This window comes from Ranitomeya variabilis, chromosome 1 (assembly GCF_051348905.1).
Source record: "Ranitomeya variabilis isolate aRanVar5 chromosome 1, aRanVar5.hap1, whole genome shotgun sequence".
Taxonomy (NCBI): Eukaryota; Metazoa; Chordata; class Amphibia; order Anura; family Dendrobatidae; genus Ranitomeya; species Ranitomeya variabilis.
In genome coordinates, this window is record NC_135232.1 from 757,596,794 (window position 1) to 757,885,151 (window position 288,358).

The window sequence follows — 288,358 nt, forward strand, 5'->3', positions numbered from 1 at the left end:
TCCTTGGAAAAGGGACATATTCGTCCTTCGTCATCTCCCTTAGGAGCCGGTTTTTTCTTTGTGTCTAAGAAAGATGGCTCTTTGAGGCCGTGTATTGATTATCGGCTTTTGAATAAAATCACGGTTAAATATCAATATCCGTTGCCACTGCTGACTGATTTGTTTGCTCGCATAAAGGGGGCCAAGTGGTTCTCTAAGATAGATCTCCGTGGGGCGTATAATTTGGTGCGAATTAAGCAGGGGGATGAGTGGAAAACCGCATTTAATACGCCCGAGGGCCACTTTGAGTATTTGGTGATGCCTTTTGGCCTTTCAAATGCCCCTTCAGTCTTTCAGTCCTTTATGCATGACATTTTCCGTGATTATTTGGATAAATTTATGATCGTGTATCTGGATGATATTCTGATTTTTTCGGATGACTGGGACTCTCATGTCCAGCAGGTCAGGAGGGTTTTTCAGGTTTTGCGGTCTAATTCCTTGTGTGTGAAGGGTTCTAAGTGCGTTTTTGGGGTTCAAAAGATTTCCTTCTTGGGATACATTTTTTCTCCCTCTTCCATCGAGATGGATCCTGTCAAGGTTCGGGCTATTTGTGATTGGACGCAACCCTCTTCTCTTAAGAGTCTTCAGAAATTTTTGGGCTTTGCTAACTTTTATCGTCGATTTATTGCTGGTTTTTCTGATGTTGTTAGACCATTGACTGATTTGACTAAGAAGGGTGCTGATGTTGCTGATTGGTCCCCTGCTGCTGTGGAGGCCTTTCGGGAGCTTAAGCGCCGCTTTTCTTCCGCCCCTGTGTTGCGTCAGCCTGATGTTGCTCTTCCTTTTCAGGTTGAGGTCGACGCTTCTGAAATCGGAGCTGGGGCGGTTTTGTCGCAAAGAAGTTCCGACTGCTCCGTGATGAAACCTTGTGCTTTTTTTTCTCATAAATTTTCGCCCGCCGAGCGGAATTATGATATTGGGAATCGAGAGCTTTTGGCCATGAAGTGGGCTTTTGAGGAGTGGCGTCATTGGCTTGAGGGGGCTAGACATCAGGTGGTGGTATTGACCGACCACAAAAATTTAATTTATCTTGAGTCCGCCAGACGCCTGAATCCTAGACAGGCGCGCTGGTCGTTGTTTTTCTCTCGGTTTAATTTTGTGGTGTCATACCTACCGGGTTCTAAGAATGTTAAGGCGGATGCCCTTTCTAGGAGTTTTGAGCCTGACTCCCCTGGTAATTCTGAACCTACAGGTATCCTTAGGGATGGAGTGATATTGTCTGCCGTTTCTCCAGACCTGCGGCGGGCCTTGCAGGATTTTCAGGCGGATAGACCTGATCGTTGCCCACCTGGTAGACTGTTTGTTCCTGATGATTGGACCAGTAAAGTCATTTCTGAGGTTCATTCTTCTGCGTTGGCAGGTCATCCTGGAATCTTTGGTACCAGGGATTTGGTGGCAAGGTCCTTCTGGTGGCCTTCCCTGTCACGAGATGTACGAGGCTTTGTGCAGTCTTGTGACGTTTGTGCTCGGGCCAAGCCTTGTTGTTCTCGGGCTAGTGGATTGTTGTTGCCCTTGCCTATCCCGAAGAGGCCTTGGACGCACATCTCGATGGATTTTATTTCGGATCTTCCTGTTTCTCAGAAGATGTCTGTCATCTGGGTGGTGTGTGACCGTTTCTCTAAGATGGTCCATTTGGTTCCCCTGCCTAAGTTGCCTTCTTCTTCCGAGTTGGTTCCTCTGTTTTTTCAAAATGTGGTTCGTTTGCATGGTATTCCGGAGAATATCGTTTCTGACAGAGGAACCCAATTCGTGTCTAGATTTTGGCGGGCATTCTGTGCTAGGATGGGCATAGATTTGTCTTTCTCGTCTGCTTTCCATCCTCAGACTAATGGCCAGACCGAGCGGACGAATCAAACTTTGGAGACATATTTGAGGTGTTTTGTGTCTGCAGATCAGGATGATTGGGTTGCTTTTTTGCCTTTAGCGGAGTTTGCCCTCAATAATCGGGCCAGCTCTGCCACCTTGGTGTCTCCTTTTTTCTGTAATTCGGGGTTTCATCCTCGATTTTCCTCCGGTCAGGTGGAATCTTCGGATTGTCCTGGAGTGGATGCTGTGGTGGAGAGGTTGCATCAGATTTGGGGGCAGGTGGTGGACAATTTGAAGTTGTCCCAGGAGAAGACTCAGCTTTTTGCCAACCGCCGGCGTCGGGTTGGTCCTCGGCTTTGTGTCGGGGACTTGGTGTGGTTGTCTTCTCGTTTTGTCCCTATGAGGGTTTCTTCTCCTAAGTTTAAGCCTCGGTTCATCGGCCCGTACAAGATATTGGAGATTCTTAACCCTGTGTCCTTCCGTTTGGACCTCCCTGCATCTTTTTCTATTCATAATGTTTTTCATCGGTCATTGTTGCGCAGGTATGAGGTACCGGTTGTGCCTTCCGTTGAGCCTCCTGCTCCGGTGTTGGTTGAGGGCGAGTTGGAGTACGTTGTGGAAAAAATCTTGGACTCCCGTGTTTCCAGACGGAAACTCCAGTATCTGGTCAAATGGAAGGGATACTGTTGTGAATTCTGTTTGTGGGCTCCCCCGGTGGTGTTTTATGGTAGTGCCACTTATTTGCCTTCTTCTATCCTTGATCACCTGTTGACACCCATTAGGGGAGTTTCCTATTTAAGGCTGCTTGGCTGCTGGTCCGATGCCGGCCAACAATGTATCAGTAGCATTCTGTTGCATTCTCCTGCCTCAAGATCCTGTTCAGCTAAGTTGAATTTTGTTTCTAGTTAATGCTATTTTTGTCCAGCTATTTGCAATGTGACTCTCTGTAGCTGGAAGCTCTCGTGGACTGATATTGCCACTCCAGTGGCATGAGTTGTCACTGGAGTTTTAAAGTAATTTCAGGATGGTGTTTTTGAGTAGTGTTTTGAAGTTGACCGTGAAGTGACTCTTTCCTGTACTTCTGCTATCTAGTAAGCGGACCTCACTGTGCTAAATCTGCTGTTCATCCTACGTATGTCTTTTCCTCTTGACTCACCGTCAATATCTGTGGGGGGCTGCTATCTCCTTTTGGGGTTCATCTCTGGAGGTAAGGCAGGCCTGTATATTCCTCTGATAGGGGTAGTTAGATCTCCGGCTGGCGCGTGGTGTCTAGGGCATCGTAGGAAACACTCCCCGGCTACTTCCAGTGTTGTGTCAGGTTCAGGTCACGGTCACTTTAGTTCCCATCACCCGAGAGCTAGTCCGTTGTTATTTTGATTTCCCTGCCATTGGGAAAATCATAACAGTTTGGCCGGCCCACATGTGTTAAAACTATGCACTAAAGCAGGAAAGGATATGAAAAGGTTTTTTTTTTCTGTGTTTGGAAAGTGCACCTTAGTGCTTATTTGTACTCCTTGCTTAAACTGCAGTCTTCAGCCTTTTTTTTTTTTTCCTCTCCTCTTAATCTCTGAATGGCTTTGGTTACACCTGTTTGAATCATGGATCCACAGAGTTTGGTTGCAGGTCTGAATAACCTGGCTTCAAAGGTCCAGAACTTACAAGATTTTGTTATACGTGCTCCAATGTCTGAACCTAAGATCCCTATGCCTGAATTTTTTACCGGAGACAGATCCCGTTTTTTGAATTTCAGAGAGAATTGTAAATTGTTTTTGTCTCTGAAATCTCACTCTGCTGGTGATCCTGCGCAACAGGTTAAAATTGTTATTTCTCTATTGCGGGGTGACCCACAAAGTTGGGCATTTGCATTGTCGCCAGGGGATCCTGCGTTATTAAATGTAGATGCGTTTTTTCTGGCTTTGGGGTTGCTTTATGAAGAACCTAATTTAGAGATTTTGGCTGAGAAAGCCTTGATAGCTCTTTCCCAAGGGCAAGATGAAGCTGAGATATACTGCCAAAAATTTCGTAAATGGTCGGTACTTACTAAATGGAATGAGTGCGCTCTAGCAGCTAATTTCAGAGAAGGTCTCTCTGATGCCGTGAAGGATGTCATGGTGGGGTTCCCTGTGCCTACAGGTCTGAATGATGCCATGAAATTGGCTATCCAGATTGATCGGCGTTTACGGGAGCGCAAGTCTGTGCACCATATGGCGGTATCTTCTGAGCAAAAATCTGTGCACCATATGGCGGTATCTTTTGAGCAAAAACCTGTGCACCATATGGCGGTATCTTCTGAGCAAAAACCTGTGCACCATATGGCGGTATCTTCTGAGCAAAAACCTGTGCATCATTTGGCGGTGACCTCTGAAAAGGCACCAGAGCATATGCAATGCGATAGTGTATTGTCTAGAGGTGAACGACAGAATTACAGGCGCAAAAATGGGTTGTGCTTCTATTGTGGAGATCCAGCTCATGTTATATCAGCATGCTCTAAACGCATAAAGAAGGTTGATAAAAAGGTTGATAAATCTTTTTCTATGGGTACCTTGCAGTCTAAATTTCTTTTGTCCGTGACATTGATTTGTACTTTATCATCTGTTACTGTGGATGCTTATGTGGATTCTGGCGCCGCTCTGAGTCTCATGGATTGGTCCTTTGCCAAGCGTTGTGGGTTTGATTTAGAGCCTCTGGAGGTTTCTATTCCCTTAAAGGGTATTGATTCTACACCTTTGGCTAGCAATAAACCACAATATTGGACACAAGTGACTATGCATCTTTCCCCAGACCATCAGGAGATTATTCGTTTCCTTGTGTTATATAATCTACATGACGTATTAGTACTTGGATTACCATGGTTACAAATTCATAATCCAGTCTTGGACTGGAGATCAATGTCTGTGCTGAGCTGGGGATGTCGGGGGATTCATGGGGATGCACCTTTGGTTCCCATTTCTTCATCTACTCCCTCTGAGATCCCAGCATTTCTGTCAGATTTTTATGATGTCTTTCAGGAGCCTAAAACTGATTCTCTCCCCCCTCACAGAGAGTGTGACTGCGCTATTGAGTTGATTCCCGGTAGTAAATTTCCTAAGGGTCGCTTGTTTAATTTGTCTGTACCTGAACATACTGCTATGCGGGAGTATATCAGAGAATCTTTGGAAAAGGGTCATATTCGCCCCTCTTTGTCTCCACTGGGGGCAGGGTTTTTCTTTGTGGGTAAAAAGGATGGTTAATTGAGACCTTGTATCGACTATCGACTTCTGAATAAGATTACAGTTAAATACCAGTACCCGTTACCTTTACTGACTGATCTTTTTGCTCGCATAAAGGGGGCAAAGTGGTTCACTAAGATCGATCTACGTGGTGCGTATAATTTGGTGCGGATTAAGCAGGGGGATGAGTGGAAGACCGCATTTAATACGCCTGAAGGCCATTTTGAGTATTTGGTAATGCCTTTCGGTCTCGCGAATGCCCCTTCCGTTTTTCAGTCCTTTATGCACGATATTTTCCGTGAATATCTGGATAAATTTATGATTGTGTATTTGGATGATATTTTGATTTTTTCGGAGGACTGGGAATCTCATGTTCAACAGGTCAGGAGAGTTTTTCAGGTTTTACGAGCTAATTCTCTATTTGTGAAGGGCTCAAAGTGTATTTTTGGGGTTCAGAGAATTTCCTTTTTGGGATATATTTTTTCCCCTTCATCTATGGAGATGGACCCTGTTAAGGTTCAGGCTATTTGTGATTGGATACAACCTACTTCTCTAAAGAGTCTTCAGAAATTCTTGGGATTTGCTAATTTCTATCGCCGATTCATAGCGGGTTTTTCTGCCATTGCTAAACCTTTGACTGATTTGACCAAGAAGGGTGCTGATGTTGCTAATTGGTCCTCTGCGGCTGTGGAGGCCTTTCGGGAGCTTAAGCGCCGCTTTTCTTCTGCTCCTGTGTTGCGCCAGCCTGATGTTTCGCTCCCGTTCCAGGTTGAAGTAGATGCTTCCGAGATCGGAGCAGGTGCAGTTTTGTCGCAGAAAGGTCCTGACTGCTCAGTGATGAGACCATGTGCGTTTTTCTCTCGAAAGTTTTCGCCCGCTGAGCGAAATTATGAGGTTGGAAATCGGGAGCTCTTGGCCATGAAGTGGGCATTTGAGGAGTGGCGTCATTGGCTTGAGGGTGCTAGACACCAGGTGGTGGTCTTGACTGACCACAAAAATCTAATTTATCTTGAGTCAGCCAGGCGTCTGAATCCTAGACAGGCGCGCTGGTCGTTGTTTTTCTCTCGATTTAACTTTGTGGTTTCATATCTGCCTGGGTCTAAGAATGTGAGGGCGGATGCCGTCTCTAGGAGTTTTGAGCCTGACTCGCCTGGTGATTCCGAACCTACTGGCATCCTGAAGGATGGGGTGATATTGTCAGCTGTCTCCCCAGACCTGCGGCGCTCTTTGCAGGAGTTTCAGGTGGATAGGCCTGATCGCTGTCCGCCTGGTAGACTGTTTGTCCCTGATGACTGGACCAGTAGAGTTATTTCGGAGGTTCACTCTTCCGCGTTGGCAGGTCATCCTGGAATTTTTGGCACCAGGGATCTGGTGTCTAGGTCCTTCTGGTGGCCTTCCTTGTCTCGAGATGTACGTATTTTTGTGCAGTCTTGTGATGTTTGTGCTCGGGCTAAGCCCTGCTGTTCCCGGGCCAGCGGGTTGTTGTTGCCCTTGCCTATTCCTAAGAGGCCTTGGACGCACATCTCTATGGACTTTATTTCTGACCTTCCTGTTTCTCGTAGGATGTCCGTCATCTGGGTGGTGTGTGACCGTTTTTCCAAGATGGTTCACTTGGTACCTTTGCCCAAATTGCCCTCCTCCTCTGAGCTGGTCCCTCTATTTTTTCAGAATGTTGTGCGTTTGCATGGTATTCCTGAGAATATAGTGTCTGACAGGGGTACTCAGTTTGTGTCTAGATTTTGGTGGGCGTTCTGTGCCAGGATGGGCATCGACTTGTCTTTTTCGTCTGCATTCCATCCTCAGACTAATGGCCAGACTGAGCGTACTAATCAGACCTTGGAGACTTACTTGAGGTGTTTTGTGTCCGCTGATCAGGACGATTGGCTTGATTTTTTGCCATTGGCAGAGTTTGCCCTTAACAATCGGGCCAGTTCTGCCACTTTGGTTTCTCCATTTTTTTGTAATTCAGGGTTTCACCCTCGCTTTTCGTCCGGTCAATTGGAGTCTTCGGATTGTCCTGGAGTAGATGCTGTGGTTGATAGAATGCATCAGATTTGGGGACAGGTTGTGGACAATCTGAAGTTGTCCCAGGAGAAGACTCAACAGTTCACTAATCGTCATCGGCGTGTCGGTCCTCGTCTTTGTGTTGGGGACCTGGTTTGGTTGTCTTCTCGATTTGTTCCTATGAAGGTCTCGTCTCCTAAGTTTAAGCCTCGGTTTATCGGCCCTTATAGGATTCTGGAGGTTCTCAATCCTGTGTCCTTTCGTTTGGACCTCCCAGCATCTTTTACTATTCATAATGTTTTTCATCGGTCATTGTTGCGGAGGTATGAGGTGCCAGTTGTTCCGTCTGCTGATCCTCCTGCTCCTGTGCTGGTTGAGGGTGAGTTGGAGTATGTGGTGGAAAAGATCTTGGACTCCCGTGTTTCCAGACGGAAACTTCAGTATCTGGTTAAGTGGAAAGGCTATGGTCAGGAGGATAATTCTTGGGTGACAGCATCTGATGTTCATGCTCCTGATTTGGTTCGTGCATTTCATAGTGCTCATCCAGATCGCCCTGGTGGTTCTGGTGAGGGTTCGGTGCCCCCTCCTTAAGGGGGGGGTACTGTTGTGAATTCTGTTTGTGGGCTCCCCCGGTGGTGTTTTATGGTAGTGCCACTTATTTGCCTTCTTCTATCCTTGATCACCTGTTGACACCCATTAGGGGAGTTTCCTATTTAAGGCTGCTTGGCTGCTGGTCCGATGCCGGCCAACAATGTATCAGTAGCATTCTGTTGCATTCTCCTGCCTCAAGATCCTGTTCAGCTAAGTTGAATTTTGTTTCTAGTTAATGCTATTTTTGTCCAGCTATTTGCAATGTGACTCTCTGTAGCTGGAAGCTCTCGTGGACTGATATTGCCACTCCAGTGGCATGAGTTGTCACTGGAGTTTTAAAGTAATTTCAGGATGGTGTTTTTGAGTAGTGTTTTGAAGTTGACCGTGAAGTGACTCTTTCCTGTACTTCTGCTATCTAGTAAGCGGACCTCACTGTGCTAAATCTGCTGTTCATCCTACGTATGTCTTTTCCTCTTGACTCACCGTCAATATCTGTGGGGGGCTGCTATCTCCTTTTGGGGTTCATCTCTGGAGGTAAGGCAGGCCTGTATATTCCTCTGATAGGGGTAGTTAGATCTCCGGCTGGCGCGTGGTGTCTAGGGCATCGTAGGAAACACTCCCCGGCTACTTCCAGTGTTGTGTCAGGTTCAGGTCACGGTCACTTTAGTTCCCATCACCCGAGAGCTAGTCCGTTGTTATTTTGATTTCCCTGCCATTGGGAAAATCATAACAGGATACGGTCAGGAGGATAATTCTTGGGTGACTGCCTCTGATGTTCATGCCTCCGATCTGGTCCGTGCCTTTCATAGGGCTCATCCTGATCGCCCTGGTGGTTCTGGTGAGGGTTCGGTGCCCCCTCCTTGAGGGGGGGGTACTGTTGTGAAATTGGATTTTGGGCTCCCCCGGTGGCCACTGGTGGAATTGAACTTGTGTGCATCATCCCCTCTGTTCACCTGTTCCCATCAGGATGTGGGAGTCGCTATTTAACCTTGCTCCTCTGTCACTTCCATGCCGGTCAACATTGTAATCAGAAGCCTTTCTGTGCATGTTCCTGCTACCAGACAACTTCCAGCTAAGTCGGACTTTTGTCCTTGTTTGTTTTTTGCATTTTGTTCCAGTTCACAGCTGCAGTTTCGTTTCTGTGTCTGGAAAGCTCTTGTGATCTGAAATTGCCACTCTGATGTTATGAGTTAATACTGGAGTCTTAAAGAAATTTCAGGATGGTGTATTGATAGGGTTTTCAGCTGACCATGAAAGTACCCTTTCTGTCTTCCTGCTATCTAGTAAGCGGACCTCGATTTTGCTAAACCTATTTTCATACTACGTTTGTCATTTTCATCTTAAATCACCGCCAATATATGTGGGGGCCTCTGTCTGCCTTTCGGGGAAATTTCTCTAGAGGTGAGCCAGGACTATATTTTCCTCTGCCAGGATTAGTTAGTCCTCCGGCCGGCGCTGGGCGTCTAGGGATAAAACGCAGGCTACGCTACCCGGCTACTGTTAGTTGTGCAGCAGGTTTAGTTCATGGTCAGTTTAAGTTTCCATCCTTCCAAGAGCTAGTTCCTATGTATGCTGGGCTATGTTCTCTTGCCATTGAGAACCATAACAGACCTCCCTGCATCTTTTTCTATTCATAATGTTTTTCATCGGTCATTGTTGCGCAGGTATGAGGTACCGGTTGTGCCTTCCGTTGAGCCTCCTGCTCCGGTGTTGGTTGAGGGCGAGTTGGAGTACGTTGTGGAAAAAATCTTGGACTCCCGTGTTTCCAGACGGAAACTCCAGTATCTGGTCAAATGGAAGGGATACGGTCAGGAGGATAATTCTTGGGTGACTGCCTCTGATGTTCATGCCTCCGATCTGGTCTGTGCCTTTCATAGGGCTCATCCTGATCGCCCTGGTGGTTCTGGTGAGGGTTCGGTGCCCCCTCCTTGAGGGGGGGTACTGTTGTGAAATTGGATTTTGGGCTCCCCCGGTGGCCACTGGTGGAATTGAACTGGTGTGCATCATCCCCTCTGTTCACCTGTTTCCATCAGGATGTGGGAGTCGCTATTTAACCTTGCTCCTCTGTCACTTCCATGCCGGTCAACATTGTAATCAGAAGCCTTTCTGTGCATGTTCCTGCTGCTAGACAACTCCCAGCTAAGTTGGACTTTAGTCCTCGTTTGTTTTTGCATTTTGTTCCAGTTCACAGCTGTAGTTTCGTTTCTGTGTCTGGAAAGCTCTTGTGATCTGAAATTGCCACTCTGATGTTATGAGTTAATACTAGAGTCTTAAAGTAATTTCAGGATGGTATTTTGATAGGGTTTTCAGCTGACCATGAAAGTGTCCTTTCTGTCTTCCTGCTATCTAGTAAGCAGACCTCAATTTTGCTAAACCTATTTTCATACTACGTTTGTCATTTCATCTAAAATCACCGCCAATATATGTGGGGGCCTCTGTCTGCCTATCGGGGAAATTTCTCTAGAGGTGAGCCAGGACTATATTTTCCTCTGCCAGGATTAGTTAGTCCTCCGGCCGGCGCTGGGCGTCTAGGGATAAAAAACGTAGGCAACGCTACCCGGCTACTGTTAGTTGTGCGGCAGGTTTAGTTCATGGTCAGTTTAGTTTCCATCCTTCCAAGAGCTAGTACTTATGTTTGCTGGTCTATGTTCTCTTGCCATTGAGAACCATAACAGTCCTCGTTCTTCACTGCGCCTCACACCATCTACCATCTACACTCTGGGAAGCCCTGGGGATATACTTCACCTCTGAGAAGGTATACCATTTAGCTGCCATCACATCACCCCAGCGGACCCCTAAGCAGCGTTGGTCACCCTGACCGAATACCACAGGTGGTGTCACGAACATTATCCCTTTAAAGACCTTTCCCCCATTTACATTAGACGTCACTAGGGCCACGGAATGGGTTAGCCACTGTGACATCCCCCTTAGAGAACCAAAGGGCCCGGTGCCGAGTACCCCATAGCCCTACTGGGGGCGCTCCAACAGCGCTACCTGAGTGGGTTGGGGGGACTGTTGTGGATTCTGTTTGTGGGCTCCCTCTGGTGGTTACTGCTGGTACTGGGTGACTTTGGTGGGTTGCGGCCTTTGGTTTCCACCTGTCCATCAGTGGCTGGGTGTTTCCTATTTTACCTGGCCTTTCTGTCATTTCCCTTGCCGGCTATCAGTGTATTCAGATGTGCTCTGTTTGGTTCCTGCCTACCTGCTCCCAGATCTTTCAGGATAAGCTAAGTGCTGATTTTCAGTTGTTTGGTTTTTTTGTCCAGCTTGCTTATTATGTCTCTATGCTAGCTGGTAGCTCCAGTGGACTGAGGTTCTCCCCATGTGCCATGAGTTGGCACATGGGTTCTTGTAATCTCAGGATGGTTTTTTTGATTAGGGTTTTTTGCTGACCGCTCAGTCCCCTTTTGTATCGTTCTGCTTTCTAGTTTACAGCGGGCCTCAATTTGCTAAAACTATATATATCATCTCTATGTTATGACCCCAATGGCGAGGGTCTCAGAGGAACGTGGAAGTCTGCAGAATACAAAAATCCAGCTCATAGGGCAGTGGTAACTGGGTTGACCATATATCTACTCCTAACGCCAACACTAGAAGTAGCCGGGGATCATTCCTACGTTGATTCTAGATGACACGCGCCAGCCGGAGAATCTAGCTACCCCTAGTAGAGGAAAACAAAGACCTTTCTTGCCTCCAGAGAAGGGGACCCCAAAGCTGGATAGAAGCCCCCCACAAATAATGACGGTGAGGTAAGAGGAAATGACAAACACAGAAATGAACCAGGTTTAGCACAGAGAGGCCCGCTTACTGATAGCAGAATAAAGAAAGGTAACTCATATGGTCAACAAAAACCCTATCAAAATCCACACTGGAAATTCAAGAACCCCCGAACCGTCTAACGGTCCGGGGGGAGAACACCAGCCCCCTAGAGCTTCCAACAAAGGTCAGGATATAGATTTGGAACAAGCTGGACAAAAATACAAAACCAAAACAAATAGCAAAAAGCAAAAGGCAGACTTAGCTGATATAACTGGAACCAGGATCAGTAGACAAGAGCACAGCAGACTAGCTCTGATAACTACGTTGCCAGGCATTGAACTGAAGGTCCAGGGAGCTTATATAGCAACACCCCTAACTAACGACCCAGGTGCGGATAAAAGGAATGACAGAAAAACCAGAGTCAAAAAACTAGTAACCACTAGAGGGAGCAAAAAGCAAATTCACAACAGTACCCCCCCCTTAGTGAGGGGTCACCGAACCCTCACCACGACCACCAGGGCGATCAGGACGAGCGGCATGAAAGGCACGAACTAAATCGGCCGCATGAACATCAGAGGCGACCACCCAGGAATTATCCTCCTGACCATAGCCCTTCCACTTGACCAGGTACTGAAGCCTCCGCCTGGAGAGGCGAGAATCCAAGATCTTCTCCACCACGTACTCCAACTCGCCCTCAACCAACACCGGAGCAGGAGGCTCAGCAGAAGGAACTACAGGCACAATGTACCGCCGCAACAAGGACCTATGAAATACATTGTGAATAGCAAACGACACAGGAAGATCCAGACGAAAAGATACAGGATTAAGGATTTCCAATATCTTGTAAGGCCCAATAAAACGAGGTTTAAATTTGGGAGAGGAGACCTTCATAGGAACAAAGCGGGAAGAAAGCCACACCAAATCCCCAACGCGTAGTCGGGGACCCACACCGCGGCGGCGGTTGGCAAAGCGCCGAGCCTTCTCCTGTGACAACTTCAAGTTGTCCACCACATGATTCCAGATCTGCTGCAACCTATCCACCACAGAATCCACCCCAGGACAGTCAGAAGGCTCCACATGACCCGAAGAAAAGCGAGGATGGAAACCAGAGTTGCAGAAAAAAGGCGAAACCAAGGTGGCGGAACTAGCCCGATTATTAAGGGCAAACTCAGCCAACGGCAAGAATGTCACCCAATCGTCCTGATCAGCAGAGACAAAACACCTCAAATAAGCCTCCAAAGTCTGATTGGTTCGCTCCGTCTGTCCATTAGTCTGAGGATGGAAAGCAGACGAAAACGACAAATCAATGCCCATCCTACTACAAAAGGATCGCCAGAACCTGGAAACGAACTGGGATCCTCTGTCTGACACAATATTCTCAGGGATGCCGTGCAAACGAACCACGTTCTGGAAAAACACAGGAACCAGATCGGAAGAGGAAGGCAGCTTAGGCAAAGGAACCAAATGGACCATCTTGGAGAAGCGATCACATATCACCCAGATAACGGACATGCCCTGAGATAGCGGAAGATCAGAAATGAAATCCATGGAGATATGTGTCCAAGGTCTCTTCGGGACAGGCAAGGGCAAGAGCAAACCGCTGGCACGAGAACAGCAAGGCTTAGCTCGAGCACAAGTCCCACAGGACTGCACAAATGACCGCACATCCCTTGACAAGGAAGGCCACCAAAAGGACCTGGCCACCAGATCTCTGGTGCCAAAGATTCCCGGGTGACCTGCCAACACCGAGGAATGAACCTCGGAAATGACTCTGCTGGTCCACTTATCCGGGACAAACAGTCTGTCAGGTGGACAAGACTCAGGCCTATCAGCCTGAAATCTCTGCAACACACGTCGCAGATCCGGAGAAATAGCTGACAAGATAACTCCATCTTTAAGAATACCAACAGGATCCGCGACTCCAGGAGCATCAGGCACAAAGCTCCTAGAAAGAGCATCGGCCTTCACATTCTTTGAACCTGGTAAATACGAGACAACAAAATCAAAGCGGGAGAAAAACAATGACCAGCGGGCCTGTCTCGGATTAAGGCGTTTAGCAGACTCGAGATACATCAGATTTTTGTGATCAGTCAAGACCACCACACGATGCTTAGCACCCTCGAGCCAATGACGCCACTCCTCAAATGCCCATTTCATGGCCAACAACTCCCGATTGCCCACATCATAATTTCGCTCGGCAGGCGAAAACTTCCTAGAGAAAAAGGCACAAGGTTTCATAACAGAGCAACCAGGGCCTCTCTGCGACAAAACGGCCCCTGCCCCAATCTCCGAAGCATCCACCTCAACCTGAAAGGGAAGTGAGACGTCAGGCTGGCACAAAACAGGCGCCGAAGTAAACCGGCGTTTCAACTCCTGGAAAGCCTCCACGGCAGCAGGAGCCCAGTTAGCTACATCGGAGCCCTTCTTGGTCATATCCGTCAAAGGTTTCACAATGCTAGAAAAATTAGCGATAAAACGACGGTAGAAGTTAGCGAAGCCCAAGAACTTCTGAAGACTCTTAACTGACGAGGGCTGAGTCCAATCAAGAATAGCTCGGACCTTGACTGGGTCCATCTCCACAGCAGAAGGGGAAAAAATGAACCCCAAAAAGGGAACCTTCTGTACACCAAAGAGACACTTTGAGCCCTTGACAAACAAAGAATTTTCACGCAAAATTTTAAAGACCAACCTGACCTGCTCCACATGCGAATCCCAATTATCAGAAAAAACCAAAATATCATCCAGATAAACAATCAAAAATTTATCCAGATACTTCCGGAAAATGTCATGCATAAAGGACTGAAAAACTGAAGGCGCATTGGAGAGCCCAAAAGGCATCACCAAGTACTCAAAATGACCTTCGGGCGTATTGAATGCGGTTTTCCATTCATCACCTTGCTTAATGCGCACAAGGTTGTACGCACCACGAAGGTCTATCTTGGTGAACCACTTGGCACCCTTAATCCGGGCAAACAAGTCAGACAACAGCGGTAAAGGATACTGAAATTTGACAGTGATCTTATTTAAAAGCCGATAATCAATACAAGGTCTCAAAGATCCGTCCTTTTTTGCCACAAAAAAGAATCCCGCACCAAGAGGGGAAGAAGACGGACGAATATGTCCTTTCTCCAGAGACTCCTTGATATATGAACGCATAGCGGTATGTTCAGGTACCGACAGATTAAACAGTCTTCCCTTAGGAAATTTACTGCCTGGGATCAAATCTATAGCACAGTCACAGTCCCTATGAGGAGGCAGTGCACTGGACTCAGACTCACTGAAGACATCCTGATAATCAGACAAATACTCCGGAACTTCCGAAGGCGTAGAAGAAGCAATAGACACAGGCAGGGAATCCCCATGAATACCACGACAGCCCCAACTTGAGACTGACATAGCCTTCCAGTCCAGGACTGGATTATGGGTCTGTAACCATGGCAGCCCTAAAACAACCAAATCATGCATTTTATGTAAAACCAGGAAACGTATCACCTCGCGGTGTTCAGGAGTCATGCACATGGTAACCTGTGTCCAATACTGCGGTTTATTTGCTGCCAATGGTGTAGCATCAATACCCCTAAGAGGAATAGGATTTTCTAATGGTTCAAGAGTAAAACCACAGCGCTTAGCAAATGAGAGATCCATGAGACTCAGGGCAGCACCTGAATCTACAAACGCCATGACAGGATAAGATGACAGTGAGCAAATCAAAGTTACAGACAGAATAAATTTAGGTTGCAAATTACCAACGGTGACAGGACTAACAACCTTAGCTATACGTTTAGAGCATGCTGAGATAACATGTGTAGAATCACCACAGTAGTAGCACAAGCCATTCCGGCGTCTATGAATTTTCCGCTCATTTCTAGTCAGGATTCTATCACATTGCATTAAATCAGGTGTCTGTTCAGACAACACCATGAGGGAATTTGCGGTTTTTCTATCACATTGCACCGAATTAGGTGTCTGTTCAGACAACACCATGAGGGAATTTGCGGTTTTGCGCTCCCGCAACCGCCGGTCAATTTGAATAGCCAGTGCCATAGTATCATTCAGACCTGTGGGAATGGGAAAACCCACCATAACATTCTTAATGGCTTCAGAAAGGCCATTTCTAAAATTAGCGGCCAGTGCACACTCGTTCCAATGTGTCAGCACGGACCATTTCCGAAATTTTTGGCAATACACTTCAGCCTCGTCCTGCCCCTGAGACATAGCCAGCAAGGCCTTTTCTGCCTGAATCTCAAGATTGGGTTCCTCATAAAGTAAACCGAGCGCCAGAAAAAACGCATCAAGATCAGCCAATGCCGGATCTCCTGGCGCCAGCGAAAAAGCCCAATCCTGAGGGTCGCCCCGTAAGAACGAAATAACAATTTTTACTTGCTGAGCAGAATCTCCAGATGAACAGGGTCTCAGGGACAAAAACAATTTACAATTATTCACGAAATTCCTAAACTTAAACCTGTCTCCGGAAAACAGTTCAGGAATCGGTATTTTAGGTTCTGACCTAGGATTTCTGATAACATAGTCTTGTATGCCCTGCACACGAGTAGCCAGCTGGTCCACACTTGTAATCAAGGTCTGGACATTCATGTCTGCAGCAAGCATAGCCACTCTGAGGTAAAGGGGAAAAAGAAAAAAAAAAACTCAGAATCTTCTTTCTTATAATCCCTCTTCTGCAATGCATTAAACATTTAATACTGGCCTGGCAAACTGTTATGACCCCAATGGCGAGGGTCTCAGAGGAACGTGGAAGTCTGCAGAATACAAAAATCCAGCTCATAGGGCAGTGGTAACTGGGTTGACCATATATCTACTCCTAACGCCAACACTAGAAGTAGCCGGGGATCATTCCTACGTTGATTCTAGATGACACGCGCCAGCCGGAGAATCTAGCTACCCCTAGTAGAGGAAAACAAAGACCTTTCTTGCCTCCAGAGAAGGGGACCCCAAAGCTGGATAGAAGCCCCCCACAAATAATGACGGTGAGGTAAGAGGAAATGACAAACACAGAAATGAACCAGGTTTAGCACAGAGAGGCCCGCTTACTGATAGCAGAATAAAGAAAGGTAACTCATATGGTCAACAAAAACCCTATCAAAATCCACACTGGAAATTCAAGAACCCCCGAACCGTCTAACGGTCCGGGGGGAGAACACCAGCCCCCTAGAGCTTCCAACAAAGGTCAGGATATAGATTTGGAACAAGCTGGACAAAAATACAAAACCAAAACAAATAGCAAAAAGCAAAAGGCAGACTTAGCTGATATAACTGGAACCAGGATCAGTAGACAAGAGCACAGCAGACTAGCTCTGATAACTACGTTGCCAGGCATTGAACTGAAGGTCCAGGGAGCTTATATAGCAACACCCCTAACTAACGACCCAGGTGCGGATAAAAGGAATGACAGAAAAACCAGAGTCAAAAAACTAGTAACCACTAGAGGGAGCAAAAAGCAAATTCACAACACTCTATGTGTGTGCCTTCCTCTCATTTCACCGTCAATATATGTGGGGGGCAACTATATCTTTTGGGGTTCATTCCGCTGGAGGCAAGTGAGGTCTTTATTTTCTCTGCAGTGCTAGTTAGCTCTTAGGCTGGTGCGTGGCGTCTAGAACCAACGTAGGCACGCTCCCTGGCTATCTCTAGTTGCGTTTGTCAGGCGTAGGGCAGCGGTCAGCCCAGGTTCCATCACCCTAGAGCTCGTCCGTAATATATTTGTGCTTTGCTTGTCCTGTGCTATCCCTAGCCATTGGGATTCATGACAGTATAGCCGGCCCACAAAGTGTTAATTGTTTGGGCTGAAGCAGGAGAAAGAGAAGTGTTTAAGGGAAATTTTTTTTTTTTTTTTTTTCCCCTTCAGAGTTTTGCTGCCTAGCCCTTAATTGCTGTCTAGCTGCTTCTTACCTCCTCTTAACCCTTGAATGGCTCTGATCTTAGCTGTTTAACATGGATGTCCAGAGTTTGGCTTCCAGCCTGAGTAATCTCGCGGCAAAAGTTCAAAACATACAGGATTTTGTTGTTCACACTCCCATGTCTGAACCTAGAATTCCTATTCCAGAGATAGATCTACCTTCCTGAATTTCAGGAACAATTGTAAATTGTTTCTTTCTTTAAAATCTCGCTCCTCTGGAGACCCTGCTCAACAGGCCAAGATTGTAATATCTTTCCTGCGGGGCGACCCTCAGAATTGGGCATTTGCATTGGCACCAGGGGATCCTGCATTGCTCAGTGTGGATGCGTTTTTTCTGGCATTGGGATTGCTCTATGAGGAACCTAACCTGGAGATTCAGGCTGAAAAGGCTTTATTAGCCCTCTCTCAGGGGCATGATGAAGCGGAGATATATTGTCAGAAGTTTCGGAAATGGTCGGTGCTTACTCAGTGGAATGAGTGCGCCCTGGCTGCAAACTTCAGAAATGGTCTTTCTGAGGCCATTAAGGATATTATGGTGGGGTTCCCTACGCCTACAGGTCTGAATGAGTCTATGGCTATGGCCATTCAGATTGATCGGCGTTTACGGGAGCGCAAACCCGTGCACCAGTTGGCGGTGTCTTCTGAACAGGCACCTGAGACTATGCAATGTGATAGAATTCAGTCCAGAAGTGAACGGCAAAATTATAGGCGGAAAAATGGATTGTGTTTCTATTGTGGTGATTCAGCTCATGTTATATCAGCATGCTCTAAACGCACAAAAAGGGTTGATAAATCTTTTGCCATTGGTACTCTGCAGCCTAAGTTCATTTTGTCTGTGACTCTGATTTTTTCACTGTCTTCCATTTCCGTCGATGCCTATGTGGATTCGGGCGCTGCCCTGAGTCTTATGGATTGGTCATTTGCTAAACGCTGCGGTTTTAGTCTGGAACCTCTGGAAGTTCCTATTCCTCTGAAGGGAATTGACTCTACACCATTGGCTATGAATAAACCGCAGTATTGGACACAAGTGACCATGCGCATGACTCCCGTTCATCAGGAGGTGATTCGCTTCCTTGTACTTTATAATTTACATGATGTACTAGTGCTTGGTCTGCCATGGTTACAAACTCATAATCCTGTCCTGGACTGGAAAACAATGTCTGTGTTAAGCTGGGGATGTCAGGGGGTTCATGATGATGCACCTCCGATTTCAATCGCTTCATCTACTCCTTCTGAGATCCCTGCGTTTTTGTCTGACTATAGGGATGTTTTTGAGGAGCCTAAGCTCAATTCGCTCCCTCCGCATAGAGATTGTGACTGTGCTATAGAATTGATTCCTGGCAGTAAGTTCCCTAAGGGTCGTTTATTTAATCTGTCACTGCCAGAGCATACTGCTATGCGGAATTATATTAAGGAGTCCTTGGAAAAGGGACATATTCGTCCATCTTCGTCCCCTCTGGGAGCAGGTTTTTTTTTTGTGGCAAAAAAAGATGGTTCCCTGAGGCCTTGTATAGATTATCGCCTTCTGAATAAGATTACAGTCAAGTATCAGTATCCATTGCCATTATTGACTGATTTGTTTGCTCGCATTAAGGGGGCTAGGTGGTTCACTAAGATAGATCTTCACGGTGCGTATAATCTGGTGCGGATAAAACAGGGTGATGAGTGGAAAACCGCATTTAATACGCCTGAGGGCCATTTTGAGTATTTGGTAATGCCTTTTGGACTCTCCAATGCTCCGTCAGTCTTTCAGTCCTTTATGCACAATATTTTCCGTGAATATCTGGATAAGTTTATGATTGTGTATTTGGATGATATTTTGGTGTTTTCTGATGACTGGGAGTCTCATGTTCTACAGGTCAGGAAGGTGTTTCAGGTTCTGCGGGCCAATTCTCTGTTTGTGAAGGGCTCAAAGTGTCTCTTCGGAGTCCAGAAGATTTCTTTTTTGGGGTACATTTTTTCTCCTTCTACTATTGAGATGGATCCCGTCAAGGTTCAGGCGATTTGTGACTGGACACAACCTACATCTGTTAAGAGCCTTCAGAAGTTCTTGGGGTTTGCTAATTTTTATCGTCGGTTCATTGCTAATTTTTCCAGTATTGTTAAACCTTTGACTGATTTGACTAAAAAGGGTGCTGATGTTGCTGATTGGTCTCCTGCGGCCGTGGAGGCCTTTCAGGAACTTAAGCGCCGGTTTTCTTCTGCTCCTGTGTTGTGTCAACCAGATGTTTCACTTCCTTTTCAGGTTGAGGTTGATGCTTCCGAGATTGGAGCGGGGGCGGTTTTGTCACAGAGAAGTTCTAATGGCTCGGTGATGAAGCCATGTGCATTCTTCTCTAGAAAATTCTCGCCCGCCGAGCGCAATTATGATGTGGGTAATCGGGAGCTTTTGGCCATGAAGTGGGCATTTGAGGAGTGGCGTCATTGGCTTGAGGGTGCTAAACATCGTGTGGTGGTCTTGACTGATCACAAGAATCTCATTTACCTTGAGTCTGCCAGGCGTTTGAATCCTAGACAGGCTCGTTGGTCGTTGTTTTTTTCTCGTTTCAATTTCGTGGTTTCATACCTGCCAGGTTCAAAGAATGTGAAGGCAGATGCTCTTTCCAGGAGTTTTGTGCCTGACTCTCCTGGAGACTCTGGGCCTACTGGTATCCTTAGGGATGGGGTAATATTGTCCGCCGTATCCCCAGACTTGCGACGTGCATTGCAGGAGTTTCAGGTGGATAAACCGGATCGTTGTCCACCAGAAAGACTGTTTGTTCCGGATGATTGGACCAGTAGAGTCATCTCCGAGGTCCATTCTTCTGTGTTGGCTGGTCATCCTGGAATATTTGGTACTAGAGACTTGGTGGCCAGGTCTTTTTGGTGGCCTTCCTTGTCTAGGGATGTGCGTACCTTTGTGCAGTCTTGTGAAGTGTGTGCTCGAGCTAAGCCTTGCTGTTCTCGGGCCAGTGGGTTGTTGTTATCCTTGCCCATCCCGAAGAGGCCTTGGACGCACATTTCCATGGATTTTATTTCTGATCTCCCGGTTTCACAGAAAATGTCCGTTATCTGGGTTGTGTGTGACCGCTTTTCTAAGATGGTTCATTTGGTGCCCTTGCCTAAGTTGCCTTCCTCCTCTGAGTTGGTCCCTTTATTTTTTCAGAACGTGGTTCGTTTGCATGGGATTCCGGAGAATATCGTTTCTGACAGGGGATCCCAGTTTGTGTCTAGATTTTGGCGGACGTTTTGTGCCAAGATGGGCATTGATTTGTCTTTCTCGTCTGCATTCCATCCTCAGACGAATGGCCAGACGGAGCGAACTAATCAGACCTTGGAAACTTATTTGAGGTGTTTTGTTTCTGCTGATCAAGATGACTGGGTTGCTTTTTTGCCACTGGCCGAATTTGCTCTTAATAATCGGGCTAGTTCGGCCACGTTGGTCTCTCCTTTTTTTTATAATTTGGGGTTTCATCCTCGTTTTTCCTCTGGTCAGGTGGAGCCTTCGGATTGTCCTGGAGTGGACGTGGTGGTGGACAGGCTACATCAGATTTGGAATCAGGTGGTGGACAATTTGAAGTTATCTCAGGAGAAGACTCAGCAGTTTGCTAATCGCCGTCGCCGCGTGGGTCCCCGACTTCTTGTTGGGGATTTGGTGTGGTTGTCTTCTCGTTTTGTCCCTATGAAGGTCTCTTCTCCTAAGTTCAAGCCTCGGTTCATCGGTCCTTATAGGATCTCGGAGATTCTTAACCCTGTATCTTTTCGTTTGGATCTCCCAGCATCGTTTGCTATTCATAATGTGTTCCATCGGTCGTTGTTGCGGAGGTATGAGGTGCCCGTTGTTCCTTCGGTTGAGCCTCCTGCTCCGGTGCTGGTGGAGGGAGAATTGGAGTATGTTGTTGAGAAGATCTTGGATTCTCGTGTTTCCAGACGCAAACTCCAGTATTTGGTTAAGTGGAAGGGTTATGGTCAGGAGGATAATTCCTGGGTGGTCGCCTCCGATGTTCATGCGACTGATTTGGTCCGCGCCTTCCATAGAGCTCACCCTGATCGCCCTGGGGGTTCTCGTGAGGGTTCGGTGACCCCTCCTCAAGGGGGGGGTACTGTTGTGGATTCTGTTTGTGGGCTCCCTCTGGTGGTTACTGCTGGTACTGGGTGACATTGGTGGGTTGCGGCCTTTGGTTTCCACCTGTCCATCAGTGGCTGGGTGTTTCCTATTTTACCTGGCCTTTCTGTCATTTCCCTTGCCGGCTATCAATGTATTCAGATGTGCTCTGTTTGGTTCCTGCCTACCTGCTCCCAGATCTTTCAGGATAAGCTAAGTGCTGATTTTCAGTTGTTTGTTTTTTTTGTCCAGCTTGCTTATTATGTCTCTATGCTAGCTGGTAGCTCTAGTGGACTGAGGTTCTCCCCATGTGCCATGAGTTGGCACATGGGTTCTTGTAATCTCAGGATGGTTTTTTTGATTAGGGTTTTTTGCTGACCGCTCAGTCCCCTTTTGTATCGTTCTGCTTTCTAGTTTACAGCGGGCCTCAATTTGCTAAAACTATATATATCATCTCTATGTGTGTGCCTTCCTCTCATTTCACCGTCAATACATGTGGGGGGCAACTATATCTTTTGGGGTTCATTCCGCTGGAGGCAAGTGAGGTCTTTATTTTCTCTGCAGTGCTAGTTAGCTCTTAGGCTGGTGCGTGGCGTCTAGAACCAACGTAGGCACGCTCCCTGGCTATCTCTAGTTGCGTTTGTCAGGCGTAGGGCAGCGGTCAGCCCAGGTTCCATCACCCTAGAGCTCGTCCGTAATATATTTGTACTTTGCTTGTCCTGTGCTATCCCTAGCCATTGGGATTCATGACAGGGGACACTCGCTTGGCACAGGATTAAAGCACTCAGGCACGGTTTCTACACATAAACAGTCTATTCTGGTTTATTAAATGTCATAAACCGCATCACAAACAGTTCATTACAGTTCATTATATACATCAACGGAACACATTAACCACTGACAGTCTGTTCCAATGGCAGATACTTCTCTGCCCGTAATCCCCTGTTATCTGGAGTTACCTTACAGGAGCTCCGGTTCCACACTCTGACTCCTGTCAGTGCTGGTTCCCAGGGGAAAGCTGCCTCACTGGGGTCACCGTCCTTGTGACCATGGCACCTGATAGTCCAGACCCGCCGTAGGAACTGTAGCTTCCCCAACACAGTAGCCGTCACAGGCTCTGTAGATGCGGTCTCTCCTTACGCTTTTCAGGAAGTCCAGTCCCAGGCACTTCCAACACACAGGCTATCAGTCCATAGTCTCACCAGGTGCTTCTAGGACTCCAGTCCACTCCAGGACAATCTAACACACTGACCATTCAGTCCATAGCCTCAGCAGTTGCTTTCAGGAATCCAGACCATCCCAGGACATTCCAACACACAGGCTATTCCAGGACTCACAGTCTGAACCAGGTCCATACACTCTCAACCATGTGACGTACACCCTGGTCACATTATGTAGCTGTAACCACTCCCATAGGTGGGAAGAGAGTGTGTGTGTGTGTGTGTGTGTGTGTGTGTGTGTGTGTGTGTGTGTGTGTGTGTGTGTGGCTAGTTTGACCCGCCCAGCTCTTCAAATTAGCCCTATAAGCCTACAGGTCCCAGAACAACAATACTACAGGCTTACAGCGCAGAGCACCTCTGCGACACATATCGGACATTTACAATAATGCCAGTCCCTAATTCACTGCATCACAATTGCCACATACAGACTGTATCTTTTTGTGCACTGGTGTACCAAACGGCCAATCCCTGATTGTAGGCTGGCTGTCTCATCGGTATTACTGCACCTGTGTAGCCGCCATCTTTAATTGGGTCCTGTCATGAATCCCAATGGCTAGGGATAGCACAGGACAAGCAAAGTACAAATATATTACGGACGAGCTCTAGGGTGATGGAACCTGGGCTGACCGCTGCCCTACGCCTGACAAACGCAAAAACGCAACTAGAGATAGCCAGGGAGCGTGCCTACGTTGGTTCTAGACGCCACGCACCAGCCTAAGAGCTAACTAGCACTGCAGAGAAAATAAAGACCTCACTTGCCTCCAGCGGAATGAACCCCAAAAGATATAGTTGCCCCCCACATGTATTGACGGTGAAATGAGAGGAAGGCACACACATAGAGATGATATATATAGTTTTAGCAAATTGAGGCCCGCTGTAAACTAGAAAGCAGAACGATACAAAAGGGGACTGAGCGGTCAGCAAAAAACCCTAATCAAAAAAACCATCCTGAGATTACAAGAACCCATGTGCCAACTCATGGCACATGGGGAGAACCTCAGTCCACTAGAGCTACCAGCTAGCATAGAGACATAATAAGCAAGCTGGACAAAAAACCAAACAACTGAAAATCAGCACTTAGCTTATCCTGAAAGATCTGGGAGCAGGTAGGCAGGAACCAAACAGAGCACATCTGAATACATTGATAGCCGGCAAGGGAAATGACAGAAAGGCCAGGTAAAATAGGAAACACCCAGCCACTGATGGACAGGTGGAAACCAAAGGCCGCAACCCACCAAAGTCACCCAGTACCAGCAGTAACCACCAGAGGGAGCCCACAAACAGAATCCACAACAGGGTCCACTGCGCCCTGTTAGTGCATTTGTTTTGAGGCTTGGGCAGGTAAGCGTATCTGCCTTTTTCTTTGTGCTCCTTCCCTGTCCATAACGCTAGGGGAGCCCTATCACTCCCTGATCCCCCAATTACTTCTGATGGTGGAGATGCCAGGGCCAAATACCTTGCCTTAGCTCCTTAATTTGCCCTTAATGCCAAAGGGGTATAATTTCCAAAATGGGGTCACATGAGGGGGGGATTCTGCTCTTCTAGCACCTAGGGGCTCTGTATAAGGAGTCTGCAAACAATTCTAGGAAAATCTGCGCTCCAGGAGGAAAAAAGTACTGTAGTACTGTACAGCCACATATGGGGTATTTCTACATTCAGCCTAAATTGTGAGACAAATTTTGGTAAAATTTTTACCCATTTCCCAGTGTGAAAATGTAAAATCTGGGGCTAAAACAAAATTTTTGTGCAAAAAATGTAATTATTTTTCTTCACTGCCCAATGGTATAAAATTCTGTGACCCACCTGTGGTGCCAATATGATCACTGCACCCCTAGATGAATTGAGAGGTTTTGATGAATTGAGAGGTTTCGTTTGTCAAATGAGGTCATGTCATAATTCTGTTGTCGGATGTCCCGAGACTAGAGTCTCCTTCCCTGTCACTGTCCCGCCTTAGCTTGCCCTGTTCCCTAGATTACTTCTGATAGTGAAGATGCCGAGACCACTTGTCTTAGCTCCAGAATCTGCCCTCAGTCTATACCCTTCCCTCACCCAGAGAAGAGGGGAGTAGTAAAGTACTGTAATACAACAACCAGACTAACAAAGTAATACGAGCAGGGGTAAAGAAAAATACCAAACATACACACATACAACATAGGAATGCACAGGGGAGTGAAGGACGGGGTTGAATTAAAGTAGAAGAAAGGGAATTATCACACACTCAAAAAGTAGCAACAGTCACAGATAAACCCACCAAAAGCCTTCTCCTATAATAACCAACAACTTCCGGCCATGCAGCATAAGCTCGTTCTGATAATGAGTGCTAGCTAGGGCCTAGTTTATATAGGATATTGGAGTGGCTAACAGTGCACAGCTTAGCTCCAGGAGCTCTCAACAGAGCAGATTAACCCCTGCACTGCCCAAAGAAATTTACATAGTTTAATAAGGTGAAGTGCTTCCAATTCGTGCAGGAGTAGTATCAGATGCTGCGGTCTTCTGGCTCCTCTCTGTCCCAGTAAACCCGTGACAGATCACTTATGGAGTGTTCTGTTGTTCTGGCACCTCAGGGGCTCTGCCAATGTGACATGGCACTCTCATACCAGTCTAGCAAAATTTGAACTTCAATGTGGTGCTCTTTGCCTTTTGACCGTTGTACTGTGCCTTAAAAGTAGTTTTCGACCACATATGGGTATCGGTGTAATCAGGAGAAAATGCACAACAAATTTTGGGGTCCATTTTCTTCTGCTATCCATGTGAAAATGAAAAAAATGGGGCTAAAACAACACTTTTGTGGGAAAAATATTTTTTCTAATTTTCACAGCTCAACGTTGCAAAATTATTTGAAGCGTCTGTGGGTTCAAAGTGCTCACTACATATCTAGATACATTTCTGGAGGGGTCTAGTTTACAACATGGGGTCACTTGTAGGTGGTTTCCACTGTTTAGGCACATCAGGAGCTCTCCAGATGCAACATGACACCCGCAGACCAGTCCATGAAAGTCTGCATTCCTGCTTCCTTTCTGAGCCCTGCCGTGAGCCCAAACAGTAGCTTTCCCTCACATATGGGGGATAAGCATACTCAGGAAAAATTGCACAACAGATTTTGGAATCCAGTTTCTCTTGTTACCCTTGTGAAAATAATAAATTTGTGGCTAAAAACATTGTTGTGGTAAAAATGTGATTTTGGTTATTTTCATGGCTCTATATTATAAACTTCTAAACTTCTAGTACATTGCCTGAGGGGTCCAGTTTCCAAAATATGGTCACTTGTGAGGGGTTTCCACTGTTTTGGCACATCAGGGGATTTACAAACATGACATGGTGTCCACTAATGATCCAAGCCAGTTTTGACCTCCAAAATTCAAATGGTGTTCTTTCCCTTCTGAGCCCTGCCGTGTGCCCAAGCAGTAATTTTCCCCCCACATATGGGGTATCAGCGTACTTAGAAGAAATTGCAGAACAGGTTTTGGGGTCTATTTTCTCGTGTAACTCTTGTGAAAATAAAAAAATGAGGTTAAAAGAACATTTTTGTGGGAAAATTTGATTTTTGTTATTTTTTTTATTTTCATAGCTCAATTTTATAAACTTCTGTGTAGCACCTGGGGGATCAAGGTGGTCACCACCAGGACTGCCACTAGCAATTTCAAGGCCCCATACTGGCAAAATATTCAGGGCCCCCCTGAGACTCTGCCCAGGCTCAGCCCCAGCCCCGCCTCCATCCCTCGAACTGTCCACAGCCCCACCTCTCTCTCTTGGAAAAAATCCGCTTCTCACCAATCACACATTAACAGTTCCCATAACCAGATCACACAGATAGCGAGCAGCTTTTGTTTTGGCCAAAAGATTTTTTTAAGCTGCCACCATGACAATGTAGACTATTTTGGCCGAGCACTACTCTACTCTATCCTATTTGTTAAAATATCCAATACAATTTTGGTATATTTATTTTTCAATTTTTAAAATGACCAATAATATTACATACAAGGGACAAATACCACTGCACCATGACAAGACACCATATTACCACATAGTAACATATAATACCACATACAAGGAACAAATACCGCCACACCATGTCCAGACCACATATACATATTACCACCACAGTGACCGAATAATCTCACATACAAGCTGCAAATAACACCACACCATGTCCAGACCACATATTACCACCACATTGTGATCACATAGCACATACAAGGAACAAATACCACCACACCATGACCAGACCACATATTACCACCACATAGTGACCAAATAACATCACATACAAGGAACAAATACCGCCACACCATGGCCGGACAACATATTACCACCACATAGTGACTGAATACTACAATACTGATCATTAATAAAAAAAACAGTACTAATATCACCATAAGTGCCATTATACTCAGGAGATTTGTACTTAGTATGCAATGTCTGTGTACAGGTAATACAGTGATCACTGGTGACATTGTACACAGGACCGCTGTATATAGTATAGTGTATAGTGTCAGTGTACAGGTAACACACTGACTCACCAGTGAAGTCTCTAGGTGAAGTCCTTCATCTTTGCTGTTCATCTTCATCCAGCACAGACCGCCAACACTTCTTCCAGCCAGGGCTCGTCTCTGCAGGAAATAACACAGTTGTCTAGAGCACAGCTTGCAGAACACATTACTTAATTTTTTCCCAACTCCTACACTACACCAGATGAAGAACAAAAAGGCGACATAGTGTCGCTCTGCACAGTAACAGGACCGCGCCCCCCCCATTTAAAACAGTATCCTCAAAATATAAAATAAATACATGACTGCAGTAATAATATCCCTTAATTAGCCCCTATGGTAATAATATCCCCCATTTTGGCCCCCGTGTGGCCCATTCCTGGCTCCAGCCATATGTTCTCCCAATCTGGCCCCATACAGTTACGTCCATATATATTTGGACAGAGACAACATTTTTCTTATTTTGGTTATAGACATTACCACAATGAATTTTAAACAAAACAATTCAGATGCAGTTGAAGTTCAGACTCTCAGCTTTCATTTGAGGGTATCCACATTAAAATTGGATGAAGGGTTTAGGAGTTTCAGCTCCTCAACATGTGCCACCCTGTTTTTAAAGGGACCAAAAGTAATTGGACAGATTAAATAATCTAATATATAAAGCTGAATGTGTGTGTGTGTGTGTGTCCGGGATTGGCATCTGCACCGTCGCAGCTACAGCCACAAAATTTTGCACAATCACACGTCTGGACCCCGAGAGCGTCATAGGCTATGTTGTGAGGCGAAATTTTAACCCCGCGCGATCCAATTCACCAAACAATTTTGCCCCTATCTACATAATGGGGAAAAAGTGAAAGGAAAAGTGTTGGAGGCAAATTGACAGCTGCCAGATGTGAACAAGAGGTACTTAAAGAGTGAGAGCGATGGCGCCAAAGAGTATATACCGTACAGTTGCTAAGGTGGGGCCCCGACATGGGATACTCACCACACACGGGGATATGAACACACACACAAAATGCGCCACACACTACCACGTGCTTGAACACATATATCACCCTCAGCACACATTTCACCACACATGCACCAACCTCGCCACATAAAAGTCGAAACACAAAAGTCGCCGCTCAAAACTCGCCACGTGCAAAACTCGCCACATGCAAAACTAGGCTCACGCAAAACTCGCCAAACGTGCAAAACTCACCTCATGGAAAACTCGCCACACGCAGAACTTGCACACGTGGAAAAATTGCCACATGCACAAAAGTTGCAACACATGCAAAAGTTGCCTCACACAAAACTTGCACATACTCAAAACGCACCACACATAAAACTCGCCACGCACAAAACTCGCCATGCGCAAAACTTGCTGCACACAACTTGCTACACTAACCTGTCACATGCAACTCGACACACAAAAAGTTGCTACACGCATGTCGCCACACAAAACTCATCTCACAAAAGTCGCTACATGCATGTTGCCACACGCAACTCTACACACACAACTTGACACATGAAACTCGCCCTAAAACACACACAAGTCTGGTATTATACTTCAAAAATAAAAATCTAATTAATAAGCAGACAAACTACAAGTGCAACAACTGTACCATATAGGAAATACAGCAGCTGTCAGTCACATGACCTGTCTATTATGTATATGCAGCGCCCCAGAGTCCTGGTCATTGCAGTAATGTCGCTCTTCCACCAGGGGAAGTGATGTTACGTCTGATGGTACTAAAGGAGTTCACCTGACCAGGTATCACAGTCACACACTACACTTCACACTCCAACCACCAGGGGGAGCGAAGGGTTCTATCTATTAGCAAAAGGAAAAAAAAGAGCATGAACCGCACATCCCAAAATCATACGTTGATCTAAAGCCGCTAGGCAAAAATTTAAATACTGAACATGAGGTTTTCAGTTTAACATTCTGATCAGACTATATGAAGCCCACTGCCCCTTCACGGCAAACCTCGTAGTGGGTCCTAACGCCCTAACGGAGCGGAGCCGTGCGGCGACCACCGCCGCAGCGGCCATGCACCAGCAGGGCGGACGGCCTGTTGCCCCACAGCACCCATGCTGCGAGACTGAGCCCCCAAGACTCCAGACCGTGCCGCCCCACCAGCACAAAGCCACAGCAACAATGGCCGCCACACAGCACCAGCACCAAAATGAAAAGGAGTATTTAAACTCACCTTCCTCCAGCTCTTCAGTGAGAGCCAAAATGGGCTAGACCCCTTACTTTGCAGTCTCCTGTTAATTAAAATCACCTGAGCCAAATGGGAGGAGTGCTGGTCCAAAAAAAGAGACAAGTACATGCTATGTGCAAAAGGAAAAAAAAGAGCATGAACCGCACATCCCAAAATCATACGTTGATCTAAAGCCGCTAGGCAAAAATTTAAATACTGAACATGAGGTTTTCAGTTTAACATTCTGATCAGACTGTATGAAGCCCACTGCCCCTTCACGGCAAACCTCGTAGTGGGTCCTAACGCCCTAATGGAGCGGAGCCGTGCGGCGACCACCGCCGCAGCGGCCATGCACCAGCAGGGCGGACGGCCTGTTGCCCCACAGCACCCATGCTGCGAGACTGAGCCCCCAAGACTCCAGACCGCGCCGCCCCACCAGCACAAAGCCACAGCAACAATGGCCGCCACACAGCACCAGCACCAAAATGAAAAGGAGTATTTAAACTCACCTTCCTCCAGCTCTTCAGCGTTAGGACCCACTACGAGGTTTGCCGTGAAGGGGCAGTGGGCTTCATACACTCTGATCAGAATGTTAAACTGAAAACCTCATGTTCAGTATTTAAATTTTTGCCTAGCGGCTTTAGATCAACGTATGATTTTGGGATGTGCGGTTCATGCTCTTTTTTTTCTTTTTGCACATAGCATGTACTTGTCTCTTTTTTTGGACCAGCACTCCTCCCATTTGTCTCAGGTGATTTTAATTAGCAGGAGACTGCAAAGTAAGGGGTCTAGCCCATTTTGGCTCTCACTGAAGAGCTGGAGGAAGGTGAGTTTAAATGCTCCCTTCATTTTGGTGCTGGTGCTGTGTGGCGGCCATTGTTGCTGTGGCTTTGTGCTGGTGGGGCGGCGCGGTCTGGAGTCTTGGGGACTCAGTCTCGCAGCATGGGTGCTGTGGGGCAACAGGCCGTCCGCCCTGCTGGTGCATGGCCGCTGCGGCGGTGGTCGCCGCACGGCTCCGCTCCGTTAGGGCGTTAGGACCCACTACGAGGTTTGCCGTGAAGGGGCAGTGGGCTTCATACAGTCTGATCAGAATGTTAAACTGAAAACCTCATGTTCAGTATTTAAATTTTTGCCTAGCGGCTTTAGATCAACGTATGATTTTGGGATGTGCGGTTCATGCTCTTTTTTTTCTTTTTGCACATAGCAGGTTCTATCTATTAGGCCACTCCTCACACTCGGGTAAAACTGGGGGTTGGATAGGAAGTTAGTCAGAAAGCTGCCTGGGTGAGACCCAGAGAAGACCTGTCAGGCAGACAGGGAGAGAAGGAGGAATATCTGAGCTGCAGACAGAGGTCCCTGTCAGGCGTGGGATCCTGACAGAGACTTAGCAAGAGATAGAACGTTACTGCGCCTGCACCTCATTGCGGCAGCATCCTAAGAAAGGACAAGAAGCGAAGCATATTGTGGAGAAGTGAGAAACGAGATCACAGCACAAGGAGATAATACCGGGAGGAGTCCTGCCTTAAGATCGGCAACATCCTTCTGAGGCGCGTAGCCGGCGGCCGGAACGCCGAGGGAGTACTGGCTCTACGCATTACTTCAAACAATGGCAGGACAGTTAATTCCACGTTGGCTGCCCAACCTTTAACCTAATGAAGACAACGGAGGCAAATTGTGGGAGAGGGGCGACACTAGGGTCCCTATAAAATAGCTCCAGGCCTACCCCGTCATACGGGTCGTCCTATCCATACCAACTGGGGGACAGAGAGAGAATATCAGAAACATACACGACAGTTGTGAGGACTATCCCGTGGTGCTCAGCAGGGAAGTACTACAACACACAGGCGCTAGTAGGAAGGCTACTGATTTCCACCTGCAAAGAGAACTCTGGATGTGCCTTCGGACCGGCCGGATTCAGCCAGCCCTGTTAGCAGTGCTCTGGATGGTGGACGTTGAAGTCTACAGTAAAAGGTAAAGAGACTGCAACCCTGTGTCCTCGTTATTTACTGCGACCTACACCATCATCATCTACCTTACTGGGAAGACCTGGGGACATACTTCACCTGTGGGAAGGTATAACATCTAGCTGCCATTCCATCACCCCAGCGGAACCCTAGCAGCATCGGTCACCCTGACCGAATACCACAGGTGGCGTCATGAACACTTGACAAACTACACCTTTAATTGGGCGCCCCTTAGCAGGGTCACGGACCGGGTCGGGCCACAGTGACATCCCCAGAACCGAGACCGAGGGACCCGGTACCGAGTACCCCACTGCCCTGCGCCTGGGGGCGATCCATATATGTGTGAGCTAATATATACTGCCAGGGGGGAGGGCTTCCTGTTGGCTGGGGATTTATCAGGCTGCCAATTTAGCTTACAAATACTGAGGTAAAAATACTGACCAAATAACGTGTGAACGAGGTCTAATACAGGAGGAGATGACATACAGATATATACTATATACAGGAGGAGATGACACAGGTATATACTATATACAGAGGAGATGACACACACATATATACTATATACAGGGGAGATGACACACAGGTATATACTATATACAGGAGGAGATGACATACAGGTACATACTATATACAGGAGGAGATGACATACAGGTACATACTATATACAGGGGAGATGACACACAGGTATATACTATATACAGGAGCAGATGACACACAGGTATATACTATGGGAGGAGATGACTTACAGGTATATACTATATACAGGAGGAGATGACACACGTATATACTATATACAGGAGAAGATGACATACAGGTACATACTATATAGAAGAGATGACACATAGGTATATAGAGGAGAAGATGACATACAGCAGGTATATACTATATACAGGGGAGATGACATACAGGTATATACTATATACAGGAGATGACATACAGATATATATTATATATAGGAGGAGATGGCATACTTGTATATAGTATATACAGAAGAGATAACATACAGGTATATACTATATACAGGAGATGACACATAGGTATATACAATATACAGGAGGAGATGACATACAGCAGGTATATACTATTTACAGGGGAGATGACATACAGGTATATACTATATACAGTATACAGGAGATGACATACAGGTGTATACTATATATAAGGGAGATGACAAACATGTATATACTGAGGGGAAAATGAGAGGTGTAAGGTGAAAATGAGGGGTGGGAGGTGAAAATGAAAAGGTGTAAGTGCAAAATGAGAGGAGTGAGGGAAAATAGTGGAGTGATCGGAAAATGACAGATGTGAAGTCGAAATGACAAGTGTTAGGGGGATATGAGAGGAGTGAGGGGGGAATGAGAGGAGTGAGGGGGAAAATGAGAGGAGTGAGGGGGAAAATGAGAGATGTGAGGGGGAAAATGAGAGGCGTGATGGGAAAATAAGAGAAGTGAGGTGCTCTAACTAACCACAGATATTTACTATGCCCAGGAAACGCCAGGCTCTTCAGCTAGTTTTAAATAAAATGTTCAGGTGACTGACTTGGCCATTCAAGAATATTCCACTTCTTTGCTTTAATAAACTCCTGGGTTGCTTTGGCTTTATGTTTTGGGTCATTGTCCATCTGTAGTATGAAACGACGACCAATCAGTTTGGCTGCATTTGGCTGGATCTGAACACACAGTATGGCTCTGAATACCTCAGAATTCATTCGGCTGCTTCTGTCCTGTGTCACATCATCAATAAACACTAGTGACCCAGTGCCACGGGCAGCCATGCATGCCCAAGCCATCACACTGCCTCCGCCGGGTTTTACAGATGATGTGGTGTGCTTTGGATCATGAGCTGTACCACGCCTTTGCCATACTTTTCTCTTTCCATCATTCTGGTAGAGGTTGACCTTGGTTTCATCTGTCCAAAGAATGTTATTCCAGAACTGTGCTGGCTTTTTTAGATGTTTTTTTAGCAAAGTCCAGGCTAGCCTTTTTATTCTTGATGCTTATGAGTGGCTTGCACCGTGCAGTGAACCCTCTGTATTTACTTTCATGCAGTCTTCTCTTTATGGTAGATTTGGATATTGATACGCCTACCTCCTGGAGGGTGCTGTTCACTTGGTTGGCTGTTGTGAATGGATTTCTCCTCACCATGGAGATTATTCTGCGATCATCCACCACTGTTGTCTTCCGTGGGCGCCCAGGTCTTTTTGCATTGATGAGTTCACCAGTGCTTTCTTTCTTTCTCGGGATGTACCAAACTGTAGATTTTGCCACTCCTAATATTGTAGCAATTTCTCAGATGGGTTTTTTCTGTTTTTTGCAGCTTAAGGATGGCTTGTTTCACCTGCATGGAGAGCTCCTTTGACCGCATGTTTACTTCACAGCAAAACCTTCCAGATGCAAGCACCACACCTCAAATCAACTCCAGACCTTTTATCTGCTTAATTGAGAATGACATAACGAAGGGATTGCCCTCACCTGTCCATGAAATAGCCTTGGAGTCAATTGTCCAATTACTTTTGGTCCCTTTAAAAACAGGGTGGCACATGTTAAGGAGCTGAAACTCCTAAACCCTTCATCCAATTTTAATGTGGATACTCTCAAATGAAAGCTGAAAGTCTGAACTTCAACTGCATCTGAATTGTTTTGTTTAAAATTCATTGTGGTAATGTCTATAACCAAAATTAGAAAAATGTTCTCTGTCCAAATATATATGGACCTAACTGTATGTTCTCCCATCCTGGCCTCATCAGTATCCATTCTGCTCCCATGTGATGTCCCGTGATCCTGCCCCATCTGTCTCCATTGTATCCATCCTGCACCATGTGGCTCCATCCTGCCCCATGATCCTGCTCCATGTGTCTCCATCCCGCCCCATGATCCTGCCTGCCCTATCTGTCTCCATCCTGCCCCATGTGTTTCCATTCTTCCCCCGTCTCCATTCTTGCCCCCTGTGTTTCCATTCTTCCCCGTCTCCATTCTTTCCCAGTGTCTCCATTCTTCCCCGTCTCCCATTCTTACTCCTGTGTCCTCCATTCTCTCCGTGTCTCCATTCTTCTTCGTGTCTTCATTTTTCCCCATCTCTCCCATTCTTGTCCCGTGTCTCCATTGTTCTCTGTCTCCCATTTTTCCCCGTGTCTCCATTTTTGCCCCGTCTTCATTCTTCCCCGTGTCTCCTATTCTTGCCCCTCATGTCTCCATTCTTGCCCCTTGTGTCTCCATTCTTCCCCGTGTTTCAATTCCTGCCCCATGTCTCCATTCTTGTGGTTTTCCCCTACATATGGGGTATCAGCGTACTCAGGAGAAACTGCACAACAAATTGTATTTCTCCATTTTCTCCTGTTACCCTCATGAAAATAGAAATGAAATGTTCATGTTTCCCTTCCACATTGCATTAATTCCTGTGAAGCACCTGCAGGGTTAGTAAACTTCTTTAATGTGGTTTTGTCATTTTTGGGTATCTTTTTCATATAGACCCCTCAAAGTGACTTCAAATGTGATGTGCTGCCTAAAAAATATGGTTTTGTAAATTTTGTTGGAAAAATGAGAAATCACTGGGCAACATTAACCCTTCTACTTCCTAACAAAAAAAATGTTTCCAAAATGATACAGATGTAGACATGTGGGAAATGCTATTTAGTAACTATTTTGTGTGACATATTTCTGTGATTTAAGGGTGTAAGAATTAAATGTTTGAAAATTACAAATTTTTTGCCAATTTTCCATTTTTTTTTCACAACCACACAAGTCATATCGAAGAAATGTTACCATTCTCATGAAGTACAATATGTCATGGGAAAACAATCAGGGGGATCCGTTGAAGCGTTCCAGAGTTATTATCTCATAGAGACAGTGGTCACAATTCTAAAATTTAGCCTGCTCATGAAGGTGAAAACAGGCTCGGGGGTGAAGGGGTTAATGAAACCCAGTTACAAAAACATGATTTTCTGACAGGCACTTATTGAAGAAGTGTCCCCACACTCCGTGTGATTGCCAGTGCCCCCGAGGGCCCAGGCTGCAGCCAGGCCGCCCCCACAAGGGGCACAGCACCGTGACAGATCCGGCGCACTGCTTCAGTGAATTGCGCAAGGGACGTGGCGCAATCGCACTGACAATTACGCTCTACTTGACGCACGATAACGTCAGTAGTGAGGAACTTCTCGTTGCCATGGTGATTAGCGTCACGCCCAATGATGTCAAAGACCGGAAGTTCGTGTAAAGTAAAGATGGCTGCAGGAAGCAGGAAGTGAAGAGCGGAAACCTCTGCTATACGGGCTCCTGTAACCGGAAGCATTAACGGGGGGAGAAAAAAGTTGTAAACAAAGCGCCGGGAGCGAGGATTCCGTGTGGGGACAAGTCTGTCAGGCAGCAGCCAGCTGGTGGCTTCGGTGTTCGGGATCAGTGTGGAGTGAGGACCCACGGGAGACTTCCCGGAAGTAGAGTGGTGAGCGCTGGGGCTAGGAGCGTCGTGTCCACTTACCGCAGCTTGGTCGGTTCTTTATGTGGTGGGGAACTAACAGTCCCAGCAAGTAGGGATAGGCAGGCGTGCTGTATGTACTGTATCGTGATGTAGGTGGGCACCTGGAGGCTTCCCATTGTTTCCCCACCGCACACCACTGCCAGTCGTGTGCCCGCCGTCCGGCTGCCAGTCGTGTGCCCGCCGTCCGGCTGCCAGTCGTGTGCCCGCCGTCCGGCTGCCAGTCGTGTGCCCGCCGTCCGGCTGCCAGTCGTGTGCCCGCCGTCCGGCTGCCAGTCGTGTGCCCGCCGTCCGGCTGCCAGTCGTGTGCCCGCCGTCCGGCTGCCAGTCGTGTGCCCGCCGTCCGGCTGCCAGTCGTGTGCCCGCCGTCCGGCTGCCAGTCGTGTGCCCGCTGCCAGTCGTGTGCCCGCCGTCCCACTGCCAGCGTGTGCCCACCGCCCGTCGCGTGCCCGCCGTCCGTCGCGTGCCCTCAATGCTGCTGCCAGTCGCGTGCCCGCTGTCTCGCTGCCTGTTGCGTGCTCTCCGTCCCACAGCAGCACAGGGATTTTAGTGGGTGTTACTTATTTTGTCTTCCATCACAACCCATGCACTATTGTCTACTGTTTTCATGGATAAGATTTGTCATCAAAACTCGATACATGAGTTAAAGGGAACCTGTCGCCCCCAAAATCGAAGGTGAGCTAAGCCCACCGTCATCAGGGGCTTATCTACAGCATTCTGTAATGCTGTAGAAAAGCCCCTGATGTATCCTGAAAGATGATAAAAAGAGGTTATATTATACCTACCCAGGGGCGGTCCTGTCCGATGGGTGTCGCGGTCCGCTCCGGGGCCTCCCATCTTCTTACTATGACGTCCTCTTGTCTTCACGCTGCGGCTCTGGCGCAGGCGTACTTTGCCGGCCCTGTTGAGGGCAGAGCGAAGTACTGCAGTGCGCAGGGAAAGGTCAGAGAGGCCCAGTGTCTGCGCACTGCAGTACTTTGCTCTGCCCTCAACAGGGCCGGTAAAGTACGCCTGCGCCAGAGTCGCGACAGAAGCAAAGAAGAGGACGTCATTGCATGAAGATAGGAGGCGCCGGACCGCGACGCCCATTGTACCGGGACCGCCCCTGGGTGAGTATAATTTAACCTCTTTTTCTCATCTTTCAGGATACATCGGGGGCTTATCTACAGCATTCCAGAATGCTGTAGATAAGCACCTGATGCTGGTGGGCTTAGCTCAACTTTTATTTTCGGGGTGACAGGTTCCCTTTAGGCTACGTTCACATTTGCGTTGCGTCGGGCGCAGGTTCGGCGACGCATAACGACGCATGCGTCATGCGCCCCTATATTTAACATGGGGGCGCATGGACATGCGTTGTCTTGCGTTTTGTGACGCATGCGTCATTTTTCACGCAAGCGTCAGGGCGCAGAGTACGCTGCATGAGGCAGTTTTTTTGCGCCAAAAATCATGCCAAAAATGGACGCATGCGTCACAAAACAATGCGTTGCGCATGCGTTGTGCGTTGCGTCGCCGACGCAACGCCCAACAACGCAAATGTGAACGTAGCCTTAAAGAGACAAATAAAACCAGATGCCATACAGACTACATGTGTTTACACAGGGGATTTCCAGTTTCAGAAAACTTCTCGTCCACCTCTGCAATTTGTTTAAATACTTCTGTTTAACTGTCACAGCACAGGCATGGGTCCTAGATCTCACAGGGATCCCTGTCAACGCAGTAAGGATGGAGGAGCTGAAGCAGCTTTCAGTCCTGGCTCCTGTACACTCTCTGCTTCTGCCTGCGGCATCTGTTTTGATCCCCTTTGCGCAGCCATTAGAAAATAGAGCTGAAAAGCACCTGGAATGGAGGCAGACACAGTAAAACGAAGCAGTCGCAATGGTGATACCTGTGCCAGGACACTACAGCGGCTTCTGTTTTTCTCCTTGAATGGATAGCGATAGCGCTTGCGGGGTCTGAGCCTTGTACCTGTGATTTTTTTTATATGATGTCCGTCTGGTACATAAAAGCAGATAAAGTGGTGTCCCCTCTTCTGCTTTGGTTGTGGTGTCTCCTCTAAAAGAAGGGAACGTAGAGAGGAACCTGGGGCCAGATGTGGCAAGCAGAAGAAGGTGCCGATGGAGTACAGCAGCCAGGGTGTTGTGGGGCTGCTTCTGTCTGAGCCAGCTATCTCCTTATTTGTCATGGAAGTTTATGAAAATAAATAAAACGGCAGCTTTTTTTCAGGGTTGGTCATTCTTTCCTCTGTAACTCCCCTGGGGATGTATGTAAAAATCGACCACAGAGCGTTTCCATTCTTGGTTATTGACAATGGGCTCTGAAAGGACCAGTGTCAGACTGTGTAGTGACACATTCTGTTGACAAGGGGAAAGGTCATGCTCCATTATCAATTTATTCATATATTTCCAGGAAGAATTACAGAGGAAAGGTACAATGAAAAGTCCTAAGAAAATATTTTTCCAGGGTTGCTAAATTATAATGGAATGCAAGTTGTCAGGGATATAAATTTGTCAGGACTTTTTTGAATCCCACAAATTCTTGATATCACAGGCCAGGAAGGTCACGAGTACCACCCGCTGTGATCTCTGGAGCGAACCGCTCTCTGCTGCCCCCTTTCGTCCGGACAATTACACGATTAACTGACGATCAACAGAGAAGGCCGCAGCCTGTTCGCACCACTAGGCCGGCTATCGGAAAACTAACAGTGAGCGTATGGCATATACACCTCCGGATTCCAACACATGGAATATGGGTATACACCCTGGTACAATCAGTGCTAACTCTCCAGTGACCCCAGACTACTCGCTGCCACCACTAATCTGTCTCGGTCGATAAGGCCTCTTTTACACTAGCTTCGTGCACTGCACGTCGCTATGCGTCGTTTTGCAGAAAAAACGCATCCTGCAAAATTGCTTGCAGGATGCGTTTTTTCTCCATAGACTTTTATTAGTGACGCAGTGCGATGCATTGCCACACGTCGCAACCGTCGTGCGACGGTTGCGTCGGACCGTCGCCACCAAAAAAGTTGCATGTAACGTTTTTTGGTGCGTCGTCTGCAGCATTTCCGACCACGCATGCGCGTCCGGAACTCCGCCCCCGCCTCCCCGCACCTCTCAATGGGGCAGCGGATGCGTTGAAAAACAGCATCCGCTGCCCCCGTTGTGCGGCGCTTGCACAATATGCATCGGTACGCTGCACCGTCGCATTGCGACGTGTAGTGCACAACGCTAATGTGAAAGTAGCCTTAGACGCCGTACGGTAACTTATGCCTTCGAAGCGTAGTTTGCAGAACAGAAGGAACACAACTATTAAATTTTATGTTTAACCCAAAGGGAGCCAGTGTTTATGAAAAATATTAAAAAGATTTTACAAGGGGTTCAAAACAATACAGCATAAACAGGTACAGAAAATAAAAGGGATTAATAGGAGAACTTACTACACTGATCGCAGAAACGATTCAGTTTAGCCAAAGGAGAGCGTCTCTCTCTTTTTCTCTCTCTCTTTTACTAAAGCAGACATGCCAGAAGAGCTGACCCCCTCCTCTTTAAAGGCAATCTTTACCAGGGACAGGCGTCTTTACCTTGGGGCATGTAACATGCTGTAAGCCAGACCAGCCCTGCTGTAGAGCATCATATATGCAATGTAAGCACTTCCCAGAACATTCAGTCGGTATGTGCTGGATCTTGTTAGACTCCACATCTGTCACATGGCTGCTGGGACCAATAGGACAGTGGCGCTGCCTCTCGCTCTGTACGAGCCGCATGCACTGAGCACTCTGCTCCACAATGACACCCTATGGCAGCCAGACGTGATGAAACATGTGCGTTTCTGCTGGTGAATTACACATTGGCTGCTATGCTATAGGTCCTTATCTTTAGTTGATAGTGGAACTTTTACCATAAAAATATCAGTCATGTTGAAGTCCTACAGGCCTAATCTTTTACCTCATGATGGGAGAGTCAGTTGATATCCAGACACATTAGTTAGGCAGGTATATAGAAGGATAAATGGAGGCCTGCACGTGATGCACCAATCCTAGCTAGGTGGGGCACTGTTTATTGCAGCCGTCTTACTTTCTGTTTCTGTTCTTTATATGTGACCAAACATGTTGGTGGCAGATAACTTGCTTCCGCACCTCATAGATATGTTTGTATTCTTAGGCTATGTGCATACGTTGCAGATTTGCCTGTGGAATTTTCTGTGCAGATTCTGCATTTCTTGGCAGAAAACGCAGGTCAGAATCTGCACCTTTTTTTTTTGGTATGTGTACACCTTGCAGATTTTTGTGCGGATTTCTTCCTTTTTTTACCCCTGCAGATTTCTATTATGGAATGGGTGCAAAAACGCAGCAGATTTGCAAGAAGAATTAACATGGTCCTTTTTTGAATCTGCTGCGTTTTCCGTTAGGATTTTTCCACACCATCAGCACAGCATTTTTTTTTGCCATTGATTTACATTGTACTGTAAATCACTTGCGGATCTGCAGCGTTTGTGCGAAAAAAAAAAAGCTGCAGATCTGAAGGAAATCTGCAACATGTGCACATACCCTTATATGCTACTATTGTTGTATGGCCATGGACACGTCAATTTTAGGGTTTCAACACACACATTGCATATTCAGTCTCTAAAATGGGAAATCTTCCGGTGTATATGGTGAGCATGTGAAGGATACTGTGTTCCCTACTCCTACAGTGCCTCTATAAAAGGGATGTGTGGATGGCATATCAGCACTGTTTAAAAGATAGCACTGTATTTGGGTTCTTCTACATTGTACTGAGTGTGTGGAGCCAAGGCTTTAATTGATTGCAACTGGCTGCGTCTATTCTGACAGAGAAGGTCACAGACCATATTTGCTAGCCAGAAAGGACTTATAATCTGTCAAATTTTGATAATCAGTTTCCTGCCTTGTGGTTAATCCTTTCGCGCCAGAGCCTGCTTTCCCCTTCGTGACCAAGCCAATTTTTTTTTCAATTCTGACCACTGAATTCTGAACACTGAACTGAACACACGAATCGCGATTCACCCACCGCTATTAACTGGATAAATGAGAGCGGCATTGAACTAGCGCTTTCGGCCATAGGGCCGGAAATGTGCGTTTCGCTGACCCCCATCACGTGATCGGGGGTCAGCGATGCATGGGCATGACAGCCAGAGGTCTATTGAAGACCTCTATGGTTGTTGATGTCGGTTTGCTGTGAGTGCCACCCTGTGGTTGGCACACATAGCAATGCAGCAATTCTACTACATAGGAGCGATCTGAGCTTCGTTCCTATGTAGCAGAGCCGATCAGGCTATGCCAGCTTCTAGCCTCCCATGGAGGCTATTGAAGCATGGAAAAGTTAAAAAAAAAAAAAAAAATGCTTTAAAAAAATATGAAAAAAATAAAATAAAAGTTTAAATAACCCCTCTTTTGCCCCATTCAAAATAAAACAATAAAAAAATCAAACATACACATATTTGGTATCACTGTGTTCAGAATCACCCGATCTATCAATAAAAAAAGGATTAACCTGATCGCTAAACGGCGAGAAAAAAATTAGAAACGCCAGAATTAGTTTTTTTTTTTTCGGTCGACGCAACGTTGCATTAAAATGCAACAACGGGCAATTAAAAGAACGTATCTGCACCAAAATGGTATCATTAAAAACGTCAGCTCGGAATGCAAAAAATAAGCCCTCACCCAACCCGAGATCACAAAAAATGGAGACGGTATGGGAAAATTGTGCAATTTTTTATTTTTTTTTTTAGCAAAGTTTGGAATTTTTTTTACCACTTGGATAAAAAAGAACCTAGACATGTTTGGTGTCTATGAACTCATAATGACCTGGAGAATCATAAAATCATAATCGCAGGTCAGTTTTAGAATTTGGTGAACCTAGCAAAAAAGCCAAACAAAAAAACAGTGTGGGATTGCACTTTTTTGCAATTTCACCGCACTTGGATTTTTTTGTCCTGTTTTCTAGTACATGATATAATAAAACCAATGGTATCGTTCAAAAGAACAACTTGTCCCGCAAAAAATAAGCCCTCACATGGCCATATTGACAGAAAAATAAAAAAGTTATGGCTCTAGGAAGGAGGGTCAAAATACTCCGGGTCATGAAGGGGTTAAGGTATCTTACCTGAGGGCCGGCGGTGGTAGAGCGGGTCACAGGAGGCATGGTCCTTTTTTCAGGAAGCCGGCGGCAGAAGTGGGGCAATGCTGCAGTCAACGGGTATCTCAGCGGTGCAATGCTGCGTGTCCAGGATCAGCGGTGAGGCAGAGCAGAGTGTGTTCCATGGAGCAGGGTCCCTTCCTCAGGATGCTGGCGGCAGAAATGTGGCGATGCTGCGGCCTGGTGTCCACGGTGAACAGAGCTGAGTGCATTATTGATCTCAATCTTCGCACGCGCTGCCTCCGGCGACCATTTTCCTGAAGCCAAGGGCGGCCGAGATATCAGTCTGCGCCAGCGCGTTCTCCAGAGGCCATTTTCCTGATGCCCACAGCCTCAGGAAAATGGAGCGCGAGAGGTCCAGCAGAGATCTCAATCCGCGTACGGGCCGCCTCCGGCGGTCCATGGCTTCAGGAAGATGGCCACAGGGAAACCAATGATGCACTCCTCCGTGCTCGCCTCCGACGCTGAGCTTCAGCATCGCCACACTTCTGCCGCCGCCGGTTCCCTGAGGAAGGGACGTTGCTACATCACTGCCGCAACCCCCGGTAAGCCTGAGTTTGGACTATAGGACGCACCCCCTATTTTCCTCCCAAATTTTTTTGGGAAAAGGTGCGTCTTATAGTCCGAAAAATACAGTAGTGAGTATTTTTAACCCTCAGATGATTCACAAATTTGTATAACATTGGGCTCAGTAAATGAAATATTACTATTTTTTTTCCACTAAAAATGTTGCTTTGAACCCCCAAGTTTGCAATTTTCAAAAGGGGTAATAAGAGATAATGATAATGAACAGTACAAATTGTTGTGCAATTTCTCCTGAGTACATCACCATGAGTGGTCGAAAACTGCTTTTGAGGCGGAGTGCTATATTACAGTACAGATTTTGCTGCTCTGGTTTGAGTGCCATATACCCATTTTACAAACAACACCTTTTAATGAATTCATCTAGGGGTGCAGTGATCATATTAACACCACAAGGGTGTCACAGAATTTTATACCATTGGGCAGTGAAGATAAAATAATTACATTTTACCACAAAGAAAGTTTTAGCCCAAGAGTTTACATTTTTACAAGGGGAAATGGGTAAAAATGGTGCCAAAGTTTGTCACACAAATTCTGCTGAGTGTAGCAATAGTATATATGTGGCTGTAGTAGAAGAGCAGCATCTCCCCTCAAGTGACCCCATTTTGAAAATTACACCCCTCTGTATCCACAGGTGTAATTATGATTTTGACTCCATGGTTATTTTCCAGAAACAAACAGCAGTGGATGTTGCCGAGTGAAAAATGCAAACTGCTGTTGTAGTGACTGGTACGTTGTAGTGACCAGTACATTATGCACTCTGAGTGACGTGATTCAGGTGAAACCCCCGAGGGATCCAGTCACTATAATGAGGCAGCAGAGCATTGCTACTCTGGCCTCTGTTCGATACCCCTGATGAAGCCACGCTAGTGGCGACACGCGTCGGGTGTTTGTTCATTCCTTGTGTGCCTATTCTTTATTAGGTTATTATGTCCCTTGGCTTCTGAGCCTGTGGGGAGATCATGAGTGTGCATATTCTTTGCATCTAAATGACTGGTTTACTTGGAGTGCAGCATCTTATATGTGCATTGGTTGGTTTGTTGTATTGAATATTGAACTATTGGGTTCTTGTGACATGTTTGAGTGGTTTTCAGGGATATACATTCATTGCCTGCCACACGTTGTGGACTGATACCAGACCCTGTCTTTGTAACTTATATATTGCATGCACTTTTTGTCTATGCCATACAATTACTATCTTCTTAATAAGTTACCTCTATAGGCTCCATGTGACTTTTCTATACGGTATGTACATTGTTTAATATGTTGAATATGCTGCCCATATAGGACTCTTAGTATTTTTGCCGTCTTTGCACACCCATGTGTTTTCATTCTCTCCCCTTTGTATTTTTAGGCACATGCCCTATTATAGGCATTGTTGGTTTCTAAAATGTTTTTAGATGTTTTTAGATGTGTTCTTTTTGTCCAGTGTTACACTGTAATAAAGTTGTATCTATTGCACTAATCCATGCCGTCTGGTGATCCCCACTTTATTTGGCCTTGCTTTTTCTTCCTTTTCTTCATACTCTGGCCTCTGTTCAGCGTTGTCCATTTCAGAGGTGCACAAAACTGTGGCGGATTGCTCTTTTATGTACGCCTAAAAAGACACTGCTGGATCACAAGTCCTACGGCATCCACAGTGCCTCCATCTGCCTCATGGAAACCCTGGTATAAGCTCTCAGCGTAGAGCACAGGATAAATGTGAGCCGAGGCAGAATGAACAAATCAACAGCAGGTGAAGAATTGGTTTTATTTATTTTTTACACAGTTCCTCATGTGGTATAAGTGATTACACGACTTTATTCTTTGGGTTGGTGTGATTACAGCAATACCAGATATATATATATATATATATATATATATATATATATATATATATATATATATATATATATATAATTTTTTATTATTATTTTCTGTTTGGCTGCTGTCACACACTAAAAGACGCTTGTTTTTGTAAAAAAAAAACAACAACTTTACATCGTCCTATTTAGATGAGCTATAATTTTTCCATATCTCGGCTGACAGTCATGTGATGGCTTGTTTTTTGCGGGACAAGTTGATATTTTTATTGGTACCATTTTCGGGCAAATGTTTTTTGATTGCTTTCCATTCCGATTTTTGGGAGGCAGGAATAAACAAAAAATAGCAATTCAGGAATTTTTTTTTTGTTTTTTTTATTGTTGCCGTTTACATATGGTAAAATTGATAAGGCAATTTTATTCTTCAGGTCAGTATGATTACAGCGATACCACATTTACCGTATAAGCCGACCCGAGTATAAGCCGACCCCCCTAATTTTGCCACAAAAAACTGGGAAAACTTATTGACTCGATTCATTATTGCCCCATAGCTGTACCATAGAAAGCTGTGCCATATAGTGCTCTGCACCGTTCATTATTGCCCCATGCCATAGCTGTGCCATATAGTGCTCTGCACCATTCATTATTGCCCCATAGCTGTACCATAGAAAGCTGTGCCATATAGTGCTCTGCACCCTTCATTATTGCCCCATGCCATAGCTGTGCCATATAGTGCTCTGCACCATTCATTATTGCCCCATAGCTGTACCATAGAAAGCTGTGCCATATAGTGCTCTGCACCCTTCATTATTGCCCCATGCCATAGCTGTGCCATATAGTGCTCTGCACCGTTCATTATTGCCCCATAGCTGTGCCATACAGTGACCTGCACCGTTCATTATTGCCCCATGCCATAGCTGTGCCATATAGTGCTCTGCACCGTTCATAATTGCCCCATAGCTCTGCCATATAGTGCTCTGCACCGTTCATTATTGCCCCATAGCTGTGCCATATAGTGCTCTGCACCATTCATTATGGCCCCATAGCTGTGCCATATAGTGCTCTGCACCGTTCATAATTGCCCCATAGCTGTGCCATATAGTGCTCTGCACCGTTCATTATTGCCCCATGCCATAGCTGTGCCATATAGTGCTCTGCACCGTTCATTGTTGCCCCATAGCTGTGCCATATAGTGCTCTGCACCGTTCATAATTGCCCCATAGCTGTGCCATATAGTTCTTTGCACCGTTCATAATTGCCCCATAGCTGTGCCATATAGTGCTCTGCACCGTTCATTATTGCCCCATAGCTGTGCCATATAGTGCTCTGCACCATTCATCATGGCCCCATAGCTGTGCCATATAGTGCTCTGTACCGTTCATAATTGCCCCATAGCTGTGCCATACAGTGCTCTGCACCGTTCATTATTGCCCCATGCCATAGCTGTGCCATATAGTGCTCTGCACCGTTCATAATTGCCCCATAGCTGTGCCATATAGTGCTCTGCACCGTTCATAATTGCCCCATAGCTGTGCCATATAGTTCTCTGCACCGTTCATAATTGCCCCATAGCTGTGCCATAGTGCTCTGCACCGTTCATAATTGCCCCATAGCTGTGCCATATAGTGCTCTGCACCGTTCATTATTGCCCCATAGATGTGCCATAGAAAGCTGTGCCATAGAAAGCTGTGCTACTGCTGCAATAAAAATAATAAATGACATACTCACCTCTCTTGCTTGCAGCTCCTCAGCGTCCCGGCGTCTCTCCGCACTGACTGATCAGGCAGAGGGCGGCGCGCACACTATATGCGTCATCGCGCCCTCTGACCTGCACAGTCAGTGCGGAGAGAGAGACGCCGGGAAGACAGAGCGGCGCCCGGCGTGTGGAACGCGGACAGGTGAATATGACATACTTACCTGCTCCCGGTGTCCCGCTCCTTCCCCCGGACAGCTGGTCTTCGGTGCCGCAGCCTCTTCCTCTGTCAGCGGTCACCGTTACCGCTGATTAGAGAAATGAATAGGCGGCTCCGCCCCTATGGGAGTGGAGTCCATATTCATATATCTAATGAGCGGTCCCACGTGACCGCTGAACAGGGGAAGAGCTGCGGCACCCGGAGACCGTGGGACGGGCAGGGGGAGCACCAGGAGCGCCGGAAGCATGTAAGTATACCTCAGCGCCCTCTCCCCCTCACCCGCCGACCGTGACTCGAGTATAAGCCGAGAGGGGCACATTCAGCCCAAAAATTTGGGTTGAAAATCTCGGCTTATACTCGAGTATATACGGTATATCTTTTTTTTTTTTTTTTTCCTTCATGTTTTGCCACTTTTACATAGTAAAAACTATTTTATAGAAAAATTAATTGTTTTTGCATCGTTTTATTCTGAAAGTTATATCTTTTATACTTTTCCACTGATGGAGCTGTATTGTGGCTTGGTTTTTGTGGGACAAGATGACGTTTTCTTCAGTACTATTTTTATTTCCATTTCACTCTTTGATCACGTTTTATTCTGCAGTATGATGAAAAAGCAAAATTTTTTGCTTTTTTTTTTTTTTTTTTTTTTTTTTTTTTAAATGATATCTGTTTTTTTTTTTTTTTCAGACAGCTCACTGACCTATAGAAACACATCCTGTTTAAAAATGTATCCATGTCTCTGGCCTGTGAGACTTGGATCATGTGATATTCTCATCTGTTTTGTGGTATCAACTTGGTCTTCAAATTCTATGGCAGGGGTGCACAAGATTTTATAGTCCAAGGGGCCACATTGTCGTCACACAAATGCGGTGCCCGAACCACCGTTGTCGCACAAATGTAGCACCAAGCTTGGTGATCAATTGTAATGTCACCTCAGCCCCATATACTTTTGTATCACTTAAACTTTTAACTCCCAATATGTCCTTAACAATGGTAAAGGTACCTTCACACTGAGCAACTTTCCAACGAGAATGACAGCGATCCGTGACGTTGAAGGGTCCTGGATAGCGATCTCGTTGTGTTTGACATGCAGCAGCGATCAGGATCCCGCTGTGATATCGCTGGTCGGAGCTAGAAGTCCAGAACTTTATTTCGTCGCTGATCACCCGCTGTCATCGCTGGATCGGCGTGTGTGACGCCGATCCAGCGATGTGTTCACTTGTAACCAGGGTAAACATTGGGTTACTAAGCGCAGGGCCGCGCTTAGTAACCCGATATTTACCCTGGTTACCATTGTAAAATTTAAAAAAAAAAAAACACTACATACTCACATTCTGACGTCCCCCGGCGTCCACAGGGTTAAAACTGCTTTCGGCAGGAGCGCTTGCTAATGCTGCGCTGCTGCCGAGAGCTTTCTGCACTGACTGTGTCAGCGCCGGCCGTAAAGCAGAGCACAGCGGTGACGTCACGGCTGTTACTGTCGACGCGCCGCTGACACATTCAGTGCAGGGAAGCTCTCGGCAGCAGCGCAGCATTAGCAAGCGCTCCTACCGAAAGCAGTTTTAACCCTGTGGACGCCGGCGGGGGACGTGACAGACATCAGAATGTGAGTATGTAGTGTTTTTTTTTTTTTTTTACTTTTACAATGGTAACCAGGGTAAATATCGGGTTACTAAGCGCGGCCCTGCACTTAGTAACCCGATGTTTACCCTGGTTACCCGGGTGCTGCAGGGGGACTTCGGCATCGTTGAAGACAGTTTCAACGATGCCGAAGTCGTTCCCCTGATCGTTGGTCGCTGGAGAGAGCTGTCTGTCTGACAGCTCCCCAGCGACCTCACAACGACTTACCAACGATCACGGCCAGGTCGTATCGCTGGTCATGATCATTGGTAAGTCGTTTAGTGTAACGGTACCTTTAGGAGATGCACGGAGTTGCTGTTACCAGCCATCATCACATTACGGACAATACAGTATCTACAGCATTGTTGAGATGTAGCCAGTATCACAAATAAACATTACAAATAAACATTGGGGTGACAGATTCCCTTTAATGAGTGTTCCTCTGTCCCAGCACTTGTGTATTCAAATTTATTGGCGAATGCATTTTCCTATAAGAAGATGGGAACCGGATGTTGTGCAGGCTTCGGCTATGGGAACCTGATGTTGTGCAGGCCTCTGCTATGGGGATCCGTTTTTCACTGAAAAATTGAGTCAGTAGATAAATCAAAGTTCAGACAGTTTACTTGCTTTGAGAACAGAATAGATGGGAAAAGGGGAAAAAGAAAGATAAAGGTTTTCTCTTTGGAAGCTCCTCTCACGATGGGAATCCCTCTCCCTCCAAGTGACGGTCCTTCCCAGGTGGGGGCAGACTATCTCGTTTCCTTCTGGTCTTGGAAAAGATTTCCAACAGTCCCTGGATACTAAACCTAATCAGGTCCAGCCTGAGGATAGATTTTCGTTCATTCCCTCCCCAGAACTTTGTAATAACTCCCCTACGATCCTCCCCGGAGGAACAAAGGGCCTTGGAATGTGAGGTGTTGGACCTAGTGGGCAAAGCTGTTCTCCACGAGGTCCCTACTTGGGAAAAGATAGAAGGATTTTACTCCCGATTGTTTCTGGTAAACAAACCAGACTGATCCTTCCTGGCAGTTATAAACTTGAAAAGATTGAACAAGTATGCAACAACTCAAAATTTGAAGATGAAATCAATAAATTCAGCCATCAACATATTGTTTCTCAACTGCTTTATAATGGTCCTGGATCTGAGTGATGCATTTTATGATGTTCCCATACACAAAGACTCTCAAAAGTCCCTTAGGGTAGCGGTCTCCATAAAAGGAGAAATACATTTTTTTTCAATACAAGGCCCCTTCCCTTTGGCTTGTTGGTAGCCCCTCGGGTGTTTACCAAACTAGTGGCGGAAGCAATGGCACACCTTAGGGAACAGGACATTTTGATCGTCCCTTATTTGGACGACTTATTGGTGATAGGCAACTCGGTCCAACATTGCAAAACACAACTAGAGAGAGTACTGACCTCTTTAGTAAACCTAGGCTGGCTATTGAATATAAAAAAAATCAAAGATCGAGCCAAAGACTGTTCAGGAGTTCCTATGTCCCTGTTAGGTTCCCTAACCTCATGTTTGCCAGCAGTTCAGTGGGCCCAAATACACCCCAGGGGACTCCAGTGGGACATTTAAAAAAAAACAGGTCTCCCTAAATGGTTAATTAGAAGGTCGTATGACTCTATCAACAACTATTCATTCCCTGAATTGGTGGAAAGAGATGGGCAATCTAACCAAGGGGGTCCCTTGGGTGAACAAAGTGTCTTGAGTAGTCACCACAGATGCACGCCCCAGGGGTGGAGTGCTCATCTGGACAACAGGGTTACTCAGGAGGTCTGGACGGGTCAGCAGACCAAAAGAAGCTATTTGCAGTCAGTTATGCCCTGATAGAGTTCTTAGATACCCTTCGGGGTCATCGCGTGTGAGTATTTTTGGACAATCGTGTGGTGGTGGAACCATCGGGGAATCGGGTCACGGGCCTTGATGGACACACCAACTCAGATTTTCTGGTTGGCGGAAAGCAATCTCCTCTCCCTGACAGCACTCCACATTTGGGGAGTAGAAAACCACAAGGCAGACTTTCTGAGCCGCACTCAGTTGAAACAGGGTGAGTGGGTGCTAAAAGAGTTCATTTTCAGCCAGATTATGGAAATGTGGGGTCTCCCTGTCATAGATCTCATCGCCAGAATCGACAACACAAAGGTAGACTCCTTTTGCTCCGTAGACCCAGAGGGAACCCTCAGGCTCTAGTTGCCTTTATGATTCCGTGGAATCAGAGCCTGGCCTATGCCTTCCCCCCTGTCATTCTCATCCCAGCAGTTCTAAGGAAGTTCAGGGAGGACAGGACATGAGTGATACAGATTGCCCCTTTTTGGCCAAGAAGAACTTGGTTCTCCTGGCTGAGGATGATGTCCATCACCGACCCTTGGGTACTACCGGAAATTCTGGACCTTCTCGCTCAGGGACCGGTGTATCACCCTCAGGCAGGGAACTTACAGTTAACAGCATGGAATTTGAAAGGGCGCTTTTGAGGGACAGAGGTTTCTCCCCAAATTTGGTTTCCACCCTACTTGAGAGTAGAAAAATCGTCACTACCAAAGCCTACGGTAAAACCTGGAAAAAATTCCTATCTACCTCGGGGTTAGAGTCCAGGAAGGAGTCCCAATTATGGCAATCCTGGAGTTCCTACAAAAGGGGTTGGAACAAGGCCTGGCTGCTAACACTTTATAGGATCAGGTGGCCGCTCTGGGGGCCCTATACAATCATGATGTAGCATGCAGTCCTTGGGTAGCAAAATTTATTAGAGCCTCCGCAAGATCTAGGTCCCATTACCAGCCAAAAAATTGCCGCCATGGGATCTAAATTTGGTCTTATCAGCCCTAACAGGTCCCCTTTGAACCCTTAGATTCTGCCTCGCTCATGGTTCTATCCCTAAAAATGGTCCTTCTAGTGGCTTTAACATTAGCCCGTAGAGTGAGCGACATCCAGGCTTCATCCAGAATCCAGTATCCAGTACAAAACTACTACCCTCATCCACAAAGCACTCCATGGCTCAGCACCACCCTACATCTCCTCTCTGGTCTCAGTCTACCACCCTACCCGTGCCCTCCGCTCCGCTAATGACCTCAGGTTAGCATCCTCAATAATCAGAACCTCCCACTCCCGTCTCCAAGACTTTACACGTGCTGCGCCGATTCTTTGGAATGCACTACCTAGGTTAATACGATTAATCCCCAATCCCCACAGTTTTAAGCGTGCCCTAAAAACGCATTTGTTCAGACTGGCCTACCGCCTCAACGCATTAACCTAACTATCCCTGTGTGGCCTATTAAAAATAGAAAAAAACAAAACAAAACACATAATCAGGTTCCTTGCATCGTGTTCTCATACACTTTATGCAGTTAATAGCCCTCTGTGTCTGTACTGCTACATACTTAGGCAGTTAACTGGTTCATGCAGCTTTACATGAACACCCGAGGCTTACACTATGGCTGGTCCAAATAACTAAAGCAATTGTTACCATCCACCTCTCGTGTCTCCCCTTTTCCTCATAGTTTGTAAGCTTGCTAGCAGGGCCCTCATTCCTCCTGGTATCTATTTTGAACTGTGATTTCTGTTATGCTGTAATGTCTATTGTCTGTACAAGTCCCCTCTATAAGTTGTAAAGCGCTGCGGAATATGTTGGCGCTATATAAATAAAAATTATTATTATTATTATCTGCAGGCCCTCCCTTTACTAGGATCTTAGAAGACAAGTTATTTTAAAACTTGACCCTGCTTATTTGCGTAAGGTAGCATCTCGGTTACACAGGTCCCAAGAGGTAGTCCTTCTTTCCTTTTGCTCCAAGTTTAAAAATACAAGAGAAGAGAAATTCCACTCATTAGACGTACAAAGTTGTTTGGTTCAGTACGTAGCATCCACCCAGGGGGTGGAGGAAGGAAGGATCTCTGTATGCTTTCAGGGGCCTAGGAAGGGACTCAAGGCCTCCAAAAGTACCTTGGCAAGATTGATAAGAGATGCAATCTCGCTGGCCTACTCATCTAGTGGGAGTGTTGCCCAGAGGATTTAAGAGCTCATTCCACGAGAGCAGTGGCAACCTCCTGGGCAGAAAGGTTTGAGGTATCAATAGAGCAAATCTGTAAGGCTGCCACTTGGTTATCACCTTCTACTTTTTTTAAAGACTATCGGCTGGACCTAGCCTCCTCTTCTGATATAACCTTTGGAAGAAGGGTTCTACAGGCTGTGGTCCCGCCCTCAGATACAATTCTCTATAATTCTCTCTGGTGCTGTTATGGGGGAAGGAGAAAAACGTAGTCACGGTACTTACCGTTAACGGGATTTCTCAGAGCCCATGACAGCACTCTTATCTTTCCTCCCATTACATGTGGGTGAGCATGCTATCACTGTTTGTGGTGTGATTTATGTATAGACACAGAGTGTTACTTATAAGTACAGTCATGGCCAAAAGTTTTGAGAATGACACCAAAATTATATTTTCACATGATCTGCTGCCCTCTGGTTTTTATTAATGTTTGTCTGATGTTTATATCACATACAGAAATATAATTGCAATCATATTATGAGTACCAATAGGTTATATTGACAGTTAGAATGAGTTAATGCATCAAGTCAATATTTGCAATGTTGACCCTTCTTCTTCAAGACCTCTGCAATTCTCCCTGGCATGCTCTCAATCAACTTCTGGACCAAATCCTGACTGATAGCAGTCCATTCTTGCATAATCAATGCTTGCATTTTGCCAGAATTTGTTGGTTTTTGTTTGTCCACCCGTCTCTTGATGATTGACCACAAGTTCTCAATGGGATTAAGATCTGGGGAGTTTCCAGGCCATGGACCCAAAATCTCTATGTTTTGTTCCATGAGCCATTTAGTTATCACCTTTGCTTTATGGCAAGGTGCTCCATCATGCTGGAAAAGGCATTGTTGGGCGCCAAACTGCTCTTGGACGGTTGGGAGAAGTTGCTCTTGGGGGACATTCTGGTACCATTCTTTATTCATGGCTGTGTTTTTAGGCAAGACTGTGAGTGAGCCGATTCCATTGGCTGAGAAGCCACCCCACACATGAATGGTTTCAGGATGCTTTACAGTTGGCATGAGACAAGACTGGTGGTAGCGCTCACCTCTTCTTCTCCTAATAAGCTGTTTTCCAGATGTCCCAAACAATCGAAAAGGGGATTCATCAGAGAAAATGACTTTGCCCCAGTCCTCAGCAGTCCACTCCCTGTACCTTTTGCAGAATATCAGTCGGTCCCTGATGTTTTTTCTGGAGAGAAGTGGCTTCTTTGCTGCCCTCCTTGAAACCAGGGCTTGCTCAAAGTATCTCCGCCTCACAGTGCGTGCAGAAGCACTCACACCAGCCTGCTGCCATTCCTGAGCAAGTGCGGCACTGCTGGTAGTCCGATCCCGCAGCTGAAACAGTTTTAAGATACGGTCCTGGCGCTTGCTGGTCTTTCTTGGGCGCCCTGGAGCCTTTTTGACAACAATGGAAGCTCTCTCCTTGAAGTTCTTGATGATTCGATAGATTGTTGACTGAGGTGCAATCTTTGTAGCTGCGATACTCTTCCCTGTTAGGCCATTTTTGTGCAGTGCAATGATGGCTGCACATATTTCTTTAGAGATAACCATGGTTAACTGAAGAGAAACAATGATACCAAGCACCAGCCTCCTTTTAAAGTGTCCAGTGATGTCATTCTTACTTAATCATGACTGATTGATCGCCAGCCCTGTCCTCATCAACACCCACACCTGTGTTAATGGATCAATCACTAAAACGATGTTAGCTGCTCCTTTTAAGGCAGGACTGCAATGATGTTGAAATGTGTTTTGGGGGTTAAAGTTCATTTTCTGGGCAAATATTGACTTTGCAAGTACAGTAATTGCTGTTAAGCTGATCACTCTGACATTCAGGAGTATATGCAAATTGCCATTAGAAAAAATGAAGCAGTAGACTTTGGAAAAATTAATATTTGTCTCATTCTCAAAATTTTTGTCCATGACTGTAGGGTTGAGCGAAACGGATCGGTCATTTTCATAAGTCGCCGACTTTTGGCAAAGTCGGGTTTCATAAAACCCAACCCGATCCCAGCGTGGGATCGGCCATGCGGTACACGATCTTCGCGCCAAAGTCCCGTTTCATATGACGCTTAAAGCGCCATTACTCAGCCAATGAAGGTGCACGCAGAGTGTGGGCAGCGTGATGACATAGGTCCTGGTCCCCACCATCTTAGAGAAGGTCTTGGCAGTGATTGGATTGCTTTCTGCGGCGTCACAGGGGCTATAAAGGGGCATTCCCGCTGACCGCCATCTTACTGCTGCTGATCTGAGCATAGGGAGAGGTTGCTGCCGCTTCGTCAGAAGCAGGGATAGCGTTAGGCAGGGTAAATTAACCCCCAAACTGCTTGTGCTGTTTCGATTTCCACTGTCCAACACCACCTTTTCTTTGCAGGGATAGTGAAGGCAAGATTTCTGTGCAACAGCTCTGTAGCTTATAAGGCTCCCTGATCGCTGCGTTGCTGTGTGTACGCCGCTGTGCAACTGCTTTTTTAAAAGCAAAAATCCTGTTGCTCCTTCCTTTCTGCACAGCTATCTTGTGTTTGTCCTCATTTTTTGTGTGCAGCAGTCCTTTTTATTGCTGCCTGCCATACTTTTCAGAGATTATTGTAGGGAGATAGTAATTGTAGTACAGTCCCTTTTTTTTTTTTTAATATCTTCCAGCCACTTTCAGCCCCTGAAACTGTGTAGTGTAAAACAGTGGGCCTGTATTTTTCTGCACTGTCCCACACCTAAGAAGGGAGATTTATATTGCCAATCAGTGCATCTGTGCCAGTGCTGTCTGTGGTATCTCTGTCAGTCATTTTGTGCCACAGAAAATATACTGTAATATAGTGGGCCTGATTAAATCACTTGTCTCCCATAAAAAAAAATAAAAATAAATAAAGGGAGAATAATATTGCCAAATCTGTGCTTCTGTGCCAGTGCTGTCTGTGGTATCTGTCATTCATTTTGTGCCACAGAAACTATACTGTGATATAGTGGGCCTGATTAAATCACTTGTCACCCATATAAAAAAAATAAAATAAAATAAAGGGAGAATAATATTGCCAAATCTGTGCATCTGTGCCAGTGCTGTCTGTGGTATTTGTCATTCATTTTGTGCCACGGAAACTATACTGTGATATAGTGGGCCTGATTTTTTTCCTGCATTCTCCCACACATAAAGAGGGAGATTTCTATTGCCAGTGTGTGCATCTGCGTCACTCCTGTTAGTGGCATATCTGCCAGCCTCTTTCTGCCAATCAAACTGTGTAGTGTAATACAGTGGGCCTGATTTTTTCCTGCATTCTCCCACACATAAAAAAGGGAGATTTAAATTCACAACAAGTTTACGTACACCTTCTACCTGGTTGTACAGGACCACATAACGGTTGTTAGTTTGGTTTCATTTTTCCAAGAATGAGGAAGTCTGGTGGAAGAGGTCGTGGCCGTGAGCGGTCATTGCCAGCTGGTAATGATGGTAGTGGTAGTGGTCGTGGAGCATCAGGTGGTCGTGGGAAAAGCAGTATAGACCCTAAGTCTCGAGTTGTTGAGCCAGCGTCATCGTCTGGCTACACAAGGCCTCGAACGCTCCCTTTTCTGGGAGTAGGAAAACCGCTTTTAAAGCCGGAGCAGCAGGAACAAGTTTTGTCTTTCCTTGCTGACTCTGCCTCTAGCTCTTTCGCCTCCTCCTCGGAAAGTGCAAAATGTAAAAGCAGCGCGTCGTCAGTGGATGTTCCCGGTCAGGGACAAGTCGCTTCCTTGTGTTCTTCACCCAGAACAACAGAGAAGGATGCGTCAGGCGACACAACAGGTTACTCCATGGAGCTCTTTACACATCGAACCGTTCCTGGGTTAGAAAGGGAAATTGTTAACAGGCCATGCCCATTACAAGATGAATCGGACATGGAGTGCACAGATGCACAGCCACAGCCAGATTATAAGGCTGTTCCTTTGACTCAGATCAGAACATTGCCCTCGCAGTGTACTGATCCAGAATCTGACCCTGATGAGACTATTAAGCCCCGTCACGAACGCTATTGCACCGGCTTACACGGTGACCCAGAGGAAGGTGTCCAGGACATAAAAGAGGAGGTCATAGATGACCCAGTTGTTGACCCCGATTGGCAGCCATTGGGGCAACAGGGTGCAGGCGGCAGTAGCTCTGAAGCGGAGGAGGAGGAGCCGCAGCAGGCATCAACATCGCAACAGGTTCCATCTGGCAGGCCCGTATCTGGTCAAAAACGTGTGGCAAAAACAAAACCAGTTGTAGGACAGCGTGGCCATCCGGTTAAAGTAGCTCAGTGTGCAATGCCTGAAAAGGTATCCGATATAAGGAAGAGTGCAGTCTGTCATTTTTTTTAACCAAGATCCAAATGATCAGTGCAAAGTCATCTGTAAGAAATGCTCAAGGACCTTCAGCAGAGGTCAGAATGTTAAAAATCTAAATACAAGTTGCATGCGTAGACATTTAACCACCATGCACTTGCAAGCCTGGACTAACTACCAAACGTCCCTTAACATTGTAGCACCCTCTCACAATGAAGCTAGTCAGCAACGCTACATCCCTTCCCTCACTGTAAGCCCACCGTTTACCACACCACCTGCAGTAAATGTGGCGTTTTCGTCGCAAGGCCAAAACAGGGAATCACCAGGTTCATGGTAGGAAGCACTGTATGTAGGGCAACAGCAAGAATACCATCACCAACCCTCTCTGTCTGCCATGTCCACCGGCACCCCCGCTAGTTCCACCCTATGCAGCTCTCCAGTCCAGCTCACCCTACATGAGACTCTTGTTAGGAAAAGGAAGTACTCATCTTCGCATCCGCGTACACAGGGTTTGAACGCCCACATTGCTAGACTAATCTCGTTAGAGATGATGCCCTACCGGTTAGTTGAAACTGAAGCTTTCAAAGCCCTGATGGACTACGCTGTACCACGCTACGAGCTACCCAGTCGACACTTCTTTTCGAGAAAAGCCATCCCAGCCCTCTACCAGCATGTAAAAGACCGCATTGTCCATGCACTCAGGCAATCTGTGAGTAGAAAGGTGCACCTGACAACAGATGCATGGACCAGTAGGCATGGCCAGGGGCGCTACGTCTCCATCACGGCACACTGGGTTAATGTGGTGGATGCAGGGTCCACAGGGGACAGCAATATTGGGACAGTTCTTCCTAGCCCACGGTCTAGGAAACAGTTGACTGTAGGCGTTCATCACCCCTCCTCCTCCTCGTCCTCCAGCAGAAGCGAGAGCTCGTCCACAGACCGCAGTCACACGACCACTCCATCCACAGCTGGCACTGTTGCACACGAGGTGTCCCATTATGGAACAGCTAGTGGCAAGCGTCAGCAGGATGTATTGGCAATGAAGTGTTTGGGCGACAACAGACACACCGCGGAAGTTCTGTCCGAGTTCTTGCAGCAAGAAACTCAGTCATGGCTGGGCACTGTACATCTTGAGGCAGGCAAGGTAGTGAGTGATAACTGAAGGAATTTTATGGCTGCCATAGCCCTTTCACAACTGAAACACATTCCTTGCCTGGCTCACACCTTAAACCTGGTGGTGCAGTGCTTTCTGAAAAGTTATCCGGGGTTACACGACCTGCTCCTGAAAGTGCGCAGACTTTGCTCGCACATCCGCCGTTCGCCCGTACACTCCAGCCGTATGCAGAACCATCAGCGGTCTTTGAAACTTCCCCAGCATCGCCTAATCATTGACGTTGCAACAAGGTGGAACTCCACACTGCACATGCTTCAGAGACAGAGGCGTGCTGTTATGTATTTGTAGGAGGATACACATACACGGGTAGGCAGTTGGATGGCAGACATGGAGTTGTCAGGTGTGCAGTGGTCGAAGCTACAAGACCTGTGTCAAGTCCTTCAGTGTTTTGAGGAATGCACACGGCTGGTTAGTGCAGACAACGCCATAATAAGCATGAGCATCCCCCTAATGCGCCTGCTGATGCAAAGTTTGACGCACATAAAGGAGCAGGCGTCTGCAGCCGAGGACGAGGGAAGCCTAGATGACAGTCAGCAATTGTCTGCTCAGGGAAGTCTACAGGACGAGGTGGGGGGCGAAGAGGAGGAGGATGATGGGGATGAGTATTTTTTGGATGAGGAAGCTTCTCATGGGGCAATAGAAACTGCTGGCGTTGCAAGGCCGGGTTCAGGTTTTTTGAGGGAGACAAGTGACGTTGATTTGCCCGAAAGTGCTCCTCAACCCAGCACCTGCACTGATTTGACAACTGGAACATTGGCCCACATGGGGATTATGCCTTGCGTATCCTCAAAAGGGACCCACGCATTATAAAAATGATGACCGATTATGATTACTGGTTGGCCTGCCTCCTTGATCCTCGCTATAAAGGCAAATTGCAAAATATCATGCCACATGAGAACCTCGAACAAATATTGGCAACCAAACAAGCTACTCTTGTAGACTGTTTGATTCAGGCATTCCCAGCACACAGCGCCGGTGATGGTTCTCACACGAGCTGCAGGGGACTACAGGGCAGAGGTGTTAGAGGTGCACAAATCAGAAGTGGCGTTGGACAGAGGGGTTTTCTGACCAGGTTGTGGAGTGATTTCACAATGACCGCAGACACGACAGGTACTGCAGCATCAATTCAAAGTGACAGGAGACAACATTTGTCCAGTATGGTTACAAACTATTTTTCCTCCATTATCGATGTTCTCCCTCAACCGTCATTCCCCTTTGATTACTGGGCATCCAAAATAGACAACTAGCCTGAATTGGCCGAATATGCATTGCAGGAGCTTGCTTGCCCAGCAGCTAGTGTGCTATCAGAAAGAGTATTCAGTGCTGCTGGTTCAATACTGACCGAAAAAATGACTCGTCTGGCGACCCAAAATGTTGATGATCTAACCTTCATTAAAATGAACCACTCATGGATTTCTAATTATTTTGACCCACCTTTCCCAGTTGACACCTAGCTTTTCTAAAAAAAGGTCTTGCTTTGGGACTGGTGTTACTGACTGTTCCAATCTCTTAATTTGCAGCTGCTGTTTGTACAGCATACGACATGTTTACACCTCCCTAAATGGCCTAACTCCCCCCACGGGGCCGTGGTCTCGCCACTTGGCGCAAGCACCCGTCAGAGTGCCGTTTGTCTAAAGAGGTGGGTGTGCCCACGGCACTGCCACTGGGTCCCTCATAGTACAATGAAGTGTCTCTGGCGGTGGTGGCGCGCACCCAACGTCAGACACACCGTTGTAACATGAGGGGCCCTGGGCCTGTACCGCCAGCCACGAGAGAGTGTCCCCCCCCCCCCCAGCTCAAACAGTGCTCTACCACTTGCAAAATTATCTCTCGCTGCTCCACCACTGTTTAGTCTATGCGCTGAAATCCTTCAATGCCTGCCACTGACAATAACAATTTGTTGACATGTATGATTCTATTTAAAATAGGCAGGGGCCCTGTCCTACATTTACACCAGTAAATACTTTGCGCCAAATTACAATGTCTGAAAGTCAGCATAGGAGCCCACCCCTGTACCTAAGTATGGCACCTTTTTTTTTTTTTTTGTGCAAGACATTAACATCTATTTAGTTTTTTGGAGTACTTACTGTCTGAGGTCCCTCCTTCCAATTGTCCTCCACTGAGCACACCAATGCTGCCTGTGTACCCCTGCCACATAATGGAAGCTGCATAGTGCCTATTTTATTTTAGGCCTACTAAGTCTGTCTGCGGTCCCTCCTTCCAATTGTCCTCCACTGAGCACACCAATGCTGCCTGTGTACCCCTGCCACATAATGGAAGCTGCATAGTGCCTATTTTGTTATTTTAGGCCTACTAAGTCCGTCTGCGGTCCCTCTTCCAATTGTCCTCCGCTGAGCACACCAATGCTGCCTGTGTACCCCTGTATCCTAATTTAAACCGCATCGAGCCTGCTTTATTATTTTATGCCTAGGAAGTCTGTCTGCGGTCCCTCCTTGAAATCGTGCTCCGCTGACCACAACAATGCTGCCTGTGTACCCCTGTAGCCTACTTTAAACTGCATAGAGCCTACTTTCTATTGTAGGCCTACTACCTGTGTCTGTCTCGGCCAGTCCACTCCTTGCAGTTGTCCTCCACTGAACAAAGCTATGCCGCCTGTGTACTCCTGTGACCAATTGTGAACTGCATTTATCCTACTTACTTATTTGTGCCTAGTAACTGTGTAAGCCTGTCATAAGTTGTCCTCCACCACAGAACCCAGCTATGCCACTTGTGTACTCCTTTTACCAATTTTGAACTTAATATAGCCTTCATTTTTATTTTAGGCCTACTTCCTGTGTCAGAGCCACTAATTACACATGCCCTCCTCCGCTGAACCACGCTATGCTGCAAGTGTACTCCACTTACCAATTTTGAACTGCATTTTGCCTAATTACTTATTTAGGCCTACTTATTGTGTCTGTCCCCCATTACAGTTGTCCTCCACTGTACAAAGCTGAGCTTCAATCTTCAGGATCTCATTAAGTAGTTGTTGTTAATATGTGTGGTTGGGGCCTACTAACGGTGTCTGCCGCTCCCTTGTGTTGTCCTTCACTGTACAAAGCTGAGCTTCAATCTTCAGGCTCTCATTAAGTTGTTGTTGTTAATATGTGTGGGTGGGGCCTACTAACGGTGTCTGCCGCTCCCTGTTGTTGTCCTCCACTGTACAGAGCTGAGCTTCAATCTTCAGGCTCTCATTAAGTAGTTGTTGTTAAGATAACAGTGCAGTTGGCCTACTATTTTGTTTGGGGCCTACTAACGGTGTCTGCCGCTCCCTTGTGTTGTCCTTCACTGTACAAAGCTGAGCTTCAATCTTCAGGCTCTCATTAAGTAGTTGTTAATATGTGTGGTTGGGGCCTACTAATGGTGTCTGCCGCTCCTTTGTGTTGTCCTTCACTGTACAAAGCTGAGCTTCAATCTTCAGGCTCTCATTAAGTAGTTGTTGTTAATATGTGTGGTTGGGGCCTACTAACGGTGTCTGCCGCTCCCTGGTGTTGTTCTCCATTGTACAAAGCTGAGCTTCAATCTTCAGGCTCTTATTAAGGCCGGCCTCACACTAGCGAGTTTTACGGACGTATGAGCGCATAAACTACGTCCGTAAAATACGCATAACACACGGCCCAATGATTCTCTATGTCCCAGCTCCTATCAGCCGTATTTTACTGATCCGTGTTATACGGTCTTGTACGGCCGTAGAAAATCGCAGCATGCTGCGTTTGTCACCGTATTGCGCAAAAAAATCACCAATGAAAGTCTATGGGGGCGAGAAAAATACGGATTACACACGGAACAGCAGTGTGACCTGCTAGAAATACGCACCCGTATTAGAGAGAAAAGCCGGTAATTCAATTGCCGGCTTTTCACTTCTCCTTCCCAAACCCGACAGGATATGAGACATGGTTTACATACAGTAAGCCATCTCATATCCCTAATTTTTTTGCATATTCCACACTACTAATGTTAGTAGTGTGTATGTGCAAAATTTTGGTGCTGTAGCTGCTAAAATAAAGGGTTAAATGGCGGAAAAAATTGGCATGGGCTCCCGCGCAATTTTCTCTGCCAGAGTGGTAAAGCCAGTGACTGAGGGCAGATATTAAAAGCCTAGAGAGGGTGCATGGTTATTGGCCCCCCCTGGCTACAAACATCTGCCCCCAGCCACCCCAGAAAAGGCACATCTGGAAGATGCGCCTATTCTGGCACTTGGCCACTCTCTTCCCACTCCAGTGTAGCGGTGGGATATGGGGTAATGAAGGGTTAATGTCACCTTGCAATTGTAAGGTGACATTAAGCCAGATTAATAATGGAGAGGCGTCAATTATGACACCTATCCATTATTAATCCAATAGTACGAAATGGTTAATAAAACACACACACATTATTACAAAGTCCTTTAATGAAATAAAGACACAGGTTGTTGTTATATTTTACTAGATTGTGGCCCGATTCTAACGCATCGGGTATTCTAGAATATGCATGTCCCCGTAGTATATGGACAATGATGATTCCAGAATTCGCGGCAGACTGTGCCCGTCGCTGATTGGTCGAGGCAACTTTTTGACATCATCGTCGCCATGGCAACCATTATGACATCTACGTCTATACTGTGCCCGTCGCTGATTGGTCGAGGCCTGGCGGCCTCGACCAATCAGAGACGTGGGATTTCCAGGATAGACAGACAGACAGAAAAACCCTTAGACAATTATATATATATATATATATATATATATATATATATATATATATATAGATAGATTATTCTCTTAATCCAGCTGAAGACCCTCGTTCTGTAACAAAGTAAAAATAACAAATCAACAATATCTCATACCTTCCGATGAGCAGTCACGTCCCACGAAGTAAATCCATCTGAAGGGGTTAAATCATTTTACAGCCAGGAGCTGTGCTAAAGCACTCGCTCCTGCCTGTAAAACCCCGGGTACTGAATGGAAAGCAGGGTGATCTGTAGTTACCTTGAGTTGCGGTGATGCGCCCTCTGCTGGATGTCCTCATGAACTGGAGCCTTGGAAAAGTTCCCACGCTCGAGTTCATATGAGGACATCCAGCAGAGGGCGCATCACCGCGACTCAAGGTAACTACAGATCAAACTGCTTTCCATTCAGTACCCAGGGTTTAACAGGCAGGAGCTAGTGCTTTAGCACAGCTCCTGGCTGTAAAATGATTTAACCCCTTCAGATGGATTTACTTCGTGGGACATAACGACGGAAGGTATGAAATATTGTTGTTTGTTTTTTTAACTTTGTTTCAGGACGATGGTCTTCAGGTGGATTAAGAGTCTAATAAAATATTACAACACCCTGTGTCTTTATTTCATTAAAGGACTTTGTAATAATGTGTGTGTGTTTTATTAACCATTTCGTACTATTGGATTAATAATAGATAGGTGTCATAATTGACGCCTCTCCATTATTAATCTGGCTTAACCCCTTCCCGACCCATGACGCCACGTAGGCGTCATGAAAACCCGTGCCAATCCGACCCATGACGCCTATGTGGCGTCATGGAATGATCGCGTCGCTGCAGATCGGGTGAAAGGGTTAACTCCTATTTTACCCGATCTGCAGAGACAGGGGGAGTGGTACTTCAGCCCAGGGGGGGTGGCTTCACCCCCCCGTGGCTACGATCGCTCTGATTGGCTGTTGAAAGTGAAACTGCCAATCAGAGCGATTTGTAATATTTCACCTAAAAAACTGGTGAAATATTACAATCCAGCCATGGCCGATGCTGCAATATCATCGGCCATGGCTGAAAAACCTGAAGTGACCCCACACCCCACCGATCGCCCCCCCCAGTCCTCCGTTATGGGGTCCGGTCCCCTCCGTCCTGTGCTCCGCTCCCCCGTCCTCCTGCCCGCTCCCCCCCTGCTCCTATGTCACCCCCCGGTGCTCCGACGCCCCCCCCGTGCCCCAATCTCCCCCCCCTTATACTTACCGAGGCTCCCGGTGTCGGTCCGTCTCCTCGCTGGGCGCCGCCATCTTCCAAAATGGCGGGCGCATGCTCAGTGCGCCCGCCGAATCTGCCAGCCGGCAGATTCATTACAAGTGCATTTTGATCGCTGTGGTAGGTTCTATCACAGCGATCAAAATAAAAAAATTAATAACCCCCCCCCCTTTATCACCCCCATAGGTAGGGACAATAATAAAATAAAGAAAATATATATTTTTTTCTTTTTCCACTAGGGTTAGAACTAGGGTTAGGGTTACGGGTAGGGTTAGGGTTAGGGGTAGGGTTAGGGTTAGGGTTACAGGTAGGGTTAGGGTTATAACATGTGCGGATTTGGCTGCGGATCCGCAGCGGATTGGCCGCTGCGAATTCGTAGCAGTTTTCCATCAGGTTTACAGTACCGTGTACACCTATGGAAAACCAAATCCGCTGTGCCCATGGTGCGGAAAATTCTGTGCAGAAACGCTGCGTTATATTTTCCGCAGTATGTCAATTCTTTGTGCGGATTCCGCAGCGTTTTACACCTGTTCCTCAATAGGAATCCGCAGGTGAAATCCGCACAAAAAAACACTGGAAATCTGCTGTAAATCCGCAGGTAAAACGCAGTGCCTTTTACCTGCAGATTTTTCAAAAATGGTGCGGAAAAATCTCACACGAATCCGCAACGTGGGCACATACCCTTAGGGTTAGGGTTGGAATTAGAGTTAGGGTTGGAAATAGGGTTAAGATTAGGCTTGTGGTTAGGGTTACGGATAGGGTTAGGGGTGTTGTTGGGGTTACAGTTGTGGTTAGGGTTGGGATTAGGGTTAGGGTTGGGATTAGGGTTAGGGTTGGAATTAGGGTTACGGGTGTGTTGGGGTTAGGGTTGTGGTTAGGGGTGTGTTGGGGTTAGGGTTGGGATTAGGGTTATGGCTACAGTTGGGATTAGGATTAGGGGTGTGTTGGGGTTAGTGTTGAAGTTAGAATTGAGGGGTTTCCACTGTTTAGGCACATCAGGGGTCTCCAAACGCAACATGGCGCCACCATTGATTCCAGCCAATCTTGCATTCAAAAAGTCAAATGGTGCTCCCTCCCATCCAAGCCCTGACGTGCGCCCAAACAGTGGTTTACCCCCACATTTGGGGTACCAGCGTACTCAGGACAAACTGGGCAACAACTGTTGGGGTCCAATTTCTCCTGTTACCCTTGCAAAAATAAAAAATTACTTGCTAAGACATAATTTTTGAGGAAAGAACAATTATTTTTTATTTTCACGGCTCTGCGTTATAAACTTCTGTGAAGCACTTGGGGGTTGAAAGTGCTCACCACACATCTAGATAAGTTCCTTCGGGGGTCTAGTTTCCAAAATGGGGTCACTTGTGGGGTGTTTCTACTGTTTAGGCACATCAGGGGCTCTGCAAATGCAACGTGACGCCCTCAGACCATTCCATCAAAGTCTGCATTTCAAATGTCACTACTTCCCTTCCGAGCCCTGACGTGCACCCAAACAGTGGTTTACCCCCACATATGGGGTATCACTGTACTCACAACAAACTGGGCAACAAATATTGGGGTCCAAATTCTCCTGTTACCCTTGTGAAAATAAAAAATTGCTTGCTAAAACATCTTTTTTGAGGAAAGAAAAATGATTTTTTATTTTCACGGCTCTGCGTTGTAAACTTCTGTGAAGCACTTGGGGGTTGAACGTGCTCATCACACATCTAGATTAGTTCCTTGGGAGGTCTAGTTTCCAAAATGGGGTCACTTGTGCGGGAGCTCCAATGTTTAGGCACACGGGCTCTCCAAACGTGACATGGTGTCCGCTAATGATTGGAGCTAATTTTCCATTCAAAAAGCCAAATGGCGTGCCTTCCCTTCCGAGCCCTGCCGTGCGCCCAAACAGTGGTTTACCCCCACATATGGGGTATCATCGTACTCAGGACAAACTGGACAACAACATTTGGGGTCCAATTTCTCCTATTACCCTTGGGAAAATAAAAAATTCTGGGCTAAAAATCATTTTTGAGGAAAGAAAAATTATTTTTTATTTTCACGGCTCTGCGTTATAAACTTCTGTGAAGCACCTGGGGGTTATAAGTGCTCACTATGCATCTAGATAAGTTCCTTGGGGGGTCTAGTTTCCAAAATGGGGTCACTTGTAGGGGAGCTCCAATATTTAGGCACACAGGGGCTCTCCAAACTCGACATGGTGTCCGCTAACGATTGGAGCTAATTTTCCATTCAAAAAGTCAAATGGCACGCCTCCCCTTCCGAGCCCTGCCGTGCACCCAAACAGTGGTTTACCCCCACATATGAGGTATCAACGTACTCAGCAGAAATTGCCCAACAAATTTTAGGATCCATTTTATCCTGTTGCCCATGTGAAAATGAAAAAATTGAGGCTAAAAGAAATTTTGTGTGAAAAAAAAGTACTTTTTCATTTTTACGGATCAATTTGTGAAGCACCTGAGAGTTTAAAGTGCTCACTATGCTTCTAGATAAGTTCCTTGGGGGGTCTAGTTTCCAAAATGGGGTCACTTGTGGGAGCGCTCCAATGTTTAGGCACACAGGGGCACTCCAAACGTGACATGGTGTCTGCTAGCGATGGAGATAATTTTTCATTCAAAAAGTCAAATGGCGCTCCTTCCCTTCCGAGCCTTACCATGTGCCCAAACAGTGGTTTACCCCCACATGTGAGGTATCGGTGTACTCAGGAGAAATTGTCCAACAAATTTTAGGATCCATTTTATCCTGTTGCCCATGTGAAAATGAAAAAATTGAGGCTAAAATAATTTTTTTGTGAAAAAAAAGTACTGTTTCATTTTTACGGATCAATTTGTGAAGCACCTGGGGGTTTAAAGTGCTCACTATGCTTCTAGATAAGTTCCTTGGGGGGTCTAGTTTCCAAAATGGGGTCACTTGTGGGGGAGCTCCAATGTTTAGGCACACGGGGGCTCTCCAAACGCGACATGGTGTCCGCTAAAGATTGGAGCCAATTTTTCATTGAAAAAGTCAAATGGCGCTCCTTCCCTTCCGAGCCCTGCCGTGCGCCCAAACAGTGGTTTACCCCCACATATGAGGTATCAGCGTACTCAGGATAAATTGGACAACAAAGTTCGTGGTCCAGTTTCTCCTTTTACCCTTGGGAAAATAAAAAAAATTTCGCTAAAAGATCATTTTTGTGACTAAAAAGTTAAATGTTCATTTTTTACTTCCATGTTGCTTCTGCTGCTGTGAAACACCCGAAGGGTTAATAAACTTCTTGAATGTGGTTTTGAGCACCTTGAGGGGTGCAGTTTTTAGAATGGTGTCACTTTTGGGTATTTTCAGCCATATAGAACCCTCAAACTGACTTCAAATGTGAGGTGGTCCCTAAAAAAAATGGTTTTGTAAATTTTGTTGTAAAAATGAGAAATCACTGGTCAAATTTTAACCCTTATAACTTCCTAGCAAAAAAAAAAATTGTTTCCAAAATTGTGCTGATGTAAAGTAGACATGTGGGAAATGTTATTTATTAACTATTTTGTGTCACATAACTCTCTGGTTTAACAGAATAAAAATTCAAAATGTGAAAATTGCAAAATTTTCAAAATTTTTGCCAAATTTCCGTTTTTTTTCACAAATAAACTCAGAAATTATCGACCTAAATTTACCACTAACATGAAGCCCAATATGTCACGAAAAAACAATCTCAGAATCGCTAGGATCCGTTGAAGCGTTCCTGAGTTATTACCTCATAAAGGGACACTGGTCAGAATTGCAAAAAACGGCAAGGTCATTAAGGCCAAAATAGGCTGGGTCATGAAGGGGTTAAAGGGAACCTGTCACCCCGTTTTTTCCGTATGAGATAAAAATACTGTTAAATAGGGCCTGAGCTGTGCATTACAATAGTGTATTTTGTGGACCCCGATTCCCCACCTATGCTGCCGAAATACGTTACCAAAGTAGCCGTTTTCGCCTGTCAATCAGGCTGGTCTGGTCAGATGGGCGTGGTGACATCGCTGTTTCTTCCCCCAGATCTTGCTTATTTTTCCGTTGGTGGCGTAGTGGTTTGCGCATGCCCAAGTCCCAAATCCACTGCACAGGGGAGGGAAAAGAGCGCGATCTGCGCTATTCCCCTGGTGATCGGTGGGGGCGGCCATCTTCCTGTGGCCGCGCTTGCGCAGATGGAGCGCTCTGCTGCCCGGGACTTCAGGAAAATGGCCGCGGGATGCCGCGCGTGCGCAGATGGAGATCGCGGCGGCCATTTTCCTGAAGCAGAGATGCGAAGATTGACCTGTTGAAGCGCCAAGCCGGCGCGAAACAGCTGTAGTCTAGCATTGCCGCACTCCTTGCTGTAACACTCCCGGCCGTGAAGATGTGTCTTTTAGCTGAATAAAGTTACCTGCATCGGACTTCCTGCTGAGTGCGTGCTTTTCTTCTTCCATTTTTGGCATTCATTCACGCTACTCTTCCATGGAGCAACGCACCCAGGACTGGAGACTCTGGCTTACTGTGTGCAGGTGAGCGGTTCCCATCACGTCTATACAGGCTGTTGGTGCGGTCCGACTTTTTTCTTATTTAGCGGATATATAGATATATATATATATATATATATATATATATATATATATATATATATATATATATATATATATATATATATATATATATATATATATATATATATATATACATACACACTCACCAGCCACTTTATTAGGTACACCTGTCCAACTTCTTGTTAACACTTAATTTCTAATCAGCCAATCACATGGCGGCAACTCAGTGCATTTAGGCATGTAGACATGGTCAAGACAATCTCCTGCAGTTCAAACCGAGCATTAGTATGGGGAAGAAAGGTGATTTGAGTGCCTTTGAACGTGGCATGGTTGTTGGTGCCAGAAGGGCTGGTCTGAGTATTTCAGAAACTGCTGATCTACTGGGATTTTCACGCACAACCATCTCTAGGGTTTACAGAGAATGGTCCGAAAAAGAAAAAAAATCCAGTGAGCGGCAGTTCTGTGGGCGGAAATGCCTTGTTGATGCCAGAGGTCAGAGGAGAATGGGCAGACTGGTTCGAGCTGATAGAAAGGCAACAGTGACTCAAATCGCCACCCGTTACAACCAAGGTAGGCCTAAGAGCATCTCTGAACGCACAGTGCGTCGAACTTTGAGGCAGATGGGCTACAGCAGCAGAAGACCACAGCGGGTACCACTCCTTTCAGCTAAGAACAGGAAACTGAGGCTACAATTTGTACAAGCTCATCGAAATTGGACAGTAGAAGATTGGAAAAACGTTGCTTGGTCTGATGAGTCTCGATTTCTGCTGCGACATTCGGATGGTAGGGTCAGAATTTGGCGTAAACAACATGAAAGCATGGATCCATCCTGCCTTGTATGGAGCATCTTTGGGATGTGCAGCCGACAAATCTGCGGCAACTGTGTGATGCCATCATGTCAATATGGACCAAAATCTCTGAGGAATGCTTCCAGCACCTTGTTGAATCTATGCCACGAAGAATTGAGGCAGTTCTGAAGGCAAAAGGGGGTCCAACCCGTTACTAGCATGGTGTACCTAATAAAGTGGCCGGTGAGTGTGTATGTATATATATATACATATATATATAGATATATATAGATAGATATATAGATAGATATATAGATAGATATATAGATAGATATATAGATAGATATATAGATAGATATATAGATAGATATATAGATATATATATATATAGATATATATATATATATAGATATATATATATATAGAGATATATATATATATAGAGAGAGATATATATATATATATATATATATGTCATATATATATATATAGATAGATATATATAGATATATATATATATATATATATATAGTTATATATAGTTATATATAGTTATATATAGTTATATATATATATATATATATATATAGTTATATATAGTATATACTGTATTATGTTTTCACGAACATTTGAGCACATAAATCCATTAGATGTTGGTTTTGCAAGCCCGCGAGAAAATATCGCAGTACGGATGCCATACGGATTACATACGGAGGATGCTATGCGCAAAATACGCTGACACACCCTGCCTACGGATGACATACGGATCACTATTTTGGGGACTTTTCTGCGTATTACGGCCGTAATAAACGGACCGTATTTTTATACGCTGAGTGTGAGGCCGGCCTAAGTAGTTGTTGTTAAGATAACAGTGCAGTTGGCCTACTATTTTGTTTGGGGCCTACTATCGGTGTCTGCTGCTCCCTTGTGTTGTCCTTCACTGTACAAAGCTGAGCTTCAATCTTCAGGCTCTCATTAAGTAGTTGTTGTTAAGATAACAGTGCAGTTGGCCTACTATTTCGGATGGGGCCTACTAACGGTGTCTGCCTCTCCCTGTTGTTGTCCTCCACTGTACAGAGCTGAGCTTCAATCTTCAGGCTCTCATTAAGTAGTTGTTGTTAATATGTGTGGTTGGGGCCTACTAACGGTGTCTGCCGCTCCCTTGTGTTGTCCTTCACTGTACAAAGCTGAGCTTCAATCTTCAGGCTCTCATTAAGTAGTTGTTGTTAATATGTGTGGTTGGGGCCTACTAACGGTGTCTGCCGCTCCCTTGTGTTGTCCTTCACTGTACAAAGCTGAGCTTCAATCTTCAGGCTCTCATTAAGTAGTTGTTGTTAAGATAACAGTGCAGTTGGCCTACTATTTTGTTTGGGGCCTACTAACGGTGTCTGCCGCTCCCTTGTGTTGTCCTTCGCTGTACAAAGCTGATCTTCAATCTTCAGGCTCTCATTAAGTAGTTGTTGTTAAGATAACAGTGCAGTTGGCCTACTATTTTGTTTGGGGCCTACTATCGGTGTCTGCTGCTCCCTTGTGTTGTCCTTCACTGTACAAAGCTGAGCTTCAATCTTCAGGCTCTCATTAAGTAGTTGTTGTTAAGATAACAGTGCAGTTGGCCTACTATTTCGGTTGGGGCCTACTAACGGTGTCTGCCGCTCCCTGTTGTTGTCCTCCACTGTACAGAGCTGAGCTTCAATCTTCAGGCTCTCATTTAGGGTACTGTCACACAGTGCAATTTTGATCGCTACGACGGTACAATTCGTGACGTTCTAGCGATATCGTTACGATATCGCAGTGTCTGACACGCAGCAGCGATCAGGGACCCTGCTGAGAATCGTACGTCGTAGCAGATCGTTTGGAACTTTCTTTCGTCGCTTGATCACCTGCTGACATCGCTGGATCGTTGTGTGTGACACTGATCCAGCGATGTGTTCGCTTGTAACCAGGGTAAACATCGGGTAACTAAGCGCAGGGCCGCGCTTAGTAACCCGATGTTTACCCTGGTTACCAGCGTAAACGTAAAAAAAACAAACAGTACATACTCACATTCCGGTGTCTGTCCTCCGGCGTCTCAGCTTCTCTGCACTGTGAGCGCCGGCCAGCCGGAAAGCGAGCACAGCGGTGACGTCACCGCTCTGCTTTCCGGCTATGGTGCTTACACAGTGGAGAGAAGCAGAACGCCGGGGGACAGACACCGGAATGTAAGTATGTACTGTTTGTTTTATTACGTTTACGCTGGTAACCAGGGTAAACATCGGGTTACTAAGCGCGGCCCTGCGCTTAGTAACCCGCTGTTTACCCTGGTTACCCGGGGACTTCGGCATCGCTCCAGCGCCGTGATTGCAACGTGTGACCGCAGTCTACGACGCTGGAGCGATAATCATACGACGCTGCGACGTCACGGATCGTGCCGTCGTAGCGATCAAAATTGCACTGTGTGACAGTACCCTAAGTAGTTGATGTTAATATGCGTGGTTGGGGCCTACTAACGGTGTCTGCCGCTCCCTTGTGTTGTCCTTCACTGTACAAAGATGAGCTTCAATCTTCAGGCTCTCATTAAGTAGTTGTTAATATGTGTGGTTGGGGCCTACTAACGTTGTCTGCCGCTCCCTGTTGTTGTCCTCCACTTTACTGAGCTAAGCTTCAATCTTCAGGCTCTCATTAAGTAGTTGTTGTTAAGATAACAGTGCAGTTGGCCTACTATTTCGGATGGGGCCTACTAACGGTGTCTGCCTCTCCCTGTTGTTGTCCTCCACTGTACAGAGCTGAGCTTCAATCTTCAGGCTCTCATTAAGTAGTTGTTGTTAATATGTGTGGTTGGGGCCTACTAACGGTGTCTGCCGCTCCCTTGTGTTGTCCTTCACTGTACAAAGCTGAGCTTCAATCTTCAGGCTCTCATTAAGTAGTTGTTGTTAAGATAACAGTGCAGTTGGCCTACTATTTTGTTTGGGGCCTACTAACGGTGTCTGCCGCTCCCTTGTGTTGTCCTTCGCTGTACAAAGCTGATCTTCAATCTTCAGGCTCTCATTAAGTAGTTGTTGTTAAGATAACAGTGCAGTTGGCCTACTATTTTGTTTGGGGCCTACTAACGGTGTCTGCCGCTCCAAGGTGTTCTCCAGGTTTACTTGCCTGAGCTTCAATCTTCAGGCTCTCATTAAGTAGTTATTGTTAATATAACACTGCAGTTGGCCTACTAGTGTGGTTGGGGCCTGCTAACGGTGTCTGCCGCTGCTTTCTGTTCTCCACTGAACAGAGCTGAGGTTCAATCTTCAGGCTCTCATTAAGTTGTTGTTTATATAACACTGCAGTTGGCCTACTATTTTGGTTGGGCCTAGTAACGGTGTCTGCCGCACCTTGGTGTTGTCCTTTGTTGTTTTCCAGAGCTTCAATCTTCAGGCTTTCAGGCTAGATTTGGAATATTAAACTGCATTGGGCCTACTAGTGTGGTTGGGCCCTTAAAACGGTGTCTGCCGCTCCTGGGTTTTCTCCTGTTTTGTTTTCCCAAGCTTCAATCTTCAGGCTTTCGGCCTTTATTTGTAATATTAAACTGCATTGGGCCTACTACTGTGGTTGGGCCCTTAAAACTGTGTCTGCCGCTCCTGGGTTTTCTACTCCACTGAACAAACCAATGCCGCCTGGTTAGTCCTGTTACCAATTTTGAACTGCATTTAGCCCACTTTATTATTTGGGCCTATATCTGTGTTTCCTCCTCATCCTGCCCATTGCCCAGCCAGTGCTAGATGAGTCTTGTGGTACATTGACAAAGACCACTACATTCCCCTTGCACGCTACACAGCCACAATCTGACCCTGCTAAAAGTCAGGTTCCCCTTCCCGCATACTATACCACCTTACACAGGGACAAAGAGAAAGGTGCAGGTGAAAGTGCAGGTTCCTTCATCAGATAGGGGGGCATACTCGTTGGCGACGTCACAGGCACAGGGCCCCTCAGAGAACGCAGAAGTGTCGCTGCCGGTGGGAGGCGCCCCCGCCGTGCAAACACACCGCCGTACTTTGAGGGGCCCTGTGCCAGTGCCAATGCGAACGAGTGGGCCCCCCCTGCTTGCTCAGGATCACAGCACTTGCAAAGTTGAAATACTTACCTCTCACTGCTCCACCGACGTGATGTAGTCCACGTTTCCTGGGCCCACTAAAAACTTGAACCAGCCCTACCCCCCACAACTTTAGTCAAATGACCCCTAATTTCCAATGCCCAACTATTATTATAAAGTTAATTAAGATTGACAAGCTTCAGAAACAAGAATGGATGTTTTTGCCATTAAAATGGGCACTGTAGGTGTTTTCCTGGCCCCCACTCACTGCCGACTATGCTTCCCCATTGACTTGCATTGGGTTTCGTGTTTCCGTCGATCCCCGACTCTTCGCGATAATCGGCCGATTGCGCTCGACTCGACTTTTGAGACAGTCGGGTTTCGCAAAACCCGACTCGACCCCAAAAAAGTAAAAGTCGCTCAACCCTACTTATAAGTATTATGATAAAAATGTTTAACCCCTTCATGACCGGAGGTACTTTCGGTTTTGCATTTTAATTTTTTGCTACTCTTCTTCCCAGAGCCATAGCTTTTCTATTTTTCCATCAATATTGCCATGTGAGGGCTTGTTTTTGGTGGGACGAGTTGTAGTTTTGAGTGACCCTATTGGTTTTAACATATCGTGTATTGGAAAACAGGGAAAAAAAATCCAAGTGCGGTGAAATTGCAAAAAAATGCAATCCCACAGTTGTTTTTTGTTTTGCTTTTTTACTAGGTTCACTGAATACTAAAACTGTCCTACCATTATGATTCTCCAGGTCATTACAAGTTCATAGAAACCAAACATGTCTAGGTTCTTTTTTATCTACGGTAAGTGGTGAAAAAATATCCAAACTTTGTTAAAGAAAAAAAAATTGCGCCATTTTCGATACTCGTAGTGTCACCATTTTTTTGTGATCTCGGGTTGGGTGAGGGCTTTTTTTTGCCTGCCGAGCTGACATTTTTAATACCATTTTGTGCAGATACAATCTTTTGATTGCCCGTTATTGCATTTTAATGCAATGTCACGGCGACCAAAAAATGTAATTCTGGCTGTTTTACTTTTTTTCTCGCCACGCCGTTTAGCAATCAGGTTAATCCTTTTAGTTTATTGACGCAGCGATACCAAATATGTGTATGTTTGATTTTTTTTTTAATTGTTTTATTTTGAATGGGGCAAAAAGGGCGGGTGATTTGAACTTTTATATTTTTTTTATTTATATTTTTAAAAATGTTTTATCCACTTTTGGCATGCTTCAATATTCTCCATGGGAAACTAGAAGCTGCGATAACCCGATCGGCTCTGCACATACAGGCGATGATCAGATCGCCTGTATGTAGCAAAATACCTCACTTGCTTTGAGCGCTGACCACTGAGCGGCGCTCATAGCAATCCGGCAGTGACCACTATAGAGGTTTCCAGGAGACCTCTTGTTGCCATGCCAACCCATCGGTGACCCGCAATCATGTGATGGGGATCACAGATGGGTGGATTTCCGGCATGATTGACTGAAGTTCTTGTTAAATGCCGCTCTCAGCGGGTTAATCTTTGGCAATAACCTGGAGGTCATCCTTTGTTCTGTAAACCATCTGATGCGAAGGAGAGGTACCGCCCTTTTTATCTGTAGGTTTCCTGTCCCTGAATGGCGGATCCCCTTTTTTTTGGTGCTGTCATGGGCTCTGAGAAATCCCGTTACCGGTAAGTAACTACGTCTTTATCGATCTCTGCACTATGTTTGCCAAAATGGTGTTAATGAAAATGAAGCTCAGTGTGCAAAGAAACAAGCCCTCGCACAGCTACATTGATGGAAAAGTAATAAAAAGAAAAAAAAAAAGCTTATTGGTCCTAATAAACAGCTACTGAAACCAATTACCGTATATACTCGTGTATAAGTCGACCTGAGTATAAGCCGAGGCACCTAATTTTGTCTCGAAAAATTGGGAAAACTTATTGACTCGAGTATAAGCTGGGTATGCATTGTCCCCTAATCCCTGTTCTGGTATGCATAGTTCCTCTTCCTCATCCTTGTAAGCATGGCTCCTTATCCCCATCCTTGTCTGCATGGCTCCTTATCCCCATCCTTGTCTGCATGGCTCCTTATCCCCATCCTTGTCTGCATGGCTCCTTATCCCCATCCTTGTCGGCATGGCTCCTTATCCCAATCCTTGTATGCATAGCTTCTTATTCCCATCCTTGTTTGCATGGCTCCTTATCCCAATCCTTGTATGCATAGCTTCTTATTCCCATTCTTGTCTGCATGGTTCCTCATCCCCATCCTTGTATGTATGGCACCCATGAGAAAAGCATAAATATAACAAAAAACATCCTACTTACCTTCCCTGCGCGCCCTCGCAGCATCTCGTTCTGGTGCCAGCATCTCCTGCAGCCGCGCGATCACGTGTGCCCGCTCATTAAGGTAATGCATATTCACCTCTCTCCACGCCTATGGGAGTGGAGAGAGATGAATATTCATTACCTTAATGAGCGGGCACCCGTGAGAGCCTGGCAGCTGCTAGAAGCCGGGGGCTTCGGCTGTAACTGTGCGCGCGCAGGGAAATGAATATTAATTGCCAGTGCAGTGAATATTCATTTATCTTTAGCAGTGGGCACAGGCTGTAGCCACAGCTGCCAGCTCCTGCCTCTTATGACCCGCCGCTCCCCTTCCCCCACCGGGACAATGTCTCCTGTATAAGCCGAGGGTTGCATTTTCAGCACAAAAAAAGGTGCTGAAAAACCCGGAACATGCACAAGTGTATACTGTATTTATGTATTTTTAGTTTAGAATTTTTTGACCACTAAGAAAGAACCCTCATAAGTTTGGAATTGTTTTACTCGTACTGACTTGAAGAATCATAGGGATGTACAGTGTCGGACTGGGGTGACAAGGGCCCACTAATAACATTGACTTTGGGGGGGCCCACTGTTCACCTGCATGCAAATATTATACTACTCTTGTTCACAAATTTACCTATATCTCTATGTAATAATAAACTGGGTAGCGTGGTTAATGAATGATGAGATGCTGCTTTTTTCTGTACAGAGTGAACCAAGTGAATTACGCCAAGTACTGCCCATACACTGGGATTGGGGGCCCAGATCTACACAGGGGCCTCCTGGGGGATTCCCCTGTTACCCTGTGGGCTAGTTCGAGCCTGGGGATGTATAACCGCATGATGAATTCCAGAAAAGCCTTGACGGAATTGCATTTTTTTCCAATATTTTACCACTTAAAACTTGTATTATCCCATTTTCAGTACATTACATGAGAAAGTGAACGGTGTCATAAAACTTCATCTTGTGCAGCAAAAAACAAACCCTGATACGGCTTTATTGATGGCCAAAAAAAATGCTGATGCCTCTTGGAAGGATAGGAAAAACGAAAATGGAAAATGGAACATTTCCCTGTCTTGAAGGTGTTAATGGTTGTCTAGTTTTCCAACCATTATTTTCTTTTGATCAAGACTATATGCAAAGATGCTTTATTTTATACCCTTTAGGGTAAGTTCACACGGTACGTTTTTGCTGCTTTTTTTTTTTTCTGCAGCAAAACCTGATCATCTTGGCAGGAAAGAAGCTGCATCAAAAACGCAGGTTTAGGTGCATTTTGGTGCTTTTTTTTATGTGTTTTTTTTCTCTTTGTCCATGCTAATGTCCTTCGACTTTCAGTAGCAAAAACACAGCAAATAATGATACCTGCATTTTTGCTGCGTTTTTTTTTAACACCCATTCAAGGCAATGGGTGGAAAAACGCAGCAAAAACGCTGAAAGGGTACGTTCACACGGGTTTTTTTGCTGCGGTTTTTATGCTAATTTTCAGCTGCTTTTTACAGTACAAGCAAAGCCTATGAGATTTCAGAAATCTCATGCACACACATTGGTTTTTTGTCCAAAAAACGCAGCAAAGCACAAAATACTTATCAAACAAAAAACCAATGTGTGTGCATGAGATTTCTGAAATCTCATAGGCTTTGCTTGTACTGTAAAAAGCAGCTGAAAATTACCGCAGCATAAAAATGCAGCAAAAAAATGCAGCAAAAACGCCCTGTGTGAACTTACCCTTAAAGTGGTTCGACATCAACAACCCTATGCACCAGGTAGGTGATAAATGCCAGATTGTCAAAGGTCCGTCCTCTGAGACCTAAACCTTCCGCAGGTCTGTGTTTCAAAGTCCCCAGTGTGACTGCAGTGGTGATGAACATGCAACTCCTTTGTACCCCCCATTCTCCAACCTTGTGATCATTGTTTATTAGATGCATCTTCTCCAACCTTGTGATCATTGTTTATTATGCATCTTATTTTTCATTAATATGCTTTTTAATGACACTATTTTGGGGACATATAATTTTGTGCATAGCTCTTATTCATAATTTGTGAGGACAAACGGCAAAACGTTTTTTTTTTTATGTGCTACATTCCAAGACCATTTTATTTGACATTTTTACATTCGTAGTCATATCTTGGGTGACTTGCAATTTTTTTTTTTTTTTTTTTATTCAATTTTTTGGTTGCTTTTCGATTAGTTTTGATTCCAACTCCTTTGGAGGCAAGAAGAATCAATTTGTTTATTGTAAATTAATAAGAAAAAAAATCTTTTTTTAGTGAGTTTTTTTTCCACATAGAGTAGATAATCTTGCTATATTTTAAAACATTACATATTAAATAGATATTTTTTTCTATTTTACAGTTCTGCTCTTTAAATAGCTTCTTTTTTTTTAATTCAAACAATGTATAATGGGGTTATACTTTTTTAACCCTGTGCTCAATTTAATATTATTTTACATTACTCACATGATCAGAAGCTTGTTTTATCTTCGGTATGCCAATGAAAACTCTCTATTATGTTACCATAGGGAGACTGCATATTGCGTTGCAGGGATTATTTACATCGTCACATTAAACATAATTGCAGTGTTGTATTGCAGATGGTTCTTATTTTGAGTGACAGTAACTAAGGACAATGAAGCATAAAATGTGTTTTGTGGAGACATTCAATAATGTTACATTGATTAGGCTTCTCTCTGACACCATTGATCTCTAATGGAAATCTGCTTATCTATCTATATAATTGTCTAAGGGTACCGTTACACAAAACGATTTACCAACGATCACGACCAGCGATACGACCTGGCCGTGATCGTTGGTAAGTCGTTGTGTGGTCGCTGGGGAGCTGTCACACAGACAGCTCTCCAGCGACCAACGATGCCGAGGTCCCCGGGTAACCAGGGTAAACATCGGGTTACTAAGCGCAGGGCCGCGCTTAGTAACCTGATGTTTACCCTGGTTACCATCGTAAATGTAAAAAAAAACAAACAGTACATACTCACATTCCGGTGTCCGTCAGGTCCCTTGCCGTCTCCTTCCCGCACTGACTGACTGCCGGCCGTAAAGTGAAAGCAGAGCACAGCGGTGACGTAACCGCTGTGCTCTGCTTTCACTTTACGGCCGGCAGTCAGTCAGTGCGGGAAGCAGACGGCAAGGGACCTGACGGACACCGGAATGTGAGTATGTACTGTTTGTTTTTTTTTACATTTACGATGGTAACCAGGGTAAACATCGGGTTACTAAGCGCGGCCCTGCGCTTAGTAACCCGATGTTTACCCTGGTTACAAGCTAACGCATCGTTGGATCGGTGTCACACACACCGATCCAACGATGACAGCGGGAGATCCAGCGACGAAAGAAAGTTCCAAACGATCTGCTACGACGTACGATTCTCAGCGGGGTCCCTGATCGCTGCTGCGTGTCAGACACCGCGATATCGTATGGATATCGCTGGAACGTCACGGATCGTGCCGTCGTAGCGATCAAAGTGCCACTGTGAGACGGTACCCTAAGGTCCACTTCCATCTGTTTGTCTGTCTATCACGGAAATCCCGCGTCGCTGATTGGTCGCGGCCGGCTGGGCGTGACCAATCTGCGACCGGCACAGTCCGGCCGCGAATTGGACCCGTCCCTACTCCCCTCCAGTTAGTGCCCACATAGCGTTTCAGAAGTCCGTTAGACGGACTGCGTTACACCGCGGCATAACGCAATGTAACGCAGTCCGTTAACGCTGCCATTAACCGTGTGACCAACGTTTTACTATTGATGCTGCCTATGAAGCATCATTAGTAAAAACATATAATGTTAAAAATAATAATAATAAAAAAAATCATTATTCTCACCTTCCATCGTCCGCTCCAGCCTTTCCCGCTTTTCGCGACGCTCCGGTCCCAAGAATGCATTGCAGCAATGACCGGAAATGACGTAGTGGTCTCGCGAGACTGCCACATAATCACGTGTTATTGCGGCAAGGCAAGCGCTGCGGAATATGTTGTCGCTATATAAATAAAGATTATTATTATTATTATTACTGGGAACGGTGCATCGCTAAAGGCCTTGGCTGGATCCGGGGGCCGCCGGAAGGTGAGTATATACTGTACCCATTTTTTATTTTAATTCTTTTTTTACAGGGATATGGAGCCCACATTGCTGTATACTGCGTGGGCTGTGTTATATACTGTGTGGGCTGTGCTATATACTGCGTGGGCTGTGCTATATACTGCGTGGGCTGTGCTATATACTGTGTGGGCTGTGCTATATACTACATGGCTGTGCTATATGCTGCGTGGGCTGTGTTATATGCTGCGTGGGCTGTGTTATATGCTGCGTGGGCTGTGTTATATGCTGCGTGGGCTGTGTTATATGCTGCGTGGGCTGTGTTATATGCTGCGTGGGCTGTGTTATATGCTGCGTGGGCTGTGTTATATGCTGCGTGGGCTGTGTTATATGCTGCGTGGGCTGTGTTATATGCTGCGTGGGCTGGGTTATATGCTGCGTGGGCTGGGTTATATGCTGCGTGGGCTGGGTTATATGCTGCGTGGGCTGGGTTATATGCTGCGTGGGCTGGGTTATATGCTGCGTGGGCTGCGTTATATGCTGCGTGGGCTGCGTTATATGCTGCGTGGGCTGCGTTATATGCTGCGTGGGCTGCGTTATATGCTGCGTGGGCTGCGTTATATGCTGCGTGGGCTGCGTTATATACTGCGTAGCCGGCTGCGAACAATCAGCGACAGGCGCAGTCCAGCCGCGAGTTGGCGCGGGATTTGAACCACGCTTTGCTAATTGGTCACACCCGGCCGGCTGAATCCTGTGTATTCATTGCATTAATCTGAAATCTTCATAAATAAACTACATACATACTCTAGAATACTCGATGTGTTAGAATCGGGCCACCATCTAGTCAGAGTATATTCTTTTAGTGTGGTCACATAAACTATTTCCAGCTCTCATATGTGTATATATATATATATATATATATATATATATATATATATATATATATATATATATATATATATATATATATATATATATATATATATATATATATATATATATATATTACCGTATATATGAGTTAGGATGCGTCTTCCCTCAAATTAAAGCAGAGAGTCAGCACTCTATTGATTATAACTGTATCTTGGATATGTTTTTGTAAAGAGCTACACTTGTGTACCTGGCCAGCTATTTCTGGACCTAGCATTGTATTTTGTGAGTATCAGAACAGTGAGTACGCAGCTTCTCTCCCCAACCATTGATATGTTCAGCTAAAGCCTAAGGCTATGGTTGGTTCCGTATTCCCCGCTCTGTGTAATAATATGCCATATTGTTTGGTAACTCTGTTCTCGGTCTTGTCTTTTAGTGTCTCATAGCTAAGGTATGGCGTCACAGCAGTCTGCCAAAGGGTGTAAGACAAAATAACTGTGATAATATGCTCAGAGTTCAATACATAAAAGCATGTGCAGACAAGAGCTGGTATAATGGATAGCTGAGTGCAATTGTCTTGAAGTAAGGGTCTTAGTTACTCCAACCTCGGCTAGTCCTAAATAACGGCCGAGTCCCCATTGGCTTTCAAGTGTAGGCGCAAGATCAATTAAGTGTGCAGTCTTAATCACTTATCTGGCATGTTATAGTGTTGGCTTTTTTGCTGCATGGAACCCACTCTTCAATGAACCGGACTGAATTTTTAGTTACATATGTTTAACCCTTTAAAATGATGGGCAGTTAAATCAATAAGACAAAATAAAGTGTTCTCAGCGAATCATAAAAGATGGTACATATATGAGGAATCAAGTGCTGTTTTATAAGGGTATGTGCCCACGATCCGGAGTTGCTGCGGGTTTGAGGCTGTGTACTTGCACCCAGATGTTATAGCATAGTGGATGGGATTTCTCGAAACCTCATGTCCACTATGCGTCTAGAGATGCCCATGGCTCACTCTGCAAGAGAAATATGTCACCCATACAATGTGTTGGACACTGTGATTCCGCACGGTTCGGTGAGCACATGCGGATTCACCTGCTTTCAGTAGACGGCAGCGCTTTGGACACAGCAGACGTGTGCTGCGTCCAAAGCGCTGCCAGTTCCTGATCTTCTGCACATACCCTAATGGGTGGGAGCAATACTGAAGGATGGACAACATAACTATCATTCTGTGCATCACATAATGTTTTATTCCTATTGTACACTCTTATTTGTAAACTTTATTGATAACACTACCCGTCTTCTTTCTTTCCCCCTTTCTCCAAAGTATTCATTAATCCAGATTGACTGACGCCATGCTACGTCAAGGATCCTAATGCCCTGCACGGTGTCTGTGATGGACGGGGGGGGGAGATACCCACAACCTGAGTCACAACACGGAGCCAACGGAATGTGCTCAACTGCTACGATGCAATACCAGCCCACCCTGGCTGATGTTGAGGTGAGGTCCCCCACTGGGTGTCTACATGATGATAGCATTTATAGCCAAAGTGCTTGCTTCTAGTCATCTGGGCGATGCCGAGGCAGTACGTGGTCAGCGCTCTCGACACAGTGAGCACCATCACGCCCACCGATCCCTGAGTGCCATGATGTGGAGCGTTGGAAGTGATTCATGGTGAGTGTTCACTGCCCGCGGCATTGCCCAGAGGACTGGAAGTGTGCTGCTGCAAGGAGACTATAAGGTAATGTGCTTACCTGCAGATTAGCATTATGGCTGCAGGTAATTAGTGTTCTATTATTTTGTTTCTTTAAGGACTGGTCTCTTAATGTTCAACAAAAAGTTTCTTGATACCGGGAAGTGATTTTTTTTTTTTGTGTTGTCTAAAGCCAAAATGATAATTGTGTATATATAAGGTGACCCTTCCCACCACTTCAGGATGCCGTAGGGTCTGCATCTATGCCAGCAATTCTCTGTGGTGTCCACTAATGTTTTTTGTTCTCAAATTTCTATCTATACTTGCTGCCATAGGCTATACATACCAATATGCTCACACAAGACAGATGTGTTACAGAAAATTCTTGTAATAAAATTCACTCGATACAAATGAATGATTTTTTTTTTTTTTGTGTGCAGCTTGTGCATGGATTATTGCAGATGGCATTAAAATGTATGCAACAATTGCAGACCATATCTCCCGGTGTCACCATTCCCCTAACCCTTTGGTATAGAATGTCTGATACTATTTTGCATGCATGCACTGAGCCGGGTAAGGCAACTGCAGCAAAAGGGTTGCTGTTTTTGGACCTCCGCATGTTTTTTGACCTCCTTTTCTGTTTTTAAGAAATGCAATTTCAATGTGACCCATATTGTCTGCTTATAGGAAGTAGGTGCTAACGGGATAGGTAGGAATGACTTCTGATGCACCTTTGCTGTGATTTCAGACCCCGGTGCTGCCTGGTACCCAATGGACACATTTCTCATATTCACCTGCTCATTGCTTGCCCCATGCTCCTATCACCAGCTCAGATCCGTAAGTTCCACCTATCCCTCTTCCCCTTGCTGCTTTCCAAAATGTGTTGCAGATAATTTAATATTTAATTTGCGCTTTTCTACCAAAAGCAGCCTGAACTCGTTTTAGTTTTCTGAAAACAAATGTCACTTTGTGTTCTGACCATTTTATTTCATCCAAATCATGTCGTATTGGGTGGCTTTCCTCTGCATTTTACTATTGTTTCCTTGTTTGTGTGGTGTTTGTTTTTACATTTCTCTTTTATTTCCCTGTTACTTTTAATATATATATTTTAGATACAGTCTGGACTTGCTGAAGTTTTGCTTTATTGTGCTTTATAGCATAATGCTCAAAAATGAGATGTGAGTGTAGTTAGGTACAGGGTGGGGCTACTCGCATAAATCCAAGATATTGAGTTCTCGGAGGTGGTTCTGCAAGATGCTCCCACCTGAAAGATTCATGAGTGTTTCCTGCCTAAAACCGAAAAGATACACATAATATAGTGATAACAAAATAGCCTTCACCATTTCATCCGAACAGGAAACATGCTGAAATGTTAGAAATGACCTTTGTTCTAAGTAGTGGAGTTTCCTTACTGATTGCTTTATTCGTGAATTATGAGCTCTTTTCCTTGTCGCAAGTGACTGCTCTCAGAACTTTGTATCCCACACCGTCTTCTCTATGGACCAGTCACATCGAGGATCTCATAAGAATGCATGAAAAAAATGACGTCTAAACCACACACGAGAGCCTGAAAGTAGGAGTACACATCACGTAGGTCACTAGAATCGAGCGAATACTTCACATACTTCACTAATAAAGCAATTGCTTAGGGGTGTCCACTACTTCTACTATTGGAAGAATAGAACTTTCTCTGTATGTGCTACTTTAAGCAATACATAAAAATATTTATTTTTTCTTTGACAGGGTGAACCATATAACCTGTTCCTATCTTGTGTGACAGACTTGTAAAATCTTGTGTGTATTGGTAGATCCTTTGTGATGCTGGTGAACAGTGCCTGGTCTTAGAGAGAGTTTTTACAGTAAGGCTAGGTTCTTGCATATACAGTGCACCACATCGATATTTCTGTTGCCCGATCACATTTTCTGCTTGTCTGAAGACGAATACTACTAGGATGGAGGCCATACAATGACCCCCTTTCCTTCATTTAAATGAATTGCTCCTTCGGGGCTATTCCCATCGGAATCCAGTTTTCCTGGGTTCTGACAGAAGCCCCGACGTAATGCTTGACAGTGAGGAATGTAAAAGTGTGAACTTCTGTTATGACTGCTGTCTCGTGCCCAGAATGCAAGATTTATCACTTGTCTTTCCAGCATCTTCAGTGTTTTTCACTCTGAGCTGCATCTTGAGATTTACTTTAGGGTGTTCTGTTTTTTCCTTGTTCCATTTTGGTTTTTTTTCTCTTCTCAGATTACATTATAATGGTCAGACAGAATATTACAGTAGGAACTATTCCACCCCATTCTCTAATTACTTTCATGAGAGCCAATCCTACACTCAGGTAAGACAATGGTTGTCTGTAGGCCATTTGCATAAATCTGTTGCTTCCTCCTTGCGATACAAAACAGAAAACTGCACAAGTTGGCCGATGAAGAAGGAAACACACCTGCGGAGACGTTTCGTGGACCTCCCCCTTTCTCAAACACATGGAAATGTCGCCGCCGGTGTGTTTCCCTCATCGTTGGTTAGGGTCTCCACTCTCCTGCTCAATCTGTGGACCACCCACACGCATGATCTGTCTCTGTCAGTCTTTCAGTATTTGGCTTCCTTGTTGCTGACAGCTTTCGCTTCCTTATTACTCGTGTACCCTGATACATTTTCTTTTGCTGGGTCCTGTGAGGACTTGTTTTTGTTCTGTTTTGGCACCTGTTTCTGTCCGTTTCCCTAAAACTTCTTCTTGTCTTTGTTCCTTTAACCACCCAAGCGTTATTCTTTTACTCCAGTGTTTTCCTTCCCTCTACACTTGCTTCACCTTCTTGCTTTTGCATCATGTCCCTGCTGCCTCCTCTCCTCTGACCCTCCCCTGTGTCTGGCTGCAGTTTTGTGGTGACCTGTACTGAATATTGCGTAATGTTGTGCAGTGCTATTTCCAGTAATGTATATGTGATCAGACTGAGCAGTAAGATGGGAGCGGCATTCTCTTCCGTAACCTGTAAATATGCTCCCATTATCTTTATGCTGCATTTTGAGCACTCGGGCAAAGCAAAAAATCTTCCCAAATTTCCAGATTTCTTTTTGTGGGAAGTCCCAGGAAGGATTAACACACTCAAGTGCAGGAGGAACTGTGCTAGGTTTTCAAGCTGCTCATAACCATTGATTTGCCAGGACTGGGTTATGTGCTGGAGGTGTAAGTTTGTGTTTAATGATTACATCTGTGATCAGGGCTTGGTTGTCTTTGATTGCATCTTTTATTGGGGCAATAAAATCATCATTTTACAGCAGGCTGTAGCCCAATGTGAACAGTGAAGTGCTGCCGACCACAGTGAAGCTGTGCGGAGCAAACGCTTCCACTAACAATTGTTCAGTCAATTTCTCTACTTTATCTTAGCTGGTCTTTGAATGCACTCACACGCAGCAGATTAGTTGCTGGAATTTTTAAATGATTATTGCAGAAATGTGCACACCTGCTGCATATTGCATCCACCCAACTCCAAGCATACATTCTGGGCTCTGTTTATCATATTTGTTGTTTTTCAGTATTTTAAAAAAAGCGAATAAGGCCTTGCCAAACTGTTTATTTCCCCTGTGAGTTAATGGTTGAGCATGTTGAAATCCCTATATACTCCTTTCCTGTCCCTACAATGGCGTTTTCTTTCACATATCTTTTTAAATGCGGCTTACACCCTTTGATTATGCTAGTAATTTGTGGTTGGCAGACAAAGATTTTATTCTTGTTTGCGCATCACTTAGAGCAGTTCCTAAAGTGGGGAGCATAAGTATTTGATACATTTGCTGATTTTGCACGTTTTCCGACCTATAAAGGATGGCAGAGGTGTGTCATTTTTATCGTAGGTACGCTTCAATTGTGAGACAGAATCTAAAAATGAAAACCAGAAAATCACATTGTATGATTTTTACATAATTAGTTTGCATTTTATGGCATGAAATAAGCACCATATTTTTCCGACTATAAGACACACCAGACCATAAGACACACCTAGGTTTTAGAGGAGGAAATTATTAGTGATGAGCGAATATACTCGTTACTCAAGATTTCCCGAGCATGCTCAGGGGTCCTCCGAGTATTTTTTAGTGCTCGGAGATTTAGTTTTTCTTGCCGCAGCTGAATGATTTACATCTCTTAGCCAGCTTGATTACATGTGGGGATTCCCTAGCAACCAGGCAACCACCCTTATGCTGGCTAACAGCTGTAAATCATTCAGCTGCGGCAAGAAAAACTAAATCTCCGAGCACTTAAAAATACTCGGAGGACCCCCGAGCATGCTCGAGTGACGAGTATATTAGCTCATCAATAGAAATTCTTTAAAAAATAAATAAATTGAAGCAAAAAATGTGGTCTATTCTGTACTAATATCCCCTAGTCTGGTAGATATGGTCGCCTTATCCCTATCCTGGTATGCATGGCCCCCCTCATCCCTATCCTGGCAATCAGGGCCCCCATGAGAAAAACATAAAAATAAAAGACAAAACATTATACTTCCTGTGCTCCCTCGCAGCATCTTGTTCCGATGCCAGCAGCTGATTAATGCTCGTAAGCAGCGCATGGCAGGGATGTCATGTTCTGCTTACAAGCCGAGGACATCTGCCATAATACTCACTGCTCTCCATGCCGGGACGATGTGCATGGAGAGCAGTGAAAATTCATTGCTCTTTAATAGCAGGCACAGTGTTAGTCGCAGCGGCCAGCTGCCTGCAGCTGCCGGGCGTTCACGCATGACCGCTACTAAAGGGAATGAATATTCACTGCATTCCACGCCTATGGGAATGGAGAGCAGTGAATATTCATAGCCTTAAGTAGCAGGCTAACGCAAACTCCTGGCAGCTGCAGGAAGCCAGCTGCTGTGGCTAACGGCGTGTCCGCTATTAAAGAAAAATGAATATTCACTGCCTTCCACACCCATGGGCGTGGAAGACAGTGAATATTCATTTCTCTTTAGCATCGGGCACAGGAGTTATCCCCAGCAGCTGGCCCCTTCCTCCTGGGACCAGCTGCCGCTCACCCCCCCTCCCCACCAGAGCATGTACATCTGGACTGTAAGATGCACCCCCCATTTTCCTTCACATTTTTGGAGGAAAAAAATGCATCTTATAGTCCGAATGATCTGGTATTTCATACAGTAGAAAAAGAAAACTTAATATTTGATACAGAAACCTTAGTTTGCAATTAGAGGTCAAATGTTTTCTGTAGTTCTTAACCAAGTTTGCACACACTGCAGCAGTGACTTTGGCCCACTTCATACAGATTTTCTCCAGAGCTTCCAGGTTTCGGGGCTGTCACTGGGCAACATTAAAGGGAACCTGTCACCCCCAAAATCGAAGGTGAGCTAAGCCCACCAGCATCAGGGGCTTATCTACAGCATTCTGCAATTCTGTAGATAATCCCCCGATGTATCCTGAAAGATGAGAAAAAGAGGTTTGATTATACTCATCCAGGGGCGGTCCCGATGCGATGGGTGTCGCGGTCCGGTCCGGGGCCTCCCATCTTCTTACGATTACGTCCTCTTCTTGTATTCACGCTTCGGCGCAGGTGTACTTTGTCTGCCCTGTTGAGGGCTGAGCAAAGTACTGCAGTGCGCAGGTCCCGGGAAAGGTCAGAGAGGCCCCCTAGCAACCAGGCAACCCCCACATGTTCTTATGCTGGCTAACAGATGTAAATCATTCAGCTGCGGCAAGAAAAACTAAATCTCTGAGCACTAAAAAATACTCGGGGACCCCCAAGCATGCTCGAGAAATCTCGAGTAACGAGTATATTCGCTCATCACTAAAGATGATCAATGTCCTTTTGTATTTTAGTCAACAAAATATATACATTGTCATCTGTTACATTTTAAAAATTAAAAAAAGAAAAGAAAATGGGCCTACGCAAAAGTTTTGGCACCCTGCATGGTTAGGGGTGCTAGTAGCACCCCTTTTTGAAAGTATCGCTTCTTGTAAATGCTTTTTGTAGCCAGGCAAAAGTCTTACATTTGTAGTTTGAGGGATTTTCATCCATTCTTCCTTGGAAATTCTTCCAGTTCTGAGATTCCTGGGTCGTCTTGCATGTACTTCTATTTTAAGGTGGAGCCCCAGATTTTCAATGATGTTCAGATCAGGGGACTGTGAGGGCCATTGTAAAATCTTCCCTTGAAATGTTCCCTGTGCCATTGGCTGCAACACAGCCCCAAAGAATGGTTGATTCACCCCCATGCTTAATGGTTGGCGAGATGTTCTTTTCCTGAAATTCTGTTCCCTTTTTTCTTCACGCATACCTTTTGATCATTGTGACCAAAGTGTTATATTTTAACCTAATCAGTCCACAGGACTTTTTTCCCAAAATGCTTCAGACTTGGTTAGATGCTCTTTTGCATACTTTTGCCTCTGAATTTTATGGTGAGGATGCAGGTGAGGTTTTCTTCTGATGACTCTACCATGACGGTCATATTTGTGCAGCTGGCTCTGAACAGTAGAACAATGTACCACAACTTCAGAGTCTGCTAAACCTTTCTGAAGGTCTTTTTCAGTTATGCGGGGGTTCTGATTTGCCTCTAGCAATCCTACGAGCAGCTCTCACTGAAATTTTGCTTGGTCTTCCATACCTTTTCTTGACCTCCACTGTTTCTGTTAGCTGCCATTTCTTAATTACATTTCGAACTGAGGAAAGGGATACTTGAAAACGCTTTGCTATCTTCTTATAGCCTTCTCCTGATTTATGAGCCTCCACCATTTTAATTTTCTGAATGCTAGGCAGTTGAGAACCCATGTATGCTTTTTTTGGCACAACATTAGAGTAGGCTGGGTTTTTATAAAGCTGGGAAATTTGCATCACCTGAGCTTTTCTAACAATTATGGTGAACAAGCCATAACCCTAACAGGCTAATTAAAGTCTGAAACCTTAGTGAAAGAGGGCACAAATCTCTAAGGGTGCCCAAACTTTATCATTGGCCCATTTTCTTTTTTGGTAATTTTTAAAATGTTAAAAATGACAATATATTTGTTTATTTTTTTAGTCTAAAATACAAAGGAAATGTGTCATCTTTAGGCCTTTTAGAGATAATTTCATCTTCAACTTTCTTAACTGTTTACAGCAGGGGTGGGGAATCTTTTTTTTTTTTCTGCGAAGGGCCAATTGCATATACGATCCCTTGGGGGCCGTACAAACTCCGCCCACAAAGTACATCATGACTGTGGCACTGCTGTCAGGATATAATCTTTCAGTACATGCCCTTCAGTGTTCAGTAGTGTATGTGCTAACAGAGCAAGAAGAAATTAATGAGCTGGTTGCAATCAAAATACAGCTCCTTGCCCAAGAATGCGGTCCTGAGAATCAGCTCGGGGGCCTGATAAAAGGTCATCGAGGGCTGTAAATGGCCCGGGGGACTGAGGTTCCCCACCCCTGGTTTACAGTAACAGTAATTGGTGCCCAATCTTTTACATGCCACGGGAGATCTATTGATTTTGGTCTGATGCAGACTTGGGCAAAGTGTGACACTTGGGCTGTTCATGTCCAGTCCCTGGACGAGGACAGCCACAGGGCTGGAAACAGTGGTGTTTTGCCCTGCATGCCTCCTCCCTGCCCAGTGTCTCAATTTCATTGGTCTCAGCATTTTTGGGATGCCGATACCAGTGAACAAGATTGAACAGGGAGCGATTTACATTACATTGTGCCCGCTGTGCAAGCTCAGTACGCTGCACAGATTGCTGCAGCAGGAAAACGGGGTTAGGCGAGTAGTTTTATTTTATTTTTTTGGTCTTAATTTTGAGATCTTATGGAAAATTTAAGAGCATAATACTACATGGTATGCTGTGTGGGGACGACATACTGTGTTGGGGGGACTGTGGGGGCACCATTGTGTTGGGGGCACTGGAAGGTACAAGTGCTGAAAAACAGGAGCAGTATGATTTCTCTTTATAAACTATAGGAACCAGTTAATTCTGTGAATTTGACTAGCTGCTACTGATCTGAATACAGGTTATAGGAAGCCCTACTGTAACATGTATTAGCAGTAGTAGCTAGTCAACAGACGTAATTTTGCTCAGTATTTCTTGCTAACAATGAATATAAAAGAATAATTCTGAGCAGAATTTGGCCTATTGGTTTGGCCCTCCACTACAGTCACTGTCTTGCATGTGGCCCTCAGAAAAATGAATAGCCCACCCCTGGCCTGATGGGATAGTATCAGGCCACAAATTTGTGTAAAGGACCCACATGTGCACATTTACATGGGTCCGTTCTGCTGCCTATCTGCAGCATGTACAGAAGCCTTTTTTGCACTCCACAATCCTGTGCTTTTCCCTTTTCACATGGCTCACTACGGAATTTCCATTTTGCTGCATGCTTTATTGTACTGCTGAAAAATGTGTAATATAAGGGTTAAATTCTCCGAAAATGGGCCAAATCGGCTCAGGTAAATGGGTCCTGTCTAATTCTACCCTGTGTGTGCATTATTTGTGATAAAGGAACACATAGCATTGTTTTGAAGGGGCCGTTTTACGAGAAGGGTGTGTCTGCTGGCGGTGGGGGCATGGGACCATGTAGTTCCTGCCAAAGTTAATGCGCGTTCATGGTCTGCTGTAAATATTAAAGTTCCTGGAATCTTCTCCATTCCCCTCAATTCAATAGCTCTCTGGGGGAGGGAGGCATGAGCAGGGAAAGAATCAATGTCTGAGCGTAAGGCAGTTAGGTGGGCGGGGAAGGGGTTAATGAAATGATGGGCCAGGCTCTCCCAGCAGTTGAGGAGTTAAGTTCCCATGCTGTGATTGGCCGGCAGGGCAGGTACAGGTACTTGGAGGGGTGGCGCTTGCTGCCAGGCCCAGTAAGTGTTGTGACTGCCAGGAATCCTCCTAGAATCATTTCCTGAAAGTCAGAAGAGCAGTGAGAGGAAGTGGGATCAGGGCTGGCCGTGCATACCCTGGGGGAGGGAGGAGGAGGATGAGGAGGGCTGCCAGCTGTTGTCATCTCTGCTGCTGTCATGTGGAAAGCGCTACCTCTGCAGCCCTCACCCGCTTCCCATCTCCTCGCCTCTGTGGGCATGTCACAGCTGCACTTCTGGCTGAAGCTCTCCCCAGTGAACAAGGTACGGACACTTCTTCTGCGGAGAACTTCTCCATGCACCCTCTTTCTCCTGAGGAGCGCTGGCATGACACCAGAGCACACATACACCTTCAGTTTCATTTAGATCGTTAGCAGTGCGAGGATCTGTGTTCTTCCTCCATGTCACACTTGGGAAGGTCCCTAACTTTACAAGGATATGAGCCAAACCGCTGCTAAGGTAAAAGGGGGATTTCTGAGAAATACATTGAGTCATGTCATAAGAAGTCATGAGGAAGACTGTAAAAGTTTCACCATCTCATGCAAATCTGTGTGTGTGTAATCCATGTGAGATATGTATAATAAGGTGTGTGTGTGATTTGTGTGTGCATCGTATAGAATCTACACACACTATATATACCGTATATTATTGTTAGTAGGGTACAGTGATCGAGTACCCTGGATGTGTAGGCTTTCTGAGCACCACGGGGCTCGGGTATAGTTCTTTACTATCCTAGTACAGTAGCATGGCTTATAGCGGTGCTGTCTTAGTCTTGTACTGTGGTGTTGGATTTGATGTTGGACAAGTACTGTCAGGGTTTGCTAAATGAACCCTACTTGGACATTTAAAGTTAGGGCTGGAATATAGGAAGTAAATGTTTGCTAATAGTCAGTATTGAGGAAATGCTAGCACTAAATTGTCCTATTGTATGATGTATGTTGTAGACTTTAGAAGGTACTTTTTGTTTTTTTGGTTCTTTTTTACCAAGCAGTATTATGTGTTTCATTTTATATCTATCAACTCACCTCCCCCCCCCCCCCACCAAAAAAAAATCATACTTGGCATGTGAATTTCTAATAATATGACTGATTGTCGTAATTTTGGAGTGGAGACCATTTCTCGGCATTATCAATGAGGGCGGGAAATCTCATTTTTCCAGTAATATGAAGACCTAGGGATCTATCTCCTAATATAATAAGGGAGGGCTCTAGAAGCCATAATGATTGGGGGGGCTCTCTTACTGTAATTGCCACACTAGGGAGGTGTTTCCCATTAAAACTGGGATCCTCCTAACAATCTGCGCTTTTTTTTTTTGTAAGATTAATATGTAAGCAAGTGTATTCCTCATCATAACATTTGGTCAGATGGCCGGATAGTTAAGCCTTAGGTGTCCTCTGAATAGTATCATTGGAATACATGCATTTTTATCAACGTTAATTGTAGTAGATGAAAAGCTCTAACTTTCTCCCAACCATGTGTCCATAGTCTAGGCAGGTAATGTAACTCCGGGCTTGCACTTCAGGATATTACTAGCCCATTTCTCCCCATAGGAAGCCAAATTCTGAATTTGGTCTACAGTAAACCCGTTGCGTTGATGCTGGCATTTATATGATGCAAGTTAATGAATGGACAGTTATGTCTTATCCCTTTAGGGCTAACTATTCACGGGAACCGTATTTGCAAGTATTACCCCCTGAAGTACAATATATATTATTCACATTCAATGAATCCATCCTTAATTAGATTGTAAGCTTGCGAGCAGGGCCCTCATTCCTCCTGGTATCTGTTTTGAACTGTGATTTCTGTTATGCTGTAATGTCTATTGTCTGTACAAGTCCCCTCTATAAGTTGTAAAGCGCTGCGGAATATGTTGGCGCTATATAAATAAAATTATTATTATTATTATTATTATTAACAATCACAGAAAATTAATATTAAAAATGCTTCCATCCTAAGGTGACAAGATTCCAGGAGATTAATGCCACACATTGCGTCTCTTGCTGTTTTTACATATGACCCGGAGTCCAGTACTGCAGCTCCAGTGCCCACCTTTACTATAATGCCCTTGCTACCTAGAGGATATCCCTGTTCTTCAGCGATACCCTTTTACACTGGCTTCTCTCTAGCTATGCCTTGTTTTCATTTTGCACTGTTTTACTCTACACACACTCCATAGCAGTCATGTCTCATTCATACGTTGCCACATACACCTATTTTCATAGGAACCTGACAGTATGTTTTACTTAAATGTTGGTGAAACTGGAGACAATGGAATGATTGAAGAATCGCTGATTATTTTCTACTGTGTTTAGTAAGGAGCACATTAAAAGTGGCAATGCTTCATAGGGCGCAACCAAGGAAAGAGTGGAAAGATCCCATTCAGACAAGTAGAGGAGTGTCCAGCACATTATAAGCCTCTGGTCACACTGGCACCATGACTCCCATTCTAAGGGACTGCTGTGCCAGAAATACTCCATTTTGCAGACAGCACAGTATGTATTGTCAAAAATGAAAAGCTGTGTCCGTGGCTAGCTGAATAGTGGTAAGCGCTATGCTACACCTTGGCATTTTTTGGTTAGCCTGGTTCCTAGTTTCCTGAGATAAATTAAATCATTGTGCAGAGATCGAGGCTGGTTACATTTTAACCCATAACACTGCAATAACACCATTGTATCTATAATTACAGGGTGATTAAAGGGAGTTTCCAACATCTCATCAATACAGCTATTTGTCACTGCATTGTTTACTGGATAGTTTCTGTAATCTTCCAGCTGGCTTTTTTTCTTACAAAAAGCTAGCCGAGTTCTGTGCACACATTTCATTAATGTTCGCTAGTGCTATAGCAGTCCATGGTCCAAAAGACCACGTAGATCTTCAGATCAGTCACCTCTATTAGGATTCAGTAGCACCTTACCAAACAATCTCTCTCCAAGACTATGGTTACTGAAAAAGAGGAAGTCAGTCCCTAAAGTGACTCTATCACTGCCGTATTGCTGTTTATGCCGCGATTGTCCACCTTTATCTAACACTGAGTGCTGAAATGACAAGCGTGCACTCGAGTGCGCTCCTTCAGTATGATCCAAGTGCAGCCGCCTGACCATGGGTCTTCAAATTAACTGGGAATATAAATATACATATTATGTATACTGAATTTTACACAGTGTGTGTATATCTATCTATAATATATATATATATATATATATATATATATATATATCTATATATACACCTATATCTATCTATATCTATCTATCTACACATATATCTATATATCTATCTATCGATCTATCTATCTATATACACCTATATCTATCTATCTATCGATCTATCTATCACACACAGGTGTGTGTGATATATAAAAAATATATTTATATTGTAGGTTTGTGTGTGTATATAAGTATGAAATGTCTATCATTTTCTCCATACTTGGTAGTCGCCTTTTTTTTTTTCATTCCTTCACAGACTACCGTATTTTGAGTCTTCATATTAAATATGGCAATGGCTGTCTTTTATATTGAAGTAGGACTCTCCTCATTGTTTGATGGGAATGGATTTGTTCTCTGCCAGAGATGTTGTAAGTGTTGGGCTTACAGGATATTTGCTTTTGAGAACTTTTTGCCGTCTCCGAAGCCTCCATCTGACATGCTGAGAAATTGTACGATCACTACAGTAGTGGGGACAATACTTTAATGCTAGCGGTGCTTGTCATTGTTGGCCCGAATTCAGAGCTTTTTCATGTTTTTCTTTCTGTTTGTAAAATAGATGAGGAAAGGCGATCCATTGAATAACACCGCTTTGCTTCTGTAGAAATATCGCCAACAAGGTGTACTAGCCCTCTAGTCATGACAGTCAGACTTTCCTTCCTAACACTGGATAGCAGCATGGATAACAAATGGTCGTCTCTTGAATTGATCTTATTAAATGCGTGATCTGACAACATGTCCCACAATTGTCATATGCGGTCAGATTATAATTGAATTTTCTCCAGTTCGTGTGGTTCTCTGCATTTCTTAAGACAATGATTGGATTTTTCTTATTGATTAAGAACAGGTTCTTAAGGTGGCAAATGTGGGATGGCAGTAAATGGTAAAGGACTTGTGTAGGATGATGAGCTCCGACTGCTCTAGGTAGTGCCTGTTAGGTCTCGGAATTTTCATTGTGGTGCTTGTGCTTTTTGTCTGGATTACCACCGCTATCTGGAGGAGTCCTCGTAAACTGATGGCATTTTCTGACTAATTTAGGAGAATACTGTATAATGATTTGTAAAACTTCAGATGTCCTGAATGCATACATACGGAAATTAGTGCAGACAAATGTCTGCTTACTTGGTATCAGTTCTGAAATGGAAGTAATTTATGAATTGGAGGTGTTGTCAGAGTTTTATTTATTCTTTGCACCTTTTAACTGTCCTATCTTTTTTCTTTGTTTTTCTGAAAGGACCCTCCTACATATTTTAATGAGTTATCCAACCACTCCATCCTTTCTTCCCCGGACTCTTTATCTGATATCAAGGACACCCATGATTTCCTGCCTAACGACAGTCTCGACAATGTCCCGACAATATGGGATATTATGCCCCAGGACACCAGCACTACATCGGTGAGTAGTGAGTCCGAGCTACAGTAGACGGACTCTTATCTGTGTGATGTTATATATTCCAGCCAAAGGAGGTCTGACCTTATGAAGATCTTGTTTCTAATTGTGCATTTTGTACTGCTTCATTCCTATATATATCATGGACTTTGTATGATGATGTGTATACTTTTACAGCCCAATTCATCAATTTTTCTTTAATTGCTGTTTTTGTTTTTGTCTTTTTGCACATTGAATATTACTCAAAGTACAGAAAGATTGTTTTGGTGTTTTGTTTTTTTTGCAATGTTTTAGAACAAAAAAAAGAAACTTCTGAGGGCACTACCTAATAAATTGGGATCAGCCAAAAAGCATACTAAAAAAAAAAAAAATACCAACAATACAAGAGAAAAAAAATATGAAAGAAGTGATGGGATCACCAGATTAAGAAATAACCTTTTATTATAACATGGGGACAAAGCAAAACGAAATTATTAAAAACATTTAAAAGGCCATTTGACCACATAGAAACAGATTATCTGTGTCCATGATGAGACTAGCACCTATCCTCACAATAAACTGGATACCCTATAGATAAATCCGTAGTGAACATACAATGATGAGAACATCAGATATACATGTCATACCATGCGACCAGTATGTCTGGGCTGTAAGGTATGTAGTAGGGTGTGCAAGGCAATATAATAATCAGTGCACACAAAGCAGTAAAAACATGTTGCCATAATGCTGATCATCGAAGTAAGAGATTTAGGGCACAGTCAGACGGCTGTATTACTCCAGGATCACATCGCAATCTTCGGACTGGACAGTGTGACAACATGTACTTCTACTCAGCTGTCTCACTCGGGTCAGGAGAGCCGACGGTCAGTCCGAGAATTGTGATGCGATCCTCTCTAAGTAACAAGGTTGTCTGACTGCGCCCTTTAAAGAAGCAGGGTAAGTATCAAAGGGAAACCTGTGAATTCTACGATGAGGAAAGGACCCTTCACTTTCTGCATACTTCTTTCTCTTTTATGTTTTTGTTTTAGAACAAAAAGGGGCACATTGTGCAAAGTGGCTCAAATTCTGCTAAAATATCTGACATACAGAAAATGATTGTAGGGGGGTTTGCAAATGATGAATCGGGCGACAACATTTGCAAACCCTAACCTCTGGCCACAGTTGCGGACTTAACAAAAAACAGGTGAACACACATTAAAATAAAAAACAAAACTGTAAAATAGTCGCAATTGGGATTAATAGAGCAATTCTTGCCTCCCCTAAGCTGAGCCCTAACACTACCACACTTCCTATGAGGGGCCTGTGCTGTAATCTTGCCCCTCTGCACGCACGCTAGGGTCTCGCATCACCAGTGCAGTTTAATTTGCTTTCATTCTCTGGGACCGTATGGATATATGACGATATACCTGGCCGATTTGGGTTTATATACTTAAATGTGCGCTAGTAGTTATTAGGAAATTACTTTAGTGTACTCTCCCGTTATATTGTGTTGAACTGTGTATGTACATTTTTCCTTTTTGTACCTGAATAAATGTCAGAAAATTAGGGCTTAGTCTTATCACACTTCACTGAATATTGCGCTCATCCTTTTTAGCATTTGATAAACGGTGAAGCTGTTCTTCACCATCTAGAAATGTGATTCATTTTAGTGCTATGAACCCTGCTTGCTGCTGTGGCCACCTCGTGAATAGCATGGGGATTGTTTTCCAATCTGTACCTCTAACTATAGGCTTTATGATAAAGGGAATCTGTCAGCAGGTTTTTGCTCCCTCATCTCTAGAGCAGCCTGATGGAGGCAAAGAGAAGCTCAATCCAACCATGCATCACTTAGATTATAAAAACTTAATTCCTGGTCACCCAGTTGTTATATGCTCATCCACCTGGGGCTCAGACACCGGCCTCGCCTTGGCCTCACATCAAGGAAAATTTAAAAAAATTGGAGTCTGGCTCAACAGGACTGGATTTTCCTTTTCTTTTTCTTTTTCAAAAGAAAATATGGTGCATACAAAAGAAAAATTTACATGGTCGTCATGACCCAGTCGATGCGTTTCGACTGCACTAGGCAGTCTTACTCATGCGTCGACTGGGTCATGTCGACCATTTAAATTTTTCTTTTGTATGCACCATATTTTCTTTTGAAAATTTTATATCACTTAGATTACTTGGTGCAGCCGTTTCTCAATCAGAGATTTTAGAATAAAGCAGAGCTGAGAAAGCTGACCCCCACTCACACCAAGCTCTGTTCATAGACAGTGAGGTGCTTATCACAAGAGGGGGCGGAGTCAGGCAATTTAAAGGGATTGTCCACTACTAGGACAACTCCTTCTTGATCAAAATGTTTGGCCTCAATAAATAAATAAAGCCTATACTCACCTCTCATGCCGATGCCATTCCCGCCGTGTTGGCACGCACTCTCCCCGGGGATCTTGTGCGGTGTTGTGACGCGGGCGCCAAATCAGTTCTGGCATCACTGTCTCCACCTTTGTACAAATCGAACATGATGAGGAAGTTCGGGCTGCAGCTGATCCCAGACTTCCTCTTTATGTTCAGTTTGTCTGAAGGTGGGGGACCGGGCCCCGGAACTGATTGGGCGTCACATGTCACAACACCACACGAGAGCCCTGGGGAGAGTGAGTGCTGACACCATGGGAACGGCGCCGGCACAGTAAGTGAGTATAGGTTTTTTTTGTTTTTTGTTTTTTTTATTGGGACCAAGTGAGGGACTTCTTTAATCTTTGTGATAAATCCTTCACACTTAGTAAACAAAAGCACACATTTTGACAAGTGACACACCCCAGAAATCTATGTTTCAGCCTCTATCTCCTGCTGTCCTCAGATTACATAGCAAAAACCTGCTGACAGATTCCCTTTAAGCAACCATTAACGTTATATTTCATGTTAAGTCTATGTGCACACGTTGCGGATTTTACTGCGGACCCGCGGCGGATCTGCAGCTGCGGGTCCGCAGCAGCTTTCCATGCGTTTACAGTACAATGTAAACCTATGGAAACCGCAATCCGCAGTGCCCATGCTGCGGAAAAAAACGCGCAGAAACGCTGCGGGTTGCATTCCTCAGCATGTCAATTCTTTGTGCGGATTCCGCTGCGGTATATGCCTGCTCCATAATAGGAATCTGCAGATGTAAAACCGCAGGTGGAATCTGCATAAAAACCGCAGTAAATCCGCAGGTAAAACGCAGCGCCTTTTACCTGCGGACTTCTCAAATCCGCTGCAGAAAAATCCGCAGAGCAACTTTCTACGTGTGCACATACCCTTACAGTTGTGCCATTGGGTTGCCATTTTGGAAACCTGTTGATATGTTGTGTTAATTACTAGTGATGAGCGAGTGTGCTCATTAGGCTGCTTTCACACTAGCGTCGGCCCGACGTACCGACGCATACTGTGAAAATAATGCCCGACGTGGGCAGCAGAAGCAGTTTTAGGACGCTTCCGCTGCCCCATTGCAAGGTCCGGGGAGGAGGGGGCGGAGTTTCGGCCGCGCATGTGCGGTCGAAAATGGTGGTCTCGACGCACAAAAAAACGTTACATGTAACTTTTTTTGTGGCGGCGGTGCGCCAAAACACGACGCAACTATCGCACGATGGTTGCGACGTGTGGCACTGCGTCGCAATGCGTCGCTAATAAAAGTCTATGGAGAAAAAACGCATCCTGCGGGCAACTTTGCAGGACGCGTTTTTTCTCCACAATGACGCATTGCGACGTGCAGTGCCCGACGCTAGTGTGAAAGTAGCCTTACTCGAGATTTCCGAGCATGCTCGGTTGTTCTCCGAGTATCATGGACGTGCTCGTAGATTATGTTTGAGTCACCGTAGCTACATGATTTGTGGCTGCTAGACACCCTGAACACGTGGGTGTTCCTGTTTGTTAGGAAATTCCCACATGTATTCAGGCTGTCTAGCAGCTGCAAATCATGCAGCTGCGGGGATTCAAACATAATTTCCGAGCAGGCCCAAGATACTCGGAGGCCACCCGAGCATGCTCGGAAAACTCACTTAACGAGCACACTCGGTGATCTACTAGTAATTACATTATAGGCTCTGTTCCTTGTATATTAGAGGAACTTTTGAGGCGATTCATGCTGCCCAAGCCTCGGGCTGCATGAATTGCAACCTGGCTACGCGATTGCAGCAGGTATATTATTCTTTGTAACGCTCAGAGAAAATATACTTTGAAGATTGGCTCTTCCCAGCTCTGCTAGAGGTGATTCCCTATTGACACATGAGGGAGAGACCTGTCAATCACCTGGGGCGGCACTGAGAGGAGCTCATCCGTGGCAGAACTGGTCTGGTCTCCAGTTTATGGTCCCTGGCCAGATCGGCAGATCATTTCCGAAAATCTCATACCTGGCTGCAGTGTGCACGCATTGCTTGACAAGTTCCTTTTAATTTGATTTCTCTTGTTAAATAGTTGCAGTAATAATAATTACACAAAGTTAGTGTTTACTATTTACTTACTGCTTCTCTCTCTTCTTTGATTAGCTTCTTTCTTCCAGTCGCCCATTTCTAAACTTTGACAGACTTGAGGACCTGCAAGCGATCATTAATACTCCACCAGTGCAGCAACGGGTGAGATGTAAACGCTAGCATTACACCCATTGTTGCTCCATATAGTTGGTATCCTGAAGATGAATTCCTTTTTATGCTCTTTATTTTAAACAGCAATCAAATCCCGTAGTAGAAGAAGAGGATGATGACGATGAAGATGCTGAGGAGCTGGGGCACACGGAGACCTATGCAGATTATATGCCCTCTAAATGTAAATTCTTGGACAAAAGCCAAATTAGCCTGTGTGAATGTTTACTACGAAGTATATTATTTGTTACTGATATTCCGTCTTCTTGTCTTGTGTGTAGCCAAACTAGGTATCCAACACCCTGACCGAGTAGTGGAGACCAGCACCCTCTCCAGCGTCCCCCCACCAGACGTCACCTATGCCCTTTCCCTTCCTAGGTCTATTGTTGAAAAAGGGCTTTTGTCTGCTTTACAGCTTGAAGCCATAGTGTACGCTTGTCAGGTGTGTGTCAGAACACTATTGCCAGAGCATAAAACTTTCTTCTGAAGATGTTAGTTATACATTTATCTGTTCCGTTCTCTTAAAGCAACACGAAGTGATCCTTCCCAGTGGCCAACGAGCTGGATTTCTGATTGGAGATGGAGCTGGTGTAGGAAAGGGACGGACTGTTTCTGGAATCATATTAGAAAACTTCATAAAGGGCAGGAAAAAAGCTCTTTGGTAAATCTGTCTTTGAAACTATAACTACTAGCTGTGTTTTTCCTGGACCTATAGACTTTTATGGAACATTTTGATCTGCGACACAGATCCATGTGTCATAATTCTTGATAATTCGTGGGTACAACTTGTGCATGAAAAATGGACCTCTGAATAAAGCTTTACTATTTTAGCTCCTATAAAGTGTACTACAGATATCTGGTTAGGGGACATCATTGTAGATTGTTAGTCTTTGCTGCTGGTTTCCTCAATTATTTCAACAGAGAAAACCTCGGCATTTCAAACCACAATTGCCATGAAGATTCCCCAAAATAGTATTTAGAATTTGGCAGAATTGTGTCAGAATTACCGTAAGTGTCCTGACATTTACAATTTGATGAAGGTGACCAAACCTTCTTCATGGTATTTAAATACATGCAGCAATTTGTGGTTATGGCGGAGATGCTCAACGCTACCCTGCCTGAGGAACTATTGAAACAGTCTACAAGGTGGATACAAGGTATCAATGGAAGTCTGTACAAGCAATTCTTTGAGCTGATGTAATCGTGCAGCTTGTGGTATGGGGTGCTGTAAGGCAGGTTGGTACACTTGGTCTCCACATCCTTCCGTAGGGTTGACTCGGCCAGTTGGCTATTGTCCAAAGACCCGAATAGTTTGACTACCCTGCGTAGCAGCAGAGAGCAGCTGCCACTAGTGGATCTGGCACAGCCCTTTACACTGTAGCAACATTACCTAATTGCTGGAGGAATATACTTTTCTTCAGCAGCAGATATTCTTCCTATTGAGGGGAGGTAATCGGCGTAGTAAATTAAAATGGCCTTTTGCCCAAGCGGGGAAAAAGAAATACGGTAACTTTGGGAGGTGGTGGAGAGGGACCGCTGATTCTGAACTCACAGGTCCCATATCCTACCAGGAAAGATGTACAGTATTATGCCACAGAACCAGGACGGTGCGCTTCCAATCACGTTATAGATTGCCCTTTTTGTCAAAACCATCTGTTTCTAAATAGAGATAGTTATTCATTTATTATGCTAAAGTAGTATTTAGTAATTTACTATGAACGTCTTTAAGTTAAGGCAGCTTTTTCTATATCCCGAGTTCCACTCCCTTTACATATAGTCACAACGACCTCATCTGTCCATATATTGCAAGGGTGTTCAATTGTTAAAGAACCAGTAGTGAAATGCTCTTTTCCCACCACAGGTTTAGTGTATCCAATGACCTGCGCTGTGATGCAGAGCGAGACTTGAGAGACATCGAGGCCAGCTGTGTCCCCGTGCATGCTCTTAGTAAGGTAGGCCTGTTTGACATTCCCACCGCTTTCACCAAACCTTGGGTTCTGTACATTAGGCAAATAGCCCAGCTTCTAAATACTCAGCTGTATGGCACGGGAAGAATCAAACGCTGCCCACAATCGGCTCTTTAAGATCTTGGTTAAGATATTATATTGGAAGTGGAACAGAGGCTACTTGCTGCCGGGCCCCCAATAGGAAGGGTTTGTGAAGAGATGACTTTCTGAAAAACGAAAATGCTTCTGAATACACAAGATGCTGGCAACAACTAGTTTTTGCTGTTTGGCCTTCCATTTGTTAACGTGGTTTTCAGATGAACGACACGTGTGGAAAAGCCATAAAGGTCTGATCAGTAAGTGTCTGACCACTGGGACCCCGTTTCCAGTAAACTAGTAATGCATGTGGGTCCCTCGTCATTAACCCCAAAATGGGCAGAAAGGGACTTTTTTATTTTATCACTGATATGACTGCATGAGACTTTTCTTTTTGCGGGACAAATTGTATTACTTTTTAATGCTGTTATGGGGTGCTGTGTTATATATGCCAGTGTAAGTATGTATACGTATACCTGAAACAAAAAGATCTTTTCTTAAATTAAAAAAAATATATATATATTTTTTTCAAATGTTATTTACTTGTAACGTTTCACACGACATAACCTGAATTTTTCAGTTTATTATGGTCTTGTGGATACGTAATCTGTTCTTTTTATATATACAAATAGATATATACCGTATATATATTGATAGATAGATATAGGTTGTTGGGTTTTATTTTGTTGGTTTTTTTAACTGATTACCAAGTTTTCTATAAGTCTTATTAGTTCCTATGCTTCTGTACCCTGCATGGTACTGATTGTTCACCGTGTAGCTGGTGAAATAGAAGACAGAAGCGGTAATGTACGACTGGCCAGGAGACCGGACATGCTCTATTAGATTGCAGGAGCTTTAACCCCACACAATAAATTTACTATAGTGCACGATTAAAGCCCAGGAGCAACCACCCTACATTTACAATGCTTGGTTGTTATGGAGTTAATCACTTAGCGTTTCAGATTCCCATTTACTGGTCCCCTGTTTTTGGTCTGACTTTACAACCTTTTTTATACTTAGATGGTCGTGGCACTTATTCAGCACCCTTGTTATCTGTATTACAATGTCTCTGGGTATTTTCACAGATAAAATATGGAGACACCTCTGCATCTGAGGGGGTACTTTTTGCCACCTATTCAGCACTTATTGGAGAGAGTCAAGCTGGAGGTCAACATCGAACTCGTATTAAACAGATCATACAGTGGTGTGGAGAGAACTTTAATGGAGTCGTATCCTTATTTCAAAATAATTGTTTATTTCTATAGCCATGTATGTATGTATGTATCTAATGAATATATTTACATATGTATATTTCTGTGTGCTCTCAATTTCAATACATTTTAGCAGGTTCTACACAGGACCGTGGAGTCATTAAGCCAAACCTCCGACTTGGATTCCTCAATTTTCATGACACCGACTCCAGCAAAATGGGCTCCGACTCCACGACTCCGACTCCACAGCCCTGGTTCTACACTAACCTTGTCCACAGCATTGCTTGTGATGAAACTCCCAGGTTTTAATTGTGCCACCCTGCAGGATCCGATAATAATTAGAAAATATTGCACTGGTTTTAATGGTTTGTACATCCTGTGTATGAATACGATGAAATGGGTTGGAGGATGTTATGCACTTTACAATGTTGCCCTACTCTTCTACCGCTTGTTTCCTTGACCGTCCATTTACAGATTGTGTTTGATGAATGTCACAAAGCCAAAAATGCCTCCTGTACTAAAATGGGCCGTGCAGTTTTAGAGCTGCAGAACAATTTGCCTTTGGCACGCGTTGTGTATGCCAGTGCCACCGGTGAGTTGAAATTCTCAGTGCCTAGTCCACACTTGGCATTACTCTTCATTCTTCTGGTGTAGTGTCCACGGTTTTCTAAAATAAACTTTTCACAGTCTAGCTTCAGTTTTCTTGTCACTGTGTCACAGGTGCGTCTGAGCCTAAGAACATGATCTATATGAGTCGGCTGGGTATCTGGGGAGAGGGCACGTCTTTCAGCACTTTTGATGAGTTCTTGCACGCAATTGAAAAGAGGTACACGGTGGTCAAATCTTTAAGGGCCTAAATGAAAGGGCATTTGTCTCACTATATTTGGTTAATGAACATTAAAGGGAACGTATCATCAGAAATTGAATAATATTTCCATTTTTTTAATTAACTTGATTTTTTTCTTTTATGTAGCTATATAAAGGAAAAAAAACTTGAAATGTCCATTTTATTTTGTGGTTGATTTTTCTGCGGCTCATTTGTCGGCTTTGCTTTATAGGTCGGGACAGATTCTGCAAAAGGCAGGAAACTATTTCTCCCTCATAGTGTGTACTGAACTTTTATATTATGCAGGATTACAGCCCAATAGATCTAAATAAAGTTCTGCATGTGACATCTAAAGAATTACGGCTGCATGGCATAAATTTCTGATAACCTTATAGCTGATTTGACATTTTTCTGACCATTAACTTGCAGCTGTCATCAGTTCATAATGCACACATCACCTGAGGATTTTTTTTATTTTTCAATTTCTTTTAATACATAGACATGCAGGAAGTATTTGTCTCAAAAATAGACACCCAAAGGAATTTCTTAAAAATAGCAAGTAGCTATATCTTTTAAAGGGAATCTGTTTGCTCTTACTTGAGGTAGCAAAACCTGCAATGTGATGTAGGCAAAGAGACCCTGAATCCAATGATATATCACTTTGTTTATTTTGTACAGCCGTTTTGACATAATCGGTGCTTTTAGATTGAGCATGCAGCAGAGCTGAGGATGCTAACCACGCCCCCACCAGGCTCTGAGCTTATTATCACAGGAGGGGGCGGAGTTGGACTACCAGGCACTGGTCTAGGCTCTTGATGCTAAAACAGTCATTGCAAGAGCTTGATGAGAGAGGAGCTTGAAAGGCATATCCGAAATCTGTGTTTTAACCCCTACAGCATGCAGTCTTCATATTACATAGCAATAACCTGCTTATAGATTCCCTTTAAAACAAAAATGGAATTAATACACTATTTTGCTTTGTGTTTAATTTAGTGAAATTTAAATACATGAGACATTCCCTTTAATACTGTCCTCTGAAGTTGTTTTCTCTGTGCTTCTCGTCATATATCCCTAAACTTGTCTCTTATAATTTCTTATACAGGGGTGTAGGGGCCATGGAGATAGTTGCCATGGATATGAAGTTGAGCGGTATGTACATCGCAAGGCAGCTCAGTTTCACTGGAGTCAATTTTCGGATTGAGGAAATTCCCCTGGATGACTCTTTCAAAGAGATGTACAACCGAGCGGCACAGCTGGTAGGAAAGAGGAGAAATTAGATTTTTTTGGAATTAAAGTTTTAAGTTATCTGGTATTTGTGAACGGTGCCTCACTAAAGCCATTGAAAGCAGTTCCTTCATTATCATGTGTCAGCTCTTTAGCTAACCAGCCAATGTGCTCACTCCTGGAGCTCAGAAAGTCTAATGCCATTTTATAGGAAGTCTCTCGCCCTCTAAAGGCAAACTAAACTTCTTATACAGCTATGTAGGGGACTTGACTCCTAGGAAAGTCATACATGCAGCGTAAATTCTTGTGTGCAGCTGCCATTTGCTATACAGATACATACGGGTATGTCACAAGCGTGGCCGTAGGCATGAGCTAGGGATGAGGGCGCATACTTGCATATATGGGTATGTCACAAGCGTGGCCGCAGGCATGAGCTAGGGATGAGGGCGCATACTTGCATATATGGGTATGTCAAAAGCATGGCCGCAGGCATGAGCTAGGGATGAGGGCGCATACTTGCATATATGGGTATGTCACAAGCGTGGTCGCAGGCATGAGCTAGGGATGAGGGCGCATACTTGCATATATGGGTATGTCACAAGCATGGCTGTAGGCTTGAGCTAGGGATGAGGGCGCATACTTGCATATATGGGTATGTCACAAGCGTGGCCGTAGGCATGAGCTAGGGGTGAGGGCGCATACTTGCATATATGGGTATGTCACAAGCGTGGCCGCAGGCATGAGCTAGGGATGAGGCGCATACTTGCATATATGGGTATGTCACAAGCGTGGCCGCAGGCATGAGCTAGGGATGAGGGCGCATGCTTTCATATATGGGTATGTCACAAGCGTGGCTGTAGGCATGAGCTAGGGATGAGGGTGCATACTTGCATATAAAAGAAAACACTTTTTTTCTCAGCCGCTAAAAAACTGCAATTGAAATTGCTTTTTTCTCCTTCGCCACATTGGGGGACACAGGACCATGGGTGTTATGCTGCTGTCGCTAGGAGGCTGACACTAAGTTGAGACAAAAAAGGTTAGTTCCTCCCCTGCAGTATACACCCTCATGCTGGCTTCCAGAGACCCAGTTCAAGCTTGGTGTCCGTAGGAGGCACACTGGATTTAAACTTCTTTTCTGGATGAAGGGGCGACGGATTCTTTCATGTTCCGATCTCCCCGAACCAACAACAGGCGAGCACGGGAGTTTTACCTCTCCGTATCCTCTCCTGCGACATGGGATGCCACTGCCTGAGCTGATTTTTGGGGCGACGGGCCCCTTTCAAGGGCACAGTTCTCCCCCTGCTTTACAGGCGAGCACTGGAGTGTCACCTCCAGTATCCTCTTCTGCAGCCAGGCCTATTGCCGGACATCAGCCCTGCCCACCAGGTCTTACCCTCGGCTGTTCAGAGGCACCCTCCCCACTGTGGCGTCCGTGCAGCCCCTACTGCATCACCACTTAAAGAGCGGATGATGGAAGGAGGCAGACGGTTCCTCTCCACCCCTCTTTAAGGGGATGGTGGATAGAGGCTCCCCTAACCCTGCACTGTCTATATTTTCTACCTGGAGGAGGATACATCAGGCTGGTCGGAGATCCGACGTTTTCAGGCTTCCCCCCTCAAACAGGGGTAAGTGCCGATAAGGGGTCGCGTTTTTCCGGCGCTTTGGGAGGGCTCCATGGCGGTAAGGGCTCCGCGACTTTTTTCGGGCGGTCCGCGGGTGCGCGCCGGCCGAAGCCGAAAATTCAGTCCCCGGCTTCGGCCGCATTCCGATAAGCCCCGCCCACGCTCGCGTCATCCTTGCGGCTCCGCCCCCCGGTCCTGGCGCTTCTCGCTCCCTGCGAGACTACTCACAAACTCTCGGCAGCCATCTTTCGCCTCTGCACAGCAGCGCTGGCCGGCTTCTTCCACACGACTGCAGCTCTGGAGGCTTTTTTCCACACCACCTATCTGACTTGCGGGGCACAGGACCTAGGTAAGGAGACGAAGCTTAGCGCTTCCCTGCAGCAGTTACCCCTCAGCTTCCACTAGCAGCTTCCTTTATCACTTTGGGGTACAACATGTCGCAGTCAAGGGGTAAAAAGTACACTAAGGTGCATACCACCTTTTTTACTGCGTGTACCACCTGCCAAGCTCCTCGGCCTCAGAGTTCCCCTCTCTGCCCTGCCTGTGATACCCAATGTGCCCAGGAGCCCTCCGCCGCTACCGACCCCAGTGTATCTAGCCCCCCTGAGTGGGCCGCGTCGCTGTCTCAATCCATGTCTTCATTGGCCAAAGCGATTGAATCCCTCCATGACCCCTCTGGGGAGCGGGGCACTCCTTTTCATGGGTTAAGAGATCCCTCTATATCAGGAGAAGCGTCGGCCAGCAGGGGCCTCTCTCACCGCAAGGAGGCACGGTCATCCAAAAAACGGATCCACACTACCTCTCCTGAGCATTCTCCACACCATTCAGCCTCTGGTAGCTCCACTTCTCGCTCACCCTCTCCAGGGGCTCGTAGCGATCACGACTCTTGAGTATGAGTCTGACGCATCCCTAGATCCGGATGCTCCGGAATTTAGATCTACTGTTGACACCCTCATCGAGGCAGTCAATCATGCGCTAAAAGTGGACGATGACCCTAATTCTGCGCCGGACCATTCAGTCTCCTTTACGAGAACCAAGCGTCCCCATAAGGTGTTCGCCTCTCACCCAGATTTCCTGGATATAGTCCGGCGACACAGGGACCGTCCGGATAAGCGTTTTACAGGCAAAAAGGCCCTGGAATCGAAGTATCCTTTTTTCGCAGATGTTGTTAAAGATTGGACGGAATCTCCACTAGTAGATCCTCCGGTGTCGCGCTTGGCCACCAAGACGCTCTTATCCGTACCTGACGGTGCTTCAATTAAAAATCCCACAGAACGCCAGCTTGATTCCCTAGCTCGCTCAGTGTACGAGGCCTCAGGTTCCTCTCTATCTCCTTCCTTCGCCGCGTCTTGGGTCGCCAAAGCAATGGTTTTCTGGGCAGATGCCCTGGTGAAATCCATTCAGGAACAGGATCTCCCGTCTGAGGCGGCGGATCTTGCCAAACAAATTGCCATGGCTGGAGATTATGTCATGTACGCGTCTCTAGATGCAGCGGACTGTGCGGCAACTGCGGCTTCAAATGCCATCACCATAAGGAGAGCTATTTGGCTCAGAGAGTGGCGCGCAGATTCTTCCTCAAAGAAGTCTCTGATTTCCCTTCCTTTTCAGAGCGGATGCCTCTTTGGAGAAAAATTAGACCAGCTTATTTCCGACGCTACAGGTGGGAAGAGCAAGTTCCTCCCACAACACAGGCCAAAAACTGGTTTTCAGCGCCAACAATATTTTTGCTTTCGGCCCTTTCGCAGCAGCCCATTCTGGTCCAACTCCGCAGCCTCGTCCAGATCAGAACGATCCACACGCACAGACCGAGACTCCCGGCCTTCATACCGGCCAAATCAGTCCTGGCGAGGAAAACCTAGCCAACCCAGAACCAGAGGGTCCAGACCTGCCAGATTCCCTTCACAATGACTCGAGGACTCTTCCAGTCGACACCTCCAAAGTAGGCGGACGTCTGCTTCTCTTTCCACAAGTCTGGCTTTCCGTCGTCCACGACGAATGGGTCAGAGATTTGGTGTCTTCTGGTTACAAAATAGAATTTTCCTCCTCTCCTCCAGCAAGGTTTTTCCCCTCTCGTCTCCCAAGTTCGGGGTCTCAATCTCGCGCACTTCTTTGCGCCATCAAATCCCTCCGCCAAAACGGGGTCATTGTTCCGGTCCCAGAACACCAGAGATTCAGAGGTTTTTACTCAAACCTCTTCGTCGTTCCCAAAAAGGATGGAACGGTGCGCCCTATTTTGGATCTAAAGCTCCTAAACAAGTACGGAAGGGTTCGGCACTTCCGGATGGAATCACTCCGGTCAGTCATCTCTTCATTGGAGACAGGCGAATTCCTATCATCAGTAGACATCAAAGATGCTTATCTCCATATCCCAATTTTCCCGCCACATCAAAAGTTCCTCCGCTTTGCCATCCAAGAGGACCACTTTCAATTCACGGCCTTGCCACGGCGCCCAGGGTATTCACAGAGGTCATGGCGGCGGTCATGGCCATTCTTCACTCCCGAGGAGTGGTCGTTTTGCCATACTTGGACGATCTCCTGATAAAGGCTCCGTCTTATCAGGCCTGCGAAGCAAGCGTCCATATTACCTTGGATTCTCTTTCGCGTCTGGGCTGGTTAATCAACTTGGACAAGTCCTTCCCTATTCCTGCCCAAAGGACCTCCTTCCTAGGCATGATCCTGGACACGTCAAAGGGACTGGTCTTGCTACCTCGGTCCAAGGCCCAAGAGCTTCAGCAGGGAGTTCGGACGCTTTGTCATCCACACCCGCGGTCCATTCGGTTTGCCATGAGGATCCTGGGGAAAATGGTGGCCGCAATAGAAGCGGTTCCTTTCGCTCAGCTCCATCTCCGCCCTTTACAGGAGGCTCTGCTGGACAATTGGGACAGGAGTCCCTTATCCCTCGATCGGTCATGTCCTCTGTCCCCATGGATCAGGTAAGCCCTCACATGGTGGATTCTAAGATCATCTCTCCTCCAGGGGAGGTCTTTTCTCCCGATCCGCTGGCTGGAGGTAACTACCGACGCCAGTCTCCTCGGTTGGGGAGCGGTGTTTTCGCCACCACACTGCCCAGGGGATTTGGTCAATTCGGGAGTCGAGACTTCCCATGAACATTTTGGAGATTCGAGCAATCAGACTTGTTCTGAGACACTTTCACTTCCTGCTCGTGGGTCACCCAGTTCGAATCCAATCGGACAACGTCACAGCGGTGGCGTACATAAACCATCAGGGGGGTACCCGCAGCAGGGCGGCGTTGCAGGAGGTCTCCCACATTCTCCGTTGGGCCGAGGCCAACCACTCCACCATTTCCGCAGTGCACATTCCAGGCGTCGAGAACTGGGCGGCGGATTTTCTCAGCCGTCAGGGCCTCGCCTCGGGGGAGCGGGAACTCCATCAGGAGGTTTTCCTGCAGATTTGCCTACGCTGGGGGACTCCGGATGTGGATCTGATGGCGTCCAGATTGAACGCCAAAGTTCCCAACTTAATAGCACGTTCTTGGGATCCCCAGGCCATCGGAGTGGACGCACTGGTGTCCCCGTGGCATCGGTTCCAACTCCCGTACGTGTTTCCTCCGCTTCCCTTTCTGCCGAAGGTGATCCGAAAAATCAAGACGGAGGGGATTCTGGTGATCCTTGTCGTCCCGGATTGGCCACGTCGCGCATGGTACGCGGAGCTCGTTCATCTCGTATCCAACGTCCCTTGGCGGTTACCAGACCGTCCAGATCTGCTTCGCCAAGGGCCGATCTACCACCAGAGCTCAGGGGCCCTACTTTTAACGGCGTGGCTGTTGAAACCTGGATTCTAACTCAAGCTGGTTTCTCCCAGCAGGTCATTCCCACCATAAGCGCTCGCAAAGCGTCTTCCGCTTGCATCTATCACCGCACCTGGAAAACCTTCTTCTCATGGTGCAGACTCCAAGGTCGCCCTCCGCTTGTTTTCTCAATCCCTACCATTTTGGATTTTCTGCAGTCCGGCCTGGATTCCGGCCTGGCGCTCAATTCCCTCAAAGGTCAGATCTCAGCGTTATCTGTGTTGTTTCAACGTAAGATCGCTGCCAACTTGCAAGTCAGGACCTTCATTCAAGGGGTCTCCCACGTGGTACCCCCCTACAGAATGCCGTTAGAGACCTGGGATCTTAATTTGGTCTGAGCGTTCTTCAGGAATCTCCGTTTGAACCTCTGCAGGACGTCCCGCTAACTGTCCTTTCCTGGATAGTTGCCTTCCTTGTGGCAGTTACATCTATCAGACGGGTCTCAGAGCTGGCCGCTCTATCTTGCCGGGCCCCTTTCCTCGCCTTCCACCAGGACAAGGTAGTCCTGCGCCCATCTCCGGATTTTCTCCCTAAGGTGGTTTCATCTTTTCACCTTAACGAAGATATTCTTCCCTCCTTCTGCCCACAGCCAAAACACAGAGTCGAAAAGGCCCTTCACACCCTGGATGTGGTACGGGCCCTTAGGAGGTACATTTCCAGAACTGCTCATTTCCGCAAATCGGACTCCCTCTTTGTGCTCCCGGAGGGTCACAGAAAGGGTTAAGCCGCGTCTAAGGCCACGATAGCCAGATGGATCCGTTCTGCGATTCAAGAATCCTATCGAGTCAGGGGCAGTCCTATCCCGGCGCGGGATTAGAGCACACTCCACTCGGTCGATGGGTGCTTCCTGGGCCATCCGGCACCAGGCAACGGCGGAGCAGGTTTGCAAGGCCGCAACGTGGTAGAGCCTGCATACTTTCACAAGACACTACAATGTCCACATTCAATCTTCTGCTGATGCGGCCCTTGGCAGACGTATTCTGCAAGCGGCCGTCGCGCATCTATAGTCAGTTGGTACACGGAGTTTACTTGGTTGTATTGTTTCCCACCCAGGGACTGCGTTGGGACGTCCCATGGTCCTGTGTCCCCCAATGTGGCGAAGGAGAAATAGGGATTTTTGTGTTCTCACCGTAAAATCCTTTTCTCCGAGCCACTCATTGGGGGACACAGCACCCTCCCCTGTTAGCCTTACGGCTCCTTACCTTTTTGGTTCTTGACTTTCTCTGACATGTTATACTCTAATGTTATGTAATGTACTGTTATTAATCTTCTACTGCTTTTGCACTGAACTGGGTTTCTGGAAGCCAGCATGAGGGTGTATACTGCAGGGGAGGAGCTAACTTTTTGCCTCAACTTAGTGTCAGCCTCCTAGTGACAGCAGCATAACACCCATGGTCCTGTGTCCCCCAATGAGTGGCTCGGAAAAAAGGATTTTACGGTGAGTACACAAAAATCCATATTTCTTTTTCATAGGCTTTAATTCCTTTATATAATTGTAGCTTAATGTTTTAGGGATGACAGACTCTGTGGATGACAAAGTTGGTAATTTCTACCATGCACTCTAATTCTCTCTTTGCGTTTTCTTCTTCTAGTGGGCCGAAGCACTGACAATTTTCCAGACTGCAGCTGATTGGATTGGGTTGGACTCTCGAAAATCTCTGTGGGGTCAATTTTGGTCAGCACATCAGCGATTTTTTAAGTACCTATGTATTGCTGCTAAAGTACAGCGGCTAGTAGCCTTGGCTAACCAAGAGTTGTCCAGAGGAAAGGTGAGTGTAAGTGTGCACAAAGAGTAAATTAAAGGGTCATAAGTATAATTTGCAGAGAAGCTTGTTTCTTCTGTTAAGCTCATTATTTTTCTTTTTTAAATACTGGCAAAATGTCTCCTACAGTTACTTCATCCTTACTGTAAATCTAAGTTCTTGTTGTTGCTGTCTTTAGGTAACCCTGTCACGCTAAAATGTTATGTAAACTATCGTCAAAGAGGTCCTTTCACCAAATTTTTCATGTTGACTGGACACCTGATGTAATAGTAATACAGATAAACAGGTTTTTTTTATATTATTTATTTAAATTTTGCTTCTCTGTTGTGGAGATTTTAGCGATCAAAGTATTTGGCACCTAATCAGTTAATTCTTAAGTCTAAATGAACATTACCAGAGAGATTTAACTGGGGGCATATACTTCTTGCTCTTTTTTACTGCTGACCAATCATAAGCAGGCAACAACCCACTGGGGAAAAAAGGGCACATCCCCATAATATCATTGACAAACCATCTGCTCTCGCTCGTCACTGCAGTGTGATGACAGGTGCTAGAGCACAGCAGAGCTGAGTGTGATTATCAGCTTTCTTAGTGTGGTGCAGAGTGGAGGCTCATTACAAACACCTCTAGTAGCTCTCGTCTCAAATTCAAATGAGCTTTATTGGCAGAACCAAATCTACATTACCATTGCCAAAGCAAGTGTAGTGCTGCCAACTCTGCTGTACTGTCCCTCCCCCACATTGAATGTTGTATCATCTCACGCAGCCTGTTCTAAACTATTTTGTTGGTGTTTTCTTTTTCCCTTTTTTATGTGGATGTCTGCTTATTATTGGCAGAATGCAGCACTCTGAGAGGAGAGCTACAAGAAGTGTTTTGTAATGAGACTTGCAGAGAGCTGAAAGCTGCTGGTTAATCACACTCGGCTCTGCTGTTCTCCAGCACATATTATACTGCAGTGAGGGGAGCAAACTGTTTGTCAATGCTCCTGTGGGTGGGTGTTCTTATCCCCCCAGTGTGTGCTGCCTACTTATGATTGGTCAAATCTGTCTGGTAATGTCCATTTAAACTGAAAGAAAACTGTTTTAAGTGCCAAATGCTTTTGTCACTACTGTCTCAACGGAGAGGCACAATTTAAAAAAAATAATAAAAAAAAAATGTTTTATTCTGCTCTGCAGCGCCTATTAACTCCTCTCTGCCATCCGATGTACTATTCCGTCCATGTGACCTGGGGCTTAATTCCCATGGACGGAATAGTACATCACACACGATCAGCCACGCTCACGGGGGGAGCGCTTCCGGGTGTCAGCTGATTCTCACATCTGACACCCGGCACTAAGTGCACTTTAACCCCCGGAACACTACTGCTATCAAACAAGATTGCAGTGTTCCGGTGGCATAGAGAAGCATCACACAGGGAGGGGGCTCCCTGCGTGCTTCCCTGAGACCCTCAGAACAACGCAATATGATCGCCTTGTTCTGAGGTTCTCCCTGCCTGCCGACCCCCGGATCCAAGATGGCCGTGGGGTCCTGAAGGGAGGTGGCTTGTCAGTGCCTGCTGAGAGCAGGACCTGAGAAGCCTCCTTCACTGCCTGTCAGATCGCTGATCTGACACTGTGCTGTTCAAAGTGTCAGATCGGCGATCTGACTTTATACAGTGATGTCCCACCCTGTAAAAAAGTAGAAAAAAACTATAAAAATACACATATTTAGTATCGCCGCGTCTGTAACGACCCGACCTATAAAAATGTCCCACTAGTTAACCCCTTCAGTGAACACTGTAAAAAATAAATAAAAAAACAAGGCAAAAAACAATGCTTTATCATCATACCGCCGAACAAAAAGCGGAATAACACCCAATCAAAAACACGGATATAAATAAACATGGTACCGCTGAAAACGTCATCTTGTTCCGCCAAAAACGAGCCAGCATACAGCGTCATCAGCGAAAAAATAAGTTATAGCCCTCAGAATAAAGCAATGCAAAAATAATTATTTTTTATCTAAAATAGTTTTTATTGTATAAAAGCGCCAAAACATAAAAAAAGATATAAATGAGGTATCGCTGTCAACGTACTAACCCGAAGAATAAAACTGCTTTATTAATTTTACCACACGCGGAACGGTATAAACGCCCCCCCCCCCCAAAGAAATTCATGAATTGCTGGTTTTTGTTAATTCTGCCTCCCATAAATCGTAATAACAAGCGATCAAAAAATGTAATGTGCCCGAAAATATTACCAATAAAATTGTCAACTCGTCCCGCAAAAAACAAGATCTCGCATGACTCTGTGGGCCGAAATATGGAAAAATTATAGCTCTCAAAATGTGGTGATGCAAAAACTATTTTATGCAATAAAAAGCGTCTTTTAGCGTGTGACGGCTGCCAAACATAAAAACCTGTTAAAAAAAACGCTATAACTAGTAAATCAAACCACCCTTCATCACCCCCTTAGTTAGGGAACAATAATAAAATAAAAAAGATGTATTTATTTCCATTTTACGGTTAGGTTTAGGGTTGCGGTTAAAGTTAGGGTTGGGGCTAAAGTTCGGGTTACAGTTGGGGCTAAAGTTCAGGTTAGGGTTGGGGCTAAAGATAGGGTTTGGGTTAGGGTTGTGTTGGGGTTAGGGTTGGAGTTAAAATTGGGGGGCTTTCACTGTTTAGGCACATCAGGGGCTCTCCAAACGCGACATGGCGTCCGATCTCAATTCCAGCCAATTCTGCGTTGAAAAAGTCAAATGGCGCTCCTTCCCTTCCGAGCTCTGAAGTGCTCCCAAACAGTGATTTACCACAACATATGGGGAATCGGCGTACTTGGGACAAATTGGACAATAACTTTTGTGGTCCAATTTCTCCTGTTACCCTTGGTAAAATAAAAAAATTGGATCTGAAGTACATTTTTTGTGAAAAAAAAAAAAAGTAAAATGTTCATTATTTTTTTAAACATTCCAAAAATTCCTGTGAAACACCTGAAGGGTTAATACACTTCTTGAATGTGGTTTTGAACACCTTGAGGGGTGCAGTTTTTAGAATGGTGTCACTTTTGGGTATTTTCTACCATATAGACCCCTCAAAGTGACTTCGAATGTGATGTGGTCCCTAAAAAAAAGAAAAATGGTGTTGTAAAAATGAGAAATTGCTGGTCAACTTTTAACCCTTATAATTTCCTAATAAAAAAAAAATTTGTTCCAAAATTGTGCTGATGTAGACATGTGGGAAATGTTATTTATTAAGTATTTTGTGTGATATATCTCTGTCATTTAAGGGCATGAAAATAGCAACATTTTCATCAAATTTCCGTTCTTTTCACAAATAAACGCAAGTCATATCAAAGAATTTTTACCACTAACATGAAGTAAAATATGTCACGAGAAAACATTGTCAGAATCACCGGGATTCATGGAAGCGTTCCAGAGTTATAACCTCATAAAGGGACAGTGGTCAGAAATGTAAAAATTGGCCCTGTCATTAACGTGCAAACCACCCTTGGGGGTAAAGGGGTTAGATCATGGTCCTCTATATAGGTGTGTTCATTCACATATGGCAGATGTTCATGTGACTGACATACGCTCTGTTAATCTGAATGGAGTTGTTTCTGCAGTAGACACACAGATTTCTGTAAGCCCTATTCAGATGGACAGGACCATCACAAAAGGTTCTGCAGCTTCCCTGAACTTGGGCTCTTATGTTAACAACTGGCAAATGAAATATTGTCATATTTCTATTGTTTAATCCAACCACTCACGATCATGTGGTGCTACTACTTTCAGAATTTTTCACTTTCTGGAAGTAAAAGAGCCACATAAACTTTAAAAGTAGACATCTGACCCAGCTAAAAGAATGCTACACAGCACTTTCAAAGCACATAATGGCAATCTTGCATTAAATTATAACTTTTTAGAAATGAAAATGCAGAAAACTTTTGTGGCTGAAAGTCTGCAAAAAGCAGAGCCTTAGGCCCACAACACTTCCTAAAAATCAAAGTACAAAATCTGCAAGAATGTAAAACTCTATACCTGCCCCTTACATTTACATGATATGGGGTGACCGTGTGAATAACAGTGTATATGTCACTCCCCGTAACGGATCAATCCTTTTTCTTGCCTGCAGCTTTTCCGTCATGTTTTGTAACTTGGGGTTAGTGGAATATGAAATAACACTACACCATTTTCAGTTTACATCATTTATACATTTAACCCCTTAGTGACAGCCAATTTGGTACTTAATGACCAGGACAATTTTTACAATTCAGACCACTGTCACTTTATGAGGTTATAACTCTGGAACGCTTTAACAGATCCCGCTGATTCTGAGATTGTTTTTTCGTGACATATTGTACTTCATATTAGTGGTAACATTTCTTCGATATTACTTGCGATTATTTATGAAAAAAATGGAAATATGGCGAAAATGTTTAAAATTTTGCAATTTTCAAACTTTGTATTTTTACGCCCTTAAATCAGAGAGATATCTCACATAAAATAGTTAATAAATAACATTTCCCACATGTCTACTTTACATCAGCACAATTTTGGAAACAAAATTTTTTTTTGTTAGGGAGTTATAAGGGTTAAAAGTTGACCAGCAATTTCTCATTTTTACAACACCATTTTTTTTTAGGGACCACATCACATTTGAAGTCATTTTGAGGGGTCTATATGATAGAAAATAACCAAGTGTGACACCATTCTAAAAACTGCACCCCACAAGGTGCTCAAAACCACATTCAAGAAGTTTATTAACCCTTTACGTGCTTCATAGGAACTGAAACAATGTGGAAGGAAAAAATGATCATTTAACTTTTTTTGCAAACATTTTAATTCAGAACCATATTTTTTTATTTTCACAAGTGTAAAAACAGAAATTTAACCCTACATTTTGTTGTGCAATTTCTCCTGAATATGCCGATACCCCATATGTGGGGATAAACCACTGTTTGGGCGCACCACAGAGCTTGGAAGAGAAGGAGCGCCGTTTGACTTTTTCAATGCAGAATTGGCTGGAATTGAGATCGGATGCCATGTCACATTTAGAGAGCCCCTAATGTGCCTAAACAGTGGAAACCCCCCACAAGTGACCCCATTTTGGAAACTAGACCCCTTAAGGAACTTAACTAGATGTGTGGTGAGCACTTTAAACCCCCAGGTGCTTCACGGAAGTTTATAACGTAGAGCCGTGAAAATAAAAAATCAAATTTTTTCTACAAAAATGATCTTTTTGCCCCTAAATTATTCTTTTGACAAGGGTAACAGGAGAAATTAGACCATAAAAGTTGTTGTGCAGTTTCTCCTGAGTACGTCGATACCCCATATGTGGGGGGTAAACCACTGTTTGGGCGCACCGCAGAGCTTGGAAGAGAAGGAGTGCCGTTTTACTTTTTCAATGTAGAATTGGCTGGAATTGAGATCGGACACCATGTCACGTTTGGAGAGCCCCTGATGTGCCTAAACAGTAGAAACTCCCCACAAGTGACCCCATTTTGGAAACTAGACCCCTTAAGGAACTTATCTAGATGTGTGGTGAGCACTTTAAACCCCTAAGTGCTTCACAGAAATTTATAACGTAGAGCCGTGAAAATAAAAAATCCTTTTTTTTACCCTCAAAAATGATTTTTTAGCCTGCAATTTTTTATTTTCTCAAGGGTAACAGGAGACATTGGACCCCAAAATCTGTTGTCCAGTTTGTCCTGAGTATGCTGATACCCCATATGTGGGGGTACCCATCAGGGCTCGGAAGGGAAGGAGCACCGCTTGGAATGCAGACTTTGATGGGATGGTCTGCGGGTGTCATGTTGCATTTGCAGAGCTCCTGATGTACCTAAACAGTAGAAACCCCCCAAAAGTGACCCCATTTTGGAAACTAGACCCCCCAAAGAGCTTATCTACATGTGTGGTGAGCACTATGAACCCCCAACTGCTTCACAAAAGTTTATAATGTAGAGCCATGAAAATAAAAAGAATCATATTTTTTCCACAAAAATTATCTTTTCACCACCAAATTTTTACTTTCACAAGGGTAACGGGGGAAATTGGACCCCAAAAATTGTTGTCCAATTTGTCCTGAGTACACTGATACCCCATATGTGGGGGGGACCACTGTTTGGGCGCATGGCTGAGCTCGGAATGGAAGGAGCGCCGTTTTGGAATGCAGACTTTGATAGAATGGTCTGCGGGCATTATATTGCATTTGCAGAGCCCCGATGTGCCTAAACAGTGGAAACCCCCCACAAGTGACCCCATTTTGGAAACTAGACCCCCCAAGGAACTTATCTAGATGTGTTGTGAGAACTTTGAATGCCCAAGTGCTTCACAGAAGGTTATAATGCAGAGTCGTGAAAATAAAAAAAAGATTTTTTCCACACAAAAGATTTTTTTAGCCCCCAAGTTTTTATTTTCACAAGGGTAACAGGAGAAATTGGACCCCAAAAGTTGTTGTCCAATTTATCCTGAGTACGCTGATGCCCCATATGTGGGGGTAAACCACTGTTTGGGCGCAAGGCAGAGCTCAGAAGGGAGGGAGCACCATTTGACTTTTTGAGCGCAAAATTGGCTGTGGCGTTTAGAGACCCCCTGATGTACCTTAACAGTGGAAACCCCCCAATTCTAACTCCAGCCCTAACCCCAACACATCCCTAACCCTAATCCCAACCCGATCCATAATTCTAATCACAACCCTAACCCCCAAAACACCCCTAACCCTAATCCCAAAGCTAACCATAACCCTAATCAAAACCCTAAACCCAACACACCCCTAATCCTAATCTCAACCCTAACCTCAAAACCTAACCCTGATCCCAATACACCCCTATCCCTAATCCCAACCCTAGCCTTAACCCTAATCCCAAACCTAACCCTAATCCCAAATGTAACCCTAATGCCAACCCTAATCCAAACCCTAATCCCAACTCTAACCCTAACTTTAGCCCCAACCCTAGCCCTAACCCTAACTTTAGCCCAAACCCTAACTTTAGCCCTAAACCTAGCCCCAACTCTAACCCTAACTTTAGCCCCAACCCTAACCCTAGCTCTAACCCTAATCCTAGCTCTAACCCAAGCCCTAACCCTAAGGCTATGTGCACACATTGCGGATTCGCAGCGTTTTCGCAGCTGCGGGTCCGCAGCAGTTTCCCATGAGTTTACAGTACAATGTAAACCTATGGGAAACCTAAAACGCTGTGCCCGTGCTGCGGAAAAAACAACGCGGAAACGCAGCGGTTTACATTCCGCAGCATGTCAATTCTTTCTGCGGATTCCGCAGCGGTTTTACACCTGCTCCATAATAGAAAACTGCAGGTGTAAAACCGCAGGGGAATCCGTACAAAAACCGCGGTACATCCGCGATAAATCCGCAGGAAAAACGCAGCGTTTTGGCCCCGGAAAAAGATGGCGGCGCCCATCAGGAGCCACGAGGAGCACCGGGGGAGACAGGTGAGTATCGGGGGCGATCGGGGACCCCATTTCTCTGTCCTCCGATGTGCGATCACATCGGAGGACAGAGTAATTAAATGGCAAATCGCGTTTTTTTTTTTTTTGTTGTTGCGACCACCGGTAAACGGTTAATTACCGGCGATCGCAACTTCGGGGTTGGTAAACCCCCCTCTTCCCCCCCCCCCCCCGAATCATGAAAATCCGACTCTGGGGGGCGCTATTCACTTTTTCCACAGCGCTGTTAATTAACGGCGCTGTGGTTTAAGTACCCTTAGCGGCCGCCGTTAAAAGGCGTATCGGCGGTCGTTAAGGGGTTAAGCTTTACAATAGTCTACTTATTTAGAGGAGGCGATAGTGACTGACAAACCAAAAAACCCCTGCTCTCAGAAATGACAAAGCTGTATTGTTTCTGCTTTGTTGTCTTCTGAAAACGATAAGCCTAGGCATTTAACTTGGGGTATGTTTCCACGTTCAGGATATGGCAGCACTTTGGATGCAACACATGTCCGCTCTGTCCAAAACGCTGCCGGCTTTTGTACGCGCAGTGATTCCGCGTGTGTTCATTGAACCATGTGGAATCCCCGCATCCTATACATTGTACGAGTGATATTTATCTTGCGGAGGCTGAGCGTCTCTGCAAGATAAATAGACATGCTGCGGTCTAGAAAGACGTGCCGCATGTCTGTCTCCGCAGGGAAGCCGTGGGCGCCGGTGCATGCATAGTGGAGATGGGAGTTCATGAAATCCCCTCCACTATGCTCCTAATATCTGGCCGCTGCGGGTCGGACGCTGTAGATGTACGCAGCATGCAATCCGCAGCTTTTACTGACTGTGGAAACATACCCTGATTGCTATTCTGCTGGTTGTTGAACTGTGATCACCTATATAAAAAACACCACACTTGCTTTAAGCCCATGTTGTCCTTGCCTTATATTTATTAGCTGTGCTTTCAAAAGTAAGACGATTGTGATCTAACTCCCTTTATGACGTAGATATTAGTAATGCAGTTAGTTCAAGTGCTGCTTATAGTAGTTATAAAGCATAATACCCACAATGGCAAAGCATAGTATTCGCATGACTATTAAGATGCCATACATGCCTACCAACAAAATGTTTATTTCTTGTACATTTGTGTCTTTTTGTCATCTCCATCTTCCCCTCTGTGCAGCATCACTGAGTTGAATGGGTGGTCCTATTCTTTGTGCTAAAACTACCTTTCCCAGCCGCGCATTGCTTTTTCTCAGTGCTTCAGATCTTCTCTTCATGGGCAATTCTTCTTAATGAGGTTACCAATGACCGTATAGAATGTAGTAACTGTGATGCACCATATTACTGTTTGTAACCTCCACATTTCATTGGTGGTCCATGGAGATCTTCATGGTCTCCGCTGCATGCATAGCAGACTTGGCATCGAATAGCTGAGCTGCGTTACACCATGACTGTGAGGGCAATGAGGGTGCCATTAGTGAGCTTGGGGGAAGTTTTATTAGGCAGGGTCATGGGTGCATTTGTTTTTCAAGAATTGGACTCATTAAGTGCATATGCCCTTGGTATCAGTGGGATTTTCAGCATAGCTGAGCTGTCAGATGTTTTCTTACACCAGGTCAATAGTTACATTGTCATGTTTGCCCAACAGCATTAGGGCAAAGAGTGCCCTGGAGGTCATCATTAAGGGGTGATATATGCAAATCGGTGCAGAGCTGAAATAGGTTGTAGTGGCGCACATGATTATTTCTGTATGTACAGAAAACTGAGACCACTTTATGATTTGGGGAAAAATCCTTTAAAGGGAACCTGTCACCACCTGCCTGTAGCCTAACACTGCGAGGAGAAACATGACCTTATTCTCCCCAGCAGCGTTCGGGTTTCAGTCACCACACTTAGTATACAGAAGGGGGGGTGTAACCGCAGCCCGGCCCTGACTGACAGTTGGCCCCAATGCAGAGCCTGCGTCCATCAGGGCCGGGGGAGTGGTTTCAGTCATGGGGCGGCATCGGCGCTGGTTCAGTCACCGGTCTCGGTATACAAGGCGGCAACTGTAACCACGCCGGCTGTCAGTCAGGGGTCAGTGTATACCCTCAGCAGTGACTGAAACAAGAACACTGCCGGGGGTGGTGAGTATAAAGTTCATTTTCTACCCACAATGTCCTGCTACGTGCAGGCCTCGGGCAGGTTAGTAACGCCATTAACCTGCAGATTAACCCCATATCTGCAGGTTTATAGCGTTTTTCCTTGTGACCGGTTCCCTTTGATAAGCGTTATTTGTGAGACTGTTACATTGCTGCAGAAATTTTTTTTTTTTTTTTCTTCTGCAGTGCGTTGTTATTGGCTTGCAATCTACTGGGGAAGCTCGGACACGAGAAGTTATGGATGAAAATGATGGTCATCTGGACCGCTTTGTGTCCGCTGCTGAGTGAGTACAGAAACACTGCGCCCTGTATGTATGTCTATTGCACATTCTAGCTGCATGTGTGGTAATATGGCTTGATTTTTAATTCTTCAGAGGGGTGTTCAAGTCTCTGATCCTGAAACATTTCCCTTCAAGCAAAAGGAAGCGCGAGAAGAACTTGCTGAAAAGGAAAAGTGCGTAACGAATCACCCATATGACTATAGATTGTAACCTTATGTAATGGTTAACTGTGAGCCTCTGCGCAAACTTTACTTCTTATGGGTTGGTTCATCATGGCTGACGTTGCACAGGACAGTCTTAATGAAGCAGATTACTAGAGTACAGTGCGCCTGATCCATTAGTGGCACATGCTGCTCAGCGAATTAGGTGCCTCTGTGAACCATTGAGTCTGGTATTGGAGTACATTTCTGGAGTCATTTACACCGCTAAAGTGGAACAATATTTCCCGAAATTGACAGGCGGGTGTTCCCACGGTCTGTCCCACCCATGCTACACCATATGGAGGTAGCTGGTCAAGACTGGGGTAAACCCCAAATATCGCCCTGTTTTTGTGCAACTTCTGAGTTGTGCAATATATGTCCACTTAGTAAAGAAATTCTGACCTCATCACTATAATGAATTTCACCTTTAATGCCAAGTTGTATTTTTTTTCATTATTGACCTATGAAACCTCTCTTCTATACTGCGCCATTTGTAATGCTTCACAGAACGTGCAAAGCCACGCAGTGGAAAGATAACCCGTGGAGATATTGTGGCATTACCCCGGAACAGTGAAGAGAGCAGCTCGGATTCTGACGGCGCACTGGACAGTGACTTCAACTCTTCTCCTGAGTCCTTACAGGACAATGACGATGTCATATTTGTCGAACACACATTTAATGGACACATAGTGCCTGACCGTGGTAAGCAGTTATTTAGGGTCAGGGGATGTCAGAAATTAGATCTCTGGTTGTAAACTAGTCTGCAAAACCCAATGATTAATTTTGTCATGGTCCTAGGCCCTGAACACGTGGAACAAATGAAGATGGATTTGTTAGCCAAGGTTGAAGACTTAGGGAAAGTGTTACCTCTGAATACATTGGATGAACTTATAGATCAGCTAGGGGGTCCAGACAAAGTGGCAGAAGTATGTAACCTACATTTTGCTATTGACATATATTTTATTGTGGCCAGTTTTTGTAACAGTTTCTTGTCTATAGATGACGGGTAGAAAAGGGCGAGTAGTTCGACGCCTTGAGGGCGTGGGGTTTGAGTCCCGAGCCGAGCAGAACCTATCAATAGATAATGTGAACTTGCGGGAGAAGGAACGTTTTATGAATGGCACCAAGGTGAGCTTATAGGACTTTCTTACAATGTGTTACACAATTTCTCCCAACTATTTGTTATTATCACATTTTTCTTTACTGAGTGATGTTAGAATGACTTCTTTTTTCCCTGATCACCCACCTATGTGCACATATTGAGATCCCTTTATCATATCAGAATGTGCATTTTTGTTCCATGGTATCCTCGCTGCTAATGGGTTGCTTGTTATTTGAGCAAATTTTCAACTGTTTGACATTTGAGCCAGGGGGAATTTCTTTCATGCCATCGTAGTTGCATGATATTTCAAACCTCATCCTATTTTGTGACAGGGATATAATTTTAGCCCTATGAAGGTATCTGTACAATCATTTATCACGTCCACTTGTAGTGGATTTTTTCACCACAAATCCAATGCAATGCAGCATTTTCAATTCGTGGCAGCAAGAGTATATTAACTCTACTGATTAGCAATATCATGGCTTAAAGGGAATCTGTCACCACATTTGACCTCTCTAAACTATTAATATGGGCATACAGGTGTATAGACTGCTGTGGAGAGTGATACCTGTATGCCTCATATCAGATGCCTTGTTGTGGAGAACTCATCTTTTATTACTATGCGAACGACCTTTTCCAGGCTCTGGGGAGGATGGTGCCTGGAAGGTAATTCTGCCTCCAGAGCTTATTTTACATGACGGGGGATTACCAATGTGATGTGTAATGGCCGCTCTTTGCTCTGCTGGCAGAGCTATGTGTGGTTATAACTTACACATCAGGTTCCTTTCAGCTTCCATCTCGCAGGCAGATAGGGCTGCAATACTGAAAACAAATACTCTGGCAAAAATCATTATCCAGAGTAAAGAACAGAACCACCAGATTAAGAACCAATAAATCTTTATTAAAAAGTAGATTAAAATATAACAGATTTCCCAGTAAGGGGGACACCACAGTATCCAAACGGATACTCTGCTATATAAACAGGAATAGACAGGAAAATACTTAGTTTGTAATAAAGAAAAAAATGGCTTATATTAATAGTATATCCTGCTAATCACATAAGATGAAATGCTGAGTAGCCCGAATGATGAACCTCTACAGAGATATATAGTATATCAACATCAAAAGTTGAAGAAAACTCCCAATATGGCAGTGTAGACTGACACCAAAAGACTGCTCCTGGATGAATTTCCAGACAGGGTAAATATGGTAGAGTAGAATTTGTCCTATTAGATGGCCAAACTACATCTTAGTACAACGATAGTCCTAACATGAGTAATCAAACGCTAAGAAAAAATAAGTGTAGTAATAGCCACCATCCCCAAAAAATTAATAGTCCATACTGGCAATGCGTAAGTGCTGATGAAAAATAGACCAAAAATATACTTCACGATCCCAGAAGAAGCAAGTGGCGAAACGCACATTGGGGTAGGGGGGAGACCCCACTTTTATTCAGCCTCACATAATTCTCTCTCTTGGTGTCGTATTTACAGGTATTTACTCCTTATTTATGGTATATTATTCACAAGCACTTGCCAATATGGACTGTTCACTTCCTTGGGATGGTGGCTATGATTATACTTATTTTTTTCTCAGAGTCACCGCTCTGAACTAATCCGCAGCTAGAATGAGGAAATACGGGGCAGTCACTGTGTGCCATGCTGGGCCTTATGGTGCCACAGAAGCCTGTAAGACATCACAATTCTTTCTGCTTCCTGCCTGTGCTCTTGCTCCTACAGCTACTGCTGAAGAAAGAAGAGTTCCTTATCCGTTCTTAATCCTTGCACTATCTTTCCTAACCCGCCAGACAAATATCCCCCTACCATTTTTGGCAGGTCTATTTTTGTTTGTGCGTTCTGCAGCCGCCGAGCATTGATCAGTGACACAAATCACTGATTTTCCAGGACTTTTTTTTGTCCCTGTACATTTTCCTCTCTCTCGTTTACACCACCTCTGTGCGTGCATCCTGCAGCCGCCAAGCATTGATCAGCAACTCAAATCACTGATCCGCACTCGTGCTCGCTGTTTCCCACTTTTTTTTTCGCAATTTTTTTTTCCCTTTGCATCCTACAGCTGTCGAACCGCTGTTCAGACGTACACTACTTATTAGCACCCGTGCTCATTTTTGGCAAGGACTTTTCTTTTTTTCTCCCCTTTTTGCACCACATCCATGTGTGCGTCCTACAGCCGTCGAGCACTGGTTGGTGACGAACATCACTGAGTAAAAGAATTTAGATTAGTTAATAGGATTAGATTAGGAACAGTAAAATATACTGTAGTAATCGTCATCTACTACAGTATTTTTTACTGAATTGAGTTTGTATCAGTGCGAAAAAAAAGAATCATCCATGTGTTTGTCAAGCGCTTATCACTGACACATCAGTGATCAACCTCCAGTTGTTGGGGTTTTTTTGTGAAAAGAGAATGAAAAAATGTTAGATTAGGGACAGTACAATATTCTGTAATAATTGTCACCTACTACAAAAAATGTTATACTGAATTGACTTAGTGTCAGCTCGGGAAAAAGAGTCACATCTGTGCGTGCTTCCTACGTCTGTTCCAAATTTAAAAAAATAAATAAAAAAAAGTTTAAACCAATCATTCACACACACACAACTGAATAAAATTTGATACACACACAAACACCGCATACTTGAAAAAATGTAGTCCCGCTCATTCCAAAAACGGTTTTCACGCTTTCCTTGCCTCCGACACTGACTGTGAAGGAGAGGATACCGCCTTCCTTTATTTTTCATCCTCCTCCTCTTCAAGTGAAGGTGAACTGCCACGCAGACACCCCAGGGCAGAAACTGAAGCAGTGCCCACCATTACTGACCCTGTATGGACCGCACCCCCGAAGATTATGAGCCACTGATTTCTGGATTCCTGTAGACGTGAGCTTCGGCAATATTGGATTGTTGATGTTTTGTATAACTCTCCAGTGTTCCGCATGACCATGACCCGTAAACGATTTGAGGTCATCCACAAATATTTCAAGCTCGGCCGACCATTGATCACTTCAACAACAAGTTTGCTGAGGTGTATGTGCCCCAAAGGGACATCTTTGTGAATGAGTTCCTAATCCATTTCAAGGGGAGGCTCAAATTCCGGCAATACCTGCCCAATAAGAGGGCCAGGTACGCAATTAAGCTCTACAAACTGTGTGAGAGTACCTCCGGGTACACCCTTAAGTTTATACTTTATGAAGGGAAGGACAGCTGGATTGAACCCCGTATCCTGGGAGTGAGTTGGAAAATTGTGTGAGATTCGGTGCACCCACTGCTTCATCAAGGTTATCACTTCTACGTAGATAACTTTTACATCAACATTCCACTCTTCAAGTCCCTCTTTGCGCGAGCTACCCCTACGCTAATTGGGCAGCTGCTCAGAAAGGGTGAGAGCAGAACACAATGTAGTGACAACATGCTGGTGGACAAGGACCAGAGGGATGTCCTTTTTTTTACCACTATACATGGTGATGGCAGCACCCCCCTGCTGTACGAGGTAGGTCTTCACAGGTCACCAAACTAGACTGTGTACTGGGGTTCAACAAGAATATGGGGGAAGTTGATCTCTCTGATCAATCTCTCCAGCCCTACAGTTCCATAAGAAAAAAAAATGATGTGGTGCAAGAAGCTGGCCTTGCACATCGTACAGATGGCATGGCAATGTACAACGCTTTTGTGTTATCACAATGTGCCAGCCAGACCGATACATAACTTCAATTCTAAGAGGTAGTGATCAAAGGCCTTAAGTTTGGAGATCAGGAAAAGGAGTGGGCCCCATTACTACCGGAACTGAAGATGCTCATATTGTACAAGGCCAACATTTCCTGGGGGAGGTCCCTCAAACCACGAAAAAAGGAAGGTTGCAAAAGAGGTGCCGAGTGTGTAACAGGAGGGGGATATGCAATTACACTACTTAGCAATGAGTCACCTGCCCCAATAAACCTGGCCTGTGTATAAAAGAATGCTTCAGACTGTACCACAAATCCATGGACTACTAAATACATTTCTGACTTGCACAACTCACGTATGTTAACTTGGCGTACACTATACAACTAACATATGACAACCTGAAGTACTTCACACAATTTACTGTACGTATGCCACTACATTATAACATTCATGTACCAGGAAAACACTAGATCAATTCCAATATGGGGTCACTTGTGGGGGGTTTCTACTGTTTAGGCACATCAGGGGCTCTGCAAATGCGACATGACCCCCGCAGACCATTTGATCAAAGTCTGCATTCCAAAATGTCACTCCTTCCATACTGAGCCCTGACTTGTGCGCAAATAGTATTTTTCTCCCACATATGAGATATTGGCGTACTCATGAGAAATTGCACAACAAATTTTGGGTTTCATTTTCTTCTGACCCTTGCAAAAATAACTGGTGCTAAAAGATCATTGTTGTGGAAAAAAATGTGAATTTTGTAATTTTTTTTATTTTCACGACTCAATGTTATAACTTTCTGTGAGGCAATTGGGGGTTCACGACACTCACCACATATCTAAATAAATTCTTTGGGGGGGGATCTAGTTTCCAAAATGGGGTCACATGGGGGGGGGGGGTTTTCACTATTTAGGCACATCAGGGGCTCTCCAAACGCGACATGGGATCTGCTTTCGATTCACGGAAATTTTACGTTCAAAAAGTCGAAAGGCGTTTCTTCCCCTCCGAGCCCTGCTGTATGCCCAACCAGTGGTTTTCCTCCACATATGGGGTATCTGCGTACTCAGGAGAAATTGTACAACAATTTTTGGGGTTTATTTTCTCTGGTTACCCTTGTGAAAATAAAAAAAAAAAAGTTTGTGTCTAAAGTAACATTTTTGAACAAAAATGTAAATGTTCATTTCAATCCACATTCCACTAATTCCTGTGAAGGGTTAATAAGCTCCTTGAATGTGCTTTTGAGGGGTGTCACTTTTGAGTATTTTCTGTCATATAGACCGCTCAAAGTCACTTCAAATGTGAGGTGGTCCGTAAAAAGAATGGTTTTGGATATTTTGTTGGATAATTGAGAAATTGCTGGTCAACTTTTAACCCTTCTAACTTCCTAACAAAATTGTTTGCAAAATGCTGCTGATGTAAAGTAGGCACGTGGGAAATATTATTTATGAACTATTTTGTGACATAATTTTTATGCCCTTTAATCAGTTAAGTTTGAAAATTACCAGATTTGCGTTTTTTTTTTCACAAATAAACACAAGTCATATTGAAGAAATCGCTATCAGGAAGTACAATATGTCATGGAAAAACGTCTCAGAGTCGGTGAGATCCATAGAAGCGTTGCAGAATTATTACCGAATAAAGTGGCAGTGGTCAGAATTATAAAATCAGGCCTGGTCATGAAGCTGCAAACGGGCTCGGGGGCTGAAGGGGTTAATTTGTAGACAAAATTAATAACGTTTGCCTCATTCCCACCATTTTGCTTTTCATATTTGGCCACCATTTGTAACCATCTACTTCACATTCAACATACAGCTTGTGGCGATTATATCAGAGGCATCAAGTTCCGGTATTTCCCTACAAGCTGACCGCCGGGTGAAAAACCAACGACGACGAGTACACATGACACTTGAACTACCATGGAGTGCTGATCGAGCCATCCAGCAGTTTGGTGAGGACATCCACAATCTCCAAAGTTTGTTTTTCTTTTGCCAAATGCTTTACCTGTCTTTACTTTGTCAGCTTTTGCCTAAGAAATATCTTGTAAGTGCATTTCTTGTTCAGGTCGCACACACAGGTCTAACCAAGTCTCTGCCCCAGAGTATGTGTTCCTCATATCCGAACTTGCGGGAGAAAGGAGATTTGCATCTATTGTGGCTAAAAGACTGGAAAGCCTGGTAAGTGTACAGTTCCTAATCCAGCTTAAAATGTATTCTCTCCCATGTGAGGGACCTCACAAGACCATGTTTGCTTTCATAAACAGGGCGCGCTTACTCATGGGGACCGAAGAGCTACAGAATCAAGAGATCTCAGCAAGTACAATTTTGAGAACAAGGTTAGATTGACATTGATCTTACCCAGGTGCCGTTATTATCTAGAGATAGTTGTGTTAGCTGATGGCTATGCACTTATTGCTTTCATTACTTTCCTTTTATCTTTGTCTAGTATGGGTCAAGGTCACTGGAACAGATCCTGTCTTCTATCCTGAACCAGACACAAAGAGATGTGCCTCCCCCACAAGAATACCCTGGGGGTCCCGCCACTTTCTTTCAAGGTGCCTTATTTTGCATTTGCTTATCATGGAAAGTCTTGTTAGAACAGGTTTAATATGTTCACATCCTGACTGGCTTTAACCCCCTTCACAAGGTTTTTGTTTTTCCCTCACCCTCTGTCCACATAGACATTTGAGGGCTTGTGTTTTGCAGGACAAGTTTTACTTTTGAATGACACCATTCTTTTTTACCACATAGTGTGCTGGAAAACAGGAAAAGAATTCCAAGTGTGGTGAAATTGTAAAAACAAAAAAAGCCAAAGAAACGAAACACAATTCTGACATTTTTACCACACAATGTACTCCGCAAAAACAATTCCCAAAACAACAATCTCGCAATACAACTCCTCATCAGTACCATTATAGTGATACCAAACATGCCCAGTTTTGTTTTTTGTTTGACTATTTTAGTGGTGAACAAAAATCAGTAGTTTGTGGTAAAAAAATAAAAAAATAAATAAAAAAAGACAGAGACCCATAACATTTTCATTTTTCAGTTGATTGACCTATTTTTTGCAGAGTGAGAAAACAGTGTTTTTTTATACCATTTTGGGATAGATATGACGTTTTGATCACTTGTTATATCTCTTTTTTTTTTTCTTTACATAACACTATCTGTATAATGACAGGTTCAGATGAGCGTATAAAGAAAATGATCCAATTTTCATCTAGAGAACTCTGACGATTTCCACCTGTATGGTGGTCAGTATGCATCAGTTTTTCTCTGTCGCTTCATGAGTGGACACAGGAACCAAACTGCCACCGGGAGGTTGACACTAAAAATCGTTGCGAGTCTCCTTGCCGAGAGTCGCACGACTGTCATGGAAGTACAATCCGATTTTTCACACCTAGCATCTGATTTGCATCCGAATGCAGTGCGATTTCTATCCGATTTCAATGCGATTTTACATACAGCAATTCTCTGTCATTTACACATCGTTTTCAAGGAAATATTCTTTAAAACACATATATGGATAGATAAAAAGCCAGCAATTCAGCAGCCGCGTAGTGTAAAATCACAGCAGGAGCCGACAGGATAGAAGAGATAGATTACATACATTATATACACATAGAATAGGTAGATATATAGATGTCAGTGACAAATACAATTAGTACAGTGTGTGCAGCTTACTGTACATGTATTTAACCCCTTTCCGACATTGGGCGTAATAGTATGCCGATGTCGGACTCCCCCCTGTTTGGGGGCAAAAGGTGCGGGGTCAGCAATGGAGCCCACACCTTTCCGGGTACATGTCAGCTGATATAAACAGCTGACATGTGCCCGCAACAGTTGCGGGTGGAATCGAGATCAACCTGTGGCTGTTAACTAGTTAAATGCCGCTGTCAATTTCGGACAGCGGCATTTAACTCGCGCTTCCGGCAAATGCATTGGAAATCCCTCCCATTGGTGACCCCGTCACATGATCGCAGGTCACCAATGGGTTGGCATGACAACCAGAGGTCTCCAGCAGACCTCTAAGGTTGTCACTGCCGGATTGCTATGAGCGCCGCCCACATAGCAAGTGAGCTTTTCTGCTACATACAGGCAATCTGATCATCGCCTCTATGAAGCAGCTGATCGGGTTATGGCAGCTTCTAGTCTCCCATGAAGTCTATTGAAGCATGCCAAAAGTTTAAAAAAAAAAAAATGTTTTTAAAAATTATTAAAAAAAATAAAAGTTAAAATCACCCCCAATCTCTCCATTCAAAATAAGACAATAAAAAAATCAAACATACACCTATCTATCAATTTTTAAAAATAATGAACCCGATCCGTAAACCGCTTAACAAGAAAAAAGTCAAAACGCCAGAATTATGTTTTTTTTGGTCGCTGCAACATTGCATTAAAATGCAATAAAAAGCGATCAAAAGATCGTATCTACACCAAAATGGTATCATTAAAATGTCAGCTCGGCTCACAACAAATAAGCCCGAGATCATGAAAAATGGAGGCGCTATGGGTCTTGGAAAATGACGCAATTTTTTTTTTAAACAAACTGGATTTTTTTTCACCACTTAAATGAAAAAGAACCCTTACATGTTTGGTGTCTTTGAACTTATAATGACTTGGAGAATCATAATGGCAGGTCAGTTCTAGAATTTAGTGAACATGGAAAAAAAAAACCAAAAATCAACCGTGGGATTGCACTTTTCTTGAAATTTCACCGAACTTGGAATTTTTTTTCCTGTTTTCCAGTAAATGAGATTTTAAAACCAGTGGTGTCATTCAAAAGTACAACTCGTCCCGCAAAAAACAAGCCCTCACATGGCCATTTTGACCAAAAAATTAAAAAGTTAGTGTTCTGGGAAGAAGGGGAGCAAAAACGAAAAGGCAAAAACTGTAAATAGCCAGGGGGTTAAGAGTTTAATTATTAAAAGATTATTTTTCTGAAAAGAAAAAGCCGACGGCTGGGGGACGATGTTTATAGCCTAGGAAGGGGATAATACCCATGGAGCTTTCCAGGCTATTAATATCAGCTCACAATTGCATACTTAGCTTTTACTGGTAATTAAAATGGGGGACCATATACCGTATAAGCTGAGACCCCTAACTTTGTCACAAAAAACTGGGTAAACTTAATGACTCGAGCATAAGCCTAGGGTTGAAAATGCAGCAGCTATCGGTAAATTTCAAAAATAAAAATAGGTACCAATAAAAGTTAAATTAATTGAGATATCAGTAGGTTAAATGTTTTTGAATATCCATATTGAATCAGGAACCCCATATAATGCTCCATACAGTTCATGATAGGCCCCATAAGATGCTCAATTTTAAAATTGGCCCCATAAAATGCTCCATAGACACATTTACCCCATGTAATGCTGCTCAAAGGTTTATAATGGCCCCATAAGATGCTCCATAGACACATTTACCCCATATAATGCTGCACAAATGTTGATTATGGCCCTATAAGGTGCTCCATAGAGATATTTATCCCATATAATGCTGCACAAATGCTGATTATGGCCCCATAAGATGCCCCATAGAGATATTTGCCCCATATGCTGTTGCTGCAATTAAAAAAAAAATAAAATGACAAACTCACCTCTCGTCGCTCAGACCCCAAGCACTTGCAGTATTCACCTGTCCTCGTTCCACCGCCGGACGCCGCTGTGTCTTCCACTTCCTCTGCACTGATGTTCAGGCAGAGGACGCAGAAGACGAAGCGGCGCCCGGCGGTGGAACGAGGACAGGTGAATATCGCGCAATGCTGCTCATCCTCCCCATTATACTCACCTGCCCCCGGCGCGGTCCCTGGCAGTTTCCCTGATGGTCTTCCCCGGGCGTGGCAGCTCTTCCTGCTTTGAGCGGTCACCGGTACCGCTCATTACAGTAATAAATATGCGGCTCCACCCCTATGGGAGGAGTGGAGTCGCGTCCATATTAATTACTGTAATGAACGGTACCATGTGACCGCTCAATGCTGGAAGAAGTTGTCAGCGCCCGGAGAAGACCATCAGGGGAAGCTGCCAGGGACCGCGCCGGGAGCAGGTGAGTATGTCACAGCCGCCGCTCCCCCTCCCCAGCTGACCCCCCTGGGACAATGACTCGAGTATAAGCTGAGAGGGGCACTTTCAGCCTAAAAAAATGGGCTGAAAATCTCGGCATATACTCTAGTATATACGGTAGTTAACACGGTAAATAAAAAACCCTAAATAATTGTGGAATTACACTTTGTTTTGCAATTTTGACGCACTTGTATTTTTTTCCTGTTTTCAGGGTGTCACATGATAAATATGAATGGTGCTATTCAAAAGTAAAATTTGTCCCTCAAAAATGGCCTTATACGGACATGTGGAAGGTAAAATAAAAAAAAAGTGGGGAGGAAGAAATGAAAACAAATGAAAAGGGGTTAACCCCTTTACCATCTGGCAGTTTTCCGTATTTTCATTTTTTTCTTCTCTTATTCCAAGAGGCATAACTTTTTTATTTTTCCGTCGATATAACCGTGTGAGGGTTTGTTTTTGCTGGACGAATTTTACTTTTGATTGATAGCATTCATTAAATCAAATGATGTGCTGGAAAGCGCAAAAAAATTAAATGTGGCGACATTGCAAAAAAAGTGCAATTCTACAATTTGTTTTTTATTTAAAGTGTTTGATTTTACAGTAAAAATCACCAGGCAGTGTGATTATACATGTCAGTATAATTATACAGATGCCAAACATGTATAGTTTTTGTTTTATTTAAGTGATGAAAAAAAAATTCTAAAATTTTGTATATAGGAAAAATCCATTGAATGCCTGTGTTTTCACAGGAGTAGCATGATGACGGATACAGGGTTTGTCAGCAGACCCCTGGCTGCCATGACAACACATCAACATCATGTGAGGGGACAGACTGCGCACCCTCCCCCACCCGTGCGCTGTTAATGCGCTGTCGCATCTCAACATCGGCGTTTAGCAAGTTAACAGCCACGCACGGAGCTCTGCTCCACCTGCGGCTGTTAGAGGCAGATAAAGGCTGAATATTTCAGGCATTATCTGCCAGGACAGATGCGGGCTCGGCATACGATTGCTTCAAATGCATAGCAATTCAATGATTAACTGTGATTCTGAAGTATTTCCATAACTAAGACAAACACAGAAGCATAATAGAATGTCCATGTTTTTCTATCAATTCCATACATAGGGTTTTTCTGTCATTATCATATTGTAACATCACTACACAATTCTCTCCTGAATGATGACATTGCTGCCTCTTGTACATACCATATACCGGTTTATACTGTGTGCAGGGTATTACCGGGTGACTTCTTGACCAGATTTCATCTCTCTGTAGATATGAAGCAAGGGTTGCTGTCAGTGGGAATTTGCTGTAAAGAGACAAAGTACAATGTTGTTGTTGATAAAGGTAAGTTACTGACTCCCAGCGGTTGTAGAAGGAACATTCTGTACTTGTGTATGTGGAAGCTAAATGACAGCGTGTTGTAGGCTTACCGCTGATTCCTGAGGTGCTAGCCTTTTGATGGTGAACATCTACAACACATTTCACTTTTTGCATTGACGGCCATTTAATACCATAATCGATGACCGGTATGTAACATCACTTTCTTGAAACAACCTCTGATTTGCTCTTTTGATGTCCGACAGAGTGTTCTGTGACAAAGTTCCTGAATCGGATGCTGGGCCTGGAAGTCCACAAGCAAAACAGCCTATTTCAGTTTTTCTCTGACACGTTTGACTTCATTATTGAGAAAGATAAGAAGGATGGGAAATATGACATGGGCATTCTGGGTGAGATGAATGAATTGTTATTAAATCGTGTATCTATAAAGTAAGCCAAAGATAGCTCAGTGCTTGTCTGTGACTAGGTGTTTAGACTATATATTTCTTTATGTGTACTAGATCTAGCTCCTGGAGTGGATGAGATCTATCAGGAAAGTAAAGAAACATACTTGACTCCAGGACATCCTCAGGATGGACAAGTAGTATTTTACAAGGTAAATATGTGAATATTCTGTTTCCTTTTCATTTTGTTTGGTGATATCGACCTTTATTTGCTTTTCTTCATATAGCTTTTCTTCTATTGCATTTATCACTGCACTGACTTTAATTTTAACAGATCAGTGTGGATCGTGGCATGAGTTGGGACAAAGCTCTGGAAAAATCTGATGAACTACATGCACCAAATGAAGGCTTCTATCGGTCGTATAAGGTGTGTTCATGTGTACATATTGTTTCTTAGAGAAGCACCCCTATCAAAATTTTTATCCTTCTAATATATTGCAATCATCATATTATACAGCACTGTGTACTTTCAATTGCTTATTTTGCCTTTCTACCCAGCTAATTCTTCTCTTGTCGCTGCATGAGTCATCCCCCCTCCCCCCGCCAGGGACTTTGCAGTGATGACTCGTGCAGAGAAAATTGACTTCATGTTTCTACATGGAACTTAGGCTTCAACTGTTCAGTTTTTAATCATGTGATGTCATTGGCCTAATATAAAAGAGAATTAGCTGAGTAGAAAGTCAAAATGATTAATTGTAAGTACACTGTGCTATATAATATTTGGTGACTGCAATCTATTAGGAGGATAAAAACTTTGATGGGAGGAGTGCTTCTTTAATTATCAGCCTACGACTTGTATAAGTGAATTTATACCATTTTATCTCCAGGTACGAGGTGACATGTACTCTGCAGTCTTAGCTGAGCATAGACAAGGGAAGTATTATAACCTGTACAAACCCAATATTGGGAAACAGAGCCAAGCAGAAACGCTGGATAGCTTGCTGAGCAAGTATTGTAAGGTATGTTTTTGCTTGTTGTAGACTGTATACTGTCAATCTACTATATATAGTGCCTTGCGAAAGTATTCGGCCCCTGGAACTTTTCAACCTTTTCCCACATATCATGCTCCAAACATAAAGATACCAAATGTAAATTTTTGGTGAAGAATCAACAACAAGTGGAATACAATTGTGAAGTTGAACGAAATTTATTGGTTATTTAAAATTTTTTGGGAAATTCCAAAACTGAAAAGTGTGGCGTGCAATATTATTCGGCCCCTTTAACTTAATACTTTGTTGCGCCACCTTTTACTGCGATTACAGCTGCAAGTCGCTTGGGGTATGTTTCTATCAGTTTTGCACATCGAGAGACTGAAATCCTTGCCCATTCTTCCTTGGCAAACAGCTCGAGCTCAATGAGGTTTGATGGAGATCGTTTGTGAACAGCAGTTTTCAGCTCTCTCCACAGATTTTCGATTTGATTGAGGTCTGGACTTTGACTTGGCCATTCTAACGCCTGGATACATTTATTTGTGAACCATTCCATTGTACATTTTGCTTTATGTTTGGGACCATTGTCTTGTTGGAAGACAAATCTCCGTCCCAGTCTCAGGTCTTTTGCAGACTCAAGCAGGTTTTCTTCAAGAATGGTCCTGTATTTGGCTCTATCCATCTTCCCATCAATTTTAACCATCTTCCCTTTCCCTGCTGAAGAAAAGCAGGCCCAAACCATGATGCTGCCACCACCATGTTTGACAGTGGGGATGGTGTGTTCAGGGTGATGAGCTGGGTTGCCTTTATGCCAAAGATATCGTTTGACATTGTTGCCAAAAAGTTGATTTTGGTTTCATCTGACCAGAGCACCTTCTTCCACATGTTTGGTGTGTCTCCCAGGTGGCTTGTTGTAAACTTTAAACGTCACTTTTTATGGATATCTTTGAGAAATGGCTTTCTTCTTGCCACTCTTCCATAAAGGCCAGATTTGTGCAGTGTACGACTGTCCCACCTCAGCTGTAGATCTCTGCAGTTCATCCAGAGTGATCATGGGCCTCTTGGCTGCATCTCTGATCAGTCTTCTCTGTGTTTGAGATGAAAGTTTAGAGGGACCTCTGGGTCTTGGTAGATTTGCAGTGGTATGATACTCCTTCCATTTCAATATGATCGTTTGCACAGTGCTCCTTGGGATGTTTAAAGTTTTGGAAATCATTTTGTATCCAAATCCGGCTTTATTCTTTTCCACAACAGTATCACGGACCTGCCTGCTGTGTTCCTTGGTCTTCATGATGCTCTCTGTGCTGAAAACAGAACCCTGAGACTATCACAGAGAAGGTGCATTTATTAGGAGACTTGATTACACACAGGTGGATCATATTTATCACCATTAGGCATTTAGGACAACATTGGATCATTCAGAGATCCACAATGAACTTCTGGAGTGAGTTTGCTGCACTGAAAATAAAGGGGCCGAATAATATTGCACGCCCCACTTTTAATTTTTTTAATTTTTCAAAAAATTTAAAATAACCAATAAATTTTGTTCAACTTCACAATTGTGTTCCGCTTGTTGTTGATTCTTCACCAAAAATTTACATTTGGTATCTTTATGTTTGAAGCATGATATGTGTGAAAAGGTTCAAAAGTTCCAGGGAGCCGAATACTTTTGCAAGGCACTGTATATCATATCACTGCCTTGCTGCAACACTTCGACTTTTAAGGCTGTCTTTTTTTTTTTTTTTTTTCTTTTCAAATCAGCTGTCATGTGCCGGAAAATATGCGGGCTTAGCACCGAAGCACGCATAAAAGGTGGTTACACGACATATGACATGTGTATATATACGTCATGTGTCGTGTAGGGGTTTAAATTATTTTGACCAAAATGTAACGTTCAAAGAGAACCTCAATACTAATTGCAGACCTACTTCCTAGAGCCTGGCGAGCCTTTTAGTGACCGAGTGCCCAATTTGCAATCCAAAGCCCACTTATTTATTGCAAAGTGCCAACACTGCAATTTAACCTGAATACTGAGGTTTTAGTTAAGAAAAACAACTCTTACATTAGCGCACTATTGAGTCTATAGCAAAGAAATTGTAAGCACTGCACTCCAAGCCTAAGATACTAGCCACTGATTGCAGTGGAGGTCTGTTCTGGAGAATGTAGAGGATTTTTAATCAAAAGTAAAATCTCAGTCTTTCCAACTGTAACCCCTTATCATGATGAGAATAACTCTTTAAGCCAGGGATGCCAAAATTAAAAGCTTGGACAAGGTCACGGGTCAACATTGATCTTTGTTTAAAAAAAAAGGTCTACAATTGATGAAGTTTTTCCTTCTCAAATAAAACGATTAGCTTTTGGAATTATATTGGAATAATAAAATATGTTATGTAAAAGCAGTAAAAAGCATATGTCCCAATGGCCTATTTTAAATATGTAATAACAAAAGATAAAAAAACTTTGAATTAAACATATAATAAAGTATGATGCAAAAAAGGGCCCCAAACACAGTATGATACCCCCACAGTATTCTCCACATGCACAGTATGATGACCCCCCCCCCCCAAGAAAGAATGGGGTGACCCAATCACAGTATGATTCTCCAACTGTAATCCCCTTTCAACCCTCCATACAGTATAATGGCCACAAAAAGTCCTCCTTGCAGTATAATGTTCCCACATAGGTCATCAATACAGTGTAATGGGTCCCACCTAGTGCTCCATACAGTGTAATGGGCCCCAGATAGTCCTCCATACAGTGTAATGGGCTGCACATAGTCCTTTATGCAGTATAATAGGCCAGGCATTGTGATCCATACAGTATAATGGCCCCACATGGCGCTCCATACAATATAATGGCCCAACATGGTGCTCCATACAGTATAATGGCCCCACAGTGTTCCATACAGTATGATGGTCCCACATAGTGCTCCATACAGTATAATGGCCCCACAGTGTTCCATACAGTATGATGGGCCCACATGGTGCTCCATACAGCATAATGGCCCCAGTGTGTTCCATACAGTATAATGGCCCCACAGTGTTTAAAGCAGTATATTGGCACCTCATAGTACTCCATACAGTATATTGGCCCCACATAGTGCTCCATACAGTATATTGACCCCACATAGTGCTTCATACAGTACATTGGCCCCACATAGTGCTCCATATAATATATTGGCCCCACATAGTTCTCATAGTATGATGGCCCCACAGTGTTTCAAACAGTATATTGGCCCCGCATAGTGCTCCATACAGTATATTGGCCCCCATAGTGCTCCATACGGTATCATGGCCCCACAGTGTTCCATAGAGTATAATGGCCCCACATTAAAGAAAAAAAAAACACACCGGGTGTTTGTCGCTCTGTCATATGCATGACAACATGGCAAAATGTGCTTCTGATTCTGATTGGCAGTAAAATCATTACCGCCGGTCAGACAGCCACGGTTCCCAAGCTGTGAAATGACAGTGTGAACTCGCAGCTGTAATCGGAGGTATAAAGTTTATATCCGTTCACTGGCGTCAACTGATGGACTACTGCTCCCATAAGCCTACTCCTGCTGCCGCTAATAACAAGAGCAGGCGGCGGCTGATGGGAGTATTCATTAGCCGGCGCCTGCTCTCTAAATAAGTAATAAAAAAAACAAACAAACTGGTGTCGCTTCCACTGTATTTTTGATAATCAGCCCGGCAAAACAGACAGCTGGGGACTGCAACCCTCAGCTGTCTGCTTTAGCAAGGATGGTTATCAAGAATAGAGGGGTCCCCATGCTATATTTTTAAATTATTCAAATAATTAAAAAATCGACTTGAGGTTCCCCCTCATTTGTGACAACCAGCCTTGCTAAATCAGACAGCTTGGGGCTGGTAGTCTCAGGACTTTATTCTGGCTGTGTGTTTATTTACAATATAACTATAGGATTAGTAATGGATTGGTGTCTTATCGATGCCTCTCCATTACTAACTGGTGGGCTTGCTGTTACCAGACAATACAAAGGTGACATCAACCCCACAAATATGAACCCCACTTGCCACCGCTACAGGGCAAGTGGGAAGAGCCGGGCAAAGTGCCAGAATTGGCGCATCTAATAAATGTGCCTTTTCTAGGCAGCTGCGGGCTAATATTTTTAGGCTGGAGGACAATATCCATGGCCCCTTACCATCCTGAGAATACCAGCCCTCAGCTGTCTGCTTTAGCAAGGCTGGTTGTCAAAAATGGGAGGGACCCCACACGATTTTTCCAAATTATTTAAATTAAAAAAACAAACAAAAACGTGTGGGAATCACTCTTTCTTCATAACCAACCTTATTATAACCTAAAAAAGGACATGATACCAAAGATATAAACAACTACTGTAAATAAGTTTATTCAATATAACAAAAAAAAATTTTTTAAATTGGAGAAACTGACAAGAATAGTGCATAGTGCAAATTGCTAAATACATCCAAAGGGGTACAGATCAATCATCCTGGGAAGTAAACCTCAAAAAGACAAGGTAAGTACTAATAAATGTCCAACAAGGGCACGTTTCGCCTCCCATGGCTTTTTCAAGGAAAACTCAACTCCTTGAAAAAGCCACGGGAGGCGAAACGTGCGTTGGAGCTGGAGTCTGGGGGAACCACGGATCATCTGTCTACTGGTACTTATGCTGAGAGACACTATTTTTGCACTTTATTTGGTCTTAGGACCTTGTTGGACATTTATTAGTACTTACCTTGTCTTTTTGAGGTTTACTTCCCAGGATGATTGATCTGTACCCCTTTGGATGTATTTAGCAATTTGCACTATGCACTATTCTTGTCAGTTTCTCCAATTTAAAAACAAAAAATTTATATTGAATAAACTTATTTACAGTAGTTGTTTATATCTTTGGTATCATGTCCTTTTTTAGGTTATAATTTGGTATTTGGGACATTTAGTGAGATTGTCTCACTTAGTTGTGTTTTGCATTTTTCATAACCAACCTTGCCAACGCTGACAGCAGAGGGTTGCAGCCCCAGCTGTCAGTTTTCCCTGTCTGATTATCAAAAATATAGAGGAACCCACGCCAGTTTTTTTTATACTTATTTAGAGCGCAGGCGCCGACTGATGAATGCTCCCATCAGTCGCTGCCTGCTCTCACTGTTATTCGAGGTAGCAGGTGTCAGCTGATAAGAGCAGTAGTCCCATCAACTGATGCCAGTGACCGGAGGCAAGCTTTTTACCTCCTATCACAGCTGCAGGCTCACGCTGTCATTTGACACTGTGGGAACCGCGGCTGTCTGACCGGCGGTAATGATTTTACCGCTGATCAGAAGCAGTGTTTGCCACGCATTCATGCACATGACAGTGTGTGGCATATACTGGATGTTTGGGTCCCCCCACGTTTTTTTAACTGTTCGGCTGGACCCAACCATCCAAGGGTCCGCCCATCTCTATCATCTAAACACACCACAGTCCTAGCGCCATCCCCTCATCACTAGATCTGCAGCCATTCCCTTCTGCATGCGCGCCATCCCCTCAGCACTAGCCGCCATCCTCACCATTCTCGGCACGTGCGTGGCCTGATGATACTGCGTGCAGAGGAGATTGGCGGGTGCTACTGCTGAGGAGAATGGCACGCGTGCCATACGTTCACCAACACGGCCCTAGAGCATATTTTTTGTAATATCTTTTAACCCTAGAATGTCTGACATCTGAAATATGCACTTTCACATAACCCAGGCCTTTTAAACCCTTGTGCAAATCATATGGAGAACTCTAATAACTTGTACAAGTTTATTTCAAAATTGTAAAGTAAGATATGAAAAATGCACTAAAGTAATTTTTGCAGAAAATATCAAAATGTACGCTACCCGGGCCTAAAAGGCCCAGGTTATGCATTCTTGGGTTAAAGAAAGCCTGGTAACATTCCTGATGTCTGTTTTATTAAATAACCTGTATTTCGCATAAATAATTCTTCAATTTCTATGTTGTTGTGCTGTTCTGTTATTCTTCCTGGAAATATACGAAAACATTGACACCTGGAAGTTTCTTCAGAATTGTTCTTTGGAACAAGTATTTATTAAATCTAAGTTAAGAGAGTTGTCTTGTCCTCTTTAGGTACACAATGTTTTTGTTCCTTACTGAAAGCGTAGGTATAACCTGCTTAAAGAGGTTGTCTACTACTTTATCATTGATGATCTCTCCTTAGGGGATAGGTCATTAATGTCTGATCGGTCAGGGTCCGATACCCAGCACCCCTGCAGATGAGCTGTTGGCAGTGGCGGAGCTGCTCCATCTTCTGATACTGGCCGCGGCTGGATACTGGACATCCGCCTACTATTGATTTGAATAGGAGACAGATGTGCAGTACCCAGCCGCGGCCAATATCAGAAGATAGAACAGGTCTGCAACTGAGCATTTCCGGCCACCAACGGTGAGAACAGCTGATTGCCGGGAGTGCCGGGTGTTGGAGCCCTACCGATCAGACATTGATGACCTATCCCTAAGATAGGTCATCAGTGATAAAGTAGTGGACAACCTCTTTAAGAGTTAGGGTACTGTCACACAGTGCCATTTTCATCGCTACGACGGCACGATCCGTGACGTCGCAGCGTCGTATGATTATCGCTCCAGCGTCGTAGACTGCGGTCACACTTTGCAATCACGGCGCTGGAGCGATGCCGAAGTCCCCGGGTAACCAGGGTAAACATCGGGTTACTAAGCGCAGGGCCGCGCTTAGTAACCCGATGTTTACCCTGGTTACCAGCGTAAACGTAAAAAAAACAAACAGTACATACTTACATTCCGGTGTCTGTCCCCCGGCGTTCTGCTTCTCTCCACTGTGTAAGCGCCATAGCCGGAAAGCAGAGCGGTGACGTCAGACGTCACCGCCGTGCTCGCTTTCCGGCCGGCAGGCGCTCACAGTGCAGAGAAGCTGAGACACCGGAGGACAGACACCGGAATGTGAGTATGTACTGTTTGTTTTTTTTACGTTTACGCTGGTAACCAGGGTAAACATCGGGTTACTAAGCGCGGCCCTGCGCTTAGTTACCCGATGTTTACCCTGGTTACAAGCGAACACATCGCTGGATCGGTGTCACACACAACGATCCAGCGATGTCAGCGGGTGATCAAGCGACGAAAGAAAGTTCCAAACGATCTGCTACGACGTACGATTCTCAGCAGGGTCCCTGATCGCTGCTGCGTGTCAGACACTGCGATATCGTAACGATATCGCTAGAACGTCACGAATCGTACCGTCGTAGCGATGAAAATGGCACTGTGTGACAGTACCCTATGTTGAGTCAAGTGTGTCAGGGGAGTACAAGAGTGCAGATTTGAGTTTCAAAGCCAGTGGCATCCTTATCCAAAAACATGGACTTTCATTCTGCTTTTGCAAAGAAATATTGGGTTTACAGATTTTTAGCAGTGGTGCCAGAAAATATGGGTGAGAATAACTGACATGTTGTGTTATGATCATTTTGATCCAGATCTTTAATATTCTGGACTTCAGCTAGAAGAATGGTTGACTTGAAAATTGTACTAGTAACTAAATATTTAAAGCTGTTTTTTTTTTTTTTTTTTGTACTGTGAGCACAAATTCCATTTCAAAGTCTTATCTACTTTAAAATAATATAAATATAGCTGTTACACAGTCGTAACCAAAAGTTTTGAGACGGACACAAGTTTTGGTTTATACATTCTGCTGCTTCAGTGTTCTTGGATCATTTAGTCTGATGTTTCTATGGTTATTAAAGTACAATTATAAGCATTTCTTAAGTTTCTACAGTATTATTCATAAATGCATCAAATTTATACAAAAACTCTATTTATAATGTTGTTCCTTATTTCTCAATTCTTTGCTGGATATCCTCTTAAGGGCCAAATCCTGACAGATGACAGCCCTTTCTCGTCTAAGCTCTCGGAGTCTATCACAATTTTTTATTTTGTCCATCCACTTTTTCACAAAGGGATTGAGATCTCAGCAATTTCCTTTCCATGGACCCACAATTTCAATGTTTTGTTGTCTGAGCCACTTCGTTATCACTTTTTCCTTGTAACGTTTTGGTCCATGATGCTGGAGAAAAGAATTGTTCATGACCAAAATGCTCTTGCATTGTTGGAAGAAGTTATCTTGGAAGATGTTTAGATACAATTCTTCATTCATGGCAGTGTTCTCAGGCAATATTGTGAGTGAACCCATTCCCCTGGATGAAAACCACACATGAATGGTCTCGGAATGCTTTACTGTTGGCATAACAGAAGACTCATGGTAGCACTCGCCTTTCATTCTCCAGGCAACCATTCATCCAGATATCTGGAAAATAACTGTATCCCATCCTCTGCAGTCCAATTATTATAATTCCAGGAGAAATTTAGTCTGTTGATGTTTTATATTGATGTTTTTCTTGGAGAGAAGTGGCCTGCTTGCTGCTCTTTTTGACAGCGGGGCAGCTTTCTAAAGCTTTTTGGGTCACACTGCATGCAGATGCACTGACACTTGCCTCCTCCCATTCTGGGCACGCTCTGCATAGGTATTAAACCAATCCTGTAGCAGAACCCTCTGTATGAGATGGTTTTGGCGCTCTCTGGACTTTAATGGGTGTTCTTGAGTGTTTTTCACAGCAATTAAACCTCTTTGAAGTTCTTGATAATCCAATAAATGGTTGCCTTTAAAGGGACCCTGTCGGCAGGATTGTGTGCAGTAACCTACAGACAGTGTCAGGTTTACACCGTTATACAGATTACAATGATACCCGGTGATGAAATCCGTCTTGTGGTTGTTATTTAATCTTTATTTTCAGTTTTGAGTTAATGATCTGCTCGTGCCCTGGGGCGGCCTCTGGGGGGGTCTTCATGTGGTGCTCTGATTAGGTATTCATTACCTAATATTTCGATGGTAGCAAAACATTTTTTGACATATCATAAAGGTGACATCTCCGCAATCTCAATTCAAGGCATAGAGCAGGTAAAAGCTCCCCCGCGTGGGGGAGATATAAAAAGACGCCTCCTTACTAGAGAGGCATTTTGGCTATATAATCTGTAAACCAGATATCCATGTGGCCTAAATAAGAAGAATGAAATGATGTGTCATTATTGTTAAGCTTTTTAATTATAATTTTGGTGTTTTATAGATTTATTATTTGTTTTTTTAATTATATTACCGATCACCTGAGTATTAATAGGGAGAAATTCCGATTAGGACCTTTCAAGAGAGTCAGGTGATTGCTATAGCTCTCGTGAGAGGCTAGTGAAGACTAGAAAAGAAAGTAATCTCCATGAACGTAGAGCTCTGCAATGACTAAGATCTTATTATATCGAACCGCGTTGCATTAATCTTTTTTCCTACATGTATGCATTTCATTTGTGCAAGGATTTATACAGATGAAGAAATTTTTTATGGATTAATAAAGAATTATCTATTTTAAGGAGCTGGAACATCACCTTTTTCTATTTTTCGTTACTACTCATCCAAGTCATAGACTGAGTTCTGTGCACCTGCGGTGGTCGGTGAGCTGGCAGTGGCTCTTGTAGCCATTGATATCATTTTTGTTGTTTATTCATAATGCAGCCTGCTGACAGGTCACTGATCCCTCACTGACCTGCCTCCTAGTTTACATAATTAATATTATATATACATACTGAAAAAAAAAAACCCTTCTACAGGCAGGCGCTGGCTGTGACACATGTGCTGCAGCATAATCACATGTTTACTGTGTATATAATTAATATGGTTAAGGTTAACGTGATATTAAAAAGCAGCTATCGGTGTATATAGAGGTGATCTGATAGCTGTTACTGCATCGGCGGCACCATCTTGCTAGAGAAGAAAAACAGTTCCTCCTCCAAGGTGGCGCCACCGGTGCCTGTGCCGTTTCAGCTATTGGTATTATTTTAATCAGTATAACGGCCGATCCGAGAGTGTGTGTAGGTTACTGAGCACAATCCTGCTAACAGGTTCCCTTTAAAGCCCTTTTTGATGCAAAGCACTGATGACTGCACTTTTCCTTGGAGGTGAAGAACACAATGATTTCAAACACCAGACCCTTTTAAAAGTACGGTAACCAGACTGCTCCTTAATTCAATGAAAGTGATAACTGCTGCCTAGTTGAATTGATGTAAACAGGTTATTTTGTGGCAGGGCTGAAAATCGGTGAAAATGTGTGTTTTGTTATTTAACCCCTTCATGACCTTGGGATTTTCCGTTTTTCCGTGTTCGTTTTTCACTCCCCTCCTTCCCAGAGCCATAACTTTTTTATTTTTCTGTCAATATGGCCATGTGAGGGCTTATTTTTTGCAGGACGAGTTTTTGAACGACATCATTGGTTTTACCATGACGTGTACTAGAAAATGGGAAAAAAATTCCAAGTGCGGTGAAATTGCAAAAGTGCAGTCCCACGCTGGTTTTTTGTTTGGCTTTTTTGCTAAGTTCACTAAATGCTAAAACTGGCCTGCCATTATGATTCTCCAGGTCATTATGAGTTCATAGACACCTAACATGTCTAGGTTCTTTTTTTATCTAAGTGATGAAAAAAAAATCCAAACTTTGCTAAAAAAAAAAAAATGCGCCATTTTCCGATACCCGTAGCGTCTTCACTTTTCGTGATCTGGGGTTGGGTGAGGACTTATTTTTTTGCGTGCCGAGCAGACGTTTTTAATGATACCATTTTGGTGCAGATACATTCTTTTGATCGCCCGTTATTGCATTTTAATGCAATGTCGCAGTGACCAAAAAAAACGTAATTTTGGCGGTTCGAATTTTTTTCTCGCTACGCCACTTAGCGATCAGGTTAATGCTTTTTTTTTATTGATAGATCGGGGCGATTCTGAATGCGGCGATGCCAAATATGTGTAGGTTTGATTTTTCTTTTATTGTTTTATTTTGAATGGGGCGAAAGGGGGGTGATTTAAACTTTTATTTTTTTTTTTATTTATTTCATATTTTTTTAGTTTCAATAATTTTTATTTTCAATAAAATAGCAATTGAACAACAGTTTCCCTTGCAAGGAAGTTCAATAAGCTTAAATCAAAACAAAGTGGAAAAACCATACATATATTAACTCAAATTCAAAGATACAAATATGACGAGACAAGAACATGGGGGGACATAAACGAGGGAAAATGCGGAGGGAAATGAGATTTTGCACTTTACTTCGTGGTAAGCTGTAGTATATTTACAAGACAAGGTTATACTTTGTTCCGTTTTATGAGTTGCGCCTCCCACCTCCCCGCACCCCACCCAACGCTGGCCTAACCCCAGTGTCATCAGAATCTCTCACAGGATAATGGAGTCTCAAATAGATATAGTCAAGGTTTGTTCAAGATTCAAGTTTGTGTTAAGATCCATCCACGGTTTCCAAATTTGGTAGAAGGCCTCCCACAAGTCTTCCCTAGTCGCATGTATATGTTCGTATAAGAGGATTATCTCTTAACTGTTTGGACAGAGAGAAATGGCGACCTCCAGCTGGTAGCTATATGTAGCTTAGTGGCCATAAGCAGCTGGCCTATCAGCCTGTGGAATTTGTTAGTAAATCCTGGGTACTTGGCTCCCAAGAGGAATGTGGCCGGGTCAGGTTGTATTGCTCCGCCATACATTTTTTCAATTACACAGGTCAACAAAAAAAAAATTTTTTTTTCTGGTGTCCAAAATATTTTAATGAATTTGGGGTATTTTTGGGGTGCTGATTCTGAATATGCTATCAGTTTTGCCAGATTGGCTCAAGTTTTTGAGATTTTTGGTATCTTATTTATAGCACTTGTTGGTAAATGCGACGCATCATCTCATTAATTTCTTTGGATTAGTACTTGAACTGAGCAGTTCTCAATATAGTTTTGTGTTAATTAGTGTTCTAAAAGTTTGTTCATAGCTTGATTTTTGCACTAACTTTATGTTGTTGTCTGTTTTCCAGTGAAAAGCATGAATTCATCAAGAAGAAGTTGTCTTAACGATCCAGACTCATTCTGTTACATTTGTGGTGAATACACACTGCCAAAACATAGAAGAAACATAACAGACTTCGTAAAAAAAATGTATTTTGCCTATTTTGGGGTTATGCTTGGGGACCAAGACAAGTTTTGGGCACCACACATAGTGTGCAAAGCATGTATCGAATTATTACGAAAATGGAGCAAAGGACAAAGAAAAAGCTTCAAATTTGGTGTTCCAATGGTGTGGAGAGAGCCAAAAAATCATCATGATGACTGTTATTTCTGTGCAGTGCAAGTGCAAGGATTCAATAAGCATAAGAAACGAAAATGGGAGTAACATGGAATCTGCAAGAAGGCCTGTCCCTCATTGTGAAGATGTGCCTGTACCTGTGTTTACCATAAATAACAGTCATCATGATGATTTTTTGGCTCTCTCCACACCATTGGAACACCAAATTTGAAGCTTTTTCTTTGTCCTTTGCTCCATTTTCGTAATAATTCGATACATGCTTTGCACACTATGTGTGGTGCCCAAAACTTGTCTTGGTCCCCAAGCATAACCCCAAAATAGGCAAAATACACTTTTTTTACGAAGTCTGTTATGTTTCTTCTATGTTTTGGCAGTGTGTATTCACCACAAATGTAACAGAATGAGTCTGGATCGTTAAGACAACTTCTTCTTGATGAGTTCATGCTTTTCACTGGAAAACAGACAACAACATAAAGTTAGTGCAAAAATCAAGCTATGAACAAACTTTTAGAACACTAATTAACACAAAACTATATTGAGAACTGCTCAGTTCAAGTACTAATCCAAAGAAATTAATGAGATGATGCGTCGCATTTACCAACAAGTGCTATAAATAAGATACCAAAAATCTCAAAAACTTGAGCCAATCTGGCAAAACTGATGACATATTCAGAATCAGCACCGCAAAAATACCCTAAATTCGATGAAATATCTTTGGCACCAAAAATGCTGTTGACCAGTGTTATTAATCCTACTTCCCGCCACATAGTCGAGGCTATCGGACATTCCCACCAAATATGCTTCATATCTCCCACTGCGCCACATCCTCTAAAGCATTTATCTGAAATGTTGGGGTATATAGTGTGGAGTTTACTTGGGACTTGGTATGTTCTGTGTAGGACCTTAATGGATGTCTCTGCCAGGGAGGCTTGATGACTACTCCTGGAAACTGTGTCACAGCATCGCCTCCAATTTTCCAAAGTTAATTGGATACCCAGGTCTTCTCCCACTGTTTCATGTAATGTAGTTTGTCAACTCCATGTGCCGCACTGAGAGATCTGTATAGCAGAGAAATAGTTCCCCTTCCCAGTGGGTCATCCATGCACCTCTGTTCAAAGCCAGTCACGCGAAAAGGGATTTTATGTTGTAGAAACTGTTCCGCAAAATGGAAAACCTGATAGATACGAAAGATTTTGTTAATGGATGGATTGTATTTATGGAAGAATTCTTGTCTAGATAGAATTATATTAAAGGGTGAGCAGAGGTGTTGTAGAGTGGTAATTCCATTAACCTTCCACCAAGCAAAAGAACGTCGGTCAAGTCCTGGTGGGAACATGGGGTTGCAGAAGAGGGGGGTCAGTGGGGCGGACTTAGATTGGAGATCAAATTTAAACCTTTCCTTCCTCCAAAGGATCAGGGAATGTGCTGTGAAAGGAGCTGTAATGTGTAGGCCTTTTGGTAGTTTTTGTGTGGACCACATAAGGCCAGGTAAGGAAAACGGAAGTAAGAGGGATGACTCCAGGCCAACCCATCTCGGAGCATGGTTGGCAGCGCAGGCATTAGTCAATTGGGCCAACTGAGCCGACTTGTAATACAGTGTGAAGTTAGGCATGGAAAGCCCCCCCCAGCCTTCTGTGTATGAATATAGTTTTTTGACGGATTCTGGGTTTTTTTCCCTGCCAAATAAATTTTGAAATCATAGAGTGAACCTCGTGTAAGGTCTCATGGGGCAACGGAATGGGGAGAGAGCGGAATAAGTACAGAAATCTAGGCAGAGAGACCATTTTAATTGCATGCAATCTGCCCAACCAGGTCAACTTCATGGCAGACCATCTAGTTAAGTCAGCTCGGAGATTTTTTATTCACGGGAGATAGTTCCACTTGAATAGGGTCGACCTATGAGAGGTGAGATTGACTCCGAGATAAGTTATATAGTGTTCATTTTTTGCAAATTTGAACTGGGAGATGATATTTGTTTGCATGTCCTTAGTGGTGTTAAGAAATAGAGCTTCAGATTTGTCAACATTAGTTTTGAGTCCTGAGATCGACTCAAATCTACGTAGAACTGAAAACAAATTTGGGAGAGTGGTAAGTGGACTGGACAAGGTCAGCAATAAATCATCCGCAAATAAGCTTGCCTTATATTGTGCGCCAAGTCCTACAGGCCCAAGTATGTTCGGGTTAAGCCTTATTGCCTCAGCTAGTGGCTCCATTGCCATGGCAAACAGGGCTGGAGAAAGTGGGCAGCCCTGTCTCGTCCCCCTTTGTATGTTGATAGGGGTAGGTCTAGTTGACGGGAGTTTCAGGTAGGCTGTAGGGCTGTCGTACAATAGTTGGAGGCATGAAATAAGGGTGCGAGGGATGCCGAATCTGGATAGGACTTCAAATAGGTAGGACCATGAGACCGAGTCGAAAGCTTTCTCTATGTCTAAAGCTAATAGTAGTAGGGGTTGTTTGTGGTAGTTCGCTGAATGTATAATATTTAGATTTCTCCTAATATTGTCGGGGCCTTGTCTATTAGGTATGAACCCCACTTGGTCACGGTGAATAAGGGTAGGCAAAAATTTGTTGAGTCTAGTGGTAATGATGGATGTAAAGAGTTTGAGGTCAACATTTAGCAACGATATAGGTCTATAATTCTTGGGAAGGAGATGGTCTTTCTTTGGTTTTGGGATTACCGTCACATGGGCGATATAGAATTCAGGGGGCATCTGGGTGCCATTTAGTAGAGCATTACAGTAATTTTTAATGTGCGGTGTGAGGATGTTTGTAAGTTTCTTGTAATATAGTGCTGTGAGGCCGTCAGGTCCGGGGGCTTTGTTTTTCTTTAGGTTTTTAATTACTGCAGAAATTTCGTCCTCAGATATTGGCGTATGCAGTTGGTCTATCGAGGAGTTGGGGATTTTAGGTATTTTCAATTCATCTAGGAAGGAGGATAAGGATTGTGGTGAGGATATCTGTGGGGAGGTATATAGTTTCTGATAGTAGTCTCGGAATGTTTCGTATACTATATCCGGGTGTGCGGAAATTCTGCCTTTGGAATCTTTGATGGAGGTGAGATTATTTAAGGATTCTTTGCATCTGAGTCTACGTGCCAACATGCCAGAAGGTTTATTTGCGTATTTATAAAAAGTTGACATAAGGTACCTTCACACTAAACGATATCGCTAGCGATCAGTGACGTTGCAGCGTCCTGGCTAGCGATATCGTTGTGTTTGACACGCAGCAGCGATCAGGATCCTGCTGTGATATCGCTGGTCGTTGATTAAAGTTCAGAACTTTATTTGGTCGTCAGATCGCCGTGTATCGCAACGATACCAGCGATGTTTTACAATGGTAACCAGGGTAAATATCGGGTTACTAAGCGCAGGGCCGCGCTTAGTAACCCGATGTTTACCCTGGTTACCAGTGTAAAATGTAAAAAAACAAACAGTACATACTCACCTTCGCGTCCCGCGCCGTCCGCTTCCTGCACTGACTGAGCGCCGGCCGTAAAGTGAAAGCACAGCACAGCGGTGACGTCACCGCTCTGCTGTTAGGGCCGGCGCTCAGTCAGTGCAGGAAGCGGACGCCGGGGGACGCGAAGGTGAGTATGTACTGTTTGTTTTTTTACATTTTACACTGGTAACTAGGGTAAACATCGGGTTACTAAGCGCGGCCCTGCGCTTAGCAACCCGATGTTTACCCTGGTTACCCAGGGACCTCGGCATCGTTGGTCGCTGGAGAGCGGTCTGTGTGACAGCTCTCCAGCGACCAAACAGCGACGCTGCAGCGATCGGCATCGTTGTCTGTATCGCTGCAGCGTCGCTTAGTGTGAAGGTACCTTTAGTCCATGTTAACGCTCTCTCTGTTTTGTTTGTAAGAATAGTATCTAATTGTAGCTTAGTGTCTCTGATTTGTTTAATCAAAAAGAGGGAAGTGGTGGCTTGGTTAGCAAGTTCAAGTTTCATAAGTTTAGTCTCTAAGCGTGTTTGTAATTCAGATCTTTGTTTTTTTTTTTCATTGGACGCAATTTTGATTAGTGAGCCGGTAATAAATTTTTTATGTGCCATCCACACTAGTCCAGGGGAAGTGTCATCAGTGGAATTGGTCTGGAAGTACAGTCCCAACTCCTCTTTAATTTTAGAGAGTGTAGTAGGGTCAGTAAGTAAGGATTCGTTCAGTCTCCATTTGAATAATTTAGAGGTGGTGACATTGAATTTAAATGTCGATAGGACAACATCGCGGTCAGACCATGATGATGGAATATGACGAGAGAATAGGACCGATGGGATCGTTCTTGCAGTAGTTAGGTGTAGGTCTATTCGAGAATAGGACTGATGTGCAGGTGAGAAGTATGTGTAACCCTTTACAGGACCATTTAGTTCCCTCCATACATCGACCAGGCAGTTGTCTTTCATTAGGTGTTGGATTTTCTTTTTGTCAGCTTTTGTTATATCCGATCGCTTCTGAGCGCTGCTATCTAATTTAGGATTAATGATAAAGTTAAAGTCGCCGCACCAGATAAGGTGGTCATACGTAAGAGTGGCTAGTTTTGATGTAATTAGCTGAAAGACCGATCTCTGGGAAGTTGCGGGTAAATAGCTATTAACAATGCAAATTGTCTGGTTTCGTGATGTTCCAAGAGTAATGAGAAATCTTCCCTCTAGGTCCGAATGTGTGCTGATGAGTTGGAATGGGAAGTTATTTCTAATGAAAGTGGCGAAACCTCTCGTTTTTTTATCCCAGTTTGACATATAGTGTTGTGAATAATTGGCATCAAAATGCTTAGGGTGGGAAGAGGTGGAAAAATGGGTCTCCTGGAGACAAATAATGTCTGGTGCGTGCTTTGAGTAATCAAGGAAGGCTTTCTTACGTTTAATGGGCGAGTTGAATCCTCGGACATTATGAGAAATAACATTACACATTTTTCAGTGAATATTTACTGCTGAAGAATGAGGAGGTCCGAGCGGGGTCCAGAACTGTGTTCCCGATTAGCAGTTGTTGAGTTGATTGGTAAGTGCAGTGGTGCTCTCTGTGGGAAAACAATAGGAAGGAAACAGACTGGGGGTAGACAAAGACAAACATAACAATTAATGTTAACAAACGGATATCAAATCCGGAAAGTATGGCGATCTGGTTTACCATATTAGGTGGAGTACCAGGTGTCGCCAAGTTTAGGCAGCATGTTGTAAACCCGACATTCAGGCCCTTGATAGAGAGATAGGTGCAAAGGGGAGGAGAGAGGAAAAAAAAAAAAGGGGGGGGGAAGGGGGAAGAGGAAGGAGAGGAGGGGAAGGAGGAAGGAAGGAGGGGGAAGGAAGGGGGGGGAGGTGGAGAAGGAGAAAGGGAGGGGAGGAGGGGGGAAGGAGGGATGTGGGGAAGAGAAGGGAGAGGGGAAAGGGGGGAAGGAGGGGGGGAGGGAGGAGGAAAGGGGGGAACTGCGGTATGGGAATTGTTGGGGAGAAAGGGGAAGGCAGGGGGGAATCAGAGAGAGGTAAGGTAGGGAAGAAATAGGGTCGATTAGAGATGCAGGAATCTGATGGACCTCTTGCGTTTAAAGTCAGAATAGATTAACTATATAAACAATCAGTATACAATTACTAATTCTGAAGGGCTGAAAGGAGAGACGGTAAAGAACTATCATCTCCTTTCCCTCAATTCCAGGAGCAATCAGGATGAACAATATCAGCCCACTCCGCCCCTCAGGAAACAAGGTAGATGTTCTTGTAAGTTAGACATATCAGACGATCCGTGCGTTTTGGCTCCTCGTTCTGGGGGTGTTTTGCCATTCTCTTGGCGGTCTTGGTTTTCTCTGTGGCATGGCTGAAGTCTCTATAGAGATCGGGATCCCAGCTTTAAGCATGGCTTGTTTCCCTTCTTCTAGTGTACGGCAGGTGTACAGTTGGGAGTTGCATGTAAAGATGAGGGCGAAGGGAAAGCTCCATCTGTATTTAATCTGTGCCGTCTGCAAAGCTAATGTTACTGGTTTGAGGGATCTCCTCCTGGCGAGGGTGGTTGACGCGATATCCGCATAGATATGTACTGAAGATGGCAGTCCCGGCAGGTTTGGATTATCACGTGCAGCATTCAGGATTAGATCTCGTGCTTCCTCATAATGTAGTTTTAGGATCACATCCCTGGGCACATCACTATTGCGCGGCCTGCCCAGGGCTCTATGGATTCTGGTGATATGCAGCATAGACTGATCTGTGTCAGGGAGTAGCGCGGTGAAAAGAGCAGTAGCAGTGTCTTTGAGAGCCACAATATGTTCGGGGAGTCCCCTGATCCGCAGGTTACCCCGACGTGATCTGTTCTCATAGTCTTCGCATCGGAGTTCTAGCTCTGCGACACGCTCTGCATGTAGTTTGAGGGTTTCACGATCTTCTTCTAAGGCATCTGCAGTGGCGTCCATCTTTTCCTCCAGGGCCGCCGTACGCTGCATAATGTCGTGTATCTGGGAGGAGATCTTCTGCATAGCTGAGGTAAGTTCTGACCGGAAAGTCTCTTGCAAGGACCTGGTAAGAGCTGCCGTGGAGATCGTTGTCTCCATATGGGCACTGGTCTCATCTTGGTCTATTATATCTCCCGTGTTCCCCGTAGAGGCCGAGGGGAGAGAAGTCGTAGTAGTCATCTTGGAAATGGCGCTGCTCTGAAAAAGATCTGCGATATTACGGCCCGGTGTTTGTGTCGCGCCTCCCTTCTTAGGCATCGCCAGGAAGAGGGTCACCCGAGAGTGCAGTGAGTCCAGTTGCGGTGTGCTTGGCGTAGTTCAGGTGCTGATTAGGGCCTAAATAAGTAGGTCGGGTAGCGGAGATCAGCAAGACATGACTGTCACCGCCGAGGACCGCACATGCGCCTCTGAGAAGAGGATTTTTTAAATAATCCTCATAATGTGCACGGAATTAGAGTTCAACATGGACACTAGGTGCCGCTATTGTATCAGTGAGGACGATTGGTGACCAGTTGAGTCTTTTTTGTGTATTATAGAATGTATCACCAGTTCTGAGATTGAGCACTAGATGTCGCTAGATGTGTCTTCTAGGGCACCTTCTTTGTCCTAATGTATATGAGTCTGAAGTGGAAAGATGTCCAAGGGTCAAATAGAAAGCGTTTTTTGTTTTTTTTTTGTTTTTTTTTTAGAAGACAGTCTCTTTCTCTAAGCGTCAAAAAGGGGTTATTGTGCTATTGATTTATGAGTCCTAGGAGGACACCGGTGATACAGGGGGACTGAAGTCTGAAAACTATGTAAATATTTGTTGCGCGTTAAGTTGTTAGAAATGCGGTTATTCTTCTGTAAGCGTAGCTCAGAAGTTGGTGTGAGAAAGACAGCAAGAAAGAAGATGCAGCGCTGAGTTGTGAAGGAGAGGTGGCTACAGTCAGAGTGAGGTACACATTTATGTTCTCTGCAGCCCCCTCTGTCTTCTAGAGTCTTTTCTTTATCGTGATGCACTTGAGTCTGCAGTGGAAAAAAGAGCCCAGAAGGAAAATAAAAGCGTTGCTTCTTATCTATTCTCCTTTTAGTTTAGAAGAGTCCATTTCTCAAGGCAGCAAAGGGTTACTGTATTAATTGGACTGCAGCTGGATATAAACAAAAGGGTATGGGCAGTAGGAGATGAAGTGTAATTATAAGCTGTAGATGGGGAGAGATCTCGGCACAAGATATAGCTCCTTGTACAAGTGCACACCGAATGCAATGTGCGTTCTAGCCACAGACAATCACTCCAGCCCCCCAGCCGCCAAGCAGTATGGGTATGGGGGAGCAGGAGACAGCGCTCAGCTATAAGCCGCAGGTGGGAAGTGACCCCAGTCCGGCACAGCTCCCCGGTCAAGCGTGCAGGGGCTCTCTCTGCATCGTGCGGCAGGTCCAAGATGGCGCTGGGACTGGCGGGAAATTCCCAGCCCCCACGTACCGCTGTCAGGGAAGTGTCCGGGATATCCACCATACCGCCAGGGGAAAAAGAGCCACGGAAGGTGAGTCTGTCCGGTAACGGCTCTAACCGCTGTGTTGCGCAGAGCACGCCGTATGGCACAGAGGCCGGGTGGTTGTAACGGTGGTGCAGCACGTCGCAGGGCACCGCCAGAGGTGCCGGGTTGGAGGAGCCGTCCCCACCGGTAAGCAGAGAGCCGCGTGAGCGGCTAGTCTCAGTAGGAGAGGGCGCGAGGGGAGGAGGGAAGCCCGTACCTCTCTGCGTCCTCTGTAGTCCGGTGCAGGTCTGCTTGTGGTTCTGTTAAAGATGGTGACGTCTTCACCCTCACTCCCTCTCTCCCCTCAGGACCTGGGCTCCGTGCCGGGACGGGATCCACCAATCCTCTATAAACTGTTCCAGGGTCAGGCACAACTTTTTATCCGTCAAGGGGGGTTATTTTCACGATGTTTAGTTAATTAAATTCGGTGGGTAACCAGCGCTGGGCAGGAGCTCCACAAAGATGCGACTATTCCCTATTTCATATTTTTTTTAACATTTTTTTTTTTTTTTTTTTTTACTTTTGCCATGCTTCAATAGCCTCCATGGGAGGCTAGAAGCTGGCACAACTCAATCGGCTCAGCTACATAGGCAGCGATCATCAGATCGCTCCTATATAGCTGAATTGCAGGCTTGCTATGAGTGCCGACCACAGGGTGGCGCTCACAGCAGGCCGGCATCAGTAACCATAGAGGTCTCAAGGACCTCTATGGTTACTATCCTGATGCATCGCTGACCCCCGATCACGTGATGGGGGTCGGCGATGCGCGCATTTCCGGCCGCGCGGCCGGAAGCAGTAGTTAAATGCGGCATTTAACTACGGTAGTTAATATCGGCAGGTGAATTGCGATTCCACTCGCCGCTATTGCGCGCACATGTCAGCTGTTCAAAACAGCTGACATGTCACGGCTTTGATGTGGGCTCACCGACGGAGCCCTGCATCAAAGAGGAGGATCTGACCTCAGACGTACTATCCCGTCCGAGGTCAGAAAGGGGTTAAAAGGTTGGTCTGAATGCAGTGTCTTTTTCATTCCAAGTCCCTATCTATTTAATGCCATAATCGAATATACTTACTAATCTAACTGATCTAACTACTATTCTACTTTTTCCCTACTTCTTTTCTGATGGCACTTAGTTTGAGAATCCCAGTGCATGCTGGTAACTAAAACAAAGCGTCATCAGGGTGCAGAGGCTGCAGTCACGGTCGCAGCCCGTGCCTCCTTTTTGAAATGACGTGTCATCAGTGACGTTGGTTTCAGGGACTGGGCTAGTCTTTGTGCTATGGGCACAGTCACAGCGTGCTCCTTGTTGCTGGCACAGATCAACCGTAATGAACCGGTAACAGAGCGGTGTCAGAATACCCTGTGTTGAGAGACCAGTGACTTGCTGGGGCGGCGCTGGTCTCTGCCTGTCAGATATTCTGTCACCGCTCTATTGCCTGTTACTGCTGATCCGAGTCAGCCACACTGTGATTGTTCTCATTGCATAGTGTGCAGGGACTAGACCTGACCCGGAAACGAGCGTTACTGATGACGCTTCATTTTAGGGAGGAGGAAGGGGAATGTGACAGTGACCACTGCCTCTGCCCCCTAATGACGCTTCGTTTGAGTATCCTAGCATGCACTGGGACTCTCAACCTTCGCATCATCAGAAAGGAGGTAGGAAAAAAATAGAATAGCAGTTAGGGTACCGTCTCACAGTGGCACTTTTGTCGCTACGACGGTACGATCCGTGACGTTCCAGCGATATCCATACGATATCGCTGTGTCTGACACGCAGCAGCGATCAGGGACCCTGCTGAGAATCGTACGTCGTAGCAGATCGTTTGGAACTTTCTTTCGTCGCTGGATCTCCCGCTGTCATCGTTGGATCGTTGTGTGTGACAGCGATCCAGCGATGCGTTCGCTTGTAACCAGGGTAAACATCGGGTTACTAAGCGCAGGGCCGCGCTTAGTAACCCGATGTTTACCGTGGTTACCAGCGTAAAAGTAAAAAAAAAACAGTACATACTCACATTCCGGTGTCTGTCCCCCGGCGTTCTGCTTCTCTGCACTGTGAGCGCCGGCCGGCCGGAAAGCGAGCACAGCGGTGACGTCACCGCTGTGCTTTCCGGCTGGCACAGACACAGTGGAGAGAAGCAGAACGCCGGGGGACAGACACCGGAATGTGAGTATGTACTGTTTGTTTTTTTTTACTTTTACGCTGGTAACCACGGTAAACATCGGGTTACTAAGCGCGGCCCTGCGCTTAGTAACCCGATGTTTACCCTGGTTACCCGGGGCCTTCGGCATCGTTGGTCGCTGGAGAGCTGACTGTGTGACAGCTCCCCAGCGACCACACAACCACTTACCAACGATCACGGCCAGGTCGTATCGCTGGTCGTGATCGTTGGTAAATCGTTATGTGAGACGGTACCCTTAGTGTAATAGTGGAGTTAGGGAAGCAGTGGGAATTTTTAAATCAAGTATAGTAGAAAATAGTTTAGATTATGGCATTAAATAGATAGGGATTTAGGAGGAAAATGACTTTGCCTTTGGACCACCCTTTTACGTAAATTTTCATAGCAAGTAATTCATATGATTTCTCTTCATAACGATGCAGAGTTAATATAAAAATGCCATTATACAAACTGAAGGAGCAAACTTTTTGAAAAGCAAAATTTGTGTCATTCTCAACTTTTGGCCATGACTGTACAGACCACTAGGTAGAGCTACTTAACCCCTTCCTACATAGTGTGGATGAGCCTCTGGAGCGAGCTCCCTCCATATGCAGCAGATGCCGGCAATATTTGTAATTAGGTGACTGTTAACTATTCAAACGCTGTTACCTATCTCACACATGCATCAGCTACCATCGAACCCCACAACGCAATCGCGGGAGACTGATTGGGAAGTATGACAGCCTGCTGAAGGCACCTGGTGCTGTCATCTCTGTACTCTGTACTTCTGTGAGGCTATAGGAGAGGCTGAGCTTCATAGGAGACTGACATTTTCACTATATACTGCGATACTAGTGATCAGACTATTATACGTTCAAATGTAGAAGCGTTATGGCCAACAGTGTTGGTAAATGTATGGTGCTATGTGATGGGAAATGCATCCAGTAGACAATATGGTTAACCAGAGCACTTGAGAGGCGTTGTGATAGTTGGTATTCTGTGCAGATCACACTATTTACAGATTGTCCTATTAGACAAATAATACCTTGCCTCCATCAACAGATGAATGTATATGAAAGGTAACTTTTATTATATCGGCTAAAACATCCATGTCTCACTACGCTGTTTACAATTAGCAGTCAAAATAATAGAAGATGTATTACTAAAGAAAGTCAGTATTTAGAAGATGCTGCCATGCTGAAGTGTTTCTGATCTTTTTATGGTTCCTACTGAATGTGGCAGTACCCCGTATGTGGATATACACTACAGTTTGGGCACATGGAAGGGATCGGATGGGAACGCAGATTCTGCCAGATCAGCAGAAACCCCTACATATGACTCCATATTGGAAACTTCACTGCTTAAGGAATTCACCTAGAGGTTTTATTTGTTACCATCTTTTCAGTTAGCCATTAAAAGGTATCAACCACTTAGCACTCTAACATTGTATTATTTTTTGTAGGAGTGTAGTGAGGTTTTTGTTTTGTTTTTTTTAACACACAGGTGCGTCACAGAATTTTGTGACATTGGGACATGCAAGTTAAACATTTTAGTGGTAAAAATGATTTTTTTTTATTTGTTGCGTATTTGTCACTTACGCAAGGGTTGATAGGTGAAACCAGAACCTACAATTTCTTACAGTTTCTTCTGAATGCGGTGATGCCCCATATGTCGTCAGAATCTGTTTTGCCACACGTCAGGGCTGCGCTATATGGCTTTTAGTGCCTTAAGATAGTTTGTAGGCAAAGTTTGCTGAGCCCCGAAGGTGCCAGAGCAGCAGCATAACCCCAAAAGTGACCACATTGTAGAAGCTGCACCTCTCTATGAATACATCTGCAGTGACTATTTTGTAACATCCATGCCAGGCTTTTTTTCTTGAGAATTGCAAGTATGCCAGTTTAGTGCCCATACATTGTACGCCCATACAGTGTAGTGCCCCCATACATGGTGCCCAGCTTGTGTTGCTGGCGACACGCACTTGCACCCTGGAGGACTCTCCTTGCTACACTAATGCTAAACATGTGGCCCCTAACTGTGGTTTAGGCACAGTGGGGCTCAGAAGAAGGGGGATGTGTGAGTGCAGATTTAACTGTATTTTATTTGGGGGATGAGAGCCATGTCACTTTTCCAGAATCTTTTACCAGTGACAGATGAAGGACCTGAGTGGGGGCTGGTTTTCTGTGAGATAAATTAAAGGTTTTATTGGGAACATTTTGGGGTACATAACATTTTTTGATTGCTTTCCGAATAAGGCGGGATCACATTCTTGTGTTTTACGCTCAGCACATACGTCACGGTTTCCGTTTTAAAATAGCGGTAGGGAATGAGGCTCCTTAACGACCGCTGTTTTAATGCATATTTGCAGTCATTAAGGGGTTAATTCAAAAGAAATACATTCCTTTTAATAGGTAATATTTAAGACTTTTAAAAAATACAAAGTTCAGCCAAAAACTGATATAGTAATAGTTCTAATGCAGAACACATGAATCATTTGTTTGAATCCCAGAATCTCCTTGGTGCTGGGCAAAATAAAGTTTTACCTGGACTTTACTTTTAGAGCAATGCTGGGCTGTGCTGCCCCAAAATGTGAAAGCAAGTGATGCAGGCTTAATGTTGGTATGTGTTCATTGTCTGAGATTGATGTGCTACAAACCTTTGATTTTAATAACTTGCAGGTATCTGCACTGGAGGCTCAGGAGCATTGGGATCGTCAGTATGAATTTTCTTTAAGCAACTGCTCCCATACCATGTGGTAAGATAATTTGTCTTTGTTCAGAGTCTGTATCGTAAGGGTAGCATAGAAAAGTGGTTTTAAAAATAAACAAATGGTGTTGTCCACAGGGCTGTCCCATCAGTAAGCCAAACCTTTGACTCTGACCTCAGAGCTTTGTCTCACTACTGAGCATGTGCATAAGGTGCAGCACAGATTAATCTCCACTAAAAGCCCAGATCCTTAGATCGGGAACAGAACAGACACTTATAGGACATTTCCCTGACTCCTGACTCCACAGCACTGCCTCACTACTGAGCATGTACATAAGGTGCAGCACAGATTCATCTCAACTAAAAGCCGAGATCCTTAGATTGGGAACAGAACAGACACTTATAGGACATTTCCCTGACCCCATTTCACTGCCTCAATACTGAGCATGTACATAAGGTGCAGCACAGATTCAGCTCACCTAAAAGCCCCAGATCCTTAGATCAGGAACAGACATTTATAGGACATTTCCTTGACTCCCGACCCCACAGCACTGCCTCACTACTGAACATGTACATAAAGTACAGCACCGATTCATCTCAACTTGAAGCCGAGATCCTTAGATCGGAAACAGAACAGACACTTATAGGACATTTCCCTGACTCCAGACTCCACTGCACTGCCTCACTACTGAGCATGTACATAAAGTGCAGCACAGATTCATCTCACCTAAGAGCCCAGTTCCTTAGATCAGGAACAGACATTTATAGGACATTTCCTTGACTCCCGACCCCACAGCACTGCCTCACTACTGAGCATGTACATAAAGTGCAGCACAGATTCATCTCAACTAAAAGCCGAGATCTTTAGATCGGGAACAGAACAGACATTGATAGGACATTTCATATTGTTCCCAAATTCTTAGGAAAACGTTTACAGCACATCCTGCATTGTACTATTGTACCCAATGTATTCTATATTTTAGGAGTCAGTCCATTTTATACTGACCCCAACTTCACCAAAACGGATTCCAACTCCACAACTCCGACTCCATAGCCCTGGTTGTCCAGGCTAAATGAAACGAAAACTTAACCAGAAGCTTGGATTCTGTGAAAATCCCAAAATCTGCCACCACACCTGTGGAGCTAACGCTGGGTGCTCCATGCTGGCAATGATTTCTCGGGAATGTTAGGCGTGCCAGGTGTCTAGAACAGCGCTTTATCATATGTTTCTCTGATGACGCACTGTTCTACTCACCTGATCACTGCAGCCAATAACAGGCCCCAAGTGGTCCTGCCATGGAAGAACTGTGACATCAATATTTCCGGTGCCTGCCATGGAGTGAGTGTCCTGCGCTGCATCCACAAAATCCAAGCTACAGATTGAGGAGCTTTTGTTTTTTTTTATATCCCAAACAACCTGATGACACGACTACCTTGAAGCTGGACAATTCTTAGTCTCTCACCATTACACCTGTGATTGCTGAGGCAGACATCTTAGTTTTATTTTTTTTCCCTTCCCATAGAAGTTTATGACAAGCAAATATTGTTGTTTAATATGTTTTTTTCAAGGCTTTATTTATTTCAATATGTAGGAATGGCAATTGTAAAACAGTGCAACAAGGAAAGGAGTGTATACAAGGTCTACGTCTTCGACATTATTACATGTTGTGTGGCTCTTTGCTCCGAGTTTGGAGTCGGATGGCATCTGTGATTTCTGACATAACAAGCAGTAGTTACCTACAGATTGTACGTTTAAAAACTAAGGACAAACACAAGCAAGTGGGTAAGTAGCTGTCACCGAGTACCTACAAGACATCCTATGCATGAATGTCAACATAATTGTGTTTTTTCTTTTTCTTTCTCCACTGTCCAGGCATAAAAATTCCAGAGCTATGTGTGTATAAGGTCCAAGAGGAGCTCAAGCAAATGGATATGAGTGTAAAACGCAAGCATGAGGAATCCCGTCAGAACGCTCTTCGCCAGTCTATGCCCCTTCTGCCCTCCTCATCCCTCCCTTTGGACTTCTCTTTACCTATGTTTCAGCCAGCACCTTTTCCACAACCTGACGTTTTGGACTTGACTTGTAGTCCTCCACTGCCAACCACGCAGGGACTGCATGGATATCCTTACCCAGAACCTCTAGGGAGTATCCTATCTAGTGACTTTTTCCTCAACGAGTCGGTTAATGTCAAAGAGATCATAGAGGAGATGCTTCAAAAAGCAAATGATCCATCACCTGTGGACCGCCAGAGTGTCATCCAGTATGGAGGGGAACAGAACAACTTCTGGGGTACAGACTGACAACTAAAGTTTTCCCAGTGATATCAGACCAGCAGCTCTGCTCCAGCAGTCTGATGCGGTTTGTTGGAGAAGCCATTATACTAGATTTCAAAAATATAAAAACAAATCTGAAGTCTCATAGGCCAAAGCAAGCAGTACACTATTCACCATTCTCAGAGGACCAAGTGTCATGCAGAGGTTTATTGTAACATCCCAACATAGAAGCTAGCAAGACCCCTTTCTTACTAACTGGCTGACACATCAGGTGCTGTAACCTGCAGTTTGTCCCTGTTTTGTGGGACTTGAATGATGCAGAACTCACACCAGGAGCACAGCACTGTGTTTCCCTGCTCATTTGTTTGAGCAGCTTAGGATAGGCTTTGGGATACATGTTCCCGTGTACATAGGTTCTTCTGTGTTCATGAGCGCACAGCACTTTATTGTCTCCTCTGCCGAGCTTTATACACTGCTGGCTAAACGAGCCTTTTGCAGAGCAATAGCATGCGTGATCAGTATAAATGTATACATGGAGAAGGGGTGGGAAAAGACTGATCTTTTAATCGTTATTTTAACCCTTGCTAATCTTTGCACTATTTGCTGCCCCATGACCTCCTCCCTGTGGATAGATGGGGCCTGGGTCTCTGCTCAGGGTATGTTTGTATATAAATATTTATTTCCATAACTGTATGTCTCAGGCTGGGTACAGTTTGTCAGACAGAGGCAGACATTGTTTTACGTTTTATGCCAAAGACAAATATTTTTCTTATTTTCCTCACATTTTAAGGGACTGTGTGTTTTTTCCTGTTTCCTTTCCAGTGCACTTCTCCTTTTGACTGCTCCATCAAAAATGTAAAAAGGGACATCTGCAGCACTTCTCGTCAGCGGCTGTGCAGTACTCCGTGTCGACGATGCAAACAGAAAGACACCTAATAATGGCTAGATTCATTCAGTACACACTCATTACCTCTACTGCTTGCAAGAAATAATCGAATCCGTGGCATTTTTGCCCACATCACGTGCTCTTTTCTGTTTGCTGGGGGAATCTTACTTAGGAATAGATGAACCCAACTTGTATTGGTGAAATGGGACAAATCTGGTCAACTAATCAAGTCATGTCTTTAGTTCTCTTTTGGGTTATGACTGGACGTTAAGTTATTGAATGTATTGGTAAATATGAGGTTGGGGACAAATCTTTCTTGTCCTATTGGCCTCAGCTATAGTTAAATCATTAAAATTCTGTCATACAGAGAAGAACAAAACTATTGCTCTATCCAAATGCTGATTCTTTCTCTGTCCTTTTGCAGCTTGCATTCACATCACCAGTGGTGACACATTGGTCAGTGCTGTGGGTGCAGACTTTTTTGGCTCGCTGCCTTCACGAGATTTCTTTATATGCCAATTTTCTGCCCTGCCATCTCTAGATTGTTAACTCTCTATTCTCCTGAGACAAGTTGTGAAAATCTGGCCATGGGTCTTGATTAACAGACTTGTCCCACCCTTTCTTCAGGCACCCACTTGTCAGCCAAAGATTGAAGCATGACTCCTGGTGATTCCATGATTGGAACCGTGTATAAAAGCATTACCTTATCGTGACTACCACTATAGCAAATAATAATATGCAATGTCTCTCAACCAGTGCCTTGCTATGTACACCAGATTAGTGTGCACCACTGCTCGACTGCTATTATGTTGTGCGTCTTTGTTCATTAAATGCCGGTTTTTATCTCAGGTATTTATCCCCCTATTACCTGTCAGGAGAGGGGCTCTGCAAAACATTTCTCTGGAATTTTAAATGCATGCCTCTTTGGCAGTAAAAGGGGCCAAGAGGAGCTGCTGTCCCCTCCATTCTGTCACGTTATCTTTATGTGTACCCTGTGAGATCACTTCAGTGCCTGTGATCGATCACATTTTACAATTAAGTTATTATGACTTGTGTGTGCTACTGATTGTGTCCTGACACACGCAGGTCTTCTACGCATATTTATAAGTTTGTAATATATATATATATATATATGTATACAGTTTTATTTAGACTATGTGCCTTCAATTAATTCCTACATTTTCTATTTGTAACTGAACGCTGGATTCAGCAACTCAGTAAAAGTTTCAATGTCAATGCACATCTTTGAGTCTGTCTTTGATCCAAACTGTTATTGTGTTGTAAACGAAAAAGTGTGCTACAGCAATTGTATGTAACTTTGGTATAGTTGAGACCACTTTTTTTTTATAAAGAATTCTGTGTATAAGGGAATGTGAGACTTGAAAATTACGTTGGGTTCTGGAATACCCACTGGTGTATTTTTCATGCAGTATTTGGTGTTTCGCTTTGAAATTATCTTTATTTTTGACAGAAGTTTTGTCACCTAGAAAGATGTACCGTATACACTCGAGCATATGTTGACCCGAGAATAAGCTGAAGCACCTAATTTTGCCAAGAAAAACTGGGAAAATTTATTGACTCGAGTATAAGCCGGGTATGCATTGTCCCCTCATACCTATCCTGGTATGCATGGCTCCCCGTCCCCGTCCTGGTATGCATGGCTCCCCGTCCCCGTCCTGGTATGCATGGCTCTCCTTCCCCGCCCTTGTATGCATGGCTCCCCGTCCCTGTCCTGGTATGCGTGGCTCTCCATCCCCGCCCTTGTATGCGTGGCTCCCCGTCCCCATCCTGGTATGCATGGCTCTCCGTCCCCGCCCTTGTATGCATGGCTCTCCGTCCCCGCCCTTGTATGCATGGCCTCCCGTCCCCGCCCTTGTATGCATGGCCTCCCGTCCCCGCCCTTGTATGCATGGCCTCCCGTCCCCGCCCTTGTATGCATGGCTCCCCGTCCTGGTATGCATGGCTCCCCGTCCCCGTCCTGGTATGCATGGCTCCCCGTCCCCGTCCTGGTATGCATGGCTCCCCGTCCCCGTCCTGGTATGCATGGCTCCCCATCCCCGTCCTGGTATGCATGGCTCTCCGTCCCCGCCCTTGTATGCATGGCTTCCCGTCCTGGTACAGTTGTGGCCAAAAGTATTGACAACCCTGCACTTCTGTCAGATAATACTCAGTTTCTTCCTGAAAATGATTGCAATCCCAAATTCTTTGGTATTATTATCTTCAGTTAATTTGTATTAAATGAAAAAACACAAAAGAGAATGAAGCAAAAAGCAAAACATTGATCATTTTACACAAAACTCAAAAAATGGGCCAGACAAAAGTATTGGCACCCTCAGCCTAATACTTGGTTGCACAACCTTTAGCGAAAATAACTGCGACCAACCGCTTCCGGTAACCATCAATGAGTTTCTTACAATGCTCTGCTGGAAGTTTAGACCATTCTTCTTTGGCAAACTGCTCCAGGTCCCTGATATTTGAAGGGTGCCTTCTCCAAACTGCCATTTTTAGATCTCTCCACAGGTGTTCTATGGGATTCAGGTCTGGACTCATTGCTGGCCACCTTAGAAGTCTCCAGTGCTTTCTCTCAAACCATTTTCTAGTGCTTTTTGAAGTGTGTTTTGGGTCATTGTCCTGCTGGAAGACCCATGACCTCTGAGGGAGACCCTGCTTTCTCACCTTGGGCCCTACATTATGCTGCAAAATTTGTTGGTAGTCTTCAGACTTCGTAATGCCATGCACACGGTCAAGCAGTCCAGTGCCAGAGGCAGCAAAGCAACCCCAAAACATCAGGGAACCTCCGCCATGTTTGACTGTAGGGACCGTGTTCTTTTCTTTGAATGCCTCTTTTTTTTCTCCTGTAAACTCAATGTTGATGCCTTTGCCCAAAAAGCTCTACTTTTGTCTCATCTGACCAGAGAACATTCTTCCAAAACGTTTTAGGCTTTGTTAGGTAAGTTTTGGCAAACTCCAACCTGGCTTTTTTATGTCTCGGGGTAAGAAGTGGGGTCTTCCTGGGCTTCCTACCATACAGTCCCTTTTCATTCAGACGCCAACGGATAGTACGGGTTGACACTGTTGTACCCTCAGACTGCAGGGCAGCTTGAACTTGTTTGGACAAATGTGTGAACCAAAGAGAAAAAAATGCGGCAGCACTCACCACTGCGGTGAAAAGACGATCCTTTATTCAGCAGTCAAAACTTGAAGACAGCATCTTCACGGCAACGGGGGTGTGTACATGAAGGAAGAGGTGAGCAGGGAACGACGACGGTAACTGTTTCGCGCTGAGCACAGCGCTTCTACGGGTCTGATGAGCTGGGAAGTGACGCCAGTGGAAATAGGTTGGTCAAATTGAACCATCCCACTCCCACTACACGCCCACTCCCCACGCTCCTCAAATGGAACATAAACAACACATTAAAAACACAACAATGTGAATATTAAAATCAAAAACAAGTACAAGAAAGCTCTGGAAAAGCTGATAAAGTGCATAACAAATAACGAAAATACCTTTATCCTATTACAATCTCATAGTCACATGACATATAGAAAAAAAAGAGACACTGTGAATATTTTCTAGTGAAACAAGGGGCAAGCTGAGCGATCATCCCTCCGAGACTAAAAATATATAAATAGTATACAAAAACGCTGGAAGGAGGCTGCAAAACCATTATAAGAAGACGGACATATCAGTCTTATCATTGAAGCCAGACGGTCCTGCGGCTTTAGTCCGCATGATCCACCGTGCTTCTTGTCTGAGTAGGAACCTATGTAAATCACCTCCTCGTGCGGATGGTGTTACCTTTTCAATCCCTGCGAACATGAGGACCTCTGGTTTACCCTCATGCGTTTCTCGTACATGTTCGATCAATCTCGGTACCCCTTTACCAGTATGGATAGATCTGAGGTGCTCTCTAAAACGTATGAATAACTGACGTTTCGTTTTGCCTATATAAAACCTCTTGCAAGGACAGAACATGACGTAAACGACACAGTCCGTCCTGCAAGAGATAAATTGTTGGACCATATGTCTGATAGGACCAATATTCAGGGTCTGACCTGTGATGTGACTACTGCAAAAATTGCAGTGACCACAACGAAAATTTCCTTTTAAAGATGACCGTTGTAGCCAATTTCTCTGTGGGCCTAGTGTCTGATTATGGACCAATATGTCCTTGATGCGAGTGCTTCGTTTGTTAGAAATTAATGGACCACTAGAAGCTCTAGTTGATAGATCCCTATCCTGTTCTAGAACGTGCCAGTGTCTCCTAATGGACGCTCTTATCGCCTGATCTAGGGGACCAAAACGGAAGCAGAAATTAAAATGAGGTTCTTTTAAGACATTACTGACTGTACTCTGTCCCTTAGGGTCATTGTTTACACGATTCAATGCGGATTTCAAAAGTGTCTCGGGGTAACCTCTTTCTCTTAGCCTCTGACACAACTCCCCTGACTGCTGCTCAAACCCTTTTTGAGTATTGTTAATTCTCCGTGTGCGCAACAGTTGACTATAGGGTAGTGCGCGTTTTGTGTGTGCCGGGTGAAAACTATCATGATGTAGCACTGCATTAGTGGCCGTTGGTTTACGGAAAATCGATGTATGAATCTCACCCTCTTGTATGGTAACCAAGACGTCTAGAAATTCCAATCTGTCTTGTCCGAAAACGGAGGTAAAACGCATACCCATGTTGTTTGTCACGTTTAAATACTCGACAAATAGCTCAAAGTCCTCCGCTGTTCCGTCCCACACCAGAAAGACATCGTCCACATATCTGAGATATGATCTTATGTACTTGAGGAAGGGGTTCCGTTCAGAATACACAAAATCTTCCTCAAACACTGCTAGATATAAGTTTGCAAAGGTGCATGCGACCGGGGTCCCCATGGCAGTCCCCGTGGTCTGGAGATACCAACTACCCGCAAAAGTAAAAGCGTTGTGGGTGAGTATAAAACTCAATCCACCGCACACAAAGTCGTTGAAGGCCTGACTCCTGTCAGTTGTGTGTAACACACGCCTGATGGTGTCGACCCCCATACGCTGTGGGATGCTGGTATAAAGATTGACCACGTCAATGGATGCCAGGGAGAACCCCGGCCGCCAATGGAACCCCTGCAAATTTTTCAGGAAAGAACTGGTGTCTTTGGTGTAGGACGGAACAGCATGGAGGAGTGGACGTAGTAGCCATTCCAAATATTGGGACAGGGGTTCAGTCAAAGACCCTATCCCCGACACAATAGGTCTCCCGGGGGGTTGGGTGATTGACTTGTGTACCTTCGGGAGGTAGTACCAGTATGGTTTAGTAGGGGATTGTGGAAAAAGCTTCTCAGCTTTTTTCTGAGTGATAATCTGTTGCTCAACGGCTACCCTCAAGAAAGACTGCAATTCTCCCTTGAATTTGTGTGTGGGGTTCCCAGACAACTTAAAGTACACGCTAGAATCTGAAAGTTGACGTTCTGCTTCAAGCATATATGCTTCCCTAGATAACAATACAGATATGTGGACGATGTCTTTCTGGTGTGGGACGGAACAGCGGAGGACTTTGAGCTATTTGTCGAGTATTTAAACGTGACAAACAACATGGGTATGCGTTTTACCTCCGTTTTCGGACAAGACAGATTGGAATTTCTAGACGTCTTGGTTACCATACAAGAGGGTGAGATTCATACATCGATTTTCCGTAAACCAACGGCCACTAATGCAGTGCTACATCATGATAGTTTTCACCCGGCACACACAAAACGCGCACTACCCTATAGTCAACTGTTGCGCACACGGAGAATTAACAATACTCAAAAAGGGTTTGAGCAGCAGTCAGGGGAGTTGTGTCAGAGGCTAAGAGAAAGAGGTTACCCCGAGACACTTTTGAAATCCGCATTGAATCGTGTAAACAATGACCCTAAAGGACAGAGTACAGTCAGTAATGTCTTAAAAGAACCTCGTTTTAATTTCTGCTTCCGTTTTGGTCCCCTAGATCAGGCGATAAGAGCGTCCATTAGGAGACACTGGCACGTTCTAGAACAGGATAGGGATCTATCAACTAGAGCTTCTAGTGGTCCATTAATTTCTAACAAACGAAGCACTCGCATCAGGGACATATTGGTCCATAATCAGACACTAGGCCCACAGAGAAATTGGCTACAACGGTCATCTTTAAAAGGAAATTTTCGTTGTGGTCACTGCAATTTTTGCAGTAGTCACATCACAGGTCAGACCCTGAATATTGGTCCTATCAGACATATGGTCCAACAATTTATCTCTTGCAGGACGGACTATGTTGTTTACGTCATGTTCTGTCCTTGCAAGAGGTTTTATATAGGCAAAACGAAACGTCAGTTATTCATACGTTTTAGAGAGCACCTCAGATCTATCCATACTGGTAAAGGGGTACCGAGATTGATCAAACATGTACGAGAAACGCATGAGGGTAAACCAGAGGTCCTCACGTTCGCAGGGATTGAAAAGGTAACACCATCCGCACGAGGAGGTGATTTACATAGGTTACTACTCAGACAAAAAGCACGGTGGATCATGCGGACTAAAGCCGCAGGACCGTCTGGCTTCAATGATAAGACTGATATGTCCGTCTTCTTATAATGGTTTTGTAGCCTCCTTCCAGCGTTTTTGTATACTATTTATATATTTTTAGTCTCTGAGGGATGATCGCTCAGCTTGCCCCTTGTTTCACTAGAAAATATTCACAGTGTCTCTCTTTTTTCTATATGTCATGTGACTATGAGATTGTAATAGGATAAAGGTATTTTCGTTATTTGTTATGCACTTTATCAGCTTTTCCAGAGCTTTCTTGTACTTGTTTTTGATTTTAACCCCTTAGTGACAGAGCCAATTTGGTACTTAATGACCGAGCCAATTTTTACAATTCTGACCAGTGTCACTTTATGAGGTTATAACTCTGGAACGCTTTATCGGATCCCGCTGATTCTGAGATTGTTTTTTCGTGACATGTTGTACTTCAAGTTAGTGGTAACATTTCTTCGATATTACTTGCGATTATTTATGAAAAAAATGGAAATATGGCGAAAATTTTTAAAATTTTGCAATTTTCAAACTTTGTATTTTTATGCCCTTAAATCAGAGAGATATGTCACAAAAAATAGTTAATAAATAACATTTCTCACATGTCTACTTTACATCAGCACAATTTTGGAAACAATTTTTTTTTTTGTTAGGGAGTTATAAGGGTTAAAAGTTGACCAGCAATTTCTCATTTTTACAACACCATGTTTTTTTTAGGGACCACATCACCTTTGAAGTGATTTTGAGGGGTCTATATGATAGAAAATAACCAAGTGTGACACCATTCTAAAAACTGCACCCCTCAAGCTGCTCAAAACCACATTCAAGAAGTTTATTAACCCTTTACGTACTTCACAGGAACTAAAACAATGTGGAAGAAAAGAATTAACATTTTACTTTTTTTTGCAAACATTTTACTTCAGAACCATTTTTTTTAATTTTCACAAGTGTAAAAACAGAAATTTAACCACAAATTTTGTTGTGCAATTTTTCCTGAGTACGCCGATACCCCATATGTGGAGGTAAACCACTGTTTGGGCGCACCGCAGAGCTTGGAAGTGAAGGAGCACCGTTTGACTGTTTCAATGCAGAATTGGCTGGAATTGAGATCGGACGCCATGTCGCGTTTGGAGAGCCCCTAATGTGCCTAAACAGTGGAAACCCCCCACAAGTGACACCATTTTGGAAACTAGACCCCCCAAGGAACTTATCTAGATGTGTGGTGAGCACTTTGAACCCCCAAGTGCTTCACAGAAGTTTATAACGTAGAGCCGTGAAAATAAAAAATCGCATTTGTTTTCACAAAAATGATTTTTTCGCCCACAAATTCTTATTTTCACAAGGGTAACAGGAGAAATTAGACCACAAAAGTTGTTGTGCAATTTCTCCTGAGTACGTCGATACCCCATATGTGGAGGTAAACCACTGTTTGGGCACACCGCAGAGCTTGGAAGTGAAGGAGCACCGTTTGACTTTTTCAATGCAGAATTGGCTGGAATTGAGATCGGATGCCATGTCGCATTTGGAGAGTCCCTGATGTGCCTAAACAGTGGAAACCCCCCACAAGTGATACCATTTTGGAAACTAGACCCCCCAAGGAACTTATCTAGATGTGTGGTGAGCACTTTGAACCCCCAAGTGCTTCACAGAAGTTTATAACGTAGAGCCGTGAAAATAAGAAATCTCATTTTTTCTACAAAAATGATCTTTTTGCCCCCAAATTTTTATTTTCACAAGGGTAACAGGAGAAATTAGACCACAAAAGTTGTTGTGCAATTTCTCCTGAGTACGTCGATACCCCATATGTGGAGGTAAACCACTGTTTGGGCGCACCGCAGAGCTTGGAAGTGAAGGAGCACCGTTTGACTTTTTCAATGCAGAATTGGCTGGAATTGAGATCGGATGCCATGTCGCGTTTGGAGAGTCCCTGATGTGCCTAAACAGTGGAAACCCCCCACAAGTGATACCATTTTGGAAACTAGACCCCCCAAGGAACTTATCTAGATGTGTGGTGAGCACTTTGAACCCCCAAGTGCTTCACAGAAGTTTATAACGTAGAGCCGTGAAAATAAAAAATCTCATTTTTTCTACAAAAATGATCTTTTTGCCCCCAAATTTTTATTTTCACAAGGGTAACAGGAGAAATTAGACCACAAAAGTTGTTGTGCAATTTCTCCTGAGTACGTCGATACCCCATATGTGGAGGTAAACTACTGTTTGGGCGCACCGCAGAGCTTGGAAGTGAAGGAGCACCGTTTGACTTTTTCAATGCAGAATTGGCTGGAATTGAGATCGGATGCCATGTCGCGTTTGGAGAGTCCCTGATGTGCCTAAACAGTGGAAACCCCCCACAAGTGATACCATTTTGGAAACTAGACCCCCCAAGGAACTTATCTAGATGTGTGGTGAGCACTTTGAACCCCCAGGTGCTTCACAGAAGTTTATAACGTAGAGCCGTGAAAATAAAAAAATCGCATTTTTTCTACAAAAATGATCTTTTTGCCTCCAAATTTTTATTTTACCAAGGGTAACAGGAGAAAATGGACCCCAGAAGCTGTTGTACAATTTGTCTTGAGTACGCCGACACCCCATATGTGGGGGTAAACCACTGTTTGGGCGCATGGCTGAGCTCGGAAGCAAAGGAGCGCCATTTGACTTTTCAATGCAAAATTGACTGGAATTGAGATCGGACGCCATGTCGCGTTTGGAGAGCCCCTGATGTGCCTAAACAGCAGAAACCCCCCAAAAGTGACCCCATTTTGGAAACTAGACCCCCCATGGAACTTATCTAGATGTGTAGTGAGAACTTTGAATGCCCAAGTGCATCACAGAAGTTTATAATGCAGAGTCGTGAAAATAAAAAATATATATTTTTTAACAATAAAGATTTTTTAGCCCCCAAGTTTTTATTTTCACAAGGGTAACAAGAGAAATTGGACCCCAAAAGTTGTTGTCCAATTTGTCCTGAGTATGCTGGTACCCCATATGTGGGGGTAAACCACTGTTTGGGCGCATGGCAGAGCTCGGAAGGGAAGGAGTGCCATTTTGGAATGCAGACTTTGATAGAATTGTCTGCGGGCGTTATGTTGCCTTTGCAGACCCCTAATGTAACAAAACAGTAGAAACCCCCAACAAGTGACCCCATTTTGGAAAATAGACCCCCCAAGGAACTTATCTAGATATGTGGTGAGAACTTTGAATGCCCAAGTGCTTCACAGAAGTTTATAATGCAGAGTAGTGAAAATAAAAAATATTTTTTTTCCCACAAAAAAGATTTTTTTAGCCCCCAAATTTTTATTTTCACAAGGGTAACAAGAGAAATTGGACCCCAAAAGTTGTTGTCCAATTTGTCCTGAGTATGCTGGTACCCCATATGTGGGGGTAAACCACTGTTTGGGCGCACGGCAGAGCTCGGAAGGGAAGGAGCGCCATTTTGCAATGCAGACTTTGATAGAATTGTCTGCGGGCGTTATGTTGCGTTTGCAGACCCCTAATGTACCTAAACAGTAGAAACCCCCACAAGTGACCAAATTTTGGAAACTAGACCCCCTAAGGAACTTATCTAGATATGTGGTGAGAACTTTGAAAGCTCAAGTGCTTCACAGAAATTTATAATGCAGAGTAGTGAAAATAAAAAAATATATTTTTTTCCAACAAAAAAGATTTTTAGCCCCCAAGTTTTTATTTTCACAAGGGTAACAGGAGAAATTGGACCCCAAAAGTTGTTGTCCAATTTATCCCGAGTACGCTGATGCCCCATATGTGGGGGTAAACCACTGTTTGGGCGCACGGCAGAGCTCAGAAGGGAGGGAGTACCATTTGACTTTTTTAGCGCAAAATTGGCTGTCGTGTTTGGAGACCCCCTGATGTACCTAAACAGTGGAAACCCCCCAATTCTAACTCCAACCCTAACCCCAACACAGCCCTAACCCTAATCTCAACCCGATCCATAATCCTAATCACAACCCTAACGATAATCACAACCCTAACCCCAAAACAGCCCTAATCTCAACCCTAACCATAACCCTAATCAAAACCCTAAATCCAACACACCCCTAACCCTAATCCCAACCCTAACCCTAATCCCAACTCTAACCCTAACTTTAGCCCCAACCCTAACTTTAGCCCCAACCCTAACCATAACTTTAGCCCCCGTCGTCACAAAAAAAGTTCAATGTAACCTTTTTTTTGTACGTCGCGTCCGCCATTTCCGCGGATGCGTGGCCGTAACTCTGCCCCCTCCTCCCCAGGACATAGACTGGGCAGCGGATGCGTTGAAAAACTGCATCCGCTGCCCACGTTGTGCACAATTTTCACAACGTGCGTCGGTACATCGGGCCGACGCATTGCGACCGCCCCGTACCGACGCAAGTGTGAAAGAAGCCTTAGGCTACTTTCAGACATAGCGCATTTTTGAGCGCTATTTTGCGGGCGCTTTTCAAAAATGCGCAATGTCATTTTCGTCTGCCGGCAAAGTGAATGAGAAATTCACTTTGCCGTTCAGACACACCGCAAAAAAACGCGGCGCTTTTGTCTGCAAACACGCCGGCGTAAAAAGAATTGACGTGTCAATTCTTTACGCAGCGGCGTGTCTGCGTATCCCCCTAGGGCCCCATATTACCTTCCACACACAGCGCCTTTGTCCTGGGTGTCGGCGTCTTTGTACGGAGGGGTTGACACCCAGGACCGGACGTGACGTCGGACAGGAAGAGGGAAGCCCCCGCCCCCCAGTGAAGCAGCATGGAGTCCTTCTGTGTGCGTGTGTGTGCGTGTGTGTGTCCCCATGCGATGCTAGTGCCACCATTGTGCTAAGTCGCCGTATGGGACTACTACTCCCATCCGGTATTAGGATGGGAGAGTTGTCCCTGTGTCCGGCGACTTAGCACAATTGTAAAGTTACACAAAACACCTACACACAATACACATACATGACACACAGTACATACAACATATAACAGAGTATATACTCACCAACAGCACACTTGTAGGCGAAGCCCTCGATCCTCCAGGAAAAAATCCAAAAATAATAAACCAAATTCATACTCCCTGTCCGCAGAATCCATAAAACGAGTGTCCCACGCCGATCGGCTGCTCTCCGGCGATACACTGCCAGGAGCGAAGCTCCTAGCAGTGTATCGCGTACTGTTCCGGAGTTCAATGACTCCGGCGTCTCGGTTAACAGCAGTACAGCTGCGTTGAACTTTCCCACGCAGCACTGCCGTTAAGCGAGAGTGCCGGGGTCAATGACCGCCGGTAAACTCGCTCGCGCATGCGCAGTGACACACCGACAGGAACTATGGCTCCTGTCAGTGTGTTGCTGCAGCCGTGGAGAGCAGACATATCTCTGGATGTGTCTGTTCTCCATGGAAAATCTTGATACGTGGCACTTAAATATGTGGCAATTAAATACGTGACACGTGGCACTTATACGTGATACGTGTCACTTAAATACGTGGCACTGAAATACGTGATACGTGGCACTTTGATACGTGGCACGTGTCTCTTAAATACGTGGCACGTGGCACTGAAAGATGTGGCACGTGGCACTTTGATACGTGGCACGTGGCACTTTGATACGTGGCACTGAAATATGTGGCACGTGGCACTTTGATACGTGGCACGTGGCACTTTGATACGTGGCACGTGGCACTGAAATATGTGGCACGTGGCACTTTGATACGTGGCACGTGTCACTTAAATACGTGGCACGTGGCACTGAAATATGTGGCACGTGGCACTTTGATACGTGGCACGTGTCTCTTAAATACGTGGCACGTGGCACTGAAAGATGTGGCACGTGGCACTTTGATACGTGGCACGTGGCACTTTGATACGTGGCACTGAAATATGTGGCACGTGGCACTTTGATACGTGGCACGTGGCACTTTGATACGTGGCACGTGGCACTGAAATATGTGGCACGTGGCACTTTGATACGTGGCACGTGTCACTTAAATACGTGGCACGTGGCACTGAAATATGTGGCACGTGGCACTTTGATACGTGGCATGTGTCTCTTAAATACGTGGCACTGAAAGATGTGGCACGTGGCACTTTGATACGTGGCACGTGGCACTTTGATACGTGGCACGTGGCACTGAAATATGTGGCACGTGGCACTTTGATACGTGGCACGTGGCACTTTGATACGTGGCACGTGGCACTTTGATACGTGGCACGTGGCACTTTGATACGTGGCACGTGGCACTTTGATACGTGGCACTGAAATATGTGGCACGTGGCACTTTGATACGTGGCACGTGTCACTTAAATACGTGGCACGTGGCACTGAAATATGTAGGACACGTCGCACAAAAAAGTTACATGTAGTTTTTTTTGTGTCGACGGTCCGCTGAAGCACGACGCATCCGTCGCACGACGGATGCGACATGTGGCAATCCGTCGCAATGCGTCGCTAATGCAAGCCAATGGAGAAAAAACGCATCCTGCAAGCACTTTTGCAGGATGCGTTTTTTCTCCAACGACGCATTGCGACGGAAGCCAAAAAACGCTAGTGTGAAAGTAGCCTAACCCTAACCCTAGCCCTAACCCTAAATTTAGCCCCAACCCTAACTCTAACCCTAACCCTAACCCTAATTTTAGCCCCAACTTGTCTTCTCCTGCCGGCCGGCAGATGGCAGCAGATGGCGGGCGCACTGCGCATGCGCCCGCCATGATGAAAAAGCCGGCTGGCAGGAGAAGACAGAAGAGGACCCAGGGACCCCGGGTGAGTATGATAGGGTCCCCGAATCCCCCTATTTCTCTGTCCTCTGATGTGCGATCACATCAGAGGACAGAGAAATAACTGATCGCTTTTTTTTTTTTGCGGTCGCCGGTAAACTGTTAATTACCGGCGATCGCAAAGCAGGGGTCGGTGCAAATCGACAACGATCATGTTCTTTGGGGTCTCGGCTACCCCCGGCAGCCGAGACCCCAAAGAACATCCGGGTGCCGGGCGGCGGGCGTACTGCGCGTGCGCCCGCCATTTTTTCCCGGAAAAAAGATGGCGGCGCCCATGGGGAGACACGAGGAGCACCGGGGGAGGTAGGTAAGTATTGGGGGGCTATTGGGGGCCATCGGGGACCACATTTCTCTGTCCTCCGATGTGCGATCACATCGGAGGACAGAGAAATTAAACGGCAAATCGCGTTTTTTTTTTTTTGTTGCGACCGCCGGTAAACGGTTAATTACCGGCGATCGCAACTCGGGGGTCGGTAAAAACCCCCCGAATCATGTTCTCTGGGGTCTCGGCTACCCTCGGCAACCGAGACCCCAGAGAAAATCCGACTCTGGGGGGCGCTATTCACTTTTTCCACAGCGCCGTTAATTAACGGCGCTGTGGTTTAAGTACCCTTAGCGGCCGCCGTTAAAAGGCGTATCGGCGGTCGTTAAGGGGTTAATATTCACATTGTTGTGTTTTTAATGTGTTGTTTATGTTCCATTTGAGGAGCGTGGGGAGTGGGCGTGTAGTGGGAGTGGGATGGTTCAATTTGACCAACCTATTTCTACTGGTGTCACTTCCCAGCTCATCAGACCCGTAGAAGCGCTGTGCTCAGCGCGAAACTGTTACCGTCGTCGTTCCCTGCTCACCTCTTCCTTCATGTACACACCCCCGTTGCCGTGAAGATGCTGTCTTCAAGTTTTGACTGCTGAATAAAGGATCGTCTTTTCACCGCAGTGGTGAGTGCTGCCGCATTTTTTTCTCTTTGGTTCACACATTTGTACAGACTTTGTTTCTTGCGAGCACCGCCAACTGTTCTGAGGAGTACTCACTTATTTATTCACATCGCAAGTGAACGAAACGTCCCTCGCTCATATAAAAGTGGCTGTGCGGCTTTATTTATTTATTTTTTCTTTTTTGAACTTGTTTGGATGTTAGTCGAGGTTCTTTATCCAACATCCGCACAATCTTGCGTTGAAATCTCTTGTCAATTTTTCTTTTCTGTCCACATCTCGGGAGGTTAGCCACAGTGCCATGGGCTTTAAACTTCTTGATGACACTGCGCACGGTAGACACAGGAACATTCAGGTCTTTGAAGATGGACTTGTAGCCTTGAGATTGCTCATGCTTCCTCACAATTTGGTTTCTCAAGTCCTCAGACAGTTCTTTGGTCTTCTTTCTTTTCTCCATGCTCAATGTGGTACACACAAGGTCACAGGACAGAGGTTAAGTCAACTTTAATCCATGTCAACTGGCTGCAAGTGTGATTTAGTTATTGCCAACACCTGTTAGGTGCCACAGGTAAGTTACAGGTGCTGTTAATTACACAAATTAGAGAAGTATCACATGATTTTTTGAACAGTGCCAATACTTTTGTCTACCCCCTTTTTTATGTTTGGTGTGGAATTATATCCAATTTGGCTTTAGGACAATTCTTTTTGTGTTTTTTTTCATTTAAGGCAAATTAAATGAAGATAATAATACCAAAGAATTTGTGTTTGCAATCATTTTCAGGAAGAAACTGATATTATCTGACAGAATTGCAGGGGTGTCAATACTTTTGGCCACAACTGTATGTATGGCTCCCCATCCCCGCCCTTGTATGCATGGCTCCCCCGTCCCTGTATGCATGGCTCCTTATCCCCTATGCACGGTTCCTATAAAAAAAAAATTAAAATACACATCCTACTTACCTTTCCTGCTCGCCCTCGCTGCATCTCGTTTCGGCGCCAGCAGCTCTTCCGGCCGAGCAATCACATGTCCCCACTCATTAACCCCATAAGGGTGGTTTGCACTTTAATGACCGGGCCAATTTTTACAATTCTGACCACTGTCCCTTTATGAGGTTAACTCTGGAATGCTTCAACGGATCTTGATGATTCTGTCATTATTTTCTCGTGACATATTGTACTTCATGATAGTGGTAACATTTCTTTGATATTACCTACGTTTATTTGTGAAAAAAAATGAAAATTTGGCGAAAATTTTGAAAATTTCGCAATTTTCCAACTTTTAGTTTTTATGCCCTTAAATCGGAGAGATATGTCACACAAAATACTAAATAAGTAACATTTCCCACATGTCTACTTTACATCAGCACAATTTTGGAACCAAATTTTTTTTTTTGTTAGGGAGTTAAAAGGGTTAAAAGTTGACCAGCAATTTCTCATTTTTACAACACCATTTTTTTTAGGGACCACATCACATTTGAAGTCACTTTGAGGGGTCTATATGATAGAAAATAACGAAGTGTGACAACATTCTAAAAACTGCACCCCTCAAGGTGCTCAAAACCACATTCAAGAAGTTTATTAACCCTTCAGGTGTTTCACAAGAATTTTTGGAATGTTTAAATAAAAATGAACATTTAACGTTTTTTCACACAAAATTTACTTCAGCTCCAATTTGTTTTACTTTACCAAGGGTAACAGGAGAAAATGGACCCCAAAAGTTGTTGTGCAATTTTTCCTCAGTACGCTGATACCCCATATGTGGGGGTAAACCACTGTTTGGGCGCATGGCAGAGCTCGGAAGGGAAGGAGCGCTGTTTGACTTTTCAGTGCAAAATTGACTGGAATTGAGATGGGACGCCATGTTGCGTTTGGGGAGCCACTGATGTGCCTAAACATTGAAACCCCCCCAAAACTGACCCGATATTGGAAACTAGACCCCCCAAGGAACTTATCTAGATGTGTTGTGAGAGCATTGAACCCCCAAGTGTTTCACTACAGTTTATAACGCAGAGCCTTGAAAATAAAAAATCATTTTTTTCCCACAAAAATGGTTTCTTAGCCCCCCAAATTTTTATTTTCCCAAGGGTAACAAGAGAAATTTGACCGCAAAAGTTGTTGTCCAATTTGTCCTGAGTACGCTGATACCCCATATTTTGGGGTAAACCCCTGTTTGGGCGCACAGGAGAGCTCGGAAGGGAAGGAACCGTGTTTTACTTTTTCAACGCAGAATTGGCTGGAATTGACATCGGACGCCATGTCGCGATTGGAGAGCCCCTGATATGCCTAAACAGTGGAAACCCCCCAATTCTAACTGAAACCCTAGCCCCAACCCTAGCCCTAATCCTAACCCTAGCCCTAACCCTAATGTGAAAATGGAAATAAATACATTTTTTTAATTTTATTATTTTTCCCTAACTAAGGGGGTGATGAAGGGGGGTTTGATTTACTATTTATAGTGGTTTTTTTAGCGGATTTTTATGATTGACAGCCGTCACAGACTACAAGACGCTTTATATTGCAAAAATAGTTTGTGTCTCCACATTTTGAGAGCTATAATTTTTCCGTATTTTGGTCCACAGAGTCATGTGAGGTCTTGTTTTTTGCGGGACGAGTTGACATTTTTATTGGTAACATTTTCGGGCACGTGACATTTTTTTTATCGCTTTTTATTCCGATTTTTGTGAGGCAGAATGACCAAAAACCAGCTATTCATGAATTCCTTTTTGAGGGGGCGTTTATACCGTTCCACGTTTGGTAAAATTGATAAAGCAGTTTTATTCTTCGGGTCAGTACAATTGCAGCGATGCCTCATTTATATCATTTTTTTATGTTTTGGCGCTTTTATACGATAAAAACTATTTTATAGAAAAAATAATTATTTTTGCATCGCTTTATTCTGAGGACTATAACTTTTTTATTTTTTCACTGATGATTAGTGTTGAGCATTCCGATACTGCAAGTATCGGGTATCGGCCGATACTTGCTGTATCGGAATTTCCGATACCGAGATCCGATATTTTTGTGATATCGGGTATCGGGTATCGCAACAACATTAATGTAATAATGTGTAAAAAAGAGAATTAAAATAAAAAATATCGCTATACTCACCTGTCCGACGCAGCCGGGACCTCAGCGAGGGAACCGGCAGCGTTGTTTGTTTAAATTTCGCGCTTTTACTTGGTTACGTGAAGTCCCGGCTTGTGATTGGTCAGGGCGGCCATGTTGCCGGGACGCGGACCAATCACAGCAAGCCGTGACGAAATTACGTCACGGCTTGCTGTGATTGGTCCGCGTCCCGGCAACATGGCCGCCATTAACCAATCACAAGCCGTGACGTCACGGGAGGCTGGACATGCGCGTATTTTGAAAAGCGCGCGTGTCCAGCCTCCAATGACGTCCCGGCAACATGGCCGCCATTAACCAATCACAAGCCGGGACGTCACGGGAGGCTGGACATGCGCGTATTTTGAAAAGCGCGCGTGTCCAGCCTCCAATGACGTCCCGGCAACATGGCCGCCATTAACCAATCACAAGCCGGGACGTCACGGGAGGCTGGACATGCGCGTATTTTGAAAAGCGCGCGTGTCCAGCCTCCCGTGACGTCACGGCAACATGGCCGCCATTAACCAATCACAAGCCGGGACGTCACGGGAGGCTGGACATGCGCGTATTTTGAAAAGCGCGCGTGTCCAGCCTCCCGTGACGTCACGGCAACATGGCCGCCATTAACCAATCACAAGCCGGGACGTCACGGGAGGCTGGACATGCGCGTATTTTGAAAAGCGCGCGTGTCCAGCCTCCCGTGACGTCACGGCTTGTGATTGGTTAATGGCGGCCATGTTGCCGGGACGCGGACCAATCACAGCAAGCCGTGACGTAATTTCGTCACGGCTTGCTGTGATTGGTCCGCGTCCCGGCAACATGGCGCCGTGACCAATCATAAGCCGGGACGTCACTGGAGGCTGGACACGCGCGCTTTTCAAAATACGCGCATGTCCAGCCTCCCGTGACGTCACGGCTTGTGATTGGTTAATGGCGGCCATGTTGCCGGGACTCGGACCAATCACAGCAAGCCGTGACGTAATTTCGTCACGGCTTGCTGTGATTGGTCTGCATCCCGGCAACATGGCCGCCCTGACCAATCACAAGCCGGGACCTCACGTAACCAAGTAAAAGCGCGAATTTTAAACAAACAACGCTGCCGGTTTCCTCGCTGAGGTCCCGGCTGCGTCGGACAGGTGAGTATAGCGATATTTTTTATTTTAATTCTTTCTTTTACACATTAATATGGTTCCCAGGGCCTGAAGGAGAGTTTCCTCTCCTTCAGACCCTGGGAACCATCAGGAATACCGTCCGATACCTGAGTCCCATTGACTTGTATTGGTATCGGGTATCGGTATCGGATTGGATCCGATACTTTGCCGGTATCGGCCGATACTTTCCGATACCGATACTTTCAAGTATCGGACGGTATCGCTCAACACTACTGATGATGCTGTATGGTGGTAAACTCTGCTTATACACAAGTATATACAGTAAGTATAGTTTATGGATTTTCCTCTGCCTGTTGGTGACTGCCTATTTTTGGGCCTTTTATCATTATTTATTTATTATGCTTTGCTTATATAGTGCTATCATATTCCGCAGCACTTTACATACATTATCATCACTGTCCCCAATGGAGCTCACAATCTACATTCTCTATCAGTTTGTCTTTGTAGTGTGGGAGGAAACCGGAGAAAACCCACGCAAACACGGGGAGAACATACAAACTCCTTGCAAATGTTATCATGATATTATAATTGCAACCACATTGCGCCTCTTGCCCAATGAATTAACAGCAAATTAAAGCATGTGACTTTGAACAGTACCATGAAAATAGGAATTAAACCTACCTGTAATTGTATTTCCTGGAGTCCATCATGACAGCACGACAGGAGGTAGTCCTACTCATCCTCTAGGGACAGGAAACACACAACAGGTTGAAAGCCCCCCCTTTCCACCTCACCCCCAGTGTCTTTTACCAATCACCACACCAGGATGGATGCAACTCTATTTTATTGAATTCTTACATACAAATGTTAACCTCACATCAGTTTCATAATTCAGAGGAGGCAATGTAATGGTGCCGTCATGATGGACTCCTGGAAATATTATTATTATTCATTTTTATAGTACTATTTATTCCATGGCGCTTTACATGTGAAAAAAGGGGGCATACATAGACAAGTACAATAAACATGAGCAATTACCTGTAGGTCTAATTCCTGTTTTCCCAGGAACGTCCCTCATGACAGCACGACAGGAGAAATACCAACTCGATGGCATTTTAGAGTGGGAACACTGCCTGCAGGTCTTTCCGTCCGTAATCGAACTGCTGACCTGATATCACATCTAGTTTGGAGTGTCTACAGATAGTTGTTATATTAGACCAAGTTGCAGCCCTGCAGATCTGGTCTATGGAAGCCCCTGCTCTTTCGGCCCAGGATACAGAAATTGCCCTTGTGGAGTGGGCTTTAATATTAACCGCTTCACGACCTTGAGATTTCCCGTTTTTCCGTGTTCGTTTTTTGCTCCCCTCCTTCCCAGAGCCATAACTTTTTTATTCTTCCATCAATATGGCCGAGTGAGGGCTTATTTTTTGCGAGACGAGTTTTACTTTTGAACGACATCATTGGTTTTACCATGTCGTGTACCAGAAAATGGTAAAAAAATTCCAAGTGTGGTGAAATTGCAAAAAAAAAGTGCAATTCCACACTTGTTTTTTGTTTGTCTTTTTTACTATGGTCACTAAATGCTAAAACTGACCTGCCATTATGATTCTCCAGGTCATTATGAGTTCATAGACACCTCACATGTCTAGGTTCTCTTTTATCTAAGTGGTGAAAATTTTTTACAAACTTAGCTAAAAAATAAAAAAATTGCACCATTTTCCGATACCCGTAGCGTCTCCATTTTTCGTGATCTGGGGTCAGATGAGGTCTTATTTTTTGCGTTCCAAGCTGACGTTTTTAATGATACCACTTTTGTGCAGATACATTCTTTTGATCGCCCGTTATTGCATTCTAATGCAATGTCGCGGCGACCAAAAAAACGTAATTCTGGCGTTTCAACTTTTTTTCTCGCTACGCCATTTAGCGATCAGGTTAATCCTTTTTTTTTTATTGATGGATCGGGCGATTATGAACGCGGCGATGCTAAATATGTGTAGGTTTGATTTTTTTATTATTTTATTTTGAATGGGGCGAAAGGGGGGTGATTTAAACTTTTATATTTTTTATTTTTTTCACATTTTTTTTTTAACCTTTTTTTTTTACTTTTGCCCTCTATGGGAGGCTAGAAGCTGGCACAACTCGATCGGCTCAGCTACATGGGAGCGATCATAAGATCGCTCCTATGTAGCTGAATTCCTGCATTGCTATGAGCACCGACCACAGGGTGGTGCTCATAGCAATCCGGCATCAGCAACCATAGAGCTCTCAAGGACCTCTATGGTTACTATGCAGACGCATCGCTGACCCCCAATCATGTGACGGGGGTCGGCGATGTGCTCATTTCCGGCCCGATGGCCGGAAGCGCTGGTTAAATGCTGCTGTCAGCGTTTGACAGCGGCATTTAACTAGTTAATAGCAGCGGGTGGATCATGATTCCGTCCGTCGCTATTGCAGGAACATGTCAGCTGTTCAAAACAGCTGACATGTCCCGGCTTTGATGCGGGCTCACCGCCAGAGCCCGCATCAAAGCGGGGGTTCTGACCTCGGACGTACTATCCCGTCCTAGGTCAGAAAGGGGTTAAAGCTTCTCCATCCTTGTTAAAAATACCAAATCATCAGGCCCTGAACGCTGGAATGGTGTCATGAAATTGTCCCAGGCCTTCAAAACTGTACCCCTGCCTTTGCTGTGTGTCTCTTCTGCCTCCTCCTTGGTTGGGCAAGGAGGAAGCTTGCCCCCTGCTGATAGCGACAGTAGTCCCCTCCTTCCAGGATGGCTTCTGGACATCTCAGGCGCTGGCTTCTCTGGATTTCTTTGGTGAAAAGCTCTTGTAAGCCTGGGTGCCTGGACGTTTCCCTCCAGCTCCCAAGAATTATCTTCTGGTCCATAACCCCTCCATTGCAAATTGAAATCTTCCTCTAAGGCTATGTTCACACGCTGCGGTTTTTGCTGCGGATCCGCAGCGGATTTGCAGCTGCGGATCCGCAGACGTTTTCCATGCAGGGTACAGTACAATGTTACCCTATGGAAAACCAAATCCGCTGTGCCCACTTTCCTTTATTCCGCTTGAAAATCCACGCTGATTTTCTGCGGAAAAAAAGAAGTAGCATGTCAATTCTTTCTGCGGATTCCGCAACGGTTTTCCACCTGCACCAATAGGAAAGTGCAGTTGGAAACCCGCAGTGGAATCCGCAGGAGAAACCGCACAAAAAAACGCAGGGAAATCCACCGCGGATTTGCACTGCGGGTTTTCCAAATCAGGACCTGAAAAATCCGCAGCAAAAAAAGGATAGTGTGAACAAGCCCTTAATCTTATTGAGTACAGAATTGTATCCACAATGTACTCTTCTTCACCATGGACTTTTTCTGGTAGATGAGTTCTTCCTGGAAACGGGTTTTCACTGAATGGTTTGAGCAAGGATACATGGAATACAGGAAGTATTTTCAGGCTGTTAGGAAATTTTAAATGGAAAGCAACTGGGTTAATTTGTGCAGAAATTTGAAACGATCCTATGAATTTTTTACTCAATTTAAAGACTACATTTGTTTTCAGATTTTTTGTAGATGGCCAAACCTTGTCACCAACCTTAAGGGTAGGAGAGGCTTTGTGATGTTTATCCGCTGTTTCTTTGTAATCTTCTTTGGCCTTTTGTAACATCTCAATTAGTTCTTCATGAGCTTTCCGCAACTTTGTAAGTCTGTCAGTAACAGCTGGAACCAAAGTATGCAATGGAACATTAGGAATAAATACCGGATGCAAGCCGTAGTTAGCAAAAAATGGGCTCTGGGACGTAGAACTGTGCTTGAAGTTATTATAAGCAAATTCTGCAGTTGGTAAATAGTCCACCCAGTCATCCTTTAGGTAAGAAGTAAAACAGCGCAGGTATTGTTCAAAAGTTTCATTAGTTCTTTCAATCTGGCCAATGGATTGTGGATGGAAGGCAGTAGAAAAATTGACAGTAACTTCTAAAGCTGTACATAAGCTTTTCTAAAATTTTAGTTTCAATAGGTTTTATTTAGAAATAAGATATTGAAAGTATACAACAGTTTGGGTAGGTTCTCCCACGCAGGAGGATTATTGTAAATTTCAATAATAATGAACAAATACAAATTTTAACATAGGGGAAGTCAAGAAAAAGATGGGGGGGGGGGGGACAGTACAAAGGGAAGACAAACAGGTAATCCACAGTTTTACACCAGTTTACTATCAATTATTGCATGCAATGCCATCAACATAAAATAGTCAGAATTTCAGATTCAGATTGGTCATACAAGGAGTGTTATCTTAAGGTAGAGAAAGAAAGAATATAATTTATGATAAGGTCTACTCAAGCAGAGACATGTGATTAGACCCCTAATATTTTGTTTGGACATCTTCCTTAAGTCTTTCCGATCTTGCTTCATCAGGGTGACAGACGTAGGGCCTGATTTAGTTGCGAGTTTGGATCTAGATCTATCCACTGGTTCCATATCTTAAAGAAGGGGTCCCACATGTCACTTCTGGTGGCTTCAGTACGCTCATATAGCATGATAGCATTCATCCTCTCTCTTACCAGAGAGAGTGAAGTGGACTTCCACTTTGCCACTATGTAGATTTTGGTGGCCATAAATAGAAAATTTACCAGTATGTGTAAGTTATTAGTGAATCCCGGGTGTTTTGCCCCCAGGAGAAAGATAGAGGGGTCTAATTGGACTGACCCACCAAATATTTGTTCAATGAGAAGTTTCACTTCATGCCACAGGTCTGATACCACTCGGCAAGTCCAACAAATATGTTTCATATCTCCTAGTAAATTGCATCCCCTGAAACATTTGTCTGAAACATTTGGGTAAATGCTACGAAGTTTTGCTGGGACATGGTATGTTCTGTGGAGAACTTTCAAGGAAGTCTCTGCAAGAGACGTCTGGTGGCTACCTCTTGATAGTGTATCACAACATCGCTGCCAGCTCTCCACAGACTAAAGGTACCTTCACACTAAACAACTTTCCAACGAGAACGACAACGATCCGTGACGTTGCAGCGTCCTGGATAGCGATCTCGTTGAGTTTGACACGCAGCAGCGATCTGGATCCCGCTGTTATATCGCTGGTCGGAGCTAGAAGTCTGGAACTTTATTTGGTCGCTAGATCGGCGTGTATCGTCATGTTTGACAGCAAAAGCAACGATGTCAGCAATGTTTTTACATGGAGCGTGAACGATAAGTGAGTCGCCGTTACGTCACTGGATCGCTCCTGCATCGTTCTGGAGCTGCTGTGTTTGACGTCTCTACAGCGACGCTCCAGCGATCTAGTTTAGGTCGGATCGTTGTCTATAGCGCTGGAGCGTCGCTTAGTGTAACGGTACCTATAGTGAAGCCCAAATCCTTCTCCTATTGTACCATATATTTTAGTTTTTTCTTATCAGGTGGAGGGTTGATGGCTGAGTAGACTAATGATATTGTTCACCTTCCCAGGGGGTCATTTAGACATTTTTGTTCAAAGCTCGAAGCATTAAGAGGGGTCTTAAGGCCCCGTCTCACATAGCGAGATCGCTAGCGAGATCGCTGCTGAGTCACAAGTTTTGTGACGCAACAGCGACCTCAGTAGCGATCTCGCTATGTGTGACACGTACCAGCGATCAGGCCCCTGCTGCGAGATCGCTGGTCGTGTCAGAATGGCCTGGACCTTTTTTTGGTCGTTGAGGTCCCGCTGACATCGCTGAATCGGTGTGTGTGTGACACCGATCCAGCGATGTCTTCACTGGTAACCAGGGTAAACATCGGGTTACTAAGCGCAGGGCCGCGCTTAGTAACCCGATGTTTACCCTGGTTACCAGCGTAAATGTAAAAAAAAACAAACAGTACATACTCACCATCTGTTGCCCGTCAGGTCCCTTGGCGTCTGCTTCCTGCTCTGACTGAGCCGCCGTAAAGTGAGAGCACAGCAGTGACGTCACCGCTGCGCTCTGCTCTCACTGTACGGCGGCTCAGTCAGAGCAGGAAGCAGACGGCAAGGGACCTGACGGGCAACAGATGGTGAGCATGTACTGTTTGGTTTTTTTTACATTTACGCTGGTAACCAGGGTAAACATCGGGTTACTAAGCGCGGCCCTGCGCTTAGTAACCCGATGTTTACCCTGGTTACCCGGGTGCTGCAGGGGGACTTCGGCATCGTTGAAGACAGTTTCAACGATGCCGAAGTCGTTCCCCTGATCGTTGGTCGCTGGAGAGAGCTGTCTGTGTGACAGCTCCCCAGCGACCACACAGCGACGCTGCAGCGATCAGCATCGTTGTCTGTATCGCTGCAGCGTCGCTGTGTGAGACGGGGCCTTACAGGTACCGTCATATTAAGCGACGCTGCAGCGATATAGTCATCGAGCCGATCGCTGCAGCGTCGCTGTTTAGGTCGCTAGGAGACGTCAGACACCGGCAACAGCAGAACGATGCAGGAGCGATCCAGTGACGTACTTATCGTTCTCGCTGGTTGTTCGCTCCAGTTTGCTCCATGAAGAAACATTGCAGGCATCGTTGCTTTTGCTGTCAAACACGACGATACACACCGATCTGACGAGCAAATAAGGTGCTGGCCTTCTAGCTCCGACCAGCGATATCACAGCGGGATCCAGATCGCTGCTGCGTGTCAAACACAACGAGATCGCTATCCAGGACGCTGCAACGTCACGGATGTCGTTCTCGTTGGAAAGTTGTTTAGTGTGAAGGTACCCTTTAGGCTGCTTTCACACATCAGTTTTTTGCCGTCAGGCACACTCCGGCTTGAAAAAAACACTGGATCCATTTTTAAAAAAAATAGACTTGTGTTAGAGACGGATGGCCTCACGTTTCATCCTTTTTTCGCCGGATCCGTCGAAAATTTGTTTTCCGGTGTCCGGAGAAAATGGACATAGTAAAGGTTTTTGTGTCTGTCGAAAAAACGGACTGCAACGGATCCGGCGCCATCCGGGTTTTGCTATAATGAAAGCGTATGGCGCCGGATCCGTCATATGATGGAATCCGGCGACGGATTCCATTTTGGGTTTTTTTTTATGCTGAGCATGCACAGATTTTTGCATTTTCTATTCTGGGTTCTCTGTCTCTCTCTCATCCAAAATAGCCGGCAGATCCACATACTCGGATACGGCGAAAAAACGGATCCATTGCATCAGTTTTTCACAATTTGCAACTGATCTGTTTTTTCCAAAATTCACCAGATTGTGCCTGACAGCAAAAAAACTGATGTGTGAGAGCAGCCTTATTTGGAAAAATTTGTTTGGCAAAGTGAAGGATCTGGTTTACATGCATGGCTTCTTTGATTGGAGGGTTATATTTCTGAATAAATTCTTGCCTGTTAAATAATGTGTTGAAAGGAGAGCAAAGGTGTTTTAATATGGAGATCCCTTTTAGCTTCCATCACGAAAAGAGATGGGGATCAAGGTCAGGCAGAAACATTGGATTATTAAATAATGAGATTAGCGGGGAAGGGTTGGACTGCAATTGAAATTTGAATCTTACTTTCCTCAGAGTATTAGAGAGTGGGTTTTCCAAAATTCTAATGTAAACTGAACACCTCTATCAAAAATTACATAGTCAGGAATTCCATGCAGCCTAAATACCTCTTTGACCACTAATTCTGTGGTTGGTTCAGTGGTAGGAATCTTTTTAGTTAGAATAAAATGGGCCATCTTTGTGAGCCGATCCACCACAACAAGGATAACAGTCATTTCTTTAGAGGGAGGTAAGTCCATGATAAAATCCATTGAGATTGATCTCCAAGGCCTGGATGGAACTGGTAGAGATAGAAGGAGTCCTAGAGATGAGGATCGTGGCGTCTTGTTCCATGCACATGTCAAACAGGAGGAAACATTTTCTCACATCCTTCCTACAATTAGACCACCAAAAAGAACGAAGCAGTAGTTTTTGCGTTTTCATGATTCCAGGGTGCTTTATCAGTTTAGAATCATGGACAAGTATGAGGGCTTCAAGTTGAGCAGATTCGGGCCGTATATTTGATGGTTCTTTATCCAAAACCCCTCCTTAAAAGAAAAATCAACATCTTTAGAAGGATGGTTAAGAAAAAAGTCAGTTTGGTATCCATCTTTATTCTTTGTTAAAAATTCTTTGGTGTCCAGTATTCCTAAAAAAAAATCAGGATTAGAATGGTAGTCAGTCCAGTTAAATCTTTCCTGAGGTTTGGTAAATATCCTGGACAGAGCATCAGCCTTGCCGCTTCTTGAGCCAGGCCGATAAGAAATTAAACCTAGACAAAAATAAGGCTAAACGTACTTGTCTTGCAGACAACCTATTGTATGGATGAATTCTACATTTTTGTGGTCCGTAAGGACAGTCATCGGATGATTGGCCCCTTCCAAAAGATGTCTCCATTCGGAGAAGGTGACTTTAATAGCTAAAAGTTCCTTATTTCAAATGTCCTAATTCTTTTCTGCAGATGACATAGTATGAGGCCATGTGCACACGTTCAGTATTTTTCGCGTTTTTTTCGCGTTTTTTCGCTATAAAAACGTGATAAAAACGCGAAAAAAACGCTTACATATGCCTCCTATTATTTTAAGTGTATTCCGCATTTTTTGTGCAAATGTAGCCTTTTTTTCCGCGAAAAAAATCGCATCGCGGAAAAAAAAGCAACATGTTCATTAAAATGCGGAATTGCACAGGATTCCGCACACCTAGGGGTCCATTGATCTGCTTACTTCCCGCACGGGGCTGTGCACACCATGCGGGAAGTAAGCAGATTATGTGCGGTTGGTACCCAGGGTGGAGGTCCACGCACTGGGCACCATATAAGTGGTCAAAAAATAAGAATTAAAATAAAAAACAGTCCTATACTCACCCTCGATGTCTTCCCGCCTCCACTGCACGCTGCCGTTCGGTTCCTGTAGCTGGTGTGCGGCGAAAGACCTGCCGATGACGTCACTGTCCTGTGATTGGTCGTGAGCGGTCATGTGACCGCTCACGTGACCGTGACGTCACGGAAGGTCCTGTGCGCACAGACCAGCTATAGGAAGAGGAGCCGGACGCCGGTGAGGAGATGTCTGGGTGAGTATAAGCATTTTTTTATTTTTTTTAAACATTCTATCTTTTACTATAGATGCGGCATAAGCTGCATCTATAGTAAAAAGTTGGTCACACTTGTCAAACGCTATGTTTGACAAGTGTGACCAACCTGTCAGTCAGTTTTCCAAGCGATGCTACAGATCGCTTGGAAAACTTTAGCATTCTGCAAGCTAATTACGCTTGCAGAATGCTTAAAAAACGCAAAAAAAAAAATGCGGATTTCTTGCAGAAAATTTCCGGTTTTCTTCAGGAAATTTCTGCAAGAAATCCTGAACGTGTGCACATACCCTGAGAAAGGAATGCACATGGATGAAGCTGCATCTTATATCCAACTCGCTGTGATAAAGCGGCTCCCACCGCAAAGTCTGAGGCGTCTACTTCGACAACAAACGTCAGTTCAGGATTTGGATGGACTAGTAATAGTGCGGAATTAAAGAGTCTTCGTCAAAAGCCACCTGTGCCTCTGGGGACCAGGAAAACACTTTGTTTTTCTTTGTGAGCGAAGTAATTAGTAAATAATTTTTGAAAAGTTTTTAATAAATCTTCTGTAGAAATTGGCAAATCCTTTAATGCGCTGGACGTCTTTTAGATTTATTGGGGGTAGGCCAGTCAACTACCACTCTGATTTTACTGGGATCCTTGCTCAGGCCTTCTGGGGAGATGATATATCCCAGGAATTGAGTCCTGGTTTGTTAAAATTTCCATTTTCGAGTTTGACATAGTCTTGAAACATCTACAGGAGAATCAGCTCTAACTGGACATGCCTGCGATGCTCCTCCAAAGTATCTGAAAAGATATGTGTGTCATCGAGATAAACAGCAAAGCGATTCAAGAAATCTCAAAACACATCATTAATAAAGTGTTGAAAGGTGGCAGGGGTGTTGCTAAGGCTGAAAGGCATAACCAGGTATTCAAAATCTCCATATTTATTTTTAAAGGTAGTTTTCCACTCATCTCCTGGGGAAATTCGTATGAGATTATAAAGCCCTCTTAGATCGAGTTTGGTACAAAATCTTTGCAGAACGCAGTCTCTCCAGCAACTCAGGAATTAAGGAGAGTGGGTAGAAATTTTTAATGGTAAACTTATTTATTTCCCTGTAATCAATACATGGCTGCAGGGTTGAATCCTTCTTTTCTACAAAAAAACAAGGGTGCTCCAGCTTGTGAAGAAGAAAGTTAAATGAAGCCTTTCTATAATTTTTCATCTATGTATTCCTTTAGTACTTTCAATTCTGGCTCAGAAAGAATATAAATTCGGAAAAACGGAATGGATGCTCCAGGAAGCAATTCAATGGGACAGTTGTAAGAATGATGAGGCAGTTGATTGTCTTTCTTCTTACTGCAGACCTCACTGAACTGCTGGTACTGAGGTGGTAGCTTATCATAAATCTGATGAGAAATCTAGGATACTTCAGTTTGTTTGAGAACAGATAAATTAGCATGGCAATTGTTCTTCCAGTACACAGGGGGAAAGGTAATGGTCTTCGATGCCCAGTTGATAGATGGGTTATGAATTGAAAACCAGGGAATTCCTAGAATAACTGGAAATTTTGGAGAGGAAATAATATGGAAACTAACAGCTTGATGATAATTCCGTTCAATACAGATTTCAAGTTCAATTGTCTCGTGAGTAACAGGTCCAGAAGATAAAGATGATCCATCAAACAGTTTCCATATCGATGAGCATGGATTTAGTCATACTTGCTATGTTATTAGCAAGTGTAAAGTGTAAGTCCATAAAATTTCCTCCTGCTCCAGTATCTAAAACGGCAGAGCATTGTATTTTTTGTCTCCCAATTATGACCTGTATGGGAATGAAAAAATGAGACTATGGCGATTGCTCTTTGCCTTTATCCTCCATTACAGATGAGATGGTCTGCATAACCGGATCTGGTCGTTCAAAAAAGGTCTAAATCGCTTTCAGTTTTGTCATTTGTGAAAGCCATGGTCCTTTTATTAGGACAATTGATGGCAAAATGCCGAGTGCCCCCACAATAGAGGCATACATTTTCTGTACGTCGCCTTTCCTTCTCTACTGCAGACAGAGGTTTACGGATTACATCAATTTGCATAGGTTCAAGCACACTTTCCATTTCCTGTTGGTGTTCTAAGGCTGAGTGAGTAAAGGCTTTGTTAGGGGTGTTTCCAAATCAGCGCTGCCAGTAGGAATTTATCAAAAACCTCTGAAAAGGGGACGTTAAAATCTCCACCCACTGTTAGGGCCACCGGAGGCAATTTCTAAAGTAAGGAGAAAACCTTTTGTATTAAACGGATCTGACCCGTGTTTTGTGCTTAAAATGGTTGGCTTACCCTTCAGAAGTGCTTTCAAGGTAACAAATCTGTCCACTGGATCGCTATGAGCTTTACTCACCTGTAGTGGACAATGTGAAGACAACAAAATCGCTATTCCACACTTCTTAATGTCATCGTAAGTTGAATAGGCCCAGGGAAAATAATTTAATGCAAATGTAAATGTGCCTGTATGCTCATAATGCGTCTCCTGTAGAAACATTACCTCCACTTTCTGAGACTTCATCTCCTGCAAGGCAAATGTTCTCTTCCTATGGGAATTAAGACCCCTTATATTAAGTAAAATTATACGAGTCATATTGTAAGCCTAAGGACCAGTGTCTGCAAGTGTCGAGCGCACTACTTACATATGTGCAAGACCTTGAGCCTATCTCAAGTCCAGGACTTCCTAATATATGCCAGATTACCTTGCTTTAACAGGACTTCTTCCGCTCCATCTGAACAATCTGAACTATAACGAAAGGGGATGGTAAACACATGAGGTTACGGAAAACACAAAGACACACAGAATTTTTAAGAAAAAGTGCAAATTTCAGTGAACATAAAACTATATTTCCCAGGAAAACTCTTGGCAAGGGGTTACTCCTGTGGAGCAAAATAAACCCATCAGGAATTTGATGTAAATAGGCTAACCCCAATCTAAAATACTGTGGGGTAGGGCCTGACATTTATCCTGAGAAGAGAGATCCAATTGGGATTACAAATAACAAACCCCTTTACAGTGCATTAGGCAAGAGTCCCCCCAAATCTATAATGTTTATAATGCACAGAAACTCCGCATGCCATATAGATAGCTCCACAAATATCAATAATCAGCATAAAAGTGAACAAGTACCAGCCAGTACCTAAAAAAGAAACAAGCATATAATCTCTACCAGAGATCCAAAAAGAAAAAGGAAACGAGAAGGACCGCACAACCAGCTGGTTCTATCACCCAATAAGGCTGAATGTGGCTCTGATATCATGAAGCAAAATTGGATATCGGGTGCTCACGCATAAAACAGTCCAGATCAACGCTTGCAAGTGAATAGAAGAAAGGCGGGCACTCACCATCCAAATAAAATTCCAAACTTTATTCTGACAACATGTCTGAAATAGGACAGGCAGGGAAAAACGAGCTTCCAAAGACGACGGCCGTTTCACGCTGCTGCGCTTCCACGGGTCTTTACACTTAACTGAAGGTGGGTGGAACCCTTATAGCAACATCCACTACAAGGTTACCTCCCCACACCCCAGTGTCATCGCCTACTTTACAGATTAAACATAAAAACATGAAATAAGTAAAACGAATAAAACAACATCAATTGCAGAAAAACATATCACCAAAAGTACAAGATTAACAAAATACGGAATAAAGAGCAAAAAAGGACGGAAAACAAAACAAAAAAATAATCAAATTATTTGACCGGGAGACCGCTAATCACAAAAACACCGACATGTCTAATTTTTCATTAAGCCCCAAGGGGCCTGTGGCATTGACACGCATGATCCATTTACCTTCTCTCCTCAGCAACAGCTTGTTGCGGTTACTCCCTTGAACTGGTAAGATAACTCTTTCTAAGCCGATAAACCGCAAAAGTGACGCATTGCCCTCATGATGATTAACCCTGTGAGAGATTAAACGGGGGACACCCTTTCCTGTACCAATAGACCTAAGATGCTCTCTGAATCTGATATACAGGGGTCTAATCGTTTTCCCAATATAAAAAAAGCCACAAGGGCAAAAAAGTGCATATACCGTGTAAGTGGTTCTGCAGGTTATGAAATCACGAACCCTATGTGTATGGGAGCCAATTCTGACAATCTTATCTGTCATATGGTAGCTGCAAAAATTGCAGCTACCACACCTGAAGTTACTTTGCGGAGTCTTTGCATCTAACCAGTGCGTCTGCTTCGTGTCGACAACATTATGCACCAAGATATCCTTGAGGTTTCTCCCTCGGTGAACCGCAAACAAAGGACCCCTGCTGACCATTTCTGATAAGACAGGATCCCTCTCCAAAATGTGCCAGCTCTTCCTCACCGCTGCTCTTATTGCGGAATCCATGGGCCCATAATTGAAACTAAAAACTAACCTCTTTTTTTGCGCTATACCAGCTTTACTACCCCCTCCAAACCGGCTGGCTTGTCCATTTGACTCATCCACTCTCTCCAAAGCTTTGTTCAGGACAGAGCTGGGATAACCCCTAGCTCTGAATCTATTATAGAGTTCCGCTGTCTGCCTCTGGTAACCTTCCTGGCTGCTATTCACTCGTTTGACTCTTAGAAATTGGCTGTACGGGAGCGAATTCTTGGTGTAGTGAGGATGTGCGCTCTCATAGTGCAATAGAGAATTTGAAGCTGAGGGCTTCCTAAAGATTTCTGTATGAAGAGAACCACAATCGACACTAACTTTAACATCCAGGAACTCTAATGTTAACCCCCCAAATACCGAAGTAAACTGCATATTCATGGTATTGACCCTCCCCAAATACTCAACGAATTGGTGAAAGATCTGTTCACTCCCATCCCAAATTATGAACACATCGTCCACAAATCTGAGATATAGCTTGATGTGCTTTAAATAGGGGTTATTATCCGTGTAAATGTATCTGCTCTCAAACACAAATTTGCTAGCGTGCACGCGATGGGTTCTAGCTGAAGGAACCACTTAGAATCAAATCGGAAAGCGTTATGGGTTAGTACAAAATGCAAACCATCACAGATAAACCTGATCGTTACCTCATCAGTGCTTGTATGAGAAAGAACCTCTTTCACCACAGCCACGGCCGCCTGTTGCGGTATCCGGGTATACAGGATCTCCACGTCTATTGAAGCCAGCGCAAAAGTCTCCTGCCAATCAAAACCCTTTAATGCCTCCAAAAAATGTTTTGTATCTCATATATGATGGAATGTCAGGGAGCAACGGGTGAAGCAGCCAGTCAAGGTACCGTGAAAGTGGTTCTGTTAATGAGCCTATACCCGACACAATTGGATGGCCAGGTGGCTCCGTTAGCGACTTGTGGACTTTTGGGATGTGATACCAGTACAGTTTTTTAGGGAAATCAGGGAACAATTTTTCCGCCTGTCTTTGTGATAGTACTCCACTCTCGACCTGAGCACGCAACAAAGATCGTAGTTCATTTTTATACTTAGTAGTAGGATCAGAATTCAGACCCAAATATGTTTCCGGTCTAGACAACTGTCTGTATGCCTCCAACATGTACATGTCTTTCGAAAGGAGGACCGTGTTCCCCCCTTTGTCCGCCGTACGTACCACCACATCCGGCCAACTTTTTATCTCTGACAACGCTCCCCACTCCGCCGTAGATAAATTCGGGGTAGTTTTTTGGTATATCAATGCCTCTATATCCTGTAAAACTTGTCTCTCAAAAACCTCTATGAGGCTGCCCAGATTTATCGGAGGTACAAAAGTCGACTGCACCCCCCCAGTAAACGGTTGTGTATTACTACAGGGAACCTTGTGTTGCCCGACCCCAGGCTCCGTGAGGCTAAGCAATAATTGCGCATCCTTGTCAACGCTACTGTGAGTATTGGCATCTGTCATAAAACCTAAGGGGCCCACTGTACACGGTACCTCACCTGAAAGGGGGACTTTGTTACCACAACAGGAGAGAAGCCTCCACAATAACACACTACTACAGTAAAAGTCAGCTTAGTGAAGTCTATCAAGGGAACCTCCTCCCCCCATTTCCCCTCACGTTTGGTCCTCTAATGTATTTTCTTTTTTTGTTTCAAATCGGCTGTAGTGCCCCCGAAGGTAGAGGGGCGTCCCAGTCCACTATTTTATGAAGTTGTAGATTAAGGGCTTTACTAAAAGTTGGCAAGTCCACCAAAGAACGCACAGTCGCAGAAACTCCTTCATGATTGGCTGTGCAAAACGGAAACCTCACCTGTAGGGGATCTGGAGGTCCTTCAGGATGATAAATACAGGTTTAAGAATTCTTCTCTTTTGCAGGGTGATACGAGACAGATCCAGAAATATCTGAATTACAGAGTCCATGTTGGATAGTTCCCTCTGAGACCTGGCTTTTCTCATAGTCTTTTCTTTAACCTCATAGTCATTGAGGCATCAGATAATGTGTTGAGGAAATGGTTTGGCCCTTTTGGCTGTAAGGCTAGGTAAGCTCTGTCCATTTTCATTTATGTTGCGGGTGGATTTCCAAGGATAGAGTTAAAGATTGTTTGAAGTATTAGTTTACGATTCTACTGCTCATTTGACTCTGGAACACCTCATACTCTAATATTACATCTTCTGCTCTGTTATCTAGATCCTCTAATTGAACCTGAAGATCTTTTATAGTCTTTTGTTGAAGGAGCGTTAGTTAATTCAATTCTGACACATGGGATCTAGTAACAGCATGATCCCCTCCCAGAGTGTCTATGCGACCTGTCAGTTGCTGCAAATCTTGTTTTATACATGCTATCTTAGATCTGCAAGTATCTTTAACCTCTTTAATTAAAGCCTTAAAATCATCTTTAGAGGGAAAATATAACAAGAGCCTCTTCCAAGCAGCTGAAGAGGAAGGATCATATGCCAGTCCCTCATCCTCAGAGGAATCATTATTTTTGTCAGTCCACTCCCCTTCTCTATTAGTAAAAAAGTGCCTCTGAATGATCCCTTGCAGAACCTGTATCCCAGTCTCCCTTGGTCCTTTGCATGGAGACTTTCTTCCTTCCTGTCTAAGATGAGGGCATAGGGGTTTGATGCAGCCTGGGGTGGAGGGGAAGCTGTAGAACAGAGTCTACTGAAGTCCAGCGGCCATTTTATGAGGTGGACACTGTAAAAAGACCCTGCTCTTTCACACCCTCCTGTAATCCCTGCTGCTTGGAAACCTCCTCCATGCGTCCATCCACCTCACCCCATGCAGGCTCACAGTCCAAGTCCACTGTCACGATCAGCAGCTCCCCTGCGTCTGATCCTCCAGCCTCTTTCCGCTTTCTCTCAAGCAGCCACATCAGCCAGCTTTCTGAAAAGGAACTCATCCAGGGTTGTTGCATGAGCACCCAACGCTATCCCCGCATGTCCCGCGATCCTGGTTCTCTTGGGGCCCATTGCTAAAGGCAATCTTGCCTGAAATGAGGCTGTCAAGCCTTGTAATCTGCAGTGTCTGGAGAGAGCTCTCTTGTTGCACTTCCTTTAAGAACAGCATCCCGGACACGGCACATGCAATGAGTTTTTAACATAATAATCTTTTACCTGCTGTAATTCTCTATGTAATTTAAAGCTAGTTTACAAAACTAATAAAGCAATCTAATATATACAGTGAATGAAATAATTATTTGATCCCTTGCTGATTTTGTAAGTTTGCCCACTGACAAAGACATGAACAGCCTATAATTTTAAGGGTTGGTTAATTTTAACATTGGGAGATAGAATATCAAAAATAAAATCCAGAAAATCACATTGTATAAATTATATAAATTTATTTGCATTTTGCGGTGAGAAATAAGTATTTCATCCCCTACCAACCATTAAGAGTTCTAGTTCCTACAGGCCAGTTAGACGCTCCTAATCAACTGGTTACCTGCAGTAAAGACAGCTGTCTTACATAGTCACCTTTATAAAAGACCACTGTCCACAGACTCAATCAGTCAGATTCTAACCTCTACAACGTGGGCAAGACAAAAGAGCTTTATAAGGATGTCAGGAACAAGATCATAAACCTACACAAAGCTGGAATGGGCTACAAAACCATAAGTAAGACGCTGGGTGAGAAGGTGACAACTGTTGATGCAATAGTAAGAAAATGGAAGAAATACAAAATGACTGTCAATCGACATCAATCTGGGGCACCATGCAAAATCTCACCTTGTGGGGTATCCTTGATCATGAGGAAGGTGAGAGATCATTAACTCAACTCGCCGTGTTTGGAGGAAGAGAAATGTTGCTTATGACACAAAGAACACCATCCCCACAGTCAAACATAGAGGTGGAAACATTGTTTTCTCTGCTAAGGGCACAGGACTACTTCACCGCATAAATGGGAGAATGGATGGAGCCATGTACCGTAAAATCTTGAGTGACCCATTAAAAATGGGTCATAGCTAGGTCTTCCAACAAGACAATTACCCAAAATATACAGCCAAGGCAACAAATGAGTGGCTCAAAAAGAAGCACATTAAGGTCATGGCGTGGCCTAGCCAGTCTCCAAACCTTAATCCAATAAAAAAATTACGGAACGAGTTGAAGTTCCGAGTTGTCAAGCGACAGCCTCAAAATTTTAATGATTTAGAGACTATCTGCAAAGAGGTGTGGACCAAAATTCCCCCTGACATGTGCGCAAACCTCATGATCAAATACAAAAAAATTCTGACTGCTGTGCTTGCCAACAATGGTTTTGCCACCAAGTATTGTTTTGTCTGTCAGAGTAATTAAATACTTATTTCTGACAGCAAAATGCAAATAAATGTATATAATTTATACAATGTGATTTTCTGGATTTTATTTTTGATATTCTTATCTCTCAATGTTAAAATTAACCTACCCCTAAAATTATAGGCTGTTCATGTATTTGCCAGTGGGCAAACTTACAACATCAGCAAGAGATCAAATAATTATTTCCATCACTGTAGATAGATGATATATACAGTGGTGTGAAAAAGTGTTTGCCCTTTTCCTGATTTCCTATTCTTTTGCATGTTTGTCACACTTAAATGATACAGATCATCAAACAAATGTAAATATTAGATAAAGATAACACAAGTAAACCAAAATGCAGTTTTTAAATGAAGGTCTTTATTATTAAGGGCAAAATAAATCCAAACCTACAGGGCCCTGTGTGAAAAAAGTGAACGCCCCCTAAACCTAATAACTGGTTGGGCCACCTGTTGTGAATTCCGTTCTCGGACTCCCTCCTGTGGTCATGAATGGTACTTTGGTTAGTTCTGCTCTTGGACTCCCTCTGGTGGCTTTGAGCGGAACTGCTGGTCACTGAGGTTGGCTTTGTCAGCTGCTCTCGTTTATTGCTATGTTGGCTTCCCTATTTAACTCCACTCAGATCGTTACTCCATGCCAGCTGTCAATGTTTCAGTATTGGTTCAGATCTCTCTTGGACTTCTCTGAGGACCTGTCTACTCCAGCAGAAGCTAAGTCTTTGCTAGTTTATTTGTTGTTACTGCTTCCTGAATATATTTCTTAGTACTGCCAATTTCTAGTCCAGCTTGCTATCATGATATTCCCTTGCTAGCTGGAAGCTCTGGGGTGCAGAGTGGCACCTCCACACCATGAGTCGGTGTGGGGAGTCTTTTTGCTTACTCTGCGTGGTTTTTTGTAGTCTTTTGTGCTGACCGCATAGTTCCCTTTTCTATCCTCTGACTATTTAGTGAAGTCTGGCCTCCTCTGCTAAAACCTGTTTCATTCCTGTGTTTGTGACTTTCCTCTTAACTCACAGTCAATATATGTGGGGGGCTGCCTTTACCTTTGGGGAATTTCTCTGAGGCAAGGTTAGGCTTCTATTTCTATCTTTAGGGGTAGTTAGCTCTTAGGCTGTGAAGAGGCGTCTAGGGAGAGTTAGGAACGCTCCACGGCTATTTCTAGTGTGTGTGTGATAGGAGTAGGGTTTGCGGTCAGCAGAGTTCCCACTTTCCCAGAGCTTGTTCCGATTACAAGTTTACTCATCAGGTCATTCCGGGTGCTCCTAACCACCAGGTCCATAACAGCCACCCTTAGCAGCAACAACTGCAATCAAGCAGTTGCAATAACTGGTAATGAGTCTTTTACAACGTTCTGGAGGAGTTTAGGTCCACTCATCTTTCCAGAATTGTTGCTGGTGTGTTTTTGTCCTGCTGCATAATCCAAGTGCGCTTGAGGTCATGAACAGATGGCTGAACATTTTCCTTCAGAATTTTTTGGTATATAAAATAAAATAATGGAAAGAGTGGAGAGAGCGCAGATTCTAAGTGAAGCAGCTAGATTCGAATGCATGTTAAACAAGTTCGATTTTGCACTCCCCTTTTTTGATGTCTTTATAAACTTGTCTATAATTCCACTGGGTAGATTATTTGTTGTTCCCCCCTTTTCACGATTTGCAGCACAATCCTGGTCACTTGTGAAAACACTCAAGGTGTCTCAATAGGAAGCCGCATGTGCAGTTCTTCTCTAGGTGATGTGCGCTCACATAACACAGTGGGTGAGATACGATGATATATTCCAAAACCAAGTTTTATTAGTACAGCATACAACGCGTTTCAACTTTTATGAGTCTTCTTCAGGTATTAATATATATCATCGTATCTCACTTCCTGTGTTTCGGGAGCGCACATCACCTGGGGAAGAACTACACATGAGGATTTTTTGGTAGACAGCAGAATTCATGGTTCCATTTTCCACAGCAAGTCTTCCAGGCCCTGAACCAGCAAAACAGACCCAGACGCATCACACTACCACGCCATTTTACTGTTGGTATGATGTTCCTTTTCTGAAATGCTGTTAGTTCTACACACGATGTAATGGGACCTACCAAAAAGTTCAACTTTTGTTTAGTCAGTCCACAGAGTATTCTCCCAAAAGTCTTGGGGATAATCAAAATGTTTTCTGGCATAACTGAGAGGACCTTTATGTTCTTATTGCTCAGCAGTGGTTTTTGTCTTGGAACTCTGCAATGGAGACCATTTTTGTATCTTTCTTATGGTGGAGTCATGAACACAGACCTTAACTAAGGCAAGTGAAAACTGCAGTTCTTTGGACATTGTTGTGAGGTCTTGTGACCTCTTGGATGAGTTGTTGCTGCGCTCTTGGGGTAATTTTGGTTGTGCTGCCACTCCTGGGAAGTTTCACCACTGTTCCATGTTTTCGCCATTCGTGGCTAATGCTACTGTGTTTGCTGGAGTCCCAAAGACTAAGAAATGGCTTTATAACCTTTTCCAGACTGCTAGATCTTAATTACTTTGTTTCTCAATTGTTCCAGAATTTCTTTGGTTCGCGACATGATGTCTAGCTTTTAAGGATCTTTTGGTCTACTTCACTTGTCAAGCAGGTCCTATTTAAGTGATTTCTTGATTGAGAACAGGTGTGGCAGTAATCAGACCTGGGTGTGGCTAAGGAAATTGAACTCAGCTTCCCAAAGATGTGATAAACCACATTATGTTTTAAGGTGGATGGGGGGATCACTTTTTCACACAGGGTCCTGTAGGTTTCAATTTCTTTTTGCCTTAATAATAAAGACCTTAATTTGAAAACTGCATTTTGTGTTTACTTGTGTTATATTTGTTTAATATTTAAATTTGTTTGGTGATCTCTAAGGCTACTTTCACACTAGCGTCGTACGACGCACGACGAATTGCGTCGTTGCGACGTACCGACGAAAGCAGTGAAAGCGCCGCACAACGGGGGCAGCGGATCTGTTTTTCAACGTATCCGCTGCCCCATTGTGATGTGCGGTCGGAAAAGACGGTCACGACGCACCAAAAAACGTTACATGCAACGTTTTTTGGTGGCGACGGACCGACGCAACACCGCAACTGTCGCACGACGGTTGCGACGTGTGGCAATGCGACGCACTGCGTCGCTATTGCAAGTCTATGGAGAAAAAACGCATCCTGCAAGCACTTTTGCAGGATGCGTTTTTTTCTACAAAACGACGCATAGCGACGCGCAGTGCACGACGCTAGTGTGAAAGTAGCCTAACAATTAAGTGTGACAAACATGAAACGGATTGGAGATCAGGAATGAGGCAAACACTTATTCACACCACTGTAGATAAATACACTATGTTCCAAATTATTATGCAAATTACATTTTTATCGGATTTTCCTAAATGGTTGGTGCAAATGACAGTCAGTCTAATAAAAGTCATCACCCGTTAGAGTATACATCGAATTTTATTGAAGAAACCTCCCAATGGTAACAGTATAATCTCCAAAATGAATAAAAACTGAAAATGCACTGTTCCAAATTATTAGGCACAGTAGAATTTCTAAACATTTGATATGTTTTAAAGAACTGAAAATGCTCATTTGTGGAATGTGCAGCATTAGGAGGTCATATTCACTGAACAAAAAAGCTATTTAACTCCAAAACATCCTAACAGGCCAAGTTACATGTTACCATAGGAACCCTTCTTTGATATCACCTTCACAATTCTTGCATCCATTGAACTTGTGAGTTTTTGGAGAGTTTCTGCTTGTATTTCTTTGTATGAAGTCATACTAGTCTCCCAGAGCTGCTGTTTTGATGTGAACTGCCTCCCACCCTCATAGATCTTTTGCTTTATGATACTCCAAAGGTTCTCTATAGGGTTGAGGTCAGGGGAAGATGGTGGCCACACCATGAGTTTATCTCCTTTTATGCCCATAGCAGCCAATGACTCAGATGTATTCTTTGCAGCATGAGATGGTGCATTGTCATGCATGAAGATGATTTTGCTCCTGAAGGCACGTTTCTGCTTTTCATACCATGGAGGAAAGTTGTCAGTCAGAAACTCTATATACTTTGCAAAGGTCATTTTCACACCTTCAGGAACCTTTAAGGGCCCTACCAGCTGTTTCTCCATGATTCCGGCCCAAAACATGACTCCTCCACCTCCTTGCTGACGTTGCAGCCTTGTTGGGACATGGTGGCCATCCACCAACCATCCACTACTCCATCCATTTGGACCATCCAGAGTTGCTCAACACTTATCAGTAAACAAGACTGTTTGGAAATTAGTCTTCATGTATGTGTGGGCCCAATGCAACCATTTCTGCTTGTGAACACTGTTTAAGGGTGGCCGAATAGTAGGTTTATGCACCACAGCAAGCCTTTGAAGGATACTACGCCTTGAAGTTCGAGGGACTTCAGAGGCATCAGCAGCTTCAAATATATGTTTGCTGCTTTGTAATGGCTTTTTAGCAGCTGCTCTCTTAATTCGATGAACTTGCCTGGCAGAAATCTTCCTCATTATGCCTTTATCAGCACAAACACATCTGTGCTCAGATACAGCCACAAATCTCTTAACAGTACGATGATCATGCTTAAGTTTTCGGGAAATATCTAATGTTTTCATCCCTTCACCAAGGCATTGCACTATTTGATGCTTTTCAGCAGCAGAGAGATCCTTTTTCTTTCCCATGTTACTTGAAAACTGTGACCTGCTTAATAATGTGGAACATCATTTTTAAGTAGTTTTCCTTTAATTAGAATCACCTGTAAAACCAATTATCACATGTGTTTAAGATTGATTTCAGTGATCCATTGAGCCCTGAGACACAATGCAATCCACGAGGTTATTTGAAAAACAAAACCATTAAATCTTAATGACACTTAAATCCAATTTGCATAATAATTTGGAACACAGTGTAGATATAGAATAGCTAGATGTCCTGAAGATATACAGTACAGACCAAAAGTTTGGACACACCTTCTCATTTAAAGATTTTTGATGACTGCTTTGCACACTCTTGGCATTCTCTTGATGAGCTTTAAGAGGTAGTCACCGGGAATGGTTTTCACTTCACAGGTGTGCCCTGTCAGGTTTAATAAGTGGGATTTCTTGCCTTATAAATGGGGTTGGGACCATCAGTTGTGTTGTGCAGAAGTCTGGTGAACACACAGCTGATAGTCGTACTGAATAGACTGTTAGAATTTGTATTATGGAAAGAAAAAAGCAACTAAAAACGAGTGGCCATCATTACTTTAAGAAATGAAGGTCAGTCAGTCCGAAAAATTGGGAAAACTTTGAAAGTGTCCCCAAGTGCAGTGGCAAAAATGGATCAAGTGCAACAAAGAAGCTGGCTCACATGAGGACTGCCCCAGGAAAGGAAGACCAAGCAGAGGTGTATCTAGGGTTTCTGGCACCCGGGGAAAGAATTCATTTTGGCGCCCCCCCAGAACACATGCGATTTTCACACTTAGTCATGTACCGAAAGGCTCCTCTCCCTTAAAGGGCCACTGTCACCCCCCTCCAGCCATTATAAACTAAAAGAGCCACCTTGTGCAGCAGTAATGCTGCATTCTAACAAGGTGGCTCTTTTAGTTTTTGGTTCAAGTATTCCCAAAATAAAGCGTTTTGAAACGTATCCAAAATACCTGTCTTTAGCCAGGGAGGCGGGTCCTCCCTCCCCAGCTTGAACCGCTACTCTGCCGTCACTCCAATCTTCAGGGGCTTTCTGTGCCGCCCCCTCAGCGCTGTTTACGCTTCAAAACCGGCGCCTGCGCTGTGTACTACTGTGCTGCGCCCTGTGCGGGCATTGCGGCCACCCACCTTGGGAATCCCAGCCCCGCAGTGTGTTATGCATTATGCACAGTGCGGGGCTGGAAGGCGGGGGACCTGGGGGAGCGTCTGACACACGCAGTGCGCATGCCCAGGAATCCTAGCCCCGCACTGTGCATAATGCATAACATTACACACGACGGCATGACAGCAGAGTAGCGGTTCAAGCTGGGGAGTGAGGACCCCGCCTCCCTGGCTAGAGACAAGTATTTTGGATACGTTTCAAAACACTTTATTTTGGGAATACTTGAACCAAAAACTAAAAGAGCCACCTTGTTAGAATGCAGCATTACTGCTGCACAAGGTGGCTCTTTTAGTTTATAACGGCTGGAGGGGGGTGACAGTGGCCCTTTAAGCTCTCAATGTTCAGTGAAAAACTGAGAGAAGCAGAAGAGAAGCTTGTTGTCACAGGACCACACGTATGAAAGTCGCATATGAGTGAAGTGTCCATGTGACGACTGGAACCTGCAGAGCTGAATCCTGACATCGCAGCTTCTGAATTCTCACAACTAATGCACTGCACACTTTTAGGATTCTTCCTTGCCGGTGGACGGTCATGTCAGCACAAGCATGTGATTTGTATACTTCTGACCACATTCCGACCAGACGTGCCCGGCCTCACTCAGTTCATTTTCATTGAGTGAGGCCACACATATCTAGTCAGCATGTGATGGTATGTATGTAAATCGCCAGCACGAGAGAATCCTGACAGCGTGCAGTGCGCACTTTGAGAACTCAGAAGTCTGCAGTCACAAAGAATGACTGCAGACTCATTACAAACCTGGACATCCCCTTTAATGCTCCTAACATAAATAAAAACATGAGAATTAGTCAGTATCACAAATAACATTTACATCCAGGTACCTTATAGATGACGTCGTCTCTGGAGTCGTTCTCTTTTTCTTCATCTTGTCCAGACCCCATGATGAGTTTTCTCATCCACAGCCGTCTCTGCAGACTTCCATCTTCTCTGCTCTTTTGCAGAAAATCTCCACATGATGCCCTTAAAGATACAAGTGTCATTAAAATGCTCCTGAATAAAAAATTGCCCCTCACTGTATTGTCTGCATAAAATATGACCCCCACACTGTCCCTCTTATGGTACATGCTCTTTACACGGACCTCCCCTTTCCATACCGGCCCCCTCTTCACACTGTCCTCTCACACTGTGTCCCCCTCTATAGGGCCCAGTATTTATACTGTACTCTCATCACACACCCCCTCCTAGGTATACTGTCCCCTCCTGGCTGTGCCCTTACACTGTCCCCTCATGCTATGCATGCACACATCCCAACACCCTCACTCCCCGTACTCTGTCCACATACGTTTTTCACATCGCTACTCATACTGTGTCTGCATACATTCACCCGTTTGCTCCCCAAACTGTCTGCACCCATCCCCCATACTGTTTCCTCATACATGCCCCCCATCTCCCCCTTTGCTCTTCATTTTGTGTCCTCAGATCTCCCCCACACATTAAATCCCCCCATCCCCATGACTAATCTCCCCCCACACACATTCAATCCCCCATCTCCACTCACATTAAATCCCTTCCCCACAATAAATCCCCCATCTCCACTCACATTAAATCTCCCCCCCACAATAAATCCCCCCATCTCCATTCACATTAAATCTGCCCCCCCACAATAAATCCCCCCATCTCCACTCACATTAAATCTCCCCCCCACAATAAATCCCCACTCACATTAAATCTCCCCCCACAATAAATCCCCCCATCTCCACTCATATTAAATATCCCCCATCCAATAATATATCCCACCATCCCCACTCACAGTAAATCCCCCCCACAATATATCCCCCCATCTCCACTCACATTAAATCCCCCCACAATATATCCCCCCATTCCCACTCACATTAAATCCCCCCCTGCACCTCCGGTGTCTTCAGCTCCACTGGAGCACTTACCACCGATCTGCATCTCCTGCTCTGCCTCTGCTCTGCCGCGCAGGTGAGTGACATCAGCAGCATGATCACATGACCTGATCACGCTGCTGGCGTCGCTCTGACCCAGCAGTCAGAGCTTCAATTGTACTCGCATCTCAGATACGAGTTCAATTGAACACTGGGAGCCGGCACGCTGCAGCTTCTCTGTGCCGGCTGTCAGCTTGACAGTCAGCACTGAGAACAGCTGACTCCCAGTGCGGGGGGGCGGCAGAATGCAGCCGCCGGGGGAGACACTGCGGACCGCCGCTTTAGGCGGCCCGACTGCGCCCCCCTGCCGGCTGCGCCTGGGGCACATGCCCCGGCTGCCCCCCCCTAGATACGCCACTGAGACCAAGAGTCACCTCTGCTTCTGAGGATAAGTTTATCCGAGTCACCAGCCCCAGAAATCGCAGGTTAACAGCAGCTCAGATTAGAGACCAGGTCAATGCCACACAGAGTTCTAGCAGCAGACACATCTCTACAACAACTGTTAAGAGGAGACTTTGTGCAGCAGGCCTTCATGGTAAAATAGCTGCTAGGAAACCACTGCTAAGGACAGGCAACAAGCAGAAGAGCCTTGTTTGGGCTAAAGAACACAAGAAATGGACATTAGACCAGTGGAAATCTGTGCTTTGGTCTGATGAGTCCAAATTTGAGATCTTTGATTCCAACCACCGTGTCTTTGTGCGACGCAGAAAAGGTGAACGGATGGACTCTACATGCCTGGCTCCCAACGTGAAGCATGGAGGAGGAGGTGTGATGGTGTGGGGGTGCTTTGTTGGTGACACTGTTGGGGATTTATTCAAAATTGAAGAAAGGCATACTGAACCAGCATGGCTACCACAGCATCTTGCAGCGGCATGCTATTCCATTCGGTTTGCGTTTAGTTGGACCATCATTTATTTTTCAACAGGACAATGACCCCAAACACACCTCCAGGCTGTGTAAGGGCTTTTTGACCAAGGAGGAGAGTGATGAGGTGCTACACCAGATGACCTGGCCTCTACAGTCACCAGACCTGAACCCAATCGAGATGGTTTGGGGTGAGCTGGACCGCAGAGTGAAGGCAAAAGGGCCAACAAGTGCTAAGCATCTCTGGGAACTCCTTCAAGATTGTTGAAAGACCATTCCCGGTGACTACCTCTTGAAGCTCATCAAGAGAATGCCAAGAGTGTGCAAAGCAGTCATCAAAGCAAAAGGTGGCTACTTTGAAGAACCTAGAATATAAGACATAATTTCGGTTGTTTCACACTGTTTTGCTAAGTATATAATTCCACATGTGTTAATTCATAGTTTTGATGCCTTTAGTGTGAATTTACAATTTTCATAGTCATGAAAATACAGAAAAATCTTTAAATGAGAAGGTGTGTCCAAACTTTTGGTCTGTACTGTATAATGTCACAAGCCCCCTACATATAATAAATTTTGTATCCTTTAGTGCCATCCATGTGGCATTAAAAGGTGTTTAGCCCTATTAAATTTTTTAAATGATGTTGTGAACCCCTTATTTTAGATAAAAAAAAGCAAGGGTAAGACACACAGCTATGGGTTTATATTATCAGGCTGGGAAGGTCCCTTGTTATTGGGCCATTCCCAGCCTAAAAATACAACCCCCAAAGCCACCACAGATGCGCCAATCCAGGCGCTTTGCCTGGCTCTACCCGATTGCCCTGCTGTGGTGACATACCCTGTGGTTAGTAATGGAGAGGTGTCTATCAAACACTCCCATTACTAACCCAGTAATCAAGAACGCACATAAAGTAAAAAAAAAAAATATTTGAATAAAGACGCCCACACACTATCCCTCATTCACCAATTTATTGAATATAAAAATCAAATGCAGGTCTGACATAATCCACCGATTCTGATGTAGTCCAGAAATGGATATCTGAAAAACATTAAAAAGACAGAAATTAAAAAAAGACAGTCCCTCATTCGCCTGGATTGTCACTCTCCACAAGGAGAAAAGTTACCTCTTAGATCCCAGACTTAAGCCTCTCTTCTAGCCAAATCAGATTTCATACTTTGCACTGACGAGGAGCAACACCCTGAAACACCATGTCTGCAAATTGAGATTCTGGCAAGACTTGTTAAAGGGTCGATATTGACTTTCAGGATTCTTATTTCCAATAAGTGACGCTAGAGGTCAAGTTCTCTTCCTCTCTTAGGAGGCACTTTGCATATTAAATGTGGTTTATGCACTCTGTTGGGATCAGAAGGGAGGAGGACAATGGGATTGACAGATAATGGCCCTGAATGAGGACTTGTTGTTTTTTGTGGATTGAGTCGAAGCTCTTATTGGGTACATATTACATACATTTTGTATCACATTTATCCTATCCTTTTTGCCGAGCATTTACATGGGCAGCACGGTGGCTCAGTGATTAGCACTGCATCCTTGCAGAGCTGGGGTCCTGGGTTCAAATCCCACCAAGGGCTCATATCATAGCCAGATATGCTCCGCTATATGTGACAGTATATGAATAATAGCCTCCTGATGTGTCCAGTAGATGAATGCTGGATGAAACGCGTTGAGGCGATGTTACCATAGTGCTTAGGCCATAAATGTTGGTCTTGCACGATTCATAATAACGCTTGTCCCAGTATGATGATTGGAGACCGCGTGGCTAATGAGTGGAAGGGACCTGTGTATGGGGAAAATGGAATGAACAATAATAAAACCCATTAACCTCCATCCTGATATGAATGATAGGAGCAGAGAACTTTATTAACTGTGTGTTTGCTTTCCCTTGGAGACTATAGGACAGGATAGGCACAGAAGGAATGATGTATGTAAAGTGAATATAGCCTCATTCCTTTGATATCAGTGTATATTGAGCCCTTTTCCTAGTGTTTAGTCTGTGACACTGATCATGAAGTCAGGACTATATGGCGATATATGATGCACCTAATGTAATTTGGTGTCTGACAAATTAGTGGGCTAGTGTGCAATTCATCTAATACACCTTGGCTGGGGGTTGATATATTAACCCAGCAAAGGATAGAATCTATACTATCTACACTAACCCTTAGTTGGGAAATTTGAGGTCTTGATATAGGGCTCTAGTGCAATATACAATTTTAGAATTCACTTAGGGTCTTAGTGTAATATTTTTCACTTCCCCTTTCCTTTTTTTTTTTCAGTGTCTAGTTATCTATTTGTATCCGCTACTGTAAATCAAAAGTGGATAGACTGCACACAATTCTTGGTGGCCATTTAAATTTTACTATATTATTAAAAGTTATGTTTTAGGTATTGTTTGTCCACCGCAGTCAGTGAATTTTTCTTCAAATCCCACCAAGGACAACATCTGCAAGGAGTTTGTATGTTCTCTCCGTGCTTGCATGGGTTTCCTCCGGGTTCTCCAGTTTCCTTCCATACTCCAAAGCTATACTGATAGAGAATGTAGATTGTGAGCCCCATTGGGGACAGTGATAATAATGTATGTAAAGCTCTGACGGATAAGATAGCGCTATATAAGCAAAGCATAACAAATAATAATAAATGGGGGTTTCCATCTAAATCTCTGAATGATGTGATTCAGATGAAACCCCTGAGGGATCCATTCACTATAATGAGGCACCTCTGTTCAGTAGTGTCCTCTTCTTCAGAGGTGCACAAAACTGTTGCGCTTTTATGCACACTCAAAAAGATGAACACCACTGGCTCATAGGACAGAGTCCACAGTGTCTCAATTTTCCTCATGATAAGGAACCGTTCTATGCCCGAGTGGCAAGCATTTTAATTGGTATATTTTTAATTTTATTAAAGTATTAGCTGAAAACAATTTGTTTTTATTGTGCGAAAACTCTGTAAACCACATTTTTTGGATAAATTCTGTAGCAAAAACTTTGACCTCGACTTGCTGGAAGGATTTCATGCTTGAAAAGGCCACATAAAGTTGGCCATGGCTGGAGGCTGGAGATGGCAAATACAGTGGGTACAGAAAGTATTCAGACCCCTTTAAATTTTTCACTCTGTTTCATTGCAGCCATTTGGTAACTTAAAAAAAAGTTCATCTTTTTATCATTAATGTACAATCTGCGCCCCACCTTGACAGAAATGTAGTAAGTTTTGCAAATTTATTAAAAAAGAAATACTAAAATATCACATGGTCATAAGTATTCAGACCCTTTGCTCAGTATTGAGTAGAAGCACCCTTTTGAGCTAGTACAGCCACGAGTCTTCTTGGGAATGATGCAGCAAGTTTTTCACATTTAGGGATTCTCTAGCATTCATCCTTGCAGATCCTCTCCAGTCCCGTCAGGTTGGATGGTGAAGGTTGTTGGACAGCCATTTTCAGGTCTCTCCATAGATGCTCAATTGGGTTTAGGTCAGGGTTCTGGCTGGACCAGTCAAGAATGGTCACAGAGTTGTTCAGAAGCCACTCCTTTGTTACTTTAGCTGTGTGCTTAGGGTCATTGTATTGTTGGAAGGTGAACCTTCGGCCAAGCCTGAGGTCCAGAACACTCTGGAAGAGGTTTTCATCCAGGATATCTCTGTACTTGGCCACATTCATGTTTCCTTCAATGACAACCAGTAGTCCTGTCCCTGCACTGAAAAATAATAATAATAATCTCTTTATTTATATAGCGCCAACATATTCTGCAGCACTTTACAAACATTATCATCACTGTCCCTGATTTAGCTCGCAATCTAAATTCCCTATCAGTATATCTTTGGAATGTGGGAGGAAATCGGAGTACCCAGAGGAAACCCACGCAAACACAAGAACATACAAACTCCTTGCAGATGTTGTCCTTGGTGGTGTTTGAACCCAGGACCCCAGCGCTGCAAGGCTGCAGTGCTAACCACTATGTCACCATACTGTCCCTTAGCATGATGCTGCCACCATGTTTTACTGTTGGGATTGTATTGGGCAGGTGATGAGCAGTGCCTGGTTTTCTTCACACATACCGATTACAACTATTACCAAAAAGGTCTATCTTTGTCTCATCAGAGAATCTTATTTCTCATAGTCTGGGAGTCCTTCATGTGTTTTTTAGCAAACTCTATGCGGGCTTTCATATGTCTTGCTTCCGTTGGGCCACTCTGCCATAAAGGCCTGACTGGAGGAGGGCTGCAGTGATAGTTGACTTTATGGAACTTTCTCCCATCTCTCTATTGCATCTCTGCAGCTCAGCCATAGTGATCTTGGGGTTCTTCTTTACCTTTCTCACCAAGGCTTTTCTCCCATGATTGCTCAGTATGGCTGGACAGCCAGGTGTAGGAAGACTTCTGGTGGTCCTAAACCTCTTTCATTTAAGGATTATGGAGGCCACTGTGCTCTTAGGAACCATGAGTACTGCAGAAATTCTGTTGTAACTTTGGCTAGATCTGTGCCTTGCCACAGTTCTGTCTCTGAGCTCCTTGGCCAATTCCTTTGACCTCATGATTCTCATTTGGTCTGACATGCACTGTGAGCTGTGAGGTCTTATATTGACAGGTGTGTGCCTTTCTAAATCAAATCCTATCAGTTTAATTAACCACAGCTGGACTCCAATGAAGGAGTAGAACCATCTCAAGGAGGATCACAAGGAAATGGACAGCATGTGACTTAAGCATGAGTGTGAGCAAAGGGTCTGAATACTTATGACCATGTGATATTTCAGTTTTTCTTTTTTATTGCAAAAATGACTACATTTCTGGGGGTTTTCAGCAGAGATAGGGTGCAGGGTGTACATTAACCCCTTTCTGCCAGCTGACGGAATAGTACGTCAGCTGGCAGATCCCCTGCTTTGAGATGGGCTCCGGCGGTGAGCCCACCTCAAAGCCGCGACATGTCAGCTGTTTTGTACAGCTGACATGTGCGCGCAATGAGCGCGAGTGGAATTGCGATCTGCCCGCACCCATTAACTAAATGCCGCCGTCAAACGGCCGCACGGTCGGAAGTGCTCGCACCGCTGACCCCGTCACATGATCGGTCATCGGTGCATTGCCATAACAACCAGAAGTCTCCTTGAGACCTCTATGGTTGTTGATGGCCGATTGCTTTGAGCGCCACCCTGTGGTCGGCGTTCAAAGCAACCCTGCATTTCTGCTACATAGAGGTGATCTGTGCTTCACCTCTATGTAGCAGAGGCGATCCTGTAGTGCATGCTTCTAGCCTCCTATGGAGGCTATTGAAGCATGCCAAAATAAAAAAAAAAGTGTTTAAAAATATTAAAAAAATAAAAAAATATATAAAAGTTCAAATCACCCCCCTTTCGCCCCAATCAAAATAAAACAATTTAAAAAAAATTAAACATACACATATTTGGTATTGCCGCGTTCAGAATCGCCCGATCTATCAATAAAAACAAAGGATTAACCTGATCGCTAAATGGCGTAGAGAGAAAAAAAATCAAAACGCCAAAATTATGTTTTTTGGTCGCCGCAACATTGCATTAAAATGCAATAACGGGCGATCAAAAGAACGTATCTGCACCAAAATGATATCATTAAAAACGTCATCTTGGCACGCAAAAAATAAGCCCTCACCCTACCCGAGATCACGAAAATTGGAGATGCTACAGGTATCGGAAAATGGCGCCATTTTTTTTTTTTTTCTAGCAAACTTTGGAATTTTTTTTTACCACTTAGATAAAAGAGACCCTAGACATGTTTGGTGTCTCTGAACTCGTATTGACCTGGAAAATCATAATGGCAGGTTAGTTATAGCATTTAGTGAACCTAGAAAAAAAGCCAAACAAAAAACAAGTGTGATATTGCACTTTTTTTTGCAATTTCATCGCACTTGGAATTTTTTTCCCGTTTTCTGTTACATGGCATGATAAAACCAATGGTATTGTTCAAAAGTAGATCTCGTCCTGCAAAAACTAAGCCCTCATATGGCCATATTGACAGAAAAACAAAAAAGTTATGGCTCTGGGAAGGAGGGGAGTGAAAAACGAAAACGAAAAAAGCTCCGGGGGTGAAGGGGTTAATGTGAAAAAATGAACTTTTTGAATGTAACAAATGGCTGCAATGAGTGAAAAAAATTAAAGGGGTCTGAATAATTTCCGTACCCACTGTATATGCCAACTGAATCCAGTGTTTGCCCTTGACTTTTGTTGATGGTCATAGCATAAGCAATTCTTAAGGGGAACTGTTTTCATTTTAAAGTAAAAGGAAGAACAGGGTCACTTGGTGCCAGAATAACTCTGGGAATTAATACCCTCTAACCTGTATAATGATTCGGTGAAGATTTCACAGTTAATGACTTTTAACATCATTTGCTTTATAATCATTCTGGTGCCTTTGCAAAGACTCCTTGTCAAGTTAAGGTTTCCTAATAGCATGACTACTGCACCAACTTTCAAATTTAGTCTATGAGAGGCAAACCATCAGGCGTTAAGCTGTTTAAGAACTCCACTGGATAGTTTGCTGCTTCTTCAGTATTTGCAGGGTCTTGCCGAATTGAATTAATGCTGGTGTAGCATTTCAATTCAGACTGAATTTGTCTAAGAACATTTTCATTCAGTTCATGTGAATATTGTTTTTTTTTAGTTAAGATTGCATGCTTTCGTCTTCTGGTTGGATGACTTAATTAAAGACATCAACAATACATCCATTTTCAATGCACATAGAATTAATTTCAAAGATTCCTTCCTATAGTCCTGGTTCTTGGAAGCTTTCCATCTCCAAGCTTTAAAAGCCATTGGGAAAAGCTTTGATGTTCTTGAGGGACAATGTCCTCATTGGTAAGCATGTTTGGTCCAATTTGGGAAGTTCAATATTCCTCCAACAATTGCTGCTCTTCATGCATACTGAAATTATTTTGGTTCTGCTGCCATTTGGTACAACAGTAAGGCTTAATAATAATAATAATCTTTATTCATATAGCGCCAACATATTCCGCAGCGCATTACAGTTTAACAGTTTCAAACACAACAGTCATAGGTAACAATGTTAACAATACAGTAATAAAGCAAAATAAGACAACCCTGCTCGTGAGAGCTTACAATCTACAATGAGGTGGGGGGATACAAAGTACAGATGTGTATTTACAATGATGTATTTACAATGATGGTCCAGCCATCTTCAGGGAGTGGGGGGTAGATGGAAGTAGTGAATGGGCTACACACACACACAAACATAAAATGAGTTTGATTAGGGAACGTGATAGCCCGCTCTGAACAAATGTGTTTTGAGCGAGCGCCTAAAACTATGCAAGTTGTGGATGGTCCTAATATCTTGGGGTAGAGCATTCCAGAGGATTGGCGCAGCACGGGAGAAGTCTTGGAGTCGGGAGTGGGAGGTACAGATTAGTGCAGAGGTTAGTCGAAAGTCGTTTGCAGAGCCCAGTGGTCGGCTAGGCCGATACACAGAAATGAGGGAGGAGATGTAAGGGGGTGCCGCACTGTGGAGAGCTTTGTGGGTGAGAACAAGTACTTTGAATTGTATCCTATAATGAATGGGCAGCCAGTGTAATGACTGGCGAAGAGCGGACACGTCCGAGTAATGATTAGCCAGATGGACGACCCTAGCTGCCGCATTAAGGATAGACTGGAGAGGGGAAAGTCGAGTAAGGGGGAGGCCAATTAATAGAGCGTTACAGTAGTCCAGACGGGAGTGGATCAGGGCGACAGTGAGAGTTTTTGTTGTCTCCATGGTGAGAAAAGGGCGGATTCTAGAGATGTTCTTTAGGTGTAAGCGGTACGAGCGGGCAAGAGATTGTATGTGGGAGGTGAAGGAGAGATCGGAGTCAAACATAACACCCAGACAGCGTGCCTGCTGTCGGGGTGTTATTATGGTGCCACCCACGGAGAGGGAAATGTCAGATTTAGGGAGGTTAGTAGAAGGCGGAAGCAGAAGAAGTTCAGTTTTGGAGAGGTTGAGTTTCAGATAGAGAACGGACATGATGTTAGAGACTGCAGACAGACAGTCAGTGGCGTTCTGTAGTACAGCGGGGGTAAGGTCAGGGGATGACGTGTATAGTTGTGTTTTGCTGTCAGAAGGTCATTGGTCACCTTGATGAGTGCAGTTTCTGTCGAATGTAGAGGGCGGAACCCGGACTGTGAAGGGTCTAGGAGGGAATGAGTGGAGAGGTAACGGGTAAGGCGGGAGTAGACTAGGCGCTCCAGGAGTTTTGAGATGAAGGGGAGATTGGAGACCGGTCTGTAGTTGTTTGTGCAGGATGGGTCAAGGGCGGGTTTTTTAGTAATGGAGTAATGATAGAGTGTTTGAAGGAGGAGGGAAAAATGCCAGAGGAAAGGGAGAGATTAAAAATTGTAGTTAGGTGAGTTGTGACGACTGGAGAGAGAGACTGGAGGAGGTGTGAGGGAATGGGGTCGGTGGTGCATGTAGTCGGACGAGAAGAGGAGAGGAGCTTGGAGACTTCTTCTGTGATGGGATCGAATGTGGAGAGTGAGCCAGGGGAGATGCAGGGAGGAATGGGAGTCATTGCACTTGGTGTCTGGGAGCGGATTTCCTGCCGGATATTGTCTATTTTCTCTATAAAGTGGGAGGCCAGGTCATCAGCACAAATGTCTGTGATAGGGTCTTGTGCTTTTGGCCTGAGGAGGGAGTGAAAGGTGTTAAAAAATTTCTTGGGGTTGCTGGATAGTGAGGAGATCAGGGTGGTGTAGTAGGACTGTTTGGCGAGGTGAAGGGCAGAGTTATAGGTCCTTAACATAAATTTGAAGTGTATGAAGTCTTCTGGGGTGCGAGTTTTCCTCCATAAGCGTTCAGCACTCCTAGAGCATCGCTGGAGCAAGGCTTTATCAAAAATCTCCACCAAAAAGAAAGATCGCATCTCTGAGCTTTTTTGGGGGGAGCTTTTGGTTTCAAAATAATTTATTAGGTTTTGATCTTTAAACATGGGTAGGGTAATTTAGGGTGGGGAGGGGGGGAGGGGGAACGGGGTAAGAAGCAAGGGGTAGGTAGATCCCCTATAACATTTGGGGATACTGAACAGGAACTATGTACAGTTTGATCAGTTGAGACTGACTACATTGCTTTCATGTACAACATTATATAGAGTTTGTTAGTTCTGCATATAGTAATGACATTCATAACTATAATGAATATTACATGGCTTAACATGGATAGAGATGGAAAACACAGTTTGATTGGTGTGTCTCACTGGAAGTTTTGAAAGGTCCGTGGGAGAGTAAGGTAAGTGAGAGTCTAACTTGATTGGTTGGTGAGTGAGGGTTTGACAACTATCTCATGTGATAGGAGTAGGGAATTGATGATCCCATCTTGCCCACTTCTTTGTGAATTTTTTGCATTGGTCATTGGCTATAGCAAAATGGAATTCGTGGGATCTCTGTAAAGAGATTCTCGTGATAATATCATTTATTGAGGGAGTTTGCTGTGTTTTCCATAGGGAAGCAATATAATTTTTAACTACTAAACATATATGCAATATCAGTAGTTTCAGATTATGTTCGAGCTGACCGAGTCCAAGGGACAACAAAGCACCCTGAGGCTTCAATTCAAAGTGTTCGTCAGTAAGTTTATCTATTATCTCTTTTGAGGTTTTTTTCCAAATGGATTTTACTGAAGGGCAACTCCAAAAAATGTGCATTATGTCGCCCTTCTGGCCGCATCCTCTCCAGCATTGAGCAGAATTAATGGTGTCCATATGAGCTAGTCTACTAGGGGTATAGTACCATCTCGAAACCGTTTTGAAGTGGGTCTCTTGTAATGACATAGAGATGGTGGACTGATAAGTGGCAGTGAATGCCTCCTCCCAGTCCTCTATGCTAAAAGTGTTCTTTGTGTCTTGTTCCCATTTTGTCATTGGGGGGGTTTTAGATAGATTGTGATCTGAATTATAGTTATTATAGATGAATTTGTGACTCCAGAATATAGGATGTCCAATATTACTCAAAAGTTTAATGGAGGCTTCAGAGAATTTGGGTTTTTTCTCTAAGAAAGATTCTATATTTCTCTTGAGTATCAAGAACTCAAGGAAGGAAGAAGAAGGTGTATTGTATTGACCCTTTAGAGTTAGAAAGCTTAGGAATGTTTCTCCTGTATGTATATCTCCAATTATCCTTATTTTATGATTTGGCCAAAATTCAGGGAGGGGTTGGTCAATTATAGAGTACGCCAGGGAGATGGGAAACTTTTTTTGAATATCTGATTTTTTTAGGCCTTTTTGGAGTGAGAGTTTTTTCCATGCTGAAGCTATTGCCTGAAAAATTGGGTGAGCTATCAAGTCGGGGTAATTACCAAGTATTGTTTTATAGATGATCCACTTCGGGTGGCGGTCGTTATTTAGTGTTGTCTCTAGGTCCAACCAAATTGGCGGGTTAGAGCTTTGCAGCCAGTGTATACTTTGTTTAATGAGCAAAGTATAATAGTGGGCTTTAATGTTTGGAATATTGATCCCTCCATTGATTTTCTTTTTGAAGAGAGTTTGGGTGGCCGTTCTAGCTTTTTTTGAGTTCCATATAAAGTCACTTATTTGTGTCTGTAGGTGTGTGAGGCTGATGTCTGGGAATGGGAGTGGGACACATCTGAGGATATACAAGAGTTTGGGAAGGATAAATAGTCTCACAGTTAGTACCCTGCCCCACCAGGACAAAGTGTTGTCTCTGTGTGCTAGAGTTGCTTTGAATATTATCTCTTTTAGTAGGCTAAAGTTAGCTTTTATTGTGCCCTTAATTGTTTTATTATGGGGGGAGCTTTTGGATCTTCAGCCATGGGCTCTTTGTACAATGTGTCAACTGCTTTTACAACATGAGCTGGAGCCATAGAAGCTTCATCCCAGATTATGAGTTTGACGTTTTTCAAATCATTGGCAGTATTGCTGCAAGTAGACGTTTCATCAATTGGTATAGGCAGTTTGAACAAATTATGTGAAGTTCGGCTTCGCTCCAGCAAAGTATTTGCAAGGCCTATAAATGCATATGGCAAGATTAATTCGTTTTTGCTATTAAAGTAATGCATGATGGTATTATACAGGAGTGTTTTTCCACTTCCACCAGGTCGGTCAATGAAAAATAGGCATTTTGGCAAGTTGGGGTTTTCAATTGCTTCTATGATTTTGTCGAAAGCCTTTCGTTTTCCAGGTTTTAACATTTGGAATTTCTCCTCAAAGCCTTTTCCGCAAGAGGGTCATAATATTTGCCAGAATGGATTGACTCATCATACTTGCCAACAGAAAGTTGTAGGCCAAAATCTTTTAATGACTTTCTATGTGTCCGTAACACTGATTCAATTTCATGTACAGGTCCTTCTCAAAAAATTAGCATATAGTGTTAAATTTAATTATTTACCATAATTTAATGATTACAATTAAACTTTCATATATTATAGCATATAAAGATAAAAGAAAATGTGGCACTCACCAGGATGTTGCTGTGAAAAATCCTTTATTCGCTGCAAGCGGCGGTTTTAGGAATACATAGTGGCAATTCCGGCGATGGCAAGAGAGAGTGCGGGGACAGAGGTGAGGACAACGGCCGTTTCGCGCGAGGCGCTTCAACGGGTCCACGTGCAAACAACACACATGTCACTTCCTTTAAAGGGGATGGACAATCACGTGATGAACTTTTACAACATTCGTGGGGAAAGAATAAAAACATTTAGTTTGCACAAGAAATGCTTACAAAGACTTCCTATCGCTATTAAACTAGTATCATTCAAATTTTATGAATAGAAAATATAGCGAACCCAATATATGGACAAAAATGCACCCTATATTAATTTATTAAGATTATATATACGCCCCATGGTAACTCGATTTAGGGAACATCACAGATCAATTCTAACAGGAAAAGGCTCTTTAAGATTAATTGAGCATATAAGAAATGAACATGAGGCGAATCCTGATGTATTGCGTTTCGCTGGATTAGAAGTAGTGAATGTTCCTAAAAACGGAGGTGATCGTAATAGAATCTTGCTTCAGCACGAAGCGAGATGGATTCTCGATACCAACGCCCAAGGCCCTCTGGGGCTAAACGATAAATTGGACATGGCGGTATTTTTATAATCTTAATAAATTAATATAGGGTGCATTTTTGTCCATATATTGGGTTCGCTATATTTTCTATTCATAAAATTTGAATGATACTAGTTTAATAGCGATAGGAAGTCTTTGTAAGCATTTCTTGTGCAAACTAAATGTTTTTATTCTTTCCCCACGAATGTTGTAAAAGTTCATCACGTGATTGTCCATCCCCTTTAAAGGAAGTGACATGTGTGTTGTTTGCACGTGGACCCGTTGAAGCGCCTCGCGCGAAACGGCCGTTGTCCTCACCTCTGTCCCCGCACTCTCTCTTGCCATCGCCGGAATTGCCACTATGTATTCCTAAAACCGCTGCTTGCAGCGAATAAAGGATTTTTCACAGCAACATCCTGGTGAGTGCCACATTTTCTTTTATCTTTATATGCTGCAACAGAGGAATGCCTGCACCCATTACTTGTGATGCACCATCGCTGATGTGCTTGTAACTGGATAGCGTCTAAAAGGGCTGCGATTTTCAATGGACTTAACTACCTGTGAAGATTTATTAACCTAGTGCCGCACGAATCTATTTTTTGCTGGTTTTCATATATTATAGATTCATTATCCACCAACTGAAATTTGTCAGGTCTTTTATTGTTTTAATACTGATGATTTTGGCATACAACTCCTGATAACCCAAAAAACCTGTCTCAATAAATTAGCATATCAAGAAAAGGTTCTCTAAACGACCTATTACCCTAATCTTCTGAATCAACTAATTAACTCTAAACACATGCAAAAGATACCTGAGGCTTTTAAAAACTCCCTGCCTGGTTCATTACTCAAAACCCCCATCATGGGTAAGACTAGCGACCTGACAGATGTCAAGAAGGCCATCATTGACACCCTCAAGCAAGAGGGTAAGACCCAGAAAGAAATTTCTCAACAAATAGGCTGTTCCCAGAGTGCTGTATCAAGGCACCTCAATGGTAAGTCTGTTGGAAGGAAACAATGTGGCAGAAAACGCTGTACAACGAGAAGAGGTGACCGGACCCTGAGGAAGATTGTGGAGAAGGACCGATTCCAGACCTTGGGGAACCTGAGGAAGCAGTGGACTGAGTCTGGTGTGGAAACATCCAGAGCCACCGTGCACAGGCGTGTGCAGGAAATGGGCTACAGGTGCCGCATTCCCCAGGTAAAGCCACTTTTGAACCATAAACAGCGGCAGAAGCGCCTGACCTGGGCTACAGAGAAGCAGGACTGGACTGTTGCTAAGTGGTCCCAAGTACTTTTTTCTGATGAAAGCAAATTTTGCATGTCATTCGGAAATCAAGGTGCCAGAGTCTGGAGGAAGACTGGGGAGAAGGAAATGCCAAAATGCCTGAAGTCCAGTGTCAAGTACCCACAGTCAGTGATGGTGTGGGGTGCCATGTCAGCTGCTGGTGTTGGTCCACTGTGTTTCATCAAGGGCAGGGTCAATGCAGCTAGCTATCAGGAGATTTTGGAGCACTTCATGCTTCCATCGGCTGAAATGCTTTATGGAGATGAAGATTTCATTTTTCAGCATGACCTGGCACCTGCTCACAGTGCCAAAACCACTGGTAAATGGTTTACTGACCATGGTATTACTGTGCTCAATTGGCCTGCCAACTCTCCTGACCTGAACCCCATAGAGAATCTGTGGGATATTGTGAAGAGAAAGTTGAGAGACGCAAGACCCAACACTCTGGATGAGCTTAAGGCCGCTATTGAAGCATCCTGGGCCTCCATAACATCGCAGCAGTGTCACAGGCTGATTGCCTCCATACCACGCCGCATTGAAGCAGTCATTTCTGCCAAAGGATTCCCGACCAAGTATTGAGTGCATAACTGAACATTATTATTTGATGTTTTTTTTGTTTGTTATTAAAAAACACTTTTATTTGATTGGACGGGTGAAATATGCTAATTTATTGAGACAGGTTTTTTTGGTTTTCAGGAGTTGTATGCCAAAATCATCAGTATTAAAACAATAAAAGACCTGACAAATTTCAGTTGGTGGATAATGAATCTATAATATATGAAAGTCTAATTGTAATCATTACATTATGGTAAATAATGAAATTTAACACTATATGCTAATTTTTTGAGAAGGACCTGTAATGTCATATAGAGGGCCTTTTATACATGAGGGAAATGCCTGCTATAATCTTCCATTACAATTTTATTGTGCCTTTGAAAGAATGCTGCTGCATTCGACGGCTCACACATGATGCAAATAAATTCAAACACTTGCCTAAGTTGTGTTGGCATTTGATAAGGGGCAGCTTCTGTTAGGCAAATATTCCATTCAGAGTCATCATCAATTAGCCCTCTTGAAATACATGCTTCTCGGAAAGTAGCAAAACTATTTCCCTTAGTTGTTCTGAGATCCTCAAAAGATGTTGCTCCTCTAACATTGAGAATTCAAAGTATTTTTCTCTGTCTAAAGGACTAACGGTAAACCTTCTGCCAATTGTGGTTTTATGTCCTTTGCTATAGTTTCCATGTAACATTTTTGTAATTTCAAGTGTAATGTTCAGAGATTTCAATATATAAACATTGTTGGTCATTAGGATCTTCCCTATTCAGTTTAGACCTTGGTGTCTTTCTTTACCTGATATAAAGCATTTAATCTTTCCACATGATCATTTTGATGGAGCATTTCATATTCACTTAGTCTTCAGCATGCTTCAGAAGCACTTACAAGTTTCAAAGTAATTATATACTTCATCCCATTCAACTGTGGCTTCTTGTTCTGTGGAGAGTAGAGACAGTAACAAATTTGATATTTGCACATTCATGCCCTTGGTAAACGTATTTGAACAAATATTTTACACTTTGTATGGAACTGCAAATCTCTACATTTATATGGGCATTGTATTTTAATAAAGATAAGGGTTGTAAGGTACAAACCATCTGTTATCAAGCTTGTTTCCACCAAGTTCAACAAAGTTGTCATCATCCAGTCATTGGTATTTAAGGTATCTTTCTTTCTCCCAGGCTTTGTATTCCGGGGCCATAAATACCAATATTATTATTATTATTATTATTTATTGTTATAGCGCCATTTATTCCATGGCGCTTTACATGTGAGGAGGGGTATGCATAATAAAAACAAGTACAATATTCTTAGACAATGCAAGTCATAACTGGTACAGGAGGAGAGAGGACCCTGCCCGCGAAGGCTCACAATCTACAAGGGATGGGTGAGAATACAGTAGGTGAGGATAGAGCTGGTCATGCAGCAATTTGGTCGATCGGTGATTACTGCAGGTTGTAGGCTTGTCGGAAGAGGTGGGTCTTCAGGCTCTTTTTGAAGGTTTCGATGGTAGGCGAGAGTCTGATGTGTTGTGGTAGAGGGTTCCAGAGTAGGGGTGATACGCGAGAGAAATCTTGTATACGATTGTGGGAAGAGGAGATAAGAGGGGAGTAGAGAAGGAGATCTTTTGAGGATCGGAGGTTGCGTGTAGGTAAGTACCGGGAGACGAGGTCACAGATGTATGGAGGAGACAGGTTGTGGATGGCTTTGTATGTCATGGTTAGGGTTTTGTACTGGAGTCTCTGGGCAATGGGGAGCCAGTGAAGGGATTGACAGAGGGGAGAGGCCAGGGAATAGCAGGGGGACAGGTGGAATAGTCGGGCAGCAGAGTTTAGAATAGATTGGAGGGGTGCGAGTGTTAGAGGGGAGGCCACAGAGCAGGAGGTTGCAGTAGTCAAGGCGAGAGATGATGAGGGCATGGACTAGGGTTTTTGCAGATTCTTGGTTGAGGAATGTATGGATTCGTGAAATATTTTTGAGTTGAAGTCGGCAGGAAGTGGAAAGGGGTTGGATATGTGGTTTGAAGGAGAGATCAGCGTCAAGGATTACCCCGAGGCAGCGAGCTTGTGGGACTGGGGAGAGTGGGCAGCCATGCACTGTAATGGATAGGTTCGTTGGGGGGGTCGCATGAGATGGGGAAAAGATGATGAATTCTGTTTTATCCATGTTAAGTTTCAGAAATCTAGCGGAGAAGAAGGTTGAAATAGTGGACAGACATTGAGGGATTCTGGTTAGCAGGGAGGTGATATCTGGTCCAGAGATGTAGATCTGTGTGTCATCAGCATACAGTACAATATGTGTCTATGAGGAACCTCTCTTTTTTTGGAACTCAATTACATACACCATGCCAATAACACTGCCAAATCTCTGGTATCCGGTTAAGTCTCCAAGTAGCAATTTTAGTTTCATGTTAAATACTTGTGCTACTAAATTGGGTCTGTCTCCTGGTTGCTGATTTCTGGATTGGATTGCACGTGACTGTTACAAATAGGTCAGGTTTACCATATTTCCTGACCATTGTCTGGCATCTTGGTAGTTTTGTGCCATATTTCTTGGACTTCCCTGGAAAATTGAGGGCAGTATTACTTTTTTTCCAGGTAGGGGATATCTACATCCTTGAAATAGTGGTTGTTCACAAATGGGTGAAGAATGTCATATTCTTTAGCTCTTACGATACTTTTTTGGCACCCGATTCACATCGTTTCCCTCAGTTTTCTAATAGGCATCAACCATAAATTGCCGTAGGCTTTCCTACATTAAGGAACTGGTTAAAAGTAATATCACAAATGGCAAAGTGGTATGAATACCATTGAAATTGAGTCACATTTCCTCAACCAGCTGGTTTTTTTTTAGATATGTAGTCCACCCAGAGTTCCCATAAGGGAAAAGCAAAGGGTAGCACATTGGGTCACAGAATCTACTCAGGATAGATATATTTTGTAAAATACCACTTTTACGGTGAATTGCAATGTCACGGTTTTCTACGAGTGAACCATCTGCACTGTGGAAAATGACATCGATTTCCCCTCTGGCAGTTGGAGTGTTGATTCTGCGAGGGTGCACAGAATTTATTTTTTTCTCTCACGAAAGTCATGTTATATTCAATTGGCGTTAGTTTTTCCAGATTTACGTTTAGCATTTGTTTTTGTTCAAATTTCAACATCTCTGGAGTAAGGATTGATATCTTCGAGAATTCTGTGAAGATTTTCCATTACATTACGAATCCATCCAGTTTTGGCTGGATTGTGCATTCTTTAATTCAAGGCTTGAGCGAAGTCCAGAAAATGTAACTGGGTGTATGTTGGTGATTCGCCTTGTTTAGGGTGCAACAGCAGATGTTGAATGTTAAATTTGCCAATGGACTCTGTAACTGAAAGGACCTGATCGCCTGTGGATTGATTGGTCAACTTGTGCGCCCATTGGTGCAAAAGTGTTCGCACTATTATATGATCTTATATTTTCCATAAAATTCTTGGAGTTTGGTTTCGATCCCTGCATGCAATTAGTAATCCAGGCATGCATTCGTACTTCTTCCAATATGATAGTTTCATTATGATAACACTTTGTTGAAATTTCATTTTTGGAAATAGTTGGCATTAGAAAATGGGCATTTTTTGTTCATTGGGCCAAGATAGCATGCTTCAATGTCATCTTCATTGATGTTTTCGGCAAGCAGTATTGCAAGATCTCAAGTTCTTACTTCAGCAGGTAGGTTGGTTAATACGAGCTACTCTGTGTCTCTCAGTATTGGCTTTGCGATGCAGCTGAAGCTCACCTTCTGTCATATTCTGTAGGGCGAACCTATGCCTTTCAGCATTAGCTTTGCATGTGTTCATGCTCCTTTTGGGTGAGATTTTGACGGGCAGCCCTTATTCTGACACCATTGGCTTCCCGCTGCAATTGAAGGCTTTTTTTTCCCCTAGCCCAGACTTTCTGGGTATTGTGTTGTCTATATATTCCTCTCCTGACTTTTTTACTTCTCTTTATCCTTTAATTATATTTTTTTTATTATAGGCGCCGTTTGCGTAGTGCAAAAATGGCATCAGAGTGTGGGTGTGCAATGTAATGTTAATTTTTTAGTACAGCATTCTTCTCCTGGGAGGCTGTCGCTCCCCATCCTCTTTTGCTGGCATCTGTTGTGATGGTTGATGCCAGGATACTCCTCTGTTCAGATTATTTGAATTGAGTCACCAGATGAGTGAAGCTGTTATTCGGCTGGGTAAATGGATAGTTCTGTTTAGGAATCTGTCCCAAGTGAGTAGGATGCACGTGTGTAGGATTCTTGTCTGAGCCCTGGCCCAAGATACCGCCTGGATACACGAGGTCATAGAGCAAATAACTGACATTACGAATCTCAGCTATACCTTGGATCGTAATTGAATCTGTTTGTCTCTTAGTAACTGGGATATCTGATCTTGAGAATCCAACAGAATCCCAAAGGCTATGTGCACACATTGCGGATTTTGCTACGGATCCGCAGCGGATTTGACGCTGCGGATCTGCAGCTGTTTTCCATGCATTGTACAGTACCATATAAACGATTGGAAAACAAAATCCGCAGTGCACATGCTGCAGAAAAAAAAGCGCGGAAATGCAGCAGTTTATATTCCGCAGCATGTCAATTCTTTGTGCGGATTCCACAGCGGTTTACACCTGCTCCTCAATAGGAATCCGCAGGTGTAAAACTGCAGGCGGAATCCGTACAAAAACCACGGTAAATCCGCAGTACTGTTTACCTGCGGATTTACCAAAATCAGTGCAGAAATATCCGCACACCATTCCGCAGTGTGTGCACATAGCCTAAGAAGTTCTTTCTGGTAGAAGGGACTAGGTCCGATTTTGATAGTTGACTAGTCACTACAGAGACTTCTCGATCTGGAGGCTTTGCCATATGTGGTCTTTGAGTATTCGAATCGACGCAGCTAGCATCAGGAAGTCAACAAGTTAGAGGATGATACAGATGTTCTGGTTTCAGAAGGTCACTACTAAAAAACTTCCCACATTTATTTTCTCAGAGAAATATTTAAGCAAATGGAACTGTATCCTCTCCTATTGCTCATTTAAGCTTATGGAGCTCATTATTTTTCATGGGGAAGCCAGATTTCAATCTTTGAAATCAGATATAGATAAAACCAACTCCTGAAACCACCTTTCTGAATATAAAGGCACACCTGGCTTTCATGTTGCCCTCAAAAAGATGAAGGAACATCTCGCCTCTCTTGAGGAATCTGTAATAAAAACTAAGAGGTTTAAATTCACTAGAGCCACTTCTGATTATCTGAATGACAAAGTTTACAACTAGCATCATAATTCTGCTGATGGATCACATGTCAAATCCATACTAAGGAATCATAAACCTACTAAACGCCTTAAAGGGGGACAACCAAAATCAGTCTTGTTTTCATCGTCAGAAGATCATACTGCGGATTATGATTATGATCTATCTTTCGGTAGCTCTGAAACCAGGCCCAATCTTTCCCACTTCCCGTTACAAAACACAGGAGGAGGAGGAAGCCAGAAAAGGACACCTGGAAATGATATCCCACAATGGACAAGAGACAAAGACGTAATTTCTGAATGAGGATCTAACCAGTTATGATTCTCACTCCTACAATTCTCTCTTAGGCCCAAATACAAGTCTTGGCAAAGGGTTTAAATTTTGTTCCCAGTAATGACTTTAGGCTACTTTCACACTAGCGTCGTGCACTGCACGTCGCTATGCGTCGTTTTGCAGAAAAAACGCATCCTGCAAAAGTGCTTGCAGGACGCGTTTTTTCTCCATAGACTTTTATTAGCGACGCAGTGCGACGCATTGCCACACGTCACAACCATTGTGCGTCGTGTTGCGTCGGACCGTCACCACCAAAAAACGTTGCTTGTAACGTTTTTTGGTGCGTCGTCTGCAGCATTTCCGACCGCGCATGCGCGGCCGGAACTCCGCCCCCGCCTCCCCGCACCTCACAATGGGGCAGCGGATGCGTTGGAAAACTGCATCCGCTGCCCCCGTTGTGCGGCGCATTCACAGCTAGCGTCGGTGCGCCGCAACGTCGCATGGCGACGTGCAGTGCACGATGCTAGTGTGAAAGTAGCCTTAATCTGTTCCAGACCATCAAGGATGTTAACATGTTTACCTGGCTCATTACAGTCAAAAAATATTTTTATTTTGTATCAACAATTGGTTGCCAGCCGTTCCACATCAATTCCGGAGCCTTATAATACTTCATCTTTTTCTCCTAAGAAGCATACTGCCCTGTTAACCGTACAGTCTCTTCAAGATATGGACTTTTGGGAGACCTTGATAAAGGACAAGGACATAAAAATCGTCCCAAACAATGCTTCCGATTACCCATTACAATCCAGGGTCCCGTGCCTTGACCTCTTTCAATCCCTTGTGGAGCGTGATCTTAAGGGTTTGCACCAACAGATTTGTTTTTCCCAGACATAAAAAACACCTCTCACGCTGAATTTAAAGCTATTAAGGACTTACAGGCTAACACCAATGTGATCTTGAGACAATTGTACAAGGGGGGTTGCATTATTGTTTTGGATACTTCATTGTATATTCTACTTGCTTTTCATATCCTCACTGATACTTCCAACTACAGGTCACTCACAGCCGACCCCACCTGTACCTTTAGATGTGCTTTATTAGCAGTATTAAATGAGGGTATACCTACATGTGTCATTACATGAAAATCCAGACATGGTCATTGCCGGATTATCCGTTCCTCCCAATCTTACACGGGTTACCCAAAACCCATAAAGGCATTTTTCCTCCACCGTTACGCCTGATAATCTCAGGAATGGGGTCCCCCAATGAGAATTTCAGCCATTGGGTAGATGAGCACCGTCAGCCTTTGGCAGCCAGAACCCCTGGCTATTTAAAATATATGTCCACAGTACTACAGATTTTTGAAACTTTTTCATTGGCATAAATTTCTCTTTTGCTACTTGTGATGTGATTAACTTGTACTCTACCATCCCCTATTCTTTAGCATTATTTGCCATTTAACATCTATATATATGAGAGGCATTGTGATTACTCGCTAATCCCGCCCCCTGCACAGTAGCTCCACCCACCCACCACATCACCACACACAATCCTGCCCCCACCCCATTACCACACACAATCCTGCCCCCACCCCATTACCACACACAATCCTGCCGCCCACATCACCACATAATCCCACCCCCCACCCCATTACCACACACAATCCCGCCCCCCACCCCATTACCACACACAATCCCGCCCCCCACATCACCACACATAATCCCGCCCCCACCCCATTACCACACACAATCCCGCCCCCCACCACAACACCACTCACAATCCCGCCCCCCCACCACATCACCACACACAATCCCGCCCCCCCACCACATCACCACACACAATCCGCACCACATCACCACACATAATCCTGCCCCCCACCACATCACCACATAATCCCACCCCCCACCACATCACCACACATAATTCCGCCCCCACATCACCACACATTACCCCACATAATCCCGCCCCCCCACCACATTACCACACATAATCCCGCTCCCCCACCACACATAATCCCGCCCCCTACCACATCACCACACATAATCCCGCCCCCCCACCATATTACCACACAATCCCGGCCCCCCACATCACCACACATAATCCCGCCCCCCCACATCACCACACATAATCCCGCCCCCCCACCACATCACCACACATAATCCCGCCCCCCCACCACATCACCACACATAATCCCGCCCCCCCACCACATCACCACACATAATTCCGCCCCCCACCACATCACCACACATAATCCCGCCCCCCCACATCACCACACATAATCCTGCCCCCCACCACATTACCACAGATATTCCTGCCCGCCACCACATCACCACTTTACCACACATAATCTCACCCCCCCACCACCACACATAATCCCACCACCCCACCTCATTACCACAGATAATCCCACCCCCACCACATTACCACATATAATCCCGCCCCCCACATTACCACACATAATCCCGCCCCCACGACATCACCACACATAATCCCGCCCCCACGACATCACCACACATAATCCCGCCCCCACCACATCACCACACATAATCCCGCCCCCCCACATATTACCAGATATTCCTGCCCCCCACCACATCACTTTACCACACATAATCTCACCCTCCACCACCACACATAATCCCACCACCCCACCTCATTACCACAGATAATCCCGCCCCCACCACATTACCACACATAATCCCGCCCCCACCATATTACCACACATAATCCCGCCCCCCCACCACATCACCACACATAATCCCACCCCCCACATCACCACACATAATTCCGCCCCCCACATCACCACACATTACCCCACATAATACCGCCCCCCCACCACATCACCACACATAATCCTGCCCCCCCACACACATAATTCTGCCCCCCACATCACCACACATAATCCCGCCCCCCACCACATTACCCCACATAATCCCGCCCCCTACCACATCACCACACATAATCCCGCCCCCCCACCACATTACCACACATAATCCCGCCCCCACCATATTACCACACACAATCCCGCCCCCCCACATCACCACACATAATCCCGCCCCCCCACATCACCACACATAATCCCGCCCCCCACCACATCACCACACATAATCCCGCCCCCCCACCACATCACCACACAATTCCGCCCCCCCCCATATTACCACAATTATTGTTATTAACTTCATTTTACGTTAATTTACCACCTGCGTAAGCGCTATTGAATGTTGTCATTATTTACTTTAGTTTAATCACCAGCAGCGTTAATTAGATAGCAATGAGCGTGCCGAGCGTTAGCTGGCTGGAAACCGCTAGTAATTTAGATAATTGTAGTTCCTACTCCTGCGCTTTAAGAAACTTCATTCTTGCAGGTTGAACTAGCTACTTAAACAATTTTTTTAGTTTTAATTTGGGATTTTTGTTTTGCAGATCTTAGATGGGCTCAAAATTCTCCTCTACTCTGGCAATACTGTGCATGTCATGGTGGGAGGAAACTATCTTTACCAATGGTAACCCTTTCCTCTCCCATATTAAATGGTTCGGCAGATATCTGGACGGCCTTCTCCTTATCTAGGAGGGTCCTTTATCTACTTTTGAGGTGTTCCCATTATATTTGAATTCAAACAATTTAAATTTACATTTTACAGTTAGTAGTCCGTCTATACAGCTTTCCTTTCTAGACATTACTCTAAGGCTGTGTGCACACGTAGCAGATTTTTTGCGTTTTTTTCGCGGTTTTTCGCTATAAAAATGCTATAAAACCGCGAAAAAAACGCTAACATTAAGCATCCTATGTAACAGATTGCAATCCGCATTTTTTGTGCACATGCTGCATCTTTTTCCTGAGCGGAATCGCAATCCAGAAAAAAACGCAGCATGTTCATTAAAATTGCGGAATTGCGGCGATTCTGCACACCTAGGAATGCATTGATCTGCTTACTTCCCGCACGGGGCTGTGCACACCATGCGGGAAGTAAGCAGATCAAGTGCGGTTGGTACCCAGGGTGGAGGAGAGGAGACTCTCCTCCACAGACTGGGCACCATATAAGTGGTAAAAAAACAAGAATTAAAATAAAAAATAGCGATATACTCACCTTCTGGCGGCCCGACCTTCTCAGAGGCTTCCGAGGTGTGTGTGAAGGACCTGCGATGACGTCGCGGTCACGTGACCGCTACGTCAATGGAAGGTCCTGAACACACAGCATTAGAAACGGAAGCCTCTGAGGTGAGTATAACCTTTTTTTACATTTTTTTTATTATTTTTAACATTCTATCTTTTACTATAGATGCTGCATAGGCTGCATCTATAGTAAAAAGTTGGTCACACTTGTCAAACACTATGTTTGACAAGTGTGACTAACCTGTCAGTCAGTTTTCCAAGCGATGCTACAGATCGCTTGGGAAACGCTAGCATTCTGCAAGCTAATTATGCTTGCAAAACGCTAGTTTTCTGCGGGTATATGCATGCAAATTCTGCATGCGATATACCCGCGGCAGGAGGCGTAGAATTGCCGCGGAAATTTCCGCGGCAATTCTGCTACGTGTGAACTCAGCCTAAGAGGTAATTCTCTTACGCATACAGCCATCCACGCCATGTCACTCAGGCTATACCTTCAGGGGAATTCACACGTGCAAGGAGTACATGCTCCACTGACGATGCGTTCCGCCGGGAAGCACCCGTGGTTATAACAGTTCTACTATCAAATATGCTCTATCCAAAGTATCTTGCAAACCTAGAGCTGATTTATTATATAAAAGAGACATTCCAACTAACAAGGACTACTCTCCCATTACATTTTCAACAGCATTCAGCCCCCAGTTCAATGCCATCAAAAAGATTGTTTTACAGTACCTACCAGTAATGAATCAGGATGCTACCCTACGTGATATCCTAAATAATGGGTGCAGAGTTGTTGCTAAGAGAGCCCTCACCTTAGGTAATGTTATTGCCAGTATGGTGAAATCACCTTCCCCTTCCTCCCCATGGTTAACCACAAAAGGCTTTCAAAAAGGATCTAGATGCAATGTGTCAGTTTAGAAAAATCAAACAAAGAATTGCTGAGCATGTGGCTAATAACAATAGGAATAGTTCTTATTAAGGAACATGCAAGCACTTTGTCACTGTTCACACAGGAGTTTTGTCTCACTTTGGTTTCTTTGGTTTGGAGAAGGTACCTTACCCCAACGAAGTGACAATTGACAAAGGGAGCTTGCTCTCAGGGAGGCATATGGGGTCTTGCATTTAAATACTAAATTCCCTAATGGAATGGTCTATAGGAATGATTTTCTGTATATGTGATTTTTTTTCTCATATTTATGTCACAGTTAAAAGTTGTCCTCCGCAGCCTTTGTTTCCACCTGCATGCATTTTCTATGTGATTAACCCTGTGCAGGGACTGGTTATTTCTTTATATGCTTGTTCACATTCTTTTTTTCTTTGACATCCTATGACTACGGGTGTGACTTATGCACCAGAAACTAGTCCAGTTTCTTTTAGAATGGTTTTCACAACCCCAGCAGAAATCTTCAACGGTCACGTCTACAGCTCCCAGTCCTCCTTCTACCTCCACCGTGATCTTCGTAAATACTCGAAGTGAGGATGAAATCCCAAATAGGAGAAAACTGGAAGTGGAGTACTTGACATCTTTGGGTAACTGCGAACCTTAAGTATTTTCGGTAGGCCGGGTGAATAGGAATGATAGGCGCCCTGTAAGTCAATCTCACAAAATTTTCTACTATTAGTGTAATGGTGGAATTTAATGAATTTGAATATTCTGTAGTTTCAGTGTATGTTCAGGGGTTTCAAGTTTATTGATATTCTGTAAGTTTAATTTGTTTTTTCACAAGGAACACGCGAGAATGTCCTTTTACGTATTCTGTTTCTGGTATTGGGAAAATTACCCCTGTGGCAAGTAATTTCTGAAGCCCAGATGTTAGAGCATTTCGTAATTCCATGGAAGTTTTTATCAAAGCATGCTTTGTTGAGGATTGGAGGATAATTCGATTTTTATCCCTTCTCCGACAGACTCCAGCACCCACTGATTTTAAGTGATTTTCTGCCATCGGTAGAATATGGAAATTCTATCCACTACTATGATGGCGTCATTGTCTGTCCTGACATTGATTCTGGGAGCGCAAGAGGTTTCTACCTTTACCTCCCTTAGGATAGCTCCAGCGCCCTGTCTTCCCTTTTCCTATATGGAGGGGGCTGACTTTGTGAGGGACAAAAGGACAGCTTCTTCCTGATCACCTTGGGTTCTGGCAACATTCTCTTTTTGTTGGAGGCTTTCTCCAGTAACTCATCCAGTTCTGGTCCAAACATACAAGTGCTTCTCACAAAATTAGAATATCAAAAAGTTAATTTATTTCAGTTCTTCAATACAAAAAGTGAAACTCATATAGTCATTACAAACAGAGTGATCTATTTCAAGTGTTTATTTCTGTTACTGTTAATGACTTTTGAGTTTTCATTGGCTGTAAGCCATAATCATCATCTCAGTGAATTAGAATACTTTAGAACACCAGCTTGAAAAGTTATTTTAAAATATGAAATGTTGGCCTACTGAAAGGTATATTCAGTAAATGCACTCAATACTTAGTCAGGGATCCTTTGCATAAATTACGGCATCAACGCAGCGTGGCATGGAGGCGATCAGTCTGTGGCACTGCTGAGGTATTATGAAAGCCCAAGTTGCTTTGATAGAAGCCTTCAGCTCATCTGCATTGTTGGGTTTGATGTCTCATCTACCTCTTGACAATACTCCATAGATTCTCAATGGGGTTAAGGTCAGGCGAGTTTGCTGGCCAATCAAGCAGTGTTACTGTTGTTAAACCAGGTATTGGTACTTTTGGCAGTGTGGACAGGTGTCAAGTCCTGCTGGACAATTAAATTTCCATCTCCAAAAAACTACACTAGCAGATGACATGGCTCCCCAAACCATCACTGATTGTGTGAACTTCACACTAAACCTCAAGCATCTTGGATTGTGTGCCTCTCCACTCTTCCTCCAGACTCTGGGACGTTGATTTCCAAATGAAATGCAAAATTTACTTTCATCTGAAAACAACACCTTAGTACCACTGAGCAACAGTCCAGTTTGCTTTCTCCTTGTCCCAGGTAAGACGCTTCTGGCGTTGCCTATTGGTCATCAGTGGCTAGACACAAGGAAAGTGACACTTGTAGCCCATGTCCTGGATATGTCTGTGTGTATCTCCAGCAACAGTCCACTCCTTATGAATCTCCTCCAAATTTTTGAATGGCCTTTTCTTAATCCTTTCAAGGTTAGGTTATCCTGGTTGCTTGTGCACCTTTTTCTACCACACGTTCTCCTTCCACTCAACTTTCCATTAATATGCTTGGATACAGCACTCTGAACAGCCAGCTTCTTTAGCAATGACCTTTTGTGAAGTATGTCAATGACTTTCTCCTGGACAGGTGTCAAGGAAGCAGTCTTCCCCATGATTATGGAGCCCACTGAAACAGATTAAGGGCCCTTTTTAAATGCTTAGGAAAGCTTTGCAGGTGCTTTTTGTTAATTATTCTAAGCTGCTTGATAATGAGTTTTAGGTTTTCTGTTCAAATAATTTTTATTAATCATTTTGAAATTTTTATGTTGCAAAACTTTTTGTAAATTCACGCAGGGTAAGATTGCGTATAAAGTATAGATTATAACATATTATAACATATATAGTTTGACATGTATAGACATTGTAAGTTTGATGTCATGTATATAAAAACAGTACGTCTTTTTTAGGATATTAAGTTATATATTGATTTTAGGAGGGAGGGAGGGGGAGGATAGGGGATAGATGTTGTCCCAGTGATACCATTTCTTTGAAAATTTGGGTAGTTGGTTATTTAACATTGCAAATTTCATTTCGTAAGACCTATGTAATGAGATTTTCTCCGTAATATCCGAGAAGGAAGGTGGAAGCTTATTTTTCCACATTGTGGCTATAGTATTTTTAATTGTGAGCAGGATTTGAAGAATGATATGTTTCTTGTCCGGACTATGTTCTGAGAGACCTAATGATAAGAGAGCTGTTTGTGGGCTTAAGCTTTCTGTTTTCTTTGTAATCTTATTTATGATGTCAGAGGTTTGAGACCAAAGTAAATTTAATTTTGGGCAACTCCAAAACATGTGAAGTATATCCCCTTTTTGACCACATTCTCTCCAGCATAAATGTGAATTATCCTTTCCAAAGTGGGCCAGTCTGACTGGAGTGTAGTACCATCGAGAAATGACCTTGAAATGAGATTCCTGTAGAGACATTGAGAGTGTAGAGTCATATGTTGAGGTTAATGCTGTTTGCCAGTCCTCTTGCGAAGGCGAAATATTTAATTCTCTTTCCCATTTATTTGTATGAGAGCTTTTTACCATATCAGCATCATGATTTAGCCAACCATATATATATTTGTGGCTCCAGAATATGCCGTGATTCAAGTTGCTTATAAGATTCAGAGTCGCTTCTGAGAGTCTGGGTTTCCTCCTGAAAAAGGAAGAAATTAGCTCTTTCAGGGATAAATATTCGATGAACATCGACGACGGAAGTTTAAATTTGGTTTTAAAGGGAACCTGTCACCACGTTTTTGGAAGATGGGATAAAAATAGCGTTAAATAGGGGCAGAGGTGGGCGTTACATTAGTGTGTTTGTTATGCGTTTATTACCCACCTAAGTTGCCGAAATACCTTTGCAAAGTCTCCGTTTTCGCCTGTCAATCAGGCTGGTCTGGTCAAAAGGGCGTTGTCTTCCCCCAGATTTTGCGTAGTTTTCCGTTGGTGGCGTAGTGGTGTGCGCATGCCCAAGGTCCCGAATCCTCTGCCAGGGGATTTAAAAGAGCGCGCTGTTCGTTTTCATTGGTGATCGGTGGGCGCGGCCATCTTCCTTTGGCCGCGCGTGCGCAGAAGCGGCGCTCTGCTGGCCGCGGCTTCAGGAAAATGGCCGCCGCGATATCCATCTGCGCACGCGCGGCATCCCGCGGCCATTTTCCTGAAGCCGCGGCCAGCAGAGCGCCGCTTCTGCGCACGCGCGGCCAAAGGAAGATGGCCGCGCCCACCGATCACCAATGAAAACGAACAGCGCGCTCTTTTAAATCCCCTGGCAGAGGATTCAGGACTTTGGGCATGCGCACACCACTACGCCACCAACGGAAAACTACGCAAAATCTGGGGGAAGACAAGACGCCCTTTTGACCAGACCAGCCTGATTGACAGGCGAAAACGGAGACTTTGCAAAGGTATTTCGGCAACTTAGGTGGGTAATAAACGCATAACAAACACACTAATGTAATGCCCACCTCTGCCCCTATTTAACGCTATTTTTATCCCATCTTCCAAAAACGTGGTGACAGGTTCCCTTTAATGTCGCTAAATTTTAGAAAATTGTTTCCATCGTGTATGTCTTTGAGCCTTTCGATATGGTAGTCCTTCCATGTTGCCGATATGGTTTGGTCTGTGAAGCTAGCTATAGTATGGAGGTGTAGAAGTCTTAAAATAGACATCTTTGGAGTCCCTTTTTTTAGAGTTGAAATTTTTTTCCAAGCATTTATGGTTGCTTGGAAGACAGGGTGGTTGGGGATGCTTGTGTGCTGACCAAGGAAAGACTTTGTAATTATATTTTTAAGATTTTTGTTATTATTTATATGTGTTTCTAGATCTATCCAAACCAGGGAGCCAGAACTCAACAACCAATGCCTACTCTGTTTGATGATTATTGTTTGATGGTGAGCTGATATGTTGGGGACACCTAAGCCTCCATGACCTCTTTCTTTGTATGCTAGACTTAAGGGGATTCTTGGCTTTTTGTGACTCCAGATAAAGGCATTTATGTCTTTTTGGAGAGAAGTAAGCATTGAGTCGTTAATTGGGAGAGGAATATTACCTAATACGTACAGTATTTTAGGCAGTGTGTAAACTCTCATAGCTAGGACTTTGCCCCAAAGTGAAAGACTCTGTCCCAAACAGAGTAGAATCGGAGCCGATTGTTTTGCGTAGGGCGCTTATATTAGCCTTTATTAAATGGGAAAAGTTGCTAGATAAGATAGTCCCTAGATAAGTGATTTCTTTTTGTGCCCAATTTATAGGGGATATTTCTTTTATTTTTTTAATTTGTTTTTCATTGAGATTGATTTGTAATATGTTGGATTTTCTCTCATTGATTTTAAATTGTGAGAGTGATGAGAATATTTTGAGTATTTTGTGAAGTTCTTTTATAGAATTTATGGGGTCTGTGAGGGTGAGCAAAATATCATCCGCAAAAAGACTAATTTTAAGTTGGCGAGAAGGGGTGTTTATACCTTTAATGTTTTCATTCTGTCTGATATGTTGGGCAAGAGGCTCCATAGCCATATCAAAAAGAAGGGGGGACAAGGGGCATCCCTGCCTCGTTCCATTGGAAATGGAGAAGCGGGCAGAGGAGTGATTATTTGTAAAGATTTTTGCTTTGGGGTTTTGATATAAAGCAAATATGGAGGAGATTAAGTTGTTATTGAAACCAAAATTAATCAGCGTTTGTTTGAGGAAGCACCAGCTTAAGCAGTCAAACGCTTTTTCAGCGTCCAGAGAAATAAATATTGTAGGTTGTTTGGTGGAGATAGCAATTTTTATTGCATTAATTGCTCTCCTTGTACCATTTGAAGCATGGCGGTTTCTCACAAAGCCTATTTGATCGTTATTAATCAATTCAGGCAGCACTTCTCCAAGTCTGTTGGCAAGGATTTTAGCGTAAATTTTAATATCCAAATTTATGATATAGGACGAAAATTTGTAATGTTTTCGGGATTTCCTTTGGGTTTAGGTATAAGAACTATGGATGCCTCTAACATCTCCTTGGGAAAAGCACCGGAGAGAGAGGCTGAATTAAGGGTTTGAGATAGCTGCAGGGAAAGAAGGCCGCAGAATGTCTTGTAATAGTCATTACCAAAGCCATCAGGGCCTGGGGACTTTGCCGCTTTAAAGTTTTTGATGCAATCCTCTATTTCCTCAGCTGTGAAGGGCGAGGTGAGAGAGGCCAAGTCCTCCGCTGAGATCCTTGGGAGATTGAGGGAGGAGAGATAAGAGGTAATGGCTTTATCGTGGCTTTGCGAGAGGGTGGGAAGGGAGTTTATATTGTATATTTTTTCATAGTAATTTGCGAATTCATTTGCGATGTCTTGTGGATGGACTAAGATTCTTCCATCCGAAGTTCTGATTTTGTTGATTCTTTCTCGTATTCTTTTATTTTTGATTCTGCTGGTCATGAATTTGGTGGGCTTGTTGATGGAAGTATACATGCGTCGGACTGGAGCACCTTGGGCCCACCAGAGAAAATCATTCTCGGGGCCCACTATGCAGCTACCTAGAAATACAAGACCACCAATTGTGTGGTAAAACACGCTAATATCAGGGTATAATATAAGGTAGTACACATCTTAATTATGTAGCAGGTGTTGGGGTAGAATCATAGAGGGGTAGCCCCCTCATAGAATATAATGTCACCCCCTGAGAGAATGCAGCCCCACCACAGAATATAATGCAGTCCCCCCATAGCGTACACTGTAGACCCCTCATACAGTAATATGGAGCCCCCCCAGAATATAATGTAGTCTCCTGAGAGAATAATGCAGCCCCACCACAGAATATAATGCAGCCCCCATAAAGTACACTGTAGCCCCCTCATATAGTATGATGTAGGCCCTCAGAATATAATGTAGTCCCGAGAATAATGCAGTCCCCCCACAGAATATAATGTAGCCCCCCTCACAAAGTATAATGCAGCCCCTCTCCACCGCCATCATTGTCCTCATCACCACCTCCATCATTGCCTTCTTCTCCCCCACCACCCCATCACTGCCAATTCCACTATCTCCATCACTGCCTCCTCCCCCACATAATTGCCCATTTCATCACCTCCATCATTGCCTCCCCCCACCACCATCATTGCCCATCACCTCCATCATTGCCCATCACCTCCATCATTGCCTGCCCCACCGCCATCATTGCCCATCACCTCCATCATTGCCTCCCCCACCATCATTGCTTACCACCATCATTGCCTATTGCCTCCATCATTGCCTCCTCCACCACCATCATTGCCCATCACCTCCATTGTTGCCTGCCACCACCGCCATCATTGCCCATCACCTCCATCATTGCCTCCCCACCATCATTGCTTATCGCCACCATCATTGCCTCCCCCCACCATCATTGCCTCCCCCCACCATCATTGCCTCCCCACCACCATCATTGCCCATCACCTCCATCATTGCCTAATCACCTCCATCATTGCCTAATCACCTCCATCATTGCCCATCACCTCCATCATTGTCTCCCCCACCACCATCATTGCCCATCACCTCCATCATTGCCTCCCCATCACCTCCATCATTGCCTCCCCCACCATCATTGCCCAATCGCCTCCATCATTGCCTCCTCTCACCTTCATTGCCCATCACCTCCAACATTGCCCATCACTTCCATTGTTGCCTCCCCTCACCATCATTGCCCCCCCACCATCATTGCCCCCCCACCATCATTGCCCATCACCTCCATCACTGTCTCCCCCCACCGCCATCATTGCCCATCGCCTGCACTATTGCGTCCCCCACCAATATCATTGTGCTTCCCCACCAACACACAGACACACTCACGCATGCACACACACACAGGCACACTCACAGACACGCAGGCACACTCACACACAGGCATACTCACACAGGCATACTCACACAGGCATACTCACACAGGCACGCAGGCACACTCACACACAGACACAGGCTGCTGCACACAGACTCACACAGGCACACTCACAGACACGCAGGCACACTCACACAGACACAGGCTGCTGCTGCACACACACACTCACACACAGGCACACACACACTCACACACACACAGGCACACTCACACACACAGACACACACAGACACGCAGGCACACACACACAGGCTGCTACACAGGCTGCTGCACACACAGACACACACACACACAGGCTGCTACACAGGCTGCTGCACACTCACACAGACACACTCACACAGACACAGGCTGCTGCACACTCACACACAGGCACACTCACACACAGACACGCAGGCACACTAGCACAGCTCACCTCCCTCTCTGCAGCCTCTTCTTTGCCGGCAGCTTTCTGTGTGAGACAGCATGCTGGATGATGTCATCCAGCTGGTCTGTCTCAGACAGGAAGCAGGACGCCGGGATGTGCTGCTGCTGCCAGGTGAACTGCGCTGTGTCTGACTCTGTGTGCCTGTGTATGTGGTGCGGACGGTGCGTGTGTGTGTGGTGCGGTGGTGGGCCTTTACATGCGGGCAGCGTTAGCCTCACCCTGCGGCTAACGCTGCCCGCTATTAAAAAAAAATGGTATTCACGCTTCTCCACGCCCATAGGGGCGTGGAGAAGCGTGAATATTCATTTTGGTTTAGCAGCGGGGACAGGATCCTGTCTCCAGCTGCAGCTAGGCTGGCACAGGGCGGGCCCCCTTGACTCAGGGGCCCCATAGCCACTGGCTTGGGGCCCCTGGAGCAGTGGGGGCCCTTGAAGCAGTGGGGGCCCTAGGCAGCTGCTGGCAAGTATGCCAGCAGGTGTCAGTGCCTGGGCCCACCGGAGAATCCTCCGGTGGGCCAGTCCGAGCCTGGAAGTATACATTTTAAATTTGGAGGAGGCTACCATTTGATCAAAAGAGGAAAAGATCAGGAGTCTAAGTTCTTGTCTCAGTTTAGAAATTTCTAGTTGTAGGTTTAAAGAAGGCGTAGGAAGGGCTATTTGAGAGTTGATTTTCCTTTTTAATTGAGTTTGAATGTTTTCTATCTTAGATTTGTTATTTCTCTTTTCTTGTGATGTGAGTTGGATAATTATTCCCCTAATAACTGCCTTATGGGCACACCACTTGATGATGGGGGTTCATATTTTCCGTGTCGTTTTCCTTGAAATAATATTTAATTGAATTTTCAATTAAGTTTTTGTAGGAAGGATTATTGATAATGTATGGGTTACATTTCCACGTATTTCTATTGTTGATCGGTGGTCCCAAAGCGAGCATCCCGATTACTGGAGAATGGTCAGAGATTGTTTTGTCTCCTATGTATATTTTTTCGAATTTTGGGAGTGTAAACACATCCGAAAGTATTAAATCAATTCTCGAGGCCGTCTGATGTACCTCAGAGAAATGAGTATACTCGATGGAGGATGTGTTAATACATGTAAAAATATCAAAGAGCTCACTTCGGGACAGCCAACCATCCAAATCAGCAGACTGTGGCCTCTTCTTAGAGGATGAGTCAATTTGGTAGTTTGGAACTGAATTAAAGTCTCCTAGCAGAATCGTATCTCCTTTTTTAATTTTATTAAGTAGTTTGGTCACTTTATTGAGGAAGTTAATTTGTCTAGTATTAGGGACATAAAGGTTGGCTATTGTACAAAGATGATTGTTAATACGACAGATTAAAATGTGAAATCTGCCCTCAGGATCATTAAATTCTTCTAGGAATTCAAATGATGTTGAGTTCTTAATTATCGTGACAACCCCGGCTTTTCTTTTTGGACTACAAGATTCATAAACCTGTGGAAATTTGAAGTGTGAGAATTTTGGATGGTCATTTAATTTAAACTTAGTTTCTTGGATGCAGATTAGATCTGCGTTTGAATTGACTATTTCTTTCCATATGGAGTGTCTCTTTTTTGGACTGTTCAGTCCTCTAACATTATAAGTCATTACACTAATGCTCATGTTTTCTTAAAGGGTAAGTGGAGGGGAGAAATGGTCTCACTGGGAGGGAGTCTTGACGTGTTTCAACACTAAACTGAATCACAAACCAAAAAAGTGTTAAGAGAGGGGGTATATAAAATATACCAAAACACTTAGGTATTAAAACTGGAACAATTAACCTTTAGATTCTTTTTTCTTAGGGGTTGACTAAGAACTGGGAAGTGAGAAATTACCTCTGTAGGTAATTTAGAAGCCAAGTCAGAGATTCATGTTTGAGGCTGAAAGCCTGACTAATGACAACAATTGAGGTCTAAGACCTAAGGTATGCCTGAAGTCAATGGTTTCTACCCTGTGGGGGATTCTTTTTTTAAAGCTGAAATAAAGTTTTTGCCCTCTAGAGGTGAGAATATTGGGTTTGTTTTCCCTTCATGAAATATCAGCGTGTCGTTAAATTCTTTGCTTGACGTCAATGTTTCTTTTGACAAGTCTGCGAAAACTTTAAGCTTTTGGAAGGGTTCAGGAAAGGATTTTTATTTTTTCAGAAATTGCAGGATTTTTTCTTTTGTATTGTAAAAATGGATACATAAAATTGTAATCTCTACACTGTGTTCCAAATTATTATGCACAAAGAGTTTAGGAGTGATAAGGTTAGAATTTTTTTGTTTGTCATTTAAACTCATTGATGGTGATGTGTGTCATGGCTCTTTATATCACTGAAAGCAATTGCAGATACCTGTGCAAATTAGTTTGGCAGGTGTGTCCAAATAAAGGCAAGACTAATTAAGAAGGCTGTTCCACATTATTAGGCAGCCTACATTTTTGGCCAAAATGGGAAAGAAAAAGGATGTGTCGGCTGCTGAGAAGCAACAAATTGTGGAGTATTTAGGTCAAGGCATGACTACAATCAACATTGCCAAGACACTTCATCGTGATCATCGCACAATCAACAAGTATGTAGCTGATTCCCAGCACACACGTGTGCGTGCTGATAAGGAAAAATTGAGGACCCTTTCCAACAGGCAATTGCGTAAGGTTAAAAGAGCAGCTGCAAAAATGCCTGGTCATAGCAGCAGACAAGTTTATGAAGCTGCTGGTGCCTCCAACATCCCCAGAACAACAAGATGCAGGGTCCTTCAGAGGTTTGCAGCTGTGCGTAAGCCATCCTGTCGACCACCTCTATCCACTGCACACAAACAGAAACAGCTCCAGTGGGCCAAACAATACATGAAGACTGACTTCCAAACTGTTTTGTTCACTGATGAGTGCCGTGCTACGCTTGATGGTCCAGATGGATGGAGTGGAGGATGGCTGGTTGATGGACACCCCATAAAAACACGGCTAAGGCGCCAACAAGGAGGAGGAGTAATGTTTTGGGCTGGAATCATGGAGAGATTGTCGGCCCCTTTATGATCCCTGAAGGGGTAAAGATGAACTCCATAATCTATGTGGAGTTTCTAAAAACACTTCCTGCCATGGTTCAAGAGGAAGAACCGTGCTTTCCGCAGCAAGATCATTTTCATGCATGATAATGCACCGTCTCATGCTGCAAAAAACACATCTGCATCTCTGGCTGCTATGGGCATAAAAGAGGACAAACTTATGGTGTGGCCACCATCTTCCCCTGACCTCAACCCCATTGAGAACCTCTGGAGCATCATCAAAAGGAGTGTCTATGATGGCGGGAGGCAGTTCACATCTAAGCAACAGCTCTGGGAGGGTATTCTGTCCACATGCAAAACAATTGAAGCAGAAACCATCCAAAAAACTGACAAATTCAATGGACGAGAGAGTTCAGAAGCTTCTTTTGAACAAGGGGTCCTATGTGCTAATGAAACATCACCTAGAATAAAGTTTTCACTTGAAAACTTTGATTTCATTTTGTAATAAGCTGATAATGCTTATAACTTCACAATTGACCATTTTTTTGTTCAAAATAAAATAAAAAAGGTTGAAAACTCTGCTGTGCATAATAATTTGGAACATGCATTTTGAGTGTTTATTTTTTTTAAAAAGATACTGTTGTCATAGGCAGTTTGTTCCAAGATATTGCAATTATACTAGAATAGTAGATGACTGGAAAATAACAATGACTGCAATTCAGATAGGTAATTTAGAGAAAATATGAGGAAATATTATTTGCATAATAATTTGGAACACAGTGTAGGAGTGTCATTTGGGATTTTAGGTGGCCGAGGTAATCTGTGGATTCTATCTATAGTAACCTCAAGTTTTGAAAGAGATGGAATGGCTGATTTGAAGACATTTTTGATGTAGTCAGCAAGATTTTCATTAGGAACATTTTCAGGAATACCCCGTATTTTGAGGTTGTTCCTGCGGTTCCTGTCTTCAAGGTCCGCTATTTTGGTCCTAAGCTGTTTAATTTCCTGAGATAAACTATGTATAGCTTTAGATGATTCTTCAGTTTTTGTCTCTATTTTTTCCATTCTTTTCTCCTGCTCTATAAACTTTTTACCAAACTCATCAAGTGTTTTTTTTAAGTGTTTTTGCATGGTTTTCAAAATTTTTTGTCATGTCTAGGCTAATTTTTTTAGCTAGTTCAATTAGAAGTTTTTCAGAACTGGGGGAGGATGCTGAGGAGGAATCTTCAGGATTTGAAGTATGATCAGAATCTTTTTTTTAGTTTGCTTTTTAGTGGGCTTTAAGAAGAAGGATCACTAAAATATGTTCCCTCTTCGTCGGAGTATTCTTGTGCATTAGTATGAAATTTTTCAGTGGTGGTTCCTGATGCCTTCCTTTTAGTGGAAAGGGATTGATCCATTTCTTCTGTATGGGGTTTATTTGAGTTATTGAGATTGTGGGTGTTGTTCTGCATCTCTGAACTGGAAGTCTCAGTAGGTTCCGAGGAATTAAATGTGAGTTTTTTATTTTTCCTGCTTAACCTTGGGATATTTGAAATTCTTTTGTTATTTTTATGTGGCGTTCTAGACCTTTCAGGGCTCAGTGTATTAACCTGATCTTCTTCTGGGTTGTGATAGAAGTGCTTTTGTTCAACTCTTTGACTTTTTTGTTGTTTGACTGGGGTTGAGGTGATGACTTTAAAATTAAAGGCCCCCTTTGACATCTTAGTGAAAATTAGAGGATTATATATCTTAAGCTTTGTTGCGTTTACCAACAAGATGGGAGGTAGTTATATCTCAGTGTGACAATTAGATGGTACCAATAATCAACTAATCATAAAAACTAAATATAAAGGTAACTAAAAAACTGCCTCAATAATAAATTAATAAAACTAAATAAACATAAAAAATTAAAGATATGATGACAGGTTCTAGCTTGTTCAATAGTCTCCGGTGTGTGTCCTGTAAGTAAGGAACCTATGAAGCAGATGAGACACGAATTTATCCACCTGTTTGAGAGAAGTATATGCTCAAAAGCTGGATTGAAACCTGTAGGAAATGCACAGTAATGTAGCACTGCAGATGGGTGAAGGCACCTGAATACCGCTTTATCTCACCAAAATAGAGGTGAGACATGTATAGGAGCTGAATAGCAAAAATGAAACAAGCATAAAAACTAAAAATAAGGCAGAAAACAATGAAAAAACATAATAAACCAAAATAAAAGATAAAAAAAAAATCAAGATTTGAAGAAGAGTCTGTGGAGAAATGAAGATTGTAGCGGTGACTTCTGATGAGTCAAATACAGTTTGCACAGAAAAGCTGTTGACTAATAGCTTCTCTGTTGTCAGCCAGAGATCTTTAGAAAGTTTTTTGGCAGTATCAGAGGGTTGAAAGCGAATAGGACAATTATGAAGGCTTATAGTCTCAGGTGATTTCAATAAATCAAGTGTCCGGATCCTTTGGTGGCTATATAAGGAGAGGGTACCACTGGTCACAGCATGCCCTTAGAAATGCTGTCGCTGTGTAACATAGCTTTTATCTCGGGGTGTTATGCAGCTTAACCCGTTCAGTAGGTAGAGACAACGGGCAACATCCCACAGCCCCAGGTAGTTTCAATAATGCAAGTGTCCAAACCTTCTGGTGATTATATAAGAAAAGGGTACTACCGGTCCCACAGAAATGCCGTCTTAGTGTAGCATAACGTTTTTCTCAAGGTGTAATGAAGCTTGACCCCTTCAGCAGGAAGAAAGAATGGGCAATATCCCACAACCCCAGGTAGTTTCAATAAGACAAGTGTCCAGGACCTTTTAGTAGCTATATAAAGAAGAGGTACCATAAGTCACAGCATGCCTTCAGAAATGCTGCCGCAGTGTAGCATGGAAGAAAGAACGGCCAAAATCCCACAGCCCCAGGTAATTTCAATAAAGCAAGTGTCTAGATCTTTTAGTGGCTATATAAAGAAGAGGTACCATAGGTCACAGCAAGCCCTCAGAAATGCTGCCGTAGTGTAGCATGGAAGGGAGAACGGGCAATATCCCACAGCCCCAGGTAGGTAAGATGAGTCAACAAAGTACCTGATCCTGTGGTGAGACGGGGAATGAAGAGAGAATGCTGAGCCGCTGATCTTCTCTGGCGGGAAAAACTTGGTCTGGCAGGGAGATGGTGCAATCGCGCCTGTAATGGCGGACTGGCGGGAAAACGAGGGGGGATCCTCTCCGGTGACTCCTCTTGAATGGCACAGCTTAGAGATGCGATCCGGCGATGAGGGGGAGCACTGCAGCGTCGGACAACCTCCCTCCGATGTCTGTCTGCTCCAGGGGAGACACCGCTGGGTCCGCCCGACGTCCCAGGCCACAGCAGCAGCCGGCGCGCCGGTCTCCACCAGCACGCCGCAAGACTCTGAGTATTGGCGGTACCCGGGTCCTCCTACCGTTGACGGATGGGGGTCCGGAGCCCTGCCCCGTGGAAGGTTGGCAGCCGCTGTGTCCAGAGACGCGACGAGCCCGTGTCCTCCCGCTCAGCTTCCTCTGTGCGCGCCGCGTCCGTTGGCAAGATGGCGGCCGTCTTCTTCCAGTTTGAGGTAGTAAGTGGCTGGTGTGTGAGAGAGCGCGTACTCACTTTATGACTCACTCCTAAGCCGCTCCTGGTTGTTTATCTTTTATAATCACCCTCTTTTCAGCCGGAAAGAAGGGCTAGAGGGAAGATGATCCAAGCATACAGGGCAAGCCCCGAGCCTGTCAGGCTGCAGCAGGCCCAGAAAGTCCAATCTGTCAAAGTCCTCACAAGAAAGGGCAAAAAGTGAAGTAAAGGTCTCAAAAGAGGCCTATGTGATAATAGTGATGTTTTTAGGGTTTAAAATAAGTGGATGGCTAAAATTAGTCGAGATGATAGTAGGATTGGAGGTAATACCTCAGGAGCTCCCAAGAAACGTGTCTCACATATTCTGAGACCGAAGCCATGCCCCCCCGAGTTTTGAGTTTTCATTGGCTGTAAGTCATAACTAACATTAACAGAAATACTTAAAATAGATCACTCTGTTTGTAATGACTCCGAGTTTCACTTTTTGTATCGAAGTACTGAAATAAATTAACTTTTTAATGGTATTCTAATTTTGTGAAAAGCACCTGTGTATTCTCTTCTAAAGGGAATAGAGCAGAATTTGATTGTGAAATTTTTAGTGTATGTGCACATGCATTTGGAATCTCTGGATTTTTCCCGCTCCTGTTTTGAGAAATCCGCAGGTAAAAAGCACTGCGTTTTAGGCCTCTTTCACACTTCCATTTTTGCCATCTGTCGCAATGTCGTTTTGGCAAAAAAAATAAAAACACACGGATCCTGCAAATGTGCCCGCAGGATGCATTTTTTTGCCATTGACGACGGATGGCCACATATTGCATCCGCTGTGCAATGAAATGCGTTGTTTTTGCAGTCCGTCGTGACAAAAAAAAAAAAAAAAATCCAAGGGAATTTTTGTCCGTCGGATCCGCCATTTCTGACCGCGCATGCGTGGCCGGAACTCCGCCCCCTCCTCCCCAGACTTCATTATGGGCAGCGGATGTGTCGGAAAACTGCATCCGCAGCCCACGTTGTGCACTATTTGCACAACGTCCGATGGAAATGTGAAAGAGGCCTTACCTGCGGATTTTATGCGGTTTTTGTGGGAATTGCACCTATGGATTCCTATTATGGAGCAGGTGTAAACTGCTGCAGAATCTGTACAAAGAATGAACATGCTGTGGAATAAACGCAGCGTTTCCGCGTGGTTTTTCCCCGCATGTTTACATGGTACTATAAACTCATGGAAAACAGCTGTGAATCCAGTGTCAAAACTGCTGCGGATCTGAAGTAAAATCTGCAACGTGTGCACGTTTAACCCCTTCGTGCCATGCGCCGTACTAGTACGGCGCTGCCGGCACTGCATTAGTGCCAGCCGCAGTACTAGTACGGCGCCCCGATCACCGCGGTCTCACGCTGAGCGCCGCGGTGATCGGGTGCGGGTGTCAGCTGTATATGACAGCTGACACCCCGCAGCAATGCCCACGATCGGTGCTGTCGCCGATCGCGGGCATTTAACCCCTCTGATGCCGCTGTCAATAGTGACAGCGGCATAGAGGGGGATCGCACAGGGACGGGGGCTCCCTGCGCTCTCCCACCGGAGCAGCGCGATGAGATCGCGCTGCTCCGGTGACCTGGAAGGAGTCCCCGGATCCAAGATGGCCGCGGGACTCCTTCCGGGTCATAAGATGACCCTGCTTGCCGGCGTCTGCTGAGAATCCTCATAGCAGGCGCCGGCAAGCCTGTGGAACGTGCCTGTCACATCGGTGATCAGACCGAGTGCTATGCACACGGTCTGATCACCGATCTGTGATGTCCCCTCCTGGGACAAAGTAAAAAAAAAATTTTTCCACATGTGTAAAAAAAAAAAAAAAAAAAAAAAAATCCTAAATAAAGAAAAAAAATAAATATATTCCCATAAATACATTTCTTTATCTAAATAAAAAAAACACCACACAATAAAAGTACACATATTTAGTATCGCCGCGTCCGTAACAACCCCACCTATAAAACTATATCACTAGTTAACCCCTTCAGTGAACACCGTAAAAAAAAAAAAAAAAAACACGAGGCAAAAAACAACGCTTTATTCTCATACCGCCAAACAAAAAGTGGAATAACACGCGATCAAAAAGACGGATATAAATAACCATGGTACCGCTGAAAACGTCATCTTGTCCCGCAAAAAAAAAGCCGCCATACAGCATCATCAGCAGAAAAATAAAAAAGTTATAGCTCTCAGAATAAAGCGATGCAAAAACAATTATTTTTTATATAAAATAGTTTTTATTGTGTAAAAGCGCCAAAACATAAAAAAATTATATAAATGAGTTATCGCTGTAATCGTACTGACCCGAAGAATAAAACTGCTTTATCCTTTTTACCAAACGCGGAACGGTATAAACGCACCCCCTAAAAGAATTTCAGGAATTGCTGGTTTTTGTTCATTCCGCCTCCCAAAAATCGGAATAAAAAGCGATCAAAAAATGTCATGTACCCGAAAATGGTACCAGCAAAAACATCAACTCGTCCCGCAAAAAACAAGATCTCACATGACTCTGTGGACCAAAATATGGAAAAATTATAGCTCTCAAAATGTGGTGATGCAAAAACTATTGTTTGCAATAAAAAGCATCTTTTAGTGTGTGACGGCTGCCAACCATAAAAATCCGCCCAAAAAACGCTATATAAGTAAATCAAATCCCCCTTCATCACCCCCTTAGTTAGGAAAAATAATAACATTTAAAAAAATATATTTATTTCCATTTTCCCGTTAGGCTACTTTCACACTAGCGTCGGTACGGGGCCGTCGCGCTGCGTCGGCCCGACATACCGACGCATACTGTGCAAGCGCCGCACAACGGGGGCAGCGGATGCTGTTTTTCCACGCATCCGCTGCCCCATTGTGAGGTGCGGGGAGGTGGGGGCGGAGTTCCAGCCGCGCATGCGCGGTCGGAAATGGTGGACCGTCAGCACAAAAAAAGTTACATGTAACGTTTTTTGCTGCCGGTGGTCCGCCACAACACGACGCAACCGTCGCACGACGCTTGTGACGTGTGTCAATACGTCGCTAATGTTAGTCTATGGGGAAAAAACGCATCCTGCAGATGACTTTGCAGGATGCGTTTTTTCGCCAAAACGACGCATTGCGACGTATGCAAAAAAACGCTAGTGTGAAAGTAGCACTAGGGTTAGGGGTTAGGGTTTCAGTTAGAATTGGGGAGTTTTCACTGTTTAGGCACATCAGGGCCTCTCCAAACGCGACATGGCGTCCGATCTCAATGCGTTTGTTTGCGTTAAAAACGCATGCGTTTTTATAGAAAAAAAAAAAACAAAAAAAAAACAGAACACACACACTGAAAAGTCACCCACCACCATCAAGGTGATAAAGGGATCCAAACCCTAACCCTAAACTCATCCCTAACCGTTTAATGAACATTTTCTGACAGTCATAGTGCCACGTATTTCAGTGCCACGCATTTCAGTGCCACGCATTTCAGTGCCACAGTATTTCAGTGCCACAGTATTTCAGTGCCACAGTATTTCAGTGCCACAGTATTTCAGTGCCACAGTATTTCAGTGAAATACGTGGCACTTAAATATCGTGGCATGTACATGAAATACGTGGCAAATACATACGTGGCACTTTATAAGTGCCACGATATTTCAGTGGCCACGTATATTACGTATATAAACGTATTTCAGTGCCACGTATTTCAGGTTAGGGGTAGGGTTTTTTGGTTTTCTCTTGTGTTTTTCTATAAAAACGCATGCGTCTAAAAAAACGCATGCGTTTTACCGCGATTACATGCGTTTTTTCACACATGCGTTTTTTTAAAAAACGCAAGTGTGAAACCAGCCTTACCCTTGGGAAAATAAAAACATGGGGGCTAAAATATAATTTTCGTGGAAAAAAATATATTTTTTATTTTCGCGGCTCTGCGTTATAAACTGTAGTGAAGCACTTGGGGGTTCAAAGTTCTCACAACACATCTAGATAAGTTCCGTGGGGGGTCTAGTTTCCAATATGGGGTCACTTGTGGGGGGTTTCTACTGTTTAGGTAGATCAGGGGCTCTGCAAATGCAACATGACACCTGCAGACCAATCCATCTAAGTCTGCATTTCAAACGGCGCTCCTTCCCTTCCGAGCTCTGCCGTGCGCCCAAACAGTGGTTCCCCCCAATGTATGGGGTATCAGCGTACTCAGGACAAATTGGACAATAACTTTTGTGGTCCAATTTCTCCTGTTACCCTTGGGGGAAAAAAAAATTGCGGGCTAAAACATCATTTTGTGGAAAGAAAAAATGATTTTTTGATTTTCACAGCGCTACATTCTAAACTTTAGTGAAACAACTGGGGGTTAAAAGTGCTCACCACACATTTAATAAGTTCCTTAGGGGGTCTTCTTTCCAAAATGGTGTCACTTGTGGGGGTTTCCACTGTTTAGGCACGTCAGGGGCTCTCCAAACACGACATGGGTTCCGATCTCAATTCCAGCCAATTTTGCATTGAAAAGTCAAATGGCGCTCCTTCCCTTCCGAGCTCTGCCATGCGCCCAAACAGTGGTTTATCCCCATATATGAAGTATCAGCGTACTCAGAACAAATTGCACAACAACTTTTGGGGTCCAATTTATCCTGCTACCCTTGGGAAAATAAAAAATTTGGGGCAAAAATATCATTTTTTGTGAAAATTAATATTAATCTTTTTTACGGCTCCACATTATAAACTTCTGTGAAGCACTTGGAGGTTCAAAGTGCTCACCACACATCTAGATTAGTTCCTTAGAGGGTCTACTTTCCAAAATGGTGTCACTTGTGGGGGTTTCCACTGTTTAGGCACGTCAGGGGCTCTCCAAACACGACATGGGTTCCGATCTCAATTCCAGCCAATTTTGCATTGAAAAGTCAAATGGCGCTCCTTCCCTTCCGAGCTCTGCCATGTGCCCAATCAATGGTTTACCCCAACATGTGGGGTATCGGCGTACTCAGGACAAATTGTACAACAACTTTTTTGGTCCAATTTCTCCTGTTACCCTTGGTAAAATAAAACAAATTGGATCTGAAGTAAAAATTGTGAAAAAAAAGTTAAATGTTCAATTTTTTTTTTTTAAACATTCCAAAAATTCCTGTGAAGCACCTGAAGGGTTAATAAACTTTTTGAATGTGGTTTAGAGTACCTTGAGGGGTGCAGTTTTTAGAATGGTGTCACTTTTGGACATTTTCTGTCATATAGACCCCTCAAAGTCACTTCAAGTGTGAGGTGGTCCGTAAAAAAAATGGTTTTGCAAATTTTGTTGCAAAAATGAGAAATCGCTGGTCAACTTTTAACCCTTATAACTCCCTAACAAAAAAAAATTATGTTTCCAAAATTGTGCTGATGTAAAGCAGACATGTGGGAAATGTTGTTTATTAACTATATTATGTGATATAACTCTCTAATTTAAGGGCATAAAAACGAAAAATTTGAAAATTGCTAAATTTTCATAATTTGACAAATCTGTTTTTTTCACAAATAAATGCAAGTCATATCGAAGAAGTTTTACCACTATCATAAAGTACAATATGTCACGAGAAAACAGTCTCAGAATCACCAGGATCCGTTGAAGCGTTTCAGAGTTATGACCTCATAAAGTGACAGTGGTCAGAATTGTAAAAATTGGCCGTGTCACTTAGGTGAAAACAGGCTTTGGGGTGAAGGGGTTAAAACTTGCCAAATTTCTGTTTTGTTTTTTTTTCCCCCCACAAATAAACACAGGTAGTATCAAAGAAATGTTACCACCATCATGAAGTACAATATGTCATGAGAAAACCATGTCAGAATCACCGGGATCCTTTGAAGCGTTCGAGTTAAAACCTCATAAAGGGACAGTGGTCAGAATCGTAAAAATTGGCCCGGTCATTAGCGTGCAAACCACCCTTGGGGGGGGGGGGGGGGGGTTTAAAGCAAGTTATTCAGCCAGTTGTCACTTCATGCAAGGCCATGTGCACACATTGCAGAATTTTCTGCACAAAATCTGCATCTCTTGGCAGAAAACAGGTGCAGATGTGATGCGTTTACCCCTGTAGATTTCTATAATGGAATGGGTGCAGAAACGCTGCAGATCTGCATAAAAGTAGTGACATTTTCCTTTCAACCTGCTGCGTTTTCCGTGCGGAATTTTCTGCACCATTAGCACAGCATTTTGTCCCCCCATTGATTTACATTGTATATCACTTTGTGGATCTGCAGCGTTTCTGCACACAAAAAAAAAGGCTGCGGCTCCACAGTGAATCCGCAACATGTCCACATAGCCTTATCCTCAATATTACTGTATGGAAAAACTCAAGACCAAAGATAAATAAAATGCAAGATCATGCGTTATGAAATCTTATCACATGTAATTATTAGCATACAAGACTCAGGCCCAATTCATATATCCATTTAAAGAAGAGACCATAGATTCAACACAACATGTGGGGTCCATTTTAAACACTGTGAATGATATCCAACTCCATCTGATCAACAAGTGAACCCTTACATTCACACAATAGGAGAAGAGAATAACGATATTGTCACACACTTGCCGAGTTTGAAGGTAATTTGAGAGTTTCTGCTTTAAAAACTGAGGACAGTCCAAAAATAACCAAAATTTGTGGTGTTAAGTTAATCTGTGTTTAATTAGGGCAATGTTATCCAATACCTTCTAGTCCCTCAATATAACACTGAATAAACTGAAGGGAAACTTTAAATGCATAGTTTATTTGTATAAATTACATGATCCCTAGAACCACTGTTAGGTGCTGTCAGCGAAGTTCAGTCTCCTTCCACAGGTGCACGCCAAGACACCTTCCGATTTGCCTCCCCCTCACGGTTTTGAAGCATACCATCATTATCGGGAATGAAGACTGCAGTCAACTGTCAGACCCTATGAGCATGGAACATCTTAAATATAAGCTGGAAGATCCTTTTCGATCACCTGAAGGAAAAGGAACAACATTTCAGATTCTGGATGCCTGGTCATAATTAAAAAAAAAAAAAAAAAAAAAAAAATTATAAAGTCACATCTTAGATGCAGACTTACAACTGGATCATCCATGGGGCTATATCTCTTAACCACTTGACCCTCTTTGTTAATGAGGAACTGTAAGAATAATCATTGATAAGTTGAAAGGAGCAGAAAGCAAAAGGATTTGTAAGCAGCATTCATTTAAAGGGCCTTACCTTAGTAAAATTCCACTTAATTGCACTAGAGAAAACAAAATGCAAAAGTTAAATACATAATACTAAGGGAAAAAATAAATAAAATAAATGTCTCATCTTTCCCAGAATATCCACCAGTGCCATAAACACAAGGTTAAAGAGGCAAGGGACCCGTTTAACAATTACTTCTGCTAAGGCATGAAACAGATGCAAATTATATGGAAAAGATGGGGTTGCCTTGAATTGGTGAACAAATACAGCATTTACTAAGTGCAAGAGCAGTTTGCCTGCAGAGAACCTAAAAGGCATTAGACTTGTGGTGTAAGGGTATGTGCACACGTTCAGGATTTGGTCAGGATTTGATGCAAGTAAAATCCTGACCAAATCTGCACCTGAGGTCACTGGCAGGTCACCTGCGCTGTCCTTACGTTTTTTATGCTAAGTAAGGACATGCTGCGTTCTTAAAAAAACGCACCGCATGTGCGTTTTTGCAGGAATTCCGCATGCGTTTTTTAATGCATAGTGGAGACGGGATTTCATAAAATCCCCTCCACTATGCTGTAACATCTGGATGCTGCGGCACAACGCTGCGTCAAAAAAGCAGTTTCCGGAATGTGGACACAAACCCTCAGGGTATGTGCACATGTTGCGGATTTTGCTGCAGATCCACAGCAGATTGGCCACTGCAGATTCACAGCAGTTTTCCATGAGTTTACAGTACCATGTAGACCTATGGAAAACAAAATCCGCAGTGCACATGCTGCAGAAGGAAAAAAAAAAAAAAAGTGGGAACATAGTGTTTATTCTGTAGCATGTCAATTCTTTGTGTGGATTCTGCAGCGGTTTACACCTGCTCCATAATAGGAGTCTGCAAAAAAAATATAAAAAATTAGCGGTAAATCCATGGTAATTCTGCAGTGCGGATTACCTGCGGATTTACCAAAATAAGTCCAGAAAAATCCACACCACTTTCCACAACGTGTGCACGTGGCCTAAAGATTCAGTTTGGACTTTAAATCAAAACCCAGAAAAAAAAAAAAAAAAAAAATTGCATTTAGGCCTTACTGCCCGTGTAATTTTGAGCCTTGACAGAAATCCCGAAGTGGAAACTAAAGGTTTTATACACTCGTATTTAATATATCAACACAACCTTAGGCCTGTCTCTCACATCCTGATATTTCAGCTACAGGAAAACACAATACCGGAGATAGTGTCCGTGTGCAATATTTGTGGAACACATGTGGCAACCGTGTGCTGCATTAGTACCACATGTACTGGCGCTTGTGAAGCAGCGGTACAGTTAGCTCTGTTCCCCAGCTCTCATCATTCTCCCCTGCTCTACCGTTGATCAGCGTGAGCAGGGGAGAATGATCAGAGTTCTATTCAAGTGACAACAATGAGAACAGACAGCGTCTGATGAGACTATTACTCCCATTAGCTACAACCTGCTCTCGCTGTTATCAGTTGATTATAACTCAACATTCTCTCCTGCCAACGCTGATCGCTGGCACAGCAGAATGATGAGCCGTCTTCAGCACCCGGCGCCGGGGAACAGTGCTAATCATCACTGCTTCTCAGGTACCAGTACATGTCACTAATTACATCCCTGTGTGGGATATAAAAAAAAAAAAAACAAAGACATGTCAACATATCTTATGCATGGACACAATCAGTGGAAACACACTGACATGTCCACAGACATTCACTTGAATGGGTCTACGTGTGTAAGTGTCTATGGTACATGTGAAAACCGTCAACACATACTGTGACAGGGTCCTGCGAAAGAGACCTTAGGCTGAATTGACATGAAGGATGGAGGGAGTGGATATTACTGCAGCTTCTGCCATGCCAATTGGTACCATTAAATATTTGAGGTCATTGTGTCTAACCAGCTAACAGCCACCCATGTAAATTATACCACTATGAAGTCTTGTGCACTAGAACACCACACTACCCAAAGCTGGGAATAAGCCTTTAGGTCTTCTGGAGCACAGTATTCTCCATCTTAATAGGACTTCTAGAGCATGCCACATTTGGGTCATTCACAAGAGACTGAATCCAAGGAACTAGTCCACTACCACAGGTTACAATAGCCTACCATCTTCTCCAAACCCATAACAGACTGAGAAGGGGGGGGGGGGGGGTTTCAAACAATGCAATTAGCCCGAGCCATTAAAGAGTCTAGAACACAATCTTAACCTGAAGTGTACATGTTAGCCATCATTTCAGGATAGCCCGTTACACTGTGCTGCAAGCCTATAATTTACATATATTGAAAACAACTGACACTTACTCCCCAAGAGTACCCCTCCCTTTGGGTTGAGCCTTCATCCATTTCCACAAAGGGTGGGCACCATCACCGTTGACATCGATCTTACTAAACATGTCAAATTTCACATGGTAGGAAGCAGCAAAGTCCTTTATTTGAGCTTCATCCCCAGGTTCCTTAAATGGGAGAAAAATTAAAAAAAAAATATGAATAAGTTTTGCATCTACACATTAAGCACCATTTTCTAGGAACATAATATAGAATATACCTCCCATGCTGAGACTTTTTATTGGTTATTAAGAAAATGTATATAAAATCACCCACTTCAGCTGTATGCACACTGACCATTTAGTAGAAAATGGTTAAAGTATACAAGCTGCTCTGGTCAGGGTTTTAGGATAAGTTCACATGTCCAGTAGTGACAAGTTAGATCCATCAGCATAGTGGATCCAGTGAGCAAAAATAAAAAAAATAAAAAACAACCACACACAAACAAGCCACAACAGATCAGTTATTTAAAAACTGATTACCAAGTTATGACTACACAACTTTGCCAACTGATTGCTGTTGAATCTGTTATTGCACTGATCACTACAGACCATGTGAATGCAGCCCGTGAATAATACGACAAGGATGCTACCATAACAGCCGTATTATGTAATCCCATGCTAATCACTGAAAGCCTAATCTTCAACAAATCTGATCTAGAAAATAGTGCATTGCAGTCTTAATCTCATACCCTAAAGAAGATTATAGCCTTTTTACAATAGATGTGTATACTGTGCAAGTGTTCTGATTCTCTTCTGCACCACAAATCACAGAGGCCAGATCAGTGTGTGGACTAGAAGTACGGTACCTTTCTTAGAGGAGTCACATGAAGTAAGATTGGCAGATCATTTCTTGTGACTGCAGTCCTTCAGCCAGGTGATAAGACAAACAGAAAGTTTGTAGATCCCAGCGTGGCTTTTGATTAGCCAGAGCTGGTATGACGTTCTATGTGGAAGGTGGGAATGCAGCATTACATAGTGCAAGCCACTTCTGATGTACACAAGACTCGGAAAACGGGAGAAGGTGACGATCTGAGTACATATGAACCCATCTTTTATGTAAACCAACTACTGAAATGGGCCTAGAAGATACATTTCTCGCAGTGCTTCTTTACCATTATAAGTTAGCTTCTCAAGCAGGTTTCTTCCATAGAATGTATTAAAAGAAACCTGTACCTGTTTCCCAAACTGGTTGCAAGGAAACCCAAGGATGCGTAAACCACTCTCAGCATATTTGGCGTGAAGGTTAACAAGCTGAGTGTAGTTTACTGGAGTTTTTCCTCATTTCGATGCTACATTTACAATGATGCAGACAAAGCCCCTGTGAAAAAAAAAAAACAAAAAAACACAATACTTAATTTGTGACAAGCATGACGACAAGTGACTGCTAAAGGCTGCTTTCACACTAGCGTCGGTATGGGGCCACCGCGCTGCATCGACCCGACGCATACTGTGAAAAATAATGCCCGACGTGGGCAGCGGAAGCAGTCTTACGACGCTTCCACTGACCCATTATAAGGTCCGGGGAGGAGGGGGGCGGAGTTTTGGCCACGCATGCGGTCAAAAATGGCGGACTCGACGCGCAAAAAAACATTACATGTAACTTTTTTGTGGCGCAACAGTCGCAAGAAGGTTGTGACGTGTGGCAATACGTCAGTAATGTTAGTCTATGGGGAAGAACGCATCCTGCAGACAACTTTGCAGGATGCGTTTTTTCTCCTGAACGACGCATTGCAAACCACGCTAGTGTGAAAGTAGCCTAATCCCCACATCTACAGCAAAACAGGAGAGATAATAAGTGATCGGTACCTGTATTTCTCCAGGGACACTGCACTGCCATCAATGTCTGTAGCAGAGAACTCATAGATGCTTTTGGCCTTCTTCCAGTCATCCACCTGAGCACACTGCAACACAAGCAAACAAAGCCCGCATTATTGTGTTACATAACGTTAGCCGCCCTAGTTCTGAAAGAGCTCAGACAATACCCCCACCTACAATCACGGCTCAAGTCTGCCAGCCATTTGTGGATTGTCTTAAAGGGATTTTCCAGAGGAAAAAACAAAACAAAAAAAAACTAAATTACCAAACACTGCTTTATTCACCCTCCTGGAGTCCAACCATGGGTCTTCACTGCTCCTGGTGTTATTGTCTGCACTGCTGAGGTCACATCAAGGACACTGCAACCAATCAGCAGCTCTGTCCAAGTAGACAACAAAAGAGGCTCAGTCACTGAGCTCACAGATTGGCTGCAGCGCCACAGCAGTGACCGCCATACTGCAGACAACACACTAGAAGCAGCAGGGGCTTGGAGCTAGACACAAGGTGGGTAAATAAAGCAGTTTTTATACAAAACCATTTTGCTTTGAGACATGGGTTTTGCTGACAGTTCACAGCAAGAAGAATGGGCAATACTATTGGCCTCAGTCATTGACCCATGATATGGTCCCATACTACTGTCAAATGGTGGCACATAGCATTATATCTCATGGATTTATGGAGTAGCATGTATTGTGAAGGTAAGGCGACACACGCAGCTCCACAACACAGAACCACACAATGGGCCATCATGAGGCCCTGATTTACTAAGTTCAGGCAAGTCCTACATGATTCGTGTAGAAAGGGAGGAGGCAGATAGACTTCCAGCTACACAGGTCTCACCTTCGGTACATCAATGAGCCACAGAGCTACTAGACAGGCTTGTAGGATACTCTGGAAGGGAATGGAGAGGTGCGTTGTACAAAACACTGTACTATCACAAAACAGTCCAGCCGTGTAACATTAGCAGGCAGCTGTAACCAGTGTGCCATGGTCATGACCCAAATAAGTGGATCCAGGATGAAAGACAAATTCTTATTTTCCTCAGCTGTGTTACATGGGACCATTAATGGCAGCCTATTTCAGAAATAGGAAGATCAATCAAAACATAGGGAGTCTGGAGCAGTGAAACCACATTCTGCCTTCCCCAATGGCCAGCAGAACAATCATACTAATTAATGTTGAAAACATTGGCATGTATCATCTGACCTAAAACCCTCAAACACTCATGAATGAAATGTGGCAGCTTTGTGTACATAAGTGTCAGGTGACCTTTACTGATAGGTGTATATCGCTACTAAAAGATCTGAGTGAGTAAAGGTACCTTCACACGAAGCGACGCTGCAGCGATAGCGACAACGATGCCGATCGCTGCAGCGTCGCTGTTTGATCGCTGGGGAGCTGTCACACAGACCGCTCTCCAGCGACCAACGATGCCGAGGTCCCCGGGTAACCAGGGTAAACATCGGGTTGCTAAGTGCAGGGCCGCGCTTAGTAACCCGATGTTTATCCTGGTTACCAGCGTAAAAGTAAAAAAAAACAAACAGCACATACTTACGTGCGTCCCCCAGCGTCTGCTTCCTGACACTGACTGAGCTCCAGCCCTAACAGCACAGCGGTGACGTCACCGCTGTGCTTTCACTTTCACTTTTAGGGCCGGGAAGCAGACGCTGGGGGACGCATGTAAGTATGTGCTGTTTGTTTTTTTTTACTTTTACGCTGGTAACCAGGGTAAACATCGGGTTACTAAGCGCGGCCCTGCGCTTGGTAACCCGATGTTTACCCTGGTTACCAGTGTAAAACATCGCTGGTATCGTTGCTTTTGCTTTCAAACACAACGATACACGGCGATCGGACGACCAAATAAAGTTCTGGACTTTATTCAGCGACCAGCGACATCACAGCAGGATCCTAATCGCTGCTGCGTGTCAAACGAAACGATATCGCTAGCGAGGACGCTGCAACGTCACGGATCGCTAGCGATGTCGTTTCGTGTGAAGGTACCTTAAGTGAGTGTCCCCACGACAACTGGATAAAAGTCTGTTGGTACAGACTACTACATCCTAGATTAAGGACCGATGTATTGAGCAGGCTCAGCCGCCATAACCGGCAGATATTACACAGCCAGCATTTGCTACATGATCATGGGGTGCCAGGGGCTTGGCAATGCAGATGGGGACTTCCTAAAAGGTCACCATGGTCTCCATATTACTCCTGCTGTGGTCGGGCTTCACAAGAACATACTAGCAGGATAGAAGTGATGACATTAAGCAGTCACACAGCAGAGCATGCGGTCATCGGAGCGATTACAACACCAAGCTACAAGCTGAGCGCAGAACCCTGGGGGCTCTAACAAGGCCGGTCCTGGGCATGGAGGCTGCGCTGCCGGCCACCAGGGGACACTGGGCCAGAGGGGCGGCGGAGGTGGACTGCAGCCATGTGCTGTGCTCAGCCCCCACCGCGCCCTCTAACCTATGGAGCCACCTCACTGGCCCGCCCAGCGCCCTCAGGCAGAGAACAAGGACTCTGGCACCTCGGACTTTACCCCGTGCTCCCACATGAGGCCTCGTGGAAGCCCCGCCCGCCCGCAGGGCTGCACACCGCACACGAGCAGCAGTCGGCCACAGTGTAGCCGGCCAGAGCTGACATAAACCTGCATGACCCGCACTCCCCTAGACGGTGACCTCTACACAGCGCCAGGCATTGTGGGAACTCGCCAGGCGCAGCAGCCCCATCCTACAATGGCGGTCATACCCGGGACACACAAGTCACTACGCGCCCCCTTACCATGGCTCTCCTGCCGCACACTCCGCTCACAGCGCCGAGCAGGACTGACCGCCCAGCGCCACCACACAGCGTTTTGAACATGTCAACAACACGTTCCGCCCTCTCGTGCTACATACAGACCAATCACTGTGAGGGGCGTGGTCTCTGCTGCTAAAGAACTCCAGTGGCGACCAATCAGAGGTCACCTGGCTGCTGTGCTGCTGTGTACGGTGGCCGGGAGTGGGAGTGGGAGTGGGAGTGGTCGCGCTGGCTGCGCGTGATGCTGCAGTTTTCCTCCCGTCCCGTCAGCTGATCTCCCGTTTATGTGTGCCTGGCTGTATTACCAATGCTGTCCTGCTCAGCCCTGGCGCCATGGGCCGTGGTGGCGGACTTGTGTAAGTGACGCCATATTCTGCTCGTTGCTGCATCACGCCCACCTTATACAGGGCCGCTGGGGTCGGGAGTCACAGCGACCCCTCAGCCTACGGGTTACGTTCACACGGCGATTTTTCCAAACTGATTTTGTCAGGCAGAAAACCTACTAACGGCTTCTTATTCCTCCAGTTTCTTATTTGCAATTTTTTTTACAGATTTAATAACAAGCAGAAAAAAACCACAATAATAAGATACAAGTCCGTGTGATGCCCGGTTGTGACGATCTCTAAAAGCAGCTACAAAGCATGGCCATCAAAGCGCATTATCGAAGGGGTTAAATGCCTGTGCCACTGAACGCACGCCACTAGTGCTGCTTTTAGAGAAAGTGGGGCCCCAAATGCTCACATGTCCCGCATCACACACGTTTCGGTTGTATTTTCAGGTGCAGAGTTCAGGCCATTAATCGAGCGTGATTGACAATAATGGGGCGCACATTTCTCCTTGCTGTGCGCTATCATATGTGACCTACATGGCACAATTTCTCCCCTTCCTCCTTTTTTATTCACTTTCATAATTTTATCTATCTGGTACCATTACCTTTTACCTTGCACCTTATTCCTATATTGAAAGGACAAATTATAGTTGCACTTTTTTGATGTTACTCTGTTTTTTGCACATTTTGCACCTTGTTATCCACTTTTATACCCCTTTTTTTCAAACAGATAGAACTGGTTTTACTGGTGGTACTACATTTCTTATTATATATATTTTTCTTGGGGTCCAGTAAGTCACCTTTGGTCTTAATACATACTACTTATTTTATTCCATTTTAAGTCTGTCATAATTAATATTCTCCTGTGTGCACACTTTTAATTCATTACTTTTTGTATTTCTGTCATTTGTATTAATAAAGACATTTTTCATTAGTATTTTCCCTGTCTGGGATTTTCTATGGTCTTCCATCGTGTTGGTCTCTTTCACGCAGTATAATGCAGGCCCTCCCCACACACACACAGTATAATGCAGTCCCTCCCCACACGCAGTATAATGCAGTCCCTCCCAACACACACGCAGTATAATGCAGCCACTCCCCACACACACGCAGTATAATGCATCCCCCCACTCACACACGCAGTATAATGCATCCCCCCACTCACAAACGCAGTATAATGCAGCCCCCACACACACGCAGTAAAATGCAGCTCCTCCCCACACACATAAGCAGTATAATGCATCCCCCCACACACAGTATAATGCAGCCCTCACACACACACAATATAGTGAAGCTCCCCACAAACAAACACAATACAGTGCAGCTCCTCCCACACACAGTACAGTCCAGTTCCCCAACACACAGCACAATGCAGCTCCCCAACACACAGTACAGTGCAGCTCCCCCAACACACAGTACAGTGCAGATCCCCATCACACAGTATAGTGCAGAGAGACACACACTATAATGCATACATTCTTACACACACACTACTTATGCCTCCTCCTTGTTCCCCTCCCTGCTCCAGGCTCTGCTCTGGTCTCATCAGCTCCACTGCTGGCACAGCGTGGCGCACGATGAAGTGATGTCATCGGGTGCCCGCTGAGTCATAAGCAGAGGGGGAGTGATGGGAGAGGGAGCGTCAGCTGACGCTCTCTCCTCCATCACTGCTTTCAACTGTATTGGCGTCTATGATACCAATAAGTTAAATGAGCGATGGGGGTGGTGCCAAGTCTCTCTTACTCATGGGCCCCATAGCAATCGTGTCATGTGCCACTATTAGTGGCACGTCACTGGCACTGGGGCCCCTGGAGGAGTGGGGCCCTAGGCAGCTGCCTGGTCTGCCTGCTCCTAACGCCGGCCCTGCACACCACCATTACACAGACAGTAATACCCTGCATCCAACTCCGGTCACTCCAGCCCAGCCCAAATGTGTCCTGGTGGGCACCAAAGGGGAGAGAAAGACGATTTTCATGGATATGAATAAAAAAACCGGTGGTTTTAAAGTATTAAATGACTTGGGCCACCATGACATCACCGATAGCACTGTGAGAAAATTTTCACAGTGCGAGCAGTGACATCAGTAAGGTTACCGCTGTTCATCGGCCGTCTCACACAGAGCTGCCCATGGGAACAGCTGGCAATGACCAGCGGTCACCTCTATGACGTTACTGCTCATCACTGAAGCTGCGCCCGAAGCTCGGCTCAGTGTGTCCTCGATTCATGGCTGAGCGGTCACATGCCATGGCTCCGCCATGTAATCCAGATGTAACAGAGCTGGAGTTCTTCATGGGACAAATGGATTATCGTCAGACAGGGGAGGAATATGGCGTTTTATTATTTTTAATTTTACAGTAATAAAGGCAAAAAGAGATGTGGAGTTTTTATTTCAAATAAACAACTTTAATTCTGTGTATTTTTAACAAACTATGGGGTTAGTAATGGGGTGTTTTATAGACATTTCTTCATTACTAACCCCTGGGCTTCATGTCAGCTGACATTATAAGGCTGTCATCAACCCAAACTCCATTACCCCACTTGCCATCACCGCAGGGCAGGTGGGAAGAGTGGAGGCTAAGTGACAGATTTTGCACATTTTATAGATGTGTCATTTCTGAGGAGGCTGAGGGATGATGTTCTTAGCCTTTCAGGGGGCCAATATCCCTGGCCCCTTCCCAAGCTATTAACCCCTTCACCCCTCAAGCCTGTTTTCACCTTCATGACCAGGTCAAATTTTACGAATCTGACCAGTGTTGAAAAGAAATAAAAAATTTGCGGAAATGTTGAAACATTTAATTTTTATGCACTAAATCAGAGAGTTATAGCACACAAAATAGGACATAAATAACATTTCCCACATGTCTGTTTTACATCAGCACAATTTTTGAAACAATTTTTTTTTTTGTTAGGAAATTATAAGGGTTGAAAGTTGATGAGCGATTTCTCATTTTTACAAGAAAAAATTGGCTGGAATAATTAGCAGACACCATGTCACGTTTGGAGAGCCCTTGATATGCTTTAACTGTGGAAACCCCCAAAGTGATCCCATTTTGTAAACTAGACCCCTCAAGGAATGTATCTAGACATGTGGTGAGCACCTTGAACCTACAGGTATTTCACAGTTTATAGCATGGAGTAGTGAAATTAGAAAAATCATATTTCTCGGTCTCCCATGACAGCACTACGGAGAGAGGGGATCCGCCCTTCAGGGACAGGAAACCTATAGATTATTATTATTTATTGTTATAGCGCCATTTATTCCATGGCGCTTTACATGTGAGGAGGGGTATGCATAATAAAAACAAGTACAATATTCTTAAACAATACATGTCATAACTGGTACAGGAGGAGAGAGGACCCTGCCCGCGAAGGCTCACAATCTACAATGGATGGGTGAGGATAGAGCTGGTCATGCAGCGGTTTGGTTGATCGGTGGTTACTGCAGGTTGTAGGCTTGTCGGAAGAGGTGGGTCTTCAGGCTCTTTTTGAAGGTTTCGATGGTAGGCAAGAGTCTGATGTGTTGTGGTAGAGGGTTCCAGAGTAGGGGTGATACGCGTGGGAAGAGGAGATAAGAGGGGAGTACAGAAGGAGATCTTGTGAGGATCGGAGGTTGCGTGTAGGTAAGTACCGGGAGACGAGGTCACAGATGTATGGAGGAGACAGGTTGTGGATGGCTTTGTATGTCATGGTTAGGGTTTTGTACTGGAGTCTCTGGGCAATGGGGAGCCAGTGCAGGGATTGACAGAGGGGAGAGGCCGGGGAATAGCGGGGGGACAGGTGGATTAGTCAGGCAGCAGAGTTTAGAATAGATTGGAGGGGTGTGAGAGTGTTAGAGGGGAGGCCACAGAGTAGGAGGTTGCAGTAGTCAAGGCGAGAGATGATGAGGGCATGGACTAGGGTTTTTGCAGATTCTTGGTTGAGGAATGTACGGATTCGTGAAATATTTTTGAGTTGAAGTCGTCAGGAAGTGGAAAGGGCTTGGATATGTGGTTTGAAGGAGAGATCAGCGTCAAGAATTACCCCGAGGCAGCGAGCTTGTGGGACTGGGGAGAGTGGGCAGCCATGCACTGTAATGGATAGGTTCGTTGGGGGGGGTCGCGTGAGATGGGGGAAAGATGATGAATTCTGTTTTGTCCATGTTAAGTTTCAGAAATCTAGCGGAGAAGAAGGATGAAATAGTGGACAGACATTGAGGGATTCTGGTTAGTAGAGAGGTGATATCTGGTCCAGAGATGTAGATCTGTGTGTCATCAGCATAGAGGTGATACTGGAAGCCATGAGATTCTATGAGCTGTCCCAGGCCAAAGGTGTAAATGGAGAAGAGCAGGGGCCCAAGGACTGAACCTTGTGGGACTCCGACAGATAGGGGGCGAGGTGAGGAGGTGGTGTGTGAGTGGGAGACTCTGAATGTCCGGTCTGTTAGGTATGATGAGATCCAGGATAGGGCCAAGTCTGTGATGCCAAGGGATGAGAGGGTCTGTAATAATAAGGAATGGTCCACTGTGTCAAAGGCAGCCGACAGGTCGAGGAGGAGGAGGACAGAGTAGTGTCGCTTGCTCTTGGCGGTTAAGAGGTCATTGGTGACCTTAGTTAGGGCAGTTTCAGTGTAGTGGTGTGCCCGGAAGCCAGATTGTAAGCGGTCAAAGAGAGAGCAAGAAGAGATGGGAGGACAGTTCAAGGTAGACGTGTTGTTTCAGTAGTTTGGAGGCATAAGGGAGAAGTGATATAGGGCGATAGCTAGATACAGAGGATGGGTCAAGAGAAGGCTTTTTGAGGATAGGTGTGATTGAGGCATGTTTAAAGCGTGAGGGGAAAACGCCAGTTGTTAGCGATAGGTTGAAGAGATGGGTTAGGGTTGGGATGAAGACTTTGGTGAGGTTTGGGATGAAGTGGGATGGGAGAGGGTCAAGTGCACAGGTGGTGAGATGCGATCTTGAGAGTAGAGTGGAGAGTTGATCTTCTGTAATGGTGGAGAAGTTGGTTTTGGAGGTGGAGGGCTGGGAAGTTGGGAGGAAGGGCTCTGGGGGTTGTTGACCAAAACTGTCTCTGATGTTATCAATCTTCTGCTTGAAAAATGAGGCAAAGTCTTCAACTGAGATATGTGGGGAGGGAGGAGGTGCTGGGGGACGGAGGAAAGAATTGAAAGTGTTGAATAACTGTTTAGGGTTGTGAGACAGGGAGGATATGAGAGATGAGAAGTAGGTTTGTTTAGCTGTGGCGAGTGTGGTCTTGAAAGTAGTGAGGGACTGTTTGAATGCGATGAAGTGCTCGTTGGAGTGGGATCTTTTCCATCTGCGCTCAGCAGCCCTGGAGGCTCGCCTCAGTTCTTTGGTCAGGCTGGTGTACCAGGGCTGTCTGTTGATTTTGCGAGCTTTGGTTTGTGTAAGTGGGGCAGCAGATTCCAGAGCTACAGCTATTGTGGTGTTATATAGAGCGGCAGCTTTTTACAGATAAAAGGGTGGTACCTCTCCCTCGCATCAGTTGGTTTCCTGTCCCTGACGGGGAACCTCTTTGCGGTGGTACCTGAAGAAGATGCCGTATCATGGGACCGGGACCGGACAGTCGGGTTCTGGCAGCGAGGAGGCTCCTGCCACGGCTCGTCCGGCACCCGAAGCCGCCATCACTGGAACCGAGGGGTTCTTCAGGATGTGCGGGGGGAGAATCGCCGCCGACTCAGGAGAGGAAGGGGCGCTGGATCATCCGGAGCTTCTGTGCCGATAAGCGCATGCTCCGGGTGTACAAAGATGGCCGCCGCTCCGGAAATGCGGCAGAACTTCCGGGTCATCTCCCCGCGCATGCGCGGTAGCTTTTTTCTCCCTGGAGGATGTGACGCAGGAGCCGGATGTGCGGTGAACGCCGGGGGTGGCGCCGGATTCAAATAGGGAGGGAGTGCACACATAGTTGTCGCACTCACTCCCTGCAAGCATGGAGAACAGCGATCCCCAGCAAGAACAGGAACTGCAGCCGAGGCAGCAGCACCATAAAAAGACAGACCCTAAGAGTACCAGGAGAAGTGGGTCCAGCGGTCATTCTACACAGCGCAGCAGATCTGCAGTTACCAACTCTCCTCCTCAAGAGCTTTTTCTACCAGATCCGGGCCCTCCTCCAGAACCGGTACCTACGTCCACATCTGAATGGTGAGTGATCTCCGTGAAAGTGCATATATCATAATGGGTTTCCTTCTTCTCCCTTAATAGGGAAAGAAGAGGCTGGAGAAAAAGAAAAATAGATCCTGCCCCACCTGTAACAAAGCTTTGCCGGTAGCCTGGAACAAAAAGCTTTGTAAATCATGTATTCAACGGTTATTGTGTAAAGAGACTCCCGATTTCGCATCTGAACTAAAATCGATAATTATATCTGAGGTTCAGAATGCCCTTACATCTGTCAAAAAAGGGAAGGATAAGAAAGAGAAATGGTGTATTCCCACTCTGACCGGTCCTCATCTGAGGACGTGGATTCTGATAAATCTGATTCCTCCTTATCCTCCTCCGATGAAGATTCGGGCCGTCATTGCTTCCCACTAGAGGAGGTGGATACTCTAGTGAAAGCAGTTAGAGCTACTATGGGGGTTGAGGATCCCAGACCTGATAGAACGGCTCAAGATATAATGTTCGGAGGTCTGGGACAAAAAAAGCGGAGAACATTTCCCCTAAATTCCAACGTCCAAACACTGATTAAAAAAGAGTGGGAGAAACCTGATAGGAGAAATTCCTCAGTACCCTCGCTTAAAAGGAAGTATCCCTTTGAAGACGAGGCGTCCACTTCTTGGGACAAAGCACCAAAATTGGACGTAGCAGTGGCCAAAGCTTCGAAAAAATTTGCGCTCCCATTTGAGGATATGGGTACCCTTAAAGACCCTTTAGACAAAAAAGCGGATACTTTTCTTAAAGGGGCATGGGAGTCGGCTGGGGGTAGCTTGAGACCTGCAGTTGCAGCGACCTGCACCTCCAGATCTTTAATGGTGTGGATTGACCAGCTGGAAAGCCAGATTAAAGATGGGTCACCCAGTAATAAGTTGCTGGATTCAATCCCTGTAATCAGAGCAGCAGCGGCGTTCTTAGCAGACTCCTCAGCGGACTCCGTGCGCTTAACATCCAAGGCCGCTGCCCTCTCCAACGCAGCCAGAAGAACTTTATGGCTTAAGAGTTGGCCTGGGGATCTCCAAACGAAGCTAAAGTTATGTTCTATTCCTTGTGAGGGGAATTTCTTGTTTGGGATGACCTTAGATGACATCCTCCAAAAAGCTGGAGACAAAAAGAAGGGGTTTCCAAATTTGGGACCAGCCCCTTTCAGAGAGTCCTTTCGGAACCGGAGATTTTTTCGCCGAAGACCCCCCAGAGAGCAGAATAAATGGGAGGAAGGAAGAAGAAGAGATAGGGGTTACCTCTTTGGCAACACTTCCCGTGACAAAAAACCCTCAAAATGACATTCTCCCTACGGTGGGGGGAAGACTTACTTCATTCCTTCCCGCCTGGAAGAAGATATCCAACAATATTTTGGATTTTAAGACTCATACAATCCGGTCTAAAAATAGATTTTCTTTCCTTACCTCCCTGAAATTACGTAGTGACAAAAACAAGATCTTCGGCAGCAGAGCAAGCTGCATTAGAAAAATAAATTATCTCCCTTCTACAGAAATCAGTGATTCGGGAGATCTCACCTCAAGAAATAAAGGAAGGTTTTTTCTCCCCACTATTTCTAGTCCCAAAACCCGACGGGTCCTTTCGGACGATAATAAATCTAAAAAACTTAAACAAATATGTAAAAAATCAAAAATTCAAAATGGAAACTATAAAATCTACCATAAAGATCCTTTTCCCAAATTGCTACATGGTCGTGATAGACCTAACCAACGCATACTACCATGTGCCCATCCACAAGCAATCTCAAAAATTCCTCAGGATGGCGGTCTCCATAGAGGGACAAATAAGAAATTTCCAATACAGAGCCCTCCCGTTTGGAATCTCAATTGCACGAAAATAGTAGCGGAAATGATGGCCCACATAAGGGATCAAAATATACTAATAGTCCCTTACTTGGACGATTTCCTTTTTGCAAGCGACTCGGCTCAAAGTTGCAGGGAACAGCGGGACAGAGTAATGACTATTCTGACGAACTTGGGTTGGCTCATAAACATAAAAAAAATCAAAGCTGGAACCCTGTCAAATACAGGAGTTTCTGGGACTAAGGTTAGATTCCCAAGTCCAAGAATGCTGACTCCCAGGTTCCAAAAAGGACAATATATTGACCATGATAGCGTGAACGCTACACAACCCCTCCATGACCCTAAGGAGGGCAATGTCGCTACTGGGTTCCCTCTCTTCATGTCTGTTTCGCACAATTCCACACAAGGGAGCTTCAATGGCACATACTAGAGTGGCAGTCAATACTAAAGAACAATTTAGAAAGCTGTATCATTCTAAATTCCTCAGTTATTCATTCCCTTCTTTGGTGGGGGAAAAATCAAAATCTTTCAAAGGGAATTCCTTGGGTACCGAAAATATCTCGGGTAATAACAACCGATGCGAGTCCCAGTGGGTGGGGGGCTCACATGGGACAACAAAGTGACAGTGGCATATATAAATCACCAGGGAGGAACAAGGTCTTGGTCACTGATGAGTTCCTCCGCCAAAATTATCAGCCTTGCGGAAGAAAATCTATTATCCCTCTCTGTGCTACATATTCAGGGGTCAAACAACGAGAAGGCAGATTATTTAAGTCAAACTCAGTTGAAACAAGGCGAATGGTCTCTGAATCAATCTATCTACAACCAGATTACAAAAATGTGGGGAACTCCAACAATAGACTTATTCGCCAATTCCAAAAACAAAAAAGTAAACAAATTTTGCTCACTAAACCCGGAAGGGAATCCCCAGGCTCTAGATGCTTTTCTGATCCCATGGACCCACAAGCTGACATATGCTTTTCCGCCAATCGTTCTGATCCCGGCAGTCATTCGGAAAGTCAGAGAGGACAAAACAAAAATGATCCTTATAGCCCCGTTCTGGCCAAAGAGGACGTGGTTTTCCTGGCTAAGGATGCTATCGATCTCCGACCCATGGATCCTACCGAATATACCAGACCTGCTACAGCAAGGACCAATCTTCCACCCACAAGAGTCGAACTTACATTTGACAGCCTGGATTTTGAACGGAGACTATTAAAAGAAAGGGGCTTTTCAGACAACTTAGTTTCTACGTTGTTAAAAAGTAGAAAACTATTACTACTAAAATATACGGGAAAACATGGAGAAAATTCTTATCGGTCTCCAAGGTAAAAGTCCAGGATGGTCCTTCAATTGACAAAATACTTGAGTTCCTACAAAAAGGTCTGGAACAGGGGTTAGCGGTCAGTACTCTTAAGGTATAGATAGCAGCTCTAGGGGCACTCTATAATCAAAATATTGCGGCTAATCCATGGGTAATAAGATTTATTAAGGCGGTTACAAGATCAAAGCCTTTAGTTACTCAAAAAATGCCCTCGTGGGACCTAAATTTAGTCCTCTCTGAGCTAACGGGTCCTCCATTTGAACCCATAGATATGATTTCCATAAAAACACTCTCTTAAGATTATTCTCCTAGTAGCTTTAACGTCTGCGCGCAGAATAAGTGACATTCAAGCCCTATCCTCTAACCCACCTTTTACAAAAATATTGGATGATAGAGTCACTCTCAGACCTGACCCGGCCTATTTGCCAAAAGTGGCATCTAAATTTCATAGGTCACAAGAAGTATCCCTGCCGTCCTTTTGCCCAAACCCCAAAAATGAGAAGGAGCAAAACTTCCATAATTTAGATGTCAGGAGATGTCTAGTCCAATACTTAGATTCCACCAGGGAGTATAGGAAGGAAGGTTCTTTGTTTTTCTGTTTTCAGGGTCCCAGAAAAGGATTCCGGGCATCCAAAGGTACTTTGGCAAGGTGGATAAAGGAGGCAATAGCCTTGGCATATTCATCCTCGGGGAATACTATCCCGGATGGTATAAGAGCGCATTCCACAAGAGCAGTAGCTACCTCATGGGCTGAGAGGTCAGAGGTATCAATTGAGCAGATCTGCAAAGCAGCCACCTGGTCATCACCATCAACCTTTTTTAGACACTATAGATTAAATCTAGCCTCTGTGTCTGACTTAACCTTTGGGCGAAGGGTTCTCAAGGCGGTGGTCCCTCCCTAAGCTTAGTCTCTGCAATTCTCTCCGTAGTGCTGTCATGGGAGACCGAAAAAGTCATAGTTACTCACCGATAACGGTGTTTCTCGGAGCCCATGACAGGACCCGCTTATTCCCTCCCATCACGAGTGCGGTGAGCACCTTTATTTACATATAATTTACTTAATATAATATAGTCACGGGGTTCCTCTAATAAGAAATGTTTTTTAATATGTTATTCTCTGTTGTAAGTAACCTGGAGGTCCTCCGATGCTCTGTAAACCAACTGATGCGAGGGAGAGGTACCGCCCTTTTATCTGTAGGTTTCCTGTCCCTGAAGGGCGGATCCCCTCTCTCCGTAGTGCTGTCATGGACTCCGAGAAACACCGTTATCGGTGAGTAACTATGACTTTTTCCCACAAAAAGCCCCAAACTTTTTATTTTCACGTGGGTAACAGAACAAAATGGACCCCACAAATTGTTGTGCAATTCCTCCTGAGTACATTGATACCCCATATGTGGTCGAAGACTACGTTTGAGCCACAGAGCAAAGCACAGAAGGACAGAGCAACATTTTGGAGTTCAGAATTTGCTGGACTGGTTTGAGGGTGCCATGTCACATTAGCAGAGCCCATGAGGTGCCAGAACGGCAGAACCCACCATAAGTGACCACAATTTACAAACTACACTTCTCAATAAATTAATCTATGGGCGCAATGATCACATTGGTACCACGAGTGTGTCACAGAATTTTAAATCATTTGGCAGGGAAGAAATAATTAAATTTTTACCACCAAAATTTTGTTTTTGTTGGCAGATATGCAACAGATACAGACTTATTTGTGTGCAGGAGGCGTCTACACTTTTCTGACAGTAGATGGCAATGTTGTTACTGTTATATGCTTAGTTGAATGTAATGCATATACTTGTTGTACTTTGGTTTCACTTTCTCTCTGGTAAAAAGTCCTTCAGACTTCCTGTTATGCTGTATTAAGAAGCTGATGCATGTACCTCATGTTCTGTGTAGATAAAAGTTGAATTACCCCATATAATCTACTCTCACAAGTTTATTCTGCGACAAAACTATGCAGCAGGTTATGGGCCCAGCATAGAAGACAAAAAGGACTTGGCAAATGCAAAAGAATACTTCAGAGCAATTCTCTCCAAACAGGTAAGACAAATAAGTTAAAGATGAGCAGCAAGATAATAACAAATCACTTGGCACTCAGATTTTCTTTGCAAGATGAGAATGAATATTCCGTTTATTTGTGCATCCAGTTCAAAGATTTAAACGTTTTCGGTCCATACACAAGACCTTCATCAGAAATATCTTTAACAAAACTGGAAGCAATAAACAAGGGGGGTGTAAAGGCCGAACGGCCTGGACAGGGTGAACCCGGGATAAAAATAACTCCTGACGGGCTGGAAACCTGACTTGGGCACCATATAGGATCCTCGAGTGCCGTGTGCATTATCTTTATCTAAAGATGAGCAGCAGTTCAGAGCTGAGACTCACAGTAGCTAAGCTAAACAATGAGAACTATCAGTTATGGAAGTTCAAAGTGGAGATGATATTGTCTAAAGATGATTTATTGGAGGTAATCACAACAGACAGACCCAATGATAATAATCAAACATGGGATATGAAAAACAGGCAAGCAAGCGCTACTATCAGCTTATTAGTGGAGAATGGTCAGTTAATCCACATAAGGAATGAGAATACAGCAAAGGGAATGTGGGAAGCATTGAGAAAGCTACATGAAAGATCCACCTTAAATCACAAACTATTCCTGCTAAGTAAACTTTACAAGATAAGATTAAGTGCAAGGAAAGACATGCAGGAGCATATAAACTCCATGATGAAGGTGGTAACACAGTTGAGATCAGTCGGTGAAGACATTAAGGAAAGCCATAAAGCAGCAATATTATTGTGAAGTGTACCAGATTCATACGCTGCTCCTATAAATGCACTGGAGACATGACCTGAAGCAGACATTACACTAGAGTTTGTAAAGATCAGACTTAGGCCTGGGTCACACTCAGCGTAGGGAAATATGGTCCTTTTTTACAGGCGTAATACGCAGAAATGATCCTAAAACAGTGATCCGTATGTCATCCATAGGCAGGGTGTGGCTGCGTATTTTACGCATGTCATCCTCCATATGTAATCCGTATGGCATCCGTAATGTGTTTTTTTCACGCAACCTTACAAAATGGACATTTAACGGTTTTGAGGCCTGAAATTAATTTAAAGCATCAGCAACCCTATTTAAGGCCTCTACAACAGGTGGTACCCTCCCATCTGGCCATTTTGTTGCTGTGCTTGTGTAGGTGTTTTGGTGGTACTTGGGCAACATGTGTGACCTCCTGCATTTCACACCAACTCAGCGGGTGTTATTTGAGTGTTGTCATGCCGCTTTGGGCAGCCATACCCCATGATAGTGGATCCGCGAAGGAGGAGAAGAATGTGGGTTCATCCACTTTTGAGGCAACGCCTCACTAAAGGGCATTTTCACAGGCTGTATACAGCTCTGCGGACACATCCGGACAAATTCTTTCAGTACTGTCGCATGACAATACCCACCTTTGACATCTTGTTGGAGACAGTATATCCAGGAATAACGTATCAGGATACCAGGATGCGGAAATGCATATCCACAGAGGAGCGTCTTCTCCTTACCTTACGGTATGTATTCACCATCCTCACATAATGTATGTTGATGATGTTTTTTGTCCTATTTTGACTTTCCTAGCATCAGATTTAAATTATATTAATACATTTAAACAAAATCAGATACAAATCTGTAGTTAATGTAAAATGTAAGTAGCCAGTGTAGATTTTGGAAGGTACACTGGTATCCTGCCTTTTTATATCCTCATATTACTTGGCTCTACTATGGGTTTTTTTCAAGCATTGTTACATTGCTAGTATATTTTTTGGTTGTGTGCTTTCAGCTTCTTGTCAACTGGATTGTCTTATGCCGGAATACATCTGGAATTTCTAATAAGGGAGGTCCACTATTTCCGGCATAGTGCGTAATACATGTCTTCAAATATGGGAAAAACTACATGAACTTGTGATGCCAGAGCCCAAAAGAGAGGATTGGCTGAAAATAGCCCATGGATTTAATGACTCTTGTGATTTCCCACACTGTATTGGAGCCCTGGATGGGAAACATATCAGGGTGCGTAAGCCGCTGAACTCGGGCTCCCAATTCTACAATTATAAACAGTTTTTCTCTGTAGTTCTGTTAGCTGTAGTTGACAATAACTACAGGTTTATAATTGTAAATATTGGGGCCTATGGGCGAACTGGAGACTCTAGAGTCTTCAATTCGTCCATTATGGGTCGGCTGCTACGTGAAAACCTGTTGGACCTCCCACCACCACAACAACTCCCAGGCTCCAATGCTGAAGCAGTCCCATATGTACTTGTGGCAGATGAGGCCTTCCAATTGACCAGGCATGTCATGAGGCCTTATCCCCGGCGCAACCTGGACCATCGGCGGTGGGTGTTTAATTTGATACTTTCACGGGCGCGGCAACTGGTGGAGTGCACCTTTGGCATTCTGTGTGCCAAATGGCGGGTCCTCCAGTCTGCCATTCAGTTGAGTGAGGCAAATGTTAATGAAGTCATAAAAGCTTGTGTTGTTTTACACAACTTCACAAGAATTCATGAGTGCTCCTTAGCTGATAGTGGTGAAGGCATGTTGGCCAATGCGGGTAGGCCAACACCACATGGCCTTCCTCACGGGCGTCCCCTTTCTGGCCTAAAAGTTAGGGATATTTATACAAATTATTTTGTTTCTCCTCAGGGTGCTAATCCCTGGCAAGATAATGCTGTCTCTATGTTGTAATTTTTTTCTTTTTACCTATATATACATCCCCAAGTATAAAATTATGTTACTTTATTGTGTGTTTTCTTTTTTTTATTTGAGATGTTTCTAAATGTTTGAATTGTGTATGTGTAATAATGATTGGGCAAACAAAATAAATTGGCTTGTTAATTTTTGTTTATAAATGATATCATAAGCCAAATTTGGTATTTTTAACACCATATTGCCATCATATGGCTTTTGTGGCCATTTAAACTTGGCCAAAGTAAATTAAATAATAAAAAAAACATTGCTATCACAGCAAATTAAGCAATTTGTGTATATCACACAAAATTTGGAACAATACATCATTTTTTAAAGATTATGATACGTTGGTGGAGGTGATGGCGGCAGTTCGGGTTGCTGCTCTTGTGGCCTTTGTTGGGCCAATTGTGCTTCACCATGTTGGTGTGTTCTCCGTTGGGCCTGCTCCAAAATCTGCCATGCTCAGATTGCCCAGTTGAGTACTGGCCATAAGGGTGGATACTATGAGCATCATGACGATAGTACAACTCACATGAGTCTTAACCCCCACCAATGTGGCCATGTCGTCAAAACCCAGGTTGGGACCAGCCTCCAACACTGGGTCTAGATAAGTGGCCATATTGGTAAGATTGCTGGAAGGATGCCATTTGGTAAGGTGTAGGCATTGGTGGGTTATGTTGGGGAAAGGGTTGAGGTGTAGTTACATGTGGAGGAGGTGCTTCAGATCCCTCTTGAGCATGCACTGGTGGATTTGTTTGCATACGCATGAGGTTACATTGTGATAGCTGCCACCTCTCAATGTACTCAAACAAATCATAAGGGCTATTTGGGGGGGTGCATGCATCAAGAAGGATTTGAAAGCACCCTTTCACACGTAGCCTCACCTCACAGGGTAGGGGATAGAGATACCGGGCCAGGCTTCGCGAAAATGCCTCCTCACCCTCATCCTGAGCAGCCCTGGCCAAATAATTCAACACACCAGTGTCCACAATCCTTCGGCTTTCAATTTGCTCTCTCCTTCTGCGGCCACGGCGTGAGGTCACAGCAGGCTTTGGGAAGGCCACCAGCGGAACAGTGGGGCTGCTGCTGTTGCCAGGATCTTCGGGCATTACTAAAGCTGGTTCATCTGTGGGTGGGGCTGCAGCATCTGGCCCAGGAGGTTGTGGAACATGAGGAACCATAGATGGGCCTGCCACCTCTTCTCCTTCCCCAACAGGATTGATCAATGGCTCGGGTTCGGACCCCGTTGTCTCCGTCTCAGTGAAGTTGGATTGTGTTCTGTTAAGAAAATGGAAAAATTAAATTTTAGAAATCATCTATGAGCATTCCAAACATATGAGTAATGTGGTGTGAGGTTTATACTTACGGTCTGAGATCCATACTGGGATCCAGAAAGGACAGCCGGTCAAAATAGATATACAGTTATATGAAAAAGTTTGGGCACCCCTATTAATCTTAAGCTTAATGTTTTATAAAAATTGTTTTTTTTGCAACAGCTATTTCAGTTTCATATATCTAATAACTGTTGGACACAGTAATGTTTCTGCCTTGAAATGAGGTTTATTGTACTAACAGAAAATGTGCAATCTGCATTCAAACAAAATTTGACAGGTGCATAAGTATGGGCACCCTTATCATTTTCTTGTTTTAAATACTCCTACCTACTTTTTACTGACTTACTAAAGCACTTTTTTTGGTTTTGTAACCTCATTGAGCTTTGAACTTCATAGCCAGGTGTATGCAATCATGAGAAAATCTACTTAAAGTGGCCACTTGCAAGTTGTTCTCCTGTTTGAATCTCCTCTGAAGAGTGGCATCATGGGCTCCTCAAAACAACTGTCAAATGATCTGAAAACAAAGATTATTCAACATAGTTGTTCAGAGGAAGGATACAAAAAGCTGTCTCAGAGATTTAATCTGTCAATTTCCACTGTGAGCAACATAGTAAGGAAATGGAAATACACAGGTACAGTTCTTGTTAAGGCCAGAAGTGGCAGGCCAAGAAAAACATCAGAAAGGCAGAAGAAGAAGAATGGTGAGATCAGTCAAGGACAATCCTCAGACCACCTCCAGAGAGCTGCAGCATCAACTTGCTGCAGATGGTGTCACTGTGCATCGGTCAACTATACAACACACTTTGCAGAAGGAGAAGCTGTATGGGAGAGTGATGCGAAAGAAGCCATTTCTGCAAGCACGCCACAAACAGAGTCGGCAGAGGTATGCAAAAGCACATTTGGAGAAGCCAATTTCTTTTTGGAAGAAGGTCCTGTGGACTGATGAAACCAAGATTGAGTTGTTTGGTCATACAAAAAGGCGTTATGCATGGCGGCAAAAAACACAGCATTCCAAGAAAAACACTTGTTACCCACAGTAAAATTTGGTGGAGGTTCCATCATGCTTTGGGGCTGTGTGGCCAATGCCGGCACCGGGAATCCGGTTAAAGTTGAGGGACGCATGGATTCCTCTCAGTATCAGCAGATTCTTGACAATAATGTTCATGAATCAGTGACAAAGTTGAAGTTATGCAGGGGATGGATCTTTCAGCAAGACAATGATCCAAAACACCGCTCCAAATCTACTCAGGTATTCATGCAGAGGAACAATTACACTGTTCTGGAATGGCCATCCCAGTCCCCAGACCTGAATATCATTGAACATCTGTGGGATCATTTGAAGAGGGCTGTCCATGCTCCGCGACCATCAAACTTAACTGAACTGGAAATGTTTTGCAAAGAGGAATGGTCAAAAATACCTTCATCCAGGATCTAGGAACTCATTAAAAGCTACAGGAAGCGACTAGAGGCTGTTATTTTTGCAAAAGGAGGATCTACTAAATATTAATGTCACTTTTCTGGTGAGGTGCCCATACTTATGCACCTGTCAAATTTTGTTTGAATGCAGATGGCACATTTTCTGTTAGTACAATAAACCTCATTTCAAGGCGGAAACATTACGGTGTCCAACAGTTATTAGATATATGAAACTGAAATAGCTGTTGCAAAAAAAATTTTTTTTTTATAAAACATTAAGATTAATAGGGGTGCCCAAACTTTTCCATATAACTGTATTTTCTTTTTGCCGGAGCAGATGACCCACTTCTGGCCCGCTGCTGCCATTCTCTCCAGTACTGGTCCCGAATGCTGCACCAACGTCTCAACATCTTCCACTGCAATGACAGAGAAGAAAATAATGTATAAGGCCATTGTGCACATTGGTAACACAAGGTGTCAGTGATGTAACATATTGTAATATGCCCTAGTAAGCTGCATTTCTTAATAAATATCTTCAGTAATCAAATTTAACACACAAATACCACAATACCATAAAAGGGGCACACCATAGAATGTAAGTACACAAGGACAGGGTCCTCTCCCCTCTATACCAGTCTGTCATTGTAAATTTGCTTAATGTAAGAGACATCTATAAACGCTGTTTGTAACCCCTTTCTCATGTCCAGCACCATTAAATAAATGGTGCAATATACATACAAAATCAGAATAAGATGAATAACTAAATAATAATAGTGTAAAAATATTGTTCTTACTGCAGTTTACAATATTAATTAATTGAGAAACATGAGTGTACTTACTTATTTGCCTCTGTCCCTCACGTGGCCGCTGCTCATAATCTGAGAAAAGGATCCCACAAATGCTCCTCCAAGCAGCCTCTTTCCTTGCCTGGTTTGCATAGTTTGCATCACGTTGGTCCCAAATTTCAGGCCTTTCTTTGACCAGGACCAGGAGCATATCAACATTTATGATATTTGCCATGCTGCTTGCAACTCCGTGGAGGCATGCGCCAGACTTCCGGGATGTCTGTCTCGCTTTTTCAGCTAATTGGCATGTCTAAGCTTCCTGATTGAGGGCTTGGCACATTTCCTGTCACCTGGAGATGTCTGGCGTATTTTCCGCAAGTCACACTGCTGGTCCGTGTGTAATTTTGCTCACCCATAGACTTTCATTGGTGGATTTTTTGCGCAGTATGCTGACAAACGCAGCATGCTGCAATTTTCTACGGCCGTAAAATACGGCTGCGAAATATACGGCAGATAGGAGCTGCCCCATAGAGAATCATTGGTCCGTGTGCAATGCGTAGTTTTTGCGCCTCTCATAAGTCCGTAAAACTCTAGTGTGACGCTGGCCTTATAGATGAATATCATAGACGAAAAGAGCAAACAAACGATTCCACTGAAAGGCTGCCGTCACACTAGCAGTATTTGGTCAGTATTTTACATCAGTATTTGTAAGCCAAAACCAGGAGTGGGTGATAAATGCAGAAGTGGTGACGTGTTTCTATTATACTTTTCGTCTAATTGTTCCACTCCTGGTTTTGGCCTACAGATACTGATGTAAAATACTGACCAAATACTGCTAGTGTGACGGCAGCCAAATGGATAGTAAAAATGCTCTTAAAACGACAGACAAGAAGCCCCATAATACAGAGACAAGAGAATGTTTCAGATGTAAGAAAAAGGGACATTTAAAGAAAGACTGTACTATATGGAAAGCAGAACAACAGAAATTACATCAAAAGGAGAATAAACAGAAAGTAAAAAGCACAATTTCTAACCCACATGCAGATCACTGTAATGGTACATTTAGGGTATGTGCACACGTTGCGGATCCGCAGCGGATTGGCCGCTGCAGATTCGCAGCAGTTTTCCCTGAGTTTACAGTACCATGTAAACTTATGGAAAACAAAATCCGCAGTGCACATGCTGCGGAAAAAAACACGTGGAAACGTAGTGTTCTTTATTCCACAGCATATCAATTATTTGTGCGGATTCCGCAACGGTTTACACCTGCTCCATAATAGGAATCCGCAGGTGGAATCCGCACAAAATCCACAAAAAAAAAAAAAATCACAGTGCGGTTTACCTGCGGATTTACCAAAATCAGTCCGGAAAACTCCGCACCACTTTCCGCAACGTGTGTACGTGGCCTAAAAGTGTCTGATAAGGAGTTATCATCAGGCTGGTTTATTGACTCAGGAGCAACAAGTCACATGACTAGTGATAAAGCTTCTGTAACAACTCTGCTGGCATCACGGCATGGTCTCCCATTACTCACACACTATCTTACTCACTGCTCCAGGTCATATTGTGATTTCTGTCTGCTGCCGGCTCCATGTTCTGTCTCTTGCTTTCTGCCTGCTCTCTGCATGCTTCATGGCTGTGTGCATAGGGGTGCCAGAACTCTCTGGTTCTTATGGAATCAGGGCGCACCTGTCTAATGTGTCCCTGACCAATTATCAAGAGGCCTCTAGTATTAAGGGCAGCTTCACCCTGTGGAACTTGCCTGTGCAATGTCTTAACTCAGTTAGTTTCTTGCTACTGAGCTGCCAGGTCTTGCTCTGTGTTCCTCCTTCTCTGGAGGTTATACTCCCTGCTCTGCCTCGTTCTTGTCTGTCGACCCTCCAGGAGGCAGTATATCCTGGTCCCTGTGTCTTTGTTCCTGTACCTTGTCTTGTATCATTACCTTGTCTGAACTCGGTGCTATCTCTGTCTCCTTGTCTGTGGCTTCTTTTCCTGCTGTGCCTCTCTGCTCTGCTCTTGGCTCCGCACTCTGCGACCTTGCTTTACTCCTTCCTCTGTATCCTGTGACTCTGCTCTGCTCTTGGCTCTGCACCCTGTGTCCTGCTTTGCTCTGCTTTGGGCTCTGCAATGAGTCCTGCTTTGCTCTGCACTCGGCTCTGCACTCTGTGTCCTGCTTTGCTCTGCTCTCGGCTCAGCACTTGTGTCTTGCTTTGCTCTGTTCCCGGCTCTGCACTCTGCCTTTGCTTTGCTCTCAGCTCTGCACTCTGTCTTTGATATGCTCTCGGCTCTGCACTCTGTGCCTTCGCTCTACTCTCGGCTCTGCACTCTGTGCCTTCACTCTGCTCTTGGCTCTGCACTCTGTGCCTTTGCTCTGCTCTCGACTCTGCACTCTGTGGCTTCGCTCTGCACTCTGAGACTTCGCTCTGCACTCTGCGACTCCGCTCCTTGCAGTTCTACCCTGCTCCACTCCTTGCGGTTCTACCCTGCTCCACTCCTTGCGGCTCTGCCTGTGCTCCGTACTCCTGCGGTTCTGCTTCATTCTGGTACTGCTGCTGCAGAACCTCTTTTTGCTCTACAGCTCTTATCCGCAGCCTTGTGGTTCTCCTCCTGTGTGAACAGGTCCAAACCTGTTTCTTCAAACTCCATTCCTTCCTATCAGTACCAGTACCTGCACCCGCTGTGTGAACAGGTCTCTACCTGTTTCTTCATACATCATTCCTTCCTACCAGTACCTGCACCCGCTGTGTGAACAGGATCCTACCTAATCCATACACCATTCCTGTCCCGTGCCTGCCCTGTGTCTCAGCCGTGCCTGCCTGCCCTGTGTCTCAGCCGTGCCTGCTTGCCCTGTGTCTCAGCCATGCCTGCCCTGTGTCTCAGCTGTGCCTGCCAGCCCAGCATCTCAGCCATGCCTGCCTGCCCTGTGTCTCAGCCGTGCCTGCCTGCCCTGTGTCTCAGCCGTGCTTGCTTGCCTACTCGTCCGAGTCTCTGCCGTGCTCATCTGCCAGTCGTGCTTGTCGCATGCACTTGTTCGAGTGTTCCTGTTTCCCAAATGGCATCAGCAGTCACAGCCAGACGCCGCCCTGGAGTGGCACCTGGCAGTTGCCTGGCCTCACCATCAGAGGCTCAAGCGAATACCAAGGCAGCTGTCCTAGTCATGCCCCTTCCAGGGTAGTCTGGTCTGTGGCACAGTGGGTCTACAAACCGAACTAGACAAAGAAAAAAAAAATAATGAAAACCAGCTCACCTGCTAGGCATGTGTTGTGGGGAAGCCCGGATAACGTGCAGTCATCACGTGGAGTAATAGGGCAAAACAGGAGAAAAATCCAGCTTCCAAAGATGATCAAATTTATTGAAGATAAAATGCAAAGTCCAAAAACATGGTTCACAGGAGAATGTGTAGCAGCAGGCTACGCGTTTCGAACAGTATGTTCTTTTTAAAAGCTTTGAAAAAGAACATACTGTTCGAAACGCGTAGCCTGCTGCTACACATTCTCCTTTGAACCATGTTTTTGGACTTTGCATTTTATCTTCAATAAATTTGATCATCTTTGGAAGCTGGATTTTTCTCCTGTTTTGCCCTATTTGTCCACAAACCCCCTGGCTCACGCCCACCAGTCAGGGCGTGAGCGTGACAGCTTCTTTACTGAACTTGATGAAAATAAGAAGGAAGCAATTTATCTTGCAGATGAGAGTAAATTAACCGCATAAGGTATTGGACAAGGAATGCTAATCTGTCCTGATAGATTGAGGCATAATTCAAAATTACTGGTAAAGGATGTGTTATATGTTCCAGGACTAAAAGGAGGATTGTTATCCGTGAAGCGTCTGACAGCCAAAGGACTTACTGTAAAATTCAAAGATGATAATTGTGCAATCCTAGCGGGAGATAAGGTAATAATTAATGTCAAAGCAGGTGAATAATTATATCATCTAGACACATTAAAGGACACAGATTAAGTTATGTACACATGAGCACAAGAATTGTATTCACATGTGGCATAGACATCTAGGACTCAGACATCCTGAGAGTATAATGGCATTACAAAAGAAGAATTTGACAAAAGACCTATTGATATCTGATTGCTCTATTAGCGTAAAACGTGAATGTTGTATAAAATCTAAAGCTACAAGAGTATTTATACCTAAAGAGAGTGAGCCAAAAAGCACAAGACCACTTGACTTGGTACACACTGATGTATGTGGACCCATGAAAGTGACCACTAGGGTTGAGCGACTTTCATTTTTTTAAGGTCGAGTCGGGTTTTGTGAAACCCGACTTTGTCCAGAGTCGAGTCGAGTGCAGTTGGCCGATTATCGCTGAAAGTCGGGGATCGACCGAAACACGAAACCCAATGCAAGTCAATGGGGAAGCATAGTCGGCAGTGAGTGCCCATTTTAATGCCAAAAACATCCATTCTTGTTTCTGAAGCTTGTCAATCTTAATTAACTTTATGATAATAGTTGGGCATTGGAAATTGGGGGTCATTTGGCAAAAGTTGTGGGGGGTAGGGCTGGTTCAAGGTTTTAGTGGGCACAGGAAACGTGGACTACGTCACGGCGGTGGAGCAGTGAGAGGTAAGTATGTCAAGTTTGCAAGTGCTGTGATCCTAAGCAAGCAGGGGGGCCCACTCGTTGGCATTGGCACTGGCACAGGGCCCCTCAAAGTACAGCGGTGTGTTTGCACGGCGGGGGCGCCTCCCACCAGCAGCGACACTTTTGCGTACTCTGAGGGGCCCTGTGCCAGTGACGTCGCCAACGAGTATGCCCCCCCACCTGATGAAGGAACCTGCACTTTCATCTGCACCTTCCTCTTTGTCCCTGTGTAAGGTGGTATAACATGCGGGAAGGGGAACCTTACTTTCAGCAGGGTCAGATTCTGGCTGTGTAGAGTGCAAGGGGAATGTAGTGGTCTGGGTCAATGTACCAGCAGACTCATCTAGCAGTGGCTGGGCAATGGGCAGGATGAGGAGGAAACAGATATAGGGCCAAAGAATAAAGTAGGCTAAATGCCGTTCAAAATTGGTAACAGGACTAAACAGGCGGCACTGATTTGTTCAGTGGAGTAGCAAACCCAAGAGCAGCAGACACTGTTTTAAGGGCCCAACCACACTAGTAGGCCAAATGCAGTTTAATATCTGATACTATAGGCCGAAAGCCAGAAGGTTGAAGCACAGCTGTATTCAGTTGAGGACAAACACCAGGCAGGGGCAGACACCGTTAGTAGGCCGGAACCACCAATCTTTTAAAAACAGCACTTAATGAGAGCCAGAAGGTAGAAGCTCAGCTTTATTCAGTTGAGGACAAACACCAGGGAGCAGCAAACAGAGGTATTAGGCCCCATCCAGCAATTAAAAAGAAAAAAAAAAAAAAAAAAAGCTTAATCAGAGCCAGAAGGTAGAAGCTCAGCTTTATTCAGTTGAGGACAACACCAGGCAGGGGCAGACACCGTTAGTAGGCCCATAACCACCAATTTTTAAAAACAGCACTTAAAGAGAGCCAGAAGGTAGAAGCTCAGCTTTATTCAGTTGAGGACAACACCAGGCAGGGGCAGACACCGTTAGTAGGCCCATAACCACCAATTTTTAAAAAAAACAGCACTTAATGAGAGCCAGAAGGTGGAAGCTCAGATTTATTCATTTGAGGACAACTTGAATTAGGGACTGCAGACAGACTTACCAGGCTGTCCCCTGTGTGGACCATGCATCCAATACATTAACCCATTGCGCCACAAAGGACACGTAACCTTCCGTGGCCATGCCTACCGCTCCATGTGTCTGTTGTCAGGTGTACCTTTGGACTCACAGATTGACAGAATGAAAGGACAATGTGGTCTTTAACATGGGGTGGGATGGCTTTTCTCGCAAAATAATTGTCAACTGGGTAGCTCATAGCGTGGTACAGCGTAGTCCATCATGGCTTTATTAATATTAAATAAAATCAAAAAATAGGCTCTATGCACTGTAAAATTGGTTCCAGGGGTACACGGGCAGCAGTGGTCAGGTCAGTGGAGGCCTAGTGGAAGGAGGGACCGCAGACAGGCTTCCAAGGCCTAACATACTAAAATGGGCTGGCTGTAGGCACTTTATAATTGGTTCCAGGGGTACACGGGCAGCAGTGGTCAGGTCAGTGGAGGCCTAGTGGAAGGAGGGACCGCAGACAGGCTTCCAAGGCCTAACATACTAAAATGGGCTGGCTGTAGGCACTTTATAATTGGTTCCAGGGGTACACGGGCAGCAGTGGTCAGGTGAGTGGAGGCCTAGTGGAAGGAGGGACCGCAGACAGGCTTCGAAGGCCTAACATACTAAAATGGGCTGGCTGTAGGCACTTTATAATTGGTTCCAGGGGTACACGGGCAGCAGTGGTCAGGTGAGTGGAGGCCTAGTGGAAGGAGGGACCGCAGACAGGCTTCGAAGGCCTAACATACTAAAATGGGCTGGCTGTAGGCACTTTATAATTGGTTCCAGGGGTACACGGGCAGCAGTGGTCAGGTCAGTGGAGGCCTAGTGGAAGGAGGGACCGCAGACAGGCTTCCAAGGCCTAACATACTAAAATGGGCTGGCTGTAGGCACTTTATAATTGGTTCCAGGGGTACACGGGCAGCAGTGGTCAGGTCAGTGGAGGCCTAGTGGAAGGAGGGACCGCAGACAGGCTTCCAAGGCCTAACATACTAAAATGGGCTGGCTGTAGGCACTTTATAATTGGTTCCAGGGGTACACGGGCAGCAGTGGTCAGGTGAGTGGAGGCCTAGTGGAAGGAGGGACCGCAGACAGGCTTCCAAGGCCTAACATACTAAAATGGGCTGGCTGTAGGCACTTTATAATTGGTTCCAGGGGTACACGGGCAGCAGTGGTCAGGTCAGTGGAGGCCTAGTGGAAGGAGGGACCGCAGACAGGCTTCCAAGGCCTAACATACTAAAATGGGCTGGCTGTAGGCACTTTATAATTGGTTCCAGGGGTACACGGGCAGCAGTGGTCAGGTGAGTGGAGGCCTAGTGGAAGGAGGGACCGCAGACAGGCTTCGAAGGCCTAACATACTAAAATGGGCTGGCTGTAGGCACTTTATAATTGGTTCCAGGGGTACACGGGCAGCAGTGGTCAGGTGAGTGGAGGCCTAGTGGAAGGAGGGACCGCAGACAGGCTTCGAAGGCCTAACATACTAAAATGGGCTGGCTGTAGGCACTTTATAATTGGTTCCAGGGGTACACGGGCAGCAGTGGTCAGGTCAGTGGAGGCCTAGTGGAAGGAGGGACCGCAGACAGGCTTCCAAGGCCTAACATACTAAAATGGGCTGGCTGTAGGCACTTTATAATTGGTTCCAGGGGTACACGGGCAGCAGTGGTCAGGTGAGTGGAGGCCTAGTGGAAGGAGGGACCGCAGACAGGCTTCCAAGGCCTAACATACTAAAATGGGCTGGCTGTAGGCACTTTATAATTGGTTCCAGGGGTACACGGGCAGCAGTGGTCAGGTCAGTGGAGGCCTAGTGGAAGGAGGGACCGCAGACAGGCTTCCAAGGCCTAACATACTAAAATGGGCTGGCTGTAGGCACTTTATAATTGGTTCCAGGGGTACACGGGCAGCAGTGGTCAGGTGAGTGGAGGCCTAGTGGAAGGAGGGACCGCAGACAGGCTTCCAAGGCCTAACATACTAAAATGGGCTGGCTGTAGGCACTTTATAATTGGTTCCAGGGGTACACGGGCAGCAGTGGTCTGGTCAACGGAGGCCGATTGTAATGAGTGTCTGCCAGTTAGTAGTCCAAAACAACAAATAAATGTGAATGTCTCGCATTAAAACAAAACAAAAACACTAAAGGGTGCAATCATTAGGTTCAGGGGTGGGATCCTCTGCATTGTTTCAGACCTACTAATTTAGCGCAAAGTATTTACTGTGGTAAATAGAGGACACTGCCCCTGACTATGTTAAGTACCATCATACATGTCAACACAATGGTATTGTCAGTGGCAGGTATGGAAGGATGTCAGCGCATAGACTAAACATTGGTGGAAGTGTGAGAGATAACTGTGGAAGTGGTAGAGCAATGTTTGACCTGAGGATGGGTGAACTCTCTTGTGGCCGGCGGTACAGGCCCAGGGCCCCTCATGTTACAACAGTGTGTCTGACGTTGGGTGCGCACCACCACCGCCAGAGACACTTTATTGTACTATGAGGGACCCAGTAGCAATGCCGTCGACCAAAAGCGAGCACACCCACCTCTTCAGACAAACAGCAGTCTCACGGGTGCTTGCGCCAAGTCGCGATACCACGGCCCCGTGTGGGGACTTTGGCCATTTAGGGAGGTGTAAACATGTCGTATGCTGGACAATAAGCTGCAGCAAATTAGACATTAGAAAAGTAATTCACAGTAGTCCACAGGCAAGAGCTTTTCATAGGAAAGCTAGGTGTCGGCCGGGCAAGGTGGGGCAAAAGATTTCGAAATCCAGTTGTGGTTCATTTTAACCCCTTCCCGACATCCGACGTACTATCCCGTCGAGGTGGGGTGGGCCCGTATGACCGCCGACGGGATAGTACGTCATAGCCGATCGGCCGCGCTCACGGGGGGAGCGCGGCCGATCGCGGCCGGGTGTCGGCTGCATATCGCAGCTGACATCCGGCACTATGTGCCAGGAGCGGTCACGGACCGCTCCCGGCACATTAACCCCCGGCACACCGCGATCAAACATGATCGCGATGTGCCGGCGGTGCAGGGAAGCATCGCGCAGGGAGGGGGCTCCCTGCGTGCTTCCCTGAGCCCCCCGCAGCAACGCGATGTGATCGCGTTGCTGCGAGGGTCTTACCTCCCTCCCTGCCTGCTCCAGACCCGGATCCAAGATGGCCGCGGATCCGGGTCCTGCAGGGAG

General features: G+C 44.4%; 2 protein-coding genes across 4 annotated transcripts; one reads left to right on the forward strand and one right to left on the reverse strand.

The window, feature by feature from the left end:
- Positions 1-35,460: 35,460 nt before the first annotated feature.
- SBNO2 (strawberry notch homolog 2) lies at positions 35,461-164,966 on the forward strand. The gene is made up of 32 exons (XM_077271295.1): positions 35,461-35,706; positions 81,173-81,346; positions 82,288-82,376; positions 83,788-83,878; positions 94,785-94,946; positions 99,440-99,526; positions 99,620-99,716; positions 99,814-99,974; positions 100,060-100,193; positions 101,394-101,484; positions 102,660-102,803; positions 103,260-103,377; positions 103,506-103,611; positions 104,714-104,867; positions 111,858-112,034; positions 121,769-121,866; positions 121,957-122,036; positions 122,571-122,765; positions 122,862-122,989; positions 123,063-123,191; positions 128,658-128,793; positions 128,907-129,019; positions 129,106-129,177; positions 129,288-129,396; positions 134,177-134,248; positions 134,488-134,631; positions 134,743-134,837; positions 134,960-135,052; positions 135,513-135,644; positions 160,539-160,615; positions 162,159-162,349; positions 162,440-164,966. The coding sequence occupies exons 2-32, from the start codon at positions 81,221-81,223 to the stop codon at positions 162,865-162,867; spliced, it is 4,029 nt and encodes a 1,342-aa protein (XP_077127410.1). The 5' UTR covers positions 35,461-35,706; positions 81,173-81,220; the 3' UTR covers positions 162,868-164,966.
- Positions 164,967-254,236: 89,270 nt separating this feature from the next.
- Positions 254,237-261,762, reverse strand: GPX4 (glutathione peroxidase 4). Of its 3 annotated transcripts, none has more exons than XM_077271457.1 (8): positions 261,617-261,712; positions 259,673-259,723; positions 258,824-258,918; positions 258,191-258,335; positions 256,992-257,143; positions 254,720-254,744; positions 254,580-254,639; positions 254,237-254,474 (listed from the first exon to the last, which is right to left on the reverse strand). In XM_077271457.1, the coding sequence occupies exons 1-8, from the start codon at positions 261,695-261,697 to the stop codon at positions 254,442-254,444; spliced, it is 642 nt and encodes a 213-aa protein (XP_077127572.1). In that variant the 5' UTR covers positions 261,698-261,712; the 3' UTR covers positions 254,237-254,441. The 3 variants fall into 3 exon arrangements, with proteins under 3 accessions (XP_077127572.1, XP_077127561.1, XP_077127580.1); XM_077271446.1 differs by lacking the exon at positions 261,617-261,712 and adding an exon at positions 261,375-261,404; XM_077271465.1 differs by lacking the exon at positions 259,673-259,723 and having other exon boundaries at positions 261,617-261,762.
- Positions 261,763-288,358: the final 26,596 nt, after the last annotated feature.

Bases quoted from the DNA above. Each gene is read 5' to 3' on its own strand.
- SBNO2 (XM_077271295.1), top strand. From the start codon at position 81,221: ATGCCCTGCACGGTGTCTGTGATGGACGGGGGGGGGAGATACCCACAA. The intron at 134,632-134,742 runs GTGAGATGAATG...TATGTGTACTAG, and splicing joins ATATGACATGGGCATTCTGG to ATCTAGCTCCTGGAGTGGAT. The intron at 160,616-162,158 runs GTAAGATAATTT...TTCAATATGTAG, and splicing joins AACTGCTCCCATACCATGTG to GAATGGCAATTGTAAAACAG.